Source organism: Phascolarctos cinereus, unplaced genomic scaffold, assembly GCF_003287225.1.
Source record: "Phascolarctos cinereus isolate Bilbo 61053 unplaced genomic scaffold, phaCin_HiC Scaffold_2;HRSCAF=192, whole genome shotgun sequence".
NCBI lineage: Eukaryota > Metazoa > Chordata > Mammalia > Diprotodontia > Phascolarctidae > Phascolarctos > Phascolarctos cinereus.
This window is the reverse complement of record NW_027555625.1, coordinates 156,081,143-156,369,500: the sequence shown is the minus strand read 5'-3', so window position 1 is coordinate 156,369,500 and position 288,358 is coordinate 156,081,143. Positions and strand designations below refer to the sequence as shown.

The window sequence follows — 288,358 nt, the reverse complement described above, 5'->3', positions numbered from 1 at the left end:
TCCCCAATTGATGGGAATCCCCACAATTTACAATTTTGCCACCACAAAAAGAGCTGCTATAAATATTTTTGTGCATGTGGGTCCTTTTCCGTTTTTTATGATCTCTTCGGGATACAGACCTAGCAGTGGTATTGCTAGATCAAAAGGTATGCAGTTTTATAGCCCTGTGGGCATAGTTTCAAATTGCTCTTCAGAATGGTTGGAACTCAAAATCTTACAAAAATGAATGTTGAAAACTATCTTTACATGTAATTGGAAAAAATAAAATATTATTAAGTGCAAAAAAATTGTTAAGGTAATGAAAAAAAGTTCTTTTCTTCCTTCATGGAGTCCCTGTGAAGTTCCCTTCAGGTGTAGCTTTCTGCTGGGCTCAGAGCATGCTCCCCTTTTAAAATCCTGAAACTCCTTTTTCCTCAGTATGTCTAATGTCATACTGAAGAACATCAGCCGTTAATGCTTCAGGAATGAAGGCACTGTTACTGACTCAGATGGATTCCTCAGTCACTGGTGGGACCTTAATGGCTCTGGTAGGCCTTTTGAATTCACAAGGTCATGCCAGAGGAAGGAAGAGAAAGAGAAACTCTTTCCCCTCCCCCACGTGATTACCTCCCAAGGGCTAAGCTAGAACTTCACCACTAGACTAGCTGCCTTCTAGAATGTACAATTTCAGACTGGTTTGCTATATTATCCTTAGGCCCAGAGGCATGTCTGTTGCTTGTAGCCTATTACAAGACATTTTCCATTTTGTGTCATCTTTTTTTTTTTTGTATCATCATGTACTTTCATACAAGATTGAAACACTTCACAACTCCCAGACTTGTTTAAGGAATTGTTGGAACTTAATTTACACCTTGATTGATTGGTTGGTGGGTTGGTTAAATATAGCTGCTTGAGTTTTCTGTGATTTCATTGGGCAAGCCACTCAACTTCTCAGTGCCCCCGGCAACTCTAGAAGTGTAAAAATTGCTGTGAAAAGTGCTGAGCTCTTACCTGTAGAAACTCCTCATAGATGAAACCTACACAGAGAAAGCACAGATTGAAACACTATGAGTTTGCAGCTTATGCAGATTCCCAAAGTACCTGCTCCTAATTATTCCTGCACTTAGTTTTACCTTTCCAGTGCTCTGATTTCCCAAATTCTCAGCTTCAACTTCACTGACCAGCCTGTAAGTACTAATTTGCTTATGGACCTACATAAAGTCTTGGATTCCCAGGCTTTAGCTCAGGAGAGGGGCTGCTCATGACTACCTATTTCATCTTCTGGCATCAAGGGGACTGTATTTCCCTTAAAGAATAGCTGACAATGAAAGGTAACACTAGTTCCTGTCTCAGTCTCTTCGGTTAAATAAAATGGAGATCAGGACTGAGATAAACAGCTAGATAATAAATACCTAACTTTCCTTATAGTTCAATTATTGTTCTCCTGCCCTTATGACCTTCCTAATAATTAAAGTTAGCACCACTTAAAATTTGTTTATTTTATTAATTTTTGTTTGTTTTAAGGGATAAACTTGGAAATCATTCAATATATGCAGCCCTCACTGTCTAATGAGATACTTTGTCCTATAGTTTTCCTCTGTATTCAAGAAACAATCCAGTTCCATTCAACAAACATTTATTTTGGGATGGAGAGGGATGAAGCCAGTCCCTTTGCTCCTTTATTAAGTAGGAAGGATTTGATCTGACTGGGCTTGAGAATAACTAGATGGTTGATGGTGCCTCACCACAGGATTGGGAAAGATAGAGGTGCCTGAACGGAATGGTGATTATTTTCCTGCTCAGAGAGCAGGATTAGACCAACAGGGGAGGGAAGTTGGACCCCTGAAGAGGGAGGAAGTGGGAGAAAGGAGAGAAGGATACAAGGATGTGAAGGAGAAGAGGGTGAAATGGAACACCTGACCCCTTTCCACTATAAAAGAAGTGGGACAGAAGTATTAGTGACTTTGAAAATTCAACCCAATGGTCTGGCATTATGGGAATTGCCTGTCATGGTTGTCTAATCTAGGCTGCAATTCTACTAAGGCTAAGATTCCACTTAAGAGGAAAGCTTTGGCTTATAAGAAGGTAGGAAGTATCTTTTTCCTGATCTAACAGAATCCTGAAAGGTAGCCTGTGGTAATAATAATAAGAGCTAGCACGTGTAACATATATGTACATATATGTTTATATACACACACATACATATACACAGAGAGAGCTAGCATGTGTGTATATACATTTGCATATATATACATAGACATACACACATATCCATGTGTTTGTGTGTGTATATGTGTATTGCCTTAAGGCTTGCAAAGCACTTAATGAGTTCTTATTTGATCCTCACAATAACTGTGGAAGATAGGTGCTATTATTATTCCCATTTTACAGTTAAGGAAACAGAGGAAACAGGATCATAGATAACAAAACTTGTCCAAGATCGCAATGCTATTAAGTTGTTTGAGCCAGATTTGATCTCAGGGCAGTCTGCTTCCAGTTCTAGTGTTCTGTACTCTGCACCACCTAGCTACAAGTACAACCTTACAATTAGAAAGTGAAACTGGAGCTCAGAGAGATGAAATGATTTGTGGTGCCCCAGTCCTGTCAGCTACCAGTGCCTTGTCTTCCCCTCCCAGATTGTTATTTAGTCGTTTTTTGGTCATGAGCAATTCTTTGTGACCCCATTTGGGGTTTTCTGAGCAAAGATGCTGATGTGGTTTGCCATTTCCTTCTCCAGCTGATCTTACAGGTGAGAAAACTGAGGCAAATAAGGTTAAATGACTTACCTAAGGTTACTCTACTACTAAGTGTCTGAATCTAGATTTGAACTCAGAAAGATTACCTCCAAGATTGCCTTCCATCTACTCTGTGCATATCTTGAATGTACATAGTTATTTATTTACATGTTGTCTCCCTCACTAGAATGTGAGCTCTTTGAGGGCAGGGTTCATGTTTTTGCCTTTCTTTGTATCCTAAGTGCTTTGCACAGTGTTTGACATATAATGAGGGCTTAATAATGCTTGACTAAATTCAAGTCCCAAGTTCAAATGGACTATCTCCAGTCATGTAGGTTCCTCCTTGAAGACCATAAGGTAAAGAACAAAGATGATAGAAGTCTCTGAATGAGGAGCTTTCCATGCTAGTGAAATCACAAGGATAGGGTTGGAGGGAGGGGAGGTAAAGGAGAGGAAGAAAAGAAAAGAAGAGAAACAGATACCTCCTGTGGAATTCTCACTTCCAATCAATCCTATAGTAGACTAGAGGAGGGAATATGAAAGTGGTAGAGGGAACTCAAGGCTTCCCCTTTTGGGGTGTGTGTATCATCACACCCTTTTTTCCACACAGGAAAAAAGATAGGGCTCATTGGTTCAGTGAGACTACCTATATCTACAGTGACAATTATAAGATTTTTTTTTCAATCTTTTCTGTCAGCATAATGCCTTCCACAGCCCTTCAGTAAGGGTCCACTTCCTAAGCTATTCTCTATCCTATGTCAAGAATGAGAAATTTCAACCTTGTAACAAAAAATCACAGAATTTCAAAATTGGAAGTGACCTAAGAGGTCATGTAGTCTGACTTCTACTCAGTGTGAATCTGTTCTACAATGGTTTTTAAAAAGTAGAAATTCTGAAAAGGAGTTAACTCATTTTTACCCTTCTTTCTTAACATATTTGCAGAAGAAAGACAACGTGCCCTTATAGGGAGAAAAAAACCATGACAGAACCAAGTTCTAACCCTGGCTTTGACCCTGGGCTTGTTGTATCATGTTAGATATCACATTACCAACTGGGGTTTCTATTTTCTCTAATGGTGTTAGAGGAATTGAAGCCTAATACCATAAAAGTGTTATAAGAATAAAAGGAGAAAATAGATGTAAAGAATTTTTAAAAAGTGAAAAAGCAAATTGTGGCATTGTATATACACTAAAGCATGTTTATATAATATGTTGAAAGCATATAGAAAGAACTATTATATATATGGATATATGGATATATGCATTTATATGTACATGTATGTACATTCATAACTAAAATTGTATAGCCTCTGCTATTATCATTATATAGTAGTGTCGGGGCATTTCATACACTTTAGTGACCTCAATTTTCTCCCTCTTTCAGCCCTATGTTGCTCAAATCACCCATGATACCTAAGATAATGCAGAAACAGAAAAATTATATTACCAAGAGGTGTGGTTGTTTTTCTTTCTTTCTTTTTTAAAGATTTAACCTCTTTCTCATTGAATTTCATGTATTTCATGCAAAGGATTGCTGAATATGCATTGATGTATCTAGTATCCACAAGTATGCTATTAGAAATGCATTACTTATCTGTATTTTTGAAATGTTGAAATAATTCAGTGTTGATTCTTTCCAAGATAGGTGTGCTACCTTCAAACCGAAGTGATATTAGTACCGAAGCTCCCACGTTGTGCAGATACCCCTGATGTCTAAACACAAACCAAAGGCTTCCTTCAAGAATCTTGCATGTCACAATTAATTGAAATAAGCCTGAAACATCAGAATCTCTCTTCTGGTGGAGGAAGAGAAGCAGCCAAATAGCAAAGCAATGGCTATTTGTGAATCATTCAGAGTCAGCCAGGAGAAATAACAGTGACCACATCCTCTTGGTTTGCTTCCCACTTCCTTCTTAAAGGTGATGTGCCTGCAGAGGAAAGGAGAATGCTAGGCTGTAGAAATGTCTACTTTAAAAAAAAAAAGATTTTTAAAGCCCTTGAAAATGTAAAGGGTTATATGTGGATTATAGGACTTTTCATGTAAGCAATCTAGATTAGCCTTGGGAAATCAAAAGAAAGAGATTAAAAAAAGAAAAAAAAATTCATCATGTTTATTTGGTCCAGATTCTGTGTGACAGTCAAGTAAAGAAAGAATGCAAAAGATGCTCAATGAAAGAATTTCAATTTAAAGATTAGAAGCTTAATGTGTCCAGATTTTAGCTCACAATCTGGGTTATTGTTCTGGAGGTACCTATGTGACATTAATATGTGTTTACATACATGAAAAGCTTAGTTAGACTGGTTAACCCTTAGGGGGAAATATACTGGTTCAAACATTGCTTTTGAAAGTAGCTATTCTATTTATTTTTATGAGTGGAATTCTAACATCCTTTCATTGTCTCCACCATAGGACAGCCATTTCCACTGGCTAGTATTCTGTTCTGTGATGTTATGTAGATAATAATTCAACCGATTTTCCCTCTCTCTCCTTATGAATGATATTTAGAGATTTAGAATTGTCTTTGGTTACACCTATCCGAACAGTTATCTTCTTGGGTGTGGATTAATGTAGATCTGGATGTTGAAGGAAATTTACATAAGTGCTGTTTGTGAAAGCAGAAGGCTTGGCCTTATATTATCAGCAGAACATTTAAATCTTAATGACTGGCATTGTTGTCTAAAAGACGGTGTTTTTCCTGCTGAGAAACTGCATTAGATTCAAGAAACAGAGCTCATTTCCATTCACTCAGCAGTCTCTCTAGAAATGACATGCAGTGCTTGAAACTGTTTATTTCCAAATTCAGGCCTCCCCTGCATCAGTCATCAGCTTCAATTACCAGTTTTCCGGAGCCAAGCCATCAGGCAGTCTGACACCAGGGTCCAACCTAATTCCCACCTTCTCCAAAGTCAAGAGCATAATGTGCAGATGAAAAGGTGGAAAATAGCCTGGACTTCATTAGCATGCAGAGCCTGGTTGTTCATTTGCTTGCCGCGAATGAAAGTTCTGACACTCGGTGCTTTCTGCAAAATGAGAAAAGTCCTCTTCAGAGTATATGATGTCCTTACTGGCAAGGAAAGGTCATCAAAAAGGCAGACACTGACCTTGCTCCCTGTTCTTCATGACTAGTTTATTGATTCCAGGAACACCTCATTACATGCTGGATCAACATATTATTGCCATGTGCAGTGACTGAATTGTTTACAAGTGTCTTTATCACCCGCAAAAGCCTTCCAGATGATGCACGACTACACTCATTTGGATGTGACCTGCCAATTATATGTTATCCGATATGTTGCTGTATGTCTTGATCCCTGACCAGGTCTGCTGCCCTGCATCGGCACAGTCCCATTTACTACTTCTTTCTAACCGCTCTTTGGGAAAGTATCCATTAGCCTGTCACTGTGTAAATTTGTTTTTGTTGGGTTTTTTTTTTGGTTTGGGTTTTTTTTTTTTACCTTCGCTACAGGAAATCTGAGTGTTATTGCTCCATCGTTTGCTATGCATTAGGTTCATAATCAGCTGGGGGAAAAGAAATTCTCTCTCTCTCTCTCTCTCTCTCTCTCTCTCTCTCTCTCTCTCTCTTTTTATGGCACTGCTGGATAACCCACACAATTTGCAATCAGTATGCATGGCGACAGAGTAATGTGGCTTGTTACAAAGCTTACTTTGCCTACATATAGGCCCTACGAGAGACCTGTCATATTTTATTTGGGCACAACCACTGCAAGCCACTGCACAGCTACCATTTTAATCTTTCATTACAGACACTTCTATGGCTCAATAAAAGAAAGAGTGGAATAGCAACTCGATTAAAAAGTCAGTAAAGAGAGATTGGGCCACAAAAGAAAAGGGGTTATCAACACAGACAGCACCAGACTTGCAACCTGGACACACTCTCTCTATTGTTGCTTATACAACTTAATTTGCATTTCCCTTCTCTGGCATCATTGGATCGGATAACAATAGCGACAAATCAACAAATTTCATCTATTTTCCAGAATATTGTTTGGGGAACATGTAATCTGCTGATTAAACTATTTGTGTCATTCTGCCCACATGTGTGGTGGTAACACCATTTATATTTCTTCTTACCATTGCCAAATAACTCTTTTGGAAAGGGGAGTTGGCCATATTAAATTTGACCAAGTAAAAGAAAAAAATAATATAAAAACAAAGGCTGTGTTATCTGTCCCTGTTTACATGCAATAAGAGAGGGAACTGAAATTATAGTAAGGATGAGCCCTTAGAAATCCGATTCCTGCAAATGTACTCTTCCAACAGCTTTGGGTATCACTGAATTTGTTTGATTTCTTCCTTTGCATTTGATACCTTTGTTTCTGGCATGCTCCTGTCACTTTCCAAAGGGAACGTATACTGCTGTTACTATCATTTCTTTGTTTTCCTTCACTTCCTTCCAATTGGTGCTGCCTTTCTGAAATTTGAATAACTGAAGAGGATCCAAGTAAGGAGAGAGTCATTATTTGGACACTTAAAATACCAGGAAAGTTGCTCTGTTAAAGAGTCAGTGAGGTCTTTGCCCCATAGCATGTTAAAGGACAGTGTGAATTCTGCAATGACATCAAACCAAAACGAGGTATTGGAATATAGTGACTTGGAGTTTATAAAATATGTTGGAAGGAAAGGCTTGGAGGAAGAAGAAATGGTTGAAAGAAGGAGTGTAGAATATTAGAAGTTAAGGAATCTGCTACATGATCTAGCCCAGCACCTTCAATCTATAGATGAGCTAAGGCTCAGAGAAAGTGAAGACTTTCCCAAGGCTACCAAAAAGTTAGTGGCAGTGGCAAGATTTTGGACCCTGGCCAGTGCTCAGGGCTTTTCCCCCTATAATCACTCTTACTTGTTTCAGGAATCATATGTGACCATAGATTTTGAGCTGAAATAGACTTTAAGCATCATTTAATCCAATCTCTTCATTTGAAAGAGATGCTAATTGAGGCCCTTTAAGGTGAAAGGACTTACCAAGAGTCATAAAAAATGGCAAGTGGCAGGTGTAAAATCTGGTCCTCTGACTCTAAAATGTCAGTATTTCACCACATGATAAGCCAGAGTTAGGTCTATGGGAAAAGCCTTTATAATCTAGATCAGCATTTGGTGCACAAACTATGTTTAAAAGAGTTGCCTCACTTCATTGCTTTTTAAAATTGGAAATCCTCTAAAATTAAAGTATGTGTCATTGTCTGCTCTTAACAAACTTTTAAGGGTTTATGACCAGCTTGGTTGCAGAATTTCCTCAGTCTTTGAAAAGCTCCGCAGAAATATCTAGGCCTAACACTGAAACACTGTTAGTGGAGCTATGAAGTGGTCTGGTTGTTTTGGAAAATAACTTAGAACTGTACCCCCAAAAATTGCTAAACTGTGACCCAGCAATACCAGACTAGGCCTAAACCCCATGGAGATAAAAAAAATAAAATAAAAAGTTCCTATACATACAAAGATATTTATAGCAGTTCTTTTTAGGATGGCAAAGAATCTAAGGGGTCTCCATCAATTATGGCTTGGCTAAACAAATTATGGTATATGAGTATAATGAAACACTATTGTTCCATTAAGAAATTATGCAAGTACATGAACTAACACAGAGTAAAGTAAGCAATATACACAGTGACCACCACAATGTAAATGGAAAGAACAACCATATACCAGAACAATCAAAAGTAGATATTACAAAATTATAAGGAACAAGCATGGAGCAAAAGGAGAGATAGGAGAGGCTCCCAACTCATCCGTTGAGGAGGTGGTAAGTCTGCATGTGTTACACATTCACATGTTTTTGCAGTTTTTCAATGTTATTGATTGGTTATGCTGATTCCTCTCCCCTTTTTTTTATCTTAAATAAGTACTTATATGAGACGGCTCTCTGGCTTGAGGTAGGGGGAGAGGTATTAGGAGAAATGATGATGATGTTAAAAAAAAGAAATCAATAAAAACTTGTGTTAAAAAAAGGAAATTATTAAAGAAAGAATTCAGAGAAAACTAAAAAGATTTATTTGGACTGATGCAAAGTGAAGTGAGCAGAATCAGGAGCACAATTACACTATAACAGTTATATTGCCAAAAAAAAAAAAAACGATTTTAAGAGAATTAAGAATTCTTATCAATGAAATGATAAATCATGATTCCAGAGGAGCAATGATGAAGCATACCTTCAAAGGTAACAGACTAATATGCAGAAAAATGTGCACATTTTTGGATGTGGCCAATGTGAGAATTTGTTTCTCTTGACTATGATTATTTATTACAACAGTTTCATTTCTCTTGCCTCAACCCAGTAGGGGAAAGGGGTAATACAGAGATGAGAAGCAGAAAAAATGGATATTTGATCATTGAAAATAGTTTAATTTACTTTTGTTTTGACATAAGGCACACAGAGTCACACAGCTAGTGAATATTGTGTTTCTGAGGCCAGATTTGAACTCAGGGTCCAGCCAGTGCTGTATCCACTGCATCACCTAGTTGCCCCTTTAATCTGCTTTTAAAAAAGAAATACCTAAACCTAGGGAATTGACTTAATCCTTCAATTTAACAAACATTCATTCATTATATATCTACTATGTGCAAAGTACTGTGTTAAGTGCTGGGGATAGAAAAGACAAAATAAGTGGTTCTTGCCTCAAGAAGCTTACCTTCTACTGGGGAGGGAGGGGGAAGGGTGGTAGAAAGAAAATTGTATATAACTAAGTAAATGCAAAGTAATGGGGAAGGTAGGGAGGAAGAAAGAAAATATAACAAGTAGAGTATCAGAAAAGACCTTGTGTAGGAAATGGCACCTGAATCAAGTTACTGTATGTGTAGACAAGATCATGCAAAAGAACTGAATCTAGGTGGAAGAGGGATCCATCTTTTTGTCATTGAATAGTCTATAAAATGACCTGTGATTATATAATCACCTTTTTCAGCTACAAATGAATATCTGTGTTGTTTATGGTACTGATCTCATTTTTGTACTTTGAAACTCCCAAATTTAGAAGATATCATCAATTAAAGGACTTCCAATAGTAGTGGATAATCCTTCAAATAATAATTTGAAGTAGTAGATAATCCTTCAAATAATAACAATAATCCATAATAATCCTTCAAAAGCAGTAAATATAAGTATTTTCTGAGGGTTGATGAAACGTTTTTAAAAATGGGTTTGTGTAAAAATTGTTCTAAATCACTGACGTTAAGAGAAAAGCAATTGAAACAACTCTGAGGCTTAATTTCACACCCAGTAAACTATCAAAGATGACAAAAGGTGGAAATTGTTAATATTGAAGGTATTGCAAAAAGATAGGCACACTAAATATACTGTTAGTAGAGCTATAAATTAATTGGACCAACCATTCTATAAAGCAATTTGGAATTATGCTTTTAAAAAAAAGTTCCTAGAATGTTCATACACTCAAAAAGCTGCTTCTCAGCATATATCCTCAAGGAAGTCAAAGACAAAAAGAAGGGTCACATATTCATCAATATATCCATAACGGGACTTTTATTTAGATGGTAGCAAAAAACTGAAAACAAGGAAGGTGAATACTATTGTGCTGTAAGACATTAAGAATACGAAGGATTCAGAGAAGCAAGAGAAGACATGAACTGATGCAAAGTGAAAGAAGCTGAATCAGGAAAATAATACTCCCAATGACTATAACAATGTAAATAGAACAAAAAAAGAGAGGGAGAGGTGTTTTTTTTAAAAATGCACATCCCTCCATTTAGCACTTTGGGTGTGAAATATTGTATATAGACCCAGCTGATGGGTTGTTTGGTTTTGCTGAGATGCTTTTTTCCCTTTCTTCTTCAATCTTTAAGTGATATCTTTCTAGGGAGAAAGGTGGGGATGAATCTATCCAGAAATAAAGGTAATACAAAAATAAAATATTCAAATAAAAATAAAATTTAAAAAGCAAAAGGAATTAATAAATGCATATGGCTATGGGTAGTGATTTCTTAATGTGAAAAGTGTTTCTGCTCTGTCAAAAGTTTTGCTTTCAAAAATGTTGATTCTACTGTACTAAAAATAATATTTTTTTTAAAAAACATTATCATTGATTGACTTTGAGTAATATACTTTTGCTTATCCCTCCTGATTTTTCCTCAAAAGAAGAATAAGAACAAAATGGGTTTGCACAGTCAGAAAGTGATGTGATGTAGTAAAATAATCAGATGATTACTAACAATAGATTTATTTATGGCTAGCTTTTTAAAGGGCAACTAGTGGGTGCAGTGGACAGAGTGTTGAACCTAGAGTTAGGAAAACTCATGTTTCTTAGTTCAAATCTTGTGATCCTGGGTAACTCACGTAAACCCTGTTTGCCTCAGTTCCTCATCAATAAAATGAGCAGAAGGAAATGGCAAAACCACTTCAGTAACTTTCCAGGAAAACCCCAAATGGGATCACTAAGAGTTGAACATACCTGAAATGATTGCAGTCCCCTGGCAAGTTCTTATTTTTGAGGTAGGCAAAAATATCCCTTCTGTGGTTGAATCTGTAAAGGACTGGGTCCCAACATAATGAAAACTGTGTTAGTACATACTAGAGTTAATCTGTCTGTCTCTGTCTCTCCTCAATTATTACTGTGCTATAAGAAATTAATAATAATAATTAGCATATATATAGTGCCCTAAGTTTTGCAAAACACTTTACATATATTATCTTGTTTTAAACCTCATAACAATCCTGTGAGGTAGGTATCATTATATTATTTCCATTAACTGAGGGAAATTAAGTGACCTTTCCAGAGTCACACACCTAGTAAGTATATGAGACCAGATTTGAACTCAAGTCTTCCTGACTTTAAGTTTGCCACTCTATCTACTGTGTGCCACCTACCTGCCTATGAAGATCATTAATAATACAGAGAAGCATGGGAAGATTGATATTAATTGATTCAGAGTAAAGTAAGCAAAAAACAGGAAAACAATATAGAAAATAACTATAACATTGCAAGTGGAAAGAATATCAACAACAAAAAATTGAAATTTAATACTTTGAAATTATGATTTTCAAATCTGGTTCCAAAGAGGAAAGATTTCTCTTCTTTGAAGAGTGGGGAGACTATGAGTGTGGAACACTGCAGATAAAGACAAGCTTTTTTGATGTGTTGGCTAGTTTTACTGAACTGTTTTCCCCCTCTATTTGTCATAAGAGATAGTTCTGGGAGGGAAGGAGTGAGGGAGACATTGGGGAGTGTAGGTGATATAAAAGAAAAAAATCAATAAAAATGCATTGAAAAATAAATAAGTAAAATTCCTAAACCATAACACTAGGTCCGTTTTCCAGAATTTACCTCATGGATTTATCTATACTGACCATACCCTCTGCACAGTGGTGGTGTAAGATTATAGGATTTAGAGTTGGAAATGATGTTAGTGATTTCCTGATAAATGTTTAATAATCAGCTATGGGTAGGGAGGAGATATACACACAATGCATTTGATAGTTTCATTTGCATTATTAACATTTTTCCATCACTTTCTTAATTCTAAACAATCAACAAAACAGTAAATCAAGCCTCAAACTGTAGCCTTTGCTAATTTCTGAGGTGTAAGTCTGAAAAGGTGATAGTTCTGGTAAGCTAATTCTAACTGGCTTCAGCACAGTCCTGAACTTAGAGTTCATCTAATCTCCTTCATTTACAGATTTGCAAACTATGTTTTAGAGAAGTAAAATAACTTGCTTAAGATCACGTATATAATACGTATGCAATAAATATTTATTGTGTTCATTATAACACCACTAGGTGGGTTGAAGGACACATTTGTGTTTATTACACTTTACAAAATCTTTTTACAAATGTTGTCTCATTTAATTCTCATCATAGCCCTTTGAGGTAGGCAATAAAAATGCTGTCACACCAATGAACAGATAAGGAAACTGAGATTCAGAGAGGTGAACTAATTTGCTCTAAGTGCCACAGGTAATAAGTTGAGGATTGGGGGAGAAGGGGTATGTGAGGAATGGGGAAGGAAACAAGGTTCTTGATTTCAAAGTGCAGTGCTCTTTCTACAATAACATTGCCTCCCAGGGAAATAGAACAGATAGCCCTTGTCTTCAAAATACATGATAGAGAGCTGCCATAAATTGTCAGTTTACTGACAACTGCTACTTGCTATCTATGTGTGACTTTGGGCAAGGATAAACTTTCTGGGCCTTGGTTTCCTCTTTTGTAAAATAAGGGGGTTGTAAAATAAGGTCTTTTTCAAATATATGATCTTGTGTTCCAAGTGGTATAGATAATAAGAAATACTATAGAAGCTCCAAGGAGGCACAGTTCTTTGCACAAGGTAGGTATTTAACAACTGTCTGATGAATAGATGAATGAATGAAGGCACAAATTATTTTCATCTGGAGGCTGATCTTATCAGGGGAGACTTTTGGTATCATTGTCAGCCTCACACTTCTTCTCATCTCACGTGTCCAATCAGTTGCCAAATTTTGTCATTTCTACCACCACAAAATCTTTCATCTCTGACCCCTTCTCTCTACTCACAAAGGAGACATTTGAGTTCAAGCCCTTACCACCTCTGCCTAAACTATTGCAATAGCTTCCTAATCAGACTCCCTACCTCAAGTCCCTCACTACTACAATCCTCTACACACCTGCCTGAGTGACTTTCCTAATGGGCAGCTCAGATCATGTCACTCCCCTATTAAATAAACTCCAGTAGCTCCCAATCACTTCTAGAATCAGAGATAAATTCCTCAATTTCACATTTCTAGTCCCTCACTTCCTGCCATCACACACACTACAGTATGGCCAAACTGACTTTGTTATTGCTCCTTATACACAGAACTCTATTTCCCATCTCTGTCAGATCTCCAGCTTTTTGTTCTGTCCCCCATTCCACAATGGGGAACCTTTCCACCTTTTGGAATCCCTACTTTCATTCAAGGTTCTCTGCTCAAGTTCGACTTGTATATGAAGGTTTCCTGACCATCTTTCTCTTCATTTCTCTTCAGTCATCATTTCTCTTCCCACCCCAGCTGCTAGTACATTCTCCTCAAAAGTCTCTTGTGCTTGAGTAGTTTGTATATATTTTGCATATAACTATGTACACATTGTTTACACACACACACACACTGTAAACTCCTTGAGGGCAGGGATAGTTTTCTTGTCTTTTTATTCCTGACCCTTAGCACAGTACCTGGCACATAGTAGGTACCTAATAAATGCTTGCAAGCCATATTAAAACATCCTCCAAATCACTAATAATTAGAAAAATGGAAATTAAAACAAACCTGGTGTTCCACCTCACACCTATCAGATTAGTAAAGATAACAAAAAAGGAAAATGATAATTAGTAGAGGGCCAAAGACAAGCCCTTGGTCTCACCATTTTGTTTGTTTTGTTTTTGTTTTTGTTTTGTTTTTGTTTGGTGAGGCAATTGGGGTTAAGTGACCTGCCCAGAGTCACACAGCTAGTGAGTGTTATGTGTCTGAGGCTGGATTTGAACTCAGGTCCTCCTGAGTCCAGGGCCAGTGCTATATATCCCGAGCCATCTACCTTCCCCTGTCTCACCATTTTTGAAAGCAACTTAGAACTATATCCAAAAAGTCAATATGCTATCCCATACTCTTTGACCCAATAATACCGTTATTAGATCCATATACCAAGGAAATCAAAGAAAGAGGAAAAAGGACCATAGGTACAAAAATATTTATTATGGTTCTTTTGTTGGAGCAAAGAACTAAGAACAAATAGGCCTTCATAAATGACTGAACAAATTATGGCTTATGAATGTAATAGAATGTTACTGTGCCATAAGAAACGATGAAAGGCAGTGGTGTTAAATTCAAATAGAAACAGATCCCTGCTGGCCACATATTAACTTGGAAATCTACAAATTAACATTATATTTTTATTTATTTTGTTAAACATTTCTCAACTGCATTTTCCTCTGGGAAGTTTTGCACTGGGGAGTTTTGAATGAAAGGGATGGCTTCAGAGAAACCTTATATGAACTAATGTGGAAGAAAATAGTAGAACGAGGAGAACAATTTATATAGTAATAGCAACATTGTAAAGAAAGCAACTTTGAAAGATTTAAGAATTCTAAACTCTGACTGTAGAGAATCCATGATAAAACATGGTACCTACTTCCTGTCACAGGGGTGATGGGCTCAAGGAATAGAATAAGACATACATTTTTGCCCATGGCAAATGTGTGGCTATGTTTTACTTGACTATAATTAGTTGTCACATGATTTTTAAAAATAATTCTTGATAAAAATGGGAGTTGAGTTATGTGTTAAAAGGTAGCAAGGAGGAGGGAAGAGGGATAAGATCTGAGGGTGGAGTAATTACCTAAATAAAGATGCAGGAAAAGTCATGTATGTGATATATTTAGTAAATACTGAGTATCATGGTCTGGCTAGAACACAAATGTTTAAAGTAAGGTTGGAAAGGTTCAAGAAGCTTATGTAGGGCCTAGAATGCTAGGTTTAGGAGTTTGGACTATATGCTGTGCAAATACAAAGACTGAAGATTTTTCAGTTGGGATTTGGGGGAGTACATTATGAAAGCACTCTTCTGTAAGATTAATTTGACAAGATAGTAGAGATTGGATTGGAAAGAGAAAGAGGCTAGAGGCAGCTAATTATAACCATGTGCAAGTTCTATACTTCTCTGTTTGAAATAATGAAATTAGATTTAATCAATCAATCATTCATTCAATAAATATTTATTAAGTACCTACTATATTCCAAGCACCGTTCTAAGCACTGGACTCTATGATTATTGATGTATTGATGGAGGTCCACCCCACTCCATTAGAACATAGAAGGCAAGGACTTCTCAGTTGAATCAATCAAAGGTGTGAACAAGGCCAAAAGTCTCTATCGATCAAATAAAGGGACCAACTAAGTACTAACAACCTAGGTCAGGAGTGGGGGACCTTCAGCCTGAGGCCATAGGCTGCCCTCTAGGCCCTCAAGTGCAATGGCTCACTTGAGGACCTGAGGGTCACGTGTGCCACAGGTGAAGGTTCCCCACCCCTAACCTAGTTAATCAAGTCAGGAGGGAGCATAGAGTGCTTTGTACTATTGGATAAAATGAGATGGTGTTACACAGGAAGTGTATTAGGACTGATTAAAGAGTAGCCAGCTAGTTTAGAATCAAGCATTCCAATGGTGGGAAGGTGTAGTGGTGCAATTGTTTCAATCAAGCCCCTGAGAGAGAATAGCTTTTTGGTTTTTTGGGGTGGGAAGGGAGAGGGGAAAAGGAAGAGGAAAGGGAAGAAAAAAGCATGCTGTGTTCTTCCCACCCACCTTCACCCATTGACCCAAGGAAGACCTTGTAAACTCTAAAACTTTAAAAGGTTTGAACACTTGGGACCTCCTATTTATTATAGTAAAAGTATCCCCAGATGCTGACAGTGGCTGTATCAGGAGCTGAAAGACACATTGAAGACAAACTAAATACCCTGAGGAAAGATGACTTCAGGATTCCTTTTTTCCAATTTGGAAATCATTTAGACACTGTAGTGTTTCACGACTTGAGACCAGTGGTTAAGACTAAATACACCAATGCTGAAAGAATATTGGTATTAAAGCAATGGGTCATTGAAGATAGCTTATACTTACATAGCACTTGACAATATATAAAAACTTTTTTTTTATTACAACAACCCTGAGAGATAGGAATTGCCAGTGTTGTTGTCCCCATTTTACAGATTAAAAAACAGAACTCAAATAGTTTTATTCAAGGAGTACAAAAATAAGCTGTAAGATTGTCTTAGACTGGATATCAGTAGATACTAGTTGACTATATGAACTAAACCAATATAACTTAACCTCTTTGTGTATCTGTTTCCTAAGCTGCAAATTAGGACTGATAACAGTGCCTGGCACATAATAGACACTTAATAAATGCTTATTGATTGATTAATATTTGCCCTAGAATAGATCGTCACAGGACTGTTGTGCATAGATTATGATAACAGATATAAAAAAGTCTTCTGAAAGCACTATGACAAATGTGGGAGCATATTAAGAACCTCCTTTTCTGTTTCTCTGGTCCAAAAACCCTTTCTAGACTTGCCTTCTTAGAAAAAGTTGAATACAAAATGTTCTAAGGGAAATGGATTAAGGGTGGAAACCAAGTTTTAAACAAAGAATACTTCTTGTTTTGTAAAGATCCTTTCGTTCTCAAGTTGACCAGTGACAGGCTCTCAATAGTCACCCCACTCTCCAGCCCCAAAGGAAGTATCTTCTTCCCTTACTCAGGAAAGATTATGATCCCAGGGAGGGGACCCCTTCAGTCTTTGAAGGGAGTGGTCAAGGAAGGAGTGTAATACAGTAGTTTTAACTGATGAAGAGAAGGGAATAAGCATTTATATAGCTCCTACCACGTACCCAGAACTATTAAGTGTTTTGTTGTGTTTTATTTACAAATATTACCTCACTTGATCCTCATAGCAACCCAGTGAGGTGGGTGCTATTACCATCCCCATTTTACCAGTTGAAGAAACTGAGGCAAACAGAAGTTAAGTGTCTTGCCCAGGGTAACACAGCTAGTGTCTGAGGTCAGATCTGAACTCAGATCTTTCTGATTATAGGCCCTGCACTATCCACTGCATCAATAGATCCTTCTAGATGAAGATTAAGTAACTATTGTTAATAGACTATTCTGAAACATTAACCCAAAATTGTATTTCAAACTATTATGGCATTTTCCTTGTTCAAGATCCTACAAACATTACTTTAAATCATCTTGGGGGAGAGATTTTTCTGAGGGTATGAAGCAGAGGATGGGGGGAGAAATGATGCCAGTTTGAACAATTCTTTCTCTAAACTAGAAATTGTTGAGTATTAGATAAATGGTAACTTGAATAAAACATAAAGTACAACATTATTTTTCTTCAATATAACTGATGCTGTTGTTGCTATTATGATTATTATTAACAATACAAACAACCTTTTTATAAAGTACTTCAAGTCTGCAAACTTTATATCCTTTGAACTTCACAACAGCCCTGTGAGATAGATACTATAGGTATTATTTCAAAATCAGACTGTATATAAGCATAAGAGTAGGGTCAAAAATCACCTCATCCCATTTAACCCCATACATTTATCTAGTGAGAACATAATTGTTCATTCTATGAAAAAGGCTTGGATGTAGGTAGTCTGTTCAGATTGGCTGAGGGGCTTGTATAAAAACACCTACCTAGTTTGAATCAGAGATTCATGTGCCTGGAATTGGAGAAAAGAAGATGTTCCAGCTCAACTACTCAGAACAAATCAGTTTGTGGGAGAGGAACAGAGCCCTGTGCTAGGGCCAGCCCTTAACCTCAGTTACTCTCCACCCTTGATTGGGTGACCTCTGAAGGATCTAAAGAACTCTCAACATTCCATCTTCCCATCAGCACCCTAGCAGGCACCTGTGGAACAGCTGATGGCAATGTCTACATCAGGAATTAAAAACAGACTGGAGATGATGAAAAAAGGCAGATTTAAGACTCCACAAGAAGCCTAGAAGAGAAACTATACCATACCTAAGGGAAAATATCTCACAGACTCCAGCAAAGGAACTTGCAGAAATTGTAAGTTTTCTAACCCTTGGCCACATAAGTTCTTGAAGCTGGAGCCCACTCTCTCTATGGACTTGTGGAAGATTGAATCTTAGAGTTTTAGAGAAATATTTTGTGTCAACTGCTCTTTATCACCCTAGTAAACAGCCCTTTCTAAAAACTAATTGAGTCTGGCTGATTGATAGCAGCTAATAATCATAGAGGGAAGCACACTGGTGGGAGCTTGTGAGCTATATAGCTCCCCTGGCCTTCAGGGCTAATTCTATAACACTGAGAGTATAGTAGCTATGCTATGGGGACCTGACTCATCAGAACAAATGTGTGTTAAATAATTACTCCAGGGTTTGCATCGACCACACAGGCACAGAAAAACTTAGGAGATACGAGAGTGAGAAAAAAGTTTTCTAAAAGATGAAAGGCCAGGGGACCTGGATTGGTCTAAATTTGAAGATGGTCTGCTTAGATTCAGAGGCTGGTGGTATGATTAGGTCATCTCCCCACCGGATATTTGAATATGGCTTAGTGGGAAAGGTAGTACAGATCACAGAGGGCCAATAAGTTTGCTCTCAGGCCATGGCTATAAAGGACTGCTAGATTGAGCATATTGATCAGAATGAACAATTGTTATGGTGCTGTGCAGGCAAAGCCTTAAGAAAAAAAAACTAGCCATGTTATCATAGCCAAATCACTCAATCTCTCTAGACCTCAGTTTCCTCATTTGAAAATGGGGATAGTAATGCTAGCATACCAACTTTATAAGGTTGTTGTGAGGAAAAGTGCTCGTGAATTATAAAGTATTATGTAAATGAGAACTATTGTCATCAAAGGTCCATCTTTTTAATATCTATACTCTTCCAGTGTCATAAAGCTACAAGATATACAACACTACTGGATAATAATTCTGAAGTAGAACTTAAAATCACCCAAAAGGTAACAGAGAGATGTAAAGAGGGCATGATCAGAGTATAACACATTACCGCAATGATTATGTAAGAAAAGCGACGTAAAGGACGTCACTAAAGAAATGTATGAACAAAAAAGAAGATGGGCTAATTGCATGACAAGTTCGTTTTATCTGGAGTTGTGAGGCTGGAGCTTAGGAGAGATAAGACCTGTATAGCTCCACCTATGAACTCCCTAGGATTATGCAGCAACATCTTCACTCAGACATTTTCCATCCTTCTGCTATGGCAACACCATTCTTCTATCGCCTGCTCTGAGAACTGCAAGTCTACCATTGTCTCTGGAAGAGGTATGTCAATTAAATGCCTTATTGTCTATTCACCATCTGTAAAATGGGGATAACAACATCATAGGGTTTTTGTGAGGATCAAATGAGATAATATTTGTAAAGCTCTTAGCAGAGTGCCTAGAACACAGTAGGTGCTATATAAATATCATTCCCTTTTGCTTTCTCTTTTTCTTCTTTATGACTTTCCAGACCTTTCCCTAGCCTCCATTCCCTTATATGAGTTGTTTCCTCCATTAGAATGTAAGCTCTAGGAGGGCCGGGAAAGTCTACTTTTTCTATTTGTAGCCCTAGTACTTAATGTAGGGCTTGGCATGTAGTAAGCACTTAATAAATGCTTTTCATATATGCAAAGTAGACTAAGAAGGATTATTCAGACAGATGTGAGGAGAAACCAGTGTCATGAGAATCCAGGGAAGAGAGGATAAACACAAGAAGGGAGTAGTTAACAGTGTCAAAAGGTCTGATAAATGAGAAAGGCCATTGGATTTAGTAATAAAGAGATCATTTGAGAATTTAGAGAAGAGTAGTTCCAATCATGTGGGGCAGGGGCACAAGAATGCCAGGGTTTGAGAAATGAATGGAATGTAAGAAAATGTAGGCATTGAATAGTCAGCTTTTTCTAGGAATTTGGCTCTGAAAGGAAAGAGATATAGGATGGTAGAGTACAGTGAGAGTTTTTAAAGGGTGAGGGGCCAAACACTGAGGCTGATCCTACACAGATCAAGAAGGATCAGTAAGACAGGTAGCAGCATAACAATAACAAAGCAAGTCATGAAAACCCGGGGAGGGGACACTATTTAGAAAAAGGGAGTGGTCAACAATGTCAAATTCTGAAAAAAGGTGAAGAATCTTCTGAAGGACTGGATTAGCCTCTGTAGTTTCAGAACTCTTTTGGGCCGATAGGCATCCTTAGAACTCTTTTTTTTTAACAGAGTCCTAAAGTAATTGGGATGATAGAATGCTAACCTAACTCAGATCAAAAAATATTTTTTATTATAAAATTGCATAAGGGTAGAGTGTTTGAGTCCATCTAGCCCATACTTTTTATATACTCTATTTCTAAAACATGAGTGTTGACTAAAAATGCTAACTGAAAATAGGTAAAAGAGATAGAAGGAAGCCAATGGGAGTGGATGGCATGCAAGAATTTGTTTAATGATTCAGAACAATCTTATTAGCTATCAAAGAAGTGTTTTCCCCCACTGGGTTTGCGTTGTTTTAAAATTACTCTTGCCCTCCATCCCCACCTCCAATGTCCTCAAATAGTAGGAACTTAATAAATGCTTTTCACTCATTCATTCATTCAAGACAGAAAGTATATAACTTCCCTAATGTCTTTGAAGTAATTACTAATTTGATGAAAGGTAAAAAATGTAAGAACGGGAGGGTAGTTGACAATAAATTGAAATACTGAATACATATTTAAATTCATGGGTTAGTATTCTCCAAAATATGTTGGAAGGTTTAGATCAATGAATGAGTGACTGGTATTTCTGACTTGAAGCTGTCCCTAATGTTTAATACCCACATTTTCCTGCTCTTTCATGTGATGCTGTGATTTTCAATCCTGCTTGGTGAGCACCAAGCACACACACACACACACACACACACACACACACACACACACACACACAGACACACACACACAACTGTTGGACTAAGTCTCACTTAAGCAGCTACTATTCTGTTGAAATGTGTTAAAAACGTGTGTCTAATCACAGAGAAGTCAAACATTTATCAGGATAAAACTTCCCAACTCATCAACTTTAATGGCAACCAGACGGCATTTCTGGAGAGCGCTCATTAGTAAAAAAAAAAAAAAATCCTGAAAATCTCCCTATTCCATAGCTTTTACTTACGTAGTCAAAAACATTCATATGCCCCTATCTGCATTTTTAATGGTGATTTTTTTTGCCCATATACTGCTCTGCAAAATAGTCACACAAATGTAAAGAAGATAAATATAAAGCATAAACCAACTGTAGCCAAAGGGGGATAGATAGAATACATTAAAATGAGTAACATCAGAACTGCAGTTGTTTAAAATTAGAACCATTCCCAAAAGATTCAAAACCTTTCCATTTAAGGGGGAAAGGGAGAAATCTTCACATCATTCAGTTGGCTAAAGGTGTCTGAATCAGTCTGAATTTAATGAAAGGATGCAGAAAAAGAACGCACAGCATAAATAATAGAGACTATCTATATGCTTATAGGACCTTACAAGGCCTAGTAGTGTCTCTATCTATGTGAGAAGACCTAATGAAATTCAAAAAGAAAAAAACGTTAAAATAGAAGTGAAAATGCCTGGTAGGAAGACTATTGTTGTGCTCTTATGACACAATGACTTATTTTCTGGAAAGGTAATTCCTCACTGAGTCCAGGAGAGCACTGTATTCATTGTAAAGTTGGATGCTTAGACCTGTTGTCTTAAGGGTCTGCCAGTATTTAAAAGGCTGCTACCATGCTCTCATTAAAGTGCAAGAACAAAGCACTATAATATTACTGCTTCAAGATTACTGAGAACTTGGGTGTAGCTTTCAATGGCCTCAAGTACTTAGTCAGTAATATAAGAAGCAGAAAATGGAATACTAAGTGATTTAGACATAGGAATCAAACATATGTATGTATGTAGATAGATAAATATATATTACAACTGAGCCCTCCTCTGATACTGAAAATCATTTCCCCCCACAGAACAATTTCAATGTAAGTGAAGGTTTGCTGCAAACAGATCTGCAATTTGCATGTTATAAGACATAGATCAGGTTTCCAGTTCTAATTCAATATGAAATCGTTCCTATCTGAGCTATGTCCAAGGAGGAAGATTTCATTGTAGAAGGAAAGAGAGTAGAGAGTCTCAACAAATTCAGACCTGGTTCATAAAGAACTGCTGTAGTGGACAAGATAAGCTCTGGTAGCTTTTGTTTTAAACAAAAAGGGTGAGAAAGTGGGCTATTTATTGGGGGGAAGGGAATAGCTAAACTTAAAAAAGCACAAAGAAGGTTTGGTTAGTTCTGATAGAAAATTCCAAAAAGTTCTTATGCCTAAAATAGGAAAGTCAATCCCTTTGGTTGATGTCGATTCCTGGTGAAAAGCTCTTTCATAATTCTCTCACCTCTGGAAGAAAGGTAATATGTGTAGGAAGATGAATGAACAGAGGCTAGGAGGAAGTTGGAAGAATGAGAAGTAGGACATAAGGGAAGCAATTGAGGGAAGCTTATATGTGACCAAATCCTTTAAGAACAATTTGCCTCTCCATTTATTTAATGGTTATTCAATTAAAATTCATCCATGGGTACCTTTTACTCCTCCCTCCCCCCAAAGAAAGTGGATCAAAGTATTCGAGTGAGAACTGGATCTGTCCCCACCACCCACATCTAGTTTCTATAACAAAGTGTTTAAAATTAAAGCATTTGGGGTTCTTTAATAGAATACCAGTGTTCTCCATAATGATCTAAGTCTAAGTAGGAAAAAAAAATCTGAAATTGAACCCTGCCTTTTAAAAAATTTGCTACCGTTAATGACTTAATTTACACACTGCTATTAGTGAGTCCTAGCAAAAACTTACTAAATATGTTTACAAGTTAAGAATTGAAAGTGTCTGTGTGGGCAGCTAAGTTACTGCATGAACTCTGCCAGCCCCATTGTCCACAGGGGACCTTGCCAAAACGTTTTCAAAACTGAATAGTCATTGGGTTGGCAGATAATTCAGAAACTATTTGTATGAGCTGTTTATCAAATTATTAACTGCACAGATGTTGTTTGGCTGAAGAGCAGCTGAACCTTCTCTCTGCCAGCCGCGGAGACAAAGGTCTGCGGGAATAATTGGAGATGTGCATGGAATATTAAATTAATTTACTGCTCTTAATTCTTATGCAAATCCTGACCTCTGATAGAGCCTATCAATTACCCGACACACAGTGAAAAGGAAGGAGACAGTTTCTTTTTAAGAACTCGGAAAAGGAAATATTTGCAATAAGCAGTAGGTAGGAGCGCCAAATAACTGGAATTATTTAATTGAATCTCGAAGTTGCAATGCAGTCCTTAGGGAATAAAGACGCTGGGCGGCTGGGAGATTGCAGTGTGGGGATCAGAAAGGGGGAGGGAGCCTGGAGTATCCAGGAGTTTGCCGAAATAGTTGTACATCTGCGACTGGAGGGAAATAAGGGATCAAAGTGGCAAATAAAATATTGACTTTCAAGCAAAGGCCCGATGTAATGGAAACAATGACATATGCAGTGTATGTAATTACCCAAAGAGTCACCATTTAGCGAGAGAAAGGTAGAATTACTGTAAGCTTTGTGTTGGGGGAGAAAATGACCCGAAAGATGTAAGAAGCGAGGATTCCGCGTTCTGGTCCATTTTGTTACGATGATCAGTAACTGGGATTTACACTGGGATTATCGCGATCCGCGATCCTCAGACTGTTGGTCAAGGGAGTGTAGTGTAGGCTTCGGAATTGCGTATAGTAGGTTGGAAATCACTGGGATCCTAGTGTTAAGGCTCGGCTGGGCTTTAATTGAAGCATTAAAACGCTCCACTGAAATTCCGCCGGCTTTTCAGTTACAAGCAGTCTTTAAAAGTTTTAAATCACGTACGCCTATCCAAAAACTAGTTGGGAGGAGTGGAAGAATACGTAGTAGACTTGCTCATTCCCGGCCTTAAACCGAAGACCCACTCCGAGGCCCTTCTCCGACTGAGCTTCCTGAGCAATCCCGCGTGCCCCGAAAACCCGCGTGATGGCCGTGATATCTCGGAATACTCTGCAGACTCGTGGCACGAGCTGCTCTCCCCAGCCGGCGGGCTTCTCTCGGGCCCATTTGGGGGACTTGTTCTAAACGCTGTGCTGTCTACCTACGATTTAGTGAATGTTTAAAGACTCCTGTCTCTCGCCTTTCATCATATTTCAAATGAGAATAAATAAATAGGATGCATAATGCGATCGGTCTATCCCCGACCTTTACAAGACCTCAGCAGTGAAATGAGGTTTCCAGCTCCTTTCGTCACCTCCAATATGCACTGCCTTTCAGCTCTGCGCGGCCCAAACAAAGGCTATACAACAATATCAATTAATCATGCAGCGGGCAAACAAGGAGATTTATTCCACTACAAATAGCCTCACAGAGAGATGTTGAATGGGTGTGATTAGCATGTGAAAAGAGGAGCACAACTCCACAGTTCAACAGCTAAAGAGCAATTTGATGGGGCTGGGATGGGGAAATTACTTGATTAGCGTCTGTTGGAAGAGATCACGATTACTGCGCCTCGGCTGTGAATCCTGCTTCTGAAACAAAACAAGCTGCTGCTGCAGAACTCCGGGAGCGGCGGAATAGAGCATGAGGGGAAGGGAAGGGCGTAGGAGGGAAAGGAGGAAGTGGAAGAGAAGGGTGGAGGAAGTCGAAAAGAAGGAAGGAAGGAACAGGAGGAAAAGGGAGAAGAAAGAAGAGAAAGGGGAAGTGGGACAAGTAATTTAACGTCTCTGTTCAATTTCCTCACCTGAAAGACTAGAAGTTGGCGTAGATATCCTGGGAGGGGAGTGTTTTTCATCCTTCAGTCTACGATCTTATGATGATCCCATGAAAAGAAGGACAAGATCATGAAGCCAGGATGACGAATGACTGTGTATTAAGGGAGAAAAGAAGGAAGCAAAAAGGGACATTCCTAACCACAACAACAATTAAAAAATCTAGGCCTACAAGGGAGAATGGAGAAAATTTATACTAATTGTACTTTCTGACCTGGGTCTTCAGAAAAGTAGAAAAAAATATGCCCAGATCTAGGATGTAGAAGAGGTCAAGGGGGAAAAAACAAACAAACAAAAAAAACCTACCTCCCTTCCTGAATCCTATTTTAAGACAGAAAGAGAAAGTGAAGGAAAGAGGCCTCTAAAAACCCCTCCCTTTGTAATTGTGGAGATTCAGGAACTGTAGATTGAGAGTCCAAAGACCTGGGTTGAAAGCCTGGCTCTGCCCCTTTTCTCTCCTTCTGACCTTGGGCAAATCTCTTATTCTCTCTGACTCAGTTTCCTAATCTATATATTAGTGGATTGAACTAGATAAACTCGAAGATTTTATGTAACTTTAAAATCCTGTGATTCAATGTGGGAGATGTTTTGGCCCCTTAATGATTTGGCAACCCTGCTACCCTTTCATCTTAAACTCCTCTTTCCATTCTTTTAGGGAAACTTGAGTCCCATCTACTATGTGATGTGATGTGCTGTGATGTGATGTGACATGACGTGATGTGATGATGATGTGTGTGTATATGTGTATGTGTATGTAATATGCTTGGGTGACACTTGTCCTATATCCTCTTGTAAAGCAAAGGAACCTGCCAATGATGTATTTCCAGGGCCTTGTAAGTCATGACAAAATGCCTTCACAAATATGAAAAAAAAACTTCACACTTGTTTTTTCTAGAAAAAAAAAATTTCTGCCCCAAGCCTAGTGGGAAGCGAGGAGAGAAGTTTCAGTATAGCATCAAATTCTCTAATCTCAGGGTTTAAGGGAAGATGGGGTAGGTGGTTGCAATCACTTTATCCATCCAGGCAAAGGCACCTTGCAGAAAAAGCTGTTCTGAGTGTTTAGGAGCTCATTACCAGTACAAATACCAGTGTTTCCCTCTCAAATCCACCTATCAGTGGATTCCCACTCAGATCTACTTGCCACTCTTAACCTGGGCAGGAGAATACCTCAGGTAACCAGCTTTTATTAGTTTCATTCAACAGGACTTTGGTTTCAGGGATGAGGGCATCAAGATAGCTACCCATTTAGGATTCCTACTGACAAGAGCAGCCAGAGAACTTCACTTGCCATTAGAAGATGTAGGTTTGAGTCTTGCTATCAGGAACTTTGTGCAGACTACTTAATCTGGTTGAATCTCAGTTGTTTATTGAGTGGCCTGACCTGCCTTGTAGTTCTGTATTTTATTGAGGATCAAGTGAGCTAATGTATGTGAGAGCTTTTGTTAACTAGAAAGTTAAATACAAATGCAAAGGTACCCTTGGGAAGCAAATTGACATAACAGATACAGAGCTAGTGGACTTGGAATCATGAAGACTGGATTCAAATAATGCCTTGGACACTTAGCTGTGTGGCCTTAATTAAGTCACTTAAACTCTTTCAGCCTCTGTTTCTTCATCTGTAAAATGGAGGTGGTAATAGGAACTACTTTACAATGTTGTTGTGAAGATCAAATGTGATGATATACATAAAATGCTTTGCAAACTTGTTGACGTGCATGTTAGCTATTTTTATTATTTACAGGACCCAGAGTCTGTTCTGAGAAGCCCTTAGGGAGGGAGTTATCCTTTAGTTCCCAAAACTGTGCAGTATGGCTTGATATACTCTGACTCCCACAGTCTCTTTCAAGTATAAGAATTTCTGGTGAAGCCAAGGTGGTTCAGGGGGCAGTGATAAGGGCATGATCACAGCCCTGGGCAGGGGGAGCTGGTTTTAAGCCTTGTAGATCCTTGCCCTCCTCCCCTGGATTGTAGAGATCATAGATTTCTGAGGAGATTCACTAGAGTACTTGCCAAGACTATCTGCTCTCTCCCTATGCTTTTGCTTACTTAGGAAAAAGAAACCTCAGTAGGTTGACTCTCATTCAGAAGAAGAGTATCCTGGCCTGAATTCAAGGATTGGGAAGTCCTGGATGAAGAGTGAGTCTGTAGTTAAAGATCATCTTGGCAAAAGATTCTTTTTTAGGGCAGCCTGTGGTTCTCCAGGTTCTCCTATGCATCCTACTTTTACTTCTCTGAAAGAGGATTTAAATTGATTAAATATATGTGTAAAAGTGCTATCTTTTTTCAGATGTTCTTCGAGTCAGACCTGAGGGGAAGGAAGGAGAAAAGGGCAGAAAAATCTTTTTCTTTGTGGACCTAAACATTCCCACCTATAACTGTGAATAGTCCTTCATAGAATCAACCTCATCCATCATTTCTGATTTTCACTCCACTGATCTCTCAACCTCCCTTTGCCTCATCTAATAATGCCCAAAGGAAAATTAGACTGAATTTTGATTAACCCAAGCCCTCTCATATCAGAATATTTAAAGAAATATCCTCCCCAATCCCCTTTGCTCTTTTACCAAGTGAAGATATTTCTTCCAAATTACCTAGATTAATCCCCTTGGGGATTCTGTCCCCTCAAGAGAAACCATCACTTCCTCACCCCACCCCTAATCCCTGCAACCCCACCTAATGCTTGTCCCACACCTCATTTCAGAAGGGCAGGTAAACTGTAGGGGTGATACAGCATTCCATTTCCCTTAAAAAAAAGTCTAATTAGCAATCCCTAGAAAGACATTAATATAAATATACTGAAGTCTTCGACGACCAGATTAGCAGAGGCATTCATAGTCTTAAAGGAGCACTACACCTTGGCACAAATGAACCAGGAAAGCAAGGGGTAAAATCTTGCTTTAAAAAAGGAGGAAAATCGAGAGCATCGAGCTTTGCAGTTCAAGTACCAATTAACAAATTCAGCTCATTGCTGAGCACTGCTTATCAGTTTCTAAAATTGGTCTCTTCTCTCTTCCACCCTTTCTCTCCCTCTCTGCCTCTCGCTTTCTTTAGACTCTGCACTTGGCTTAGAAGGAGCTATCAGGAGAGAAAGGCTGGTTCTCTTCTTCTACGACTTCTTCCCCTTCCTTTTTCTTCCGGGACCACGGACCTTGGCAATCTGTCCAGCGGGGCCGGCAGACTCAAGGATGAACAAACGTGCCCGAACTTCGTTCCAGAAAGTGGGAGAGCAGAGACCCGGGTAGGGAGGCAGGGAGCGGGAGGGTCGTTCGGAAGGAGTCCTGGTGTACAGCTTGAGAGAGATCTGTCTGTCTGAGGTATGTTGCAGTGCATCTCTCCGTTTCCAAGACCTGAAAACAAGCGTTCCTGAATCTTTAAAAAACAAAAACAAGCCCTCTGGATCCGTATAGACGCCTCCAAGGAGGTTCCAATCTACAGAAGAAAATCAGTGCTTTCCCCACCTACCAATTTTTCTCCACTCTAAACGCGAATGTTATTTTTTAAGTAGGGAGCTTTGGCCTGCGGCTCTTTCTTCTTGTGGATGCGGAGGCTGTAAATTTTAGTTCAAAAGAAGAGTGTTTAAACCACCTCAAACTTAGGAAGGAGGAGGTGCTGAAGAGGGGAAAGAGGAGGTGGTGATGGAGAGAGAGGTGGTTGCCTTTGATAATTTCCTTGCTAGAGGCCTATAACAGTGAGCCAGATTTGTTCCTTCCAATAGAGAATGCATAGGGTTGCTTTTTGTCCTTTTTTACAAAGTTGTACCCGACTCACATAATATTTCTCTGAAAAGCAAAAGAGGAGCGCTGCAATTTATTCCAATGGGTGGTTTTTAAGAAGCTGGCAATTTGAAACGGCTGGGTGTTATTTAGTGCAATATGAAATCAAATGATCCTATTTCTCAAATAACAGTGTCTGTGAGTAGAAGTGAATACTCTGAAAGGGTAATTGTCTCCTGATGATATTTCCATTATACCCAATCTTGGCCTAAATGGTATTCAGCGGCTAGACTGAAAGCAAAGGGTGAAATCAATACATACACACACACTAAAGTGGGGGAGGGGCCCGAGAGAGAAAAAGAAAGGAGAAGAAAAAACTTGCTTCTTAGCAAATGAAAAGGACTTTGCATTCCATGCAGCTGTAAAATTGTCATCTTACAGGTTTCTAAAATTATCAAACTGCCGGAATCACTTTGCTGTCCAAGAAAGAATAAAACTCTTATTTTACTGCAACTTTAGGCAGGCTTTCTAAATTAGAAGTTACCATAATTCTCAAAGTAAATCTAACATCCTTTGTCTTTTCTTTCCTTTTAGGCACCAGTATAACTATAATTGGATCAGCAAAACCTAAAGCTTAGCACCCGTAGTTTAATATTGAGGAAATGAGACTCTTTGCTTTGGAACATCGTATTTCAGTTTATGACTTTCCCAGCCCAATTTCCTGAAGACGACATTCGTTTCCTTGGCCGTGAGACCTATGTCCCAGTGCCACTGCGCATTATTTATATAACATGCTGTACCTTTTTATTGATCACAGTTTATCCAGTACTTTGAAACAGTCTTTCCTTGACCAAATCACTCTCATCGGTGGAGAACAGGTGCAGAGAAATGCCAGTCGTGTCTTGTGTTTGAATAAAGAGTACACATTTAGTGGACATAATGGCAAGTTTGAGGAGAGACTATGGATCCATACAATACGGAAAGATTCAGCGGTCTGCTAACATATCAGTTCTGTGAGCCATACACCAGTATAAACAGTTTCATCTCATATACATTTTTTTCCTGTTTCATTATTCTTGTTTTTACAGAAGGAAACCGTTAGCTCATCCTTGTTAGCTCGTTGGTTATTAACGCTCCCTCGAGGAAAGAGTATTTCATAAATATTTGGGAATTAGCAAACCAGACACTGGTTACTCAGAGTAGGGAAATGAGGAGCTGTCCACTTTTTCAGCAACACATTTGTGTGCTTGTGTATGTCTTGTGTGCGTGTCCGCATGTGTGCGTGAGAGAGAAAGAGGAGAGATGAGAGAGAGCATTCCCCCTTGTTTCCATCAACACCAACCTTGCACCCTTGGACCACTCAATAAAACAGAAATATCTCTCCTCGGACATTACAGGTGTTTTCTCCAGCTAGTATTTGGTAGAGAGATACGTTTTATAGTTCAGTTAGTTCCACATTTTCTGTCAGCCATTTTAGTCACCTGCTTTGTAATTTAAGTCACTTAGGAGCTCTCTGCCTATCGATCTTTTCCTTATTTGATGCTGTATTGTTTCTTTATGTTCCTTAGAGATTTCCTGCTGCCTAACTCAAAAAAGAAAAAAAACTGTACGTTTCCTCACTTCTATTTTTGTTTACCAGCCCATTCTGCCGCACATGAAGGATTTACATTTTTCTCCCCTGACATTATTTTACAATCTCTGGAAACAGCTTAGAAAGAAATGTTAATTCCTTCAGATTTAACGATACTGCCCCACTTGTGCGTTTAACTAACGGGGAAACAAAAACATCTCCCACAAACACTTTCTTTTTTCATCACAGGTGAAACCTCTCAAACTTGGGAATGTCGCTGTGCAATTTCAGGTGTTGGGGTGACTATTAGAAAAGGTTTCTACAGGTACAAATGACTGGAGTGGATCGCCTCTTGAATGAAAGTCGAGTGACCGAGAGTTAATCTTGAACTGACCGTCCTGAAAATCAACCAATGGAGAATTTCCCATCTGGCCATTTGGGGCATCATTAAAGACAACGCCTTCAGTGAACTTAGTTTGTCTTTTATTGCTAATCCTTCCCTCTCCCATTTGAAAAGCAGCAGAGATTAAGTTTAATGGAGATATTATTGGGACACACCTGCCTCTTTCTGGGATTTTCTTCCTCCCCCCGTAGATGTTAATTTTTTAAATGCAGTCATTTAAATAGGAGAATGAACCTCCCTCAGTCTCGCCCTATTATATGTCATCTCACTACATCCCTCCTCCGGTTTCTCTATTGAACTGACAAAATGACTAGAAGGAAATCCAGGGAGCCCACTAGAGAAGCAGCCGCTACACATACAGACACAGTGCTCTTAATATAAGGAAAAGGAGGGACCTACCTTGATCAGCTCCTAACTGAATAAATCATCGTGGGGCACACAGTAGGATTGGGACTGGGGCGGTTGGAGAGCAGTGAGTGAAGTTTACTAAGAGAAGAGGGATTGGCAGCCTTCTTAAGAGCGAGTTCTCAGTCAGACTTCTTTAGGGAAAGAGGTGGGCATATGCCAGAGCTTTTAATTCAACTCCTTTACTAGAAAAAAAGCAAGAGGAAATAAAGGACTAATCCTGCATTTAAAAAAAAAAACCAACAGCATTATAATACAAAGATTTGGAATGCTACTGTTTTTAGCTAGATTCCCCCAAACTCCTCCTTCTTCTCTTTTTTTTTTCCCCAACCAAAGACTGAAAACCTTAAGTATCAAAGCCCTGTAAAAACATAACCCATAGGCTTTGTTACTGCGAACAGGCTAATTTCCCTGAAGGGGGTTTAAGGTGGTTACTGGTCTGTAGTTTTCACTGTAACCTCTCTCTGCACAGCTAGCTCCCCTGATGCGGGAAGTGGGAATACTGAGAATGAGAGGAGGCAGGGGTAGCGACCTGAGGCAGGCAAAAAAAAAAAGTGTATTTTTTTTAAGCGGAAGACCACAAGCCAACTCCGAGACAGCTTCCCTTCCCAAATGTTCTGCTCCAACCTCATGCATTTTAGAATCCTTCTGAGATTAAAGGAGAAAGGCAATGCAGTTGTCTCGGGAAACTCTTAAATTCTCAGTTCCTTCAGGGAACTAGAGGTATATTGCAGTAGTTCCCAGTTTTTGTTTACTTCGCTTTGTTTTTAAAGGAACTTAACGATTTGCCTGTCTTGAAGGACTAGGGTCACTTTGGACCGTAACTTAAAAGAGTAGCTTTATCGCTAGGACTGAGAGCTGCTTCGTTCAGCTTTATCTGCTACAGCATTTGAAGAACAAGGGAATAATCCAGTGAAGGCCCAGTTCATGAGTCCCCCCACCCCACCCCAACCGCCAGCTCCAGTGATCCCATCCCACTTCCCCTAGAGAAGTTCCCGTTTTTCAAGGATTCCCTTTGGAAATGGATTAAATTTGGTCAGGAGTGAAGAGCCTGCACTTCTAATCTGTTGCTAGTTGTCCTCCTTAGGCCTGTATTTTCCTTCTTCACCTATTTCCACCCCTCTAGAAGCAACACTTCCTTTCCCCCTCACGAGTCCCCACAGTAATCACACACCTTTCCTTTCCCTTGCCTTCCCTTGTCTTGTCTTCCCTTCCCTTCCCTTCCCTTCCCTCCCTTCCCTTCCCTTCCCTTCCCTTCCCTTCCCTTCCCTTCCTTTCCCTTCCCTTCTTCCCGCCGGGCCACTCACTCTATGAGCCCCCACCCCAGCCCCGCCCTCCACGCTTCTCCTAAGTGACCTTCAGGAAACCACGAACCTTCTCGCCAGCGTCATGCCTGGGGACACCAACCCCGTGGAGGCATTGTGCAGAGCCTGCCGCTTTTCTGGCTTCCCCTGGCGTTGAGTAGCTCTCCAGCAGTGTCCGCAGCTTGGAAGAAATGCTTACCACCCCCACCCCCACCCCACACACTTCTAATTGAATCACAAGCGATATTAAAATATCAAACATTTAATTAATCATCGCACGATTTATTGGAAATATTCAAACTGTCAGGTCCCTAGATCCAAGTACACCCCCACCCCCAGCCTGCTGGAATTGTTATGGATCCCCTGGGGTGTGTATTATCACCCCCAAAGATATACACCTATCTCCCTACGATTTAAATATCTTCTTTCTTCTTATCATCCTAAAATGTTTAGGAAGTCTTTTTCTGATTAGGCTCTTTATTTTGGTCGAGGGTCTGTCAAACGCATAACTGTCCTCTGTTTAGTATCGAATTTATATCTAGATTATTAAGAAATTCAGTCAGAATACCAATCAAAGGATTTTAATTTGCAATTTTTCGGCAGAGTGAATTCGACCTGAATTTTTGTTCGTCTTCATTACACACCGTTTATGTTGTTATGTTATGCGTTTGAAATACAGATTGACTAAAATAATTGAAGCTGTTTCAAAGGATTACTTTAGAACATAAAGAGGTATTTTATATACTAAATACTGAATAGGAGGAAAATAAATTCTCAAATCCTTAATTTGCATTCTTCATTCTCTTCAAAAAAATTACATCTTTTCAGTATGTGGTTCCAAAGCCATCCATAGGATATCACTAGTATTACCTTCTGATTTTTTTTCCACCATGTTTTTTTAGGCAGATTTTTTTAAAGCTAATAAGCCAATTATGAAGCAACTTTCATATACTGTTAGGTGTCACATAGTAGAAGGAATAATTGCTCCTATTGAAATATCTTATTGGCTCAGAAGATGATAATCAATAAGCACCAGTCTAGATCTTACAGAACAATAAAGGAACAAAATAAAGGAGGATCCCTTCTATATTTCCCTGAGAGGAAGCTGTCTGCACATACAATATGGTTTGGGGACTAATTCAATTGAATTCTATCAAACAGCTATTTTAAAAACAACCAATTTGTAATCAGCTGTTTGGTGAAATTAAATTAGTAGTTTTCAAAATCACCAATTTAAAAACACCCTTTTTCAAACTTCATGAGTGTGTAGGCCCAACTTGAATCTGAAGATAGTACAATACAGAAAAAGTTTTATAAAAATTGATTTACTAAGCCAATTCCTCTGTCAGATTAACTGTGGGAGAAAAGTTTTCTAATATTTCCAAATGGAATTAAATTATTCTTTCTGTCTCTCTTTCAAAAGCATACTTTTAAAAAAAGGAAAATTGGAAATGTCTCACCCATGAGTACATGACTGTGAATGTATTCAAATATATAAATATATTCAAAATTTAAATTCAAAATTAAAAGATAAATAAAAAGTTTACATTTCCAATTGAAGTTCAGTGAATTTTAAAATTCTCAACAAGTTATATCTATAATAAATATTATATTAAGTGGTTACATTTTTATTTTACAATAAATACCTTTCTTTAACCTGTTCATTGTTTGTTTCCCACAATGTTTGTCATTCCAGTATTGAATGCAGCAAGTAGTAAGTTTAAAATGAGTAACCACATAAACTCTACTGCCATAGCAATAAGTAGTAAATAATGAGACTGGTTTTTATTGCAAACTCCCCATTGAGAGAGAGAAAGAGAAAGAGAAAGAGAGAGAGAGAGAGAGAGAGGAGAGAGAGAGAGAGAGAGAGAGAGAGAGAGACAGAAACAGAGAGACAGAGACAGAGACAGAGAGAGAGAGAGAGATCCTTGCCATTTCATCATAATAAATCATATAATAATTAACAAAAATAGTGACATTTTGCCATTGGTCTGTATTGTATATAATATCTTTGGCCAAACATCTTCCATTAACTTCAAATTGAACCAGTATAAAGTGGAGCCCTGAAAATTGTCTGCTACAATGAGCTTGTTTGGATAATTAAAACAAAATCTAGAGTTTTTTTTAAATTTAATTTGATTTGTCCAAAGGTACTTGTGAGATTTAAAAACAAAACTTGTAACGATTATGCCTTCATTGGTAGAAGCCATTAAAACTTGAAACTTGCATTCCTCTCACTTATTCACTTTTACACTTATAAAAATACTTTCATAAACTACCTCCTTTGGTATTCAGTGGACTCCTATGAGGTAACTAGTTCAGATCCATTTACAAATGTGGAAATTAGGACAGATAGGTTGTGTGACTTATCCACATTCACACAGCCAAGACAAAAATTGCCTCCTAGTCCTGTGCACTTCCCACCTACCCCACAAAAACTTAAAAAGCTATTTTGGAATTGTTTTGTTGTTGAGTAAAATAATAAAATTTTAACATACAGATATTATGGAATCTAGTCCTATTTGACTAAAACTGATCAGGAGACTTCAACAATGCACCTTTTAAGGAACTATCATGAATATCACAATCACTTTGACCTGTCTCTAGTCTTTGGCACAGATAAATATTAGGCCACCATCCTAAATGATGCCTCCAAATTGTTAGCAGATGTCTTGAAGACATTCCCTTGTCTTATAGGTATGAATGGTGCTTATTCTTCCTTTGAATATGTTTACATAGTTTCTTTGAGCTCTGAAAGACAGCATGAAAATTATTGCACTTTTTTACACTCTTGAAGATAGCTCTGTTTCTTTGTTTTTGTACCTAGGGATACTGTTTTTGTCATGTCCCACTGCCCAAGTGTTTATGATAAATGGGTTATGTATAACGAAATTATAATTGCAATGGGCAGAGGGATGATTTAGAAGGAACTAGATCAGAGTAATCCATTAGCAATAGAAATGAGTGCTTGAAAATGTAAAGATGAAAAAGCCATTCTCTGATGGAAAGGTGGTCAAAAATATAAACAGTATTCAAAAGAAGAATTTTACACTATTAACAACTATATGATGCATTATTTCAAATCACTAAAGAAATGCAAATCAAAAAACCCTGAGATTTCACTCTACACCCAGTAAATTGGCAAATATAAAAATGGGAATAGTTCATGTCAAAGGGACTGTAGGAAGACAAATATATGAATATATCATTGGTGGAATTGTGAATTGGTTCAACCATTCTGGAAAACCATTTAGAAATATGCCAAGAAAATGACTAAGAAAAGTGTCTATGTTTTGGCCCAGAGGTCACACTGCCAAGCATATACATGTAGGAATCAAAGACAGAAAAAAAACATCCAATATACATCAAGAAAATGTATTTTCTATGGTATAGATGAACTGGAAAGAAATCTGATACCCACAAATTAGTGAATTACTGGAAAAATTGTGGTACATGAACATAATGGAATATTATTGTGCTTGTTAACAATGAATTTGAAGAATACAGGGAAGCATTGGAAGACTTATGTGAACTGACACAAAGTGAAGAAGAACCAGGAAAAATAGGACACACAACTACAAAATGTAAATGGAAAGAACAACAGTAAAATTGAAACTGTTAAAATATAATGATCAAGCTTGATTCTTAATAAGAAATATGAGAATGAAACTACTTCCTATTTTGCAGAGGTAGGGTACTATAGATGTGGAATGGAATGGGAATAAGCATTTATTAAGTGCCTACTATTTCCATCTTTCATGGCCCAAATTACTCTTCTTTGCAACAACTCTCTTTATCAGTCTAGATAGAAATAATACCTCTCATCTCTTAAGTCTTCAACTTTGTACTTTTTATACTATTCATCTGATAAACACTGTCATAAAACTTGTATATATAGTTATTGTATTACAGTTATTTGTGTACATGTCATCTCCCCAACTTGATTGTAAGTTACAGAAGAGCAGTAATGTGTGTATCTTACATATCTATATCTATATATACATATATATGTATATATGTATATGTGTATGTGTGTGTGTATATGATGTATATATATATATATATATATATATATATATATATGAGTCAATGTGGCATGAGTGAAGCATAAGTAGATAGAGAGTTGGCTTCAGAATCAGGAAGAACAAGATTTAAATTTCACCTCTGACACTACTGAGCACATGATATATACTAGGCAAACCACTTAACCTCTCAGTGCCCCAGGCAAATGCTCTAAGACTATAAGTTGCTGAGAAGGTACTGATCTGAACTGATAGAGGAAGTTTCTCCCCTACATTGAGGAAATCAAACAATAAACATTTTTTAAGTACTTGCTTTGTGCCAGACAATGTACTAAGTGTTCGGGTGGGGGTGGGAGAGAGGTGGGGGAACAAAAATGAAATCATCCCCAGTCCAAGGATTGCATTCCCTTAGGGGAGACAACATGCACATAAATAAGTATAATACAATATGAATAGAAGATAAATTTTGGAAGAAGGAGGACACTAGCAGATGTGGGGATCAAAGATGACTTTGTGGTAAAGGGGTTGCTTCAGCAAAGTTTTGAAGGAAAACTGAGACAGGGGTAAGATAGATTTGCATTCCAGGCATTTGGGATGCACTTAGCCAGGGCAAAGGCAGGAAGACAGGATTGTGGGTGAGAAGCAGCATGAAGACCAATCTGGCTGAACTGAGGAATATGAAGGGGAGTAATATATACTAAGTGGAAAAGTTGATTGCAGCTAGGTTGTGAGGGATTTTAAAATTTAAACAGACTACTACTAAGCATATACCCAGGGGCATGTTAGAGCTGTCTCATGCCAGTTCAAGAGAGTTGCTCATGAAATTTTCAATGTGAGCAGTTATACCTTGGATATTGGAAATGCTACAAATCAGGGCCTAATTTATTGTTTTGTTGTTTGCCTACACTTAAGTAATTGATGGAGAAAATATTAATAGTGCAGCTTATATTTTAAAATGTGTCATGCATACCTTTTTTTGGAAGCTGATTGATAAACAATTACCAATATACTTCTGCATATACTCTAAAAAGATTAAAGACAGAGGAAAAGAACTCATCTGTACACAGATATTGTTAGCAGCCCTTTTCACTGTAGGAAAGAACTGGAAACAAGTGGGCACCCATCTATTCCAGATGGGCCTAGCACCAACATCTTATTAGTTCAGGTTTGAGGTTGGGATAAAAGGCAAGCATTGCAAGTCATTAAACAGTTAACAAAAGGAGGTTTACTTTGCCCTAACACAACAAGGATACACAACAAGGATACGGTGGTAGACTTAGCTTCTCTGGATGGTCTGCCTCCCACCTCATCTTCATATGGAAATTAGTCTGGTCAGTTGTAATCTTCATTAATCCACCAAATCAGAGGGACTCTGACTACATATTGATGGGATTATTTATGCCCTTAGGTGACCAAAAAGCTACTTCAAGAGAAGGAGGAACCAGTCAAATCCCAGGGTTGTGTTGACTTTTAGGGAATACCAATCCTTGTTGTGGGGAAATGAGGAACCCTGGTCCTTCCACACTATCAATTAGGGAACAGATGAAAAATTATAGCATAATGTAATGAAATAATATTGCACCATAAGAAATAACAAAAAAGCACTTATAGAACCAGAGAAATCTGGGAAGCTTATATGAACTATTGCAGAGTGAATTGAATAGCACCAGAACAATTTGTGTGATGAGTACAATAACATAAAGAAAAATAACTTTGAACTCTGATCAGTGCACTGCCCAACCACAGCTTCAGTAGACTGATGATGAAACGCACTTCCACTTATTGGCAGAGAGGTGATGGACAGAATGATACAAACATTTTCAGATATGACCAATGAGTGTGTGAATTTGTTTGATTGACTGTACTTGTTATGAGGGAGGGCTGATATTTTGGGGTGAAATGGGCAAGACATGGGAAGTCTTCTGTTACAGAGCTTATGTTGCCTCTTCAAGTTGCACTTAACTCTGTTAAATCACTTTGATCTGGGTCAGTTTCCATTCTTTACAACTCTTCCTTTCCCTCCCACCCTAATGCACTGGATCATTTTTTTTCCCAATATGACACATATGCCCCCCAACTCAGGCAAAGCAGCTGCCCTGTTTCTCTTTACCTCTTGTAACTCAGTAGAAGGACTGGAAAAATGTAGCAGATGACTATGAAATAGAATGAAGCTAACTGGGTGTGCACTGGTAAATGTTTAACAGCCATCTCCTCCTCAAAAAAGTGTACATTGTGCACACTTTAAATTCAATCCATATTATTAACTGATATGTGACAGTTTCAACATACCACTAAAGCTGACTTACCCTTACAGAAATTAAATTGCAGTTCTTCACTAATTAGAACAATTTCCTAATTAGCTGAGTTAAATGGCCACAGAAATATTTCAACATATATCTCTTTTGGGACATATCAATCATGACAATATGGCAGCTCTAAAATATGTGAGTTGAAATATAGTAGAGTTGTATAATTATGAAATCTCAGCATTAGAAGAGACCTTAGCTGTCATGTATTCCAATTCATAACTGAGCAGGAATACTCTATATAATATCCCCAACAAGTGGTCATCAAGTCTTTGCTCAAAGATTTCTCATGGAAGGGCACTTGTTACTTTGGAGGTGGTGCATTCCAGTAATTTAATAGTCTTTAAGATGTTCTTGGCATTTAGCACAATGCCTGACATATAATATGTGCTTAATAAATATTTATTGACTGCTCAAAACTTATAGAATTTACTTTAAATTATTAATTCATTGAATCAACAAATATTGAATTGAGTTTATTAAAGATATTGGGGAAACAGAGCAGGAATACATATATACAAAAAAGGGAGAGGGAGAGAGAGACAGAGACAGAGAGAGAGAGATACAGAGACATAGAGAAACAGAGAGAGAGAGAGAGAGAGAGAGAGAGAGAGAGAGAGAGAGAGAGAGAGAGAGAGGTTATATAGTTTGTAAAAGGTATTGTATCCAGAGAATATATGTAGGTGAAGGAGAGCTCCAGCATCTAAAAGTAAAGAACAGAACAGAGGGAGTTAAGGACGAGGGAAGGGAGTAAGAAAATAAGACAGTCTCTTGATTCTCCAAAAAAAGTTCTACATGAATCTAGTCCTACACAGTCACAATTTGCCTCAAGAATTTCTCTCTGTTAGGTCTGATAGTTAAATGGTAAAATGGATAAGGTAATGGACCTGAAGTCAGGAAGGCCTAAGTTCAAATCCTGCCTCAGACACTAGCTGTATAACCCTGTGCAAATCACTCAGCCTAGGTTTCCTCTCCTGTAAACTGAAGATAATAATGCTTCAGAGGACTGTTATGGAGTCGAGTGAGATACCATATATAAAGTACTTTGAAAACCTTAAGCACTATAGCTTAGCTGTATTATTATATATTAGCTATTATTTTAGGGACATAACATGTTGCATTGAAAAAGGGTGATCCCGGACCTTGGAGAATGTGGTGCCAGGGGAATCTAGAAAGAATGAAAACCATGACATGACCTAAAGCAAAGTGAGATAACAGCATAGACAAGGTACAGAATGAGTAGTCAACACAAGACTGGGACAGAACCTATAGTCACAAAAAGGCCAATAGCAGGGAAATAACAACCTGTACTATGACAATCTAGGTTCTCTGAAGTTTCTTTTGATGAAACTGAAGAGTAAACCTACCTTTCCTTGGTGCCCAGGAGGAACTACATAGTATATTTCCATTATAATTTGTCTAAAAGGAGATTGTCTGCTGGAAGTGAAGAGTATATAGAACCTATAATCCTAACTAGGTTCTCAAATGCATACTATTGCAAGGGGACTCAACTGAGCTAATGTAGATAGCTCAATATAAATTCATTTCTGCTACTAGAAAAAGCAGCTGCAAAGGACATCTTCTGATTTTAGATAAATAATGTCATCTTTCTTGATAACATTTGGCAGAGGATGTGGGCAGCAATTTCCTAAGTCCCTTTCTTATCTTCATTTGATAACAATATTGAGCTTGCATTCCCTTAAAACCTCCAGATCTTTTTCAAATATTTATATCATTACATAGCCCTCATTTTATAGTTGTGAAGTTTCCAATTTTAGGATTTTATACTTATCCATATTGAATTTCATCTTATTTGACTTCCTTTCATTCTAGCTTGTTCAGACGACTCTGCTATTCAAAATATCTGTACTTTTCACCAGCTTTGTGCCATTTGTATATTTGATGATCATGTCATTTATGTCTTTAACCCATTGATAAAGAATGTTAAATAAAACAGAGACAAGCACAGAAACCTTAGGGATAGCCTACCAGAGACCTTCTTCTGTCTTGGCACTGATCTCCTAATGTTACTTTTTAGTTTGGCCAACCAGTCCCAAATCATCAAACTAGTACTACAGTCCAGCCCACATCTTTCTACATTTTCCAAAAACATATGAAAGACTCTGTAAAATGATTCACCAAGACCTACATATGCTAAGTATATATCATTCTTCTCATCTTCAGTTTAGAAAACTTGTTAAAAAAGGAAAGAATTTAATCTGACGTATGTTCCTGAGAGAACCATGCTAATCCATCATGATCATTGTTTCCTTTTCTAGATGTTAATCAGTAATCTATTTAATAATAAATTTTAGATTTTTTTCCCCGAGATTTGAAGTCAAGTTTAGTAGCTATAGTTTGTAGAGTCTACTCTCTTTGTTCATTTGAAAGTTGGTACAGGATTTGCTTTTCTGTAGTCATGTGAAATTTTTGCTTCTCCTGTATCTTTCAAAGATCATTGACAATGTCTCAGAAATCACGTTTATATGTTCTTTACCCCAAATAGGGTCATGAAGAGTCGACATGACAAACAACTAAACAACAAAATTACTATGGGATATATTCACATGACTGAAACAGTAGTGTATGAAATAGTTATGACATTCATCTGGACTTAGTGACTCAAACTCAAGGGCAGTGATATCTACTATCACTATTCCTTCATTTGTTTTGGATTTCAATTCCTGATTATTCATTGATTTTTTTCTTCTTTCTAGTCTACTATGTGCCAGTGGAAACAATAAGAAAGTAAAGATTAAGTAGTTTTACTATATTTTTTATCAACGTTATAATTATCTTATCCTCGCAAAGCAGAAGGCCCCTCTCTTCTTTGATCTTCTGTTTCTTCTTGATACAATTTTAAAAGCCCTTTTCCCCCCTTAGCATAAATTGTCAACTCATTCTAAAAATTGATTCTCCTGACAGTATTATTAAAGGATCATAACACTCTTTCAAATTCATGCTTCATTACCTGCCCTTGCTTTTACTTTTTATACATGTCTTTTTAGGCAAAAATATCCCTTTGATCTACATTAGTCCCTTTAGATAGCTTCCTTTTTTGTCCTCAGGGGAATCACTTGTATTTACAATTTCACAGTGATGTTCCCAAATTCCTTATCTACTTTTTCATTATGTTCAAGTGGTAGATAGTATATGTCTATGTAGGAATGTTGTCTCCGACATGTAGCATGAACATATCATTGTGTGGCTCAAAGGGAGGCAGAATTTACATTTCTAACCTCTTCTCCCTTGACCCTTCTCCAAAAGAGACTTTATTTTCTGCCAAGAGGGGATGCAGAAGATTGGGACCAGAAGCTAACCACTCTGCTCTCCGCAGAGAGAGGGGGCATGACACTATAATTATATATCTATTTGCTCCCTTAAATATTGCTAGTCTAAAGGATGTAGTTTTCAGGTTCAAGCTTACTTCTGATCACTGTTTCATTAATGAGGGAAGCAGGACCTCACACTTTATAATGAAGCCTTAATTCTCTTCTTACCAAATACCAGTTCTGCAATAAATACATATAGCAAATAGCAAAGAAATCTATTTATCCATGCTGAATAGCAAAAAAACGGAAGTCAGAAAAAGTATGCACAGGAGGATATATACTAGACAATATAGAATATACTAGACAAAACAGAATGATGTTTCCCATTGGGAGTAAAGTAATTCAAAGTCTCTAGTGTAACAAGCTGAGGATAGGGGCATGATGAAGACAGATAGTTTCTCTCATGTCATTTTCCAAGTCATTTTCCCTTCAGCAACTTGAAGTAGGGTTGGCATTATCCATATTCTCTATTGAAGCTGGAAGCAATGCAAAGAAATTCAAGAGCATGAAGAAGAAACTTGCAAAAAGCCAAGGTACTGACTGAGGAGATTTGAAGCAGTTCAAAGAGAGAGAGGCTCTCCTCTCTCCCACTCTTACCAACTCCTCCCTGCTGCTTACACAGGCATAGAATGTTGACCTCCACCAGTAGGGGAAAAGTCTCATGGCAATGGGCTTTGGGACATGGGTTATATTGATTAATGGCAAACCAATGAAGGTTTTGGGGTAGATAAATAATTTAATCAGAGTAGGGAATTAGAAAGATAACTTGATCAGTGGGTGAAGTATGCATTGGAGAGAAGAAAAACTAGAGGAAGGAAAATCAGTTCAGAGATTACTACAATAGTCTAGACAAGAATCATTGGAAATTTAAACTAGAGTGAGGAGAGTCTTCCTAAAATTACTTTATTGGATATACATAGACTAGAACATTACATTAGCACATCACTATTCTTTTCTCTTAAAGATACATATCTACAAGCCACAAAAGCCCGTCTTCAATTAAAAAGGCAGCTAGGTGTCCTCATGGACATAGCACTTGACCTGGATCAGGAAGTTGTTCAATCAGTTCAATTCTGTCCAACTATTCATGACCCCACTTGGGGGTTTCTTGGCAAAGATACTGAAGTGGTTTGTCTTTTCCTTCTCCAGCTCATTTTACAGATGAGGAAACTGAGATAAAGAGGATTAAGTGACTTGCCCAGGGTCACAGATAAATAAATGTCTGAGGCTAGATTTGAACTTGGGTCTTCCTGACTCCAGGCTTGGCACTCTATTCATTGCACCACCTAGCTTCTGGGAGTTAGGCAGATCTGAGTTCAAATATGTTTTAAATACTTTCTAGCTATTTGATCCAAGGTAAGTTACTTAACCCCTGTTTACCTCAATCTCTTCAGCTGTTAAAATAAGGGAAATAATAGCATTTTCCCTGCAGGGTTGTAGGGAACATGAGATAATATTTATGTATAAGATATTATTTGTAAAAGTATTTAGCACAGTACCTTGCACACAATAGATGCTTCATTAATAGTTTTATTTTTTCCTTCTAATCTTTCATTGCTTCCTTCACAGGGATTTAGGATAGTTCTTTCTGTCCTTAGGATAATAGCTCCAAAGTCACCATTTCAACAGCACAAAAGGGATTTCCTTTTTTCACTCTGATTAAATAGTCCATCTTGTGCTGTTTGTGACTCTAGTCTTAAGGTGTGTGTGTGTGTGTGTGTGTGCATGCATACACATATGTATATACACACAGACATACAGACACACACACACACACACACACACACACACACACACACACACACACGAGAAGCATAATCATGTTACCCCTAAACTAGAATCATAGAAACTTAGAATTTGAAGAGACCTCAAAAGTCCTTTGTTGGGGTTTCCATTAACCTGTCTGTTGAGTTGTAAGAAATATATCTAGCACTTCCCTTTGTTTTAAACCTTTGTAGTTAGGAGCACTTGTTGAACCCGATAAGAAGTGCATCAAAGTGGCAAATAATTATGAAATAAACCAAAAGTGATTTTTTAAGAGAGTCTAGTAATTTCAAAATACATTAGTGAGGTTACCATCCTACTGACTGACATTTGTGCTTCTAATATTTCGATGCTGGAGGAGCATCGTTTAGTAAACCATATTATTTCACCATGCTAAAGCCTTCATTAATCAACCCAGACAATGGTTCAGCTTTGCTTTGAGTCCACGGATTTGGATCTTCAAGCTTTTTACCTTCTTTAAGTGCTTCTCTCTGTCAACAAAGGGTCTGATCCCAGAGCCCTTCTGTGTGCATAATTCCAATTGACTTCAATGAGAGTTGTAATTACATAAGAGCTCTAACATAGAACTTGGCAAAATAAATGAATCTCTACAACATATTTTTTATTGTTGCTGTTGTTAAATTTTAGCTGTAATAGAAAACTCCATCTTTTGCAAAATGATGTATTACTGGCTAAAGTAATTAGATAAAATGACATTAGATATTAGATAATAAATAGATAAAATTAGATAACAAATAAATTGTATAATATATAATATAAATAAATTAGATAATAAATAAATAAAATTAGATAATACATAGATAAAATTAGATAAAAAGATAAAATATCTTTTAATAGCCTGAATCTGGAAAAGATTCTTATTGTTGTAAATTAAATTAGGTGAGTCCCACAAAATGTTTGTAGGCAAACTGGGCTTAACAACTTCATATTTCCTGACCCTTGACTGTTTCTTTGCTCTCCTCCCTTTTTCTTTTCTATTTGCTCTTCTTCTGCCCATGGCTCCTCCTCCTTCAGATGCTCTTCTGGCTCCAAGATTATTCAGCATTTTGGCTTCCACCCCATAATGCAGAACCACTGAGTTTGTTTCTTTCTATCTGCCTCAGGCTCTAGGTGACCAGTTATCTTTTTTCCTCACTATATGTAGTATATACATACACTGTTGGGGGGTTTTTAAGGATAGGCAGTTCTGATAACTTAATCTAATTTATGTGTGTTATGTTTCTTGATTCCAATAACAATGGGTAAAATACATGTGGAAAGCATTTGTGATCTTGCATTAATCTTTCCTATGGTTAATTAATTAATTTATGCAAGTATTATAATGATAAGGTTAAAAAAAAAAGGTATGACATACTAAGGTATGAAGTAAAAGCCAGGGTCCAAGATCTATATAGGCTCTAGCTACATTACTGGATGAAATTTGAAAGGGATAAATACAAATTCTTATATCTAAGTATAGAAAGTCAATTTCACCAGTATAAAATGGGCTGCACAAGGGCATATAATTTATCTTTAAATGATCTGAGGGTTTTAGTAAACTACAGGCTCAATAAGAGTCAACATTGTGATATTGCTATCCCAAAAGCTAATGAAACCTTAGTCTGCACAGAAACAGGGTGTTCAAAATTAGGGTCCATTATACTATGGCCTGGTCCTCATCTGGAGTATTGTGTTCAGTTTGGGGCACAAAAAATTGAAGCAAATTGAAAATCTGAGGGATATCTAGAGGAGGACAACCAAGATGGGCCTTGAAATCATGCTATATGAGAACTGGTTGAAGGAACTTGGGCTAATTGACATAGAGCAAAGAGCAGTATGATACTGTGGAAGGAGAAAAACTTAGAACCAGAGGACTTACATTCAATTTCTGACTTTTCTACTTATTACCTTCTTACTTTGGAAAGATCATTTAATACCAATAGGTATTGATTTCTTTAACTAGAAAAGGAGGGTTTTGGACTAGATGATCCCTAAGGTTTCCTCTACTTCTTTGATCTGATAAGTAATTGAAAGGCTGTCATGAGGACAGGGTTTAAATTTCTGCTTAATCTCATAGAACAGAACTAAGAGCAATGTGTGGGAGTTGAAAAGAAGCAAATTTAAACTTTTAAGGAGAAGCTTCTTAACAATCAGAGCCATTCTCAGATGGATTTCAGAAAAACCTGGAAAGACCTACATGAACTGTTGCAAAGTTAAGTGAGTAGAGCCAGGAGAATGTTGCACACAGTAACAGTAATATTGTAAGGATGATCAACTATAAATGACTTAGCTCTTCTCAACAATACAATGATCCAAGACAATTCCAAAGGACTCATGATGGAAAATACTAAACACATACAAAGAAAGAACTGATATAGTCTGAATGCAGATCAAAGCATACTATTTTCACTTTTTTTCATGTTTTTTCCCCTTTTGATCTGTTTCTTCTCTCACAACATGACTAATATGGAAATATATTTTACACAATTGCACATATATAACCTATATCAAATTGCTTACCGTTTTATGGAGGGGGAGAAGAGGGAAAAAATTTGGAAGTCAACATTTTAAAAAAATAATGTTAAAAATTGTCTTTACACATAACTAGACAAAAAGAAAATACTATTTAAAAAAGAAAAAAAAACAATTAGAGTAATCCAAAAGTGGAATGCCCTACCTCAAAGATAGTATGTTGTCACTCATTTGATGTTTTCAAGCAAAGTTTTGTTGTAAAGGAAAGATATTTGTTTAGGTAAGAGTTGGACTAGATAACTTCTGTGGCTCCTGCCAACTCTCATATGTGATTGTAGTCCCCCATGTGGGACCTCTTCCTCAAACTTGTATTAGCAGTCCAGATTCCCAGAAGTCAGTTGATTACTTTAAGGATCTTAAAGTCAAGCAAGAAGCATTTGTTAAGTGCCTACTCTGTGCCAGGCACTTGTTAAATTCTAAGCAGTGGGGATACAAAGAGAGGCAAAAAAAAAATCCTGCTTTCAAGAAAGTTTTAGTTTGGGGGGGGCAGGGAAGACACAACATGCAAACAACTGTATGTAAACTAGATGTATACAGTATAAATTGGGGATAATCAACAGAGGGAAGGCACTAAGGTTATTGAAGACTGAGAAGGGCTTTTTGAAGAAAATAGGACTTTAGTTAAGACTTGAAGCCAGGTATAGGAAAACTTCATAGCATTTTTCTCAGCCCTGCATAGCTGAGAACCTATATCTATTGCTTACAGACTAGATTCATTTAATGCTTAACTTGGGACCTAGACTATGCTGACCAGAAATCCAGTCAGGTCCAAAGGTTTATGCAAGGAATGTAAGGAATTTTCTCCCATTATACTTCTCAAGCAACCCATATGTCTTATCTGGAAACTGCTTCTGTGCTGGCCAATCAGCTTCTGTTTCTTTGCTTCTTTGTTTCAATCCTATAATATGTATAACTTAGAGACACTTGGGGGGAGTGGGCCAACTCTTCTTTTGGCTTTCATCCTCTGCTGGATGACTTAATAAACTTTTTTCTAAATTCTTCCAGTTTAAGAATCTTTTTCATAAATTATTTATATATTGGTGTCAGAAATAGGATCTTTGACAGTTAACTTAAAAGGTGGGATTCAACCTAGACAAGATTACTCTTCACAGTAAAAACTGGGTGAGTACTCCTGTGGTTCAGGTAGAACACAGTCAAGTTGATTCTGGCTCTGGACAAGGTCTTGGGAATTTGGACTCTGGGTGTCCAGAAAGCTAGGGGGCTGTGCACCATCTTGACCTGGGGAATTACTCAGGGAGGATTAAAACTAGCCTAGCTACCCTTGTGGGCAAATTCGTATTCCTCTTGGACTGATCAACCAAGACTATGGGGAGGGGGTAGAAATCTGCTCTCTGTTGATTTGGCCAGTCCTCCAGTAGATCTTTTTCTTTTCTCTCTCTCTCTCTTTTTCTTTCTCTTCCTGTACTTTTCTTACTCTCCCCTGACTCTTAGAAAATAAACAGTATACCTGGACTGTGACTATATACTGGCAGCAGCAAATGCAAGGGCTGTCAGTTGAACCATGTCACCTGCCAGAAAAGAATCCTTTATCTCTTGATTAAGTGACCCTAAAGAACTGGTTGCCTAACAGTCTTACACTCATTTACTTAGGACTACCCCAAATTAATAGGGTAGCTCATGGGTTTAATAATCAAAATAAACTTGTGCAGGGTTGAGCCTACTGTGGGCAGAATGCTCACACCCCAACAGTAGGCAACTCTTTCTTTTCTCCCTCTCTACCTTCCCTACAAGCTTCTTAGGAAAATTTTTGTCTTGTGTCTAGTGTTATTTATAGATTCTGCTACACTGGAAGATTGCTAAGGAGAAAGTGCAGCCAGCCATTAAGACTGCTGCAGTCAGAAAGTTTAGAATGGTGGGAAAGTAATGAAGTTTCATACTTGAAACAATTCTTCCAGCTTTCTGTAATCTGATGCTAAATTCTCCATCTCAGTAAGTAGGAACTTACTCCCACTTCAGATTTTCAGTGGGAGATAAAATTTTAGGAGGAAAGAAAAATTAAAAAACAAATCTGTAAGATGCTTTCTTTGTCATTTCAGCCCTCACCAGTTTGGGATTACAGAGATAAAGCTGGCAAAGAAAGGAAACTTTTTCCTGGTTTGTAGACATTTTTTGCATTATAAACTAATTACAAACTAAATTTGCAATTAAAGTATAGTATTTTTGCTGTAAATTTTCAAATTATGGCTTGAAGATTTTTGTAAATTCTGAAATATTTTAAGAAGAATGAGAATATGAGAGTGCCACCATAAATCATTGGAATGGAACTAAGTAAAAGCATAAAGCTCTATAATTTGAGGTGTTGTCAGTTAATGTTCCTTAGAAAATCTGAGATTTGAATGATGCCATTTGTGATTGTTAATTCACATTTGATTTGATTGAGTTTGCCTTAAAACTAAATTACAATGCAATTTAAAGTGAGGTAATTGTGATGTTTGAGCCTCTATAGGTACATCAGACCTTAGTGGAAAATACACTTGATATTTGGTATCAAGATGACATGTTTAGAAATTGCTTCAATAAGAATTAAAAGTGCAATTGTTCTATACTGATCTTTTGAATGCAATTAGTATAGAATACCAAATGGATAGATGGATAGAATAATTATCTATGTAAGAGATTTTGGACATGCATTCAGTTGAATAGACATTATTTGACTGGCAAAAGTTTTGTGGTATCTTTTAAAAATCTGTAATATTATGTTATTATTAGGCTTTTAATTTTTCTTATATTGTGATTTTTTGAAAATTAATGTATAAGAAATGTTGTTAATTTGAAAATTGATATCCAGAGGAGTGGTACAATTGTATCAATTGAAAGTTAATTCTTTTTGATAAAGATTATTATTGTTATGTTTTTTTTAAAAAACCTTATCAAGCATTTAATTGGATATATTTTGCATAAAATGAATGAATGATGATGATGATGATGATGTAATAACTTAGAGTTTAGGAAAGTACCACAGACTTTGTAAATATCTGAGAAGTTTTTCAGGAACTTGCCAGATTTTCAGTCTCCCCCATATCTTTAGCCTGAGTGAGGTCATAAATCTTATTGACTCCATGAGAGAAGTTGCTGAAAGAAAGTAGTGAAATTCTAAGATAATGAAGTAGCTTAATGAGAAACTTGGATCTCTCACAGTTGAAGTAAAGGGGCTTATAAGTTTATTATATAAAGAGTGATTTTTATTTGATATATTGGTTATTGCTTAGGAAAAATATGAAAGTGAACTTAATATGTATTTAAGTTACAGCTTTGAACTAATTTAGTACTGATAGATCTCAGATTTAAACATTTTATTATGGCTTTAAGAGTTACTATCTAATACCTTCAGATATGGATATCTATCAGCCTCAAGGTTTACAGTAGCCAGTGTTTTCTGGGTTTTGAGTGACCTACCATGTATTCATTATATGTGTGTAATCATAGAATGTGATTATTTTCTTAGTTTATAATGACTGATATCTGCTCCAGCATTTTTAATATTTAAATAAGAAAGGATGTACAGGATAAGGATTATATGTGTTTATTGTTATTGCAACAACATGGAAAAGCAATAATAATAGTTATACCTAAGCTGTGATTAGTGATTTGAAGTAAAATCTCTTGGGACTATAATTTGATATTATTCTGAGTTTTGATTTCAGGTATGATTGCCAGAATTGTCACTAAGCCAATAATCTACCATGTAAGGGAAAAGAGAAGTGCTTCTCAAAAGGGATGCAATCTAAGAACTGCTACAGGTGGATGTCTATACCTGGGAAGGTTAAAAGGCTGAACTTGCTAGGAGAAGGTAGAAACTCTTGACTCAGTTTCCCTAATGTGCAATTTCCCTTGTCAACTGGAAAATTTCTCACCTAGTTAATTCTAAACCTGGCTACAATACCCTGTGAATAATGTGGAACTTTGCTGTATAATTTACTGTTCTAAAATAAAGACTAACTGACTCTTACCTGAAATCAAGCAGAGTTAAGTTTTATGTTTATGTCAAGTCAGTCTGTGCCCTTAAAGGGATGGTCTTGATATTGCTATTATCATATCTCTTCTTCCTTTCATAACAAATTTCTATAACAAGGGCAGGTGAACTACAAGAGTTTACATATATATTTTTTAAAAGAATATATATGTGTGTGTGTGTGTGTGTGTGTGTGTGTGTGTGAGTGAATCGTGTTATTGCAATTGCAATGTCAAACACTTCTAACTTACTACAATGGGATGCAAGTATGAATGATCTTACTGTTTTAAATTTTATTATTCTGAATTTGTGGTCACTAATAGTTACATATTCATGTATGAGATTAAGACCTTAAAGTATCTCATTCTGTCTGGATGATTTGAGGGTATATTAGATAGATGTGTTAATCTTTAGATCTGCTTGGATTTCTAGTAAGCATAACCTAATACTTGAGTTAAGCATTAAATGAATGTAGTCTCTAGGCAGCAGGTCTGGTTTCTCAGCCACGCAGGGCCAGGTTCAAATAAAGTTTTTTCACAATTTCCCCCCTTTGGGGCTTTGAGCCCAACATCCCTATACTAGCAGAAGCACAATTACAGAAGCAGATAGGTAGGTTAAGATATAAAATAACCAGAGTCAGTGGAGGCATCTCCTTCACTCCTCATTTTTTTCCAAGAGTTTGATAGAATTCTTCTAAGGAGTGATAAGTACCAGATTAATGGCAATTCAGAGTCAGAAGGATCAAATTGGGTAAGCATCAGAGACTAGAAGTCAGGGGACTTAGACTTGCACTGGGAAATAAATGCACTACAAAATATAGAGAGATTTCCCAGACACTGAAAAACATATGACCACAAGTATCACAAAAGTTAAAAAAAAGAAGACAAATTCACTCCTCATGCTTCTTTCAATGTCATTAAACTCACACATTTCCTCTATAAATAAACTCAGTCAAATATAGATTAAACTACCTTTAATCAACGTAATTCATTATAGATCTTACCTGTCTCATGTAGCCGTCTAATACTTAAAAACATTTTCACTTGGAAGTTCTGAATAGACCTCATTCCCAAGGCAGTTGTGGAAGAGTGTTACTCTCCAATTTGATTTTCCAGTAACAAGTTCAGGTGGTGAACGGAAATTGTGAGAAAACTTTATGGTATTATTTGAGCTTGGCTCTGCATGGGTGAGAAACCAGACCTATTGCTTAGGGACTACATTCATTTAATGCTTAACTCAAGTATTAGGTTATGCTTACTAGAAATCCAATCAGATCTAAAGATTAACACACCTATCTAATATACCCTCAAATCATCCAGACAGAATGAGATACTTTAAGGCCTTAATCTTATACATGAATATATAACTATTAGTGACCACAAATTCAGAATAATAAAATTTAAAACAGTAAGATCATTCATACTTGCATCCCATTGTAGTAAGTTAGAGGTGTTTGACATTGCAATTGCAATAACAGGAATGTAAGAAGTTTTCTCCCATTATACATCTCAAGCAACTCACATGTCTTATCTGGAAACTGTCTCTGTGCTGGCCAGTCAGCTACTATTTCCTTGCTCCTTTGTTTGACTCTTATAAAATGTATAACTTACTGACAATTAGGGGTGGTGGGCCACCTCTTTTTCTTCTGGACAACTTAATAAACTTCTTTCTAAATTATTCCAGTTTAGGAATCTTTTGTTCTCAACTCATACAGGGAAGCCAGGAGGCAGAGATGAGGAAGAAGTTCCAGGCATAGGGGACAGCTAATGAAAATGCCAGGCTAGGGGGATAAAACGCCTAGTGTTCTAGGGCTAATCCCTGCAGAATTGGATTTCTAGAATTACTGCTGGCCACTAATCAGTCAGTAGCTTCAATAAGCTTTTAGTATAAGGTTTTCTATAAAGCATGCTCTACCCTTGCAGACACAAGGTTTTTTTTGCAGAGAGTGGCCTCAAATTCAAGATTCAAGAATAATTGAGTTCATGTGGCAAAGGGGTACCTCATGCTAGGGGTACCTAGCAATGGGAAGTCCTTTCTTCTCTTGATGGAGTCTTCATGAAGTTTCCCTTAGGTGTAGATAATTTTCTGGGGAACTATTGAGGATAAGTGTCTTTATACAATTCATAACTAGTATTCTCTCTGCCACACTCTCTTCTGAAGTTTGGTTTTTTTGTTTTTTTCCCATGGAGGCCTTTCTGTGTCTTTATCTCTCTGTGTCCATGCTTGTCCATGTTTATCCTTATTGTGTCCAATGGTTGCATGCTCTGCTACTAATCTTTGCTTGCCAAGAACTTGGTCTGTGTAGGGGGTGGCAAGGAGGGAAGTGTTACACTCCCTCTGGGCTCACTTGCCCCTACCTTGATGCTCTCTGGTACAGGTAATAAAATTTGCCTCCTCAAGGCTCTCCTGACTGTTTTTCTGTTGGACTGGCTTCTATTGACCTAATTGCAGCTATTTAAAATCCCCACCAGGTGTGACTACTAGTTTGTTTAATCAGGATATCAGCTATTCCTTTCTTTACCCAATCAGAGAGATTCACGACTCATTAAGAGATCACAAGGCAAACCATCAATGTTTACTCATTTAAAATGTTGTCTTGCCCTTACACAAAATTAAATGAGGTAGTGGGGGAAAAAATCCCTTACACTTAAAGTACTTAGGCATTATAAAGCAAAAATTCTTAACGGAATGGTTTAACGTTTATTTTCTTTCCCAGTTTTTAGAGCTTCTAATCAGATGGTTTTCTCTACCATACTCTACTGATTTTTAAGGTACACTTCCACAGCTCCTTAATATCAGCATCTTCTTTGGCAAGGTTTTTGCTTCTAAAACAGTATTACTTGTATTGCAGGATAAAAAACCAAATACTTTTCTATTTTCATATCTGATGCTTTTTAATTTCATATTCAATGCTAAAGCTTCTTGAAAACAATTATGCTTTTTGAAGTCAGTGATGAACCTTTTGAAATTATGTAGCTACTGTTCTGAAATTCACTACATAGTAACAACATTAAATACAAATTTCCAATTACTGAAAATGCAAAGAAACACTCATATATATCAGTAAATAAAATCTGACTTTTTACAAGTGAGCAAATTAAGTAATTTAAAAGCAACCCCAATGAACCTTTGTTTACTGACTCCAAGAAATTAGGATTTAATAAAAAGAAACCTCTTAAATTACATTTAAATTTATTAAAATGTAAGTATTAAATTTAGTATCTTAATTTTGACTGTTTCCCGTTCATCGTGATTTCAAGTAGGAAAATGATACAATTACTAGGTTTCTAGATAACACAATATAGTGGAAAAGGTTCTTCATTTTGAATCCAGGAAATAGAACTTATTAGCTGTGGGACTTAATCTCATTGAGCCCCAGGTATTTTTTTTTTGTCATACATAAATTGGTAATAATAATTCTTGTATTTCCTGCCTGATAGGGCTGTTTTGTGCTCTAAAGCACAACATAAACTTCTACCTCAGATGTTGCTATTTCTAATTAACTTTGCTCTTCTAGGCAGACTGTGTTCCTCAGTTTACCCTTCCATAAAAATGGTCAGTAATAATATTCACCTTACCTATCTTACAGAATTATTGTAAGAACAAGATAATGCATGGGAAATTCACTGGTACAATTTGCTCTTCGATTAAAATTGTATCTCTAGTGTAAGGGGCATGTGCCAAGAGAAGATGGATATATAAGTCTCTTCATGCCGGGGAGAGACTTCTGAGGCACATATTAAAGCCAGGAGCCCTTTTGTATTAGAGGAATGAAGTTGACTTTGAAAGACTGAGAGCAATCAGACCCAGTAGACTTGGAGATGTCAGTGGTCAGAAAGGGAGAAAGAGGGTTATGAGGCTGCTCCTGCTACGTCCCTGTCCTCCCCCCTCAGACAGGGCCTAGATGAAGGAAGAAGTCTGATGAGTCTGTATGCCAGGAAACTGGTAAAAGGAATGGAGAGATAGTAATCAGTAATGAAATGTACGTGCAGAGAAGCAACAAAAACATGAAGCAGCAAGTTTAGTTCTTATCTTTTACTAGTAGTGTGATTGTGCTGTAGATTGTCCTGATGGAGGGTAGGGCTAGGGAAGGAGAAGTCACCTCCCTTGCAGCCCTAAATTCTTTCACCACTAGGAATATGGCACCAACTAGGAGGGAAAGATTACTTCATTCCCTAGGAGCAAACCCAAATATGTGTGTGTCTTTATCTATATGTATACATATACACAGTGAGAGTTATGCTGTACTCTAAGCTGCAAGGACTGTGTAGGACCCTGTGGGAAGGTTTTGAGAAGGGATAGAGTTTTATTACCCAACTGTGGGTTTAGACACAAGTCCTTCCTATATGTATAAAACCTTTCTATGTTTAATATGTCTTAATAACATGAACATTTGTGTAATGAATGTGTGGAGGTTTCTAGGGCTTCACACTTCTCACATAGGTTATGTAGACACTCCCTTTCTTAACTGGTTTGTTCACTCCAGCCCGCCCTCAGACTGTTCGATTTTGTTGCCCAAAGAAAGACCACCATGAAGCTAAATTCAAACTCTTTCAGATTACCTAGGGGTAATTCCGATGTGAGATAATGTACTTTTCTTACTCTCCACTTTGGCTTTCAGGTTCACCTTGATCTGTTTCCTTTTATACAAACTAGCTACTCACAATGATGACATTCTTAGATCTCAAACACAATAGTAATAATAGCTAGTATTTATACAGTAGCACTTTAAGATTTGCAAAGTGCTTTACATGTATTATCACATATTATTCTCACAACAATCCTGGCAGGTAGATAATAATTATTATCTCCATTTTGCTGATGGGGAAACTAATGCAGACCATGGTTGACTTATTTAATATATTCATTAACTTAGCAAGAAGGCAAAAGATAATAATAATAGCATCACAGATGCTGGTGACATATTAAAGAAAACGCAAGAATAATCTACACCTAAATCTGAGCCTTAATTCTCTCATCAACATACTCAGTATCTGAGGGAGAGTGTGCACACACAGAAATGTGTCAGGGAGTCACCTGAGTAAGAAAAATCAGCGTGCTTGATGTAATTTACAACTCTGCACTTCGGGCTTTGATATAATCGGTCTATTAGGAATATCTGCATTGGCTTCTCTGCAAACTGTTTCCCTTCTAACTGTCCTCACTCTCCAGCCAGGCAAATCTTATTCTCTTTTACTTTCAAACTAACAAAGCATTTATTAACCCTTTAAACTTAAAAGGTGCTGAGAAAGTATTATGCTCTTAGCTAACAGTTCATTTTAGGCCAGAAACTGACAAATTGTTAGACTGGCTTTTTCTGGGCAATGTAGACAAGTGAGAATGCTGTGTTATCTAATCATCACATGAAACAGAGTGCTCAGTAAAGAAGCTCCAAAGCCTATCTTTCCCCTCTGCTTTTCCTTCTCTATCTAGAGAAGAAAGCACTAACATACAGGTCTGAGAGGCTTCACCTCTCTCAAACTCTAGGTGGTGCTGAAGGGCAATAACTGATGCTCAAGTTGTCATCCAATGAATTCCAATCTTTAATCAGTCACTCAGTATGTCAACAAGCATTCATGAGCATTATGCTACTAAGTGTCAGGCACTGTGCTAAGCACTGAGGATACAAAGACAGACAAAAAATATTCCTTGCTCTCAAGAAGTTCACAGTGTAATGTGGGGAAAAGCATGCAAACAGCTATTACAAACAAGATATATACTGGATAAATTGGTTACGCTTTCATAGCTGAAGCTTTCAGTCAGCTGCCTAGTCCAGAGGTCCTTTACACAGTTTCTATAGTGTTGGTTTTTTGCCCTCTGCTGTTTCTTCATTCTTCTGCTCAATACTAACTAGGCTCCTTCATCCTTTCTTCATCCGTCACTCACTCATCACGTAGACTTTCCATGACTTAAATCACAGCATCCTCATACTCAGTGACTTATCTTTTTAAAACTTAATTTAATTTTTTCCCAATGAATAAAAATTTATTTTTCCCTCCTGTATCCTCCTTCTCCATTAAAAAAAGGAAAATCAAAAACCCTTGTAACAAATATGCATTGTCAAGCAAAACAAATTCCCACATTGACCATATGGCCATATCCAAAAAAATATATGTCTCATTCTATACCTTGAGTCCACTCTGTCAGGAGCTAGGAGGCTCAATGGAGAGTCCTGGGCCTGGAGTCAAGAAGACTTGATTCAAATCTGGCCTCAGGCACTTACTATTGGTGTGACCCTGGGTAAATCATTTAACCTCTGTCTGTTTCAGTTTCCTTATCTATAAAACAGGGATAAAAACAGCACCTACCTCCCAGAGTTATTGTGAGGATAAGATGAGATAATAATTTCTAAAGCACTTGGCACAGTGACTGGAACAGAGTAAGTGCCACATAAATGTTTGCTATTATTATTATTATTATTATTATTATTAAGTGGTAGCATGCTTTGTCATTAGTCCTTTGGAATTATGGTTGCTCATTGCATTGATCAGAGTTCTGGTCTTTCAAAGTTGTCTTTACAATGTTTTTGTTATTGCTTAAATTGTTTTCCTGGTTCTGTTCACTTCACTGTACATTAATTCATACAAATCTTCTTAGATTTCTAAAACATTGTCCCTTTAATAATTTACTTTGGCACAATAAAATTCTCATACATTAACATACCATAGTTTGTTTAGCTATTCTAACAGCTGATGCACATCCCCTTAGTTTCAAGTTCTCTGCCACTATGAAAAGCTTTCTTTTTCCTCTGATCTTTTTGTGTTATAAACCTAGTAGTCATAACACTGGGTTAAAGGGTGTATGCAATTTAATAACTCTGGGAGCATAGTTCCAAATTGCTCTTTGTTCTGACCTTCTCATTATCCCAGTGGGGAATCAGAATTTTTTTCCCCCAAGTATCAATCATTAATTAATTAATTAATTTTTAGTTTTCAACATTTACTTCCACAAGATTTTGAGTTTTAAATTTTCTCCCCCACTCTCTCCTCTCCTGTCTCCTCCCCAAGACGGTGTGCAATCTGACATAGGCTCTACTTATACATTCATATTAAGTGTATTTTCCCATTAGTCATGATGTAAAGAAGAATTAGAACTAATGAGAGGAACCACAAGAATGAAGCAATAAAACAAAACAACAAAAGGAAAGGAGAGCAAATAGTATGCTTCCATCTGCATTCAGACTCCACAGTTCTTTCTCTGGACATGGATATCATTTTCCATCATGAATCTTTTGGAGTTATCTTAGATCCCAAGTAAAATTCTTGACTTAAAGGAGAAAGACTGTTGATTTTGCTGGTTAATCTTAAGTGTAATTTGGCCTTAGAGGAAAAAGAAAAGATCATCATCAAGAAACATAATTCATTAACTAGATTATTAAGACTTATGAAAACACATTAAATATTGAAATCTTGCGTCATTCAGGTGGTGAGAAGGATAATGTTGTTTTTTACCTTCCTGGGAGCCTTAGTACCATATGTTGTACTGGTTGCCATGGCAAGTACTTCTTTCTTATGGATTAACTGCTATCAAAACTTCACAAATGGCCCAATGGCAATTTAGAAATATTTCAAGTCAGCATATTTAAGGTCTTTAAAAAAAAATATTGCTTTTTAATGAATGACCACAGTACACTTACACCTACGTCCTTGACTTTCTTCTTATTCTGACATATACCTCAGATTTTTAAAGAGGTGGTCATTTGCATTCATTATTAGTTTGCACCTTAGCAAAGAACCCACTTTGTGATAGTAGAGCATCAATTCCATGCTATTGATTTACTGAAACAAATTTATTTGTTTCCATCAGTAAGTCAATTCTGATTTTGCACAGATGAGCAAATTAGTGATTTGAAAATCATCTATAAGGAAATAAAATATATTCTGCTTGTAAAGCACTGGTGTTGACTATATTGGTGAGTAAGTCATCTAGCTCAGGAAATAACATTCTATACAGAAGAAATTATTTGTGAGTATAGCAGTGTCTATTTAGACTTCTGCCAGGGACAAATATCCCAAAATATTTACTTCACGTAATCCTCTTAAAAAAGTATTGCTTTGGTGATCATCCTACTTTCATCAGCTCTTGATTTCTTTGGTCCCTTGTTTCTGTGATCATGAAATACTGAACACTAATCATATTTCATGTTGAGATTTTCCTCCAAATATAGAGAATAGACAATTCAATTATAAAAAAAAATTTCCATCCTACAAAAAGGGATAGAGATACACTTTCTTCCATTATATTTATTTATTTTCTATATAAAATAAATATTTAAATAGTTTATTGTGTGACTGAAGATGCAGATGCATTCTCACATTTAAAATTAACATTACATTTCAAGTTAGTTTTTCATCTAACACATTAACTCAAATTTGAAGGAAAAGGCTTTTTAAAAATTTTTCATGTGTAGCCTGGGGGAATTTTTCTTGCCTCCTATCTTTTTAAAAAATTATTGGTTTCTTCTGAGTCCAAGAAGAGTATTCACAGAAAGAGAATGGCAAAGCAATTATTGATGATCCTAGCACAATCAAGAGGTTACCTTTCCTCCTTCCTTAGTGAGCTCTTGTTTGCAATAGGGCAGAAATAGGGCACTATAAGACAAAAGAGATGTTACTCATACATTATAACATCCTCTTTTAACTTTCTCTCTTCCTCTCTTTGCAATTCAGCCTTTTGGAAGAGAGAGACAGAAGCAGCTTTGAGTGACCATCTTCCACCTAGAGTGGTGGAAATACAGCCCTGCCTAATGCTAGACAGAAACTGTAACACCATGAGAAGAGCTTTTGAGACTGAAGCGAAGATGGCATCTCTAAAGAAAAGATTTAGAATTGCTGAAACAGCCAACTACTATGAATCCCATGTGGCTGGTAGACTGGGGAAGCTAATTTCTCTTTTAGTCAATGAGTCTGCAATGGGGAGAGATATCCTTTTATCATCTCTCCCACTTTCCCTTTTTACTTACCAGTCTGAGGTGTGGCACAAAATGCCACTCCCTCTAATCTTTTTACAAGAGCTTGGGTCTGTGCGGAATTCTCCCTGAAAACACACCAAGATCTGGGAGGGAAACAGAAGAGCAGCTAGGAGATAGTTGGAGGTGTGTATCATCATAGAGGAATGTTTGATCTAGTTTTCTTTTCATTTTATCTCAGGTTACTAAGTATCTGAATCTATGAATATAGTGGTCAGTGAACTGAAAAGGTAAAGGTAATTAATTATAAGATAAAGGCTCTAAACTAGCTACAGATAGTGGATTTCATATTTTAATATTTTGATTAAATTTTAGACACAACTTTCAAAGCTGCTTAGTTCTACAGATTAGCCTTACAGTCAGGGACCAGTCTAGGTATTTATTCTCTGGTGGTCAATAGAAATACCTCAACCTCTTAGGAAAGGGTCAACTCAAGCATGTACCAGAGAAGGTAGTTGACAAAGCTGAGCTGGTGGCACAAGAAGAGCCCACTTGATGGACAACGGAGATATTGTACTCCCTCCCTGCATAATTAGTAAGTCAGCATGCAGTGTTTCTGTAGGTCTGAAGGAGGGTAGTAGTCAAGCTACACAAAGAGCCCCATGTGGGAAACAGTGTCACACATGTCTTCAGGTTTATTAGAATATTTTAGGCTACCGTAGAAGAAAATTATCCATGTATGCAGCTAGAAGTAAGGCAGATATATAGCTCCTGCATCTGGCCATCCAATCACTCACTAGAGGCTCTCTTTTCTACATTTCACCTTTTTCCCACTTCAACCATGAAATTAGCCACGAGATCATTCTGACTCAAACTGGATGGGGATACCAAGTGTTCAGGACCAGGCCTGACTGGTGGTTAAAGTTCTAATTTGGAACGAAATGAGTCATTTGTGAATTATCTATCATTATGCAAAAAAAAAGAAGGGGAGGAAGGGAATAAGCATTTATTAAGTGCCTACTAAGTACCAGGTACTATGTCAAGCCCATTGCAAATATTATCTCATTTGAATCTCACAACAGCCTTGTGAGCCCTCATTTTACAGATGAGGAAACAGGCTGAGAGAGGTTAGGTGATTTGCTCAGGCTCACACAGCTAGTAAGTATCTAAGGCTGGATTTGAACTTAGGTCTTCCGGAGTCAGGGCTCAGCATTCTATCCATTGCACCACCTTGCTGTCTAGTTTACTTAATGATAGCATGGAAAGTTATTCATCTAGGATACAGCATTGATTCAGGTAGAGAAACCTTTCTTCACTTCTGCATTTGCCACAGTGCTGTTGATCAGAAGAGTGTGTTCATTGACTAATACAGCAGTGAGACATCTGATAAGTCAGAGGAATACACTCTTCACACACTGGGCATTTATACTTAAGGAGTCAGAAGACTATGTCAATGGTTTGAGCCTTAGTATTGTGGCCTAATTACGTGTTAAGGGTGATTTCATTGTCTTTTTAGGATAAAAACTAGTCTAGCTTATATGGAATAGACATTGTACCTAACACTTCTATTTATAGGTGGGTCTGTGATATCTGGGCATCAAGAGTTTAGTGACATTTTTCAAATAATTCCAAACTATTTCTAAACTGATTTGGACCAATTCACAGCACCACCAAATGTATTAGTCTGCTTATCTCTCTGCAGCCCCTCTAACATTGACTCCGTCTTTTATCATCTTTGCCAGTTTGATGACTGTAGGAAGAAACCTCAGAGTTTTATCATTTCAGATTTGAAGTGGTTTTAATATGGCTGTTGATCATCAGCATTTCTTCTTTTGAAAACTGTTCATGCCCTTTGACTATCCTTTGGGGAATGGCTCTTGGTCTCATTATCTCCCACAAACTTCATGGATTTTAGACTTTTATCAGAAATATTTGATGCCAAAAAATCCCCAACTGACAGTTTCTCTTCTTAGTCTAACTATATTGATTTTTCTCATGCAAAAAGCTTTTTAATTTTAAGTAAATGAAATTGTTTTATTTTATCTTTTATGACCACATCTAGCTTTTGCTTGATTAAGCATTTTACCCCTAACCAGGGATCTAAAAGGTACCTCTTCTCATTTTCCTTTATTTTTATGTGACTTTTAATATTTAGTTCACACATTCATTTGGAGTTTATTAGTATTTATAGTATAAACCTATATATCTAAGCCTAATATAATATAGGAGCTTTTACAGAAGAATATTTACTTCAAGAGGCATAATAACAAATATACAAATTTATTTCCCCAACATGTGGGAGGCATAATCCTCTGCCCTTCTGAACTACCTCAGTCTTTGGGGAAGAAAAAGTGGTTAGGTTCATGACTTAGCACAGTCAAAGTTCCAAGTCCAAATCCTACCCTTGGGGCCTTTATAAACAAAGCCTATTTGTAAAAAATGCCTCATTAAAGTATCCACCTATTTTAAAAAAAAAATATATATATATATATATATGTATATATATATATGTATATATATATACATATATATATATATATATATATATGTATATATATATATGTGTGTGTGTGTGTGTGTGTGTGTATAGGCAGCTAGGTGTAGCAGTGGGTAGAGCAGGACCTGAGCTCAAATCTGGCCTCCTTTGGCAGGTGGGGAGAGGTTGGGGATTTCAAATCCCAGGCACCCTGGCTTCTCAGGGTTTTCATCCTGGGCTGTCTTGCTGCATCACCCTGTCTCCACCCTGGCTCCAAAGCCACAATGGCTCAAACTCCCAGCCTATGGTCCTTAGGATCTAAAATTGAGAACAAACAAAACAGGATGGAAACAAGTAAGAGCCAGGGCAAAAGAAGAGGAGGGGAGTGGGAAGGATTTTCCTTTCCTTCTCACTGGTTCAGGTCATGGTGTCCAGACTTGGTACAGCAGACAACAGCCTCTGAAAAGAGCACAGCTGAAAAGATGACTGAAAGAATACAGCTGAAAAAAGAGTGTCTTGGTCTTGCCACTTTTAAGGACACAGGTGGCCAAAGAAGGCTACCTCCACCCATGTGGTAGGAGATGCAGTGGGCTCCATGTTAAGTAAACTGGGCATGCGTAAGAAGCCGCTCAAGGGAGTCTTCATGTTAAAACTAGGTATGCCCAGAGAAGCCTGGGTTACACTATTTTTGACAATCTAATTTCCCAGCACTTCTGAGACAACCAACTTATTCCAAGTCAGATACAAAATAAATTGGAGTCAGCTAGCTAGCTAGCTAGAACACCTATTAAGCACTTATTTTGTGTCAGGCATTGTATTAAGCGTTGGGGATACAAGGAAACAAACAAAACAGTCCTTGACCATGAGCATCTTACCTTCTACAAGGGAGAAGGGAGAAGACAACATATAAAGGGGAACAACAAATGGAGATGGAGGTAGGGATAGCATAGAGCTGGCTGGCAGGCATCCTGGAGACCTAGCTGTGGGCAAGAATATCCACTAGCTCATCTATCAGTCAGGGTGATTCTGGGGCAGAGTCCAATGTAGTAGTGGTGGTGCGGAGGTAAGGGTGATGGTCCCATTACAGGCAAATGGTGAGGAAATGAGTGGATGTGAGTTTATAGATCTTTCTGAAATCTCACAAAAGTCACTGAAAATAGCTGAAGTTTTATATATTCAAAATTTTAGAAGAAATAGAAAACACATTATTTGTTTTAAGCTGCTTATGAAGTAGGGTAGTGGCATTCTCGTGTTAATCTACCAGTAATGTGTTAAGTTACATTCTTTAGTCAATTATGAAACCATCAGGGTAAGCATGAAGAGTCTATATAACATGTGTTTTTTCATTCTTCATTATAATAAATTTGATATAATTATTTTGGGATACAAGAACAGTGGGGGGAAAAGGAGGAAAGGAAGGGAAAAAGTTCAAAGCAGTGTGAAAAATCAGTCAACAGGTATTTATTATATGTCTACTACTGATTAGACGATAGGGTCATGAACTCCAGGTTTTCTATTTAAGAAAGAGGCTCAACACAGTCTTCTTCCCTTTTCCACAAGCTATATTGCTTTTGGACTTCTTTGGAATTCTCCATCATGCTTCCATGAGTACCACCTCTTCTTCCACTTGCCCCCCTTCCTTTTCAGCTTCCTTTTATATGTTATTTTTATATGTTATCTTTCCCCATTAAATTGTAAGCTCTTTGAGGGCAGGAATTGTGTTTTTAAAAATTTGTATTTATATTCCCAGCACTTAGTACAGTGCCTGGCACATAGTAGGTGCTTAATAAAATATTTATCGACTGACTATTATGTGCCCTCAGGCACTGGGAATAAAAAGATAAAAATGAAACTGTTCCTGCCCTTAAAGATCTCACTTTTTTTTTCAGTGAAAATAATATGCACACACATAAGGGAATACAAAATATATACTAAATAAGTGTAAACAAATATAATAATAGAGAAAAAAACTCCCCACTGGGTTAATAGTTTGGAAACCTAGGTTGTGTCCCTCTTCTTGCCACTTAACAGTCTTGGGACGTTGGGCATGCCATTTTACTGTTCTGTGCCTGTTTGCCCATCTGTAAAATGAGGAAAATAATAACTGCCTTACCTCAAGGAATTCTTATAAACATAAAGTAGTCTATGTAAAAGTTATTTTTAAAAGCACTATTCGAATGCAAGATATTTTTTAACTGTGTTCATTTTATTTAAAGAAATTCTATGTGTTCATCAGTTTATACTTTGTTAAATGTCTTTATTGATTGCATGATAACCTAAACATTTATTCTAAAAATATATGTATTTCTGATTTCATAAGCATATAGTTATATGGCTAAGGGGATACCAGAATTTCCATTTATTTTACAATTTTTTAAAAGACCTAAGAAAACTGCCATTCTGTGCTAATTCCACCAACATAATAGAGATTTTCAGTGGAACATCAATCACTGAAAGGATAGAGTTTGAACAGAAGCTATTTCTATGATATTGAAAGCAGAAAAGCTATCTTGAATCATTTCATGCAAATTTATACAGTGTCTCCCATCTTAGAATCTCAAAGAACTTTATAAGCAAAGTGACACTAGACATATTTTATAGAGAAAATCAAAATATTTAGCAGTTTCATGATTTACAAAGTCTGGGTCCAGCTTGTGACTAGAGGACATTTGTAAGCATCTTCTAGCCAGGTCTATATAAACTGAAACAAAGAAGTTTGATGCAATTACTGCGGTAGTTCAAACAAAACCCTACTTTTACCTAAATTATCAGAGTTATTGCACTATATATTTTTATCCAGAAATCAGGGTGTTTATTTTGGTTATTGAGGATTGGATCTTGTAGCTATTTAGAGCCCTTTTTTCACAGCCTAGTCAGGAAAGTTTATTAAAGCAACTGTGGGTTAAACTTAATTGCCAATTAGGTGGAGATACTTTAAAAAAAGTTGACATCTTTTTATTTCCAAAGATATATACCTCTCTCCCTTCTCCCCTTTTCCACTAGGTCCATTCATTATCATAAATTAGAGAAGTGGAGAAAAAAGCATAAAACTAAATGACACATTTACTGAGTTGATCATATATGCCAAGTTCCATACCTATTTTTCCCCACCTCTACAATGAAGGACAAGAGAGGTGCAATTTCACCTCTCTTCTTCGAGGCTGAGTATTATTTCTTTGCTGTTGTTTCCATTTGCATTGTTGTAGCTATTGTGTGTATTATTTTCCTGGTTTTGTTAACTTGACTTTGCTTCAGTTCCTACGTCTTCCTATACTTCTCTGTATCCTCCCGATCCCTCGTTTCTTATAACATAGTAATGCCTCATTACATTCAATATGACAATTCATTTAGTCATTCCTCAAACCATACACATCCACTTTGTTTTGTTCTTTGCCACACCAAGTAGTAGAGCTTTAAATATTTTTGTTTTATATGGGAGCTTTTTTCCTAGCTTTTACTTCCTTAGAGTATATTCCTATAGCAGTGGGATCTCTGAGACTTTTTAAAAAGTATGAACATTTTAGTAACTTTCTGAGTAAAGTGTTTTCCAAATGATTGAACCAATTTATTTACAGCACCACCAAGTGCATTGATATGCCTATATTTCTATACCCTCCTAACATTTGCTAACCCCATCTTTTGTCACCTTTGTTGATTTCTTGGGTGTAAGGCAAAATCTCAGAGTTGTTCTGATCTGTATTTCTGTTATTATTAATGATTCAGAACAATCTTTCATTTGATTGTTATTATTTTATAATTCTTTTGAGAACTTTATATCTTCTGACCATTTATCCATTGAGGAATAGCTCTTGACCTTTGTGTTAGTTACCTATATATCTTAGATATAAAAAACTTGAGAAATTTGAAGTAAAGTTTTTTCCCCCCTAACTGGCAACTTCTCTTCTTATCCTACTGGTATTGATTTTGTTCCTGAAAAAAAAGCTTTTCAATTTCATTTAATCAAACTAATTTATTTAATTCTTTGTGATAACAAACCTCTATCTCTTGTTTGGCTAAGAACTTCTGTAGCCATAGACATATGATGCAGTTCTTGGCCAATCTTTTGGCAAAGTGGATAGAGTACTGGGCCTGGAGTTAGGAAGATATCTTCCTGAGTTAAAATCTGGCCTTAGAGACTTAGTAGCTGTGTGACCCTGGGCAAGTCACTTAACCGTGTTTGCCTCAGTTTCCTCAAATGTAAAATGAGAGCTAGAGAAAGAGATGGCAAAACACTCTATCTTTGCCAAGAAAACTTCCAAACGGGGTCATGAAGAGTCTGACATAACTGAAATAACAACAAAAGTTTATGCAGGAGACACTTTAATAGAGACATTTACTTCAATGAATTTAAGAGGCTTAGCAAATAAAAATAAAGATGTGGGTTTGAATTGCAGCTCCATCATTAGCTACCTGTGGAAATTGCTAAGCCAGACCTGCACAACTTGTAAACTTCTTCAGGCTGCAGACAGGTTAGACTAGAGACAGACAGATGATGGTTAGTTGCCTTGGGTCACATGACAGACAGGAGAGTGTGCAGTGGCAACCCTACGTTTTTCACAGGTGTGTGTATGTTGTGCAGGCCTGCTCTCAGCTTTGTTTCTCATCTGTGAAATGGGCTTAATGGCATCCAAACTACTTACGTCCTCCTCTAAAGCTTTCATGGTGAACTAGAGGTGATTCTACCCATACCTCTAAAATGCAAAGCTAAGCAGGTAAACTAGGGGCATGGGGTGGGAAGCTTTTGAGTATAGGTCAGTAGTAGATTTCATATGCTTTTTTTGGGGTGCTTACTTTTTTGATCAAAGTAACTCTAGATCTTTTACTAAGACACTTAAAGACTGTGACCTATGTCTAACCTGCCTAGTACTTAAGTGCCTATTATGTGTGAGGCACTAAGTCTAGACATAAATTGAAAGACAAATCTCTGCCCTCAAGGGGCTTACATTCCACTGGTGGAAGATTCTTCCCAGTATATTCAATATCTTGAATTGCTGGGCCATCTCTGGTCATCCTGATTGATATCTGGCCACTGGACCCAGATGGCTCTGGAGGATAAAGTGAGGCGGTGATCCTGCACAGCCCTCCCTCACTTGAATCCAATTCAGTTGCAAGTCATGTCATCATCTCCCTGATGCCATAGTCCTCTTCGAGAAGGAAAGACAAATAACAATCTGTGCATAGTCCGAACTGCCCAAATGTCAGTTCACCTGGCCAGTTCCAGTTGGGCAACTCAGAACATTCCCTCCCGTCTTCTCCTCTCCTCTCCTCTTCTCTCCTTTCCTCAAATGGGACATCACACCCTTACCTGACAGTGTTCTGCCCAAATGAAGGTAAATTTTGATGGCTGAAGGCTAACTTGAGGTTTACTGGCTAGCTTACTTTCTCAAAGAACAAGCATTAAACCCACTTCACCCTAGATCTCACTGATTAGACAATATGTCCCTGCCTAAGCACCACTTTTTTTGGGGGGCTCTCCTGGTTCATAGTGAATGTAAATAGTAACTGTTTTTCTTTCGGCCAGCAAATCTGTGGGTGTTCACCTCCTAGTTTGATTTTTTTTTTTATTAAAAGGCCACCCATTAAAGAAGCCTATTCACTGAATGGGTGCTGCCTCACTCAAAGAGAACCTGAAAAGACTTTAGCCTTTTTAAGCAATGTCTCCCACTACTGCATCCTGGGTCATCTCCAGTCGTCCTGATCTATATCTGGCCACTGGACCCAGAGGGCACTGGAGGAGAAAGTGAGGCTGGTGACCCTGCACTCAAATCAAAGTCAATTGCAAGTAAACCATCATCTCCCTGATGTCAAGGTCCTTTTCCAGAAAGAGAACAAACCACAACCACAACCACAAATCACAACCCTGAATTATCAGGGTAATTGCTACTATGTAGATCTGGCCTTAAGATGGATTTCTGTACTCACTCACTGATCAGTCAAAAAGCATTTATTGAGTACCTACGTGCCAGGCACTACAAAGAAAAACAAAAGGCAGTCCTTGCTCAAGTTCACAGCCTAATGGCTGCAAACAACTACGTACAAGCAAGCTATATATATACAAGAGAAAATGGAAATAAAGAAAAGAGTGAAGGCAGCTTAGGAAAGACTTCTAGTAGAAGGTGAGATTTTAGCTGGGACTGGAAGGAAACCAGGGATGCCGGGAAAGCAGAGATGAAGAGGGAGGGCTTTCCAGGCCGTGGGGGACAGCCAGAGAAAATGGCCAGGGCTGGGCAATTGAGGAACAGCAAGTAGGCCGGCGGTTCTGCCTTCTGGGGTCAAGTAGACCAAGAGTGGTGGCTTGGCCCCAAGACAGCACGGTGCAATGCTGACGGCAGTGTCCCCCCCCTCGCTCCCACTCCACTTTCACGTGTGTGGACAAGCTGAACATGAGATGCACAAGACAAAGTAGACAGCAGAGGGGCAGTTCATCCACAGCCCCGGCTCCGCTCCTGCTCCTGGGAAGGGAGGCGCGGGGTTAGAGCTCAGGAAGCTGCTGCGTCCCCCAGCCCTGCCTGTAGTAGCCTAGCACCACCCCCCACGCCCCCGGCCCCCTCCCGCGCGGGAGGGAGGGACTAGCTGTGCCGCAGAGCATGCCGGGGCGGTCGCTTAGGCTCTCCCGGTAACGCAGGCGGACTCGGCGCGGCGGGGGCGCGCGCCATGGCGCAGGGCTCGGCGCGGGGCCCCTTTCCGGGCCCCGACTACTACGAGAAGCTGGGCCGCCTCCAGGGCGCGCTGAGGGACAGGTAGGGGGGGCCGGGGCCAAGGCCGGGGGCGGGGCCGGGGTGGTCGAGGTCCTCGAGACCGCCCCTTCCCGGGCTAGGGGTGGTGTCTTAGCGCGGGGCGTCCCTCGTCCGCTCTCAGTGGCCAAGCCGGGGGCGGTGGCTGCTGCGCGCGGCTGGCCTGCGAGCGAGAGCGGCCGCCCCTTCTCTTGCCTCTGCCCTTCCCTCTTCCCTTCCCCCTTTCCTTTCCTTCTGCTTTTTCCCTTCCCCTTTCCTCTTTCCCCCTTCGCCCTTTCCTTCCTCCTCCTCTTTCCTTCTCTTCCTTCATTTTTTCTTCCTCTTTCCCCTTACCCTCCCATTTCCCCCCTACCCTCCCATTTCCCCTCTTAACTCTCTTTTTCCCTTTTCTTCTCCATATTCTTTCTCTTCTTTTTTCTCCTTCCCTTCCTTTCCCCTTCGTCTTTTCTTCCTTCATCCCTTTCTTTTCCTCTTTTCCTTTTCTTTTTTGTCTATCTTCTCTTTTCTTCCTTTCTCATTCCCTTTCCTTCCTTTTCCTAACTCTTCCCTTTCTCCCCTTCTCACTACCCTCTTTTTCCTCCCTTTTTTCCTTTCCTTCTTTCCCATCGCCTTCCCTTCCTTCTTTACTTTTCCATTTCTCTGTCCCTTCTCTCTCACTTCTTTCCTTTCCCCTTTCCTTCATCCCTCTTCTCCCTTCTCTTTCTCCTTCCTTTTCCTTCTCGTCGTTTTTCCTTTTCTCCTTCTCTTCCCTGCCCTTCATCTCCCTACCTCTTTACCTCTCTTCCCTCTCCTTCCTTTCCCTCTCCGCCCTTATCATTGGGGAGTTGGTTGGGGCAAAAGCAATCCTATAATGATCAGCCTTAAACTCACCTTACTTAGACGTCAGTGACCCTTAATTCTAGAGGAAAGGCACTGTATTTCCCAAGATAGACGATCTTAACCTGGGGTCCATGGACAGATTTCAGGGAGTGGCAGAACTTGGAAGGAAAAAAATTCGTCATTATTTTCACTAACCTTTGGTTTTCTTTATAATCCTATGTATTTTACTTCATGCATTTAAAAGCATTTTTCTGAGAAGGGGGCTGTACGGTTCGTCAGACTGCCCAGTTCATGATGCAAAAAAGGTTAAGAACCCTTGTCTTAGAGCCAAGAAGTTGCTGCTGTCCTGGGAGATTTTGCTGTCTTGTGTCAGCTTCAATTACAATACAGTACAATTTCACATGAAACAGATTTTTCTATTTTACCTCCTTTAAAATTTCTATCTTTAAATGTCCATTTGGGTTGAGATAAGGATGACATTTTTAGAGTACAGGTGTGTATATTTGCATGTTACTGGGGGAGTGGGTAAGAAGAGAAGTGGTTGAGATCCAGAAAAGATTTTCAGTGAAGGATTACATAAATTAAGAAAACTAAAGCTTTTCCAGAATGCCTTTTGTCAGAGTTGAAGTGAGGAACCTTTTGGAAACATCTGATTTTAATAGGATGAAAATTTGTTACTTAAAGTTTAAAAAAAAAAGTACTACACATTCCAAAACAATTTCTATAGCTTACCTTTGCTGCAAAAGTAATTGAAAATGAAAGTAATAGCAATTGGCCAGCCAGTGGGAAGGCCAGCTTTTGGATGCCTGAACAAAAAAATCTATGAAGTATTGAAAAAGATACTGGACTGTGATTCTGGGTACCAGAGAAATAGTATATGCAGTTAAAAGGCTTAAAAATAACTCTACATGAGGAAAAGTTAGAAAGGGTTGATAAAATTTAAATAAAATTACTTTTTCCTGAAAAAAGTACATTTAGAAAGTTCTAACCTAGTTTTTGAACATACCATATAGCAATAATGTCCAGTAGCAACCTGTATGGGTCAGTCAGTAGCTTAGTTATTTGCAAAAAATAATTGGCAAACTTTTGCCTTACCTCTACACAGTTTTTATCTACCTAAGGTAGTTTTCCTGTCATCCAGAGAAATCAATTAACCTGATATCAGCATGACTATATTCTGTTATTTTATGTAATTAATAAAGACATAACACAGCACTTTTTTTCAGTACCTGGGAAATACTTTTCATTTTCCTATTATAGTAGTATATTCATTATTTGCACAAGGGTGGTTTGTTTATATTTATCAATCAAGCATTTATTAAGCACCTGCTGTGATCCATGGACTATGTTAGGCTTTGGCAACAAAAAGACAAAAACTTGACCAGTGTCTATCTCTAAGGATGTCAGCCAGTTAACTTTATGATTCTGAATTCTGAACTGACAAATTTTAGTGCATATTTTATAGTCTAGAGAAAGTAGTATTTTTAGAACTAAAGTTTGTTGGTGTCTCACTTTCCACGTCAGGGAGTATATGAGGAATACAGAAGTACAGAGAGTGCTCCTCTACTTCTCACCTGTCCTCCCCCCCCCAAAAAAAAGAACTCTCCTTCAAATAGATCTAGACAACACTAGTCAGAATCTTGATGGGGAAATCCAAGAAAAATTCGCAGTAAGTCATTTTTCCTGCTCATGGGTGGCATAGGGAGACAGAAAAGTCTGTGGACACTGGGGAAGGGGTCTGGCCAGGGAGCACACTATAAGCACTCCAACATAAGAGAGAGGCTGTGCACCAGGGCAAGAAGAGGTCCCCAATTCATAGCAGGGCACCAAAATAGGAACAAATGCCAACTGGCAGCTTTATTTCTCACTATGCAGTTGTTGTTGTGAATTGGATTTAAGTGAGGGAGGGCTGTGCAAAGTCACCAGCCTCACTCTCTCATCTGGAGCCATCTGGGTCCAGTGGCAAGATATAGATCAGGATGACTGGAGATGGCCCCCACACAGTTTTTAGTCATAGGTTGAAGGTAAATTGAGGGGTACCTGCTATATCATAGGAACAGTGGTTTTCTGATACAGCTTCCTTGACCCTGACACAACTGTCTTTCCCACGCACAACCTGATTAGCCCCAGTATCCCTGATGTACCCATAAAAGGTTCCAACCCCATGTACTTGCTGCTGCTCAGATTTAGTGGGTGCCCAACACCACTTGAGTCAATATTTTTGTTAGAAGAACCCTGATGACCAACTGACCAGAGAAGTTTGCAGATAGATATGAGTGGGGCTGAGTCCACAGAATCTAAATACCACTGTAACCTTGTTGCATATCTTTGCTATGTTAGGACAAAGTAAACTTCCTCCATTCAGTTTTCAGTGATTTCTGAGTCCTTCATTTTATTCCAACATTGAAGTAAGAAGGTGCTAATTTTAGAGCAATGACAACAACATTTGGCAAAGTCTTGGCAGACTGGGATGAGAGATGGCCTTGTGGCTTATATTGTGGTTAGTTGGGGTGAGAGTACTGCCATTATAGAGGATGTTATGAGCAAATGGAAGGGCACTGCTTGGCTACTGTGGCCAAAGCCCTTCCTTTTTTTTTTACTATATAGTTCTACATATATCTTTATATGTATGATGTTATTACATGTATTCATTGCATAATATTCAATTGCATATATATATATATTCATGTTTTGCAAAGTAGCTTTAACAATATCATCTTTCTATACTGATTAGAAAAAAGGAAGGACATATTATCCCCATTTTATATATGAAAATACTGAGGCTTCACACAAACTTGCTAAGTTAAGCAAGTCAAAAAATTATTAAGTAGCTAGTACATACTGAGCACTTAATAAACACTTATTGATGACTTTGCAAATTTAGGTGATTTGATAAAGCTCAAACAGCTAGAAAGTGGCAAAGTTTTCTGAGTATAATTTGATGTTCTTTCTAATATATTACATCCATTGTTTTTTTTTCTTTTTAAAAATATACTTTTTTTTAGTTTTCAACATTCACTTTTATAAGATTTTGAATTCTAATTGAGTTCCAATTTCTCCCCTCTCCCTCTCCAAGATGATATGCAATCTGATATAGGCTATACATGTATAGTCATTTTAAATTAGTCATGTTGTGAAAAAAGAATCAGAACAAAAGGGGAAAACCATGAGAAAGAAAAAAAAAGAAAATAGCATGCTTTGATTTGCACTCAGACTCCTTAGTTCTTTCTCTGGTTGTGGATAACATTTTCCATCATGAGTCTTTTGGAATTGACTTACATCATTGCATTGCTGAGAAGAGCCAAGTCTATCAAGATTGGTCATCCTGCAGTGTTGCTGTTACTGTGTACAATGTTCTGGTTCTGCTCAGTTCACTTGGCATCAGTTCATTCAAGTCTTTCCAGGTTTTTCTGAAATATGCCTCCTCATCATTTTTTACAGCACAATAGTATTTCGTTACATTCATATACCACAACTTGTTCAGCCATTTCCCAACTGATGGGGCATCCCCTCAATTTCCAATTCTTTGCCACCACAAAAAGGGCTGCTATACATATTTTCTCATTTTTATGATCTCTTTGAGATACAGACCTAGTAGTGGTATTGCTGGATCAAAGGGTATGCACAGTTTTATAACCCTTTGGGTATGGTTCCAAATTGCTTTCCAGAATGGTTGGATCATAATGCATTAATGTTCCAATTTTCCCACATCTCCAACATTTATCATTTTCCTGTTTTTTCATGTTAGGTAATCTGATAGGTGTGATATGGTACTTTAGAGTTGTTTTAATTTGCATTTCTCTAATCAATAATGCTATAGAGATTTTTTCAAATGACTATAGATAGCTTTAATATTTTCATCTGAAAACTGCCTATTCATATCCTTTGACCATTTATCAATTGGGAAATGACTTGTATTCTTACAAATTTGACTCATTTCTGTATCTGAAAACTGTCTCTTCCTATCCTTTGATTATTTATCAATTGGGGAATGACTTGTATTCTTATAAATTTGAATAATTTCTCTATATGTTTTACAACCAGAGACACTGGTTGTAAGAATTGTTTCCCAACTTCCTGTTTCCCTTCTAATCCTGCTTGCATTGGTTGTGTTTGTGCCAAACCTTTTTTAATTTAATGTAATCAAAATTATCCATTTTGCATTTCATAATATTCTTTATCTTTTGTTTGGGTCATAAATTCTTCCATTCACCATAGACCTGACAGGTAAACTATTCCTTGTTTGCCTAATTTACTTATATAGTTTCACCTTTTATGTCTAAATCATGTACCTATTTTGATCTTATCTTGCTATATGGTATAAGATTTTGGTCTATGCCTAGTTTCTGCCATACTATTTTCCATTTTTCCCAGCAGTTTTTGTCAAATAGTGAGTTCTTATCCCAGAAGCTAGTCTTTGGGTTTATCACACAGTAGAGAACCATAGTCATTGACTACTGTGTCTTGTGTACATAATCTATTCTATTGATCCAATACTCTATTTCTTAGCCAGTATCAAATAATTTTGATGATTGCTACCTTATTATACAGTTTTAGATCTATTACAGCTAGGCCACCTTCCCTTGTGTTTCTTTTCATTAATTCCCTTGATATTCTTGACCTTTTGTTCTTCCAGATTAATTTTCTTATTATTTTTCTAGTTCTATAAAATAATTTTTGGTAGTTTGACTGGTATGGCTCTAAATAAGTAAATTAATTTAGGTAGAATTGTCATTTTCATTGTATTAGCTTGGCCTACATGTGAACAACTGATGTTTTTCCAGTTATTTAGATCTGACTTTGTGTGAAAAGTGTTTTGTAATTGTGTTCATATAGTTCCTGGGTTTGTCTCAGCAGGTAGACTCCCAAATATCTTATAATGTCTACAGTTACTTTAAACGGAATTTCTCTATCTCTTGCTGCCGGGCTTTGTTAGTAATATATAGAAAGACCGATGATTTATGTGGATTTATTTTATATCCTGCAGCTTTGCTAAAGTTGTTAATTATTTCAAGTAGTTTTTTAGTTGATTCTCTAAGATTCTGTAAGTATATCATCACATCATCTGCAAAGAGTGATAGCTTTGTTTCTTCATTTTCTCTTCTAATTCCTTCAATTTCTTTTTCTTCTCTTACTGCTAAAGCTAACATTTCTAGTACAATATTGAATAACAGTGGTGATAATGGACATCTTTGTTTCACCCCAGCTTATTAAAAATGCTTTTACCTTCTCCACATTATGTACAGTGCTTACTGATTTAGATAGATGCTACTTATCATTTTAAGGAAAACTCCATTGATGCTCTCTAGTGTTTCTTAAATGGGTATTGTATTTTGTCCAAAGCTTTTTCTGTATCTGTTTAGATAATCATATGATTTCTGTTAAATTTGTTATTGATATGGTCAGTTGTGCTGATAGGTTTCCTAATATTGAACCAACCCTACATTCCTGGCATAAATCCTGCTTGGCCCTAGTGTACTATCCTCATAATAAGTTGCTGTAATTTCTTTACTAATATTTTATTTAAAATTTTTGTACCTATATTTGTTAGGGAAATTGATCTACAATTTTCTTTCTCTGTTTTGACTCTTCCTGGTTTAGGTATCAGAACCATATTTGTATCATAAAAAGAATTTGGTAGGACCCCTTCTTTGCCTATTTTTCCAAATTGTTTATGTAGTATTGGACCTAATTGTTCTTTAAATGTTTGGTTGAAATTACTTGTAAATCCATCTGGCCCTGAAGATTTTTTCTTGGGGAGTTCATTGATGGCTTGTTTAATTTCTTTCTCTGAAATGGGGTTAAGCATTTTATTTCCTCTTATGTTAATCTGGGCAGTTTATATTTTTGTAAATATTCATCCATTTCACTTATATTGTCATACTTATTAGCATACAGTTGGGCAGAATAGCTCCTAATTATTCTTTTAATTTCCTCTTCATTGGTGGTGAATTCACACTTTTCATTTTTGATACTGGTTTTCTTCTTCCTTTTTTAAAAATCAAATTAACCAAAGGTTTATCTATTTTATTGTTTTTTTTCATAAAACCAATTCTTTGTTTTATTTACTAGTTCGATAGTTTTCAGAATTTCAATTTTATTAATCTCCTTTGATTTTCAGAATTTCCAATTTGATATTTAATTGGGGCTTTTTAATTTGTTCTTTTTCTAGCTTTCATATTTGCACACCTAATTCATTGATCTTCTCTTTATTTTATTTATGTAAGCATTTAGAGATATAAAATTTCCCCCAAGAACTGCTTTGGCTGCATCCCATAAGTTTTCATATGTTGTCTCATTATTGTCATTCTCTTGCATGAAGTTATTGATTGTTTGTATGATTTGTTGTTTGACCCACTCATTCTTTAGGATGACATTATTTAGTTTCCAATTAATTTTTAGTTTGTCTTTCCGTGGCCCTTTATTACATGTAATATTCATTGCATCATGATCTGAAAAGGATGCGTTTAATATTTCTGCCTTTCTATGTGGGATTGGGAGGTTTTTATGCCCAAGTACATGGTCAGTTTTTGTGTAGGTGCCATGTACCACTGAGAAAAAGGTATGTTCCTTTCTGTCCTCATTCATTTTTTTCCCAGAGGTCTACCATATCTTATTCTTCTAAAATTCTATTCACCTCCTTAATTTCTTTCTTGTTTATTTTGTGGTGAGATTTATCTAGCTCTGAGAGGGGGAGATTGAGGTTCTCCCACTAGTATAGTTTTGCTTTCTATTTCTACGTGTAACTCACTTAACTTCTCCTCTAAGAATTTGGATGCTATACCACTTGGTACATATAGGTTTAGTATTTATATTACTTCCTTGTCTATGTACCTTTTAGCAGGATGTACTTTCCTTCCTTATCTCTTTTAATTAGATTTTTGCTTTTACTTTGTCTGAGATCAAGATTGCTACCCCTATTTTTTTTTACTTCAGCTGAAGCAGACTATATTCTGCTCCAGCCTTTTACCTTTACTCTGTGTGTATCTCTCTGCTTCATATGTATTTCTTGTAAATAGTGTATTGTAGGATTATAGTTTTTAATCTAGTCTGCTATCTGCTTCCGTTTTATGGGAGAATTCATCCTATTCACATTCACAGTTATAATTACTAATTGTATCTTTCCCTCCATTCTATTTCCCTCCTGTTTATACTTTTCTGTCTCCTTTCTCCCTTTCCCTCCTCACCAAGGTTTTGCTTCTGACCTCCCTTCTATCAGCCCCCTTTCCTTTTCTTTCCCCTTTTCCCTTACTACTTCTTCCCTCCCTTCTATCCACCCTCTTTCTTTTCTTTCCCATTTCCCCTTCTATTTCATACAGAGTAAGACAGATTTCTATATGCAGTTGGGTGTGTATATTATTCCCTCTTTGAGCCAAATCAAAGTAAGGTTCAAACAATGCTCGCCTCCCTCCCTCCCTTCTTTCCCTCTACTGTAATAGGTCTTTGTACCTCTTCATGTAATTTACCCTTTTCTGCCTCCTCCTTTCTTCTTCTCCCATTATAATCCTTTTTTTCACCTCTTAATTAATGATTTTTTTTAATCACTACATCAAAGCCAACTTATATCCACACCCTCTATCTATGTATACCCTTTCTAAATGTCATAATAAAGATACAATTCTCGAGAGTAACAAGTGTTATCTTCCCATGTAGGGGTGTAAACAGTTTAGCCTTATTGAATAACATGTGGGTTTTTTTTTTCATTTCCTGTTTACCTTTTTATGCTTCTCTTGAGTCTTGTATTTTAAAATACTCTGTTCAGCTTTGGTTTTTTCATCATGAAAGTTTGGAAGTCCCCTATTTTGTTGAATGTCTATCTCCTCCCCTGTTTTGCTGGATAGTTGATTCTTGGTTGCAATACAAGCTTCTTTGTCTTCCATAATATCATATTCCATGCCTTCTGATCTTTTAATGTAAAAGCTGCTAGGTCCTGCACAATCTAGACTGTGGTTCCACAGTATTTAAATTGTTTCTTTCTGACTGCTTGTAATATTTTCTCCTTGCCCTGATAATTCTGGAATTTGGCTCAGATATTCCTTGGAGTTTTCATTTTGGGATCTCTTTTGGGAGGCGATTGGTGGATTCGTTTTTCGCAATATAACTCCTATGGAAGTGTTTTTCATGACTACGCATGCGTACCCTGTTTTGAGTTGCTTGCCATCTCAGTGAGGGTGGGTGGGGAGGGAAGAAGGGAGAGAATTTGGAACCCAAAGCAGCTTTAAAAACAAATGAAAAAATTGTTTTTACATGTAACTGGGAAATAAGATATACAGGCAAATGGGTATAGAAATCTATCCTGTCCTACAGGAAAATAGAAGGGGAAGGGGATAAGAGAAAGGTGAGGGGTGATGGAAAGGAGGGCAGATTAGGGGAAGGGGTATTCAGAATGCATGCAGTCTTGGGAGGGGTGAGATGGGGAGAAAATTTGGAGCTCAAAATCTTGTGGAAATGAATTTTGAATACTAAAAATAAATAAATTAATTTAAAAAAAAGAAACAGGGAATATTTAGGAGAGAACATGATTGCTGTGTACAAGTACTTGAAAGACTGTCATGTGGAAGAGAGAAATTAACCTTCCGTGGAAGGACTAGGAGCAATAGATAGAAGCTGCAAAGATGAAATTTTGAGTTTGACATAAGGGGAAACTTGGTATATTAATATAACAAAGAACTATTTAAATATGGAAAGGAATCTGTTGGTAGCTTGTTCACTTAATTTGAGGTTTTCAAGTAAAGACTGAATAATCATTTGTTAGGCATGGTGTTGGGGTTTCTTATTCAGTATGACTTGGATTAGATGAGGTCTGCTCCAACTCTGAAATTCTGTAATTATGAGAGGAACTGCTGTCTCTTCCTTTTTGATGTGAGTTGGTATACTGTTTCATTAAAGAATCATAAGATTATAGCCATACATTCTTCTGATGAAGTTGTAAATTTTATTAATAGCATATTAAGCCATCAATGGCATTCTCTCATGTAAAAAGTACAGTAGTAGCACTTTACTCATACTTTTGAGTTTCAATTTTGTTAGGCATGTAAGAAGTAAGGCCAAACCTGCAACCAGGAATTTAGTGCTTCCTAGAGCTGCAGGTTAATTCTAAGTAGCCAAAGGTGTCTGAGACTAGCATTTTTTTTTATATTTAGAACGAGAAAGGGAGTTAGAGCCTTTTACATATGTGCCAGTTATGATATATAAACCCCACACACATTTGATTATACCAATAATATGCAGACTAAGGATAAATATAAGGGTTGAGACTCCTTTGGTTTTAGGAGCTGTAGCTATCAATTCATTTGTTATTCCATTTCTGTATTTCCTACCCTCCCACCTCTACCCCAATTGCACCTCCCTCCCCCATCTTTCTCTGTTTGGGGAAAGAAGCCCAGTCTAGTCAGCCTATATTGGTTGGGTTTGTGTGGTTCTAGGCCAGAGTGAAACCTTTGGAAGGGGACAAAGGTTTTGTTCTTTGGAGAATGGGGTACTGTTGTGGAGCCCAGTGAGTCTGAGTGTTATGTTGATGGGAGTAGGGAGAGTTTGAGGACTTCTGGTATTGGTCCAGTAGAGGAAAACAGGGAAGGCAGCTATCTTTGGCATTCATTATTATATTAAGTAGTCCTTTTAGTGAGGTTTATTTCTTATACCCAAATATTTTATTAAATATCAAGCCCATTTTCTCTTGCTTTGTCTTTAGTAGAGATTGAGAGAATAAGAGCTCTTTATGTATTTGTATCTAAAGGCTGTCATAGGACTTAGCACACAGTAGATGCATAATAAACACTTGCTGTGTTGAAGTGAACATTTGAAGCAAAATGGCATCCTGGAAAGAGCACCAGATTTGGAGTTAAGAAGATTTGGGTTTGGATTCCACCTTAGACATGATCTTGGGCAGGTCTTCATTTCCTCTTCTGAAATTAGGGATGATAATTGCATCTACCTTGGAATGTTGATCAAATGTGATATTCTTTGTAAAGTATTTTGCGGACCTTAAAATGCTATATAAATGTCATCTCTTATTTGGACCGGGCATGGGATTACTTTGTAGGGAACTCCTGGTGAGAAAATATCAGTATAGATTGGCACCTGGTCTGAAATTTTTACCATAGAACAGAGATGTCAAACAGTGGGCCCACAACACTACTAAGTACAGTGAACCAGATTAAAATGTAATTGAGAAATATTTAACAAATTAAGCAAAAATGCAGTAAATCATAAATAATGTTAGTATGTGATTTTCTATGTTAATATGAATCCATAATGTTTCTTATATACTGGCCAGTGGCGTGTTTCTATTTGAGTTTGACACCACTGAACTATGTATCTGGAGTTTGTAAGCTTGTTTATTAAAATATCTTTTGTAATTCCATCTATTTTATTTTGTGCATTTAAAAACATTTTTTTTTAACAGGAATCATTAGGCTTTACCAGACTACCGAAAGGGTCCATGAAGTAAAAAAGTTTAGGAAATTTGGATTTGAGAATTGCATGGGGCACTGAGAGATTAAGTGACATGTCCCCAAATCTTGCAGTTAACCAGTCTATTTCAGAAATAGCCAGTTTTTTAAGCCAGTTCTTCCTGACTCTGAGGTCAACACTGTCTACTATGCCACAACTATCTCTCTATTATTATTATTATTCTTAAAGGCCATTATTTTTAGCCTTTTGTTCAGATGAATAACTTTGTGACTCCTTTAACTTTTTCTATCATGAAAGGTTAATAATTTTTGTATTTTTTCTCTGAACCTTTCCCAGTTCTCCATGTCACAATTCAGTGGAATACTGGAATTGAACAGAAGGGGCTGAATAGTAATGAAAGTAATGGATGGATTAATTAATGGATATGACTTATTTCATAGTACTTTATTTAAGCATCAACATAAAGAGAATACATTTCCATAGAATTTTCTAGGTCACTAGAAGTTTCCTTATAGTTTTGGTTAGTGAATCTTGAATTAATTCCATCATTCTCTTGAAGTGTAAAATTCTGAATACAATACTAAGGGGAAAAATAAAACATGAAAACAGACTGAAATTCCTTTTGGTTCTGGACATAATGTCCACAGGTTTAGGAATATTCCAAAATCAATCTTGAACTTAAATTAAAATTCTGTTGTGTGAATGGTAGTAATCAAAGTCACAAAGACTAGGAAACTACTATATAAAGAATTTAAAGGAAATAGAACTGAGGATCCAAGACAAAGCCCTTGTAGATAACAGGCACAAACAGTGGATGAGATGAAAATAAAGTGTCTCCAAGACAGGTATTAGATGAATAGTTTTGAAAGGAAAAACCTGGGATTATATTGGGTTGCGAAAACCAAGACTGGCCCTTTTTAACCCTCTTCTTCCCCCCCCTTCCCCCATCACAGTCCTTCCCTCCAGCCTTTCTTCGTCTTACCTTAACCAGCCTAGATGATGCCATGGTGGAGAAGGCCCAAGAGGCCACGGAGCCTGCCAAGGCAGACATCTCGGGGCTGTGCCAAGACATGTTCTCCAAAATTGCCCTGTACCTGACAAGCAAGCTGACAGCCACCAGTGAAGACTATAAACTTCTGGAAAATATCAACAAACTGACTAGCTTGAAGTATCTAGAAATGAAAGATCTTGCAGTAAACATAAGTAGAAACATAAAGGACTTAAACCAGAAATATACAGCACTTCAGCCTTATCTAAATCAGATCACTTTAATTGAGGAGCAAATAGCAGCTCTTGAGCTGGCAGCTTACTAGTTGGATGCATATTCAAAGAAACTAGAAGCAAAGTACTAGAAGTTAGAGGAGATAAAGGAATTCTTTAGCACAAACACTTTAACTACAAGAATGTTTCTTAAGAGCTGAAATAAGTGGGATGGAATTTATCACTATGCTTCAATTCCCAAAAGGAAGCGGTGCTGCTGATCCAAGGAGAATCCCAGCCCCCCGCCTCTGGTTGGATGTGTAACTTTGGCCACCCTTTGTTGTTTCCTAAATCTGTAGCCTCTGGAACCTCATCTTATTGTGTGCTTCATTGTGTACCCTGGACCAAGGCTCAGAAATCAGGATCAATCCCGTCTAGAGCAGGGACGGAGGAGAGGCTCTCGTCTCCCTGTCTTCTCCCTTCTTCTCTCTCCCCTAGGGCTCCACCTTGGACTCTCTGTTATGAATGTGTGTCGTTCCCCCCCCCCCATAACCTGTTCTTCAACTTAAATAATATGACTTATGACCATAAATAAAAAATAAAACCAAGATTGAAGAAAATTTCAGTCAAGATGGTGGTCCAGCCATAAGGGGAAAAAACCCAACACTTTACCACAGCCAAAAAAAAGAATAAATCTTAAAGAAATCAGGCAGTGTATCTAATGAAAATATTAAAACCCTAAAAATATTTAGTAACTGTTGTGGTCCATTTTGTATCTTTCTCACTTAATATAAACCTGAACTTCTGTTTCCAATGAGACCATCATTGCTAGCTAGTAAAACTAGCTAATTTTAAAGAACATCTTAAAAAACATTTTTATTGATGTTTTTGTTTTTAATTCCTTCCATTTGCTCCTGTCTTCCTTAATCTCTCCAAGGGAGCCATCACTTAGAGAATAAAAAGAGGGAAAAAAAGTTCAGCAAAACTAACATATGCAATATTCTCCACTTATACTGTTATAGACTTTAGTTCCTTGAATATTTTGTCTTTGCCAGTTTTCTCCCCGTAAGGTAAAATCTTTGAGATATTTGAATTTTTATTTCACAAAAAAGCTTCTTAATTGCAGCCTTAGGTGGGCTAGTTGTGGTTAGTTAAGATACTTCACTCACCAATCAGACTTCTGACACCAATCAGACTATTCACATTTAAATTGTATTCTGTGATTCACTTTATTTCCTCCCTAGTTTGTATTTCACTGTTCTTGTTTGTTTATATTTGTTACTGGGAAATAGTAAAGAACAGTGAGATAAAGGCATTATTGAAAAAATAGTAAGACAAATTTGAGGGAGTTAAAATACTGATAGGAAAACTAGTTTGAATTCTAGCCAGTGGGGCCAAACTCATCTGAGATCTGGCCTGCGTTAAGCCCAGAATTAAGTTTTTCTTTGTACCCCCACTGTAATCCTGTCCATAATGTCAAAAGGCAAGTTAGATTAGTATGTGCAGAAAATGTTATCTTGGCCTTACATTTAAATATTTCTTCTCTGTTTCTCTTTTGTTTTCATGAAAATCTACTGTGAAAAAGTCTTTTCCAAAGATTCCTGGGATGTACCCTTTCCTTTTGCTGTTTCTATATTTGCTTTGGGAATCCTTCCTTTTTCTAATTTTTGTCCTTTTACATATCTGACATCCCTGTTGACCTCTGAGTATATCTGTTGCTTGGATGGAGGCAGTGAGAAGCTCTGAATTTGGAGCCAGGAGACCTTATGCAAAGATGCAGTTCTAACATTTGTCTTCTAAGCTGTGATTCTGAGTAAATCACTTAGCCTTTCTGAGTCTCAGTTTTCCTATCAACAAAACTGGAATAATAATACAGTACCTACCTTGCAGGCTTGCTGTGAGGAACGCACATTGTAAAACTTTTAAAGTGCTATATAAATGTTAGTTAATTTTATTATTAAACATGGGCACCACAAACTGTTGCAGAGGCATGTTTATAAGCTAGACCCTTTTACAAATCTTGCATATTAATTTTGTTGCTAATTTACTTATGAAGCATTTTCTTTTAATACTGCAGTGAAAAGAAGAGATTAGATTTGGAAAGAAAACTTTATGAGTATTCCCAATCTGATCTATGTAGGTAAGTAATAATAGTGACAATAGTTTTTAATATAACTTATACCTGTTATTAGATATATATTACATAAGCTACTATGTAGCTTAAAATATTACATATTTTCAAATATCATTGTACAGCATGTGTTTTCATAGTACCTTTGCTATTCTTTTTTTATGATGTAAAAATTATAAAATGTATTATTTAAGTGGATTTGCTTGGAAAAATTAAAACAAAATGAAAATTACATTCTTTTCATTATGTCTTTGTTGTGTGATTTCCACTTTTTTTGTCATACGCTGTCAGAAAAAGGCACTATTTACTCCTTTTGGAGTAAAGAAATAGCCGGTATGATGGTTAATGCATGATTTTCTTACTTGATCTTCAACCAAGTTGCTGCACCAAGATCATCTGACATCTGTTTGTTCATTGATGCGTGAGAGTAATTATGAAAAGTGATATGATTGCATGCACAATTTATAGTTAGCAAATAAATTTGTAGAACACATTCTTAGTATTAGAATTTATGCATTTTGAGATCTACTTTGAGAATGTTTGACTTTTACTTATAAAAACTTTTTTATGAAATAGTATTAAAATGAAACCTCATGTCAAAATCATAAGTGAATAATGAGAGAATCTTACCCAGCAAAAATAAAGGCCAGTTGTCCTGTTTTTATTATTTATTAAACATATCCATATCTTAATTATCAGAATTATCTGTTGGCTTTTAAATCTAGAGGTAGTTGTGCTTTAGTGAAAAGAGTATTGGATATTAACTCAAAAGATCTTTTGTTCAAATCTGCATCTGCTACTTTAAAAGTAACCTTGGGCAATGGTCAGTTAGTCAACAAGCATTTATTAAGTACTTACTACGTGCCAGCACTGTGCTAAACTCTGGGAATACAGATACAGTCAAATCTAAAGCCAGTCCCTGTCCTCAAGGAACCTACGTTCTGGTGGGGAAGACAACATAGAAAAGAGAGCTGAAAAGAAGGGAGGGGTGGGGAGAGAAGGTAGCCAGCTTGGGGCATGATGGAAGAGACCAGAGGAATGCAGCCTGGTGGGAAATGAAGAAATGAGAAGCCCTCTGCCCACCTCTTTGAGCATCAGTTTCCTTGTCTATAAAATGAAGAGAGATTAGTTTAGCTGATCTTTGAGGTCCCTTCCTGCCTTAAATCTATGGCTTACTTGGCATTTTACTGACAATAATGGAAAAGACAAGGACAACACAGCCATATGGACCATAGTAAAAAGAACAGTAGAGCCTTAGATGCCTCAGTCTCAGAAAGTGAACTAGTCATGGACTGGTATGGGAACTGCTATTATTCTAGTGTCCAGTTTCAGGAGAAGACAGGACAGTGGCAAAGAGGTGCAGCATAGTAAGTATAAAGTAGTTTTTGTGATTATTCATACATTCATAGAACAGTGAAATTAAAATAGTCTGAGATACATACGCTCTTCCTACTCAGTAGCCCCAAGTTTGTTAGGATTTGGCTATTGCTGTCTCTAAGCTTTATTTTTATTCTTATATTATATGTTATAATTATATATTGTAGATCACTAGAGAATTCAGGGAGAGACATTAAAATAGGACAGTAGATTCTGAATAATTTGATCAATTTATATACTTCAACAGTCAGATTTGGGGATTGATTTTAGAGAAAATATCCTTAGAATTTGGATGGAGGTTTATTCTATGAGGGTGGATACTTGTAGAGGACTAAGGAAAAATAAAACGAATAAATTTTTACTGAGTGTTGTCTATATATATATATATATATATATATATATATATATATATATATATATATATATACATGCGTGGCTCTAGGCCAAGCTGTAAAAACCACTACTGCTAGCATTATCCCCACTTCAGTTGTTGGTTCCCAACCAACCCAATCTGGAGAGGAAATAGCAGGAGACTATCGAGCTGTGGTGGGGGTGGAAGAGAAGGAAAGTCATGAAGCATCCAGTCAGGAGGGGAAATTGAAGGATGATAATTATGTGAAAGCATACAGTTGCTAGCATGCTAGCATAAATACAAAGAATTTATTGGAAATTACTGGTCTGTGGTGAGATATTTGGAGGTCTTAATTTGAGTCATTTTAGAAATCTCTAAGATTTCTTGTTTTGAAGGTGGATTTTTTCCCTCCTATCTTTGGAGGTTTTTTCCCCTTGATGCAGACTGCTTAATAATGTAATCTGCTAATGATAGAAATACTAAATTTCCAGCAGCAATGGGACAAGGCATTTTACTGTTCTAACAAATTTTGAAAATTTCATCCCTTTGTGGATGCAAATTTCATCCCTTTATGGATGCAAATTTCATCTGGTAACTGATTTTTTTCTTACAGTTCCCAAAACAGTTGTTCCAGACCTTCTTTCATTAAGTCCCTCACACTATTCCTTTCCTCACCTGTCAGCAGACAATCTTGTCTCATACTTTACTGAAAAACTAGAGACCATTCACAGCTATTAGCAGCCTCATCATGTGACAAACTTATTGTAAAACTATCAGCTCAACTTTAAATAGGACTTCTAGTTGAGGTCCCTCTTGTCCCCATCTCTACATCTCAAAACCATTTGACATCATCCCTGATTCTTTCTTCGTTTATTTGGTCTCTACTAGGGTAGAGGCCTTTTTCCTCACTAAGGCCAACATTAATACACTTACCCTTGATCTTATCCCCTTCTATCTTCTTGACTACATCGCTCCCACAGTCAGCCACACTGTCTAATTATTTTCCATTTCCAATGGCTTCTTCCCTGCTGTCTGCAAATGTGCCTAGCTTTCTCCTATCCTTTTTAAAAAAAACCCATTACTTGTCTTTGCTATCCCCTTTGTATATCCTTGTATCTATTTTTCATGGCCACATTCCTAGAAAAAACTTCTACTCTCAATTCTTCCATTTCCTTTTCTTTTGGTCACTTCTCAACTCTGGCTTCTGAATGTCCTTAATTAGCTCAATCATCTCCCAAAGATGTCGATCATTTAATTGCTGAATCTTACTCCATTTTCTCAGTCTTTATTCTTCTTGATGTTTGATAGTTTTTCTGTTAAAGTAAAAATTTTTAACTTGAAACCTAAGCACTAAAAAATAACATTTCAATATGTGTAATAGAACACAAAAAGATAATTGTATATGAAACCATGAATCTCCATTTAATACCACTTTTTAAAAAATGGTATATAATGAATCCCTTACATTACTTTAAAAATTGTCCTGTTTGTGCTTTGTTTTGAACTTGATTCTTTTCTTTTCTGTGTGTTTAAGAAAATATTTCAATGACCGTCTTTTTTTGGCATCAGTTTTGCTAGCCTCCTTTCTCCCTTTCCCTATTAAAAAAAACCATATTGAACCTGCAGGTCACTAAAACTCCAAAATCTTGTTCAGAACTACTGCTATTTATCCATGCTTCCCCTATTTTATACTTGCAAAGTTAATTTCTTTGTACCCAAATGCAAGATTTTACATTTGTCCCTATTGAATTTCATATTATTAGAGTCAGCTCAATACTTTAGCCTGTCAGGATCCTTTTGGATCCTTACTCTGTCATCCATTATATTAGCAATTTCTAACAGCTTTATGTCATAAGCAAATTTGATGAAGACACCATCTATGCCTTTATCTAAGTCATAGATGCAAATGTTAAACAGTACAGAGTCAAGCACAGATCTTTGGGTTATTGCACTGTAAACCTCCTGCCAGGTCGACATTGGATCATTTACAACTACTCTATTAGTATAGCTGTCCAACTAGTTCTGAAATCGTCTGATTATATTATCATCTAACCCATGTATCTTCCATCTTCTTCCCAAGTACTGCATGAAATATTTTATCACAAGATTTGCTAAAACCTAGGTAAACTATATCCACAGCATTCTCTTCATCTACTCTCTTAGCAACCCTGTCAAAAAAAAGGGAATACAGTTAGTCTGGCAGGACCTGTTCTTGATGAAGCCATGCTGGCTCTTTACAATTAGCCCTCTCTTTCTAGATATTTTCTAACCATTTCTTTAACAGTGCATTCTAGAGATTTCCCAGGAAAGCTGTACTAGGTAGCTCAGTGGATAGAGTGCTATATCTGGAGTAAGGAAGACCTGGACTTAAATCCTGTCTTTGATACTTATGTAACCCTAGACAAGTTACTAACTCTCTATCTGCCCCAGTTTTCTCATCTGCAAAACGAGAATAAGAATATCACCTACTTACCAGATTTGTCATGAGGATCAAATGAGAAAATACTGTAAATTGCTTAGTTAACCTTCGAGTACTATATAAAAATTAGCTTTTTAAAAAAAGAGCTTACATGACACTTATTAGCTGTGTGAGCCTGGGTAAAGTACTTAACCCCAATTGCCTCACCTAAAAAAGAGCTAATAGGCCTATATTTTTTACTCTATTCTCTTCACCTCTTTTTGACAATTGGGATAACATTTGCCATTTTTAGTCTTGTAGTACCTCTCCTGTCTTCTGTGATCTTTCTTATATCACCAGCAGTGGCTCAGCAATCATATATGCTAGTTTTTTTGGAAGTTGAGGATGCAGTTTATCTGGGACAGGAAGCTTGACTTCCTCTAGAGTAGCTAGGTTCTTCTTACTATCTCCTTACTCATCTTGGGTATCAACTTCCTCTCAATCCTTTTGGTTCTGTCATTTCCAGTGTACAAGTCATTTTCTTTTTCAGATAAAATAAAAACAAAGATTTGAGCAGCTTTGCTTCCTCTTTTGTCAGTTATTATCATCCCAGCCCAACTTCAAGTTTAATTTTTATCTTTATCTTGATGGCTTCCAAATTTAAAATATCCAGGTCTTTCTCCTAGCTCCAGTTCCACACCACCAACTGGTTATTAGACTTATTAACTGGATGTGTCCCAAAGGCATCTCAAACCCAAATGTTTCCAAAACAAAACTCATTTTCTTTTCCCCCAAATCCACCCCTCTTCCAAACTTTCCTGTTTATGTCAAGGTCACTTCCATTTTTCCAGTAGCCCAAATTCACAATCTGAAGAGTCACCCATAACTTCTCACTCTCCCTCACTACCTATATTTAATCAATTGCTACATCTTGTCAGTTCTAAGTCTGTAACTTCCCTTGCATCTGTCCCTTTCTTTTCACTTCATCCTAGTTCAAGCCCTCATCATTTCTCCTCTAGACTATTATAATAGTATCTTGGTTGGTTTCCTTGCTTCAGATCTGTCTCTGGGATAGGTTCATCCTCCATACTGCTGCCAAATTGGTTTCCTAAAGTACAAGTCATGTCACTCCCCTGCTGAATACATTTCCATAGTTTTCTGTTACCTCTTGAGTAAAATAGAAACTGTTCAAGGTTTTTCCTAGCCTGGTTCAACCCTACCTTTATAGCTTCACAAATAATTTCCCTTTTTTCATTCTGCAGTACAGCCAAACACATTTTTGTTGTGATAGTTCATTCTTTTCTCCTCTTTTGCCCAGGTTGCTTCTGTGCCAGAAATGCACATCTTCCTCATTTCCATTTCTTTGAATCCCTAGTTTATTTCAAAGCTCAACTCATCTTCTATTTTAGTCCTTCCTTGATACCATCCCTCCCTCCAGTTGCTACTGACTGACTGGCAAAAAACACAAAAGTCCCAGCCCTCAAGAACTTACATTAAAAAAAAATTATCATATGTGTCTTGAGACACAGTGGGAAGAATGCTGGACTTTGTACACAGTAACAGCAATATTGTAAGATGATCAACTGTGAATGACTTAGCTATTCTCAGTAATATAGCTATCTGAGACAACTCTGAAGAACTTACGGTGAAAAATGCTACCCATCCCCAGAGAAAGAAGCAATGGAGTGTGAATACAGAGTGAAACATACTTTCTAAACTTTCTTCATTTTTCTTGGGGTTTTATTTTGATCTGTGTTTTATTTTACAACATGACTAATATAGAAATATGTTTCTCATGACTACACATATATAACCTATATAAAACTGATTGCCTTCAGGGGTGGAGCCAAGATGGTGGAGTAAAAGCAGTGACTTGCTTGAAATCTCCCCCAAACCCCTCCAAATACCTGTTAAAAATGGCTCTAAACAAATTCTAGAGCAGCAGAACCCACAGAAGGACAGAGTGAAACAAATTTCTAGCCCAAGACAACCTGGATGGTTGATTGGAAAAGTCTGTTACGCCAGGCTGGGAGAGGAAGGCAGTTCAGCATGGGCATGCAGGCAAAGACCAGGCCTCAGTGAACCTGGAGCAGGTGTCAGAGGACTGAATCAGGGGCAGCTGTCACAGTTTCTAGACTTATCAATCCACAAACACCAAAGACAACTTAGAAGGTCAGTGGGAAAGGTCTGTCAGATCTGGGTGAGAGAAGATCGAGGTCCAGCCCAAGTCCCAGCATAGCCCTGGGGCGGTAGCTGCTTCTAGGAGCTCTCAGCCCACAGACACAGCAGGGATCAAGCCTATGATTAGAGGAGGATTGCAGGGATCTCTTTGCTGGCACAGAGGCAGGATTCTCTTGTTTTGCCCATGCTTGGATCTTGGTGGCAGTCCTAGAACGAGAAGGAGAGCTGGCATGGTAGAGCTTGTAGTGGCAGTGGAGAGGAAATATTCCTCCCAGTTCCAAGGCAGAAAAGAGTGCTTGTGGTCACTCATACAGCAGAGCATAGGCCAGGAAAGGAGTAAACACCTCCCCTTTGGTCATACCACCTTGGAAGAACTGAAAACTTACAGGTCCCTAGAAGTATCTCTGAAAACAGCTGCACAAAACCTGCAAAGCTTAGGACAGTACATTCTCCACACTGGAAGTAGATGCCTACCTAACAAACAGTTTAAAACTCAAGTAATTGGCTGAGAAGGTGAGCAAACTGTGCCAAAAAAAAAAGTCAGACCATAGAATCTTACTTTGATGACAAAGAAGATCAAAACATACAACCAGAAGAAGACAGCAAAGTCAAAGCTCTTACATCCAAAGCCTCCAAAAAAAAAAAAAAAGAATCAGTCCCAGGCCATGGAAGAGCTCAAAAAGGATTTTGAGAAGCAAGTAAGAGAAGTAGAGGAAAAACTGGGAAGAGAAATGAGAATGATGCAAGAAAATCGTGAAAAAGAAGTCAACAGCGTGCTAAAGGAGATCCAAAAAAATACTGAAGAAAATAACACCTTAAAAAATAGACTAACCCAAGTGGCAAAAGAGGTCCAAAAAGCCAGTGAGGAGAAGAATGCCTTCAAAAGCAGAACTGGCTAAATGGAAAAGGAGGTCCACAAAGCTCACTAAAGAAAATACCTCCTTAAAAATTAGAATGGAGCAATCAGAAGCTAGTGATTTTATGAGAAATCAAGACATTGCAAAACAAAACAAAAAAAATGGAAAAAAAACCCCAAAATAGAAGACAATGTGAAATATCTCATTGGAAAAACAACTCACCTGGAAAATAGATCCAGGAGAGATAATTTTAAAATTATTGGATTATCTGAAAGCCATGATCAAAAAAAGAGCCTAGACATCATCTTTCAAGAAGTTATCAAGGAAGACTGCCCTGATGTTCTAGAACCAGAGGGTAAAATAGAAATGGAAAGAATCCGCCGATCACCTCCTGAAAGAGATCCCAAAAGGAAAACTCCTAGGAATGTCGTAGCCAAATTCCAGAGTTCCCAGGTGAAGGAGAAAATATTGCAAGCAGCCAGAAAGAAACAATTCAAGTATTGTGGAAACTCAATTAGGATAACACAAGATTTAGCAGCTTCTACATAAGGGACCAGAGGACTTGGAATATAATATTCTGGAGGGCAAAAGAGATAGGAATACAGCCAAGAATCATGTACTCAGCAAAACTGAGTATAATCCTTCAGGTGAAAAAAATGGACACTCAGTGAAATAGAGGACTTTCAAGCATTCTTGATGAAAAGACCAGAGCTGAATAGAAAATTTTACTTTCAAATAAAAGACTCAAGAGAAATATGAAAAGGTAAACAGGAAAGAGAAATCTTAAGGGACTTATTAAGGTTGATCTGTTTACATTCCTGCATGGAAAGATGATATATGTAACTCATGAGACCTTCGTCAGTATTAGAGTAGTTGGAGGGGAAAAAATTATGTGTATGTATAGATAGATAGATAGATAGATAGATAGATAGATAGATAGATAGATAGATAGATAGGGCACAGGGTGAGTTGAAGATGAAGGGGTGATACCTAAAAAATAAAATTAAGGGGTGAGAGAGGATTATACTGGGAGAAAGAAAAAGGGAGAGGTAGAATAGGTAAATTATTTCACATAAAAGAGACAAGAAAAGGCTTTTACAGTGGAGGGGAAGTGGGGGGAGGTGAGAGGGAATGAGTGAATCTTATTTTCCTTGGATTTGGCTTAAGGAGGGGATAGCATACACACTCAGTTGTGTATGGAAATCTATCTTACCTTTCAGGAAAATAGAGGGAAAGGGGATAAAGGGGGTGGGGGCGGATGATAGCAGGGAAGGGATATTGGGGGAGGGAGTAATCAGAAGCAAACACTTCTGAGGAGGGACAGGGTCAAAAGAGAGAATAGAATAAATACAGGGTGGGATAGGATAAAGGGAGATGTAGTTAGTTTTTATGACATGACTACTATGGAAGTATTTTGCATGACTACACATGTATAACCTGTATTGAATTGCTTGCCTTCTCAGTGAGAGTGGCTGGGGAGGGAGGAAGGGAGAAAATTTGGAACCCAAAGTTTTGAGAACAAATGTTAAAAATTGTTTTTACATGCAACTGGGAAATAAGATATACAGACAATGAGGTATAGAAATCTGTTCTGCCCTACATGAAAATAGAAGGGGAAGGGTATAAAAGAAGGGCAGGGCAATAGAAGGGAGGGCAGATTAGGGGAAGGGTATTCAGAATGCATGTAGTCTTGAGGTGGGAGGAAGGGTGAGACGGGGAGAAAATTTGGAACTCAAAATCTTGTGGAAATGAATGTTGAAAACTAAATAAATGAATTAATACACACACACACACACACAAAACCTAATTGCCTTCTTAATGAGGGAGGTGGAGAGGGAGGGAGAGAATTTGGAACTCATTTTTAAAAACAAATGTTGAAAATTGTTTTTACATGTAATTGGGGAAAAATAAAATGCTAAATTTTTTTAAAAGTAAGAATGCTGGACTTTAATTTTGGAGAGACTCAAGTGGGGACAAAAATACAGGCAGAACGTATGTCACAGGTTGTTAGGGAGAAAGAAAGGGGGAGAGAAGGAAGGGAGGGAGGTGGGGGGAGAGAGAGAGAGAGAGAGAGAGAGAGAGAGAGAGAGAGAGAGAGAGAGAGAGAGAGAAAATATGTAAAATACTTTGCACATTACCTTAAAGCCATTTATAAATGTCAGCTATTTTGTGATACCAAACACTAGAAGACAGTTTCATGAAAGTTAGCTTATAATTTATAGCAAGCATTTATTTATGTTTTCTAAATGCAACCTTTCTTAAACAATTAAAAATTAGACACTTTTAATGCTTTCTGAGTTGTAGTTTGCTATTTCGTCCTGTTTCCAATTGAGCTGATAATTTAAAAATAGCCTGCCATGTGGTAAAACTGCTAATATGTTATTTATTTTAACATGTCTATGTCAATAGTACTTAAAAATCACATTTGAGTGTATGAAGTAAATCTTACTAGGTCTTTATGCCATGAATAATATAATATAGTTTTGTATAAGTTTCTTAGGAAAGCTATGATCATATCTAGCCAGTGTAATACTTAAGGAATGCTGCTTTAATTTTCTTCCCATAGAGATATAACTTTCAGCTTTTGAAATTAAAGTATTAAGGGCAGAATAATCCAGGTAGCATGCTTTTTGAATATTGTATTAAAATAATTCTATGCACATGTGAAAATATTTTCTTAAGTTTGTTGCTTAAAATCTAATTTTATTTTTTAAAATCTGCATTTGTTTTCTAGAACTAAACTGAAGTATATAAAACTAAAGAAATACCTGAAAGAAATATGTGAATCAGAAAGAAAGGCTCATGTTCGAAACCAAGAATATTTAAAACAATGTCATCAGATTCAGCTCCATATTGGAAGCTTCACCAGAAATACAGACAGACTTCAGAAAATGAAGGTAAAATGTTGTTATATAGCCTTTACTTATCTACTTTCAAAAATAGGAATTAGTAGGAAATGATTCTGAATCAGTCAATCATCGATCATTTATTAAGGGCCCACTATGTGATACAATAGCTAGCGAGCTGGACTTGAAATCAGGAAGGAAGACCTGAGTTCAAGTTTTACCTCTTGACTCATCATGTCTGTGTGATTCTAGACAAGTCATTTACTCTCTAAATAACACTTTAATACTACTAAGTTGTAGAGAAGTTGCCAATCTGTATCTTTAGAGAATTTCATTACCATTTCATACTAATGAAACAACAGGTTCAATCTCTAGCCCACTCTGACACACTAGGTGCTGGAGATAGTGAGACAAAAGTGAAATGATCTTGCTTTCAAGGAGTTAACCTTCTATCAGAGAAAATAGGATGTAAGCATGTAAGTAAATACTAGGTACTTAGTCTCAAATAAATATCTCTCAGTAGTGATTCATACAACTCACATTTCATAAAGCAGTTTGCTTTACTAGAATTTATTTAAGGAGAGTACTTCTGTTAATGTTTTTGTGGAATATGTTTAGTAATGTTATATAAAAATTTAAATATTAAAAAATTATTTCTTAGTTGTTAAATCTAGTGATCTTTCCTTAGTCCTCACCTTCCGTGTTGTTTTGTTAATCACTACTTCCTCATGAATACTCTCTAAATTCAATTTTTGAGATAACTTGCCTCTCTTGTTTCTCCTGAAACTTGACTGACCATTCTTTCTAAGTTTCCTTTACTGGAACATCATACATTTCTTGTCCCTTAAGGTTGTATATGCCCCAAAGCTCTGTGATCTTAGATTCAATTGTCATCTCTATTGTAAATGTCTCTTATTTCATCTATATCTGTCTCTCATCTCCTGACTCCAGTTCCACATCACCAACTTCTCACATTACTTTTTATGTCCAGGTTTGCAACCTTGGCATCATTAATAGGTTGCCAAATCTAGTCAGTTTTATCTCCACAACATCTCTCAGGTCTAGTCCTCTCTTTCCACTTCCATAGTTACCTAACTAGATCAGACCTTCATCACTTCTCACCTAAACTACTGCACTTACCGCTTATTTGGACTCTTCCTGTCCGTGCTGTCCTCTCTGCATTCTATCTTCCACTTGGCTACCAAATTGATATTCTTTTTTTTTCCTTTTAAATAGTATTTTATTTTTTCCAATTAATGTAAAGACAATTTTAAAAATTCATTCTTTTATGAAATTTTGAATTCCAAATTTTTTTCCTCCTCTCCTTCCCCTCCTCCCTAAGACAGTAAGCGATTTGATATAGGTTATATATGTGTCACCATGTAAAACATATTTCCATATTAATCATGTTACATTAGTCATTTAACAGAACAAAAGAAAAAAACTACGGAAAAAATAAAGAAAATGAAAATAGTATGCTTTGATCTGTATTCAGACTCCATCACTTCTTTCTCTGGATGTGTATAGCATTTTCCACCTTGAGTCTTTTGGAATTGTCTTGGATCATTGTGTTGCTGAGAAGAGCTAAGTCATTTATAGTTGAACATCCTTAAAATATTGCTGTTACTCTGTACAATGTTCTCCTGGTTCTGCTCATTTCACTTTGCATTAGTTCATGTTAAGTCTTTCCAGGTTTCTCTGAAATCTGCCTGCTCATCATTTCTTATAGAATAATAGTATTCCATTACATTCCTATACCACAACTTGTTCAGCTATTCCCCAGTTGATGGGCAACCCCTCAATTTCCAGTTCTTTGCCACCACAGAAAGGGCTGCTCTAAATATTTTTATGCATGTCCTTTTTAATAATTTTTTTGAGATACAGACCTAGTAGTGGTATTGCTGGATCAAATTGGTTGCCCTTTGGGTGTAGTTCCAAATTGCTCTCCAGAATGGTTGGATCAGTTCAGACTCCTCCAACAATGTATTACTGTCCCAATTTTCCCACATCTTCTCAATATTTATCATTTTCCTGCTTTGTCATGTTACCTCAGAGTTGTTTTAATTTTCATTTCTTTAATCAATAGTGATTTAGAGCATTTTTTTACATGACTATAGATAGCTTTGATTTCTTCATCTGAAAACTGCCTGTTCTTATCCTTTGACCATTTATTAATTGGGGAATGACTTGTATTCTATAAATTTGACTCAGTTCTCTGTAGCAAATTGACATTCTTGATGTTCAGATGTGACTACATCACTCCCCTGCTCATGAAGCTTCAGTGGTGTCTGATTGCTTTGAGGATAAGATTCTCACTCCTTTGGCATTGGCTGAGAACAAACCCAAAACCTGAAAAATTTTTATAAAGAATTTTATTAGTCACTTAGCAGAAGAGAGAGCTAGAAAAAGTGTGACTGCCTTTGCCAGTCTCTGAATCTTACATAGAGTTTACCCAAGGGTACAAGCACATGAACTGCATGTGGGTAGCTTCCAGAAAAGAAAAATTCCCACATAAGGTTGTTTGAGATGTATTTTAGCAGTTAAATATAAACATTTAATATAATTTTGGGAACCCAAATCACAAACTTTGAGTGGACTCAAAACAAGACCTGGGTGGGATTTAAGCCTGCTTTGCAGCCATCTGGCTTCCTTGGAGTGTCTCTAAGGTCAGCCTGACCCTCTGTGGTAAGCTTTAGGTTAGACAATTTTCTATCCATATAAAACTAGGTTTGAACAATATTAATAAATAATAAATAATGAAGTATTAGTCAGAATTCCCCTATTTTTGGACGTTTAAAAGTCCACTATTCTCATAAACAGAGAGCTGAGTTAAGATCTCAAAGGAAGTTTATTAAAATAATCCAAGTCAATGCTGTCCTCTTCACTGCTTATTTTGTTTAAAGGGACCAGATTGGTGACAAACTTCTCCTAGTATCTGTTCATCAGAGATCAAAATTTGAGGAATTGCCTCAGGGCCTGTGAGTCAGGGGGCTTAGACTTGCACTGGGACACAAGTGCACTACACAGTATAGGGAAATTTCCCAGGTATTGAAAACAAGAGCAAGAAAAAATGCATATATGCTACTGGGAATCCAGTTGGTGAAGTGAATAGAGTGCTGGGCCTAGACTCAGACCCATCTTCCTGAGTTCAGATCTGGCCTGAGACACTTACTAGCTTTGTGGCCTTGGGCAAGTCACTAAAACCTGTGTGCCTCAGTTTTCTCATCTGTAAAATGACCTAGAGAAGGAAATCGCAAACCATTCCAGTATCTTTGTCAAGAAAACCCCAAATGGGATCATGAAGAGTCAGATATAATTGAAATGACTGAACAATAATAATCACAAAAAACCATAATCCCATGTTCCTTTTATGTCATAAAAGTTAAATAAACTCTCTAGGTAAACTGGGTCAGATTACAGATTAAATTATATTTAAAAGGTTACAATAGAATAATTGAGAGGGGAGATTTACATATCACCAAGGTAACCAAGACATCAGGTAAATTCTACCTTACACAGTTAGCTAGGGGAATTAATGAATAATTAAATTACTTTGGAAAGCTCACACTCATCCTTTGGCTTCAGCCTGAGGAGTATCAAACTGTTAACCCTCTTATTCCATAAGTCAAGTTTTGGTCAGATGAGGTTAATATTAACAGAAGACAGACTTTTAATTAACTAAAAGTTTCAGGAGGAATGACCTTGATTCCCAAACAGTAAATAAAAGCAGTTTGGACATACCCCTCTTGCAAGCAGCATGAACACTATGAAACATTAGAGCCAAAGAAATACAGTAATGATCATCAATATTAAATAATATCAAATGTCTGTGTTTCTAGCAACCCACTTCCAAAGTTGATTTAATTAGCATATTTCATCTTGAGTCCCAGCTGTCACATAATAGTCATATAGTCATCTAGTCCCTAGAAACATCTTCCCTTGGAAATTCTGCAATCAGCCACATTCTTAGGGCAGCTCTGGGGGGGATTTTCTCCTAGCATATCTGCATCTCTGGTTCCAAGTCACCTGGAAAGTTTCCCTAGTCAGTGTTGCTAAAACTTGCCAGTCATGAGACTCAATGCAATTTAGTACAACCTCAAATTTAGTTTTCCACTAACTAGTTTATATGGTGAAAACCAGCTCAAACCTTATGAAACAACCCTATTAACAACAGAGGTATAAGAAGGACATCAAATTAGGAACCTATGAACATAATTATAAACACTTTTTATACAAATAAAGTCAGAGTTGAATAATTGGAGTAATATTATTTGTTCATGGGTGGGCAGAGCCAATATAATAATTGTCCAGAAGATATTGGTCTTGACATTTTTAATCATGACACTTCTATCTAATCTACTTATTCAATACCATCTCAAATTAATTACCAAAAAATTATTTTATTGAGCTAGAAAAAAATGATAGAATTCACTTAGAAGCACAAAAAGTCACGAATATCAAAGGAATAATGAGGGGAAAATATAAAGGGAGGGGATTTAACAGTACCAAATCTTCAACTGTATTATAAGGCAGAAATTATCAATACTCTCTGGATACTGGCTAAGAAATAGAATGGTTGATCATTGGAACAGAGTAGACATACAATACATAGTAGTAAATGATTATAATAGCCTTGTTTTTGACAAATATCAAGGTTTTAGCTTTTGGGATAAGAATTCACTATTTGGTAAAAATTGTTAGGAAAACTGGAAAGCAGTCTGGCAGAAATTAGTGTAGGCCAATATCTTATACCATTTATCAAGATAAGGTCACAATGGATATGTGATGTAGATATAAAGGGAGATATCACATAAATTAGAAGAATGTGGAGCATATTAACTATCAGATTTATGGCTAGGAAAGGATTTATGAATAAACAAGAGATAGCATTATGAGATATAAAATGGATAATTTTGATTACATTAAATTAAAATGGTTCTGCACAAATAAAACCAATGTAGCCAAGATTAGAAGGAAAGCAGAAAACTGGAGAAAAACATTTATAGATAATTTCCAGGATAAAGGTCTCATCTCAAATATATAGAGCAATTTGTCAGATTTATAAGAATACAAGTCATTCCTCAATTGATAAATGGTCAAACGATATGAACAAGCAGTTTTTGAATGAAGAAAGCAAAGATAGATCTGTACATATATATATAGTCATATAAAAATGCTTTAAGTCATTATTGATTAGAAAAATACAAATGAAACAACTTTGACATACCATCTCACACCTATCAAATTGACTAAAATTATAGGAGAAGAAAATGACGTGTTGGAGGGGATGGAAAATTTGGGACACTAATACACTTTTGGTGGAACTGTGAACTGATCCAACTATTTTGGAGAGCAATCTGGAATTATTTCCAAAAAGTCATAAAACTGTGAATACCCTTTGATACAGTAATACCACTATGAGGTCTGTTTCCCAAGGTGGTTAGGGAAAAAGGAAAAGAACCTGTATGTTCTAAAATATTTTAGTAGCACTTTGTGGTGGCAAAGAACTGGAAATTGAAGGAATGCCAATCAGTTGGGGAATGGCTAAACAAGTTGTGGTATATGATTGTGATGGAATACTACTGTGCTATAAGAAATGATGAGCAGGTTGATTTTAGAAAAACATGGAAAGACTTACATGAAATAATGAAGAGTGAAATGAGCAGAACCAAGAGAACATCATATATAGTAAAAGCAATATTGTTCGTAGAATAACTGTAAATGACTAAGCTATTTTAAGTAATACAAATATTCAAACAAATTACAAAGGACCTGACAAGGAATATGCTATCCATCTCCACAGAAGGAACTAATAAATAGAAGTATGCATAGTATGGTTTTATATCTGTCTATCTATCTATCTATCTGTCTGTCTGTGTATCCATCTATCTTTCTTTCTGTCATCTATCTATCTGTGTCAGATGGTGGCCTTCTGTAGTGCAGGGTGGGAAGGGAGAAAGGGAGACAGTTCAGAACTGAGAATGCAACAAAAAAATTAAATTTTAGAAAATTAGGAATTTACAATTTATCTGAAAGTTCAGAGAATTTAAGTTTTTACATACCACTTGCTCTTCCTATCTTTATTGGAAGCCTGTACCTGACTGATATGGATAATGCCATCTGTGGGCTGAAGAAGGAATCTTAAAAAGCATTCATGAAGATCAAACTTATAAAATGAGCCCTTTGGTTTCTAAATATTATCAGACAAACTTCAAAACAGGAAAAAAATTATTTAAATATTTCTTTACAATTATTAAGTTGATTTTAAATGTAAAATCCTTACTCCAATTCTGAGAACTTATTACTAAAACATACTTAAAGCCTGTGTATCCCGTTGGAAACATTTCAAAGCCAATACACATACATAGATACACACACACATGTACACATACACATGTATACACACATACATATGTATATGTCATAGTTCTTAAGGACAACAATCTAATCTTGTTGCTTTCTCAAAGTGAAGTTTACTACTCCATTAAAATAAAAACTTTCATTTCTATCCTATCATCCTATCCCCTCATTGGTGATATGTATGTATATATACATACATATACATATATATGTATACACACACAGAACTCAGAACAGTATTAAATTATAGTCCCAAGAGATTTCACCTCAAATAGCAAGTTCCATTAATCACAGCTTATTATTTTTCTCAGGTTGTTGCAATGACAATTAATAATAAACACTACAAGGCCATATGCATCCTTTTTAGTTTAAATCCATCCTGGAATAGAAATCAATCAATCATTAAAAATAAAGAATAATCACATTCTGGAGTTTCACACATACAATGAATATATCAGATAGTTCACAGACTCTGAATACTTGCTGCAAGCCTCCAGACTAATAAGTATCCATATTGCCTATTAACTTCTAAGGCAAAAATAAAATGCTTAAATCTAAGGTGTATAGATACTAAGTTGATTCAAAGACATAACTTCAGTATGTACTTTTCCAAGTACGATTTTGTAATTTTCATAAGTGATGGCCAGTCTGTCAGATAAGAATCACTCCTTTTTACAGAAACTTGTAAGCCCTTTTACCTGAGCTGTGAGAGGTCGTAGTTTCTCATCAAACAACTTCATTGCTCTAGAATATCATAACATGCTGTCAGCAATGCTGATAAGATCTTATGACCCTGCCCAAATAGAAAGTGCCCTCACACTTTAACCATTTTAAAGCAAAATATACCTAATTAAAAACTTAACACTTTCAAACATTATTACCACATTCTTTAATAGCTCAATTCATAATTAAAAGCATCCAGATTAAAAGAGAAAGTTAATTTTCTAGTAATACAATTGTATCACCCTCTGGGTATGATTTTTCAGATTGATGTAATTTCTCTGGCAATAATTTTCCAAAAATAATAATTAAAATATTAGAAGCCTGACAATAATATAAACAGTATTATTATGGATTTTAAAACATAACACAAAACTTTTTCCCAGCCAAAAAACATCAATTAAGTTGAATGTATTTCTGCATACTCTTATAGAATTATCTTATCCATTCTATACTAATTCTATACTAATTGCACTCAAAAGCCAAAATTATTGAATCATTTAAGTAATTACACTTAATAAAAGCATAATAGCTAACATTCCTATAGTACTTACTATGTGCCAGGCACTATGTTAAGTATACTCTACAATTATTATATCATTTGAACTTCACAACAACTTTGGAAAATAGGTGTCATTTTTAGCCCTATTTTATATATGAAGAAATTGGAGCAAACAGAGGTGAAATGACTTACTCAGAGTCACAAAATTAGTAAGTGTCTGACACTAGATTTGCACTCACATTTTCTTGATCCATGTAGTTGCCAAGCATATTGCCTTAATGCCAAATATCAAGCAGATTTGGCATTAAGTTCTGATTTCCCACAATTATGTTAATAGGAGAACACATCCATCTTTAAATAAGACCATTTAATTTCAGGACAAACCAACCAAATCAAATCTGGATTTACAGTAACAATTGGTAATCAAAATTTCAGTTTTCGTAAGGGCCATTAGTTTCCAACGCCTCAAATTACAGAGCCCACTGCTTTGAGTTAGCTAATATTCAGAGATTTATGGTGGCAGTCCTACATCCCCATATCCCTCTTTTGGAGCCCATGAGGCTCTAAGGATGGAAACACACCCTTCTAGTTCCTTCAAGGACAAACTTTGAGTATGCTTTACTCAATTCTTTTGCCAAGAAAACCCCAAATGGGGTCACAGAGTCAAACAAGACTGAAACGACCAAACCACAACGACTCAGTTCTGTGCTGCAAATTTATTTCTATAGTTTCTGTTTGATAGATGTTGTATTGTCTTATCTGAAATTGCTAACAGGCATCCTTCCAAAAAGTTTTTCATATCCTTATTATCTCAGTGGGATCAAAAACTTCCTCAAACCTCTCTAAAACTCTAAACCCTTACTTCTTATTACCTTCCATTCACACTGTCAGTACAAAGGGGCTCCACCTTCCTTAAGATTCCACTTATTCTCCTCTTATCTCTATTTGTTTAAACCTTCTTGTTTTTTCTTCTCTTCCAGTGGACTTTGATTAAAGCCCTACAAACTTCAAAACTGTATTATTATACTCTAATTCATTATTTCACTTTATCTTTGCTACTTTTCTTAAGCCCATCTCATATTTCCCCCCCATATTCTAGTCTAACACTCCACTGAATCTTTCCTGTACAAATTTCCTTATGCAATACCAATTAATTGCTAAACTTTTACTTTTTGAGTTGCATAGCTAATTTACCTAAACAATTAAATTCTGTTTAGTCGAACTCTCTTGTTCTGTTTATTCTCCACTTGGTGAAATCACCTGCTACTAAAACAATGCATCTATCACTCTGTCTCAGAGCGACACACTAGCTGGGTGACCCTGGGCAAGTCACTTTACCCTGTTTGCCTCAGTTCCCCATCTGGAAAAGGAAATGGCAAACCCCTCCAGTATCTTTGACGAAAAAACAACAACAACAAACCCCAAATGGGGTCATGAAGAATTGTATATGCCTTTCTAGGGAGGGGAGAGAGTAATAAAGACATGTGCCTTTGCCCATAATCTTTTTTTTAAAAAAAATTTTAAATTTTATTAATTTATTTTGATTTATCAACAATCACTTCCATATGCTTTTGAATTTAAAATTTTTCTCCCCCTTCCTCCTCACCACCCTTCCCAAGACAGCACACAATCTGATATAGGCTATACATTTACATTCCTATTAGACATATTTTCACATTAGTGAAGTTGTAAGTAAACATTAAAACCAATAGGTGGAACCATCAGAAAGAGGAAACAAAACTCAACAGAAGAGAAAAAAAAAGATGGCAATTCAACTTTCATAGTCCATCCTTTTTCCCCCCAGTTTATGCTTTTCTTTCTCCTTTCTCCTTTTCCTTCCTCACTAATGTTTTGCTTTTGACCACCGCCTCCTTCAGTCTCTCCTCCCTTCTATTATCCCTTTCCCTTCCTCTTTGCTCTTACTGCTTCTTCCCTCCCTTCTATCCCCCCTCCCTTTTCTTTCCCTTTCCCTCCTACTGCCATAGGGCAAGTTAGATTTCTATACCTAACTGATTATGTTATTCCCTTCTTGAGCCAAATCTGATGAGAGTAAGGTTCAAACAATGCTCACCCCCTCCCTTCTTTCCCTCTGCTGTAATAGGATTTTCTGTCTTTTCCTGTAATGTAATTTACCCTTGTCTGCCTCCTCCTTTCTCAGTACATTTTCTAAGATCAGACTAATCCACTTACTTGGATCCATTTAACCCACTTGATTAGATTTTTTTTTATCATTACATCAAAGTCAACTAATATCCACTCCCTTTATGTATACTCCTTTAACATGGTGTAATAACAATACAGTTCTCAAGAGTTGCAAGTGTCATCTTCCCTTGTAGGGATGTAAACAGTCTGCCCTTATTAACAACATTTTGTATCTTTCTGTCCCATTTACCTTTTTATGTCTTTCTTGAATCTTGTACTTGAAGATCAAATTTTTTGTTGAGCTCTGGTCTTTTTATGAGGAAGGTTTGGAAGTCCCCTATTTCGTTGAATATCTGTCCCCTCCCTTGAAAAATCATGCTCATTTTTACAGGGTAGTTGATCCTTGGCTGCAATCCAAGCTCCTTTGCCTTATGGAATATCATGTTCCATGCCCTACTGTCTTTTAATGTAGAAGCTGCAAGGTCCTGTGTAATCCTGACTGTGGTTCCATGATATTTAAATTGTTTCTTTCTGGCTGCTTGCAGCACCTTCTCTTTCATCTGGTAATTTTGGAATTTTGCTATTATATTCCTTGGCATTGTCAATTTGGGATCTCTTTCAGGTGGTGAGCGGTGTATTCTTTTTTATTACCTTCTGGTTCTAGGACTTCGGGCAGTTTTCCTTTATGATTTCCTGAAAGATACTGTCTCTCTTTTTTTCATCATGATTTTCAGGTAGTCCAATGATTTTTAAATTGTCTCTCCTGGATCGATTTTCCAGGTGTTGTTTTACTGATGAGGTATTTTATTTTCTATTTTTTCATTTTTTTGTTTCTGTTTGACTGATTCTTGCTCTCTCATAGAGTCATTAGTTTCCATTTGTCCAATTCTAGTTTTTAACAGATTGTTTTCTTCTGTTAGTTTTTGTACTTCCTTCTTCAATTGGCCAATTGTTTTTTAAGGGATTTGTTTTCTTCAGTGTACTTTTTTTCCAATTGGCCAATTGTATTTTTAAGGACTCTTCTACCTCTCTCATTAGACTTTTAAAATCCTTCTTGAGCTCTTCTAAGAAGGCTTTTTGGGCTTCAGACCAGTTCATATTCCCTTTTGATGTTGCAGATGGGTTTGTTGACAATGTTGTCCTCTTCAGAATTTCTGTCTTGATCTTCACTCTTCTCATAATATGAATCTATGGTACGTTTCTTTTTACTCATGTGTTTCTTTATTCCCTGGCCTTTAAAGAGATTGAGCTCTCCTGCTGGGGAACAGAGGGCACTGACCCAAGCTTCTTGTGTTGGGAGCCTAGGTCTTGGTCACTGGCTTTGTGTGCTGGGGCCTCTTATGCTGGCAATTGGAGGCTGTAGGGTTTTGGCAGCTTACCTGTGTTGGGCTGGAATCAGCAAGGCTGGAACTTTCAGGCAATTCTAGGTTGCCTGCTTTTCCTTTCCTTTAGCTTTCTTCAGCTCCTTTTAGATGGGTGCTGCAGGGTGTTTATCTGCCTGGGGCCCCTTGCAATGCTGCCTCCCTCTTTCTGCTAATGCACTGGGAGATTCCTTTGTGGTAGAGTGCCAGGCACCTGGTGGTTTTCTGAGCTGGTTTCCACGTTCCCCTGCCCTCACTGAGGCACTAGGAGGTCCAGGTGTTGGTGTTTGCCTGCTCTACCACCTGGGCTTCAGGATCTCCTCCTGATTGACAGTTGGAGGCTGTAGGGTTCTGACAGCCTATCAGGTGTTGGGTTGGAATCAGCAAGGCTGGGACTTTAGGAAGACTTTTAGGTTGCTTTCTTCAGCTCCTTTCAGATGAATGCTGCAGGGTGCTTATCTGCCTGGGGCCCTTCATAGTGCTGCTTCCCTTATTTTTGCTGAGGCACTGGAAGACCTGTTTGCTGGGCTGCTGCACTGCTGTTCCCCGTCTTTCTTCTAGTTCAGCTGTTTCAGGGTTTTTTTTTTTGTTCCCGGGGTGATATTTTCTGTTTTTAGAGGTTGATAGGGGAGAGTGAGAGTGACTACCTTTTTACTCCACCCATAATCTTAATCCAAAATCCACTGAGATATTTCAGTAGTTACAAAAACCTTTAAACCACAGTTTGAAACTTCATAGTAAAAATATTGCATTTCAGTTACAAATTTAGTCTCTAATTAATTTATAACGTCATAAACTTCAACGAACCAGGAAAAAGATTTCCTTTCATTTCATCTCTGTCTTTTATATTTGCAATTGCAACCTGGCCAGGGCTTTGAAGGCAGAGAGAAAATGTATCTTTCAGTTTTTGTTTTTGCTTTTTGCTTTTTTTATCTCATACCGAAAGTCTAATAAAAAGGTCAGTGAGAGTAAGTCCCTGCTCATTCTCTTAGAAATAGCTGAGAGAGCTTTTTTTAGGTATGAGACTTTATTAATCTTCCTCACTCTTGTAAGCCACCTTTCTGCTATTATTTGCAGCAGTCTTGATGCTGACTGGATGTTTGCTTCAAAAATCTCCAAGGCAAATATGACCTTGTGTATGCCAGAGAACTTTGGAAATGGAAGTCCCAGTTAAAACCGATCTTACTGTTTACTCTCACTAATTTGGGGCTGTCCTAAGTGAAACTAATCTTGGGCAAATGGTTGATCAGAGTTGGTCCTCACTTCCTCTTTGACAGGTCATGAGGTTTAAGTGGTGGCCCTGCTTTCTACTCCTACATAATAATGCCATGTTCACCAGGATCTCTGGGTGGCTGCCAGCTAGTCTCAGATTAAGTATCATAGGAGAATTGAGGAGAAATATAGGAAAAGAAAGAAAATGAGAGAAAGATAAAGAAAGCTCTATCAAAGGACCAGCCATATTTTAACCAGATTTTACTAGATTGCAGCACTGTCTCAAAGCCCTCAGGTGATTAAGCCAAGGAGATTCCTTGTTTGTCAATCAGGGCAGTTGGATTAACTCTGACTTCACCTGAGTCTTTACCTGGATTAAGGCCAAACACAGCCCTTTAACTTTCTGAACACCCAGAGTCCCCTGTCCTAATTCTGTGTTTGACTTGAACCCCAGGGCACTCACCGGCCCCTCACAATATCTGATTTGATCTTGTGTTGGTCAGTCCTACCCATCGAAGCACAATCTTGAGATCATGGAGACTTACTCAACTTCCATGTTCTTGGAAAACCTTCAGATTGACTTAGGCCACTTGTCAGGGATCCAACTTCATAACTGTAGGTTTAGAACAAACCCCAAACCAGAAATTTTTTTTTTATAAAGAATTATATTAGGTCGCCTCGCAGAGGAGAGAGCCAGAAAAAATGTGGCTCCCTCTTCTTGTCTCTGTGTTATATTACATAGATTTCAGACAATGGTACCAGCTCATAAACTGCATATAGGCAATTTCCAGAAAAGAGATCTTCCCAGGTAAGGCTGCTTAAGATATATATCAGCAGGTAAGTATAAACATTTAATACAATTTGGGGAACCCAAAAGATAAGTTTTGGGTAGACCCAAAACCAGATCTGGGTGGGATCTAAGCATTCCTTGAAGACATGTGGCTTCCTGATAACATCTCTAAGGTGAGCCTAATGTCTGTTGTAAGCTTTAAGTCAGACAATTTTCTATCCACATAAAACTAGGTTCAAACAATATTAATAAATAATGAAGTGATTTACCCACAGAATTTAAGGTCCTTCACAGTCTTACTAATTTATCTTCCTAGGTTGATTATTCACTATTTCTTACTTCAAGTTCTAGCCAAATTCTATTTGCTGTTACTTATACACATCTTATTTCCTACTTTTTTCATAGGCCTTCAGTTTTTGTCCCTCTTCACCTCAGCTCAGCTTAACTTCCTCTTTGTAAACAAGCTTTTTCCTGACCTGTCCTTTTCTAGTTACTTTTTATTTACTTTGTGTCTAATTTACTTATCTGTGAGCATTGTTTTTTCTCCAAGTAGAATGTATGATCCTTGAAGGCAGGGACTGTTTTCATTTTTGTCTTTCTCTTCCTAGCACTAAGCACATTGTGACATAGTAGATGTTTAATTAACACTATGATAGGACTAATATTTTCAAATGTTTCTTTTCCCCCCACCCACCCCCAACAACATGTGGTAGGCTTAGGTCTCTCCTTTTCCCCTCCTTGACAGAGATTAGATTTTCCTACTAGAGTTGAAGCTCTTCCTGGGAGCCAGCTTCCCTGATGCAGCTTCCTGGTCATATGCAGGTATAAAATTTACCAGCTTTGTGGAGTTTTGGGACCCTCTAACTTACAGAATTTCTAAAGACCTCTTGAGTCACCATGTCCATCCCTAGCATACTGTTCTGATGACCAGATGTGTTACCATGTGGGAAATTGTTGAAACTCTCAAGAGTTTTCAGAAGTGGTTGTATTGCTTTTCAAGAACATAAACAATGTGAAATAAGTGAATATCCAGAAGATATTGGTATTGACATTTTCAGTCATGACTTCAGTGACTCTAACTTTGCCCTGTTATGAGTACTGGTTATATATGCAAATTAGTGAGCAATATTACATGATTTAGATGTTATTTCTTAAGTAATAGCTGACAGTCAGCCTCCTTAATCTAAATGCTTCAGAGAGGAATAAACTGGACTAATGTTTTTTGAGAGTAGCTTTTTAAAGGGGGCAACTAGGTGGCGCAGTGTATAGAGCACCAGCCCTGGATTCAGGAGGACCTGAGTTCAAATCCAGCCTCAGACACATAACACTTACTAGCTGTGTGACCCTAGGCAACTCACTTAACCCCATTGCCTAACCAAAAAAAAAAAAAAGAGTGGCTTTTTAAAAAAGATGTCCTAATTTCTTAGTCATAGCTATATAGCTTTTCACTGATGCCTTTGAAGACAACATTTTCTTTTTACCTCTCTTAAACATTTTTAAACATATTTTATATTATATTTACTTGGGAACTTGTCTTTTTCTCCTTTCTAGGCTAAGTTCTTAAAGGGTAGGGCCTCTGTCTTATTCACTCCTTGATAGCTACTTATCATAGTTCCTTGCACATAATAGGTACTCAATAAATATTTGTTGAATTAAATTTAATTGAAAAATTGGCCTATCTGATTTTTAATATTTTTTTTTATCTAGTTAAATAAACTGTGCAGTCCACTTAATCAGTTGCTAGTTATATGATGGAAAAACAGACCTAATAGAAATAACAAAAGTTGAAATTGAGTATTTAGGAAGTGTTGTGTTTTTTCTTCTCTGCTCCCCCAATTTTGTAACTACTTTTGATGTTATTTATTTAAATTCATTTGAAAATCATACTCTTTTTACTTTCCATTTACAGGTAAAAGAAAATAAAATCAGAACAAAAACATGAATGTATATTTCTATTTACAAATTGTTTTAAAATGAGCATATTAACTTTAATACAATTGTAACAGAATTGTTTTAATGACTTCTCTTGGATTTATTTTTTTTTATGTTTATTAGGGGTTTTATTGCTGTTATTCTGGTTATTGTTTACATTCCCAGTCCAAATTTAATAAATGTTTATTGAGCCTTTACTACATGCAAGGCACTCTGCCAACTATACTGTGAAATACAAAAATGTCTCTGACCCCTGCCCTCAGAGAAATTTATACTCTACCTCACAGGAACTTAAAATCTTTAGTAGCAGAATTTCTGTGGGACATATACATTGTCAGTAACAATAAATTGCTAGTAAATGCAACTGCAGCATTAAGAAAGTAAAATCAATATAATTCTGCTCCTTGTAATTATAAAATTGTATATCTGTATTTTAATAGCACTTTTGAACTTTAATGATATGTTCAGTTAATTTGGAAAGTGTGATCAAAATAACATGACTTGTTAGCTAAAGAGATATTTTCACTGGTTATCAAAATTTAGAAATGTTGAAACATACAAATATCACAAGAAACAGTGAACAATAACATGATGATTATTGAGAGTTGATTATGAAGTATGAAGCTGAGGAAGCAAAAATAGAATGAACTCTGTGATCATAGAGATCATGTAGGGTTGCTTGTGAGGTTAGAAGCCATCTAATACAGTTTGCTCATTTGACAAATGAGGAAGCTGAGAGATGAAGTGACTTGTTTAGGATCAAACTTCTGGTTAGTGACTAAAGTAGGATTTAAATTTAGGTCTTCCTGACCCTTAAGTCACTATACGATGATGGTAGACATACTTACAGAAAAGAGGCAGATAAGATGAAGGAAATGAAGAAATATACTTAGAACAGAGTAAATAAATAATAAGGAAAGATTTAATAGTTAAGCATTCATTAAGCACTAACATTTATTATGTACACCAGACCCTGTGCTAGATGCTGAGGATGCAAAGAATAAAATGATCAATACTGGCAAGATAATACTAGTGATTATGCCAGAAGCAGAATCTCTTGTTAGCCTATCTAGACAAGCATTGCCTCAAGGAAAGCTGTTTTAGATGCACTAAACAAAAGGAACAAAAGAATTGCTAGACATTTAAGTTTATGCATCTGTCCTTTATGTTGTGCTGTATCAATGTTTTTCGGTAGTAAGCCATGAATACAATATAAAAGTCCTTCCATATTCAGACTTAGTGTACATCAAGTATAATACCAGTACAGTGTGCAAACTAAATAGTTAACATAAAGATCAGCTTATACTTTTTGAGTCAGTTTAATACCCTGGATTTTACTAAAGCTGTATTTTGCAAAGTGAGATCTGAGAGACTATTTATGGAGGTGCCTAGAATCAGAAGCTAGTGAATAGAAGTAATTTGGAATCTAAAGTAGTGAAAGTTAATAGTAAGGAATACTGCCTGAAGGAGATATTTTGGAAGGAAAGGAGGTGGAGTAGGCTGCTTTTGTCAGGTGAGATTAAATAGGCTGTTAAGATACTATGAAAATACTAAGAAAATAAAAATAAAAGTACTGTAAAATAAAAATAAAAATAATAAAAACTGTGATGCCTGAATGGAGAAGAAATTAAGAAAACTTGAGATGGCCTTTGAAATTTAGGCATGTGGTCCCTGAATGTATGTGGTCCCTGAATTTTCATCCAGTACTAAAAACTAGAATAGAAAAGGTTTTGGAAGGATTGCTGTCAAGTATTTAGTGTAGATTATATTCTATATAATATAGTTCATTATATAATATAATATGTTCATTAGTTAATTTGTAAAATTAATTTGGAAAATAACCTAACTAGCTGAAAGGGTAACATATATTGAGTAGTTATCTAAATTTATAGATGTAGAAATGTAAATCTGAATATTATATAATCCAGCAAATAATAATGTGGTGGTTATTCTATTTTACTAAGAATTGGTTTTGAAATATAAATTTTAATAGTTTAAAACTGTGCTAAGACCTGGAATAATCTCTCTTTCATATCTGCCTTTGTCTGGGCCTGTAATATCACTGGTGTGAGAAACTCAGTGATAAAACCCCATCTAACAATACAGATCTGCAATTGCTCTGCAACCTAACAGTTGCACAGCTGCCCGGGGCCCTGAAAGGTGAAGTGACTTGTCTAAGTTCACACAGCCAATATGTGTCAGAAAGAGCTTTTTATCCTTTATATTCTACTACCTCTATTGTGTGTTCAAGTTACAAGGCTAGGAAAGAGTAAACAATTTTTAGAGGAGCTCTATTCCCAGGGTGAAAAATCACATTTTATCTCAGTTATCAATTCTGATTTCAAAATGTACAATTTCTATTTACAGTGTTAATTTGGAAAAAAGTACTCACCATTCAGTAAATCTTTCAAATGCGTTGATATCAATCCTTACTGGACTCCTACATGTGCTTTTCTACCTTTTTTTTAAGTCCTTATGTTGCTATCAATTCACATTTAGTAGGGTAGAATGAGTTGAATAAACACTTGTGTCTGTTGAGAACAGGCACTGGCTTTGGCAATTACTACTCAGAAATGGATGAATAGAGAATGGTGAAACACTGGCACAATTCCAGTGTGCATGTAAGGTTTGTGAAAACTGGTTATAATCATGTTTACAGGTTATAGGCTAGGTAAAATATTCTGTATGGAAGTAAAGAATTTCTGTTTTGACCAACTAAACTTATGTATTTGTTGTTAGTATTTTTCTTTAAAAATACTTTTCCTTTAAGTCTGTACAGAATGTCCAATTTTAGCTTTAAGGGCTAAGAAAATTATGTAATATGTTTGAAGAAGTAGTTTCTATATTTAAGGAAACAGATTCTTTCCTTGGTCGCCTTTTTCTTTATCTTCTTCTTGGCTTATTTTTTTTTCAATCATTTGTAATTGTTTTAAAACACTAAAAATGGTACCCACGTGAGATTATTAATCTGTTTTATATTCATAGTAGTCTATAAATTTTTTTAAAGTGTCAGCAAAAACAGGGCAGCAGATGAAATTTAGAGTTTTAAAATATTTTAAGAAACCAAATCTATTTCAGACATTATTGCCTGTTTTATGTCTGAAAGTAAGGTGCAGATTTTGTCTTTTATTAGATTAAGATCTGAGTTATAAGCTTTATTATTTATCAGCCAGATATATTTTGAATTGTGCACACGCACACACACACACACACACATGACCATGGTCTTGAATCATGTTTTAAGGTTTTAATTAACAACGTACGGAAACAATGCTTTTTTTGCCCTGATTTTAAGTAGCGGTCTGATTATTACACTTCAAATAGAAATGTGCTGTTGATGAAGGTTATCTTTCTGTAGTTATTTGTGATATTAGCAAATTTAGATTTCATGCTTACGGTTCATTGTAAAGTAATGTAATAAATTTTAAGTTTGTGGTTAAGTTAATTACTCCATAGCTTTGTATATATAGTATCAAACATTTGATATGGCATCGTAGAATATGGACAAGGACTAAATTTTTTGTTTTACACGAAGCCAAACTTAATGAAAAGACAGCCACAAGTTTTTAAATATGATCTCCAAACAAATTTATCAACTAGCTGCTTCTTGTATTAGGGCTTTCCTTGCCTTGATAAGTGATGAGAGAAAACTCAGTAAACTTTTTTTGGGGGGGGTATATGGAAATATATGCAAAATTTTATAAAATGGATCCTTCATCTGTAAAATGAGGAGATTGTAATAGATAACGTCTGTAGATTCTATGATCCCATGAATTCTTGGACATCTTCCATCTTGTTTGATGTCATTAATTTTCTGAGATAAGAATTCCTGAGTGACAAGAATCAGTTCTTATTTTCTACTTTATTGCTTATTATACACTATAACTAATTGGTGAAATAGGCATGTATTGGTCATAACATGATTTTGGCTTTATTTGTATTTAGATGGAATGTGAAGCTCAAATAAAGAAGATACACCTATTGACAAAAAATAGCCTGGGAGTGAAAGGCATACTCCAAGACAATCAAGAAAAGGTACTTAAGTTTAAATAAGTAAATTTTATCCTAAGGATTTCTAAAGTGCTAATAATTTTAAATGAAGATTTTATTGAAAATAATTTGTTTCAAAATACATTTTGATTAAATCTTAAATGAAAAAATATTAATGACTGAATTATTGCTTTCAATTCTTTTTAGATTTACTGAAAGACACAGTTCTGTTACTATAAAGAACAAAAATCAAAGAAAGGAAAACTGAATGTCTTTTGGTCTACCTTTTGATTTCCCTAGGAAACAATGATTTTATAAACTCTAAAATGTGTTCTAAATGAAAAATAAACAAAATGTACTATTTTGATTCTTGCTTTGTATTTATAATTTTGTACATTTTGACCTTTTTCACAGAAGTGAAAAAATGATTGCATATCTAAGCAACAGACAAAAAGATTGACAAGGAATACTTAAATATATTCTGCTATATATCTGCCATAATGCAGGCTTCTAATCCTTCTTCCTATCTCCATATAAATGATACAGTTCAAGACCATAGATGTTTTCTTCACTAAAAGCAGTAAAGCTCTTTTAGATGAAATGTCTAAAAACATCTTGTAATAACTTGGAGCATGCTGGCAAGAGTAGTCACTTGTGACTATGTGTGAAACCCCCTCAGCTAGTCGATATTATAATAAGCAAAAATGGTAGCATCACTCCATTATTCAGAAAAGCCAACAGCATGCTTGTCCCTTAGGCTACAGCATTCATTAAGAAAAGCTTACTGGGCTGAAAGCTGGAAACAGATGATAACGGGATATGATTTTCATATTTAATGCATTCCTTGGAAGAGTATGTGTGCTGCAGATTGATAGAAGAATCAACTGCTACTTTACTAAAAGACTTTCTAGTTTGCCCTATAGCTACCGATGGAATCATTCAGCCAAGAAATTAACTTTTTCTCCTTTTACCTGCTTTATATATCTGCTAAGCAGGCTGCCTGGCTGCCAGTAAATGTTATTATGCAGTTAGCTGTTTGGTATTTAAGACTCTTATCAGAAAAGAAACAGAGGCCACACTATTTTGTTTTTATAGTAGAGGGAAGGTTTCAGTTTTTCTTTCTTCAGTGCATTAGCAGGCATTAATCTCAGTTTATAGGAAGTTTTTTTCTTCCCCCATAGATTAAAAAGTTAAAAACATTGAATTCAGAGCATTCTTTAAACTATAAGATACAAAGCAATGAACTCTGGCAACCTTGACCTATCTAAGAAGGCCTTTAATGACAAATGATTCATATTCCATTAGATGTACACAAAATAGGATATGTAGTGTTGGACTCCTGAACCATTGAGCAGGCTTTCCTGTTTGTCATTTCACCATGAAATAATTGACATGTTTTAAATCTAAATCATTTTATTTCTTCTCAACCATTCTGGATATACGTGTTCTTAGTATTACAGTGTCAACGACACTTAAAATGTGGGGTGGTTTTCATATTTGCGATCTTGAATTTTTATCCTACCCAAAAATATACTTTTGTGTTTTTCATTTTTATGTGTATATCCAATATTTAGCTCAGGATCCAGCATAAAGTAGTTTCTTAATAAATGCATATTGATTGATTGATTTCTTACACATATTACCACTAACTTTTTTCAAAAACTGGAAGCAAGTTATTGTAGGTTTACTTGTTTTGGAGCAACACATAGGTGTTCACATCCTTTAAAATGTTTTTACAGTTAGAACAGGGTGGTTTTTATTTATATTTAAGAGTATCTTCTCTAAAATTTTCTGAGTAATTTTTTAATCCTAGAATTCTGAGCCAAAATAAAAATTGAGCCATATTAACATCTTAAGAAATTCATATTTTAACTTTTCAACTTGGACATATATTCAGTTTTTAAATTAGACATATTTAATTGAAATAACATATTATCTTTGGGGATAGAGACTAGATCTTTGATTTCATTGGTATAGAGAGTGCCTAGTGAGAAAACTCCTTTGAACCAGCACAAATCTATGCTTTCTCTGCAACTTAAAGTCTTAGAGAATTGCCTGAGAGGTTATGTGACTTACCCAAGGGTCATAGAACCAATATGTGTTAGAGGCAGGACTTGAACCCAGGTTTTCTTGGTTTTAAAGCTGGATCTCTACTAAATGCCACACGACATCTACATGTTGTTTATTAATTTCTGAACAATTTCTTGAAGTACAAATTGTATTGTTTAAATTTTAGACTCAGTTGGGTAGCCATATTAATTAGCTCATGATCTGAGTCTACACATGACTATCTTTAAGGCACAGTATAAGATCTCACTAGTTCAACTAAATTCTAGCAGAGAAAGAATGCATAAAGTTTTGTAGTAAATGCATGTGGTTCTATAATTCTGTGGGGAATATGACAGTAAACATGATACAATTCTTGTCCTCAAGAGGTTTATACTCAAGTAGATGAGATTAGATGTAAACACAAATAGCTACCCTCTATGTAAGTAAGTAATGCTATGAGTGGTATAAAGAGCTTTAAAAGTTCTGAGGAATAAAAGTATACTTCTGGTGGAGGTCATTAGGAAAGCTTTAAAGAAGATTGCATTTAAGCTAAACACTGAATGATGAAGGACTAGGATGTTCTTGGCTGGGGGGCAAAGTTTCAGGGGCAAGAAAGTGCAAATCATCCAGAGAGATGAGTAGTTCAGTTAGGCTGATGTAGGAAATTGAAAGCAATCTCTCCTTTTTCTAAAATCTTTTATTAATTTATAAATCTCATATGGTTATTTCTCACCCTCTGCCTTGTGATTATGTTGTACATGTTAGATTAGATTGTAATCTTGAGTGCAGGGATTTAATTTTATTTGTCTTTAGAGGGGTAGTCAGGAGAGCTTAGGCGTTAGGGTAAAAGGATGAAAACGATATTCAGAACTTTGATTATTGAATTAGGATTTGGGGAGGCTTATTGCCACTTAGCAACAAATGCTTCCTAAATTGACTTTTTTGGTAAATTCACAGCCATACCAGAAAATGAAAAAACAATTCAGGCACAAAATTTAATGTATCTGAAAGCAGATTTGTTAGGTAGAATTTTGGTATAGTCAAGTGATTCTTGGCATCAACTGGGCAGGAACAGTTGCTAAAGAGCCACAGAGTAGTCTCAGTATGGGATGTTTCTCTAGGGCTATGAGGAATCTATGGCTTTGGACCCACAGTGTGGGTACCAACAGCTAGCATTCAGATCCTCAAATTTCATGGTGGCAAAAAGTCAGGATATTGATATTTCCTTATTTATAGAAAGGAGTCTTGTTTCCTTGAGCTATGAGATTTTTGTCAGATTTTCCTGTCTTCTGACAGGAGTATATCATGTGAGGCTTATGGAGTCACAGGCCGAATGTAGCAATTTTGGGAACCAGGGTCTGTAAAGAGACATTACTATCTACCCAGGTCCATTGGAAGAGGGAATCTTTTAGATGTGCACTTTACCTGTGACCTCATAGCTTTTTGTCAAATGGTACGGATGTGGAGAAACTGTGTCAATCTTAGGAATTCATGTTTAGTGATGAACAAGGAGCCACTTGGGCATTTTTTAAACCAAAAAAAAAAGTGTAAAGAAATACTTTTATGTAGGTGTATGGGGGGAATATATCTATCTATCTTATTTTTAAATTCTTTGCCACCACAAAAAAGAGCTGTTATACATATTTTTGTACAAATAGGTCTTTTATTTTTTTCTTTGATCTCTTTGAGATAACAGCCCTAGTAGTGGTATTGCTGGGTCAAACAGTATGCACAATTTTATAGCCTTTTGGGCATAGCTCCAAATTGCTCTCCAGAATGGTTGAACCAGTTCATAACTTCACCAGCAGTGTATTAGTGTCCTAATTTTTCCACATTCCCTCCAGCATTTGTCATTTTCCTTTTGTCATGTTAGCTGGTCTGATATGTGTGAGGTGTCTCAGAGTTTTAATGTGCGTTTCTCTAATTAGTAGTGATTTAGAGCATTTTTTCTTGTGACTATGGATAAGCTTTGATTTCTTCTGAAAACTGCCTGTTCATATCCTTTGACCATTTGTCCACTGGGGAATGGCTTTTGTTTTTAAATTTGACAGTTCCTTATATACTTGAGAAATGAAACTTTTATCAGAGAAACTTGCTATTTCCCCCCCCCCAATTTCCTGATATCATTTCAATTTTGGCTGTATTAGTTTTGTTTTTGCAAAAAGCCTTTTAATTTTATGTAATCAAAATCATCTATATTACTTTCTGTAATAAAATCTATCCCTTTGTTGATCATAAACTCTTCCTTTATCCATAGATGTGACAAGTATGTTTTTTCGTGGTGTACCCTAATTTACTTGTGATATCACCCTTTATGTCTAAATCATTTATCCATTTTGACCTTATCTTAGTATACAGTGTGATATATTGGTCTATCCTAGTTTCTGCCAGATTGCTTTCCAGTTTTCCTAACAATTTTTGTCAAATGTTGAATTTTTACCTCCAAAACTTAGATCTTTGGATTTATCAAGCACTAGATTATGCTGGTTATTTACTACTGTTTATTGTGGACATAATCTATTCGCTGATCTACCACTCTGTTTTTTAGCCAATGTCAGATTGTTTTGATGATTACTGCTTTGTAACATAGTTTGAAATCTGGAACTGCGAGGCTGCCTTCCTTAACATTTTTATTTTCATTGATTCCCTTGATATTTTTGACCTTTTTTTCTTCCAAATGAATTTCGTTACTATTTTTCTAACTATGTAAAATAATTCTTTCTTGGTTTCATTGTTATGGCTCTGAATAAATAAATTAACTTAGGTGGGATTATTATTTTTATTATGTTGGCTCGACCTACCTGTGAGCAATGAATATTTCTGCAATTATTTAGATTTGTCTTTATTTGTGTGAAAAGTGTTTTCTAATTGTGTATTATCCCCAGGTTTGTTTTTGCAGGTAGACTACCAAGTATTTTATATTGCAGTATTTCAGAGCTTGTTGGAACCAGGATAACATTAACCAGACATAGGAATATCTATAGAACATTATTATCTAAAAGAAATTGTCTTTAATTTAGATTCTTTGCTGGAACTATTCCATCACAGAGGCAAAACACTGACCAGCATACGTCTCCCTGGTTTTGTTCTGTCTGATATTTATGATCAGAGAATCATTGAACAAGGTTATTTCATTTGAATTTTTTGTGTGTTTTTTTATTCATTGCTGCTGTTTCTTACATCATCATAGTTATCCTGAATACTTTTCCCCTAAGTCTTCCCAGAGAGCCATTCTATATAAGAAATGCTTTTTTTTTTTAAAGAGGAAAAACAAAATCAGCATAACTGATCATTATTTGAAAAAGTCTGAAAACCTGTGTAATGTGTAACATCTGTGGACCTCCCACCTCTACAAACTGATAAGTTCAGGGGTGTTGTTTCATATCTCTCTACATACATATATATATATATGTATGTGTATATTATATATGTTTTTTGTGTATATCTACTTTCTTCATTCTGCATCAGTTCATAGGGATCTTTCCATGCTAATAATCTGTATTCATTACACCTATCTCCTTTCATTGTTTCTTATAACAAAGTAGTATTCCATCACAATCATATACCACAGCTTGTTTAGTTATTCTCCAATTTCTTAGAGTGCAGCAATATTCCATTATGTTCATGTGCCACAATTTGTTAGTTATTCCCCAGTTGACAACATTTGATTTGTTTCCAATTCTTTGTTATCACACAAAAGTATTGCTATAAATATTTTGGTGTTATGTGGGATCTTTCTTCTTCTTGATGGCTTCCTTGGGGTATAAGCCCAGTAATGGAGTCTCTGGTTCAAAGGATATGAACATTTTAGTCACTTTATTTGCGTAATTCCAAATTACTTTATAAAATGTGTACCATTTCACAGTTCCACCAACAGTATATTGTTTTGTCATTCTACAGCTCCAGCATTGAGTATTACCCTTTATTGTCATCTTTGCCAATTTGTAGCATGTGAAATGAAACTTCAAGGTTGATTTCATTTGTATTTCTTACTAGTAATTTGGATTATTCTTTTGTGTGGTTGTAAATACTTTGCAATTCTTTTTTTAAATAATATTTTATTTTCCCCAGTAACATGTCAAGACAATTTTTTAGCGTTCATTTTCACAAGATTTTGAGTTCCAAATTTTTCTCCCTCCCTCCTTCCCTTCCCTCCCTTCCCTCCCTTCCCCTTGCCTGAAAATGGTAGGCAGTTTGATATAGTTTATCCATGTACTATCATGTAAAAATCTGTCCATATTGGTCACAGTTGTGAAAGAAGAAACAAATCAAAAGGAAAAAAAAACCATGAGAAAGAATAAAGTAAGTGAAAAACTGCTTTGACGTGCATTCAGCCTCCATCAGTTCTTTATCTGGATATGGATAGCATTTTCCTTTGTGAATCCTTTGTACTTGTCTTGGATCATCATATTGCTGAGAAGAGCTGAGTTATTCATAGTTGATCATCACACAATATTAGTGATACCGTGTACAATGTTTTCCTGGTTCTGCTCATTTCACTTTGCATCAGTTCATACGAGTCTTTCCAGGTTTTTCTGAAATTTTCCTGCTCATCATTTCTTATATTACGATAGTATTCCATTACATTTATATACTAAAGCTTGTTCAGCCATTCCCCAATTAATGGGCATCCCCTCAATTTCTAATATTTTGGCATCACATAAAAGACTGCTATAAATATGTTTGCACATGAAGGTTCTTATCCCTTTTTTATTATTTCTTTTGGATGTAGATCTAATGGTGGTATTGCTGGGTCAAAGGGTTATGCACAGTTTGGTTTCCCTTTGGGCATCGTTCCAAATTGCCCTCCAGAATGGTTGGATTACTTCACAATTCCACATTAGTGCATTAGTGTTCCAATTTTCCCACATCTTCTCCAGCATTTATCATTTTCCTTTTCTGTCATACTAGCCAATCTGATAGGTGTGAGGTGGTACCTCAAAGTTGTTTTAATTTGCATTTCTCTAATCAGTAGTGATTTAGAGCATTTTTTCATATGACTATAGATGGCCTTAATTTCTTCATCTGAAAACTGCCTGTTCATATCCTTTGACCATTTATCAATTGAAGAATAACTTGTATTCATGTAAATTTGACTAAGTTCTCTATATATTTAAGAAATGAGGCTTTTCTCCAAGACACTTGCTGTAAAGATTGTTTCACGTCTTTCTGCTTTCCTTCTAATCTTGGCTGTATTGGTTTTGTTTGTACAAAAGCTTTTTAATCTAACATAATCAAAACAATCTATTTTGTATTTTGTAATGCTCTCTATCTCTTGTTTGGTCGCAAATTCTTCTTCTCCCATAGATCTGATAGATATATTGTTCCTTGCTCTTCTAAGTTTGTCACCCTTTACGTCTGTTAGGGGTGGGAAACCTGTGGCCTCGAGGCAGCAGGTTACCCACCCTTGGACTCTAAATCATGCCAAAGGTCTGTCATATCTAACTTTTCTAATATTCTATTTACCTCTGTAGTTTGTTTCTTGCTTACTTTTTGGTTGGATAATTGAGTTCTGAGAGGGGACAGTTGAGGTCCCCCACTAGTATAGTTTTGCCACCTATTTCTTCCTGTAACTCACTGGACTTCTCCATTAAGAATTTGGATGATATACCACTTGATGCATATATGTTTCATATTGATATTACTTCATTTTTTGTCGTACCTTTTGGCAAGATGTAGTTTCCCTTTTTATCTCTTTTAATTAGATCTGTTTTTGCTTTTGCTTTTCTGAGATCAGGATTGCTACTCCTGTTTTTTTCTACTTCATTTGAAGCATAATACTAGTCCTTTGCCTTTACTCTGTGTGTATCTTTCTGTTTCAAGTGTATTTCTTATAAACAACACATTGTAGGACTCTACCATCCATTTCTTTTTTATGAGAGATTTTATCCCATTCACATTCACAATTATAATTACTGGCTGCGTATTTCCCTCCATCCTATTTTTCCTCCTGTTTGTTCTCTCTCTCCTTTTACTCTTTCTCTCCTCAACAGTATTTTGTTTCTGTCTGCCATCTCCCCTGATCTGCTCTCTCTTCTGTCAGTCACCCTTCTCCACCCCCTATCCTGCCCTTACCTAATCTCCTCCCCTCCTACTTTCTTGTTGGGGAAGATAGATTTCTATATTCAACTAATTGTGTATGTTATTCCCTATTTGAGCTAATATTGATGAGAGCAAGGTTCAAATGATGTCCATCACTCGCTCACCCATCTTTCCCTCCACTGTAATAAGTTTTTTATGCCTCTTCATGTGAAATAATTTATCCTATTCTATTTCTCCCTTCCTTCTGCACCCAGTATATTTTTCTCATTCCTGAATTATTTTAATATTATCCCTCAAATTCACCTTATATCCATGCTCTCTATGTATATTCATTCTAGCTGTGCTATTAGGAATATAATTTTTAAGAATTATAAGTATCATCTTCCCATGTACTGATGTAAACAGTTCAGCTCCTTTGAATCTCTTATGTTTTCTTTTCCCTTTTTACCTTTTTAGGCTTCTCTTGGGTTTTGATATTGGAGATCATTTTTTTTTGTTGTTCAGTTCTGGTCTTCTCCTTATGAAAGTTTGAGATCCTTCTATTTCATTGAATGACCAGTTTTTTTCCTTGAAGTTTATGCTTAATTTTGCTGGGTAGGTGATTCTTGGTTGTAGTACTAGCTTCTTTACTTCCGGAATATCATGTTCCATGACCTCCCATCCTTTAATGTTGTAGTTGCTAAGTCCTGTGTAATCCTGATTCTGGCTCCCTGATATTTGAATTGTTTCTTTCTGTCCATTTGCAATATTTTTTCCTTGACTTTATAGTTCTGTAATTTGGCTATAACATTCTTTGGAGTTTTTATTTTGAGATTTCCTGAGCTGATCAGTGGATTCTTTCAATGCCTGTTTTGCCCTCTGGTTCCAGGCCCTCAGGGCAGTTTTCCTTGATAATTTCTTGAAAAATGCTGTCCCAGTCCTCCTTTTGATTATGGCTTTCAGGTAGTCCAATGATTCTGATATTTTCTCTCCTGGATCTGTTTTCCAGGTCAGTTGGTTTTCCCATGAAGTATTTTACATTTTCTTCCATTTTTTTCACTCTTTTGAATTTGTTTGACTGGTTCTTGATGTCTCATAGAATTATTGGCTTCCACTTGCCCAATTCAAACTTTTAAGGTATTGTTTTCTTTAGTTAGCTTTTATACTTTCTTTTACTTGTTTACTTCAGTGGAATTTTGTATCTCCTTTTCCATTTGGCCAATTTTACTTTTCAAGCAGTTTTCTAAGCTGTTGACTCTTTTTTCATAATTCTCTCACATCATTCTCGTTTCTTTCCCCAGTTTTTCTTCTGTTTCTCTTGTATGATTTTTAAGCTCCTTTTTGAGCTCTTCCATGAGTTCTTTCTGGGCTTGAGCCCACTTCCCATTTTTCTTTGGAGTTTTGCTGATGGGTGTTTTGACATTGTTGTCCTCTTCTGAGTTTGTGTCTTGGTCTTCCCTTTCACCATAATAACTCTGTGGTCAGATTCTTTTTTTGTTGTTTTTTTGATCATCTTTTTTTCCCCTTTTTCCTTTCTTTAAATTTGAGCTCTGCACCAGGGATGGAAGGGGCACTATCTCAGAATTCTTGTGCCAGTGGCTACAGGCCCTTGCTGTTTACCTGGTGTTGCGCTGATGTTGCTCTGAGGCCCCCTGTGGAACCTCATGTCTGGTGCTGTGCTGAGTGGGTACAGTGGTGGGTAGCTAGTGCTGCTGGAGGCTGTAGGGGTCTGGCAGCTTACCTGGTGCTGAGCTGGGGTTCTAGTGTTGGTATCTGTAGTGTTCTGAGGCCTGTTGGGGTGTTATTGCATTTCCCTGGTGCTACACTGAAGCATATGGAGGTCTGGCCTACTTTCTTGTCATGCCGGAGGCTGCCTGTTTGCCCAGGGTTATGCTGAAGCCCATAGAGGTCCTCAGAGGTGGAGTTTGCTGGTTCCCTGGCTTTTGCCTGCTCTACCACATTGGGGCTCAGGATCTCCCATTGGTTTGTTGAGGCTTGCTGCTGGTTTGCTGAGACACTTCCTGTCCTAGAATGCATTCCTCTTTTACCCAAGTGAAATGGACCTTTCTTGCAGATCTTCCAAGTTTCTTGGGGCTAATTGTTTCGCCTCATCTTTTTGCTGGTTGTACTCTTCCAGGATTTGCTTTGGGGTGCTATTTTATGGTTGTTTGGAGGTATATATGGGACAGTTACAGATATTTACTGCTTACTCCAACATCTTGGCTCCTGGAAGTTGCTAAACAGGAGACTTATGCAATTCTCCTTTTGAGAACTGTTTGTTCATATCCTTTGACCACTTCTCTGTTGAGAGGAATGGTTATTAGTTATAGACATATGCACATACATACATATATGTAGTTTATATCTAGATTACCAAATTCTTAGTAGAGAACTTTGGTAGAAAGATTTTTTTTCATTCAACTACTTCTTATCTTAGGTGCATTATTTTTTCTGTGCAAAAATTTTTCAATTTCATATTCAAAGTTATCTAGTTTATCTTTTTTAATTGCCTCTATCTCATGTTTAGTTAAGAATATATCTTGTACTGAAAGGGAAATCATTAGTCGATTACACTGATTTATTTTTAGTTTGATGATAGGATTAAGTTCCCTTCTTTAGGAAAAGCTAGCCCAACAGCTCTAGATTACCTGCAGATTTAGTGAATAGATAGATTGATAAGACTTTATCATTTAGTAGCAGAAATTTAGAGTAAGACATATCTTTGTAGGAATAAAATAATCATAGATTTATAAGGCTCTTTTTAAGGGCTAAGTTCCCCTTTCTGGCAGTTGGAAAAAGGGGGGTTAACCAAAGGTTAAGTTCCTTTTTCCAATATAGTGGATAAGCTCCCCTTTTTCTCAAGCTAGAGGTTAAGTTGAAAAATGAATCTTCCAAGGTTAGCAGCTGGAAGGTGGGAGGTGACTGCTGAATCCAAACCACAAGTTCCTCTTTCCCAGTGAGCTTTCTGATTGCAAAAGACATCACCTCTAGGGCAAGGACTTCTGGAGTGATCTCACTTTGACAGCTAGATATTACTGTCAGGTTAAGAAAGCCAGGGAGAAACATACTGATCAAATGACCTGTCTTGTCCAATTGAATTATATTCAAAACAAATTTCTGTAATTTTTTTATTCCTCCCTTATAAAAATCAGCTCTGTAAGTCATTCCTTGTCTCTGACATCTGAGAAGTCATGTGACCGTGTTGGATATGCAAATCCTAGCTTTGCAAATTAAAACATGAATGCTCAGTCCTCACTTTCTTTTATTTCAGATAATTAATTTTAGCAGTACCATACCTGAGGTATGGTGAGATATGATGAGAGATTTATGATCTGCTTCTCTTCTAATTTTTTATAGTATAATATTTAAGATTAAGGTCATGTAGCCATTTAAAATGTATTGTGGAATATGGTAAAAGGTGTTGATCTAAGTCTAATTTCTGCCAGACTGCTTTCCTGCTTTCCTAGCAGATTTTTTGATCAAATAAGGCATTTTTCCCCTAGGTGACTGATGTTTTCCACTTTCACAAATACTGGGTTGTTGAATTCTATTGTTTCTGATTCTCTTTTCTCCACTCTGATCCATTGAGCTATCTGTTTTTTAACCAATACCAAATGGTTTTGATAGTAATATAGTTTGAGGTCTAGAAATGGTATTCTCCCTTTATCTGTATTTCTTTTCATCAATTCCATTAGTGTTTGAGATGTTTCTCCAAATGAATTTTACTCTTATTTGACCAAGTTCTATAAAGTATTCCCTTGGTAATTGGATTGGTATCGTATTAAAAGTGCAAACTAATTTTGGTAGTGTTTAATGGTATATGGCCTTGCTATGAAGGCTAACTATTCCTCTAGCTGTTTCTTTTTTTTTCCCCTCCCTATCAAGCATTTATTTATTTACTTAATGAGCTTTTTTGTTATTTTGAATTCCAAATTCTCTCCCTCCCTCCAGCCCCTAGCTCAACCATTGAAAAGGCAAGCAGTATGATACCCATTATATATGTGAAGCCATGCAAAATATTTCCATATTAGCTATGATGCAAAAAAAATCCAAAAACAAAAACAAAAACAAAAAAAAACAAGAAAAACAGAGAAAGTGAAAAAAAAATGCTTCAGTCTCCACAGAAACTTCATCAGTTCTCTCTATGGAGGTGGATAGCATTTTTCACCATGAGTCCTTTGGAGTTGTTGTGGATCATTGTATTGATCAGAGTAGCTAAGTCTCTCACAGTTATCATCTTTACAATATTGCTTTTCTTTTTGTGCAGTGTTCTCTTGGTTCTGCTCATTTTACTTTGCATCAGTTCATATAAATATTCCCAGCTTTTTCAGAAAACTTAACCTTTACTATTTCTTATAATACAGTAGTATTCTATCACGATCATATACCACAACTTGTTCAGCCATTCTGCAATTGATGAGTATCCTCTCATTTTTCAATTCTTTGCCACCTCAAAAAGAGCTGCTATTAATATTTTTGTACAGATAGGCCTTTTCTTTTTTCTTTGATCTCTTTGGGATATAGACCTAGTAGTAGAATTGCAGAATCAAAGGGTATGTATGCATAGTTTTATAGCCTTTTGGGCATAGTTCCAAATTGTTCTCCAGAATGGTTAAACCAGTTTCGAACTCTACCAGCAGTGCATTAGTGTCCATATTTTCCCCCATTTTCTCTCCTCCAGCATTTGTCATTTTCCTTTTCTGTCATATAAGCCAATCTGATAGGTATGAGGTGCTAACCTCAGAGTTGTTTTAATTTGCATCTCTCTAATCAGTAGTGATTCAGAGCATTTTTTTTTTTCTGAAAACAGCCTGTTCATAGCTTTGACCATTTATCAATTGGGGAATGACTTTTATTTTTATAAATTTGGCTCAGTTCACTATATACTTGAGAAATAATACCTTTTTCAGAGAAATTTGTTGTAAATTTTTTTTCTCATTTCCTGCTTTCTAATTTTAGCTGCATTAGTTTTGTTTGTGCAAAAGCATTTTAATTTTATGCAATCAAAATTATCCCTCTTTATCTCTGGTTATAAAACTCTTCCCTTACCCATAGGTCTCACTGGTAAATTTTTCCATGCTCCCCTAATTTACTTATCCCATCACTTTTTATTACCTATCAGATTGGCTAATGTGATAGAAAAGGAAAATGACTAGTGCCAGAAGGTAGGCGATGTGGAAAAATCGTACACTAATGCACTGTTGGTAGAGTTGTGAACTGGTTCAACCATTCTGGAGAACAATTTGGAACTATGCTCAAAAGGCTATAAAACTGTACATATCCTTTTTTATTGATGTAAGTGTTTTGGGGGTATAAAGTTTCCAATAAGTAATGCTTTGGTTGCATCCTACAAATTTTTGTGTGTTGTCTCATTATGATTATCTTTATTGAAATTGATTATTTCTGTGATTTTTTCCCTTTGACTCACTTATTCTTTAGGATTAGATTATTTAGTTTCCAAATAATTTTTAATCTATACTTCCAAGGCCTTTTATTGAATGTGATTTTTATTGCGTTGTGGTCTGAAAAAATGCATTTAATATTTCTGCTTTTCTTCATTTGTCTGTGAAGTTTTTATGCCCTAGTATATGGTGAGTTTTTCTGAAGGTACCATATACTGCTGAGAAAAAAAGTATATTCCTTTCTATTCTATTCATCTCCTTAAATTCTTTTTTATTTATTTTATGGTTGGACTTATCTAGTTCTGGGAGGGGTGGGAAACAGGTAAGTTGAGGTTCCCAAATAGTATAGTTTTATTGTCTATGTCCTGTAACTCATTTAATTTTTTTTTTTTAAAGAATTTGGATGCTATGCCATTTGGTGCATAGATGTTTAATACTGATATTATGTTATTGTGTATGGTACCTTTCAGCAAAATGTAATTTTGCCAATTATCTCTTTTAATTAGTTCTGCTTTTGCTTTTGCTTTATGTAAGATCACGATTGCTTCACTGCCATTTTTTAATTCAGCTGAAGCACAATAGATTCTGCCTTTGTTGTTCAGTCATTTCAGTCCTATCAGACTATTTGTGATCCATTTTTGGGTTTTCTTGGTTTGCCATTTCCTCCAATTCATTTGGAATGGTTTGCCATTTCCTTCTCCAACTCATTTTATAGATGAGGAAACTGAGGCAAACAGGGTTCTTCCTTATTCCCGCTTTGGCACTCTATCCACTGTGCCATCTAGCTGCCTAATAGCTTCTTCTCCAGCCCCTTATTTTAGCTCTGTGCATCTTTCTGTTTCAAGTGTGTTTCTTATAAACAACACTTTGTTGGATTCTAGTTTCTAATAACTTTTGCTGTCATTTACCATTTTATGGGTAAGTTCATCTCATTCACATTTGTGATATCTGATATCTATTTCCCTCTGTCCTGTTTTCTTCTATTTGTCCTTCACTCCCTCTCTTTTTTTAACCCCTTTCACCTCAAAAGTCTATTTTGATTCTGTAAACTGCCTCCCCCTTCTCTTAGCCCTGCCTCCTCTTCATTGTTGGTATGATGTATATCTATACTCAACTGAGTAGAGGGATATGTGTGTGTGTGTGTGTGTGTGTGTGTGTGTGTGTGTATGTATGTATTTCCCCTTTAAACCAGTTTAGATGAGAGTGAGGTTTTGCCCCTTTCCCTGCCCTGTGCCCATTTTCTACTCCACCATAAAAAGTCTTCCTTGTGCACCTCTTTTTATGTGAATCTCTTAGAGTTTCTCTTTCATGTTTCTCTTTTTATGTTTTTTTCTTGTGTTTGAAAGTTAGATTTTCTCTTCATCTCTCATCTTTTCATTAGGAATGCCTGAAAGTCCTCTGTTGCATTAAATGTCTGTTTTTCCCTGATAGATTTATAGGTTATTCTTGATTGTAATTCTTGTTCGTTTGCCTTCAAGAATATTGTATTCCAAATCTTCCACTCTTTTATTTTAGTTGCTGCTAAATATAATGTGGCTTGACTATGGCTCTGTGGAATTTGAATAATTTCTGGTTGCTTTCAATATCTTCTCTTTGACTTGGGAGCTCTTCAATTTGGCTGCAGTATTCCTAAGAGTTTTCATTTTCGATCTCTTTCAGGAAGGAATGGGTTGATTCTCTGAGTTTCTATTTTGCTCTCGATTTTAAGGTAGCAGGGAAGTTTTCCTTTATAATTTCTTGAAATACAATGTCTAGGTTCTTTTTTTGTTCATGGATTTCAGGTGTTCCAATAATTCTTAAATTATCTTTCCTCATTCTCATTTCCTGTTAGTTGATTTTCTGATAAAATATTCACAGTTTCTTCTATTCTTTCATTCTTTTGTCTTTGATTTATTGTTTCTTCATGCCTCATGAAGCTATTAATTTCCATTTGTCCAATTCTAATTTTTAAGGAGTTATTTTATTCAGTGATATTTTGTATTTTTTTCTATCTTGCTAATTGTGTGCTTTTTTGAGTTTTTTCTTCAGTGACATTTTGTACCTTTTTTACTATTTAACCTGTTTTTTAAAGATGTCATTTTGTTAAGTATTTTAATGCCTCTTTTACCAAGCTGTTATTTCTCTTCATAATTTTCTTACATTGCTCTCATTTCTTTTTCCAGTTCTTCCTCTGCTGCTTTTTTTCTTATTTATTTATTTTTAGTTTTCAACATTCACTTCCACAAAATATTGAGTTCCAAATTTTCTCCCTATCTCGTCCCTCTCCCCACTCCAAGATGGTGTGCATTCTGAATAACCCTTCCCCTAATCTGCCCTCCCTTCTATCTTCTCCCTCCCCTTCTCTTATTCCCTACTCTTTCTATTTTCCTGTAGGGCAGGATAGATTTCTATACCCCATTGCTTATATATTTTATTTCCCAGTTGCATGTGAAAACAATTTTTGACATTTGTTTTTAAAACTTTGGGTTCCAAATTTTCTCCCTTCCTCCCTCCCTCCCACCCTCAATTGAGAAGGCAAGCAACTCAATACAGGTTTTATATGTGTAGTCATGCGAAACGCTTCCATAGCAGTCATGTTACGAAAAACTAACTGTATTTCCCTTCATCCTACCCTGCCTCCTGTTTATTCTATTCACTTTTTTGACCCTGTCCCTCCTTAGAAGTGTTTGCTTCTGATTACCCCCCTCCCTCAATATGCCCTCCCCTCTGTCATCCCCCCTGCTCTCTAATCCCCTTCCCTGTAAGGTAAGATAGCTTTCCATACCCAAATGAGTGTGTATGTTATTCCCTTCTTAAGCCACATCCAAGGAGAATAAGATTCACTCATTCCCTTTTACCTTCCCCCGCTTCCCCTACACTGTAAAAGCCTTTTCTTGTCTGTTTTGTATGAGATAATTTACCCCATTATACCTCTCCCTTTCTCCTTCTCCCAGTATAATCCTCTCTCACCTTCCATCTGTGGGCTGAGCTCTGGAAGCAGCTGCCACCCCAGGTCTCTGCCAGATCAGGGGCTGGGACCAAGCTTCTCTCTCACCGAGGTCACAGACTTTTCCTATTGACTTTCTAAGTTGTCTTTGGTGTTTATGGGTTGAGAAGTCTGGAAACCACCACAGTTGCCCGTATTTTAGTCCTCTGAGATCTGCTTCAGGTTCACTGAGGCCTGGTCTTTGCCAGTGTACCCACTCTGAACTGCACTCCTCTACCAGTCTGGTGCAATAGACCTTTCCAATCAACCATCCAGGTTATCTTGGGCTGGATATTTGTTTCACTCTGTCTTTTTGTGGGTTCTGCTGCTTTAGAATTTGTTTAGAGCCATTTTTTATAGGTATTTGGAGGGGCTTTGGGGAGAGTTCAAGCAAATCACTGCTTTTACTCTGCCATCTTGGCTGCGCCCCTCTATTGCTTTTTAAAAATAACTTTTTTGCTCTTTTTTTTTTTAAAGCTTTTCTAGGGCTTGTGTTAATCTGCATTTTTCTTTGAGGCTTCACTTGTACAGTTTTTAGATCATTGTCTTCTGAGTTTGTGTCTTGAGCTTCCCAGTCACCATAGTTTTTTGTGGCCAGATTCTTTTTGTTGTTATTTCCTCACTTTACCAGCCTGTTTATTGACTTTGAACTTTATGTTAGAGTGGGACTCTGCTCATCTCTGGGGAAAAGGAAGGAGTGGACACTGTTCCAAGCTTTAGGCATTTTCATACTGCTGTTTTCACTGCTAGGAGGTCTGTAAGTTTTTAGTGCTTCTGAGGTGTTGTGATATGGGGGAAAGTTTGGTCATTTGTCTCCTGATCTGCATTCTTGCCCCTTACCCAGGAAGGGCCTCTGCTCCCTTGTGTTGACAAGTACTAGTGCTCCTCTCATTCCTGGAACTGTGATTAAAACTTGAGTCCCTGCTTTCTTGCTGTCTTTTTACTTTTGTTTGTAGTATCTCTGCCTTGGTACGAAGTCAATTTTGGTAAAAGTTCCATGTGTCTAAGAAATATGCATATTCTTTTGCAATCCTATTTAGAAGATCATCATATTTTTTATCTCTAGTTTCTTCAGAAATTTTTTCTGTTACGTATTTTTGCCTTTTTGTTTATCTTTCTTTTAGGCTTACTCAAAACAGGCATATTGAAGTCTTCTGTCACTATTGTGTTACTGTCTGTGTCTTCTTGTAGCTCAGATAATGTTTGCTTGATGAATTTGGATGCTGTGGCATCTGAAGTATATAAAATTATTATTCATATTGGTTTGTTGTCTGTGTTTCCTTTTAGTATAATGTACTTTCCTTGTTTAATCCATTTTATTTTTTGAATGTTTGTTTTTGCTTTGTCAGGTATCATGATTACAGTTCCTGCTTTTTTGGAGTTACTTAATGCATAGTAAATTTTTTTCCACTCCCCATTTTTTTGTTGTTTTTGTTGTTTGGTGTGTTTTTATTTTTTTAACATTCATTTTTTAAAAAAATTTTGAGCTCTAATTTTTCTCCTTTCTTCCAGCCCCTTCCCTACCCATTCAGAAGGCAAGTAATATTACATCCATTATACATGTGTAGTCATGCAAAACATATTTCTATATTAGCTATATTGCAAAAAAACACCCCAAAAGCACTGGGATTCCCTGTAATTTCTTTCTGACCAGTTGTGTGCTGAGAAGCCCCTAAACTTCTGATTTTTGCTCTTCCTGTCACCACTGTCTCCAAGGCCCCCAGCTGTTGTTATCATGTGTGCTTCTGGCCAGCCATCACCCCAGACCTCTCCTTTTGACCTTCTAAGTTGTCTTGGACTATAAAAATGTCTCATCCCAACATTTTGTGGGCTGTACTACTCCAGAATTTGATTTGATGGATTATTTTAAAAATTTGTTGGGAGAGTTTAGCTTGAGTGCTCCCTCTAATCTGCTGTCTTCGCTCTTTTCTTTGTTTTTTATATGTGTTTCTTTTAAGTAACAGATTGTAAGAGTCCATTATCTTATCTGATCTGTCACTTTTTTCATTTTATTGTTTTGTTTAATTAATTCACATTTAATGTTATGAGAGTTAGGTTTGTATTTTCCTCCATCTGTCTCCAATACTGATTTCTTTTCAAGTTATGATTTTTCCCTCTTCTGCTGTAAACATAGTATAATGTTTCTTCAGTTACTTTACCATAATCTTTTTAAAGTTGACTCTTCCTACTGCCTCTCTTCCCTTCACCCAGGATTCCCTCCTCTCATCTGTTATCCCTTTCCTTTTGGAGTTTTACTTATTAGTTCCATTTTCTCTCTTGATTTTATCTCCTGACATAATTCTCACCTCTGCCCTTTTTTCCTCTTTATTAGTCAAGTAGATTCCCTCTTCTTCTCCTACTCTTCAACTATTCCTATTCATTAGTTTTCAAAACTTTATTCATTCCGGAAAGGATTCCTCTCACCCTCTTCATTATCCATCTTCTCTTTCTGTCTACTTTATACCTTCATTTTCTGGTTCATGACCCCTAAAATTATCTAGATTCTCCCTGTTCTCTGTATTCCTCATGTAATCAAACTTCCAAGATATCCATTCTAGTCTCTCCTAGGTACTTTCTGCCACTTCCTTGTAGAGCTTGCCTGACTGGTTCCCTTTTGTGCTTCACTCACAGAATAATGCCAATTCTTGCAAGTGTCAGAGAGGACATTGCCCTGTGATAGAGTACATCCCCTACATCAACCCCACTCATACACATCCCTGTTTATACAGCCCATCATTGATCTTTGTCCTTCCCTGGTTACATTTGTTCCTCATTTACCTCAAAATCTCCTTCTTATGTCTATCCACTCCAACTCCCTCTAGGTACCAGTTGCTCCAAGGAGTTTTTTTCTTCGTGAGGTCTTTGGTCATTTCAACACCCCATTCCCCTTATTTTCTGCTATCATTTGCTTTCTGACTGTGTTTGCTTTAATAGTGGTTTTCTTGGAGGTTGTATCTCAAACCTTTTCAGCCTCCTCCCACACTGAGAAATTCATGATTCATCAGCCTAGATCTTTGCCCCACATGACTTTTGGGTTGACAGAACTGGTCCTATCTGGTTGCTGAGTCTTTTCCTTCAGAGGTAGTGGAGAGCAATGCACTCTCTCTTCCCCAGCCCATATCTCCACAACACACACAATGTCTTATCTTGCTGCTTCTGTTTCTTGGTTTTCTGACCAGGCACCAACAATTGAGAAAGCTGCTATGTTCATGCTATAGAATGGTCTGTTTTGGCATGATCAGTTTGGGGGTTTGCAGCTTTGATGCTATGGGTTGTTTGTCCTAGCACTGATAGTTCAAAGTTTTGCAGTGCTGGTGCTATTTGTTGTCTCCCTACTCACCAGCATTTCAGAGGGGAGGTCTGTGAGATTGTGTTTTGTTAAAAACTGATGTGTTAGGTCTTTGCTTCTGCTAGTGCAGCCTTGCAGCTGGTAGCATGGGAAGTAGGGGAAGGGTTCTGAGTGAGCTCAGGATTAATGAGTGTCAATTCATGTTCTGTGTTGTTTTGTTTTGTTTTTTGATTCTGGGTATCCTCATCCAAGGAGGCAACTAAAGTTGCTTTATCTTTGGCATATAATTTATGTTTTTGAGAACTTTTGCAAGGTTGTGGGTATCAAAGAAAATGTCTAGTCCTCCGTCTTGTTGCTCATGTGATCTGGAAGTCTCCAAACAAGGTCATTTCTATTGTCATTCTTTCAGTGGTTTTGATGTATAAAGAAGGAAGGCACCTTAGTGGGAAAGAGCCTTTTATGTACTGCTTTTTTGTAATTAACAAACAATAAGCACAATTGGAATTTATATTTTCTAAATCTTTTAGTCAGTTGTAAAATGTTAAGCATAACTTATAATGGAATGGAGAAGACCCCGGGTTCTCAAAAACTATTCCAGTGGAACATGAGCTTTGGCAGGTTCTACCATCCTAGAAAATCCTTGAGTGCATACCCATTAATGTACTAACTTTGCATTGTGAGACAATCCCAGTTTATTATAGAGTGATTTAGCACCCATAGGCTGACCATTGGGTGCTGTATTATTTTGACCACGGCAACATATTCAGCGAAGAAAAGTACAAAGTAGCTCTCAGTCTTGTGATACACTTTTGTCCTTCTTCAGTGAATGTGGCAGAAGTGGGGCAGTGTGCTAAGAATTACACAGCTTTTAGACCATCTATAAACTTGAATTTTACTGCTGGCACTCTGAAAATAAGGTCTAGTGACTTACTATTGGACGAGCTGAATCATGTCAGTCTTGACATTCTCATTATAAATTGTTAGAAGAAAGAATGAAGTTGCAATTTAATGGATGGATGGGTCATAGGTACTCCTCAGAAAAAGGCAATGAGGAATTCAGTGGAGTTCGTTTTAATGTGTGCCCAAGGGCAAAAAGAAGCCAGATTTCATGGGATATTTGCTCATTTCATATTGCTGTATTAGTAATAAGTATTTGCAAAAAAAGACTGTCGTAAAAATAACTGCTTATGTACCAGTATCAGTTACTAAAGATCAAGAAATAGAGAAATTCTATAAAAAGAATCTTATAAGATGTTTCAGTTAAATTAACATATATGGGGCAACTAGGTGGCGCAGTGGATAGAACTCTGGTATTGAAGTCAAGAGGACCTGAGTTCAAATTTGGCCTCAGACACTTGATACTAACTATGTGACTCTGGGCAAGTCACTTAACACCAATTGCTCACCAAAAAAGCAACAAATAAAAATAAAATATATTAACATATACTCTGATACTTACTAGTTTAGTGAAAAGTAGGAAAAAAATGAGAATGTTTAGAAACATAAGAGAGTAGCTACAGACTTGTAAACTGCACAGAAGCATCATGTATCATGAGCACTTTCTTTCAGAAAAGTATTTGTAGGTATTAAATGGTAGGGACCACTAAATAATAATAAAAAATGCAGATTATATTTTGACAAGAAAAAACTTGTTATTGATTTGGGAGCTATTCTTCAATTAGCTGTCTGTATATGGTGAGACCACCAACTTGTTAGATAAAAGATTTGATTAAATAATTAACAAGGAAAATGGGAAATGAGCATTGGATATGGTGACACCTAGTATGCAAAGTTACTTAAAAGTTCAACCACCATAAATCTATTTCCACAGCAAGGAGACATAAAGAACTCAGAAAGTGAATTAGTCTGCAACCATTTGATTTACTTGTCAAACAGGGAGATGGTCAAAGGCAACATTGATTTAGAATTTTGAACTTGTATTAACATCTTACGAAGGATTATAGAGGATTCTGAGCAATATCATCCCATAAAAGCAGAGATAAACAGTAGAGGATAAAACCAGCCTAATAAACTTTGGCAAGAGATTCAACTCAGCTCAGTCAACCCAAAAGTACTGAAGGATGAAAACAGAACAATGAATAGAAAAAATGGAAAATACCTGTGATTACAGTAATAAGTTATTGTAATAAAAATAAAATAAATATAATAATTTATTAATATATAACATATAAAAATAAAAATGTTTTCACTACCAGGGACAGTAAAACCTGATCATACTTGGATCCTGGGATCACAGCTCCAGATGTACCTATAGGGAAGTAAAAATGACATTAAAGAGAACAAAAATGGGAAAAGCAGCCAAATCAGACCAAGTACATATAGAAGAGATCCATGGTGGTAGAGGCATAAATTTTAAAATGTTGAGAGGTCAATATGTGAGATATCTAAGGAAGGAGACAATACCAAATATGGGGTGGGGGTATCTCAGACTTCTTTAATATCAAAAAAAGGTGACCAATGAAATATCATTAACTGTCAACCTATATGCTTTCTCTCTCACCTATGCATAAACCTTTACATGAGTCATCTATATGTACAAATAAAAGGTACCCTCAGTGAGCTTATAATTAAGGGACAAGTGTGCTTTTCACAAGTGACATTCAAATGATTGTCCATATCTTTTCTGTTTCGTAGCTGGGATAAATAGAATTTAATTGTGGATTGCCACCATCTTATTAGAAGTAATAAGAATCATAGAACTGAGTGTGAGTGACTGGAGAGGCTTCCTGAATATCAAAGAGAATTGGTTGTAGGTAATATTATTACATAACAAGTGTCTGTACATAGTGAGATTATCTTACAGTGCATATACTATAAGGTGGTTTACAAAAGACAGTATTCAATCCTGATTTACTTTAGATAATATTAATTTGTATATATATTATATATATATATATATGTTTATATATTCTTCAGTTAATGTAAAGTTGATGTAGTTTAGTCATTCAATCATGTCCAACTCTTTGTGACTCTGTGGACGATAGCATGCTAGTACTGTCAATGGAGTTTTTTTGGCAAAGATACTGGAATGGTTTGCCATTTCCTTCTCTAGTCCATTTTTACAGATAAGAAAACTGGGGCAAACAGGGTTAAGTGACTTGCCCAGGGTTACAGCTCATAAGTTTCTGAGGCCAGATTTGAACTGAGTCTTCCTGACTCCAGGCATAGTGCTCTATCCACTGCACCACCTATCTTTCCTACGTTAAACTGGAAGAAGCAGCAAATAAAAGACTTAGCAGAGTTGATTTTATTCTCCATGCAAAGGCAACTAGAAACATTTCATAGCATAGTGTAGTCATCTCATATTGCAATGCTTATGAAAATAATCATAGCTTATGTACCAACATGTATTATAGAGGGTAAAAAGAGAGAAATTCTGTGAACAGGTATAAATCCAATTTGATCACAGTGAATCATTTTATGGACATTTTGTTGTATTTTTTTTTTGTCAGTAGTCTCTTTGGGGAACATTGAACTAAGTACCTTAACTGTCCCCAGGTCTGGTCTCTGGAGGTTTGATTTATAGGGTGAAGCTACAGGGTGGAAAAAAATGGCCCAGCATCAGCATAGTCCTATGGAGTACCAAGCTCAGTCATTTAGCTCCTCCTAGGCACAATCTCTGGAAGGAGCAGTATCATTAAAGGAGTTTGGTAGTCTGTTTGCTTTCTCAATTATTGAGAATAATTTGTGTAGTCTAAGTATTAATTATTCTTAAAAGTTTGGTAGAATTCATGTGTAAATCCCATCAGGACCAGGGTTTTTTTGTTTTGTTTTGTTTTTCTCTTTAGTTTCTTTATAACTGGTTCAGTTTGTTATTTTAAAATTGAATCAAGATTTTTATTTCGTCTTCTGTTCATTTGGGTATTTTGTATTTTTGTAGTGGTTTCTTTTAAATGATCAATTTTGTTGTTATATAATTGTGGATAGTAGATTCTGATAATTCTCTTTTTTTGGTTAACTTTTTCATTTTCTATTTTATGATTTGATTTTTCTCCTTTTTAATTAAGTTAGCTGAGAATTTCTTTGGATTTGTCTTTTCAGTAATCCAATTTTTAGTTTGTTTAATAATCTGGCCATTTTTGTTTCCAATTTATCTATTTCTTTTTAAATTTTCAAAATTTCCTGTTTTATAATTATTTTGGATTTATTTTTTGTATTCTGATTTTAAAAATTTCTTATTAAGTTCGTTAGTCTTCTCTTTTCCTATTTTGTTCGTATATATTTTCAGAGTTATAATTTTTCCTCTGAGAACTGCTGCTATTGGAATGGGGCCTCCCTGAATTCAAAGAATTTTAAAATGAGACTTTTTCCCTACCCACTTCAGTTCTTTCATTTGTGGCACATATCTCCAAGTGAGTGATTTAGTGATAATTCATATGTACTCACTAGAGTGAGGAAAAGAAAACCCATGCAGAAAACTTTCATGTCCCAAAGAGATTTGTTAAAGGATATTCTTTACAGATGACTGGAGATAGGTGTGGGGTATTGCTCTCCTCCAAATCTGTATCCATTGAGTCAATGATAAGGCTATCCTCAGATTGTAGTGGTGGGGCATCTCTAAAGATAATTTCCCACTTTGTCTTCTTTGTATATGCATTCTACACGTGCAGTATATGCTTCCTACTACTTTGTTGTTGTTGCCTTTTGGGAATGGGAATTTCAAGTTGGTGATTGGTGGGGAACAAAGTATTATCTGCTACTTTTGCTGAGCAAGTCACTTAACCTCTGCCTAGGAGGCAGCTAGGTGGCTCAGTGGATAGAGCACTGCCCTTGGAGTGAGGAAGACCTGCATTCAAATCTGGCCTCAGATATTTGCTAGCTGTGTGACCCTGAGCAAGTCACTTAGCCTTGTTTGTCTTAGTTTCTCACCTATAAAATGAACTGGAGAATGAAATGGCAAACAACTCCAATTATCTTTGCGAAGAAAACCCTAAATGGGGTCATGGAGGGTTGGACGCAACTAAAACAACTCAGCTACAACATATATATGATGCCAGGTGCTATGAGACTTACTGGACCCAGATGGGTACTTTACTTTGGACTTATTATTGGGGAAAGAGGGGAAGCCTTCTTGACTGGTTATTGGGATAAAAGAAAAAAAATGAGTCAATTAACACAGAATAAGTGCCAATTTTCTGGCAGGTATACAGAGAATGACTTTGAATTATTCTCTGAAGTCCATGTAGAATTCTATATGTGAAATGCTCTTACAGATTCCAAAGGGGAATAAACTCCCTATACACAAGCTTCTAACAAAGGAATAAGGGCTTTATTTATTAATTTAGATATTTGTTTGTGTATATACATTTTCAATAGTAAGCAATATTAATTCATTTTCATTTCTCAAAGTGATAAATGAGAGCGCTTGCAGTTATAAGAATTTAAGAAGCAAACCATGTCCTTATATAGTAAGAAGGGGCAGAGAACCAGAGAAAAGACATTAGGATAAGCATTGTACAAGTTAAAGTTTTGTGGGCCTTCCTCAAATCTTTAGCTGCATCTCAGAAATTATGGCATATGGTGTCATCATTACCATTTTCTTTCACATAGTTTGTCCAGTTCCTTTAATTATGATGATGCAATAAACATTTATTAAGCAGTTACTGTATGCTAAGCATTATGCTTAGCACTGGGGATACAAATAAGAAAAACAAAATCTCTGCTCTTAAGGAGTTTATAGTCTTAAAGGAGTCAGGGGGAGAATATACAAAAGAAACTGAAAAGGAGAAGAGGAGTGCCAGAGGGTACCCGGTGAAGGGGCATGATGAAAAGACCGTGCAGTTGAAACCAAATACAGCAGCAGATTACAAATGAAGAAATGTCTGGAATTTTGAATCTTCTAAAAAAGGGAGGTTATGGGAGGAGTTTTTTGCTCCACCCTTTAGCCCTCCAATCACAGAGGCAGACGCTGCCAAAGATACTGATGAGGTAGTGAAGCTGGAGCAATCTACGTTATAATAAATGTCCTGGTGATAAGTTTATCTTTAGTGGGGCATGATGAAGATAGTGATGAAGTTGAAGCCAAGTAGAGGAGCTGGTGGCAAATTACCCCATTTCTCTCTGAAAGTAGGACTTGTCTTTTTAGTACAGTATTTCTCAGGTAATACTGCCTGATTATGAATTATAAGAATATTTTGGTTTCCAAAGACTGAAAGTTGAGCACTACCCAAGGAAAAATAGAGTGAGCTATAGAGGGCATGAGCAGGCTACAGCATATTGCAGACAAAAATTTATACAGAAGTAGTGTATTTCCTTCAAAGAAATGTATAATTGAAAGAAGACAATGGGGTGATAATGTGGCAGGAATGAGAAATAAGTGACAGACCTACAGCATGCTTCATTGTTATACTTTTGATATTTAGAGAGCATGAGCAAAGTCTTAACTAGGTTGGGTGGACTCCCATGGGGAAATTATGGATATGAGGCACATAAAATGGTCAGATATGAATGGACTATAATCTGCCTTGTTGGAGGGAATACTTACATCAGTGCAAATATTTTAGAACCATTTGGATATTGGAGAGTTCCTACCTCTCAAGGTTTTTGTGATGATTAAAAGTAATGTACATAAAGCTCTATGTAAGCCTTAAAGGGCATTATAAATGTCACTAGTGTCATTTTTTCAGGTTGAAATATAAGATTAAAGATTATTTTAGATCAGAGGTTCTTAACCTGGGGCCATGAACTTGTATTTTAAAATATTTTGCTAACCGTATTCCCATATAATTGGTTTTCTTTGTAATCCTATATATTTTATGTCTTTAAAAAATGATTCTGGGCTCAGATTCATAAAATCTAGCCACTGCTCAGATTCTGGCCAATATGATGGCTGTTCTAATGAACTTTGTCTTTGGCTGAAAGAAGGCTTAGGTTGAATTCTTTCAGGCAGGACTCATATGTTGTGATTTCAGGGTCCTAGCACCCCTAAACTTCAACATTTTGGTGGCCTGTATGAGGAAGCTGCCTGACCCCAAGCTTTTCTTCAACTAAGACTCTCTAATGTGATCAAAATCACACCAAAATCTTCATTTTCATTCATAGCCTGATGCTGAGCAAACAAAGTCATGTAAATTCTGCTGCATCACCAGTAAATGCAAATAGCTGCTAAAATATTGCTACAAGAAATCAGTGACTTATGTAAAATGAATTGATTTGATTCTTATTGTAAATGGGAAAAGTATGTGTATCCTTTAATCAATAAATATAATGAAAGTAAAACTGGATTTGGAACCAGAAGATCTGATTTTAGGTCCCATATCTCTTTTTCAGTACTGCTTTTACCTTGTACAAATTGCTTAATCTCTCTTGGCCTCATCTTCCTCGTCTATAAAGTGGATAGGGGTTGGGGTGGGAGGAGGAGGAAGGAGGTTGGTTGAGTAAATCTTTATCCCCTTCTAGATCCAAATCTTATAATTCTATGAAAAGTTTGAGAACTAATTTCTACCTTGGTCTGCTCAACATTGAATGAACCATTAAAGCTTTTGTCCCTCTTCTCAGCTTTGTCCTAGTTCTCCTCAGTATTATACCCTTTGGAACCATTTTGTATGAAAAGTTTATATTTAACAGGTTGACTAGTGTGGTTTCATAATCTGAAGCAGCATGCTCATGTTAATATCCCTCAATAATGACTGGATATGCTCTTAATTTATTAATAGAAGGGATTTTCCTAATATCAGTTTTATAACTTAATTTTTGTTAATACCTTTTTATTGACTTTGCATTTTATACATTGGATTTTTTGTTTTGATTCATATTATAAAATTGCTTATTTTAGTTTTATCTATGACGATGAATTTTAGAAAGAACTAGCCTAGAGTAAATGGAGCTCTAATTTTGGTATTATTGCTGATTCACATGTGTGGCTTTGTTTTCAATTTTTCCATCTATAAAATAAGAATAACTATATTATTCCCTTCTAACTCCATTGTACTATTAAAGTAAATAAGGTATAATGAAAGTTCTTTAATATTTTGAAATAGAGGTACTTCATAAACCCTAGACATTGTTCCTATTTCCAGGTCTACCTCTGACTTACTATATGACCCTGATCAAATAATTTAATTTTTTTTTAAATAGGGAAAAAAATATTTTGTTGGAATTATTTATGAATTAGTTGATTTGTAAATTACTTTAAAGTGCTCAGGCAAAAGATATAAGTAATTGCAATTTAAATAGGAGTCATGATTGTTATAAACTATAGCTCTATAGTTTTAAATAAGTTCTCTAAAAATACTTATTAAATTTATAATACAAAGTGTTCTGAAGGTCTTAGTGCATTTAAAGCTCTACTAATAACTATTATTGTTGTAATATAATTGATAATAATAGCTATTATTTAAGCTATTAAAGCTTAAAACTGCATTAAGATTTTGCAGACACCCTATATTACGTATCCATTTTGAGTCACTATTTTAATCTGCTTTTGAAAATGTAGATTTCATGGTTTTTAACCAATACTTTTATTTTATGCAACTGATTTCCATAGAGTTGAATTTTATAGAGTATTTTCCTTTTCCTGTACAGTTTTTTTTTCCTTTGGAAGCAACATGTTTTTTAAATGTGACATGTACTAATGTAAATATTCCTATAGTATAACTTGATATTACTTTCTGAAAACAGCACAGTCATCTTATATAAAATGTGTTTAACTTTGAACTTCTTTTTAGGCACTGCAAGTTGTGAAGCCATCAGGAATTAACATGGGGACAGCCATGTCAAGAGGATTGTATCATCCAGCAACAATCTTTATGGGCCGCCAAATGCCAACCATCTCAAGCACTGGAGATTTCAGTACACAGCGGAAATCTTCCCAGCCCACAAAGAGCTTTTCAATTTCTGACCCACATTCATGCCAACAGACAGCAGAGAGAAGTAATGTGACAGACAGCTATGGAGTACAAATGAATAGTGATACACAGTGCTTAAATAAGTCTGACAAAATAGATGGAAAGACATCTCTTCAGATTGCTGAGAAAATGCCAGTCACATCCACAGCATTGTCTGAGGTTGAACAAACTCATTGCTTAGAGATAGTAAGCAACACAAATAATGGCAAGAGTCATTTACCCGAAAGCAAAAAGTCTGCAAAACTCAATTCTCTGTTGCAGGAAAGATTAAGTCCAGAGGACAGAACCACTGATTTGAAGGGTGACAGTTCTTACAGATCAGAGGGATCAGAAGGAATAGTGACACAGGAACATATTGAAAGAAAGAAAGAAAAAACTAAACAGCCAGTTCCACTGGTACCTGTCCCTGAATATTGTGCCTCTGAAAATGCACAGTCAGAAGAAAATCATTGTGCTTGGGAAACTCTCTCAGGTAAGACTTGTGTGTGTGTGTGTGTGCATGTCTTTTTGCACTGGTCTAGGTAAAGTGAGGAGCAGAGTAACTTTATAATTGTATTTCTGTCATGAAGGAAAGAGGCAAGAAACAAACAATTTGATGTAATTGATACGGTGCTACTCTTGCACTCATATAGGTCTGGGTTTAGATCTACCTACCTCCAGCAATTAGCTGTGTGACCTTGGGAAAGTCACTTTACTTCCTCTTCCTTCTATTTCCTTGTTTTCAAAGTTGCCTGCAGAATTTGAGAGGAGTTGTTGTGAGGATCAAAGAAGATAATGTTGGTGGAGCACTTTGCGAGCCTATGTACATTTCAGCTATTGTTATTATACCACTTCAGTTCTGTTGATTTTTAAAGTGTATTTTAAGTGAAAATGTTCATTGTCCCATTTTAAAGTTGCTCCATTTTGCCTGTGAGGTTCTAAAATACATGTAAAAGCTTATATGTACTGTATACAGGAAATTAAGTTCAAAATGCTGGGATAAATTTTTCTTATTACCTATAATTAACTCTTCACTGTATGAGGTAGAAAATCTTAACTCCCTTGAAATTGGTGAAAAATAGCCTCCTCATTCATTGTCTCTAATAGATCATCATCAAGACCTAAAAAATCAGAGGCCCACCAAACACATGCAGAAGCATGAAGAGGAAAGTTTAAGCAGTGACAGTGACCTTACTGTTTCTGTGAGTGAAGATGATCCGATTATCAGTACTACAGAACTACACCCCAATCTGGGTGACAAGGTTGATGAAGTAGATGGAATAGAGGCCTTAAAACCAATCTGTGCTGAGCAAGAGAGAGATGCCCTATCTGCTGAAAAAAATAATTGTGTTTTGCAAACTATAATCTCTCATGCCTCGGAAAAGGAATCCTCGGCTAATTCACCAACAAGAGAGTAAGCCATTAAATTTTTTCCTATTCTGTTTTTAATTGTAGACATTTTTTGGAGACCATCCCACTAAGAATGTATTATTGAACACACAACCATGAATATGTAAGTTCCTTGGAACTTATAAGTAGTCTTTTCTCTAAAGGCTAATTTCTTTTTTTATGAAATAGCTTTGAGAAATATGAATATTGTGGAATCATAGTGGTCGACAATTGATAGCATTTATGTCTAAATAATATCTAGTTAATTCACAAGTTCTTCTTTTCCCCTTATTTTAGGAAATAAGAATCTATTTTGCAATTATGTTGAAGTGGAACAGGTTTTTCAGATAGCTAACTTTTCTGGGAACCCAACTGAATTAACTAAAAACCTTGTACACAGCAAATTTGCATAATGGTTTATTCTTTTATTAGTGCTCTTTCTATAGCTGTCATATCGGTGTATTTGTTTATACACTTACCAGATGTCTATGTTTATCCATGCAAGTTGTCCATTTTAGAGTGTGAATTCCAAAGGATAGATAAATAATTCGTTATATAGTAACTAGTATGCATCCTTGAACACTTAAGTTCAAATTGATGAGCTCATACCTGAAATATTTTTGTAATGATTTATTTTGGTTATTAAATTAAGATAATAGGTAGGAAGAGTTAGTATTTTAAGTTGAGTGAATGTTTACTCAGAAAACCGAATAAATTCCAAAGTATGATCATAGCACTTTTAGAGCTGAAAGGAAAACTAACTAAAAATAATGTAGTTCCAACTTCATACATTACTGATAAGGAAACCAAGCCACATAAAGATGAAGTGGCCAGTGTAGCTAATTAATGATAGAGTTTAGATTAGAAACCAGGCTTCCTGATTCATAATGAAGTCTTTTTACATTTTATCATTTTGTCTTTCCCCAAGAACTAGTATTAGTAATAAATTCACTTAGTCTTTTTGATTAGCTTATACCTTAGCATATTTATTCAAGTCATTCTGGGGTATTGATTGGGTTAAATGTTGGTTTAGACCTAGAGGAGGAAGTGAGTAGAGACTCTTTGCCATACAGCTTCTTATATAAAGAGGAAACTAGCCAGAGCATAATAGAATCTTAATAGCTGCCTGTGCCTATGGCTTCCAAAACAGCTGAAGGTGTTTTGGAACAACATTCAGCGTTAGGCAAAACTGTGAGTTTAGTAACTACAGAGAAAGTAAACGCTCCATCTGTGGAAATCTTCAATCAGAGTCTTTTTTTCCACAAGTATATTTTAGGGGGAATTCTTGTTAAGACACAGGTTGAATAAGACAACTCTGAGTTTCCTTCAAACATTGAGATTCTATGATGTTATTATTGCCCCTTCCAGTGTATTGATTGCCTATAGGTGCAAAGTTTACACTTGGAGCACAATATACCTTTAGGCAAGCAATCAGAAAAATACTGAGTGCATCAAAAAAGCAGGAGGTATTTGAAGTACATATGAAGATTTTATATTTCTTTTCTCTTTCTTCTTTGACTTCATTCAGTACTACAACTTCAACTTTCCCTTTAGTAAAGATGACCCTCAGATCTATTTTCCTAGTCATAACCTTTCATTTGAGTTCTAGTCTCATATTTTCAGCTTTGGAATTAGTCATCTAGGGATGTACTTTTGGCATCTCAAACTTAGTGTGTTCAAAATTGAACTTATCATTACACTCCTGACACTCCTTCAAAAAAAATATTCACATTAATCCTTCTGATTGGTTACCTCTGCTTCAGTCATTTTTTACTTCTGCCCTTAGTCAACTTTCCACGTCCATTTGATTGTCAAGTCCTATTTCAACTTTGATATATCTTACACTCACCTCTTTTTTGCATCATCAATGACACCATCCTACTTCAGGCCCTCATTATATCACACCTAAACCATTTTACTACCTTCAGGTTTACCCTATCTACAGGCTCCCCTCTTACAACTATTCCAATATATTGCTACAAAATTAATTTTTCTAATGCACAGTTCTGAACACATTACTCCTCTTCTCAAAAAGCTTCATTGGCCCCCCACTTTTTATAGAATAAAGTCCCAAACTCTTTAGGTTGCCATTGGAGGCCTTTAATAGTTTGATACCAATCAACATTTCCTATCAAATATCCTATAGTACAACTAAATCAGATTACTCATTGTTCTCTGACTACAACTAGAACTTTCTGACATCATTGCCTCTACTTATGTCATGCTTGAAATTTCTTACCCTCCACATATCTGCTGGATTTCAACCATTTCTGCTGGTTGAAATCCTGTTTATCCTTAAGGTGTATTTCTACCCTTTTGACAGTTTCTTTCCTGATCTTCCTAGCCAGAAGCTACAAAGCTCAAAGCACTTTATGCCTCTTCTCTTGACTTTCACGCTGTTTTGTGTTATATTTAGTTACAAACTATTTTAACTCTTCTATTATCTCCCTATACATACTAGGTACAGCATCTTAACCTTAGAAAGTTCTCTAATAGGTGGGATGAGTTAAACTGTATAATCAACATAGATATATGTATCGTAATATCTCCACCAATAAATAATATTCTATTGATACACTTATTAGAAATTTAATTATTAGGGGTATAAATAAGGTAAGAGTCATAGAGATGAGTTACACTATGGATGAAAAAGATTATAGTGTCAAAATAAATGTAAATAGTAATGCGTGTAATTAGTAATGTAAATAGTAATGAAAATAATTACAACTATGCAAATAAGTCCCATAAAAGAGGAATCTAATAATTGTAGAAGAAAAGGGGGAGGAATGGCAAGAGATGAACACTGGAGAAAGAAATAAAGCAAAGAACATTGGGACAGGTTTGGGAGAAGGAATTCTTGAGGAAGAAAGCCAGTGTAGATGGCTTATATATTTCCCTGACCCTGGAAGCTTAAAGTTCCTGGCCTTTGTGCTGTCTGGACAAGAGGGACAATAAACTTTCTTCTCCACTTTCCCATCTACCTGCACCCTTCCCTCAAAACCTCACTTATGTCAGATTCATTTTCAGTTATTGTTTGATTATTCAGTCCTGTCCAACTCTTTGTGACTTCATGGACAGTAGCATACCAGGTCCTTCTATCCTCCACTATCTCTCAAAATCTGTACAAGTTCATGTTTGTTATTTCTGGATACTATCTATCCATCTTATTTTTTGCTATCCCCTTTTCTTTTTGCCTTCAATCTTTCCCAACATCAGGGTCTTTTCCAATGAGTCCTGTCTTCTCATTATATGATCAGAGTATTCTATAAAGTATCCCTTTGGTTATTTGATACAACATTAAAAATAGAAATTAACTTTAGTAGTATTGCCATTTTTATTAGGTTGGCATGGCCCAGCCACGAGCCCTGATTTCTCCTTCAGCTGTTTCAGTTGTTCTTTATTTCTTTAAGGAGCACTTTGAATCTACTCAAGTCTTTTGTGTGTTTGGGTAGATCAATCCACTGTTACTGTATACATTTTGTAGTTATTTGGAATGGGATTTCCCTCACTATTATTACCACTTGTATTTTGTTATTATTATGTGGAAGTGCAGTTGATTTTTGAAGATTTATACTGTAGTCTTATTTTGCTGAAGTAATTGTCAAATGATTACCACCTTTGCTGATTCCCTAGGGTTTTCCAGGTATACCATGATTTCAGCAAATAAGGATAGTTTTATTTCTTTTTCTTTGTTGTTGATGTTCAGTTATATTTGACTCTTTATGGCCCCATGGATCATAGCATGCCAATACTGTCTCTGGTTTTTTCTTGGCAAATATGCTGGAATGATTTGCCATTTCCTTCTCCAGTGGATTAAGGCAAATAGAAGTTAAGTGACTAGCTCTGGATCATACAGCTAGCAAGTGTCTGAGGTCAGATTTGAACACAGGTCTTCCTGATACCAAGTCCATCACTCTATCCACTGAGCCACCTAGCTGCTCTTCTCTTCTTTACCTAGTTTTATTCATTTAATTTCTTTTTCTTGTTTTATTATTATTGCTAGTATTTCTAGAAGTATATAAAATAATAGTGGAGAGAGTGAACATCCTTGTGTACTCCCAAAATTATTGGAAAAAGTTCTAGTGCATCCACATTACGTATGTTTGCTTTTTGCCTTAGATGCTTTTTATGATATTAAAAAGTTGCTTTATACCTATGTTTCCTAAAGTTTTTAGCATAAGAGAATGTTGTACTTTGATATCAAAGGCTTTTTATGCATATAATGATAATCATGTGGTTTTGGATGTTTTGGTTTTTAAGTCAGTTAATTATGTTGTTTTCCTAATGTTAAAGCATTCTTACATCCCTGGTATAAATCTAACTTGGCCATAAGGAATGATTCCTTGGATAAATCACTGTAGTCTGTTTGACAGAATTTTGTTTAAAATTTTTGATTCAATATTTATTAATGATATTGGTATATAATTTTCCTGTTGTGTTTTATCCTCTGATTTAAATATTAGGACAATGTTTGTTCCATAAAAGGATTCTGGTAGGGTGCTTTCTTCCTCTATTTTTGAATACCATTTCTCCAGTATTGATAGTAATTGTTCTTCAGCGTTCTCCTGTGAATCTATTTCTTTGATAATTCCTTTATAACTAATTTTATATCCTTTTCTGACTTTCAGTTAAGTCTGTCTGTTCTTCTGTCAATTTGGGTATTTTGTATTTTTGAAAGAGCTAGCATTTGGTTTTATTTCATCCATTTAATTATTAAATCCATTATTTCTATGTTTTTCCCTTTTTTACCTATTTCTCTTGTAATTTTAATATACCGTCTTGCATACTTATTTTAGGTTTATTTATTGGTTTTCTAATTTTTTAGAATACACATTCAGTTCATTAGTGTTCTTTTCTGTCTAGTTAATGGAAGTTTATAGGGATATGATTTTTTCACCTGAGGATTATTTTAGCTGCCTTCCAGAAATTTTGGTATGCTGTTACAACATTGTCATCTTATTTTACATAATTATTGATTGTTTCTGTGGTTTGTTCTTTGACCTACTCATTGTTTAAAATGTCATTTAAAAAATCTCTTTGTGTCTGTGTCTTTTGTTTGTGGTCCCTGACCTGATTACTCTTATTATTTTGTTATGGTCTGTAAATGATATATTTAGTATTTCTTCCTTTTTACATCTGTTTGCAATATCTCTGTGCCCTAATTCTTGGTCAGTTTTTGAATGCTTCCATGTGGTGCTGAGAAATATGCATGCTCTTTTGCAATACCATTTAGAAGATGTCATAAATCTTTTAGATCTAATTTCTTCATCGGTTTGTTTAGTTCTATATTTTCCCTTTTGTTTATAGTTCCACGAGACTTCCCTCACACTAAGGGAGAGATGTTGAAATCTCTTGTCACTGTTGTGTTACAGTTTATGTATTCTTGTAGTTCATTTAATGTTTCCTTTGTGAATTTGGATGCTAAGGCATTTGGAGTATAAGCATTTGATTGATTTTTGTCTATGGTTCCTTTTAGCATAATATGGTTTCCTTGCTTATTCTTTTTATGTTTTGAATATTTGTTTATGTGCTGTCTCATAACATGATGGCAACTTTTTTGTTTGGACTCATTTAATGCTTAGTACATTTTTTTCCAACCCTTGATTTTTATTCTGTTTATGTCTTTGGCTTTTAAATATGTTTCTTGTAAGCAACAGATTGTAGGACTTTGTTTTCTTATGCAGTTTCTCATTCTTTTTCCTTTTATTGGATTGTTTAATCCATCGAAATTTAAAGTTTGAAAAGTTAGGTTTATATTTTCCTCAATTTGTCTCCAAAATTGTTTTTCCTCACTTTTTTTTTCCACTTCTACTGTAAACACAATACTATATCTCTTTAATTATTTTAGCTTAATCTTTTATAGCTGCCCTATTTCTACTGGTTTTCTTCCCCTCTCACCCTTAAACCCCCCCTCCCCTGTGTTTTACTCTTCCTAGTTTTTGACTTTTGCTTATTGGTTGCTTTTTCTTTCTAGCTTTTATTTGGTTATTTAGTTCTTCTCTTTCCTTCTTCTCAGTCAAATAGAATCCTTTTTTCTTTTTCCTTCCCTTCAATTTGGTTTTTTTTATTAGTTTTTAAAATTTCATTTTTTTGCACCTTTTTCTCAAAAGTATTTCTTTCACTTCCTTAATTGTTTATCTTGCCTTTGTGTCTATTCTAAACTTTTATTCTTTGGTTCATTGCTCTTATACTTATTTAATTTTTCTTTATTCTTTGTATTCCTCATGGAATTAAATTTTTGTAGTACTTATTTTAGGTTCTGGCTTCTAAAAATGTCCTGTTATTGCCCTATAGAGCTTGTCCCTGGCTTTGTTTATTCTTTTGCACCTCACCCTTAGAGAAACACCAGTTTTTACAGGTGAGAAAAGGGTAGGATTGCCCCAAGGTAGAATTCTTCTTACATCTCTTATTGTACAATGGATTTTTTACCTTTGCTCTCTCATTGGTCATTTTTTACTCCCATTTGCCTTAAAATTCCTTCCCTGGTCCATCCTCCCTCCTCCCCCAACCCCTTCTTCTAGGTGTTGGTTGCCCTCAGGAGCTCCCTGAGGCAGGAAAAGTGATTTCTGTAGGCATCAAATCCTTGTAGATCATACCCATTGTAAGATTCCTGTTTCCTTTTATAGAATATCTCTCTTTGTACATAGGAGCATTATTAGGTGGTACTCCCTCCCGCCACTGAAACACAGTTTCACTCTTTCTTTCCTCCCTATTTAGTCCCTTCCTTTTCTTCTTTGCCCATTCTCCTGTAGGCTCTTTTCTTCCTGAGAGACTATAGGAGTTATTTTACCTTCATTATTAGCCTTTGACTTGATTAGGGTACATCACATTCCCCTCTGTTCTTTTTTCCCTTTCCTTTTTTTTACATACCCTCTCATTTTATAATTTAATCCCACAAAACAGCACTGATTAATCTAAAGACAGCGTATTGTGAGGTTTATTCCATGGTGTTTCAGGTCTGTTTCTCCACCATCACTTCTGTGTGACTTCTGCTTTACTCTTGTCTCCTCCTGTGCATTTAGAAAGAAATCTCTTAATGGTCTCTCTTTTGTTATTTTCCTTGTTTGCTATATTTGTTTATCATTCTTATATTTCTGTGATGGAGGGTGTTTGAGAAACAAATAATCTCTTCAGGTCTAGTTTTTATTAAAAGAATGCTTTGAGCACCTTTTTGTTATTGCAAATTCGTCTTTTTTCTATTTATGCGTAGGCTCGCATTTACAAGATGTAGGCCACTTTGGGCTCCATCTTGAGCTCCATTGCTCTTTGGAATTCATTCCATTCTCTCTTGTATTTTCTGATAAGTGTAGGATAGTCTAGTGTTATTCAAATTTCCTTTATATTTGAATCTCAGTGTCTCTCTCTCTCTCTCTGTCCCCGTTTATTGCATGCAGAAGTGTTCTGGGCAGTTTTCTTGCTTTTTTTTTTTTTGCATTATGATGTTCAGGTTTTTTTGATTTGTTACATTCTTCTCAGAGACTTACAGTTCTTACCTTTTCTGTATGCATCCTATGTTCAAGATCACTGTTTTGTTTGTATGGAAAGCATGCTTTCTTTTAATGCTGTTACTTTTTGGTTCTCTTCTTGTCTTTCCCTGCCTTTCACTTATATGTAATTGCATTCCCATCAGTTATCTCTTTTGTTTCTTCCACATGTTTTACCATCACAGATTCAAGTTTTGTTTGTTTTTAATCCTGGCAATTATTTCTGCTCTGTAGGCCATGAATTTTGCCCATAATTCTCATTTCCCTTTTAAATCCTTCAAGAACAGCATGCTTTGGTTCCTTGCTTTCCTCAAAATCCACAAGGTTCTCTACCTTATTAAGTATTAAATCATTTTCCTTTGTTTTGCATTATTTCTTAATATATCTGAACACTTTTATCATGGGGTAGCTAGATGGTGCAGTGAGTAGAATGCCAGGTGGGGAATTAGGATGACTTGAGTTCAAATCTGATTTCAGAGTCTTACTAGCTAGTGTTACCCTGGGCAAGTCATTTCACTTCTGTTTGCCTCAATTTCCTCATGTGTAAAATGAGGATAATAACCACATCTATCTCCAAGGTAGAAGACAAATGAGATAATAGTTTTAAAGCACATAGCATAGTGCCTGGCACATAGTAAGTGTATAAAAGCTGCATAAAAGTTATTATTATTATTTGATATGAAGGCCATATTTCCTTCTGCTGTTCATGTCTTCGCTGCTTATGCTCATACTCTTTGAGTTTTCTTCTTCCTGAAATCTTTTCTTTTTTCTCCTTTATATTCCACTATTGCTTATTTTCTGTCTCTCTCCCTTTTAATGGGAGTTTCTCTGTGGCCTGAATAATGATAATGATGATAAGCTAACATTAATGTAATATGATATACCAGACACTGTGCTAAGCATGTTGCAATTATTGTCTCATTTGATCCTCATAATAACTCTAGGGACTGCTATTATTATCTCCACTTTACATATGAGGAAATTGAGACAAACAGGGGTTAAGTGACTTGCCCAGGGTCACATAGCTAGTAAGTGTCTGAAGCCAGATTTGAACTTCAGATTAAACAGGAGGTCTTCTTGACCTCCAGGCACGCCCTCTATCCACTGTTCCACCTAGCTTTCCATCACAAAGCATCTTGCCCTCTTGGGTAGTTCAGTTTAACAGTCTAGGTCTCTATCCTAGATGAGTTTTGAGGGGACAGAACAGACCCCAGGTGGATGCTGGGCTCTTTTTCTCAGGTTTAGTGGAGTGTCACACTACCCCACACACATATGTCTTGCTGCATTCCCTCTCTTCCTCAGTTCTCTGTACCAAAAGCAAACAGCATTCTCCCACTGAGCAGATTTCTGCCATTTGTGGTTTGGATCTCCAGGGTACTGAGAAAGGGATGAGGGTTAAGTCATAGATTTGAATTCTTATTACAAGGTGGGACATACATCCTGCCCTGTTCCCTCTGTTCGTTTGTACTCCTGAAAAGCTCTCTTATATCACAGAGTTCTGCCAGAGGTTAATTGTGGCCTACACAAAATTCTGATCTTTGGGGTTTTTTATATCCTCACCATTGGGAGAAAGAGGAACAGTCAGTTGGAGCATGGAGTTGAGCTCTATTACAAGCCTGTGGGTTGATGTCTGCAGCGTTGTTTCTAGCAGCATACTGGGAAATGGGGGGAAAGGTTCTTAGTAAGAACCCCGTAGAGCTTGGTTCATGGAGTTTTTACCTTATTTGAATTCTTGGTGTCCTAGACCATGGAGACAGCTAAAATGGCTTTATTTCTGATTTTAGAGGTCATAAGGATCGGATAAAATGTCTAGCCTTCAATCTGTGTGAATTTATTTTATATTCAGCAACTTTACGGAATTTACTCTTTTAATTTTTAACTATCATTCTGGAATTCTGAAGTTATATATCATCATCTGCAAAACATGATAATTTTGTTTCTTCTTTGCCTATGCTCATTCTCTCAGTTTCTTTTTCTTGTCATATTGCTATAGCTAGCATTTTTGTCACTAATCACATAGTGCTAGTGACAGTAGACATTTTGCTTTACTCCTGATCTTAATGGAAAACTCTCTAGTTTGTCCCTGTACATAGGGTAAGCATACAGGTATCAACAAAATTTCTGTAAAGAACCAGATAGTAAATGTTTTAAGATTTGTGGGCCAAGAGACAACTTTGAGACTATTAAGTTGTTACTTACATAACAAGAGAGAAAACAAATTTCCACAGATTTTTTACTAAAATAAAAATATAATTATAATAACTAATTATAAATTATTTGTTATACAGATCTAGTGAGAAGAATGCAATTCTTTGGGGGGGGTATAACCACTTAATTAGGGTTCAAAGTTAGTGTCCCTCTTTATCAATATCAGTTTCAAACATTCATCAGCTATTGCTGATCTGTAATGAGATTTTATGTATTTTATCTTTGGAAATGTTTTTTTCACATAGATATTGCCTAACACTGATCATTTGATTTTAATTAAACATATTCATCACTTGGAAGATACTTACAAAATGCTATTTAATTCTTCTCTTGATATTTGCTTTTTAGCATGTCATTATATTACAGATTAATCACTTCCAATTGAAAGTTAGGTGTTATCTGCTCAATTGCACAATTAAATGTATTTTGAAATATAGAAATTTCTTTAATATTTTCATTGAGGTCTACCAAAGGCTGCTGGAACTGTAATTTGAGCTCAGAAAACATATCTGCTGCAAATGTGTAAGAGAATGGATATTTTACTTCTTGTTTTAACTTTTGATAGCATGGAAAGTATATAAAGCAGCTTGACGTCATTATTTGTGAATCAAACATTAGTTGCCATCAAATTGCATTTTTGCAGCATGTTTCACATATAAATTTCATTTTGCCTTGCAATTTTAGGTTGAATTCATTAAAAAACATCAAGTATATGGCAAAAACTAATCTTGAAAGCCATTCAGTGTTCAGTCATGGTGGTGGAAGCCAATTCTCATTCAGAAAAAATTCAATTTCAGCCTGAGCTCAAAAAATTGTCATAAAACCTTTTTTTTCCTTTTTCTTGTTTTGACATAATGGAGGTGCACCAGTACTAAAAATAAAATAAAGTATTGTGGCACAGTGATACACATGTCACTTGAAATACTATTATAATTGTCATTGCAATTTGTAGTGTGCTACACAGTATGAAGCGATAAGAGCGACACATACTGTCTCTGTCTCAAATACTCAGCTCTGTTGTTGTAGAGTGAAAGGAGCGCTAAACAATATGTAAATGAGCATGGTTGTGTTCCAATAAAACTTTATTCATGAACACTGAAATTTTAAATTCATATAAATTTTATATTTTTACATTTAAATTGTTGGTTTTTATTATTATATAGTTGGGGGCAGATAGGTGACACGGTGGATAAAGTTGAGTTCAAATCTGGCTTCAGACACTTACTAATGAGCAAGCTATTTAACCCTGTTTGCCTCAATTTCATCATCTGTAAAATGAACTGGAGAAGGAAATGGCAAACCACTTCAGTATCTTTGCCAAGAAAACCCCAAATGGGGTCACAAAGAGTTAAACATGACTGAAAAATGCCTGAATGTTGGGCAAAATAGTTTCTAAAATATCTTTCTTCATTTGTTATGAATTTCTTTTTTGTTTATTTTTGATACTGATAATTTATTTTTCTTCTATCTGGATTTATATTTTACTGTTTCATTGGAATTTTTTTTGGGGGGTGGCGGTTATTTTAGCTGCTAGTCCAATTTTGTTCATCTGTTCCTTCTTTTGTTTATGAAAGTATTTGGAGTTATAAAATTTCCCCAAATGGCTGTTTTGCCTACATTCCACAAGTTTTGATATGTTGTCTTATTGCCATTCTCTTTAATGACATTATCTGTCATTTTTATGATGTGGGTTTTTTTTTTCCCAGCTAGGCAATGGGGTTAAGTGATTATGGTGTGTTTTTTGACCATCCATTCTTTAGGATTAAGTCAATTTTTCATCCTTTCTTCAAATAGCGCTTTCCTGCATTGTAGTCAGTAAAGGATGTGTTTAATATTATTCCTTTCCAGCATTTGTTTGTGAGGTTTTTATTCCCTAATACATAGCCAGTGTTTGTAAAGTTGCCATGCATTGATGAGAAATATGTATACTCTTTTATACTACCATTCAGTAATCACCAGAAATCTATCATATAGAATTTTCTAAGACTCTTCATATTCTTAACTTTTTCCTTTTTGTTTTATGGTTAGGTTAATGAAAGGAGTACATGAGGTCCTCCCACTATTATGTAGTTTTCCTATCTGTTTTTTTACTGTAACTCATTTAGCTTTTTCTTTAATTATTTAGATGCTGTACTATTTGGTGCATATGTGATAAGTATTAAAATAAATTCATTGTCTGTGACAATGTTTCTCAAAGGTTTTAGTCTGAGATCTCCTTTTGTTGTTGTTCAGTCATTTTTAAGTAGCGTTTGATTCTTCATGACCCCATTTGGGGTTTTCTTGGCAAAGACCCTGGACTAGTTTGTCGTTTCCTTCTGTAGCTGATTTTACAGATGAGGACAGGTTAAGTGACTTGCCCAGAGTCACACACCTAAATGCCAGAGGCCAGACTTGAAGTCAAGAAGATGAGTCTTCTTGATTCCAGGCTTGACACTCTATCTGCTGTGCCACTTGGCTGCCCCTACATTTCCTTTACGTTCTTAAAAATACTGAGGACTCTAAAGAGTTTTCATTTGTTTGGATTATATCTACCAATATTTAACATATTAGAAATAAAAACTGATCATTTAAAAAGACTTATTAATTTATTTAAAAATAATAACAAATGTATTCCACGTTCCTATAAATAATATTTCTGTTTTTAAAAAAACTTTTCCAGAACAACAATAACAAAAAAATAACAGTGAGAATGGCATTATTTTACATTTTTGTAATTCTCTTTAGTGTCTAGTATAACAGAAGACAGTTGGATTCTTATATCTGCTTCTGCATTCAATCTATTGTGAAATATTTTGGTTGAAGAATGTGAAGAAAATCTGGCCTTATGAAGATCTCTCTATTGATATGCATAGATAGAAAATGTTAGATAGTTGCAAAATGGAGGAGTATTTTAATAGTCTTTTCATATAATTCCACATAATCTTCTTAGATACTGCAGCCCAACTTGACAGATGGTAGTTTCTTAAAGATTAATTGCAATGTGGAGTCTTAAATCATATCAGTGAACTTTTTGTACTTTGTTACCAAAATTCACTACCATATTAATTCACTGAGTTATGCAGATCTTTTAAATGTTGACACATTTCTTTATATAACATCAGAAAACTTTATTCATTAATATTACCACTGATCTCATCAGGAAAGTCTTTTAAGTGTTGGGAAGCTGTCAAGGTCACAGTGGCAGATAAAAGTTTTCCAAAATTCCATTTTTCACTTGAAAGCTCAAATTTTATAATTGGCAACAAATATTGTGAATTGTTTTCCTTGATGTGACAAGCTCACTTTTTTTTCATTTTTCAAAAATATATCCAAATATATATGTCTGAATATTCAAAGTTTGTCAGTTGTTCTTTCAAGTAAAAATATTGTTTGTTCCATGAAAAAGCAGCTAGTTTAGTTTATAACTCAAACAATTGCACAAGTGCTTGAGATTGTTGTATTTCAGTATGTAACAGAAGTGCTTTATTTATATTTCACATTTCATCTCACAGAATAATAAAAATATCTTATTCAATGGTCTAAATTAAATAATATTACTAATTCTTATTGTATCATTAAGGACATTCTTAAGTGAAACTAGCACTTTTTTTCAACTGTGTGATGGTAAAGAATTCAGTTGTCTATTAGGAGAGTTTGGTTGCCACTACCCCAATTCATGTTAAGAGTATTGGCAATATATTTGTTCGAGGATAACCCATGAGATTCAGAAAAGCACTTTGAATATTTAGTACCACTTGTATTTGTTGCCATATATTCACATTATAGATTCAATGGTTAGTTGATGCTGATGGAAAAATCCTAACAAAATAGCAAGTGTTACCACACATGTAGATTTGTCCCTCTATAAGGCAAAAGTACAATTCTATGGAGGAAATATTAACTTAATCTTCATGTGTATAGCTAAATCTTTAATTCATGGATCATGGAACCTCTGAAAAATTCTATTATACACTTATGAGAGAAAAAGGCAATAATCAGTATCATTATGAAAATAGTTTTTACCTTACAGACCTCATGAAAGAGTCTTGGAGACTTGCAGGGGTCCATGGACCACATTTTGAGAACCACTGGTCTATGATAACTTTTAGCAAAATGAAATTTACTCATTTAACTCTTTTGATCAAGTCTGTTTTTACTATTGTCTTGGCTGAGATCATGATTGCTAACTCTTTTCTGAGTTCAGTTTGAGATATAATAGTTTCTATTCTAGTCCCTTATTTTAACTCTGTTAGTCTCTATGTTTCATCTTTGTTTCTTATAAACAACATATTGTTGGATTCTGCTTTCTGATTCATTCTGCTATCCTTTTGTGTTTTCAGGGCAAATTCGCAGTTATGATAATTAATTGTATGTTTCCCTTTACCTTATTTTCTTGTAGATTTTGTCTTTTTGATCTCCTTTCTTTCTTTATTACAGTTCTCAGCCTTTCTTTCCTTTTAAACTACTTCCTTCATTTCTTCCTCTAAGCTTAGGGTTTGTTTTGCTTGTAAATAATCTCTCCTTGAATTTCCCTCTTATTCTTCCTCCATTCCTCCCTCTCTGTTATCTTCCATATCTTTTTTTCCTTATTCTGTCTTGTTTTCTTGTTAAGTTGAATGTATTTCTACATCAGACTCTGTGTGTATGTTTTTTATCTTCCTTTTACCAGTTCAGATGAAAGTGAGGTTCCTTACTTCCCCCACCAGTTCTTCATTTCCATAGACTTCTACTTGTACATACCAATTGTATGACCCACTGTAGTTTCTCCTAGATTTCCTGATCACTACTCAATCTAGCATGCTTCTTAGATCTTTGTTGGAGTAGTTGTGGGAGAGCTGGACTGTATTGCTTCTTCCTACTCCATCATCCTGGCAGGTCTGCAGATATTTAATATAATTTTTTGTGGATTGATTAATTTGTTGAACTGTTGGTAAGAAGTAGTACCTTTCCTAAAGTCATTTGCATTCTAGCTGAGTCAATGAAGACATGAGCACATGAAAATAAAGGTACAAAGGCTGGAAGGCATTTCCGAGAACAGCAAGTAGACTAGTTTTGCTAGAGTATAAGGTTAAGCATAGAAACATATATTGGGGTTAGATTTTTTTTTCCTGGTTATTCAACAAGCATTTATTAAGCACTTACTATTTGCCAGGCACTGTGCTAAATGCTGAGGATACAAATGAAGATTAAAAACTTGGTCCTTGTCTTCAAAGAATTCACATTCTGATGGAGAAGACCTTTAAATAATTAAGTACAGTTGAGATATATGCAATTTAAGTGGAAGGTAATTTCAAAGGGAACACACTAGTAGTGGGAGGTGATAGGAACAGGACTTGGAAAGGCCTCCTGAAGGATATGGGATTTGAACTGAATCCTGAAGTAAGCTAGAAATAGAAGTAAATAGGAAATGAAGGACCCAGGAAGTAAATAACTTTAAATACCAAACAGAGTATTTTGTATTTGATTAGAAGTAATAGGGAGCCGCTGGAGTTTATTGGATGGGGATGACACAAGGTCAGAACTGCATGTTAGGAAGATCACTTTGGCAGCTGAATGGAGTTGGGGGAAATAAAGCAGGGAGACCAATCAGAAAGTTATTAGAATAATCCAGGAGTGAAATCATGATGTCCCATGCCAGGGTGGTGGTTGTGAGAGAAGGGAACGTAAAGAAGAGATATGAAGGTGGAAACAACAAAACTTGGTAACACATTGGATAGATATGTTGTTGTTTGTCCTTTGTTTTTGACAGGACCAATGACATCACAGGGTGATATTTTGACTGGTGCATGGTTTGGATTTGAGTCAGTCAGAGTTGCACAAAGCCATATCGATATGTAGATAGATATGTAGGTTGAGCATGAGTGAAGAGTTGGGGATAATACTGAGGTTGTGAGGCTAGGTGTCTGGGAAGATGGCGATACCCTCAACACTAGCAGGGAAATTGGGAAGAAGAGAAAATTTGGGAGAAAGGGTAATGAGTTCTTTTTAGGAAATGTTTAGTTTGAAATGTCTGTGGGCCATCTAATTTGAGATTTCCAGTAAACAATGCGAGATGGAGAGTCAGGAGAGTGGTTAGATCTGGATAAATAAATCTGAAAATCATTTGCATAGGGATGATAATTTGAAACTAAGGGAGCTGATGAGAACACCAAAAAAAAAATGGTAAAGAGGTAAAAGAGAACAAGGCCAAGGATAAACCCTTGAGGAAGACACCCACTGTTAACAGGCATAACCTGGGCAGCTGGGTAGCTCTGTGGAGCACCAGCCCTGGAGTCAGGAGGACCTGAATTCAAATCTGGCCTCAGACACTTGACACTTGCTAGCTAGTGTGACGCTGAGCAAGTCATTTAACCCCAATTGCCTTACTTCCTCCCCCCCACCCCACCCAATAAGCGTAACCTGAAGAAGATCCAGCAAAGGAGACTGAGAAGAAGCAGTCAGGTAGATAGAAATACCTGGAGTGCAGTGCCATGAAAACCTAAAGTTTAAAGATTATCTAAGAAGGTGATCAACAGTGTCAAAGGCTAGAGAGGTCAGTAAGGATGAGAATTGAGAAAAGGCCTTTAGATTTGGCAGGTACTGCGTTCTTGCCTTGAAGGTATAGTTGAAATTATGTAATTTAAATGCATACTTTCCGTCTTTTACCAAACAAGGAATTAATGGCAATCTTTCATGCTTTTGAGCATTCAGATTATTAGTGTGATTAAAGAGGTTTTTAAAGGAAGATTTATCTGACAGTGTGTTAAATTTCATCAAAACTAATTATTTCCCAGAAACAGAATATGACAAATTGTAGATTCAAGATATTTTCCATGTAAAGACCACATCCTCAAAAGCCTGTGGACTATACTGATCTAATTCATCCTGAGGCAAATTTTCCATCCTTTTTTTTTTTAAGATGGAATTATATACTCTTTTGCTGTGCTTTTTGAATCTGCTCCATGTTCCCCCTCCTCCTACCTCTCTGTGTTGCTCTCTATCTTCTTAGCTCTCTCTTATTCATACCTGGCCTCACCTCATTTAATTTTCCAAAACCTAAGAATATGGCTTAAGAAAATATGCATGCTTTCATGTATCAGCAAAATGTTAGGTTGATATTTTTACATCAAGAATTATCTATCTTTCCTCTAGTATGGTAGAGGGTATAGTTGTTAATAAGCTTTGATTTACTTTTTTCAGTTTTGAAATTATTTTCATTGGTAGCATTTTGAATTTTCTATGTTCCCTCAAGGCTTTTTTGTAGTAAAAGAAGCAATTTCATTCTAAATAAAATACCTTTATAAAAAATTCCTTTCCTTAATCCTAGTTTATCACAATATTTTAAATAATGTTGAATAAACTAGTTATCTTTCCTCTAGAAGTCAAAGTTGACTCTTTAATAAAAATACTAAGCAGTAGTAATTCGACCTTTTGTTCTTTCCTTATTGATTTTAGTGCTTTCCAGCTGCTAGTAAGCTGATGAAGTGTTATGTGTTCTTCAAGCTTGAATAAATTATTTGTAAAGTTTCTTTGTTCTCAATACCCCTGGAGTTTGACTGAAAGCAGAATGTAAATGTTGTCTTTTAAACTAAGTTAAATGGAAGCCTTAGTTTCTCAAGGTCATTAAAATATAATCATAGATTGAATCTTACAGAATTGGCAATGATTTTAATGTAGTCCTATTTTTAAGTTAAGTGCATGAATGAAGCTCTTGCATCTTAAATTTCTTGTTGAAAATCATGTGTTCTAGTACAAAAGCTTAGAAATGTGTTCTTCAGGATTTACCATTTTATGATATAAAGTTCAAATTATGATTTAAAAAAGTTACAGATTTTTTAATACAAATTAGGTATTTGTGTCACCCTTTTGTGAATATTCCTTCTTAAAATTTAAGTAGTCAGAAATAGTCCATTGTTCATTTTCTACAAAATTTTTAGTCGCCAACTCTTGAATAAACGCATGAATGAAAAAGCATTTATTAAGCATTTATTATTTGCAAAGCAGGCAGCTAAGTGGCACAGTAAATAGAGTGCCAGGCCTGGAGTCAGGAAGAGTCATCTTCCTGAGCTTAAATCTGGCCTCACACATTTACAAGATATGTGATTCCGGGCAAATCATGTAACTCAGTTTGCCTCAGTGTCCTCATCTGTAAAATGAGCCAGAGAAGGAAATGGCAAACTACTCCAGTATCTTTTCCAAGAAAACTCCAAATGGAGTGACTATTGAAAAATGACTGAACTACAAAATTTGCAAAATACTGTGCTAAGTTCTGGAGTTTCACATAGAAAGGGAAGATGGTCCTTGCTCTCAAAGAACTACAGGTTCTGATAAAGAAGAAAACAGTCAGTTGGTAGGCCTTAAGTGCCTTATACATGCCAGGAACTATGCTAAATGCTGAAGAAACAAAGAAAGGCAGAGGACAGTCCCTGCCCTTAAGGGGCTCACAATCTAACAGGGAAGATAACATGCAAACACATTTGTACAAAGTGTATATAGGACAAATAGGAGATAATAGGAAAGGCACCAGTATTCAAGGGGCTCTGGGAAGGCTTTTTGTGAATTATGGGATGTTACCTGGGACTTGAAGGAAGTCAGGATGTAGAGATGAAGAGGGAGAACATTCTTGGTTTGAGGGACAGCCAGAGAAAATGCCAGAGTTAGGAGATGGAGTGATTTGCTTGAGGAACAACCAGGAGGCCAGAGTCATTGGGTTGAAGAGTACATGAATAAATGTTAGAAGACTGGAAAGGTAAGGAAGGGCAAGGTTTTAAAAAGTTTTGAATACCAAATAGAAGATTTTATGTTTGATCCTGGAGGTAATAAAGAACCATTTGAGTTTATTGAGTTGGAAGGTGACATAGCAGCAGATGGTGGGAATAATCTAAGTTTGGGTTTGGGAAGGGCATGGTCTTCTGTCAGTTAAAAGAGTAAGGGACTGAAGTAAGTAAGGCAGTAAAGAGTTGAACTGGTTCACCAGAGGTCAGGGTGGAGAAGGGAAAAGAGGATAGTCAGTGCAAGAGTTATCACCTTGGGAAATATGAACTAAGGGTCAGGGAATTGGAAGTCACAATGAGGACAAAGAACAGGGTTTGGAATTGCTAGACAGTAGAAGAGGTGAGATGACAACAGTATAGGATTAGAGGAAGGAGTTTCAGAGTTCATGAACATGGATGTGGAACAATTATAGGTAATGTTGAAAGATCAAGGGTTTGACCATCTCTGTGTTTAGGAGAGGTGGGGTAGAAGAGGAGGTCATGGGAAATGAGTAAGTTGAGGAATTGGGAGGTTAGGGTATTTGAGGGAGTATCATTATGTATGATGATGTTTCCTGGTTGGAAGGAAGGAGTTGTGGGGGAGAAAAAAGTCTGAGCCAGAAAGTAGTGTGTCCTGGGGATCTGTAGACCCAGAATCTTGATTGAGTAGTAGGTATGGATTCATTGAAGCTCAAAGGAGAAGTTACTGAGTGATAGTGGTAGAAGAAAAGCATGAAAGTAGTAACTGAGAGCAAGGAGTAATTGAACTTCACCATGACCACTGAATTTGGGTGAATATGTGACAGTACAACCAGTTCTGCAGGAGACAGCTAGGTGGCACATGGACAGGGAGCTGGGCCTGAAATCAGAAAGTCCTGAAACAGAAAGACCTGTTCAGATCTGTTTCAGACACTTATTAGCTTTGTGACCCTGGGCAAGCTAATCTCTGCCTATTTCCTCAATTGTAAAATTGGGATGATAACAGCACCTACCTCACAGGATTGTTGGGGGAACAAATGAGATAATATTTGGAAAGTGCTTAGCACAGTGCCCACCATGTAGTAGGTGCTATATAAATGTTTATTTTCCTTTCTTCTTTCCTTCAGTTCTTTCCCCTACACTCTCCCTCCTTTATTAGGAGAGAGCCAGGTCTCAGTGAATACAGCAAGAAAGGAAAAGGTTTAAGATGAAATCCAGTTTGTTACCTATGGAGTAGAAGGGTTAGGTTGCTTTTAAAGAGTATAGGGGGAGTAATGGAGGTGGGAATAAGAGAATGGTTAGTGGAGAGTGAGGAATGAGTTTGAACAGTGGCAACTGAGGGTTCAGCATCACTGGGATGGGGTAGGTATAATAGGGTAGAAGTATATCATTGAGGAGTGAGTTCAAGTAGGTTATCATTGTCCATAGGGATTTGTCCTCGGGTAGAGTTATCTCAGGATCCTAGGCAGCTGTGTGTGGCTAGAAGGGAGTATGGGGTTGTATGATGGTTGCCCAGGTAAAGATAAGGCAGACTTCGAGGAGTTGTAGGTGGCTGAGTATGGTACCTGTCTGGAACCTGATGGAAAGGTAAGGCAGGCCCATAGATTATACTTGCCTGGATCATAATGGATTCCTTGAGGACATAATAGGTGGCCACATGTGCCCACCTGGAGTGTTACACCTACCCCATGGGATTGTTGTGAGAGAGAATGAGATAATATATGTATATAAAGCATTTTGTGAATCTTGAAATACTATGTAAATAAATGTCAGATATTATTATTTAGTTACCCAGTCTTATTTTCCCCTGAGGAGTGATGAGAACCTCCTAGTATCATCCTTTTTCATTTAGTGAGTTGTGGCAACATATAATAGGTACTGTTTATATGATTGCCAACCACCAAATCCCTCAAGTTAAGTTATTCACTTGGGTGTCTGACCAATATCAAGTATTGCTGTGTTTCCCTTAAAAATTTAACGTATCCCCTGGCAACCCTGTGAGTTCACTGAGGGATGCTGCAGTGCCGGATTTGGGAACCATGGGCATATTGACTAGGACTGTGTTCTTAATTCTTTTTCTGCATGTGGAGATGATCACAAAGCAATCCATATGTATATTATTTGACTACAGGTACACAGTATGCAAAGGGTTAGGCTGTGTCTGGGATGAGGGAGAGAGGGTACGAAGATAGAATGCCCTCTAAGAATTGGAAACAGAGTCAATGCCTCTCATTTGAAGATTGACCAATGAAGAATTGGTACACGAAGGTAAGGCAATGGCAGCAAGCTACAAAGAATGACTGTGTGATCAATACAGAAGAAACCTGAGAAAACCACAGTAAGACGTAGGGATCTCCTGGCCATGCAGTGATTGCAGCAATGTAAATGCAAGAACAATAGCAAATAGAAACTTACTGCTGTAAAATTTTCATAACAAATCTTCATCTTCTTTCCTCTTTGCAGAGGTGGAAACTATGGGTTTGGGAGACTGAATACAGCTTCACATCTGGTTGATATATATTAGTTCTTTTTACTGAACCTTTTTTCCCCCACTTTATTCTTTGTTTTAAGGGATGGCTTCCAGGGAGGGAACAGGATATATTTGAAAATATAGGTGATGTAAGAAAAGATAAAAAAAAAATCAATACAATTTTTTTTCTGGGCAGTCTGACTTTATTAGCCAAAGGCAGGCCTGGCACTTCAGGTGCTCTTGGGTGGGCAGGTTTGCTCCTTCTTCACCACCACTGGCTTTCTGGCTCCGCAGGATGGCGCTGGCCTGGTGCAGAGTGGCCACACGGAGATCTTTCTGATATTTATTTTTGCGGATGATGTGCTGGACGCTGTTGAGTGTGGCCCAAGCATTTTTATTGATTGTGGTCCTCGCATAGGAAGTGGCAGGCTTCCTCTGACCTGCTGTCCCCTTCAGCACCACCACGATGCCCTTGCTCTCAGTGGCCGGCTCGATGCCCACTGTCTTCAGGTTGATAATCTGTTGTAGCAGAACGAGTTTCTGGCCTTGAGGTTATTGAGCTTGGTTCTGTATGTCTGCTTGTTGCTCTTGATCAGGAAGCTGGAGAAGTTCTGAAGGAACATCCACTGTCGCGGAGGGGTGTGGGGAGCTAGCTGCTGTCATAGCAGCTACTGGAGACAGAAAGGCTCAATACAGTTTTTAAAATACAATAGAATGCTTTCTTGACCCCAGTTCTATCCAGAGGTTATATTGTTATAGTAGAAGAAAATTGGTACAACTACTCAAAGCTGTCCGTAAGGTCACCTAATGGTTCATTCGTATACATAAAGTTGGGAGTCAGAGGAAATTCCTAGCTGTCCTTACAAACTGTGGCCTTTGAGCTGGATTTTAAATTCTATATATAACCTAAAATTCAAAAGTAATTAACAGCAATCAGTAGTTATGGCAAAGGAGAAGACATCCAGTGTTTTGAGTTTGGAGGCTGCTAGGTGACATAATGTAGCTAGATTGCAGAGCCTGGAGTCAGAATGATCTGAGTTCATATTTGTCCTCAGATTCTTACTAGTTTTGACCCTGGATGAGTCATTTAGCCTCTGTCACCCTCAGTTTCCTTATCATAAAAATGAGGATAAAAATAGCACCCACCTCCCAGTGTGATTATAAGGATCAAATTAGATATTTGAACAGTGCTTAGCATAGTAGCTGACACGTAGGTGCTTTCCTTCCTTCCTTGTGTCCAGTACTCTGCCATGTGCTCTAGTTGTTGAGAAAGTATAATATGTTATGAGCCTGACCACTTTATGTAGGGGTCGAGTTTGAAAATGGTGGGATTCTAGAAGAAATAATCAATTTTTCTTCTCCCTTTAGAATGGGCAAACACTTGATCAAACTTCTTTATTTTATAGATTTCTCTGGTATCCTGCATTTCAATTTCAAAGATTCTACCTATCTCTAGTTTGCTCAGAAAGAATACTTGCATATTATCAATTAAGTTATTCTTAGGTATAGACTTAAGAATAGGTCTTTTGCCTTTTGGCATATTATATTTCAGGATCTTTAATTTTTTTTGCGTGTGCTGCTTTAAGGAGGTACAAATAATTCTAGTTGGAAGGCACTTGTGAAGGCAAAAGTTGTCAGGCCACAAATCTTTAAAAGAGAAAAACTAAAAAGTTTTCTTTGCCCTTTAATTAAAATAGTTTTATTTTTTTTTAGCAATAGCTGAAATTGGGACAAAACTAAGTGTCATAGAGTGGCCATTTCAACCCCTACCACAAATACTGGTCAATCAAACTTTGTGTGTGTGTGTGTGTGTGTGAAGAAAGTTCGTAAGATCATTGATCAGATTCTGTGCAAACTGTTATAAATATTGTGACTTAAGTTTGCCCTAGGCAAAATAATCAAGTTTAGTGTTTCCCTTTATGCCACTTTGAATTTAGCTAGAATCCCAAAATCTCAAGAGTTGATAAAAACCTCATGAATCTTCTGGTCCAACCTCTCAATGATACTTGGGTTTCCTCTTACAGCATTCCTGATAAGTGTTCATTCAGAGGCTTGAAGTCCTCTAGAGATTGAGAACTAAATACCTACCAAGGTAAATCATTACACTTTGGGACAATTCTAGTTGTTACTTTTTTTCCCTATGCATTAAGCCAGAATTGTCTTCTTGAAGCTCATTCTCCACATTAGTGAGACTAAGAAAAAAATCTAGTAACTCCTTAATATGATTTGACAGTGATCATGTTCCTTCTAAGTTTTTTCTTTTCCATGGTAAACATCTCTAGTTCCTGAAGAGTAAAAGCCTGGTATGATCTGATATGATATGATTTTGAGTCCCCTCAACATTCTGTTTGCCTTTCTCTGGATACACTTGAACTTTTTAAGTGTCCTTTCTAAATTGATACTATAGTATCGCTTTTGTCTGCCATGTGATACTGTTGACTCCTATTTTAGCCCTCAAAAACCAGTAGACTTTTATCATCTTAGTTGTGTTGCATGTTTCCCCTCATTTTATGCTGGTGTAGCTGAATTCTTAAATTCAAGTGTAGGACTTTACTATTATTCTTGTTATAAGGGTATCCCAAAAATCTTAGGGCAATTATAAGCTTTAATAACATGAAATTGCACTAAGACTTTCAGGACACCTGTATTTAACCTTTTAAAATTTGCCTTATTGTTTTAGATTGCCAGGGTATTTTTATATCCAAATTCTAACATTCAGAAAATTAGCTACAACTCCTAGCTTTTAGTTATTGACAAATTTGATCCAAATCCTTGATAAAAATATTGTATACACTAGGGCCCAAGATAGAGCCCTGTGATGTTTCAAAAGAGACCTTGCTCCAAAAGGATATTTATAAATTTACCATTCTTTTGTTACATCATTCAGCCATTGCAAATTGGTCTATGTTAGTCATCCACTTTCCTAAGTGGAATGTTGTGAGGATCAGATGAGATAATATATGTAATGTTTGCTTTGCAAACTTTAAAATCTTATGGAAATGCCAGTTGTTTATTGTTGATGCTGTACTATCTCGTTCTCATCTTTTTTTAATGGAGACCAGATAGAAATGGTCATGAGACAAGTTGCTATTCTCTTATTCTTTTATATTTAATATTCTGTGCACATATATTGTACAGCTATATAAAATGACTTTTTTGTATTTGATTAAAAATATTGAGATATAAACTCATCTTCTATAAGTTCACTGAAATGATCATGAGGTCAATTCTAGCATTAGACAAAATAATGGGGATGCTATGCATGTCTCTTCCTGTTGCCACATTGTTTTTATTTCATCAACTAAATCTTTAAGTCTCTTCCCCATTCTAATCTATTCTCCACTCAGTTGCCTAGATGGTTTTCTTTACGTAATTTTTCATGTCACACACACACACACACACACACACACACACACACACACACACACACACATACCCCTCAATAAACTTCAGTGACTCCTTATTACCTCCAGAATCAAATGTGAAGTTCTCTGTTTGGTAGTCAAAACCTCTCACTGTTTGGTCCATGCTTTACTTTGCAGTCTTGCGCTTTATTCTGCTCTATGCATTCTCCAGTTCAGCTGCAGGGTCTTACTTGCAGTTAACTCACATACCACACTCTTTCTGTGATTCTGTGCCTTTGCATAACTTACCATATATTCTTGGAATACTTGGGACTCTTATCATCTCTGGCTTCCTTCAAGATTCAGTTTAAATCCCTCCTTCTGCAGGAGGCCTTTCCCCATCTTGTTTTCTCTCCTCTACCCTCTGAGATTACTTTCCATTTTAACTCTGTATACATCTTGTATGAACCTAGTTATTAACATGTTGTATCCCCCGTTAGATACAGTGCCTAATTTATTTTTTAAATTTTATTTATTTTTAGTTTTCGACATTCATTTCATAAGATTTTGAGTTTTAAATTTTCTCCCCAACCCTCTCTTCCCTCCTCCCCAAGACAGTATGCAATCTGATATAAGCTCTACATGTACATTCATATTAAGCATATTTTCATATTAGTCATGTTGTAAAGAAGAATTACAACCAATGGGAGGAACCATGAGAAAGAAGAAACAAAACAACCAGAAAAGAAAGAGAGCAAATAGTATGCTTCGATGCATTCAGAGTCCATAGTTTTTTCTCTGGATATGGATAGCATTTTCCATCATGAGTCTTTTGGAGTTGTCTTAGATCCTTGCATTGCTGAGAAGAGCTGAGTCTATCAAAATTAGTTAGTCATTGTACAATATTGCTGTTACTGTGTTCTCCTGGTTCTTCTCACTTCACTGAGTATCAGTTCATATAAGTCTTTCCAGGTTTTTCTGAAGTTATACTGCCTAATTTAGAGTAGGGACAGTGTTTTTGCCTTTCTTTGTATCCCTAGCCTTCACACAGTGCGTCACATAGTAAATGCTTCTTGACCTCTTTACTTGACTAAGTAGAACTGAGTATGGCTTCCAAGTGAGAAAAGGAGTCATTATAAAATGTCTTTTCCTCTTCTCACGCATCTTCTCCATCTCTCTCTCCTTCTTGTTAGGAAAAAAAACTGAAGTGATTGAAACTAGTATTTAAACTAAACCTAGAAGTTGCCTTATATTCTTTTACAATGTTACATAGAACCCTTTATAATTCTGGCATTGAGAGACAGTCTTTTATTACATGTGATTATATTTCACCAATATAATTTGACCCTCACCCATGTGATAATTAATTGCCTTATAATTAAATTTTACCATATTTCAATATTTAACAATATGAGCTCTTTTAAAAAAACAAACTGAAAAGTGTAGTAAGTATGCAGCCTGACAGTATTTAATTTGAGTTAAAGCTTTGGCTTCTTTCAAGTTTTTAAAAATATAATTCTGCAGTTGTCTGTTAGGGAGGGTAACAGATTCTTAATGCAGTCTAAAGATAACGCGATTATAGATTTAAATCTTGAAAGAGGCATTAGAGGCCATGTAGTCAAGTCTTCTTATTTTACACATGGGGAAACTGAGGCCCAATAAGGCGAAATGACTTTGCTAAGATCACAGAGGTGACCTTAGTGACAAAGCCCTTGAACTTTATATCCATCATTTTTACCACTGTAGCACGGTATATCATCTGGCATAGCAATGTATATATAATAAAGTAAAACAATAATATCACACTACATGGTGTAAAAATAATTCTATTTTTTCCAGTGGGGATTTGCATAAACATTTAATCCTATCCAACTGCTGTTTTAACTGTGAGATAGCCAGTGTTATAAGTCTACATTCAGAGTCTGCAGATATGATAACAGTCTGTATTCTTTCTGAGACTTAACCTACAAAGTGCCTCTTGGCCCACTTTTTCAGGTGGAATTCAACCATGCTTCACTTCACTCCCTGGCCTTCTTTTTGACAACCATGCCACCAGGACTAGAAACCACACCCTGGAGGTTTTGACTCTTTTCTTCTGTCCTGACTGGTAGCTCCACACCTGGCCCACTATTTCAGGCAGACCCCAGCCATGCTTCATTCATTCCCTACTCCTTGGCTGTCCTTGGCCCATCAACCACCAGCAACACTTCTTCATTCCCTCTGGATTTGAAAACTGTAATCAAATCAACTCTGCCCTTGTTCCTGGAAGAGCTATGTTATTCTGCTTCCCCAGAGCCCCAGTCACCAACTCCTTGTTTCCTTCTATTAGAATAAATAAGTTCTTTGAGGGCAGGGTCTGATTTGCTTTTGTATTTTCATCCTAGTAAATACTTTACACATAATAAATTTTTTATAAGTTCTTTTTCTTTTGCTTCAGTCACAGTCCTTTGCTTTATAGAATAATCAGTTTCAGAGGAATAAAACTTACTTCAATTACCTCATTACTGAAAGTCAGTCAGTCAACATGTATTAATTAAGCTTACTATGTGCCATGTATGGACCTAAGCACTGAGGTACAAAGAAATGCAAAAAAAGTGCCCCTGCTCTCAAAGATCACACATTTGAATGGAAGAAAAAACATGTAAATAACCAGGTATATACCAAATAGATGAAAGGTAGTCCAGAAGGAGGAAGATCAGGGGGATGTACTTGCAGAAGGTGGGATTTGAGGTAAGTCTTGAAGGAAACTAGTAAAGCTAGGAGGTAGAGGTAAGTGGGCAAGAATAGCCTGTGCAAAGGCAGAGTTGGGAGATGGTATATTGTGAGTTCAAGGAACTGCAAGGTCACTCTTCTTGAGTTCTAGAGTGTGTGGAGAGGAGTAAAGTGCAAGAAGGTTAGAAAGATCACAAGGGGCCAGGTTATAAAGGGCTTTAATTGCCAAACAGAGGACTTTACATTTGATCCTGGAGGTAATAGGGAGACATTAGAGTTTGCTGAGTAGGGGAATGACACCATCAGACTTTCACTTTAGGAAAACCGCTTTGGTAGCTGAGTGGGTGATGGATGGGAGTAGGGAGAGATGAGTCAGATAAAAATGACAGGATATAATGACAGATTGGATATATAGTTTAGTGCCTTCCCTTTTTTTTCCTTTCCTTTCCCTTCTCTCCCCTTCCCTTTCCTTCCCTTCCTTGACTATGACATTGGTTATGAGCCTGGGTGACTAGAACAAGGTTGATATCCTTAACAATATTTGGAAAGTTGGTAAGAGGATTTTGAGGAAAAATAATGAGTTCTGTTTTAGACATATGGAGTTTGGGGTACCTGTGAGACATCCAGTTCAAGATATCTCAAAGGCAGTTGGTAAGGTGAGATTGGAGCTCAGGAGGGACATCAAGGATGGATGTACATATCTGGAAATCATCTGAAAAGAGATGATAATTGAACCTATCAGTTGGTGAGATCAAGTAAGATAGGATAGGGAAAGGAGAAGAGAACAGATTGAAAGCTTTGTTGAACAGAATAAGTGATCTTTGCATGACCTATTTGCTCTTTTTGAAACCTTAATATGTGTTTTTTTTGGGGGAAAGGTATTGCATAATATCTTAGGAGAATACGTAAACTCATAAAAACATATTAATTTTCAAATGATTTCTTAATTATATGACTAGTCACATGTAATAGCTCTTTGGATATAATCAAATTCCATTATGTAAATATGTATTGAAAGACTTTTTACAGTGATCATTCTTTTATCTACTGTGGTAGAAAATAATGGACGTTTAATGGCTCATTTTGAGCTGTTACTAACTCTATAAATCTTAGGAACTTTAAAAAAGAGCTGATTTTGACCCAATAGACCATAGCATTTCTGAAGGAGCTTTCATGGACTCATTTGTCAGCAAGCACTTAAGAACTTTAAAAGCTCAAGATCACTTGGTTGCTGTATGCATGCACTTTGTTCATGTGGAAAAACTCTTATAAAATGTTTCTTGACAGAGCTTGTTCATGTAGTTAAATGTTAAAGTTGAAAGGTTAAAGATCATTTCTACACTATTAATACTTGTGTTTCCCAAGGTGTAAATGGGGATGAAGAAAGAATATTCTTCAAAGTAGTGATAGAATTTGTGGGGGGGAAAATCAAAATTCAATACAATTTTTTTTTGCCTGGTTTAAATGCTTTATTTTTTGTAACTTGAAAATAATTTGACAATATTCTTTGTTCTTTTTGTAAAAAAAATATATTTACAGAGTTTGGGTGCCAAGCTTTTCTTTCCCTTGAAGTTAATTTTTAATGGTGTGTTGCAACACATTATCTGATGCTTTTTTGTGATATGGAGGCGACCTTGTGGACAGAAGCTCCAGCAAATCCCACCAAGCTTTAAGGGTCCATATTGCATGTGTCTGCCATCAGCTAGGCAATCTAGTTAAATTTAAAGAGGCTCATCTCTAGAAGATTAGCCACTAAGTTAGTCAGTCAATGAACATTAATTAAGTGCCTGCTGTTGTTAGTCACTGTGAATTTTTTCTTTTAATTTCAGCAGCTCTGGAATACTAAAGCATGAAAGGGTTGTATTTTCCATTGTTGAAGTAAGGTGTAATCAGTGAAGTATTTATTAAGTACCCACTGTCATAAGAATATTTTCTTTCTTGTTATTAATCTTTATTATTTGGTGTCCAGGGCTGTTTCCCCTGGTTAGGTTATTTAGCTAGCTGAAATCTGTCTCATTGGATGTTAAAAATATACTTAAGGCCTTAAACATTCCTCAGATAAGAAGCCAATAGGAGTTACAGCTTCCCAAAGTAATTTGATTCACTTTATTTATGGAAGAATTCCAACCAACTCCAACTCTGTGGTTATCTTTGTGGCATGTAAATCTCCCCTTTCAGTTAGCCCATTTTGAACTCTGAACCTTAAAAACCTAACTTTAATATAGAACTAAGTCCATTCCTGTAGAGGATGTATGAAATTTGATTGTTTGACTAAGTCTTTTTAATTTTTATAGCCTAACAGGATATATTAAATTTTTTGTTGTTCAGTCATTTTTTCAGTCATGTCCAACTCTTTGTGACCCATTTGGGGTTTTCTTTGCAAAGACACTGGAGTGTTTTGCCATTTCTTTCTCCAGTTCATTTTACAGATGAGGAAACTGAGGCAAACAGGGTTAAGTGACTTGCCCAGGGTCACCCAAGTACTAAGTGTTTGGGGCCAGATTTGAACTCAGTCTTCCTGACTCCAGGCCAGGCATTCTTTCCACTGTGCCACTTAGAGATTGTTGTATATCAAAAATTGTCTCTCTGACATAATTTTAAACTATAAATGCTTTGTTAGAACCTTAATCATGGTTTAGAGTTATTTTTCTGAGCTCTGAACCTGTGCTTAAGCATAATAAAACTTAGTTTTTAACCTTTGGAATCTCTGTGTTGTGATAGTGTTATTTGGCAGTAGTTACCTATCACATCAACTTAGTGGGAATGTTTTTCTCAAAATACCATCATGAGGCACTATGGTAGGCAATGGGAAAACAAAAACAAGACAAAAAAATGAAATAATTCTTGTTTTTAAGGGGGAGACATGTCCATATATAAGTACATACAACATATTTACACAATTAATGCAAGGCAAATTGGAGAAGGAGGAGGCATTAGTCTCTTCTGTATGAGAAGAAAGGCCTCATTTAGAAAGAAGGTGGCACTTCAGCTGAGCTTTAAAGTAAAGGAGAAAGTTCAGGAGACAGAAATGAGGATGAAGTTCACCCCCAAGTAGGCCTGTTTAAAAAAGTGGATATGGGAAATAGAATGTGGCCTCCTTTTGAGGAAGTACCCAAGCCTTACATGTTCATTAATATCCTTCTGCTTTTGATTCTCCATACTTTTCCACCATCACCCCCAGCAGCCTTTTAATCCTATAGATGATTCTTATCTTCCTCTGATTGGTGAGTCCCTCCCTTGGTTGTGATTGTGCACTCAAAGCAGTGTCTGAGGCTGAGATGGAACAAAGTGCGGATCAGTTCCCTTCTACTTGTGCTAATTTTGGTCTCACAATTAACACCAAGAAAACAGAGGTTCTCCACCAGCCAGCATGACATCATCCATAGATGCAAATGGAGAAATTTTGAGTGCTGTAGATAACCATGGCAGTATACTTTTCAAGGATATCCACATAAGTCATGAGATAGATTGATACACACATTGCCAGAGCTATCTCAGTATTTGGGAGGTGCTGAAGGGAAATGTGGGAGAGAAGTATTAGACTCAAGGTCTACAGGGCTGTTATACTTACCTCATTGGTCTGTGCCTGTGAAACCTGGACAGCATGCTAACACCATGCCAGGAAACTGAAACATTTCCATTTGAATTGTCTTAGCAAGATTCTGAAGGTCACCTGGCAAGAAAAGGCACCAGACAGTAAGGTCCTTTCTCTATCTGAACTGCTAAGCATTCAAACTCTGTTGCAGAGAGCACAACTCTAATGGGCTTGCCAAGCTGTTCAAATGCCAAAAGTACATTTGCCTAAGAAACTGTTTTACAGACTCACACAAGGCCAGTGCTCATATGGAGTCAGAAGAAACAATACAAGGATACTTTCATGGTCTCTCTGAAGAACTTTGGAATCAATTGTGAGACGTGGAAGATGCTGGCACAGGACAGCCCAACATGTGTGTCCTCATCAAAGAAGGTGCTGTGCTCTGTGAGCAAAGCAGAATTGCAGTAGCACAAAAGAAATGAGATGTGCAAACTTAGAGACACCTCCACTTCAAATGCTCATGTGGACTATTTGTGGATGACCTTGGTATCTTCAATGGCTGGCCAAGCTCTAAGCACTCCACAGTGCTTTCTTCAGCTACCTTCGTGGCTGTTGGCACATATTATTCCCATCTGCCTATTCTGGAGGTGAGGGGGGGGGCAAATAATTTTCACATGCTTGGGGCAGACATCCCCCTAACTCACTAAAGGATTTGAGGCATTTCCATTATCCTCAACCTGGGTTAGCCCATTTTCAGGCCACTTTTTTTTTTAACAAGTCCAGGAAACAGTTCTTTTTTTCTTTTTTAAATTTTTTTTCCATATGCTTTTGAGTTGAAAATTTTTCTCCCTTATTCTCCCCCCCCACTCTCCCCAAGACGGCGCACAATCTGACATAGGCTTTACATTTACGTACCCATTAAACATATTTTCACATTAGTGAAGTTGTAAGTAAAAGTTAAAACCAATAGGAGGAACCATCAGAAAGATGAAACAAAACTCAACAGAAGGTAAAAATAAGTGATAGTGATTCGACTTCCATAGTTCTTTCTTTGGATGTGGACAGCATTTTCCTTCCCGAGGCCTCTGGAGATGTCTTAGATCCTCATAATGCTGAGAAGGGTTCAGTTTAACATTCTTAGTCATTGTATAACGTGGCTGCTATTGTGTACAAAGTCCTCTTGGTTCTGCTCACTTCACTCAGCATCAGACCATATAAGTCTTTCCAGGTTTTTCTGAAGTCAGCCTGTTCATCATTTCTTATAGCACAATAGTATTCCATTACATTCATATACCACAACTTGCTCAGCCATTCCCCAATTGATGGTCATTCTCTCAATTTCCAATTCTTTGCCACCACAAAAAGAGCTGCTATGTATATTTTTGTCCATGTGGGTCCTTTTCCCATTTGTTTGATCTCTTTGGGATATAGCCCTAGAAGTGCTATTACTGGATCAAAGGGTATGCACATTTTTGTAGCCCTTTGGGCATAGTTCCAAATTGTTCTCCAAAATGGTTGAATCATTTCACAACTCCACCAACAATGTATTAGCATTCCAATTTTCCCACATCCTCTCCAACATTTATCATTTTCCTGTTTTGTCATGTTGGCCAATCTGATAGGTGTGATGTTGTACCTCAGAGTGGTTTTGATTTGCATTTCTCTAATCAATAACTATTTAGAACATTTTTTCATATGACTATAGATGGCTTTAATTTCTTCATCTGAGAACCGCTGTTCATATCCTTTGACCATTTATCAATTGGGGAATGGCTTGTGTTCTTATAAATTTGTCTTAATTCTCTATATATTTTAGAAATGAGGCCTTCATCAGAAAGACTGGTTGTAAAAATTCTTTCCCAATTTTCTACCTTCCTTCTAATCTTAGTTGCATTGGCTTTGTTTGTGCAAAAACTTTTCAATTTAATGTAATATTATTTCATTGTCTGTGGTGCCTTTTAGCAGGATGTAGTTTCCTTCCTTATCTCTTTTGATTAGATCTAATTTGCTTTTGCTTTATCAGAGATAAGGATTGCTACCCCTGCTTTTTTTACTTCACCTGAAGCATAATATATTCTGCTCCAGCCTTTTACCTTTACCCTGTATGTGTCACTCTTTTTCAAATGTGTTTCTTGCAAACAACGTATTGTAGGTTTATGGTTTTTAATCCATTCTGCAATCTGTTCAGGAAACAGTTCTTGCTGAGTTGTGTAAATAAAGACAGTCTGTATTCTGTTCTGATTCTATCTCAGAAGGAGACCTCTGCTGTCATAGACTTCTAGTTCCACCTAGACATTCTGAGTTTAACTAGAGATTTCCTACCCTACCAAGATGATCTGATGAAATTAATGATAGAGAAATACCCCACCCCCAACAGACCAAAGTTACAGCTGCTAGGCTGACATTTCCTACCCCACCCCACCCCCACCCAAATCACCTGAAATCCTGTCTCCATTATTCAACCTTGGGCATAAGGAAAGTGTCTAAGCAACCTTTCCTGAGAGTCTCCTATTGCTGCCTCCCTTAATATGTAAAACCATATATATATATATATATATATATATATATAATATATATATATATATATATATATATATATATATATATATATATATATATATATATACATATATACACATACATACATATATATATATATATATATATATATGTATGTATGTATGTATGTATATATCTCCTTGTGTTCTGGGGAGTTGCTAGCCACTGGAAACTGCCTATCCACTGATGCTAATTAAACTTTTTATCTTCTAACCTTGCCTCTTGATTTATTGATCTCCAGCCAAATGGACCTGGGTGGGGAATTACTCTCCTGAGGTATTCTAGGACCTCTAGGATGAAGAATTCCCCAACAATAGCAATGAGATGAGTTTGACTGGATCATAGAGTGAGTGAAAGGGAGTAATATACAAAGCAAGGAAGGCTGGTTGGAGCTAGGTTGTGAAGGGCTTTAAATGCTGGAGAAGTATGTATTTGGTTCTAGAGGTAGGGAGCTGCTGGATTTTGAACAGGGAAGTAACAGGGACATGCCTGCGATTTAGGAAGATCCCTAGTAGCTGTGTGGAGAACAGCATAGAGAGGTAAAAGAGTTAGGCTAGGAAATAATAATCTAGATAAAAGGTGATTAGAGCCTGAAATAGGTTTTTGGCTGTGTATGTAGAGAGAATGGCATAAATGAAAGACATGCTGAGAAAGTAGAAATGCCAGGTTGTAGCAACTAATTTTGATATGTAGGGTGAGGGAGCCAACCATAATTCCGAGATTGTGAAGGGGAGTGACTATGGGTGATGGTGATCCCCTTAACAGAAATAGGGAAGTTTGGAAGAGGGACGGATTTTAGGTTATATTTTGAATGTGTTATGTTTAAGATATCTATAGGACGTGTACAATAGGCGATTGGTAATGCAGGACTAAAGCTCAGGAGACAGACAAGAGCTGTATATACAGAACTGGGAGTCATCTGCATAGAAATATAACATAGGAACAAGTTTGTTCTGACATTGATGGGCTATTAGTGATTATGACAAAAAAAATTTAATGGAATTCAGTTTGAGGGCTTGTGTGTTATATATTTATCTGAGTTCATAAGAAGTATTATTATTTAGGACATCTCTAAAATATATGTCTTGACTGATGATTTCAGAAGCATAAATAATCATAGTGAAAGACATCAGGAAACTGGTTGTAAAAGAAATCAGGGTTGTGCTATCCAGGTTAGTGTGATTACAACTAGGTTGAGTCAGAGATGAATTTCACATCCATCAGACTGGCCTGTCTCTTTATGTTCAACTTGGTCTTTATGTGACTCTAACTCCAGAGTTTTCCTTGTTTTGAACAGCTGTGTGGCTAGTCCTGAGTTATGTCTGCTATTTGGAGCTAACTTACAGGAATCCAACAAATACTTTACTAGGATAAAGTGTACACATCTGCCTAATCTTAGCTAGTCAGTTAACCAAGAGGAAAGAAGACAGATATCTTTTTACAATTATATCCTTCATCCTTTGTTGTAATGAAATGTTTAAAAATATTGGTTATGAATAGCTGTGCCTGGTTCTGATCCTGAATCAGAAATTTTAGAAACTAAAAGTTTATATGCCATAGACTAGAGAATAGAATGTTACTGATTTAAAGAAACTACAAAAGAGTAAAAATATTTTATTTCTTGTATTCTTTCACATGGTCTGATTTATCTTCATTTTGGGTAGTAAATTTGTGATCCATGTGATTTTTCCAAGAGAAAGTGTACTAAGACCACCTGCTCATTTGCAGGACACTAGGACAGTTTTTGACTTTGAGGAGCTAATAACCTGTGATGGATTCTAGGCAGTACCTAATTGAAAGGCTCCCTAGCCTATTAGGAATTCTCCCTAACTCATCCAGTTACAATTTAAAGGAGTTTGGCATTGTTTTGTTTAATTCTGTTTTATTTTTTATTAAAGGAGTCCTGAGAATTAAAGTGATGATAAAGTGAAGAACATAAAGTGAGGGCTTGAAAAAGAAGAGTAGGGGAGGCAGAGGTTTTGCTTATGCTGCTTCAGCTGCATTGAAGGGGACTTAGCACAGATGGATTGTGCACTACAAAATGTAACACATAATTCAAGCTGTCAGCTTACTCAGACTGTTTCCAGGAAGCAACCTGTGTAAAGAGAAGGAGCCGTTGTTTGCTGACCCCTGATCCATAGCCTGCTGCAGATTGTCATACATTCTGTTTTTCTTTGTGTTGGTGTCCCTTCCTTCCCCTTCTTTTTAGTATTGTATGCCCTTCAAGTGGCACCCTGGAAAGACCACCCACAGATAGTAACACAATAGAAAATGAGCTCTCCACTAAAATATAGGTTTTGTAAGACATTTTGGTAAAAAGAAAAGTACTGTTTAACTATGTGTTTGTCTTTTCTTCAGTTGTTTTGTGTTGCCAGTACAGTCCACAAATTTATACCTCATTGTTATCACATGTACAGCTGTTGAAGCCATCAGTTTACAGTCCTTGAAATAAAACTTCAAGTATAATTTCATATGTATTAATTTTTCATGTAGCTTGCAAATAACTTTTTGGGGTTTATGGTGGGGAAATTTGGAATCAGAGTAAGCAAGTGCACTAAACCTAAAAAAGCCTTAATAAATTATTTGTTGTAATACCAGATTTTAGAGGTGGCAGCATGGCATTGATCTTTAGTGAATTCTTCTGTTTAACTCCTGAACAAAGCAGGCAGTCTGGAATCCAATGCTGAATAGGCATTTATACCTCTGTAAAAGGATTAGCTGAATTCAATTGTTAAACTGTTTAAATCTTAATTTGCATCATTATGGAATTGTAGCCTCCACCAAATCCCAGTTGGTTCTCCATTTCATTTGTTACCTATAGGTGGTCACTAGAGGTTTTCTTTTATTGGTGGAATTGGTGGAAATTCATGAACATGAAGGTGTATATTGCTTAGAGTTGCCTGTTCAGTTAATTAGGTTGAATTGATATCTCAGAATATGATAATGGTTTATATTAGTTTGTTCATCAGATTTTTGAAGAGGAACTTCTGTGCATTTGACTTTCTTTTGTAAATAGCAATTTGTTTTGTTGGCATCATTTACACTTTAAAGAAACTTTTAGACCCTTTTGAGGTTATTAATTTATTAGTTATCTTTATAAATGTTTACTTGAAGATTAAATCCAGTTACAAAGTAGAATGCAATTAATATATTTATAACATTTTCATATAACAATGTGGGTTATGTTATTGTTTGAATACAAGGACTTTGTATATTTAAAAACAATCCTTTGCAAATATCTATATATGAAAAGAAATCTTGTTTTTAGTGCTGAAAAAGCTCTTTGTTTATAATGACTTTGTATAATGTATATATGACAGACATTCAGATGGAAAAGTATAATTATATCTGTTTGTTAGTTTCATTTCCTTACTTGTTAGTTCCAGCTACTCACTGTGAAGCGGTAAAGCAAAGTACTTTGGGTAGAAGGGCAATGGATTAGGAGTCAGAACCATGGGCTTCACTTCTCTATTCAGTCACTAAAGTTGTGTAACCTTGGACAAGTTACTTACCCTCTTGGACCTTGGATTTCTCCTCTGTGAGGAGAGGAGGTTGGACTACATCAGGGCTTCTTAAATGTTTTCCACTCCCAACCCCTTTACCCTGAGAAATTTTTACATGAGCCTGGGCATATAGGTATATAAAATAGGTATACAAATCAAACATTTGCTGATAGTAACAAATAATAAAGAAATTTAATTTTTTTTTTTTACCTTTTTTTGCTAGGCAATTGGGATTAAGTGACTTGCCCAGGATCACATAGCTAGTATGTGTTGTATGTCTGAGACCAAATTTGAACTCAGGTCCTCCTGACTCCAAGACCAGAGCTTTATCCACTGTGCCACCCAGCTACCCCAAGAAATTTATTTTTAAACAATTCTTTGGCATACATATTTTACCAATTTAAAGATGAAAGGAAATTTGCATACTAATGATATAGATAAGCTTGTTTATTTTTACATAAAGAATTCAATCTTAGCAGAATATTTGATACTGCAGAACATAGAGCATCTTCAACATTTTTCAGAGTTGATTGATATTTTGATTTTATAATCATCAATGTTGAGAACTCCGCTTCTCACAAATATGTAGTACAAAATGACAGAAGTATGTTTAGGGCCATTTCAAAAATTGTTAGAAATTCTGTCCTAATCCTAAGCCAAAATTCATTTGAAGATTTTATAAGGAAGCTCGTTTTAAACCCATGTCTCTTGATAACTCAGCAAATTCTTCTTGAACTTTTAATGGCAGATGACTGACATTTTTCATTTTAATCAAGTATGGTTTATGAACCAACTTAGTGTTTTAGAATCAAAATTTGAAGGGAAGTATTTCTGAAACAGTATCTCCAGGCACTTCAGGTGATCAATTATAACTCTTGCAATTAAATCTTCAGAAAGGTTATTTTCAATTATAAAATCATCTGTAGCGGTAAACATTTCTGAAGAAACATTTTCCACCCTTTTCTTCCATATGTTAACTTTTTTAGCAAAACTTTCAATTTATCTTTTAACATAAATATGTTACAATTTTTTTCTTGAAGCAACATGTTTAGATCATTGAGTTTCTTAAAAATATCCGACAAATACTTGCTGCAATTAAACACTTATGTTTCTATAAAAGGAGATAGCAGCAATTTTAAAAATCAAGCATTCTAAGAAATATAATACAAAGATTTACTAATTTGATACATGCTGAGGAATAACTGTAGGAAAACATTAAAAGTCTTTATTTTCCATAATTAAACTATGATGTTTCTATAAGACCAGAACACTTCGTATTACAGTAAAAACACTGCAATTCATAACATACAGTAGTTTCAAATCTGAGCCAAGGTGTTTCTGTCAGTGTTCATTGGTATTGCATGGCCTGATGGCATGCAAAGTGCACATGTTGTGTGTTTAGAACTAAGGTTGCAGTGAAGTCTCATGATGCAGCATGAGCAAGCACTGCCAGAAACACCTCAGATTCATTATATGTTGGATTTTCAGTTAATTTTTGGTTGTTGTGTGTTTAGAAACTTTTTATTGTTGCCAAATTTTTTACAATCTCCACCATTCAGTTATGGGACCCCATATGGGGTCATAGGCCACAGTTTAAGAAGTGCTGTACTAGATCATAGGTTAGCAAAATACCTTTGGGAGAAGCCAAATCCCCCACCATGAACACCCACATATATACTCCCACTTAAATAGTTTTATTGTATTTAAAAGTGTAAAAACCTTAGCTCTAGAACATATAAAAACTGACTTCAGGTGGATTTAGCCCTGGTACAGCAGTTAAATAAAAGTTTCTTTCTAGATAAAGTTCTTTCTAGTTTTTGGTTTTCTTAAATGGATGAAAAATGGTGGATTTGAAGGGTTTCATCTAAGCTAAAACTAAAAGTTATGAGAATCCTAGATCCTTTACCTTGTCTAATCTATACTGAATAGATTAAAGAGGATAAGGTTAGATATATTAAATGACAAGAGCAAGAAGGTGGAACCAGTTGATAGATTCCCAGGATAGTATGAAAAGCCACTTAAGGGGTCTTCCTTAAACCTAGACCAGGACTTTCTTAGCTAGATATTTTTTTTGCTACTTTTGAAACATTTTGCTGGCATTTAAACAGGCATAGCAGCTCAGTAACATAGTCAATTTAGCTCCCAGCAAACTAAGGAAAAGATGAAATAGAAGTCTAACTCTTCCCTTTACATATGTGGAAAAGTAGACCTTAGAGGGGCAGCGAGGTGACGCAGTGGATAGAACACTGACTCTGGAGTCAGGAGGACCTGAGTTCAAATCCAGTCTCAGACACATAACACTCACTAGCTCTGTGACTCTGGGCAAGTCGCTTAACTCCAATTGCCTCAGCAAAAAAAAGAAAAGAAGACCTAGAAAGGATTAATCACGGTATTTTTTTAACATTGAAGTAAGATTGGTTTGGGAGGTATAAAATAAGGAAGTGCTATAATATATATAATATAATATAAATTATATATAATATAATATAAAGTAGCATGTACCTTCATTACCTTTTTGTACACTGCCTTCCCTTATGCCAAGTGCCTTAATAATAGTAGCTCTCATTTATCTAGTGCTATAATATTTTTAAAGGGCTTAAGGTCTAGCTGAAATTCCAAATTCTCCTTGAAGCTTTCATTGAAACTCTTCCCTCCTTCAATCTAGAAACAATTTTTTTTCTCTCAGACTCTCAAAGTACTTGGAAGCATTCTTAAGAACTTACCATTCCAGTAGAGTGATCAGTCAGTCAGCGAATAAGTATTAAGTGCCTACTATGTGCCAAGCACTGTGCTAAGCTCTGGGTGTGTTTTAAAAAAAAAAAAAGAAACAATCCTTACATTCAAGGATCTTATCCTCTATTAAAGGAGATAACATACACATATGTAAGTATATACAAAAATATATTTTGAAATAAATACATTGTAATGACTATAGGGAGGGCAGTGAAATGTTAGAAGAATAGAAAGGTAGGAAGGGGTCAGGTTGTGAAGATCTTAAAAAGCCTCACAGAGGACTTTATATTTGATCCTGGAGGTAGTAGGGAATCACTGGAGTTTACTGAGGGAGAGGGGAAATGACATGAATAGATGTGTGCTTTCAGAAAAACACCTGTGCCGTATTTGCCCTGGAATATCCCTCTGTCATGCCAGCTTTCTCCTCCCAGTGGTGAGTTCCTCCTGAATCCTGAGGGGCACAGGCTAGCCAACCTTCATTCTGCTCCTAGTTCTGTTTCTGACTTTTGACTTTGCCACCATACCCTCACATCCTGGAACTTCCCTCAGCACCTGGGGCCTCTTCACCTTGGAACATGCCTTTGCCATATTGTCTCCCTTCTCCAATTGGTGAAGTCTTCTCAAGGCCTCCATTTAGGGGACAGGCTCAGGTTGACCAACTTTCATTGCCCTCTTTTGTCTCTGCTTCTGATTTTTGGACTGTGATATCATGTCCCCACTTGTGTACCTTTGTTCCACAACCCCACCCCTCCCCCTGCTTTTCTGCTCCCTTTTTATGTTGTCTTCTCCCATTAGAATGTAAGCTCCTTGAGCTCAGGCACTGTCTTTCTTTTGCTTGTATTTGTATCCCCACTACTTAGCACAGTGGCTGGTACATGATAAATGCTTAATAAATACTTCTTGCCTTGCCATGGCAGCTAGAGGATGTATTAGAATACAGAGACTTGAGGCAGAAAGACCAATTAAAAGGTTATTGCAATAGTCCAGGCAAAAGGTAGTGAAGGACTGACTTGACTATATAAGGGTGGTGACTTAGTAAGTAGAGAGAAAGAACATATATTCAAGAAATGTGAGGGTAGAAATGACTAGATATAACAACAAATTGTATATATGGGTGAATTCATGTGAAGAATTGACAACGATAACAAGAGTTGTGAGCCTGGGTGACTGATTGATGGTAGTATCTTCAATAGTAAAATAGGGAGGTTTTGGAGTAGAGTAGGTTTTAGGGGAATAATAATGAGTTCTGGTTTTGAAAATGTTGAGTTTTAGATGCCTGTAGGATATCTAGTTCAAAATATCCAAAAAACCATTGGTGAGCTCAGAGGAGAGATTAGAGGGGTGTGTGTGTGTGTGTGTGTGTGTGTGTGTGTGTGTGTATGTGTACATATATACACATATATATATATATAAAGACAGGCAGAGACATATACATATATGTATGTATGTATGTATGTCCAAGAATACAGATTATAGAGATTATGGTTGAGCTTATGGGAGCCAATGAATTCACCAAGTGAGACAATATGAGACAAAAGAGAAGAAGGTCCAGGATAGAGCCAGGGTTTGGACAGTCAGACACGAAGTAGGAGAAACAGGAGAGAGCTGTAAAGGAGACCAGCAGTTTCAGATGTTTCATAGAGATTCAGAAAAATCCATCAGGATTCAGAAAAATACATTAAATTTGTCAAGTAACCATTGATAACTTTGGAAAGAACAGTTTCAGTTGAGTGAGGTCCAAAGCCCAACTTTGAGGAGAGTGTGAAGAGAAGGGGAGGAACATTTATTGTTGACTGCTTTCTCAAGGAGTATATGCACAAAAGGAACGGAAGTGACAGGGATGTTCTAGAACAAGCTTGAATAGACTTTCACAAACTGATTGTTAAGTTTTCAGTGCATGCACTTTGTCAAGTCCTGAAATAAATCAAAGCCACGAGTTGAGGAATAAATCATCTTAAATTGAGCTAACAGGGTAGCAAACCTACCATCCTGGGGGATGTCCCATGAATGCAGAGCACAGTGGATTTCCCATTTAGGAGGGGAGGGAGAGGAGGTAGTATGAGGTAGCAAGGCCTGGTCATGAGATCCCAGCTTCCCTTGGTTATCCAAGTAAGGAAAACCACTTCATTCTGGTTGTTTTGCTCTTCATGCCATGAATCCCAATGGAAGGCGACAAGGACATTAGTCCTATATCCACCTTGAACTGGGTTCCCCTGTTTTTTGGCATTTAATGCTCTTCGTGATTTGAATAGGTTCATGAACCTATTTTTTTTAATGAAATAGTTATTTTTAATTTTTTTCTATTCATTTATTTATTTATTTTTAGTTTTCAACATTCACTTCCACAAGATTTTGAGTTCCAGATTTTCACCCCATCTCTCCCGTCCCACCACCTCAAGACAGCATGCGTTCTGAATACCTTTTCCCCTAATCTGCCCTCCATTCTGTCTCCCCCCACCTTCTTTTTTCCCCTTCTCCTTCTGTTTTCCTGTAGGGCAGGATAGATTTCTATACGCCATTGCCTGTGTATCTTATTTCCCAGTTGCATGTGAAAACAATTTTTTTAAAATTTATTTATTTTTAGTTTTCAGCCTTTACTTCCACAAGATTTTGAGTTCCAAATTTTCTCCCCATCTCACCCCTCACCCCACCCCAAGATGGCATGCATTCTGAATATCCCTTCCCCTAGTCTTCCCTCCCTTCTATCTCTCCCTCCCTTCTCTTAGCCCCTTCTCCTTCTACTTTCCCGTAGGACAGACATTTTTTTTGAACATGTGTTTTTAAAACTTTAGGTTTCAAATCTTCTCCCTTCCTCCCTCCCTACCCACCCTCATTGAAAAGGCAAGCAACTCCATATAGGTTATACATGTGCAGTTATGCAAAACACTTCCATAGTAGTCATGTTGTGAAAAACTAACTCAATTTCCCTTAATCCTATTCTGCCCTTCATTTGTTCTATTCTTTCTTTTGATTCTATCCCTCCTCAGAAGTATTTGCTTCTGATTACCCCCTTTCCCAGTCTGCCCTCCTCTCTGTCGTTCCCCTGCTCTCTTGTCCCTTTCTCCCCCTGTTTTCCTGTAGGGTAAGACAGATTTCCATACCCAATTCAGTGTGTATGTCATTCCCTCCTTAAGTCAAATCCTATGAAAATAATATTCACTTATTGCCTCTCACCTTCCCCCGTTTCCCCTCCACTGTAACAGCCTTTTCTTTTCTGTTTTTTGTGAGATAATTTACCCCATTCTACCTCTCCCTTTCTCCTTCTCCCAGTATAATCCTCTCTCACTCCTTAATTTTATTCTCTAGATATCACCCCTTCATCTTCAGCTCACCCTATCTATATACATACTTATATCTGTATCTATCCATCTGTCTATACACACATAGATATATTTTTTTCCCTCTAACTACCCTAATACTGACAAAGGTCTCATGAGTTATGAATATCATCTTTCCATGCTGGAGTGTAAACAGATCAACCTTAATAAGTCCCTTAAGATTTCTCTTTCCTGTTTACCTCTTCATGTTCCACTTGAGTCTTGTATTTGAAAGTGAAATTTTCTATTTAGTTCTGGTCTTTTCATTAAGAATGCTTGAAAGTCCTCTATCTCACTGAATTACCATATTTTACACTGAAGGATTACACTCAGTTTTGCTGGGTAGGTGATTCTTAGTTGTAATCCTGTCTCCTTTGCCCTCCAGAATATTATATTCCATGCCCTGCGGTCCCTTAATATAGAAGCTGCTAAATCTTATATTATCCTGATTGTGTTTCCACAGTACTTGAATTGTTTCTTTCTGGCTACTGGGATTTGGCTACAATATTCCTAGGAGTTTTCCTTTGGGGATCTCTTTCAGGAGGAGATCTGTGGATTCTTTCAATTTCTATTTTGCCCTCTGGTTCTAAAATATCAGGGCAGTTTTCCTTGATAATTTCTTGAAAGATGATGTCTAGGCTCTTGTTTTGATCATGGCTTTCAAATAGTCCAATAATTTTTAAATTCTCTCTCCTGGATCTATTTTCCAGGTCAGTTGTTTTTCCAATGAGATATTTCACATTGTTTTCTAATTTTTCATTCTTTTGGATTTGTTTTACAGTGTCTTGATTTCTCATAAAATCACTGTCTTCCAATTGCTCTATTCTAATTTTTAAGGAAGTATTTTCTTCAGTAATCTTTTGGACTTCCTTTTCTATTTGGCCAGTTTTTCTTTTTAGGGCATTCTTCTCCTCACTGGCTTTTTGGACCTCTTTTGCCATTTGGGTTAGGCTGTTTTTTAAGGTGTTATTTTCTTCAGTATTTTTTTGGGTCTCCTTTAGCAAGCTGTTGACTTGTTTTTCATGATTTTCTTGCATCACTCTCATTTCTCTTCCCAGTTTTTCCTCTTCTTCCCTTACTTGCTTCTCAAAATCCCTTTTGAGCTCTTCCAAGGCCTGGGACTGATTCATATTTTTCTTGGAGGCTTTGGATGTAGGAGCTTTGACTTTGTTGTCTTCTTCTGGTTGTATATTTTGATCTTCTTTTCACCAAAGTAAGATAATATAGTCTGACTCTTTTTGTGCTGCTTGCTCATGATCCCAGCCAATTACTTGAGTTTTAAACTCTTTGTTAAGGTAAGAGTCTGCTTCCAATGTGGAGAATGTACTGTCCCAAGCTTCAGGGGTTTGTGTAGCTGTTTTCAGAGATACTTGTAGGGACCTGTAAATTTTCAGTTCTTCCAAGGTGGTATGATAAGGGGCGAGGTGTTTCCTCCTTTCCTGGCCACAAGTATTCCTTTCTGTCCTGTAACTGTGAGGAGGGGTTTCTCTCCACAGCCACTACAAGCTCCACCACGCCAGTGCTCCTCCTCACCCCAGCACTGCCGCCCAGAACTGTGACCCAGATCCACACACGGGCAAAGCAAGAGATTCCTGCCTCAGCACTGGCAAAGAGATCTCTGCAGTGCCTCTCTGATCAGCCACTGGATTCCCCCTCAGTCTGTGGGCCAGAAGCTCAGGAAGCAGCTGCCCCCCCAGGGCCACACTCTTGGGGAACGGAGCTGAAACCCTGCCTTCTTCTCTGACCACTGACAGAAACAGACTTTTCCCACTGACCTTCTAAGTTGTCTTTGGCATTCGTGGCTTGAGGAGTCTGGAAACCCCACAGCTGACTGTGATTCAGTCCTCTGAAGCCTGCTTCAGGTTTGCTGAGGCCTGCGCACCCACGCCGCGCTGCGATCCCAGCCCGGCACAATACACCTTTCTGATCAATCATCCAGGGTGTCTTGGGCTGGAAATTTGTTTCACTCTGTCATTTTGTGGGTTCTGCTGCTTCAGAATTTGTTTAGAGCCATTTTTTATGAGTATTTGGAGGGTTTGGGGGAGAGCTCAAGCAAATCACTGCTTTCACTTTGCCATCTTGGCTCTGCCCTCCCCTTGATAATTTCTTGAAAGATGATGTGTAGACTCTTTGTTTTGGTCATGGCTTTCAGATAGTCCAGTAATTTTTAAATTCTCTCTTAGGTCAGTTTTTTTTTCCAGTGAAATATTTCACATTGTCTTCTATTTTTTCATTCTTTTGATTTTGTTTTACAATATGTTTATTTCTCATAAAGTCACTAGCTTCCATTTGCTCCATTCTAATTTTTTTTACCTTTTTTTTTTTTTTTTGCTTTTTGGCAGTTGGGGTTAAGTGACTTGCCCAGGATCACTTAATAAATGTCATATGTTTGATATGAGGCTGGATTTGAACTCAGGTCCTCCTGACTTCAGGGCCGGTGCTCTATCCACTGGACCACCTAGCTGCCCCCTCCATTCTAACTTTTAAGGAAGCTTTTGGACTTCCTTTTCCATTTGGCCAATTCTGCTTTTTAAGGCATTCTCCTTATTGGTTTTTTGAGCCTCTTTTGCCATTTGGCTTAGTCTGTTTTTTAAAGGGTTATTTTCTTCAGTATTTTTTTGAGTGTCCTTTAGCAAGCTCTTGACTTGTTTTTCATGATTTTCTTGTGTCACTCAATTCCAACCTATTTTTACTGACTAATTTCTATGGCCAAGCTAGCCTGCATCTTGTTTCCTGTACATATGTCTGCTCCTGCCTCTGGGCCTTTGCACACACTGTTCCTCATCCTTGAAATAACTCTGAGTGCTTCAGTCTGACTTTTGGAAGCATTGGCTCCCTTGAAGACTCAATACAAGAGCTACTTCTTACTTGAGACCTTTCCTGATCCCCTCATGTATTAGTTCCACCCCCAGCCAAAATTGCTTTGTTTTTATTCTGTATCTCACTCCCTCTCCAGTCCATCTTCCACAGAGTTGCCAAAGGGATGTTCCTAAAGTAAATGTTCAGTGATATCAGTCTTAGACTCAATAAACTTCCTTTGCTCCCTTTTGCCTTTAAGATAAAGTACAAATTCTTTTTTTTTAACATTTAAAACTTTTCATAATCTGATCCCATCCTATCTTTCCAAGCTTTATACATACTGCACTCCAGCCGTGCTGCAAATCCTTGTTATTCCTTAAACATGAGATTCTGTTTTCTGACTCTGGGTCTTTTCCAATATTGTCTATCCCCTCTTCCTGGAATGCATTTTCTCCCAACCTTTGCTTCTTGGAACCTTTGGCTCATTTAAATGCTCAGTTCACCTTCTACCTCCTTCAAAAAGACTTTCCTGATTTTCCCACTTGTTAGTGTGACCTTACCTAATCACTATGCATTTATTTTGTATCTCCCCTGTATTTACTTATCTGCATCCCCCTAGTAAAATATACACATTTGTGTTTGTATCTTGAATGCCTAGAAGAATTCATACATAGTTGGCACTTAATAAATTGTTGATTGAAGTAAATATATGCATATGGGGGACGCTAGGTGGCCCAGTGGAGAGAGCACCAGGCCTGGAAGTCAGGAAGACCTGAGTTCATCATATTTTGTATAAAAGGTACTCGTTTTATTTCTTGTTAGTTTAATGTATTTCAGTTTCCTCATTAACCAAAATTGCCAATAGCACATTTTGCAGATAATTTGTTATTTGTAAACCCTATGAAAATTGTGATAAAAAATTTAAAAACTTATATAATTGATATGTTAATAATCTTTTGAGGGTAGTGTTTAATTTGGTATATACTTCTCAAAATATGACTGAGATAAGTTCTTAGCTTCTTTTTAATAGAAATTGAACAACAAAGAATTAAGTTTAAAATCCTTCCGTAGCATCTTTATAGCTAAAAAAAAAAAAAGCCCTAAGTTTTGAAAGGTTACATGTGACTTTCTGGAGTTGAAGACCTGGGGTTTTTGTGTGTGTTTTTATTGTTCTCTTGTTTTTTTTAAAGCAATAAAAACCAACACTCTTAGATGGATTTGCTACAAGTCTTCACAATAATGGGGCTTTATTGAGAAAGGACTTCCTAAGGGCCTTCTGATTCTAAATCTATGATCCCAAGTGTTCAATATGTGTAAGCAAGGACTAGTTGGAAATCTAATCTTTGATTATAGAATTTCTTTGTGTGTGAAGCTTGACTAACAAATTACTGAAAGAGCTATAAATGAAAGAGTTCAAATCACCAAAAATTTATTAAGCATCACCCTCCCCAACCCTGAGCACAATGGACTTTGATATGTGGTGTAGAAACAAAGACAAAAATGTCCCATTTTTCCTGTATATGTGTTGTTTGTACATAGTTATTTGCATGTTGTCTTCTGCATTAGGCTGTGACCTCAAGAGCAAGGAATGTCTTTTGCCCTTCTTTGTAGCCCCATCACTTAGCACAGTGCCTGGCATTGACTAACTGACCACAAATAAGTCTCTACTCTCAAGAAGCTTGCAAGCTGAGGGAGTCTACCACAACATGAAAACAGTAAAATACAAGATAATTTAGGAAGAAAGAAAGCACTAAAACTGGAGGGATTAGGAAAGACTTCTGAGTGGGATTGAGATCACCTACCCAAATAAAAATTCAGAGGTTTCTCTAGGTAGAAACAGAAGTTTTATTTGGCAAGTCCAGCGGGAGAATTGGGCATTACCTCCCCAGAGTGGACTGGTGTGGGGAGGCAGGATACAAGCAGCAAGCAAGCAGTTATATACCCCTAGACAAACAATTCTAAGAAAACTCCACCCTCCCACCTTTTAACCTGAATCTCTTTGTCCCCATTGGTTGTGGTAGGAGACCTTACATTGTACCCAGAAACTAAGAGAAACATTTTACCCAAAACAAGCTTGGAAGCTAGAAGATTGCCTTATTTGGCAAAGATAAGGTTGGGGTGGTGGTTACAAAACAAGGGAGGGGGTGGGCAACAGGTGTATGACCCAATCACATGATTTACAGGAAAACAAAACTTAGGCCTGGCTAATGCTAAAGCCTTAACTAAATTTTGGGGCATAGCTTCCATTTCATATGAGAAACTTTCAGTTGTCCCACATACTTCTGAAGAACTTAACATTGAGCTGAGACTTCCAGGAAGCTACGGATTCTAAGAGGTGAAGATGAATAAGTACTACCTTTTAAATTTAGAGGGTAGATTATGGAAAGGCAAGGAGATGGGAGATATGATGCTGAGTCTGGACAACAGCTAGTAGGCCAGTTTGTGATAGTGCAAGGAAGGGGAAGTATTATGAAATAAGTCTGGAAAAATAATTGGGTACCAGATGGTATACCCACAGATACTAGCTTCAATTTGTGTTTTATCTTTGAGGCATTAGAGAAGTTTTTTGAACAAGGGAATGACATGGTCAGACCTGTGATTTAACAGCTGTATGAAGGATGGATTGGGGAAGACTGGAAAGAGGCAGATCAATTTAAGATCTATTGTAGCAATTCAAACAAGAGATGAAGAGGACTTGAGCTAGATTAGTGAAGGTGGAAAGGGAATAATGTAAAGTATATTGTGGACATAGAATCAGACTTCGCAACTGATTTTTGATATTGTGGGGAAGGGAGGAGTCAAAGATAACTGAAGTTTAGAATCTGGATGATTGAGATAAAGGTGGTACTCTCACTGGAAATAGGGAAATTAGAGGAGGTTGGGCAATGGGCATATAAGGAAGATGAGATCTCTTTGGGGCATATGGAATTTGAGGAGCTTACATCTAGGTGGGGATATTTTTCAGATGGTTGATAATTTAAAACTGGTATTCTGTTGATTGAGGAGATAGATAAATAATATGTATTATATTTTAGGGGAGAAGATAAATATATGCCATGTATGAAGGGAGGAGATAGCTATATAATGTCATATATATTATATGTTTTATATATATTATGTTTTCATATGTAACATAATATCCTCTAATATATATTACATGTATTATTTGATTATATTGGGGAAGGAGTTAGAGATATGATATATGTTATCTCCTCCCCTAATACAAAGATATTACATGCATACATAATACATATATACTACATGTATTATATATCATGTCTATACGTTATATTATATGTATATTTTTACGTGTGTATATATATATATGAGTCATACATGTAATGATATAAACATTGATTAAAAAAAGGCATGTGAGGAAAAGTTATGAAGTTATAAAGAAAAATAGTTGATTAGAAAGGGAAGCTAAAAATAAAGTTTCCAGGATAGATATTCTAAGAAGTGCTGTTGTCACTGGTGCCTAAGCCTTTTCTTTCCATAGGCTTTTCCCTTCTTCTACGATCTCCCTTCTAATCTATCTTCCCTAAGGTAACCATTGCATAAATACCTCTGACCAGATTTTATCCCCTGGAAATGATATGATGAACATAATTCACAATGAAATATAAACAAGCAACAAGGCTTAATGTGTCTTCTTCCATCAGTATTGAAATTTTGTTAGGTGGCAAAAGAAAAAAACTCAAATTGTGGACTTTGTTTTTCCTTTTCAAAAGTAGAAAAAGAATTTGAAAGTAAGGTTAAGCTGTACAGGAGGATGTCCACCTCCTTGGTCCTCAGTTTCCTCAACTGTAAAAAAATTTGACTAGAAGGCCTCTGAGTTTACTTCCAGCTCTAGATCTCTAATATGATGATTCTGTTCCTAAGGGTACAGTCCTTTTTTTATGAGGTGGACTTTTAAAATCTATCTTCTTGATTTGCATCTATGCAAAAATGATTGGTGACTCCAAATCATAGTGTAATTGCCATTGGAGGCTTTGTTTTGACTGTACCTAGGGCTATTTCATATAAACTAAAATAATTGCTTATTTTAATAATAATTATTCGGCATAAAATTACTTCTATAGATATTTCAAGAATAAAAATTTACTCCCTGAATAGTAGGGAAAAGATCAAAATTGGAATACAAAAATGTATTATTTTAAAATGTGGGTGGGTGAGGGTAGATACTGTATATAAAAGATAATCATCACCAAATCAATAACCTTATAACCAGATTTTTGTGCATTTGCTACTCTGACATTTAGAGCTCATTTCATTCTTAAGGGTTTAACAAGTTGAATTAATTGGATCAGAGAAAGACATCCTAGAAAATTCAGTCCAGAGTAAGGGAAATATTGTAATAAGAATTGTATTGATCTAAGGCTAGGGAAACAAAATACTGCATTAAAAGTTGAGCTTAAACCTAAATATAAAAATTCTTTCATTTAACCAAACTTTTCTGACTGCTTTTGAAAATAATGTTTGCTAATTTTGATTTGGGTACTTATAAAAGATTTTCAGTTCTAAATTGTTGAAAAGATAATTGTACCTCATGCACTCTAAAATGCCTATCTTTTGTCCTTAAGTTTTCACTTCTGACTCTACTAACAAGAATGTCACTTTTAACTTTTATGATAGGAACATCTCCATTTTGTACACTGTGCTGTAATCAATTTCTTTTACAAAGGGATGTAATATTCTAATAACTTCAATTCACTCTCAGTCTAAACCAACTATTACAGTAATGGTGGAAGATCCTTTCATTGCCAATGCCTTGACTCAGCCCTTCTTGACTAGGGGATTAACTTCATCCAGCCCTTCTTGAATTAAGGATTAACTTCAAGATAGCCTTATATGATTTGAGTATCTGTAGTCCATGGTACCTTATTGATTGCGTTCTTGCCTATTAGGCTTTGAGAGATGATCCTAGTCTATAAATTCTCTTCTCTCAAATCTTTCCTTAAAATGACAAGCTGTTATTTGTGAAATTTTTACTTTTTTGGTGCAGTTTTTAGGAAAAACAGAAAAAAACCTTTTCTTATGGGAGTTATTTTTTAATCTGACCTATCTTTGGTCTAAATAAAAATTTGGTTTTCCTCAAAGAGCAAAAATAGATTATTAGATCTGACACTATGCTCAAATATATTATTATTACCTTTAAATTTCTTATCCTGTTTTCAGACTTTGCTAACAGTTACCGTTGAATGAATATCTCAGAACAACTAGAGTGGAGGTATCAAACTTGACCTGCGTTTCATGGGTCCCCAAAACTCTCAAGTATAACTTGAAGAAAATTAGAATGTGATTTGGAAGTGTTTAATAAAATAAGTAAAAAAATACAGAACAACACACATAATGTTAATTTGTGGTTTTCTGAGTGAATATGCAGACTTTGGGGATCCATTGAACCCTCCTGATAAAAAATCATAAAATTTAAACACACACTAAATTAAGAAGTGGGTTGTGTTTCCAAAGTTCATTTGTAAGTCATTTGGAATTTAGAACTTATTTTCCTAAGAATATAGGAATTATTAAAGGATATAAGATTTTGTAGGGCTGGGAAACTGTCTGGCCTGGTGTTTTCATTTACCAACACAGTTCTTCTACTTCTGAAATGTAGCAGATAATTTCTTAGGAGTTGCCTTAGGCACTGAGTAGGTAAGTTAATTGCCCAGGGTCGAACAGGTATGTGTGTGTCAGAGTCAGGATTTTTCTCACCCTAGAAATCAGCAGTGGGGACTTTCTCTATCCTTCCACTCAGAACAAACTATAAAGAAAATGAGGTTACTCCTTTACATGTAACTGAAACAAAGTGTTTTCACATTTGTATGAAAGAATTTTTTTTAAGGCAATTGGGGTTAAGTGACTTGCCCAGGGTCACACAGCTAGTAAGTCTCAATTGTTTGGTCTGAGGTCAGATTTGAACTCAAACTGAACTCAAACTGGCCAGGGCCAGTGCTCTATCCGCTGCACCACCTAGTTGCCCCATAAAAGAAATTCTTTAAGTCAGGAAATCCCTGTTAACTGAACAACAATGGACTTTTCAGGTTGAGTTGATAGAGTATCTGGAAGGGGATACTCCTCCCTCCTTTCCTTACCCTTCCATTTCCCTTTTCTTAAGCACTTATTTGTTAAACATGACAGTACTAGATTAACATATTATGCTGATAAATGTTTTAACAACAAGCTCTGCCCCCCAAAAAATATTTATAGCACACTTTTAAGTTCAATCTTCACTATTAACATTTTCTTAAGTCTAAACAATCAACAAAACAATAAATCAAGCCCTGGTTTGTAGCATTTGCCAATTTCTGGGATGTAAATGCTCACACTGAAAAATTAGTAATCAGTTTGGTCAAGTAGACTCTAGCACACCCCTGCTAACATATAAATAAGACATGATCTCTGCCCTCAAAGACCATATAGTCAAGTATGAGAGATGTATGCATGTTTGTATTTATGTATAAATATGTTTATGCATGTGTATTCATGTGCTTGTGTGTGTATCTGTCTATATCCAGTGGGCTTGACTATAATAAGTACAGATAGAGTGTAGAATAGATAAAGTATAGTGTTTCTCTGATGAGGGAGAAATCGCTTCTGGTAGGAGACCAGGAAAGGCTTCATTGAAGAGGAGGGGAAGGTGACATTTGAGTTGGATGTAAGTTAGTTGTTACTTAATTGAGGCCTGCATATATACAGATTTATGTTGCCTTTACTTTTTCTTTTCTCAAGTATTTCTTCCCAAATAAATTTTATCCTTCTCGATCTTGAGTATGACTAACTATAGTTCTTTATCATCCTTTTTAATTTAATTAACCAGTCAAAGATTGTGAAAAAGTGATTTTTTTCTAATAACATAAAAAATATATTTTAACCTTGAAGTTATTTGTGGCTGTTAAATATCACTTCATTTTGTCGGGCTATTCCCTAAAGAAAACAAAATCTGAAACCAACATTAATGTAATCCTTGTTGGTACTGAAACATAATTCAAAGTATCCAGAAGATATAATACTCATGGAAGTGTGAGAAGGTTGTTATATAGCTAGAAAGAATTTTTTTTCCCCATAGAAATGATACAATATTTTTTTTTCTGGGAAGTAATTCTCATTGTTGCTAAATATAGGAACAAATATCTATATCATAATTCTTTTTCCCTTTAAAAAATGCTATTTGTATAACCTCAGTCTCTTTGCATTTTATGTTCTCATAAGAATCTGCTCTGTTTCAACCTAAATTGGAGTTTAAACAAATAAAAGTTTATAAATTTGTTTGAAATTCAAATGGATTTTGAATGAAATGAAATTTCATTAAATGAAAATTGAAAGAAGAATCTCAAATTTTCCCTAAAGACAGAAGTTGTTCAATAATATGCTTAACCTTGGTTAGATAAAATCGAAAACTATCACTTTAAGATTTTTATTATCTTTCTGCAGGAATTATTTGACATTCAAAGGATTCTCCTATCTGTTACAGTTCATAGAAAACAAGTTAGCCCAAGAAAGCCTGCAGTCTGTGGAACTCTATCAAAAAGCGATCATAGATCAAGAAAGGTTTAACTTGCTAATAAGGTTTGTGCTATTTAATTTTTAGTAGAAATGGATAGGAATAATGTTACTTGACCTATGATTTCATTGGTATATAGAACTTCCAGATGAGGAAACTCTTTCAACCAATGCAGACTTGTATCTTCTCTGCAACTTATAGTCTTGGAGAGTTGCCTAGAGAGGCACTTTGAGAGGTTAAGTGATGGAGTTACATAGCCACCATATATCAGAGACAGGTCTTGAACTCAGATTTTCCTTACTCTGAGGTAGTAGCCATATAAAAAGAAGGGACTAGATTTGAGAGAGAATGTAGCAATAGAATCAACAGAACCTGGCAAAGGATTGTATTTGGGAGGCAAGGAAGAGAGAACAGTCAGTGGTAACTCCAAAGTTGCGAAACACCCAGGTTCACTGGAATGATAGCACTGACCTCTGCAGAAATAGGTAAGTTTGGAGGAAAATAAAATGTAGAGAGAAAGGTAGTGAGTCCCATTTTGAATATATTGAGTTTGAGAGATTGATGGATGAGAGACTGAGGAGGTAGGAGGGGATGGGATTAAGGGCACAAGTAGATGGGTCAAAATTGACAAGAAAGACCTCTTCTTTGTCAGAGACTGGAACAAAAGAGACAGTTGCGTATGATATAGAATAGTAGAGAAGTGAGGAACTTGTGATGAATAATGTCTTCTCTCAATACAGCAGGACAGGAAGGGGAATTAGTATAGGGAACTTAAGGAATGACCTCTTGACAGTGCAGTGTCACTCGGTAACAGGAGAACTGATTTTAGCATCAGAGAACTTAAAACTTCAGTGGTTCTCCATTGCCTCTGTGAACAAATGACCTTTCACAATATCTCCAACTTTCCTTTCTATCCCTGCTTCACATTCTATCACATTCTACGTTCCATCTAACCTACGCTACCAGATATTTCCCCAAACTTGTCCTGATTTCTCCCACCTCTGTACATTTGTAGAATACTTTTATACACATATGTAAATGTAAAGTATGTACAAAATAAGACAAAATCATTTCAAGAGAGAGACAGGGTTAATAATTGGGAGATCAGGAGAAGCTTTACATAGGAGGTATGACCAATGTTTTAAAGAAAGCTAGGAATTCCAAAACTCACAGGTAAGGAGGGAATGCATTCCAGATGTGGGAGACCACTTGGGCAAAGACATAAATGCGGGAGATATATTGTGTATGGGAAACAGCCAGAAGACCGATTTGTCTGAAATTAACTAACATTAAGTGTTATGAAATAAAACTAGAAAAGTAGGTGAGAACTAAATTAAGAAGAAATTAAATGCCAATGTCTGTAAGTATTTGTTGAATAAATAGAAGTGGTCATTTTTCTGCATTTGGAAAATAGATATACCTAATCTAATCATTTTTATTCTTTAAATCCATAGCAATAGCAATAACAAGTTTTAAAATTCCTTATGAGTTATAGATATAATACCTGATGATAAAAAATAACTCTTGCTTTTTCTTTAGTTCATAAATTTAGAGCTAGAAGAGACTTTAGAGATTATCCAGTCCAGTATCCTCATTTTATATATGAAGAAATCAAGGCCCATAGAGGTTAAGTGAGCTGCCCAAGGTCACACAAGTAGTAGGTGGAATCAACAGGATTCAAATCCAGGTGTTCTCTATATCCAATACCCTTTTGTACCACACTGCTACTTTTTAAACCAAAACTTTCATTGTCCTATGTACACAGAATGAGATTGCCCAGCTAAAGAATTGTGCATAGTTTTAGACATCAAGGAGTTAAAAGTGGGTTTGATTACCATGCTTTATAAAGCAAGTTTTCCAACATTGCTCTGTTTTACATCTTTGTCAAGAGACATTGTAGTTGCTGCATTTTTATGTCTAGATTATATTACAGATATATTTCAATAAACCATGAAGAACTACCATAGATTCTATAAGCTGTTGGTCTGTGCTTAAATAAACATTTCATGCAGCACCTGTTTTATTTTATAGCCTTTGTAATCAGACTGACATTTTGAAAGAAGAAGACCTTGAAGCATGTGGAGCAGTTGTCCTTCACCAGCTTCAGAGATTGTTACGGCACACATCCACTAAATGCCTCTTACCTGAGGAAGCTCTTATTGACAGAGGTAGTAGTGTGGGTGAAAAGCCAGTCAGGTATTATAGTAATGAAATTAATGCTTTTGTGTGGTTGCCATTCTTATTCTATTTGTCAGGATGCCATACAGAGGGGCTCTAAATAAGAAGTGTTGCATAACATTAGTCCAAATCCTAAGCAGTTGTACCGTATTTTAAGTAATCTAAACCAAGGGCTTAGATTTTTGTTTACTGTATTGTATGTATCTTTCTAATTTATTACATTCTCTATTATTTGATTTTCTATTTTCCTATGATTTTGTTTGCTTATATAGACTCACAGTAACATGTTTAATGTATATTTCCCAATTTGAGTTAGATTTAAATGATCTATTTCTTGAGGAATAAGTGGATAATCTGCTTTTGTTGACATAAACTGCTATATAGATATTAGCTACTATTATTATTGTTTTAAAAATCTGAATTCATGCATGTTGGCAAAGTTGTATATAAAAGTTTTTTGTTTGTTTTTAGTTTTTTAAACATTCTGGTCATCCCTGGGCAGGGCACTTCAGATACCTTATTTGTACAATCAATTGACAATACTAGGTTCCTGGGATTATCTTAGCCTTTAACATTTCTGAGCCCTAGGCTGGTTTCTAAGCTTCCAGAGCCATGTTGGGGGTATATATCTAAATAACTTACCCTGTAAAATAAGACTCTTTCTCTAAGGCCCTGAGAACATGTTGCAGGACCAAGACCAAAGCACATCTTTTAAGCATCCTGGATTTATTCTCCCCCAGAAACTTTTGTGTATTATGGCCATGTGAGTTGCCATTAGTTATTTTGTACACTGAAATAATTATTGAAAAACAGTTTTGAAAACTAGAAATTGTATTGGCTCTAATTTTGTTTAAGCCTGGAATAGTTTTTTTTAAAAATAAGTTCTTACTTATGTCTTTTATTTTTTGCTCAATCATAGTGTCCACCAGAATTGGCTTTCCTTCCAGAGAGCCATCTCATATAGCAAATAACATTTTTTTAAAGACAAAAAAAAGTAGAGGAAAAAATCAACATAACTGAGCACTGAAAAAGTCTGAACATATATGTAATGTTTAATACTTGTGGACCCCCTACCTCTGCAAAGAGATAGAATGGGAGTGTCTTTTTATATCTCTTCTTTCTAAGCCATGCCTATTCTTTATAATTTCACAACATTAATTTTTTATTTTTGTGTGTGGTGGTTCTTTCTTTCCATTTAAGTTGTAGTCATTGTGCATAGTTTTCTTGATTCTGCTTACTTCATTCTGAATCAGTTCATGTAGACTTTTCCATGTTTCTTATTTTCATCATATTCATTCGTTATTTTTTTTTACAGCACAGTGATAAGCCATTCCCCATTTGATAGGCTTCTACTTCATTTCTAATTCTTTGCTACCACAAAAAGTGCTGCTATAAATATTTTGGTGTACTATATATAGGGACTTTTTTTTTTTCTTATCAGTGTCCTTCTTGGGACATAAGCCCAGTAATGGAATCTCTGGGTCAAAGTGTATGGACCTTTTAGTCACTTTATTTGCATAAGCCTATGATTAATTTAATAAAATAAATGGGGACGCATGTTAACAGAGTGAATAGAGTATTACAAGTACAGTTAGAAAAACTTTCACATAATAGCTATGTGAACTGGGATAAATCACTTCACTCTTCTGAGCCTCAGTTTTCTTATGAAGAAGTTGGACTAGATGGCCTCTAAGAGTTCCTCTATGATTTTAAATTCATATTCCTTATTAGCCCAGCAAAAGTTATTATACTGGATGGCTAAGTAGAAGAGTGGTTATTCACAAAACTTATTTAAATAATTTACAAATTATGAAGTGATTTATTTTTTTACACTTAACTCTTACCTGGGTTCTTTTTCCTTTAGCCCTTCTCCAGCTCATTAGCAACTGAAAACACTATTTTATTTAAGTTGAATTTAGTGTAAAGCAGATGGGTCTTGAACCTTGTTCAGGGGAATTTAGTTAAGACACTTCTAAAAGGATCTCAATTTAAGACAGATATTAGAATGCAAGTTCAGGGAATGGATTTTTTTTTTTACTTTCTTTGTAGCATTTAGCACAGTGCCTTGTAAAAAAGCTTGTTGATTAATTGATCCCACAGCATGTACTTAAAATTAGATGATGGCAAGTATATTTTAATCGTAGGCTAAATCTAGATTAATAGTACACAAAATGTGGGAAGTGTTGGAAATATACCAAATTTCCTTCTTCATCAGGAGTAGTGGCTTCTGAACTGAAGACATCAAAGACAGTGAGATAAAAGGTCTTCTTTTCACTTTTTTTAATCAGGTAAATAAAAGTGACCATCTTAAAATATAGAATGTTTAATAAGGTGGTAGAAGGAACCTGGCAAGGGAAATCTTTCTCATCCATGTATGTGTTTTGTGAGATAATTATATGTGTTGCAAGCCTAACCAACCCGCTTGCTACTTTCTCCAAGCTGTTTTATAAAATTGATATACTATTAGTCATAAACTACAGTTTTGGTATGACATAAAAAGCACATATTCATTTATAATTCTGTTTGCAAACAGATTTGTTATATAATATGATTCATTGCATTATTCTCTGCCAAATTGAGATTGTGGGTGCTAGATATGATATATCTGTGTCTAATGGACTTGAACTTGTTATAGTTTCATAACATTCATAATAGAGCATCTGACTGTTGATCTACAGTGCTGCATCTAGCTCAACCTTTCATAAGAAGCGATCTTTCTTTATTACTAGCAAAGATCTGTAAATTAATATCTGTAGCCTTCAGTAGCTGTCTACCAAAACAGTTTTATAAAGCCAGTTAGAAACATGAAGGGTAGTTGTTAATAACAGTATTTTGTTCACTTACAATTAATTACTACAAGCTAATACCAATTTGTTAAATTTTGGCCAATTGTTAAATAATCACTTAGCTATGTGTCATTTTAAATGCTCTAGTATTTAAACAACTGAACTGTAATTTGATTTTAATCTTTACTCCCAAGGCAAATTTGTGAAATAGAAGTTTTTCTTCTACATCTCCTCCACAAGTTCACAGGGTTACTATTTCTGCAGATCTGTTCTTCTTTCCCCAACAACTTCCTGTTGCCCCAATTCAATTTTATCTTTTCTGTAATCTTTTACTTTTTTTTTCAGTATCACTTTCTTGACCCAGTGTGTCGATTAACTAATCGAATAGACTCATCCTGAGACACTAATTTGGGGGAGCTAGGTGGCATAGTGGATAGAGTGCTGTGCCTGGAGTCAGAATGAATTCAAATCTGACCTCAGATGTTTACTAGCTATATGACCCTTGGCAAGTCACTTAACCTGTTTGCCTCAGTTTCCTCATCTTTAAAATGAGCTGGAGAAGGAATGGCAAACCACTCCAATATCTTTGCCAAGAAAACTTCAAATAGGGTCACAAAGAGTCAGACATGACTAAAATGACTAAACAACAATGCAACATTCATTTGGAAACAGTACCCAGCCTTTGCTGGCTGGGTGGACATTTCAAACTACGTAGAAGGGCAATGCTGTGACGAGGGAGATATTTTGAGACAGTTAGATCTTTCTGTGTCCATCAAATTAAATTAAGTAGATCATCACTTATAGCATCTTCTGTAGGGCTGACACTTTTGTCTCTATTACTAACTCTTTATAAGTCATGTCAGTCAGTCATCAAGCATTTATTAAATGCCTTTTATATTCAAGCATTTTGCTAAGCACTAGAAATAACAAAGAAAGATAAAAACGGGGTCCCTGCCCTCAAGAAACTGACATTCTACTGGGGGAGAGAAATACCTGCATTATATATGATATATTATTTGCAAATACCTGCAGTATATATAAGATATACACATTCGAAATGGAATGTAATCAGTGAAGGAAAGCTCTAGGGGTGGGATGGGGAAGAGACAAGGAGAGGCTTCCTGCGGAAGATGGTATTTGAGCTATATTATGAAGGAAGGCAGGAAGTCTAAGAGGTGGAGGTGAAGAGTGAGTCAGTAAATTAACATTTATTACTTACTGTGTGCCCATTTCTGTGTTTAAGATCCGAGGATGAAAAGAAAGGCAAAAATAACCCTTGCCCTCAAGTGGCTCACACTGTAATGGAGGAAATGCAAACAACTGTGCATTCAGGATTATACAAGGCATATTGGAAGTAGAGCATTCCAGAAATGGGAGATGGCCATTGCAAAGGCAGCATTAAGAAATAGCGTCATGTGTGAGGAACAGTAATTAGGCCAATATAACTGGATCACAGCATGAGTGTAGGAGACTAACGTGTGAGAAGACTGGAAAGGTAGAAAGGAGCGTGTTGTGAAGGACTTTAAATAAAACATCTCTGTGCTTTAGTTTCCTCATCTATAAAATGAGATACTTGTTTCTTTTTTTAAAAACTTAAACACACAATAAAAAAGAAAAAGAAACATTGTAAACTTAAATACAAAATAAGAAAAGAAAAAAAAAAGCATTGCCATTTGCAGAGCAGAAAGTAAGAGAAGATTCAAAATATACAGCAATAAATTTCCATTTCAAGAAAGCCTATATAACAAATACTATGTGTTGCATTCACAGCTGTCCATCTTTTCTTTGCCCCCTTGTAAGTTTTCTTTTGTTCTTTATGTGCACTTTTTACTTTGTTCTTTTTTCCCTGCCCCTTGCTCCTCTTCCCCACCCCATCCCACAAAGAAGGCTACAGTTAAGTGCGGATATATATGTATGTACGTATGTGTGTATATGTATATATGTATGCATGTGTATATATACATATATACATGCATATATACACTTGCAAACATATATACATATATGCATACACTTACATATACGTAGATATCTATAAGCATACTCATATACAGACATACATTCATATGCATCCATGTAAGACTGTACTATACTTATTTGTCCAAGGGGTACTTATTTCTTAACTACCTTTGAAGGATGATTATGAAGGTTCATAAGTTTTTTTCTAGTTTATCAAATAAAACAAGCATTTCTATAACATAGTACAATTAAAAAGATGATTATGCATGAAACTGCAAATCTGCTATGCACAGCTTGCTATCCCTTTTAAATATATAACAAAATAATGTAAATGTTTTTCTTCTCCCCCCATCAGAGGTGGCTACCAATAGACACAAATAGGTGTGTATATACACACATGCACATACATACATATATATATATATATGTATGTAAAAATATTCTATGCATACTTATATTTATCAGTTCTTTCTCTAGATGCAGATAGCGTCTTCATATGTCTTTTATAGTTAATTTGGGTGTTTATAATAGATGAAATAAATTATTCACTCAAAGTCGTTCTTAAAACAATATTGCAGTTACTGTGTACATTGTTCTCTTATTATGTGCAAAGGGTTTAAGTATTTTAATAAGTCCTTGGGCATAACTCCAGATTGTTCTCCAAAATGATTGGATCATTTTACAATTCCACAAACAATGTTATTAGTGTCCCAATTTTTCCTCATCCTCTCCAACATTTGTCACTTTCCCCTTCTATCTTTTTAGTCAGTCTGGTAGATGTAAAATGATATCTCAAGGTTGTTTTAATTTTAATTTCTCTAATCAATAACAATTTAGAACATTTTTATATGATTATAAATTATTTTGATTTCTTCATTGGAAAACTGCCTGTTCATATCCTTTGACCATTTATCAATTGGGGAATGACTCATAATCTTATAGATTTGATAGAGTTGTAATTACTATTTGTGAATTTCCCTCTATCTTATTTTTACTCACTATTTTCCTTCTTAGACTCTCTTTTTACCCTATTAACTTATCTTTTCCTCTTACCCTGTTACTCCTTATTTTATCCACCCCTCTAAAATTCCCTCCCTTGTCTTCTCACCCTACTCTCCTAATTCTATTCTATACACCCTTTTAAAGCCTCTCTCCCTCCCTGCCCCCCAGTTTTCTCACCTTTCTAGGAATTCAGAAGACTTCTGGACCTCTTCAGATGTATGCTTTGTTTCCTCTTCAACCCAAATGAGAAGAAGGTTCCAACATTACCAGCCCTCCACCCCTATCTGTTTTCTCTGTATTAGTTCTTCCTTTCATGCCCCATTTTCATGAGATAATTTCTCCTTTTTACCTTTTTCTACCCAGTTTTGTTTCTACCCCATCTTACACAACTCAGCCACAACCTTTCTTTCAAATTACCTTAGTAATTATAAATTTTAAGAATACTGATAACATTTTCATATATCATAAGTGAACAGTTTAAACTTTATCAGTGCCTTATGATTAGTCTTTAATGATTTCCTTTATTTCTTCTGGATCTTTTTATATCAAATTTTCTTTGAGTTCTGGTCTTTTTGTTACAAATACCTGTAAGTCTTTTGGTTCATCAAATGTACATTTTTTTTTTCATTCAGGATTATACTCAACTTTACTGGGTATGTTATTCTTGGATGCAAATCAAGCTCATTTGCTCTTTGAATTATGATGTTCCAAGACCTGCAGTCTTAGTGTAGAAGTTGCTAGGTCTTATGAAATGCTGATTGTTTTTCCACAGTATTTAAACTTTTTTTCTTGTTGCTTGCAAATTTTGAAACTTGGCTATGACATTCCTGTAAGTTTTCATCCTAGGATATCTTTGAAGTGGTGATTAGTGGATTCTTTCTATTTTTGCTTTACCTTCTTGTTCTAGAACTTCAGAGCAATTTTCCTTAATGATTTCTTGTAATATTGTATCCAGATTCTTTTTATTATTGTAATTTTTCAGGTAGTCCAACAGTTCTTATACTATCTCTCCTTAATCTGTTTTCCAGGTCAATTGTTTTTCCAGTGAGATGTTTCAGATTCTTTTCTAATTTTTCTAGTTTTATTATATCTTGGTGTCTTTTAACATCATTCAATTCCACTTGCCCACTTCTAGTTTTTGAGGAGTTATTTTCTTCCTTAAGCTTTTGTTTCTCTTTTTTCTAATTGGTTAAATTTCTTTTTATGATTTTCTTGGATTGCTTTTTTTTCCAATTTTCTTCATTTTTTCTTATTTGATTTTTGAATTCCTTTTTTATTTTCTTCCTTAAAATTTTATCTCTTTTTCCAATTGGCTAACTATCTTTTCATAATTTTCTGGAATTGTTTTATTTTTTTTCTAGTTTTTCTTCATTCTCTCTTATTTAATTTTTGACTTCCTTTTCAAGTTCTTCCAGGATTTTTTTTTGGGCTTGTGACCATTTGATGTTACACATTGGGGTAAGAGTGGCTTTTTTTTTTAACCTCATTATCTTCCTCTGAATATGAACCCAGACCTTCTTTTACAGCAATGTAGCTGTCAGTGGTCAGGTTCTTTTTCCTGTAGTTACTCATTTTTATTTTTTCTTATTTTAGCAGTTTAATATTTTTTATTATTAAGTTTTAACCCCAAGTTGCAGTAATTTTGCCCTAGGCCTCAGGTCCTTCTTACTGTTGTTTTCTGAATTCTGTGGGGAGGGAAAGGAAGAGCAGGGTGCTCAATCTCAGGGATTCCTCTCTTCCTCCCCAAAGCCCCAGACATACTGACCCAAAAATGTTCTTTCTCCATACGGGTAGGGGATCCATCTACCTTGACACCAGACTTCCAAAAATAGTAGGGGGTCCCTCAGTCTTCCCTCACTCAGCCTTCTGTTGTTTGGCAATTTGTGAATGACTTGAAAGTTCAGATGACATTTCTTGAGGCCAAGTCTGGTTCCCTCAGTGCCTGCTGTTTGTTGATTCAGTGGAGTTGACCTGGAGGTGTTTACACTTCACTCAGACTAAACCTCAGCCCCTGGAGTCTTCTCTGCGGTCCTCTCAAGATGTCTTAACGAGAACAACTGCTTTACCCCTTTATTTTTGCTGTTCTACGTTCATTTCCTGACAATTTTCTGTTTGTGGAGGAAATCTAGGAAGCCTGGAAATTTCTGTCCTACTCCACCATCTTCCCAGATTGCCCATTTAATAATGTGTTATTTCTAAGTGAACTGAGATCATTAGAAAAAAAAATATTCTATGATTCTATATAGTAAAAAGAGCCTGTGATTTCTTAGTGTTGGGAACTCTTTACAGATCAATTACTTAATAATCATTAATAAGAGTGATGGGGAGCTACTGGGGAGAGAGAGCACATAAAAGTTAAGTGACTTCTTCAGGATTACATATAGCTTATAAGTGTAAGGAGTGGGATTTGAACAAGGTCTTCCCAACTCCAGGGTCACCGCTTTTATCCACTATGCCATATTGCCTTTTTAAGTAAGTGGAATTGTTAGTATTATTTTATTTTTACTATCATTTTTTATTATGAACTGAATCACCAGCAAACACAAACATTATAGCATACAAGAATAATGAAAAAGGGCATTGTATGTGAAAGCATGAACTTCTGTAATGTAGTTTGTTTTAGGAAAACAAAAATTAAAATTAGTAAGGTAGTAACCAAATTGTCTTACTTATTGTGTATCCTTCTAAATTTATTTTTCCTCTGTGTATTTTTGATATTATATTGATTTTTTTTGCATCACTTCTGTTAACTCATTTCAACCTAGTCCCTCCTAAAACAAACCCTCCCTTTATTATTTTCTTCCATTAAGTGTTAAGTGGTCAAAGATTTTCAGGCAAAAACTATAATATTGGGTGGTATTGTATTATTACTTGACTTTTAGGTATGTATAATTCATTAAAATGTAATGGATATTGCCTTGGGTATATAATAAGCATTTTGCTTATTAACTTACTGTACCTAGTTTAAAAAGTTAGAAAGTATGTGTCTTGATAAAACATAAATGAATATAATCACAATTAGCAATTTTCCCTGAAGTAAAAATCTTAAAGAAATTCTCTGTTATTTTATTTTTTTTCAGGTGCAACTAATTGTCCCTATAAGTGGCTACTTTTAAGTACAATTATTCAGTTGTGCTCTCAAGTCTTTGTTGAAAAATTGTGCCAGCTTTCTTACTTGGATTATGACTATGTATACCAAGTATATTTATTTTATTTTTTTGTTTTCTTATAAAATTCTGATGATTGAAAATTTCATTTTCATTTAAAACTTTGGTCAGAATATCAGACTGTTGCCAATAAATTGAAAGTAGGAAAAAATTGAAAAAATTATATAACTATAATATTCTGTTTGGTAAATTCATTTATGTAGAATTAATTGTATACCACTTCAAACATGTTTTCCTTCTGTTATGTGACAAACCAAAGAGATATGTAACTTACTTGATTGTGGCCTTTGCTTCTTCTCTATGGCATTCATTTATTTTATATCATTTTCTAATACAAAGTAAATATCAATAATCAACCCCTTCCAAATTTGTGTTTTATTTATTTAGAATTTTTGTTTCTTTTTATAATGCTATAGAGCACAGGTGCCAAGACAAGTACAATCAAGTAAATGACAGACAACCACAATCCCAAATCAGTACTAAAATTATTGCTTTAAAAATTACTTTTCTTTAATTCATTTAATTTTTGTCCAATGAGCTTGGGTAAGACTTTTTTTAATTTAATTTTTTAAATTTTATTAATTTATTTTGATTTATCAACAATCACTTCCATATGCTTTTGGGTTGAAAATTTTCTCCCCCTTTCTCCCCCCCTACCCTCCCCAAGACAGTGCACAATCTGATATAGGCTTTACATTTACATACCCATTAAACATATTTTCACATTAGTGAAGTTGTAAGTAAAAATTAAAACCAATAGGAAGAACCATCAGAAAGATGAAACAGAACTCAACAGAAGGTAAAAATAAGTGATAGCGATTCGACTTCCATAGTTCTTCCTTTGGATGTGGACAGCATTTTCCATCCTGAGGCCTCTGGAGGTGTCTTAGATCCTTGTAATGCTGAGAAGGGTTCAGTTTAACAATCTTAGTCATTGTATAACATAGCTGTTATTGTGTACAAAATCCTCTTGGTTCTGCTCACTTCACTCAGCATCAGACCATATAAGTCTTTCCAGGTTTTTCTGAAGTCAGCCTGTTCATCATTTCTTATAGCACAATAGTATTCCATTACATTCATATACCACAACTTGCTCAGCCATTCCTCAATTGATGGGCATCCTCTCAATTTCCAATTCTTTGCCACCACAAAAAGAGCTGCTATGAATATTTTTGTCCATGTGGGTCCTTTTCCCATTTGTTTGATCTCTTTGGGATATAGCCCTAGAAGTGCTATTGCTGGATCAAAGGGTATGCACATTTTTGTAGCCCTTTGGGCATAGTTCCAAATTGTTCTCCAGAATGGTTGGATCATTTCACAGCTCCACCAACAATGTATTAGTGTTCCAAATTTCCCACATCTTCTCCAACATTTATCATTTTCCTGTTTTGTCATGTTGGCCAATCTGATAGGTGTGATATGGTATCTTAGGGTTGTTTTGATTTGCATTTCTCTAATCAATAGTGATTTAGAGTATTTTTTCATGTGACTATAGATGGCTTTAATTTCTTCATCTGAGAACTGTCTGTTCATATCCTTTGACCATTTATGAGTTGGGGAATGGCTTGTGTCATAAATTTGTCTTAATTCTGTATATATTTTAGAAATGAGGCCTTTATCAGAAGGACTGGTTGTAAAAATTCTTTCCCAATTTTCTACCTTCCTTCTAATCTGAGTTACATTGGCTTTGTTTGTGCAAAACCTTTTCAATTTAATGTAATCAGAATTAGCCAATTTGCTTTTCATAATGTTCTCTATCTTCTGTTTGGTCATGAATTCTTCTGTTCTCCATAGATCTGATAGGTAAACTATTCCTTGTTCTCCCAGTTTACTTATGGTGTCAGCCTTTATATCAAAGTCATGAACCCATTTTGACTTTATTTTGGTATAAGGTGTGAGATTTGGGTCTATGCCTAGTTTCTGCCATACTGTTTTCCAGTTTTCCCAGGAGTTTTTTTCTTTCTTCATTTTTTCTTGTTGTTGTTGTTATTTTAGGCAGTGGGGTTAAGTGACTTGCCCAGGGTCACACAGCTAGTAAATGTTATATGTCTGAGGCCGGATTTGAACTCAGGTCCTCCAGAATCTGGGGCTGGTGCTCTATCCACTGCACCAGCTAGGTGCCCCTCAAATTTTAGCCTGGAAACGACAGACTCATCCCAGCAGTTTTTTTCAAAGAGTGGGTTCTTATCCCAGAAGCTGGGGTCTTTGGGTTTATCAAATAATAGATTACTATAGTTATTGACTACTGTGTCTTGCATATTTAACCTATTCCACTGATCCACCTCCCTATTTCTTAGCCAGTACTAAGCAGTTTTGATGATTGCTGCTTTATAATACAATTTAAGATCTGGAATTGCTAGGCCACCTTCCCCTGCATTTCTTTTCATTAATTCCTTTGATATTCTGGACATTTTGTTTTTCCAAATGAATCTTGTTTATTATTTTTTCTAACTCTATAAAATAATTTCTTGGTAGTTTGATTGGTATGGCACTGAATAAGTAAATTAGCTTCGGTAGGATTGTCATTTTTATTATATTAGCTTGGCCTACCCATGAGCAACTGATGTTTTTCCAGTTATTGAGATCTGATTTTATTTGTGTAAAAAGTGTTTTGTAATTGTGTTCATAGAGTTCCTGGGTTTGTTTCAGCAGGTAGACTTCTAAATATTTTATAGTGTCTACAGTAAGTTTAAATGGGATTTCTCTTTCTATCTCTTGCTGTTGGGCTTTGTTGGTAATATATAGAAATGCTGATGATTTCTGTGGGTTTATTTTATAGCCTGCAACTTTGCTAAAGTTGTTTATTATTTCAAGTAGTTTTTTACTTGATTCTCTAGGATTCTCTAAGTATATCATCATGTCATCTTCAAAGAGTGATAGCTTTGTTTCTTCTTTGCCTATTCTAATGCCTTCAATTTCTTTTTCTTCTCTTATTGCTAAAGCTAAGGTTTCCATTACAATATTGAATAACGGTGGTGATAATGGACATCCTTGTTTCACCCTGGATCTTATTGGATATGCTTCTAGCCTGTCCCTATTACATATAATGCTTGTTGAAGGTTTTAGATATATGCTCTTTGTTATTTTAAGGAAGATTCCATTTATATCTATGCTTTCTAGTGTTTTTAATAGGAATGGGTGTTGTATTTTATCAAAAGCTTTTTCTGCATCTATTGAGATGATCATGTGGTTTCTGTTGGTTTTGTTGTTGATATGCTCAGTGATGCTGATAGTTTTCCTAATATTGAAGCAACCCTGCATTCTTGGTATAAATCCTACCTGGTCATAGTATATTATTCTTGTGATAAGTTGCTGCAATCTACTTGCTAGTATTTTGTTTAAAATTTTTACATTTATATTCATTAGAGAAATTGGTCTATAATTTTCATTCTCTATTTTGACTCTTCCTGGTTTAGGTATCAACACCATATTTGTATCATAAAAAGAATTTGGTAAGACTCCTTCTTCACCTGTTTTCCCAAATAGTATTGGAATTAATTGTTCTTTAAATGTTTGATAGAATTTGCATGTAAATCCATCTGGCCCTGGAGATTTTTTCCTAGGGAGTTCATCAATGGCTTGTTCAATTTCTTTTTCTGAGATGGGGTTATTTAAGTATTTTACTTCCTCTTTGTTAATCTGGGCAATTTATATTTTTGTAAATATGTATCCATTTCACTAAGATTGTGAAATTTGTTGGCATATAGTTGGGCAAAATAATTCCTAATTATTGTTTTAATTTCTTCTTCCTTGGTGGTAGCTTCGCCCTTTTCATTCTTGATACTAGTAATTTGGTTTTCTTCTTTCTTTTTTTTAATTAAATTAACCAAAGGCTTATCTATTTTATTGGTTTTTTCATAAAACCAGCTCTTAGTTTTATTTATTAGTTCAATAGTTTTCTTAATTTCAATTTTATTAATTTTTCCTTTGGTTTTCAATATTCTAATTTAGTGTTTAGTTGAGGATTTTTAATTTGTTCTTTTTCTAGTTTTTTTAGTTGTATGCCCAATTCATTAATCTCCTCTTTTTCTATTTTATTTATGTAAGCATTTAGAGATATAAAACTTCCCCTAAGAACTGCTTTCGCTGCATCCCATAGGTTTTGGTATGTTGTCTCATTATTGTCATTCTCTTGAATGAAATTATTGATTGTTTCTATGATTTGTTGTTTGACCCAATCATTTTTTAGGATTAGATTATTTAGTTTCCAATTATTTTTTAGTCTATCTTTCCATGGCCCTTTATTACATATAATTTTTATTGCATCATGATCTGAAAAGGATGCGTTTAATATTTCTGCCTTTCTGCATTGGATTGTGAGGTTTTGATGCCCTAGTACATGGTCAATTTTTGTGTATGTGCCATGTACTGCTGAGAAAAAGTATATTCCTTTCTATCCCCATTCAGTTTTCTCCAGAGGTCTATCATACCTAACTTTTCTAATGTTCTATTCACCTCCTTAACTTCTTTCTTGTTTATTTTGTGGTTAGACTTATCTAGTGCAAGAGGGGAGGTTCAGGTCCCCCACTAGTATAGTTTTGCTGTCTATTTCTTCCTGTAACTCCCTGAACTTCTCCTGTAAGAATTTGGATGCTATACCATTTGGTGCATATATGTTTAGTAATGATATTACTTCATTGTCTATGGTGCCTTTTAGCAGGATGTAGTTTCCTTCCTTATCTCTTTTGATTAGATCTATTTTTGCTTTTGCTTTGTCTGAGATCAGGATTGCTACCCCTGCTTTTTTTACTTCAGCTGACGCATAATATATTCTGCTCCAGCCTTTTACCTTTACCCTGTATGTGTCACTCTTTTTCAAATGTGTTTCCTGTAAACAACATATTGTAGGATTATGGTTTTTAATCCATTCTGCAATCCATTTCTTTTATGGGAGAGTTCATCCCATTCACATTCACAGTTATGATTACTATCTGTGTCTTTTTCTCCATCCTTTTCCCCCATTTATGCTTTTCTTTCTCCTTTTTCCTTTCCCCCTTCACTAGTGTTTTGCTTTTGACCACCCCTCCTTCAGTCCCTTCCCCCTTTTATTATCCCTTTCCCTTTTCTTCCATGAAGTCTTACTGCTTCTTCCCTCCCTTCTTTCCCCCCTCCCTTTTCTTTCCCCTTTTCCCTCCTACTGCCTATAGGGCAAGTTAGATTTCTATACCTAACTGATTATATTATGCCCTTCTTGAGCCAAATCTGATGAGAGTAAGGTTCAAACAATGCTCCCCCCTTCTTTCCCTCTGCTGTAATAGGATTTTGTGTCTTTTCCTGTAATGTAATTTACCCTTGTCTGCCTCCTCCTTTCTCAGTACATTTTCTAAGATCAGATTGATCCACTTATTTGGATCCATTTAACCCACTTGATTAGATTTTTTTTATCATTACATCAAAGTCAACTAATATCCACCCTCTTTATGTATACTCCTTTAACAAGGTGTAATAACAATACAGTTCTCAAGGGTTGCAAGTCTCATATTCCCTTGTAGGGGTTTAAACAGCCCCCCCCTTATTAACAACATATTGTATCTTCTGTCCCATTTACCTTTTAAGTCCTTCTTGAGTCCTGTACTTGAAGATCAAATTTTTTGTTGAGCTCTGGTCTTTTTATCAGGAAAGTTTGGAAGTCTCCTATTTTTGAATATCCACCTCCTCCCTTGAAAAATGATGCTCATTTTTGCTGGGTAATTGATCCTTGGCTGCATTCCAAGCTCCTTTGCCTTAGGAATATCATGTTCCACCCTGTGGTCTTTTAATGTAGAAGCTGCAAGGTCCTGTGTAATCCTGACTGTGGTTCCATGATATTTAAATTGTTTCTTTCTGGCTGCTTGCAGCACCTTCTTTTTCATCTGGTAATTTTGGAATTTTGCTATTATATTCCTTGGCCTTGTCAATTTGGGATCTCTTTCAGATGGTGATCGGTGGATTCTTTCTATGGTTATTTTCCCTTCTGGTTCTAGGACTTCTGGGCAGTTTTCCTTTATGATTTCCTGAAAGATACTGTCCAGGCTCTATTTTTCATCATGATTTTCAGGTAGTCCAATAATTTTTAAATTGTCTCTCCTGAGTCGATTTTCCAGGTCGGTTGTTTTACTGATGAGGTATTTTACATTTTCATCTATTTTTTCATTTTTTTGTTTCTGTTTGACTGATTCTTGCTCTCTCATAGAGACATTAGTTTCCATTTGTCCAATTCTAGTTTTTAACAGATTGTTTTCTTCTGTTAGTTTTTGTACTTCCTTCTTCAACTGGCCAATTGTGTTTTTTAGGGACTTGTTTCCTTCAGTATACTCTTCTGTTAGTTTTTGTCCTTCCTTCTTCAATTGGCCAATTGTGTTTTTTAGGGACTTGTTTTCTTCAGTGTATTTTTTTTCCAATTGGCCAATTGTATTTTTGAAGGACTCTTCTCTCTACCTCTCATTTGACTATTAAAATCCTTCTTGAGCTCTTCTAAGAAGGCTTTTTGGGCTTCAGACCAGTTCATATTCCCTTTTGTTGTTGCAGATGTGGGTTTGTTGACAATGTTGTCCTCTTCAGAATTTCTGTCTTGATCTTCACTCTTCTCATAATATGAATCTATGGTACGTTTCTTTTTACTCATGGTGTTTCTTTATTCCCTGGCCTTTAAAGAGATTGAGCTCTGCTGGGGAGCAGAGGGTACTGACCCAAGCTTCTTGTGTTGGAGCCTAGGTCTTGGTCACTGGCTTTGTGTGCTGGGGCCTCTTATGCTGGGAATTGGAGGCTGTAGGTTTCTGGCAGCTTACCTCTGTGGGCTGGAATCAGCAAGGCTGGAACTTTCAGGCAATTCTAGGTTGCCTGCTTTTCCTTTCCTTTAGCTTTCTTCAGCTCCTTTTAGATGGGTGCTGCAGGGTGTTTATCTGCCTGGGGCCCCCTGCAGTGTTGTCTCCCTCGTTTCTGCTAATGCAGTGGGAGATTCCTTTGCCGGTAGAGTGCCAAGGCACCTGGTGGTTTTCTGAGCTGGTTTCCACTGGTTCCACCTGCCCTCACTGAGGCACTCGGAGGTCCAGGTGTTGGTGTCCTGTTACCACCTGGGCTTCAGGATTTCTTCACAATTGGAGGCTGCAGGGCTCACAGCTCAGGTGGTTGTTGGAATCAGCAAGGCCAGGGCTTTAGAAAGCCTTTAGGTTGTTTTCTTCACCTCCTTTCAGATGAATGCTGCAGAGTACTTATCTGCCTGGGGACCCTTTTAGTTCTGCCTCCCTTATTTTTGCTGAGGCACTGGGAGACCCATTTGCTGGTCTGCTACGCTGCTGCTCCCCATCTTTCTTCTAGTTCAGGTGTTCCAGGGTTTTTTTCCTCGGGTGATATTTTCTGGGTTTTCAGAGGTTGATAGGGGAGAGTGAAAGCAACTACCTTTTCACTCTTCCATCTTGGTTCCCGGAAGCGGAAGTCCTTGGGTAAGAATTAATTGAGTTCTTTAAGAGTTAGAACTGGCTATCAGAAATAAAAGTCCAGTTTTGTAGTTCCATTTATCTTTTATTTGGTGTATGACCATGTACAAGTAATTTAGCATCATTTTTTCTTAGTTTATTTGTGAGTGAGCAGAGCAATCATAAATAAAGAGGTCTCTTTTAGGCTAGGCCTTATGACAATAACTGTACCTTAAAGGGATCACTTTCCTACAAAGTCTGATCTTCAGTTTTTTGGGTCTACAAATTAATTTTTATCAGTTCACCCAAGAGAGATGACCATAATCAATTGCTTTACTGTAATTGAACTCACAAAAAACTGATTTAGAAATCAAAATACTAATTAATTAAGTTTGGTAAATTAGTACAGAATTGAACATTTTGGGTAATAAGTATTGGTAATTTATAATCTGCAGTATTTTCCACAAATGAAATAATCAGTCTTTAAAGAGAAAAATTGTTTTAGTTCTTTTTATAGCATTAGAAAATAAGATGTTTTCCTAACACCTCCCCCAATCACAAAATAAAATACCTGAAATTTAAAAAAATTTTACCATTTTACATATTTATGATTAAATAACTTGATATCTCTGTTAAAAAAAACTCTGTTTAGTTGTGTTTAAATAATTAGCATACCCCTGTCTCCTTATAGTCAAACTATTCTAATAATACCAAGCTCCTGGGAATGCTTGCTCAGCAAGTAACAAAATTCCTTTCATCTTAAACCTCTTTCTTTTTTACTCCTTCCATCTTGTGTTCTTCAGAAAGAAATAACACCCTCTTGACAACATGTTCCCCCACCATCTTTTCCATTACTGACTGTTTTTTCTCTAATACTCTCCATCTCATTGATCATGATTGAGGAGCTGCATTACTCCTTGCTTCTTAGTACCACTTTCAGACCCTAATTAATCTGTTTTGAGTTTCACACTACTCAAATTTATCATCCTATCTAAATCTTGATAGCTGCTTTCTATAACCTCCAGGACATTTCCTTCCTTTCTCATTAAGTTGAATGCATGACTCATAATCTTTCTGTCCTCCCCATCTCCCTCTTTTACACTAGGAGACATTTCTGTACATATTGATAATCTCTCAAATGTCCTAAAGGGCCTCAGTCTGTTTCTCTTCCACTTGACCTCAGCTACACACAGAGATAGGCATACCTTTGATCTTGCCTTCACCTAAGTTTTACGGTTCCATGTTTATAAACTCCTAAATTCTGTTATCTAATTTTAATATTTTATTATTCCATCTTTCCCTATGACTTACCACCTCTTATATCCTGTTCTTCATTCTCATCATAATTACCATTTCCTCTATCCCTCAGCTCTTTCTACGCCGTTACCGCTACAATGACTACACTCTACTCCCTATCTTTCTCAGTCCTTTGGTAAATCTGCTCAACTGCACACCATTCTTTACCCTCTATTCCTTTGTCCCTTTTTCCTTTTGCCTATCACATATTGCCAAGCCTCTGTCCAGGAATACTGCCACCATCCTCCTTCTAAGGGCACCTACCATAGCTCCAAGGTTATGGGCTGGGGGAGGAAGTGAGTTGAATTTTACAATGCTACCTGTGTAGATAACTGCTGGGGGTGTCTGGGAGACCTGAGGAACAAGCTCTATTTCAGAAGGGGAAAAGTTGGCAGTTTGTACAGCAGAAGGATGGGGAATGTTGAGGCATAAGGGTATGGTTGTATTTGAAACAAGCTCAGATTTGACTCTTAGAGTAAGGATGAGATGCTTCCCATTTATCTACCCTCTGATTGTTTGATCACATGCCCCTAGGGATTAGTCCTTGGAGCAAAGAGAGGAAGGCCTCCCAGGGGACCCTAACCTCCACGTTGGAGACCATTGTTCCAGAGGGAACATGCTTACAATTGTGAAATGCTGTATGCAAGGATTTGTGATGGAAAACCAATTAGAAGGTCCAGGATAGTTTTTGACACTGAGTTAAGAAGTCAAAAGGAATTTTTAAAAGTGTCTACTCAAGTATGAGAGGATACTAGAATCAGAGTAAGTAATGACCAATATGTACAGCTAAAGATGGCATCTAATTAAAGAGGAAATTACACCATTATCCTCTGGCGTTTCTATTACTTTTGATCTTGCTGTGATTTTTAGCTTTTCAAATATAGTGTTATTAATACTAGTTAATACTTTTGTGTTTAGCCTCTTAAAATAAACATAATGTTTTCATTGAAAGAAATTTGGTAAGAAAATAAACTCATCTTTTTCAGATTATATACATATGGAGGGATTAGCTATAAAGACCATGAGACTATTTTCAAAGCAGCATATTCTGATTGCAAGCAACATAATCTAGTAAGGCTCATGTCCTTTTGAACCCAAGATTAAGTTTGTATTTTGATTATTGCTGTTTTAGAAGCTTGTACTTAGTCATTTCAGGTTTCATTCTGTAAGTGATCATTAATCAATGTGACAAATTGATCACTTTTTCTGTATTTTTATTTTACAGCTCTGAAGAACTATCTAACTCCAGCCCATTAAGAGAGCAGTTATCAAAGCATGTTTCTGCCTTGAAAAAACACAATATCTCTCTCAAAGGAGAAGTAGCCAAGATGTTTGATGTCTTGATAGGAGAAAACAGTAACCAGAGTTCCATGGTTAGTAATTTTTGTAATCATTTTATACTATGCTGTTATTCATTTGGAGGTAATATGTAATATCCTTAAGAACTGTAGTAGAAAGGATAACAATCAGAAGTCTGCAGCAAAGGCTTTCGCAGCTTTTTAGGTTATAAAAGCCTTTGTATTCTATTTTGTACCCTAGAAGTCCAGCTCTTGACATAGTATCAACATGAGTCTTTGTGGGAGAACAAATAGATTGTCTGCTGCAGCCACCTTTTTACAGGGATCTAACAGTAGATGTTGCCCTTGTGAAACTCTGGGAGTGGTATAGAATACAATTTGAAAACTACTTTTCTCAACAGAATATAGACGTTCCTTTGTGCACTGTAGCTGTTGGTTATTGGCTTGGAGAATACAATAGAACTCAAGATGACTACCAAACATATTAAAGATATAAGACCCAAGTTTAAGATTTTTCTGTCTTTAGCATTGACCAAAAACTGGAGGCACGTAGGTGGCTCAGTGAATGAGCCCTGGGTCTGGAGTCAGGAAGACCTGAGTTCAAATCCAGCCTCAGACAGTGTGTGACCCTGGGCAAGTCATTTAACTTCTGTTTGCCTTAATCCACTGGAGAAGAAAGTGGCAAACCACTCCAGTATCTTTGCCAAGAAAACCTCATGAATGGTATGGTCCACAGGGTCACAGAAAGTTGACATGTCTGAACAGCAACAAAATGGAAAGTCTGTCCATAGAAGTAGACCACATTTTTAGAACGTTACTCCTATTGACAGATATTTTGACTTCTGGCTTTGATTGATTTTAAAATTAATTTGTTTTTAAATTTCCATAATTAATTTTCCCAACTTATTTTTGCACATGATTTTACTCATATCCAGAACTAGTTATTAGGATTAACAAATAAGTCAGAAATTAAACATGAAAATGAATATTATCTCCTTCAGTCTCATCATCTTAGGAGACTATCCACATTTTCAACAAAGTAACCATTGGTCAGAATATTGCTATTTTGGAATTAGCTTTCAGAGACTGTGGTCCATTTCTGACTATTCTCATTGAAGACTTTCTGTTGAAGGTAGATTTGATTGTTGAAAAATCCAGAATCATCTTAAGACAAGTCTGGTAAACAGTATTGGGCAATGCCGTTTTGTGTTGAAAATTAAATGTGACCATAAAGTACCTAAAGTTGACTACCTTACCTAGATCATAAACTGATTTTTTTTAATACAGTTTTAAGAAAAGAGTTCCACAAATGTTTTGAATGATAATTGTATCATTAGAATGACAGTATAGTTTTCCAAAGTGACTATTGTGAAGGATAGCAACTCATATTTAACTGTAAATTCCAGTGTTTTTACTTTAAAAAATACGGTATCATTACTTTGTTCTCTACTAAAACCCTTGTCAGGGTGTGGAGGTGACCCTACTTTCTCTGAAGTATACCACTTGAATTGTTAGCTTCAAGTAAGTTCTAGGGACCCAGTAACAGATTACATTTGAATGAGTTTGAAAAGGTTTATCACCAGAGGATTCACCACCAGATGATGAATTTTTTCTGATTTTAACAATTCATCAGACATGCTCAGCCTTTCATAATAGTTTAATCTGCATCAGAAGAAACAGTTCCCACATAGATAATATCATGAATTCCTAATATGTTGAAGCAAGTAGCGTTACATTGAAGTCATAGCGTCATAGCACATGCTTGTACTTTGTTGTGCATCAGATGTGCCTACTAAAATCTAATAGAAATAAAAATGTATTGGGAGTAGAAAAATCAGATAGAAACCCTCTCTAGCCAACTACATCTCTAAAGGGATTGCCTTGCCTGAACTAGCCTCCCTGAATAGCCATTCCACAATGGTCCAGGTACCCTCTGTCACCTGCACCTCCACTAAGTTTGCCTTGCCCCACCTGAGGCTAAACCCCTTTAGACAATGATAATCTACCTGAACTCCTTCCTCAACAGTTAATATTCTTACTCCTGTCCTGTCATTCTCTCCCTATCCTGGTGATTCTGAGCCTCCACTTGCCATTGTTCAAACCCGTTTCTCCATCCTCTATTCCACCTATCCATTCAGCTGGTGAGGAAGTTAACCAAATGAATGGTCCATAAAGATACAGTAAGCAAGCCAAATAGCCCACAAAGCTGAACTCCAGACCACGCTCCTTGAAATGTTTTGTACTATCTAATAAGCCTACTTCTGAAATTTATTGGAGGTGGTTTCCTACCCCATTAACAGATCTTCATTATTATTTTGTGTGATACATTCCTATGGACATTGTTAACCTACCTAAATTCATTCCTCATGATTTGATATTCATGTTCATGACCTTGGAAATTCCTTTATCTTTTCATAATCTTTTGCCATTCCTCCTCTCCCTCTGGAGTTTGCAGCTCTAAACCCTCATCTTCTTCCTCAATGTGACTACCATTATCCCCATCTCTGAGTCCTATCTCAGGTTATCAGCCCTGCACAGGCTAAATTTTCTTCTCTTCCTTATTGTGACCCAGTGTTAAACCAGTTCAAATCAAGTCCCTGGCTCTTTTATCCTATAAAAGATCTTCCGATTTTCAAACCTCAGTCTTGGATTATTCCCATAATCTGCTACATTCACTCCTGCTAATGTGCTGCTGAATGAAGCTGGAGAAAATCGTGAAACCATAATGACTGAGTGTACTACAAGTTTATGTTACATAATCTCAATTATACCTCAGTGTGGCAAGGCAATCCTTTTATGTCTCACTAGTCCATGCACCATCCACTCACCACAGAGACTTTTTCAAAGCTTTTGATCTCTCCTGAAATCTCCCATGACTCCCCCTTCCTCAAGCCTTTCATCCTAAAACCTTGTCTCATATTTTATTGAAAAAATTGAAGCCATTCACTGAGTGCCCCCTCTTAATCCATCCTCCTCATTTCACATCACCAAGATGCTTTCCATGACTATCATGGCTTACACTCTTCTCTCACATGAAGAGGTAACTCTTTCTTTGCTGAGATGAATCTCTCTACATGCACATGTGATCCTATTTCATCTCATCTTCTATATATGTACTCTCTCACTAATGTCTTCCATGTCAGTTGGCTGCTTCTGCTATCTACAAACATGCCTATGTCTCCCTCATACTCAAAAAATCCTCCTGTTTTCTTACACCTTCCTGCTCCTCCCCTCTACTATATTTTCTACAAACCAGTGACACTGGCCTCTTTACTGTTCCTAGCACTCAATATTCCATCTCCAGACTCCACATATTTTTTCTGCTAATCCTCCATGCCTGGAACTCCCTTCCTTCTCATCTCCACTGTCTTCTTTTCCTGACTTCCTTCGGGTATTTGCTAAATCACACCTTTTTGGCTCTGATATAACACAGTGAATAGAATGCTGCACCTGGAATCAGGAAGACCGGAGTTCAGATCCAACCTAAGGTACTTACTTACTAGTTGTGTGACCCTGGACAAGTCACTTAACTTCTGTTTGCACCTATTTTCTCTTCTGAAAAATGGGAAAGATAGAGTGTTCATGGGGCGGAGCCAAGATAGCAGAGTAAAAGCAGTGACTTACTTGAGGTTTCCCCCAAACCCCTCCAAGTACCTGTAAAAAAATGGCTCTAAACAAATTCTAGAGCAGCGGAACCCACAAAAAGACAGAGTGAAACAAATTTCCAGCCCAAGACAACCTCAATGGATAATTAGAAAGGTCTATCACACCAGCATGGGCACGCAGGCAAAACAGGCCTCAGTGAACCTGGAGCAGGCCACAGGGTGCTAAATCATGGGCAGCTGTGGTGGTTTCCAGACTTCTCAACCCACAAAAGCCAAAGACAACTTAGAAGGTCAGTAGAAAAAGTCTCTGACTGTGATGAGAGAGAAGCTAGGTCCCAGCCCCAGTCCTGGCACGCCCTGGGGCAGCGGCTGCTTCTGGAGCTTCTGGCCCACAGACTGAGGGGGAATTGAGTAGCTGATCAGAGGGAGATTGCAGGGATCTCTTTCCTTGGTGCTGAGGCAAGATTCTCTTCCTTTGCCTGTGCTTGGATCTGGGTCACAATTCTGGGTGACAGTCCTGGGGTGAGGAGGAGTGCTGGCATGTTGGAGTTTATAGTGGCAGTACACAGGGAATCCTCCTCACAGTTCCAAGGCAGAAAAGAGTGCTTGTGGTCACTCATAAACCAGAGAGCCCGGGCCAGGAAAGGAGTAAACACCTCACCTTTCATTATACCACCCTGGAATAACCAAAAACTTATAGGTCCCTTCAAGTTATCTCTGAAAACAGCTGCATAAAACCCCTGAAACTTGGGAAAGTACATTCTATACACTGGAAGCAGACCCCTACCTTAACAAAGCATTTAAAACTCAAGTAATTGGCTGTAATCATGAGCAAACTGCACAAAAAAAGTCAGACCATAGAATCTGTCCTTAGTGACAAAGAAGATCAAAACATACAACCAGAAGAAGACAACAAAGTCAAAGCTCCTACATCCAAAGCCTCCAAGAAAAATGTGAATCAGTCCCAGGCCATGGAAAAGCTCAAAAAGGATTTTGAGAAGCAAGAAAGAGAAGTAGAGGAAAAACTGGGAAGAGAAATGAGAATGACGCAAGAAAATCATGAAAAACATATCAACAGCTTGCTAAAGGAGACCCAGAAAAACACTAAACACCTTAAAAAACACCTTAAAAATAGCCTAACCTAAATGGCAAAAGAGGTCCAAAAAGCCAATAAGAAGAATGCCTTCAAAAGCAGAATTGACCAGATGGAAAAGGAAGTCCAAAAGCTCACTGAAGAAAATACTTCCTTAAAAATTAGAATGGAGCAATTGGAAGCTAGTGACTTTATGAGAAATCAACACATTGTAAAACAAAACCAAAAGAATGGAAAAATAGAAGACAATGTGAAATATCTCATTGGAAAAATAATTTACCTGAAAAATAGGTCCAGGAGAGAGAATTTAAAAATTATTGGATTATCTGAAAACCATGATCAAAAAGAGAGCCTAGACATCATCTTTCAAGAAGTTATCAAGGAAAACTCCCCTGATATTCTAGAACCAGAGGACAAAATAGAAATGGAAAGAATCCACCAATCACCTCCTAAAAGAGATCCCCAAAGGAAAACTCCTGGGAATATTGTAGCCAAATTCCGTAGTTCCCAGGTCAAGGAGAAAATACCACAAACAGTCAGAAAGAAACAATTCAAGTACTGTGGAAACACAATCAGGATAACACAGTATTTAGCAGCTTCTACATTAAGGGACCAAAAGGCTTGGAATATGATATTCCAGAGGTCAAAGGAGATAGGATTACAGCCAAGAATCACCTACCCAGCAAAACTGAGTATAATCCTTCAGGGGAAAAAATGGACAGGTCAGTGAAATAGAGGACTTTCAAGCATTCTTCATGAAAAGACCAGAGCTGAATAAAAAATCTGATTTTCAAATACAAGACTCAAGAGAAGCTGGAAGAGGTAAACAGGAAAGAGAAATCATAAGAGACTTACTAAGGTTGAACTTTTTACATTCCTGCATGGAAAGATGATACTTGTAACTCATGAGACCTTTGTCAGTATTGGGAGAGTTGGAGGGGGGGAAAAGTATATGTATATATAGATAGATAGAGGGCACAGGGTGAGTTGAAGATGAGTGGGTGATATCTGGAGAATAAAATTAAGGGATAAGAGAGGATTATACTGGGAGAAGGAGAAAGAGATAGGTAGAATGAGGTAAATCATCTCACATAAAACTGACAAGAAAAGGCTTTTACAGTGGAGGGGAAGTGAGGGAAGGTGAGAGGGAATGATCTTACTCTCCTTGAATTTGGCTTAAGGAGGGAATAACATACACACTCAATTGGGTATGGAGATCTATCTTACCCTACAGGAAAATAGGGGGAAAAGGGGATGGGGGGGGTGATAGAAAGGAGGGCAGATTGGGGAAGAGGGTAATCAGCAGCAAACACTTCTGAAGAGGGATAGGGTCAAAAGAGAGAATAGAATAAAGGGGGGGCAGGATAGGATAAAGGTAAATGTAGTTAGTTTTTCACAACACGACTACTATGGAAGTGTTTTGCATGACTACACATGTATAACCTGTATTGAGTTGCCTTCTCAAGAAGGTGGATGTGAAGGGAGGAAGGGAGAAAAATTTGGAGCCCAAAGTTTTAAAAACAAATGTTTAAAAATTGTTTTTGGCACAGAGCCAAGAAGGTAGAGTGAAAGCAGTGGCTTGCTTGAGCTCTCCCCCAAACCCCTCCAAATACCTATAAAAAATGGCTCTAAACAAATTCTAAAGCAGCAGAACCCACAAAAAGACAGAGTGAAACAAATTTCCAGCCCAAGACAACCTGGATGGTTGATCAGAAAGGTATATCATGCAAGGCAGGGAGAGGAGCCCAGTTTGGTGTGGGTGCTCAGGCCACAGTGAACCTGGAGCAGGCCTCAGAGGACTGAATCGCAGGTAGCTGTGCTGCTTTCCAGATTTCTCAACCCAGGAATGCCAAAGACAGCTTAGAAGGTCAGTGGGAAAAGTCTTACTACAGTGAGAGAGAAGTGTGGTGGACTCAGTCCCAGTTCCCGAGCGTGGCCCCGGGGTGGTGGCTGGTTCCGGAGCTTCTGGCCCACAGACTGAGGGGGAATCAAGTGGCTAATCAGAGGGGGATTGCAGGGATCTCTTTGCCAGTGCTGAGGCAGGAATCTCTTGCTTTGCCTGTGCTTGGATCTGGGTCACAATTCTGAGGGGCAGTTCTGGGGCGAGGAGGAGCTTGTAGTGGCAATGGAGAGGAAATTCTCCTCACAGACCAGAGCACAGGCCAGGAAAGGAGTAAACACCTCACCCCTTATCATACCACCTTGGAAGAAATGAAAATTTACAGGTCCCTAGAAGTGTCTCTGACCTTTGTCAGTTTTAGGGTAGTTGGGGGGGGGGCTATATATATATATATATATATATATATATATATATTATATATATACACATACATATATATATATAACATACACATATATATACATACACATGCATATATATATGTATGTATATGTATAGATAGATTGATAGAGGGCACAGGGTGAATTGAAGATGGATGGGTGATATCTGGAGAGATGAGAGAGGATTATACTGGGAGAAGGAGAAAGGGAAAGGTCGAATGGGGTAAATTATCTCACATAAAAGAGACAAGAAAAGGCTTTTACAGTGGAGGGGAAGTGGGGGAAAGTGAGAGGGAATGTGTGAATCTTATTCTCCTTGGATTTGGCTTAAGGAGGGAATAACATACACACTCAGTTGGGTATGGAAAGCTGTCCTACCTTACAAGAAAATAAGGGGGAAGGGGATAAGAGAGTGGAGGAATGATAGAGGGAAGGGCAGATTGGCAGAGGAAGAGGGTAATCAGAAGCAAACACTTCTAAGGAGGGACAAGGTCAAAAGAGAGAATGGAATAAAGGGGGGGTGAGATAAGATGAAGGGAAATATAGTTAATTTTTCACAACATGACTACTATGGAAGTGTTTTGCATGACTACACATGTATAACCTCTATTGAGTTGCTTGCCTTCTGAATGAGGGTGGGTGGAGCAGGAGGAAGGGAGAAAATTTGGAATCCACAGTTTTAAAAAACGAATGTTAAAAATTGTTTTCATGTGCAACTGGGAAATAAGATATACAGGCATTGGGGTATAGAAATCTGTCCTGCCATATAGGAAAACAAGAGGAAGGGGATAAGAGGGGGGAGGAGATAGAAGGGAGGGCAGATTAGGGGAAGGGGTATTTGGAATGCATGCACTCTGGGGTGGGGAGGGATGAGATGGGGAGAAAATTTGGAACTCAAAATCTTGTGGAAGTGAATGTAGAAAACTAAAAATAAATTAATGAATCTTAAAAAAAATGGGAAAAATACTTCAAAGAGTTATTGTGGAGATCAAATGAGATAATATTTGCAAAGTACTTTGCAAACCCTAAAACTCTGTAAATGCTAGGTATTATTATTATCTTCTTCAAGAAGCCTTTTCCAAATATTTTGCAAAATAAATAAAAAATACATTCAGTCTGTTAAGAAGATCTGATACATATCATTACTATCTGTATTCAAAATAAAAAAATTTGGCTAAATTTTGTTTTTTTAGTATTATTATTACCGACATATTAAACTAACATGTTATACAGCCCCCAAAAAAAGGGACTTTTCCAGTCCTCAATCTTAGTCGCTTCCCTGAGATTACCCCCAATTTATCCTGTATATATTTTGTTTTACCTAATTATTTTCTAATTGTCTCCCCTATTAAACATTGAGTTCCTTAAAAACAAGGACTATATCCATTTCTTGAAATTTTGTTCTTCACCCCTATCTTGTGAAGCTCCTAGTCCTTTTAAGGCTTAGGTCAAGTGCTACTTACCAAACAAGTTCATACCTGGTTCTCTCAGTTCTTAGTGCTCTACCTCACCTATTGCTTGCCTAATAATTACCTTGTATTTTAAATACATACATACATACATACATACATACATATATATATATATATATGTATACACACACACACGCACACAGTTATATAGTTATTTACTGATCTCTGAACATATTTTTTCCTTCTAGTATAGTATAAGCACTTTGATGTCAGGAACTATTTTAATTTTGCCTTTGTATTCCTATCACCTCACATAATTCCTGGCACATAGTAGGTGCTTAATGAATGTTTATTGAATTGGAGACTGTCTGCTAGATGATATGTTAAATTTTAAGTCTGGCACATTTATATATTATTAAATGAAATTTTTGTTGGTATACATTTTCCTTTTATTTAAAAAGAACATTTTTGAAATATCAGGTCTTAATTTACAGACAGTTGAGGGAATGACAACTATTTGTTCTCTGAAGATATATTTTAGTTTTTAGTATTTTCAGTCATGTGTTTGCTTTTAAACCGTTCTTGATACATATAATATTAATATTCAGTAGAGAAACAAGGAAAAATTAATCAGAATCTCTTTGAAGCTCAGTGTAGCCTCTTATTCTCTGTAGATTAATAGCTTGTCATAAGTGATCATTTTATCTTTTCCTTAAAATATTGTAATACCTGCTAAACCAAATTTATGACAATTTAATTTTAAGTTCAGTCTATGTATTTTGAATTTTTGTTTATTACATATAAAGTAGCTCACTACATAAAAGAATGTCATTTCTAAATGATAGCAGCATGCCTGTTTTTCTTCCTTTAAGCTTTTCCATTTGCTTTAAACTGTGGTAGAAAAAGAGATAATTATGTTTATCCAGGATATATTTCTTTGTTTCCTGTGAATTATTGGCTTATAGCATGACTCATGTGAATAAATATGCTACTTAATAGCATATCATGGTGTATCCCAGTATTCTAGTACATTAGATGGAGAAGTTAATCACTTTTTAAAACTCTATAAACTGTTAAGGAGTATGCTGTATGCCTCAGTCAATTCCAAAAAGTAAATTTAAAACTTCTGTAAAGTAAAAAGTTTTTATTTTATAGTTGCTTTATTTATAGTCCTTAACATCCCAAAAGTAAGATAGTAGTTTTATTTTACTTATAATTATTTAGGGAGTTCTTAATAGCAATGTTTTTTTTTAAATTATCAATAATCAGTCAGTCATTAAGCATTTACTAAACACTTGCAGTGTTCCAGGCACTGTGTTAAGTACTAGAGATAATAAGAAAGGCAAAGACAATCCCTGCTGTCAAGGAGCTCATAGTCTAATGGGTGTCTAAGACAACATCAAAATGTCTCTGTATAAATAGGATATATACAAGATAAATTGAAGATAATCAGTACAGGGCAATAGCTTAGGTTTTTTACTCTAACAAAGAGAGTAATTCAATACTGTTAACTAATACCAATAAGTAGTTTGATTTTCAGAATTTTTTGTAAGTTTCATTTAACTGTAGTAATAAATCAGAGAATTTCTCTTGCAAGCAATACAAATTCTAATTTAATTTTTTAATCCTTCATTTGAACATTTACTGTAACTTATTTACTTTATTTAACAGCTATATTACTATAATATTAGAACTCATTTGGCCATCCAGATTTGGGGATTCTAAAGAACACTTGATTATATTTTATGAAATGAGTGAAAACAAAGGTTCATCTGTTGCATTGGCTTTCATTTGATAGAAATCTTTGCTTATTCATTGAGATTTTGTTTTAACTTATTCCTGAAATTAAATTTATTTAATGTGTAATGCCTTATTTCCAAGGCACTATCAGAGGTATTGGGCTGTACTAAAAAGTACATAAAGCAAGATAACACTCCTCTCAGGACCTCACCACCACCACATACTTAAGTATTAAGGACACTAAACACATAATTGAAATTATTTGGTTCAGTGCATTGAAAAAGTTTTCATCTGTTTTCATGTATTCTTAATACTCTTGGGAATGCAAAAGTATTTTTCAAATTCTTTAGAATTAATATTTATTTTCCTTAATGTGAAATTTCCTTAAAGCAACTCAGAAATATTTTCTATGAAGATTATATTGGCTACATTTTCTTTGACAGGACTGCACATTTACTTTGTGTATACCTTGGTTTTTTTACTGGGAAAATGTCACAAGAATGGAAAACAAATATATGAAAAAAGTGAAAAGCAATAAAAGTAGTAGGGGTAGCTAAAATGAGGATTGGGGAAAGGATAAGACTGTTGTTTGGGACAGATGCCAGAGAGAAGACAACACTACTTAACTTTTATTTTGCTTTTCATTTTTCTGCCAAGAAGAATGATCTTTGAAGTGGAACACATGGAACAATAAAGGCTAGTAGGAAGGTGATCCTCTGCTCAAGAAGGGAAAATAGTAAGAGAGCATTTAGCAGCCCTTGATGAGTTCAAGTCACAACTTACTAGGGAACTGAAAAAATTGAGATAATGTGATTGCTGAACCATTGTCAGTAATTTCTAAAAGACTGTGGGATACAGAAGTGATAACAGCTGTGGAGAAAGGTATTTCCAGTTTTTTAAAAAAGAAAGTGTAGTCTGTAAACTCTAGTGACCCTCAACTTCTCCTAACAATGTTTTTGTGTAGTTGTGAGTCATATAAATTATAATTTACAAAGAATTAATAATCAATATCATCTAGAGGTCATTGTAGGGGCATATGGTATAGGTGAGTAAACTACAACATATAATTATGGCTAGGCATGGTGACACATATCTAATTCCTTTTACTGGGGAGGTTAAGACTGGCGGATCACTTGAGCTCAGAAGTTCTGAACTGCAGTGTATCCACACTAATTCCAGTGGCAGGTTGAAAACTCCCTGGGAGCGAGGGCCACCAGGCTGCCTAAGGGTAGGGGAACTGGTTCAGTTCAGAAATAGAGCAGGTCAAGGCTTCTGTACTGATCAGTAGTGGAAGCAAATTGAGTGGATATGCAGTTCCAGCCTGGGCAAGACTCAGTCTCAAAATCATCATCATCATCATCATCATTATAATAGGAACAACAGAAATTCAGTGCTATGCACTAGGGTAAAGAATGTTATCAAAGAGATATATTATCAAAAGAAAAGGCACTGGTTATAAGGAAAAGCAAGAGAAATGAGCCCCATAGGTTCCAATGATATTTTCTTCCACATCAAGAAAAAATAAAGGAAGGCCCTGAGCATTTTGGGAGGAATGGACAAAAACTACATAGACGGGAAGGAATAGATGTGTTGCTATCTGCATCACTGGAAGAATGTCCACATCAGTGAGATCACAGTTTCAGGTTTGAGCACATGATCTACTTGGTAGGTGATCTCTAATACAGTTCCGTAAGGGTCTATGCTTGGTGCTGTACTATCTAACATTTTTATTAATGATTTGGAGAAGGCATAGATGCCATGTTTCCCAAATTTGCAAAATGAAAAAAAAAAAAGCTAGAAAGAGACCCATGAAGTTAAAAGCAACAACAACAAAATAACAAGAGAGAGACCATTAAGAAATTTCTCTCTAAAAGTACAAGGAGAAAAAGGAGAAAGTGGAAGTCATATATGAAAAGGTGACAGAACAGGACTGAAATACCATGAACTAAACCTCACAACACACCACCTACCAGTGAATCAATGTGTTTGGGATTTTGTTGTTGTTGTTTGTTTTTGGTATGGGACTAATTTTCAGCGTGGGAGGGTGCATAAAAGGAGAGAAGATAGGAATAATATAAAGGAGAATTTGTGATGCACTCAAATCATGTCATTGGTAAACAATGAAGGGGTAAAGAACTTCTCAGGAAGAAGGGCTATGGGAAAATGAGTGATATAGCAAAGGAAGTATTGAAACAGAGGTAAGAAAGGGAGAAATCTCAATTCAGTAATGGTGGGGGATTCCATTGAAGAAGACTTCCAAGGAGAAGAGGAGAACATTCTATAATGACAGTGGGGACTTTGATAGCTAGTATTTATACTGTAAAATGGGTAAAATGTGCAGGGATTTGATATTCAGAGAGGCCATTTCCTCTGAGAAAGTGTTGTGCCTTCATTGATAGCATCTCACCTTAGGAAAATGGAATCAGAGTTCCTGGAAGCAACTAACAGCTGGAAGAGTAGGAGGACATGGACTCAAAGAGAACATTTCATGCAAATAGGAAAGAAAAAGTCATGAGGACAGGGGGTAAAAATGAACCTCATGATCAGGGACTCAGAGTCATCAGCCTCACTCAGAGAAAGGGCCATCAAACAGGAGAATGTGGGGGACTTGAGGTTGAGGGAAAGAGAGCAGTTGGGAAGTTTCCTTAAAGTAAATTAAGCAAAAAGTAAATGAAGAGACAAAATATTGTTTTTAAAGAGGAACCAAAAAAAAATCCCCAATTCAGAAAAAAATAGAGACAAATGCAGGAAGATAGAAACTTACAACTTTTAATGTAAATCGATTAAACAATACAATCAAATGAAAAAGATTGACAGGTTGGATAAGAAAATAAAAGCCCACAATCTACTGCTTACAAGAAATATATCTACAGAGTAAAAACCATTCATAGGATGAAAATGAGAAGCCAGAAAAAATTTTCCATGCCTGAAGTACACTCCTCAAAACATAGTACAATCATACTCTCAGCCGAAAACAAAAGCTCACAGCATAAGCAAGAAAAGCAAATGTATGCTGAAAGGAGCTATGGACAACAAACCAATATCAGTATTAAATTTATGTGCTCCAAGTACTTTGACATTTACAGGCATAAACAAAGAATTAACTGAATTATAAGAAGAGATGACAGTAATAAAGTAATAATAGGAGAATTATTGACAAATCTAAAAATTCAATAGAGAAAATATAGAATTCAACAAATTTCTGAAAGAATTATGTCTAAAAGACTTATGGTAGCTTCTAAATGGCACTTCAAAAGAATATACCTATTTCTCAGCCCCACATGGAATTTTGACCAAAATTGACCACATGGTAGAGCATAAAGGTATCTGAGATTGTAAAAAAAGTTAGAAATACTGAAGTGGAAAGTCAGAAATACTTAATACATTCTTTATAGACAGTAAAAACAGTAATCTGTTGAGGAAGCACAAAGACACAACCCAAGTGGGGATAAAAATGAAAGCCCAAATAATAAGTGGGTCAAAGAACAAATCATAGAAAAATAAATAATTATGTGAAAGATTATAATAAAACAATATGCCAAAAGTTCTAGGATACAACCAAAGCAGCTGTCATATCTAAACTGCATATCTAAAAAACATACGTGAACAAAATTAACAATGATGCATATTTAAAGGTGAAGAAATATACAAACCCAAAATAAGCACAAAAGAGGAGACTTAGGAATTAGTAGAGAAATAAATTGTGAACCAGACAGAATATAGCAATGATAACCAAAATTAAAAGCTAATTCTTTGAAAAGACTAACAAAATGATAAACCTTTAGACAACCTGACTGAAAATAAAATAAACAAAGTGAAATCACAACAAAATAAGATTTTAAAATTACCAAAATTTCCTATGCACAATTATATGCTAACAAAACTCAGAATACAAGAAAAATAGAGAAATACCTTAAAAATGTTAAATATCTAAACTTTTTAAAAGAGGGCCACCTGGAGACCTTGAATAGTCTAATTTAAAAAAAAAAAAAGAATAGAGCTAGCTGTAAAAGAACTACCAAAGAAAAACCTCATGTTCCTAATGGATTCCTAAGAGAAATATATGAAACTTTTAAAGAACAGTACTACACAAAATATTCCCCCAAACTAAGAAAGCACCCTATCAAACTCATTTTATGAAACAACAAAAATCTTAAATCCTAAACCGTGGAAGGATAAAGCAAAGAAGGAGAACAATGGCCCAACATCATTAATGAAGATAAACTCAAATATTTTAAATAAAACCTGGTGAGCAGACTATCACAATTCTTCCAAGAAATCATTCATTAGGACCAACTTAGACTTTTGCTAGGGAATCGAGAATGATTCAGCATTAGGAAAGTTGTAAACATAATTACATAAAAAAGATCCAAAATCACATGATTATTTCAGTAAATAAAGAAAACATTTTTGACAAAGTACAACTTTTATTTATGCTACAAGCAAACCATAAAATATAGGCATTGATGGATCCTTTTCAAACATTATAAAAATATAAAATTAAAGTCAAATATTTTATGCAAGGAAGATACATTAGAAACTTTCCCCATAAATAGAGGAGTAAAATAAGGACACTCGTCACATGATGATTTTTAGAAAGTCATAGATATTTGCAATCTACTATTTAAGACAGTAGCTTCAACAAAGTTATAGGCTACCAAGAAATCACCAGCTTTTCTATATAATAATAAAATCCAGGAGGCAATAATAGAAAGAAATCCCATGCCAAATAACTAGAAAATGCATAAAATATTTGGAGATTAGTCTACAAAAGCACACAAAATACTTGCATTCAATTACGAACTGCTCCTGAAAAAAAGATAAAGAACAGTTTAAATAGCTAGAGGAATGTTCAGTGCATGTATGTGAATTCATGCCAATATAATAAGAATAACAATACCACCAAAGTTAATTTGCGGTTTTAATGCTATGCCAGGAGCTATCAAATGGATATTTTATAAAATTAAATAAATAATAATAAAATTTGTTCAGAGAACCAAAAGATCTAGACTTTCGAGAAGTAATCAAAAAAGTTAGAGATAAAAGGGGAATAGTATTTACAGATTTCAAATTAAAAAGTAGAAACCATCAAAAATATTTGGTATTGGTATAAAGATGTGGAGTAGATCAAAGGAATAGACTAGACCAAGGAGAATCAAAAACAATGCAAATGCAATAAACTGGAAACCATAAACTACTTAGGAAAGAACTCTCCATTTCATAAAAACTGCCAGGAAAACTAGAAAGCAGTCTAGAAGAAATTAGGTTTAGACTAACATCTTAAACCACATTTTACACAATAAATTTAAAACGTGTATGACCTTATTATTAAAGATGTACTATAAAAAATAGAGGAGAGAAGCAGATCAGAACCATGAGTGATGTACATAATCTTAACCAGACAAAGAATAGAGGCAAGAATAAAACAGATAACTTTGATTACATGAAACAAAAACTTCTGCATGAACAAAATTAATGTACCATGGGTAAGGGAAGTAGTCAAACAAGAAAAAAAAATCTTTGTGTCAGATTTCTTTGATATGTTTTTTGGTATCCGAGACTGATAGATAACTTACAGATATAAGACCAAAAGCATTTTCCTAATAGATAAATGGGCCAAGAGTATGAAAAACAAATCTCTAATGAACTGAAAGCTATTTAACAACCATAAGAAAAATTATACCAGATGACTCAAAATGAGAGAAATAAAATTCAAAACAAACTTGAGGTTTCACCTCACTTTCTATAGATTGTCAAAGGTGACAAAGGACAGGGATAATCAATGTTGGAGAGCTTGAAGGGAAATTGGCATACTAGAACATCATTAGTGGAGCTGTGAATCAATACTACCGTATTGGAAATCAAGGAGGTCATTTATAAGAATGACATTTTCTTATACACCAAAATATTTAAAGTAACTTTTTATGAGGTGGTAAGAATAAAAAAAAATTAAACTCTGAAAACAAAGTAGATTCTCCTCTTTTGGGGAGTGGCTAGATAAATTTCCCTACATCTACATAATGGGATGTTATTGTAAGAAATCATGAACACAGAGAAACATGGGAAGACAGATGGACCTATGTAAGTAAGCAGAATAAAAAAAGCAATATACACAATACATACAATGACTAAATGAAAATGGAAAGCACAGCAACATAAAAAAATCAAAATTGGATGTTGGAAAATCAGGCAAAGAAAAACCATGGCTCTAATGATATTAATTGACACCTCTCCCACCCTATTCTTTTGCTGAGATGGGAGATCCATGGGTGTAGAACACTGCATATATTTTCAGACTTGTCTAATGTATTGATCAGTTTTGCTGATATTGTTCTTTAAAAATTAATTCTGTATAATATGGCCCTTGACAGGGAAGAGAGAGGAATACTGGGAGAAATTCTGGTTATATGAAAAATAAAAAATATGAGTAAAATTCACCTCAAAAATATACAAGTAGGTAAGGGATGATAAAAACCTATACTTTATATTTGGGTTTTGAAAACCTTGCAAACAGAATAAGTTATTTTCTAATTATTTTATTTAGGTGTAGGAAATACCTATTAGGACTTCATGTTATTCTTTCAGAGTACAAATTCTAAACCTAACTGAGACAAAATCAGAATTTTATTTAGAAAAGGGGCAAAAAAAGAAAGAAAAAAAGAACAAAGCAAGTGTTGCCATAGTCTGAGAAACTGGGAAGTAACAATGAAGGACTACTGGAAATCCAGAAAAGTTCACCCAATCTTTTTGTTGTTGTTGTTGTTGTTGTTTGTTTTTCTTTTGTGTTTTTGCTAGCCAATGGGGTTAAGTGACTTGCCCAGCTAGTAAGTGTTGTGTGTCTGAGGCCAAATTTGAACTCAGGTCCTCCTGAATCCAGGGCCAGTGCTCTATCTACTGTGCCACCTACCTGCCCCTCACCCAATCTTTAAAAAGTAACATATTAAAATTATCAAGTTGAAATTCTTTGAAAACAAATCTGAGAGTTGTTAAAGAATCATGTCTCCCTCAAAAAAGTGCGGATCCTAGAGGTATAAAATACCAAAAACTCCAGGCATCCATGAGATTTTAGAAGTACTCATGTATGTTTTCAGAAAAAACATAAGTATTAAATTTAAAATTATAATTTTAGTCAATGCTAAGAAATAACAGGCCTGGAGAAATTACCTGTTATGCACCTAGATTAAGTATTACAGGTAAACTTGTACACTAAAGTTATTTCTAGTGCCTTGATAAAGAAGACTCTGTCAATGGTTTGAAATGTGAAGAAATCACAGGATTTGAAACCATATGACCCGCGTTCAAATCCTGACTCTGACATCTCTAAGTTCTGTGACCTTGGGTAAGTTACTAAGCCATGCTGGATGTGTTTCCTTAACTATAGAATTAGAAACTATAGGATTAGAAAATACTGGCTTCTTAGACCCCTTCTAGCTCTAAATCTATGATTCAGTGATTCTGTGGACTCTCTAGAAAGTTGTAGTGTGCTATGGAGTTTTAGATAGTTATTTTTGTTCATATAAGAAATTATGATGTATCTTACCTGGCAATATTGGGATACCCTAAGAGCTACTGAATGATTCCATGAAAAGAAATAGGTGCTATAACATATTTACAAATTCAGACAGAGCAAAGATTGTCATTATCTATTCCCCACAAATGAATCCTACCTCACTGAATAGTATAATGAATTTTCACAGTAAAATAATATTGTTCTCAACCCTTTTTGTAATTGCAATTGTTTACTTAATGATTATATCATTCATTCTATTATTTTCATTCCACTACCCCATTGCAAGCCAGCCTTTCCTCCCTCCTTGCAATAGCATACTGGTTCTTATCTGCCTCAAGTCTTTCCTTACCTTCAGTCCATCCTCCACTCAACTGCCAAACTGATCTTCCTGAAAGGCAAGTCCAGCCATGTCACTCACACACACACACACACACACACACACACACACACACACATTTAATAAACTCCTTTAATAAACCCTGATCTTGCCCTTCCAAACCTTAATCCTGGATTACACCCACCATCCATTGCCTTCACCACTACTTATGTGTTGCTAAATGAAGGTGAAGAAAGTAATAAAACCATGATGAATGGATTGACTACAAATTTATGTTACATAATCTCAAATGGGCCCTTATTGCAACAGGGCAATCCTTTTAGACCTTCCTAAGTGACTTATTGTTCCACTCAGCACAGTGTCTTTTCCAACCTTTTCATCCCTCCTCAAATTTTTTATAACTCACTTGCCCTACCCCCACTCCCTCAACTGAGAATCTTGCCTTATATTTCAATGAAAAGAAATGCGAGGCCATTTCCTAAGAGCTCCCTCTTATCTCCTCATCTCACATCTCTCAGGTATGCTATTATCTCTTTGTTCACCTTGTCTCACAGGACAAGGTGACCCTTTTTCTTGCTAATGCAAAACTGTGTGTACAAGTGATCCCAATCCATCCCTTCTTTCCCAGTAGGTTGCCACTCTGTCATCCCTACTCTCATTTATTTTCAGTCTGTCTCCCTGACCATTAACTGTTTCATTACCACCTACAAACATGCCCATGTTTTCCCCATCCTTAAAAAAATGTCCCTTTGATTCATCCATCCATGTTAGTATTGATCCCATATCTTTCCTCACCTTTGTAATTAAACTCCTTGAGGAAGGTTGTCTAGATCAAAACGGGTGTCTACGTCCTTTCATCTCACTCCCCTCTTAGCTCTGCAGTATAGCTTCCCACCTCATCATTCAACCAAAGTTACTCCCTCCAAAGTTACCAATGATCTCTTTTTCCACCACTTAATACTATTTTTTTTCCAATTATTTTTTCAGCATTTCAGCATTCACTTCTATAAGATTTTGAGTTCCAGATTTTTTTCTTCCCTCCCCCCATCTCCAAAAGAGCAAACAATCTGATGTAGGCTATACATATACAATTATTAAACGTTTTTCCATGTTAGTCATGTTGTGAAAGAAGAGTCAAACAAAAGGGGAAAACCACAAGGAAAAAAAAAAAGATAGAATGCTTTGACCTGCATTCAGACTCCATAGTTCTTTCTCTGGATGTGGATAGCATTTTCCATCATGAGTGTTTTGGAATTGTCATAGATAGGGGTGTGAGACCTTTGGACTTCGTAGATCCGAACTTCATAGACCAGATCCCTTTAATAAAAAGATTTGGCCTGTAAAGTTTGGATTCAGTCCAAGGGCCACATGTGAGGACCTGGAGGGCCCCATGTGGCCTCAAGACCGCAGGTTCATCCACCACTATCTTAGATCATTGTATTGCTAAGAAGAACTAAGTCTATCCCAATCATCTCTTAATTACCAAATCAAGTGTAATTTTCTGTCCTCATCCTTCTTGACCTCTCTGCAGCCTTTGACACTATTGAGCACCCTCATATCCTTGATACTCTCTTTTCTCTAGGTTTTTTATGATACTGCTTTATCCTGGTTCTTTTGCCTATCTGACCATTCCTTTGCTGTGTCTTTTGCTGTATCTTAAGGACCCTAACCATGAGTGTTCCCCAAGGTTCTGTCCTTGGCTCTCTTTTTTCCCATCTATACTATTTCACTTAATCATCTCATTAGCTCCCGTGGATTTAATTACCGTCTTTGTGCTGATGATTCTCAGATCTAGCTTTATCTAGCTTTAATCTCTCTTCTGACCTCCAGTCTCACATCTCCAACTGCTGTAGAGGCCTGGAGAGACCAGTGGCTTATAAAGAAGGCAGAGAAATCCCAGAGTAGTACAGCCAGGTGAGAAATGAGGACTCCTGTATATATCTTACCAGTACATAGTTGTTTAGATGTTGTCTTCCCCATTTGACTGTGAGGTTCTTGAGAGCAGAGACTATCTTCTGCTTTCCTTTATATCCCCAGCACTTGGCACATAGTTGACCCCTAATAAATATTTATTGATTGACATGTCTATTTCAGCTCTAGAATGCTAGGATTCTGTGAAATATCAGACTCATTTCATATATGCATTTATCCTAAACTTGATCATGTATTTAATGACTTCATCAGTGTCTTTGATGATACTAGAGAGCTCACACTTACTATATATGCTATTGACATTAAAGAAAATATCTTGATAAACTGAAAGAGTAGTCACTATTAACAGAACAGTCTGTCACCTTACCAAAACCTGTATTGCTTTCTAGTAGTACTAATATCTTTTCTCTCTAACAAAATAGTCCTATTTCTGTTAGCAGAATCTTTCTAATGTATAACTTTAGGCCACAGCTACTGAGGTAAGGACTTTGACAGAAACAGCTGGGGCAACTAGAAAGTAATCTTTGTTAGTTTTATACTAACAACTATACCATATATCAAAATAATCTTCAAATGTATACATTGTCTAGACATAAAAGGTCGCAGTAGAATCAGAAGAAGGTATTGTCTTTTTACCATCTTCATTCCAAGAAAGCAGAAAATATTTAACAGAAAAGTAATCTCCTACCCAAGGCATGAAGGTATGAACTAAATCTCTAACTCACTCTCTCTCTCTCTCTCTCTCTCTCTCTCTCTCTCTCTCTCTCTCTCTCTCTCTCTCTCTCTCTCTCTCTCTCTCTCCCCCATGTATATGTACATAAATATTTTTGAATTGGTAAGGTACCATGTTCACACACAAGGGAGAATAGACCAGTCCAGATTGAGAAATAATAAATACATTGATGACCTACTCTCTGACCTAAATGGCATAGTACAATGTGTTATAGAAAATATGTTCTCAAAAAAAAAAGATAATTTTATTGTTAATGTATATTGTTTTCAAGATTGAAGTATAATGTGAAATAATAGAATTTTAACATAATTTGAAGATATTTTTGTTAACTGTCAAGCCCAAAATTATTTTTTTAACTGATGTATCACAGACCAAGAGGAATGTGGCAGGAGTTTATTTTTATTTCTTTGTGTAAATGTGTGTGTGTTTTAATATTGTAGGCTACAGCATTATTGAAAAAAGCCCTTACAGAAGAGTGTGAAGATAGGTCGTCTATTCACAGTAATGAATCATCTTGCAGCTTGCCATCTATTCTGAATGACAATAGTGAAATAAAGCAAGCAAAACATGCTCAATGGCTTGACAGCATTGGTACAAGGAAACAAGGTAACTTGTGAAAGGGTTTGTCCCCAGCAAAAATGCATTCATGTGATACCCAGTTTCTCAAGGTATATTTATAAAGTAAAACATTGAAGACTATAGAGTAGCAACATTCTAATTTTGTTGAATACATCTTTCAGTTTTGTAGTTCCCATCTGATAAATATGTCCCTTCTCATTCTAATAAGAAATGTCAGAGCTTGGTCCGTGTGTAGGGAAATATCCACCTAACTCAGTGCTATATCTTTTTCCCCTCTAAAACAGAAATATTAGATCATAATTTTGCTAAGTTTTAATTTCTGAGGAAAATAAGGTTTTTTTCAATTTATAAAATCTTAGCAGGACTTATCTTTTGTGGCCAGAATTATTACACGAAAGTGGAAATAATTCCATAAAATACCGTAATGTATTTTAAAGATCAATTAATTGAACTTGCTTCTTTTTACTACCCTAAATTTTTTTTCAATTTACCGTAGACATTATGTTATTACTTCAGAACATTTCTCATCAAAAAATAATGAGTCAGATAGTTAAGGTGTGGTACATTTTATCTATAGTAAATGGTCAAATTTTAGTCTTTTAATTTTTAATCTAAGCTAATCATAATTTTCCAATATTTTTGGTAGATGTACACTTTTGCTGCTGAAAGATAAAGAGATATAGGTTATTTTGTGTTTCAGATTCTGTCAGAACTTAGGACATTTCCATGGAAGCTTCACAGACAGAGTAGAAATATTTGACCATAAAGTTCACAGTAGGTTTCCTGTTTAAGAACAGTAATGGATAGTTTAGATCAATAAACAAGAAATAATGAAAGTGAAAAATTAAAGGGAATGGGTCTTAAAAGAAAATGAAACCAGTCTGATCAGTGTGACTTTGAAACATGTTGTCTGCTCCATTTTCAGAAGTCACTAGTGTATGTGAAGATGAGAGCAAGGAAGAAAGCTTGGTAGAAAAGATTCCTATTACAGGTAAAAGTAATGGTTGCCTAATAGTCTCAAATACAGTATCCAACCTTATTATATAATCAAAATATTCTCTTTCAGTGGCTTGTGGATCCCACTAATAGTAAATTCAGCTACTACATACTGAGCAGAGAGATTAAACATAAGATCATAAAGTAAAAGCTTATGTTAACATAAACTGAGGTTGAAAATGACTGTGTCTGTTTAATTCCTTGTAATCATGTTACACATTTAAACCATGTGAATATCCTGTCATTTAGCCTTTCAGGTCCTAGTATCTATGTTAAAAGGTCAGTCTCCATGGGGAAGATCCAGTAATTATATGGCAAACTACAGATGTTTCTGATTTGATTCTTTTCTTTTCAGTAGTAATTGAATGTGTATCATTAGAATAAGAGTAGAAAAAAAATGTGCTAGACAAGAAGCTATGCTTATGCCTCAGTTACAAAGCCAGTCTGATAATTTAAAAATTTTAGCAATAAGGTTTCATCAAGCCTTATTAAGATCTCCCTGGAGTAGATGTGTTAACCTTGTTTAGATGGAATCTGAATGATATCATTACTTTTTTGTTTTTAGGATATCAACAGCATTAATTAGTATTCTGAACAGAGTTCTATTTGTCATACATCTAAATTTACTATTACGTTATTTTGTAAAGTGGTGCAGTAGTACTTCATTATAAATTCAAAGGTCTGACTTTAAATATTTATGCAAGCATATATACCATTGTGAATACTGAGACATGCATCTGCATCTATGGTATTTGGGTTTTTTAATAAATAGAAAAAATAATAGATTTATGGTGACACAATTTATAATATAATAATTAAGAGACATGTTTGTGATTAACTCTGATTTCAAAATAATGTAATAGAGGTTGTTTCATGTAAACTAAATTCGCTAATATTTCTTTTAGAATAATATGGTTCTTTTTTTCTTTTAAGCCTTTATACTGGAATTATTATTTATTTCTTTTGAAGCTTGATTTGTAGAAAATGTTGATAGGGTGGGTTCAACTCATTATCATTAATGGGAGCAAAGGTATGAATAGTATAAAACAACAAATAATCTAAACATCATTTTATATGGCTTTTCAATATATGTGGGATTTCCATTTGAATATGGATATATGTGATGTTCTAGAAATTCACTTCAAACAAAAATAACAGCACTTTACTGGTTTTAGGAACAGATAGAAAACTGTCTCACTTCCCCATTCTGCTCCACTGTTCACGTATTATAAAGTCATAGATTATTAAACCTAGACTGGATCTTAGAAATAAGTCAGCTCTTCCATCCAAACGATTCAATGCCAAGAGTAAAACATCTTTCCTTAAATTGAAACAAAGTTTACCTTCTGTCATATGTTCTCTTGAGTGGGGGAAGACAGGTAAGTGTTTAGATTTCAGAGTAAACAGAGGAAGGTCAGTTGCCCAAAGAAGCAAGTAAATACTTAATAAGATGGGAGTTTAGTTGTCAATAAACTTGAAAGCAAGTATATAATAATAGAATAAACCACAATTCAGTTAGCCTGTCACCAGATAAACAAGAATTGACAGTTTTTTTAAAAGTACAGTTTTGTGTGTTTATAGGTTCTATAAGTGTCAGAATACTTTAACTTTTAAATGACTTCCTATTGGAAAAACATATTTTGAATTCGACATCTTCTCTTTTAAATAAGTTTTTGTTCAAATTCTGTTTCTTATATCATCATCATTTTCCCAAGTATCCGTCTCCCCCCCTCCCCAAAAGCCATTTCATGAGACAAATTGAATTTTTTAGAGAAGAAAAAAAATCACAACTAACCGATACATTGAAAAAGTGCGAAAACATGTGCAGTATTTAACACTTATGGACCTCTGACCTCTGCAAAGGGGTAGATTGGGAATATCTCCTCCTTCAGTCCTGCTTCATAATTTTTTACATTTACTTTTGATTTCTTAGTGTGTAGCTCTTCTTTTCATTTACATTGTTGTTACTATATATATTGTTTTCTTGACTTTGTTTCCTTTGCATCAGTTCAAATAGATCTTTCCATGCTTCTCTGTAGTCATCACACATTTCATTTCTTACAGCAGAGTAATATTCTGTTACATTTGTGTACCACAATTTGTTTCATCAGTTCAAGGCATTGACTTTGTTTCCAGTTCTTTGTTAGTCACAAAAAAAAAATGCTACTATAAATATTTTGGCATATATGGGAACTTTCTTCTTATCCGTGGCTTCCTTGGGGCATAAATCTAGTAGTGGAGTCTCTGGTTCAAAGGGTGTGGGCATTTTTGTTACTTTATTTGCATAATTCCACACTTTTTTCCAAAATGATTGAACCATTTCACAGTTCCACCAACAATATATTGATATGCTTATCATTCTACAACCCCTCCAACATTGAGTATTACTATTTTGTTATTGTTGTTGTTTTGCCAGTTTGCAGGGTGTGAGGTGAAACATCAGAGTTGTTTTGGTTTACATTTCTCCTTTTATTAGTGTTTTGGAGCATTCTTTCATATGGTTGTTCATATCTTTTGGTCTTTTATCTATTGGGAAATGACAGTTTGATATCTTTCAAAGCTACCTTGGTTTCTTATTTGGTATAAAATGTATTTTAAAATAATTTAACTCTGAACATTTCCTTGATGGTCCAATACTTCCATAAGACAATCTAATTCCTTCTTTTTATTTAGATGCCCAGAGATTATTACAGTTCCTGGCAAACAGTAGACACTTAATAAATATTTGTTGATTCACTGATTGGTGAATTGATCATTTGGCCAATGTCGTTTATTATTGAGAGGCTGACTTGCCTTATAAAATGTATGTTTGAGGTCTTTCTTGACTTTTCATTTTGTTCTTACTACCATACTTTAAGTTTCCAAGTTCACAACAGTTTTTCCCTTTCATTAAAGTTAGTTGTCTTTTTGGCAAGAAACATTTGGAACTTTTAAGTGTTTTATAGTAAACTTAATTATTTAGTTTGAATAATATCTGACATTTAACTAGGACTGGAAGGTTTACAACACATTATATACACACACACACACACATTCATATTTGATCCTTGCAAGAATCCTGCAAGCTAAATGTTACAGATATTAGTATGCCCACTTAAGAGATGAGGAAATTGAGGCTTGGAGAGGTTAAATAATTTACCCAGATTTTCATATTTAATAAGTGTTGAAGGTAGAATTTGAATCCAGATCTTCCTGATGTCAAGTCCAGATGTCTATCCATTATGCCACACTGCTTTCTGGTATAGTTTTATTCTTTAGCCTGTTTGATCTTTTACAGTTGCTTCCATTCGTATTGTTTATGTAAGTACGTAGTTTGTATATCTATACATTTATTTTAATTTTTGAGTAGTTCTGTCATCAAATTAGAAAATTAATCAATGGTCACTAATTGGACTATCTCAAGTAGATTGTCAGGTCCTTGGGTAAATCATACTGTGTGAGTGCCTATATTTTATATAGGTAAAATGTGGTTAAAAAGAACATTATGAGTAGCTTTGAAGGGGAGGAAGTATCACAAAAAGAGGACATGCCCATAGAGAAATAGAGGCAGGGAGGGGAAAAGGGAGACTAGGCATCTGGCCCCAGAATTGCTGATTATATATACATGTATACCTCAGGTCTTATTTAAAATCAACTGACAGGAGCTACCACCCTTATTTCCCATTCCTGGCTACTATAGCAAAATGGAGAACACAGAGTTTGGACAATTACCCTAGGGACAATTTTGTCTCCCACTTTTAAGACCACCTTAGCTATAGAGAAAAAAAACTCTTCTATTCATGAGGACATCTGATGATTTTATTTAGGGAAGGTGTTTACTTATTTATAATAAAGATGTCACCATAAGTAATCCTGACTAGAAGCTCATGATACCTAAATGATCTCTACCCTGAAGTTTCCAATGAGTCTTTTAAGAAAACCTTAAAGAAGTTACCACCAAAGCTGATAAAATACCTTCTCTAGCTCCTAAGAAACATTTGTGAAGACAGAAATCTTTCATTTTGAAGTATTTCTTCAGATGTCTAAAAGCATTCTAAGGTTTCTGGTCCCTAAGCACCATATTTTCTTATCCCCAAGAACAGATTCTCAGAGCTAAAAGGGACCTCAGAGGTCATCCAATCAAATCTATACCTGAACAGTAATTCCCTCTACAATATCCCCAGTAGGTAGTCTTTATTTGAAGAACTCTAGTAACAGTGAATTCTAGTAATAAAATCACTGAGACAGCTTATTCTACTTTTAATAACTTTAATTATTAGATAGTTTTTCCTTGTATTCAACTAACATCTACCTCTGAAATTTCCTCCCATTGCTCTGCTTTTTGAGTCAAAGCAAAACTAATCCTTTTTATATATGGCAGCCCTTCAGATACTTGGGGATCATTATTTTGTCTCCTGTAAGCCAAAAGAATAGGGGAGAATGTTATAAGGAATATGTAGTATTTTAGCCAAGCTTGAAAGAATATGTGGAATTTCAGTTGGCCTTCTATCTCTACTTCCCCAAACTCCAACTATGGAATTCCTACCCATCCTTTAAAGCTCAACTCAAATACCACCTTCTACAGAAAAGTTCCTGGAGGAGGCAGGAGAGAATGGGATCAAGAACCCAGAGGGTTAAGAGGAGGTTAAGCCTAATGTGGAATAGGGATTCCTCTTTGCAAACAGACAGAAAGAGAAGAAATTAGTAATGATACAGAAAAGTTGTGGGGACCGGCAGAAGGGAACTGAAGCGGAGTTCGTTTTGACATTAGCCTTCTAAGAGAAGTGAAAGGTTAAGTTATCTTCTGTGTGTTGAAGGTAGAGACGTGGTAGAAGATTTGAGGAGGAGAAAAGGTTTGGGAGTCAGTATTGAGGATGAAATACAGGGAGAAGAAAAATGGAAAAAATACTTTTAAGGTATAAGAGGAAAATTCCTTGTGACTGGGATGGGTGGGGAGACAGGATGAGAGAAGACCTTCTGTAGGTGATGTGGTATTAAATTAGGTTTTAAAAGGAATGGTAGGAATTTCACAGAGGGAGTGGGAAGATAGACCACCAATTGAAATCCTACCCATCTCCTTTAAGGTTCAACTGAAATGGCGCCTCTTGTGCCTTTTCCCTGATTTCTTCTAGACAGAAGCTGTCTCTCCTGCCTTTGAGTTGTCATGGTAACTAAGTACCTTCCTTTTGTGATCAACCAATCCTCGATCTCCTCATACTAGATTGTAAGCAACTTGAAAAGCAATGTATACGTAGCAGTTGCCCAGTCAGTGTTTGTTGCATTGAATTTGAGTCCAGGACAAATCTACACACATTTTAGTGTATCCAGAGGAGGTCAACCAGGATGGAGAAGGGTCTAGAAACCGATATCAGTATGAAGCAGTTAAAGACCCTGAAACTGTTTATCTTGGAAAAAGAAAAATCTAAGTAGAATACATAATAGCTGCCTTCATATACTAGAAGGGCTGTCATGTAGAAGAATTAGATATAGCCTATATTATTCCATGGGCAAGACCTAAACCTAATTGGTATTTTTGTAGGAAAGTGTATTTCAGTCCATTAGAAGGTAGTACATATAAATTAGAAAGGGGATGCCTAATGAAATGATGAGTTTCAGAACATCATTTGAAGTATTCACACTAAGACTATTGACCACTTCTTAATAATACTAGAGAAGGAAGTTGTATTAGGTGACTTCTAGGGTCTCTACTCAAATCTCTATACTTTTGTATGGATTCCCCCTTCCCCATGCCATGGGAGGGAGAATTTGAATGTTCTTCTTCCTCCTCTCTGATTGATGGCTTCCCTGTCTTCATATCTACAGACCCATAGTTTTCCAGAGGTTTCCATAGTATTACTTTAAAGTACATAAGTCTAAAATTCACTTATTGATATTCTTGTTTAGCCTAGAGGCATTTGGGGGTCCAGAAGGGGTTGGGGGACAGGGTGAAACCTGACTGCAAGCCAGGTATTTGAAATTCTTTTTTAGAAAAAAGATTACACTTGCCCTTCATGTACCCAAAGGGCAGAACTGGAAGCAATGGGCAGAAGTTGCAAAAAGACAAATTTAGACTCAATATAAGGAAAATCTTTCTAACAATTAAAGCAGTTCAAAAGTAGAATGAATTGGACTGTGAGGTAAAGAGTTCCCTCTCCCTGGATGTATTCATGTAAAAGGTGTGCATTGCATAAGGAATATCTCACTTAAGGCTTAGTGTATTTCATGAAGAAGATAAAACTTAAAGGAAAGAAAGTATTAGTCATTCTGCTTGGAGCCACTGCCTTTCTTTTACCTTAGTCCCTAGAGCAGCGAGTGATGGGTAAAGATTTCCAAGTGAAAATTATAGAAGAGAAGTGTATTTTGTTGGATAAGTTATACTTGCAGAGGTGTTTGGACTTTGATCTTCATCTCCTCACATCACCTTCCTTAAAATAAGGACATCTCTGTGCACACTTAATACTTTGAAACCATGTCCCAAGTAGTAGGATGATCAGGAAATATTGTTTTGCTGAGATTGTTAGAACAGAATTAATGTCACCTTATCAAGCTGATAAAAGCCTCCTTTTGAACTATTTAATACTCAAAAGCTAAAATATCTTACATTAAAAATTTTATTTTTGGTCACACAATTTAACTTTGAGTAAATGAACTTGAATGACTGATTCTAGCAATTGATTCAACCTCTACTTAGTTTTGTCAAGATAAGACAGTATTAAAGATTTCCTTATAATCTTTCTAAAGTTAAGGTCAGAGTTCTACCTAAATCACTCATTCATCCTGCCAACATTTTTCCCACTCCACATGCCCATCTTGGCAAAGCCCTTCTCGGTAAGCTTGATGTGAAAGGGCCCTTAGCTTTTATCTTGAGAGGATTAATCCTCTGAGAATGTCCATTCAGCCTCTTTTTCTTTTGACACCAGTTCACTTGGTCAAGCTGTGTTGAAAGTGGTTCCCTGGCTATGCCATTTCTCCTTGTTATTCCTTGGCGAGTCTACATACTCAAGGTCATATTAGAGTATGTTAGTTCAGAAGCTTGTCTGTACATCAGTTCAGATTTGAAGGGTGCCACTTGGAGTTTTATGTAATGCTTTGCAAAACATTTTTGCTTGAGTTTGTTATCACATATAAGAAGGACTTGAAAAATGCAGTATTGAAGTAGAGCAAATCTTGGAAAAGGAAGTTTTTGCATTTTTTAGTAAATAAAAGTCTGCCATGATAATTTGATCATCAGAGTACACCATACTCTTCCTAGAGTACACCATAGCCTCCTTATTCCATGCTTGCTTTCATAGGAAAAATGTATCACTTTTCCCTTTATATTTAGGGGAGCTTCTCATTATTCAAAGCTCTGTGTTGTACATAGTCAAAACTCTTATTAGCGTTACTGCAGATCTGCCTCTCCCTTCTATAAGCCCTTAAGCTAATGTGGACCAGTAGAGGAAAACATATTAATTACTAAACAAATCTCTTATTGTCCTTGATTATGTTCCCTTTTGTCAGACTTCGTCTGTAGCTTAGATGCAACAGACTCTTTAGGCTTCCAGAAGCTGAGTGATGTATTTACATTCTGACATTGTTTTAGTTATAGATCTTTATGAAATGTGTAGAGCAATAGATGGAGCACTGGGTCTGGAGTCAGGAAGACTTGAGTTCATATCCATCCTCACTTATTATGTGACCCTGGGCAAGTGACTTAACCTCTGTCTCAGTTTCTTCAACTGTAAATGGGGATAATAATTGGGGGTAATAATAGTACCTACTTCCCAGGGATGTTGTGAGGATCAAATGAGATAATATTTGTAAAGCACTTAGCACAATGCCTAGCTCATAGTAAGTGCTATTCTATATATTATAACTATCATTACAATAATTATTTAATTCATTTTATGATTCTTGTCATGTTATTAAAGAGCACTTATGTATAAGCCATTTTCTTTTTTTTTTTAATTTGTAAGTTTAAAAGTATTTAATCAGGTGTACGTTTGCATATAGAAGGGAATAACAAATGAGAAATTGTGGCTTTTCTGGCTCTTCTACTTGATGTCTTCTTTCTTGGATCTCTTTATCCAACATATGTTCTGAATGCCTATCTTTCCATTGACAGAAATACATATACAAAAATATTTTCAGTAATCCTTTACCATCATGCAAAAAAAAATTAGATTAAGTAGGAGAGGCTTACTTATTAAGTAGATATGAAAATAGTATATTTATTTCATTATGTCCAAATTAAACTTTTCCTCATAGATTGACACGTGTTGCTTGAGTTAGAACAGTGTTGCCTAATTTTTATTGCGACCTTTTCCTCTACCAAGTTTTTGGGCATTTTTGTTTTGTTATAAGACTAAATCTGGGCGTAGACTTGACTAAACACAAAGTCTAAAGCAAAACATGATCTACATATTTTGGAGGTGTTTCTACTTGAACTAAATATTCTACTGTTCTGTAAAAATAACCATGGTACCTCATTATCTTAAAGATTGGTAATTTTCTGAGAATTAGAAGTGATCATAATAACTTAAAGCTGTTTGAGTTAGGAGCATGAGTACTGAAAACCCAAAATGACATCTGATCATAAGTCATTTAGTTCAGTGTCCCCTAGTTTTTAAGGATATGGAGTCCCGTAATCCTAGAAAGGTTGTTAACTTGGCAATTTCAGTTGACATTAGGCAACTTTAATGTCTAGTCCTGTTCCTTACTTTCAGTTATTTATTGTTTCCTAATTTAGGACAATGTAGAATCAAACATTTCACTCCATCACAGTCTTTTCTTCCTTGACCACATAGAGCTGAGTTGCCTTAAACTTTTCATTTACAGCATGGTCTTTCTCAGGGTAGGCATGCTAGTGAGTTTTTCTAGGTCTTTGAGGGGGAATGTTATTGTGAGAGTCCTAGTATAAAACTTGAACACCATTTCTACATAAATTTATATAATGCTTAAAGATTTCAAGAAATGCTAAAGACAGAATTGTTACACAATTTTTACTAGCTCTAATTCTCTTTATGTATCCCCATTCTAAAAATGTGGAATTATTTTAGCTAAATTTAATTTGAAGTCCTCTATGACCTCATATTGCCATACCTAAATGATGCCTTTTTCTTTTTTAAATACATTTTTATTGTATCATTAATGCATTGTTAGTGGAGTTGTGAGCTGATCTAACCATTCTGGAGAGCAATTTGAAACTATGCCCAAAGGACAAACAAACTGTGCATTCCCTTTGATCCAGCAATACCACTACTAGGTCTGTATCCCAAAGAGATCATAAAAAGGGAAAAGGACCCACATGCACAAAAATATTTATAACAGCTCTTTTTGTGGAGGCAATGGGAATTGAAAATTGAGAGGATGCCCATCAATTGGGGAATGGCTGAACAAGTTGTGGTATATAAATGTAATGGAATACTATTGTTCTATAAGAAATAATGAGCAGGCAGATTTCAGAAAAACCTGGAAAGACTTACATAAACCGATGCCAAGTGAAGCAGAACCAAAACGTTGTACACGGTAAAAGCAACATTGCGTGATGATCAGCTATGATAGACTTAGCTCTTCTCAGCAATACAGTGATCGAAGACAATTCCAAAAGACTCATGGAAAATGCTCTCTACATCTAGAGAAAGAACTATGAGTCTGAATGAAGATCAAAGCATATTTTTTTCACTTTTTATTTTTGCTTTCTTGTGGTTTTTCCCTTTTGGTCTGATTCTTCTTTCACAACATGATGTGAAATGTGGAAATATGTTTAACATGATTGTACATGTATGATCCTTATCAGATTGCTTGCTGTCCTGGGGAAGGAGGGGGGAGGAAAGAAAGGGAGGGAGAAAAATTTGGAACTCAAAATCTTAGAAAAATGAATGTTGAAAACTATCTTGACATGTAATTGGAAAAAAATAAAATACTAGTAAGTGAAAAAAAAACATTTTTATTGTTATTTTCTGTTTCTTCTATCATCATAGTATCTTTCCCCCTCCCCTCCTCTGAAAACCATCCCGATATGGCAAATAACATTTTTAGAGAGGGGAAAAGCCTAAGTTTTAAGTTAATTTGTGGTAATAATTTGTGATGTATGGGTACTAACTGTTCTTCAAAAGTTCTGTAGAATTCTCTTCTGAATCCATCAGGTCCAGGTTTTGTTTTGTTTTTTTCTTTGATAATTCCTTTACAGCTAGGTCTATTTCCTTTTCTGAGATTGGGTTAAGATTTTTATCTGGTCTTCTGATAGTTTAGGTATTTTATATTTTTTTTAATGTATTCCTCTATTTCTTTTATGTTCTCGGTTTTGGTAGCATATAACGATCACAATTGATTGATATACTGAAAAAGTCCAAAAATATGTATAATGTGTAACACCTATGGACTTCCCACCTTGACAAAGGGAGTATTTTGGGGATGTCTTCTTGTATCTCTTCATTTGAATCCCAGTTGATCTTTATAAATTTGTTACATTTACTTTTGGTTTTTGATGTCATTGCTCTTTCTATTTACATTGTTGTAGTTACTATGTATATTTTTCTTAACTGTTTCCCTTTGCATCAGTTCATATAGATTTTTCCATGCTTCTCTGTATTCATCACATATTTCACTTCTTATAGCACAGTAATATTTTATTACATTCATGGAACACTGTTTGGATTTTCAGTTTTAATTAATCAAAGTTAAATGCTATTGATTTTTTGAGGATTTATTTTGTAGCCTGAATTGTGTCCATTAGTACCTTATCTAATTTCCTGGGGTTTTCCAAGTAAATCATCATGTCATAAGTAAATAGGGATAGTTTTATCCCCTCTCTGCCTGTCTTTATTGCTTAATTCTTTTCTCTGATCTTATTACTATTGCTAGCATTTCCAGAACTATATCAAATAATAGTGGGGAAAGTCAGCATCCTTGATTCACTCCCATATTTATTGGAAAAGATTCTAGTATATCTTCATTCCTTATGATGCTTGTTTTTGGTTTTAGAAAGATTTTTTTTATGTTCTATTTTTTTTTAAAACATTCCTCTATGCCTAATCTTTGTAGGATTTTTAGCATAAAAAATTTTTTGTACTTTGTCAAGGCTTTTTCTGCATATAGTGAGACAATTATGTGGTTTCTGACGCTTTAGTTTGTGATTTGATTATGTTATTTTCCTAATGTTGAACCATCATTGTATTCCTAATATAAATCCCACTTGATCATAATGAATGGTTTCTTCGATAAATTGCAGTAATTTGTTCAATAGGATTGTGTTTAATTTTTTGAGTCATTATTTATTTATATTGACCTATAGTTTTATTTCTGTGTTTCCTGGTTAAGGTATTAAGACTATATTTGTCTCATGAAAGGATTCGGATAGAGTTTATTCTCAATTTTTGTAGGATAATTTGTGATGTAAGAGTACATTAACTGTTCTTCAGACGTTTGATAGAATTCTCCTGTGTATCCATCAGGTCCAGGATTGTTATTTTTTTTTTCTTTGACAGTTTCTTTACAGTTGGATCTATTTCCTTTTCTGAGATTGAGTTACTTAAGATCTCTATCTGGTCTTCTGACAGTTTGGGTATTTTATATTTTTTTAAAGTATTCCTCTATTTCTTCTGTGTTCTCAGCTTTGGTAGCATTTAATTGTTCATAATATGTTCTGATCATTTTGTTTATTCTGGCTTTGCGGGATTTCACCTGGCTTAATTGTTATTTTATTTATTTGATTTTCTTCTCTCTTTAGATCAGATAAGCTTAGGGTTTATCAATTTCATTAGTTTTTTCAAAGAACTAGCTTTTAGCTTTATCATTTCAATGGGATTTTTTGTTTCTAGTTTTTCATTTCCCTTTTAATTTTTAATATCTCCTCTTTTGTGCTTATTTTTAGTTTGTTTCCTTGTTGAGAATTTTTTAATGCATATTCAGTTCGTTAATATTTTCTTTTTCTATTTTGTTAATGTGTGATTGTAAAGATATGATTTTTCTCCTGAAGACTGCTTTAGCTGTATCCCAGAAATTTTGGTATGTTGCTTTTTCATTATCATTTTCTTTTACATAGTTATTGTTTCTGTGACTTACTGTTTTACTTTAATAAGATTTCATTAGTATCCATATCATAAGTATCCATTTGGGTCTCTATTTTTTGTTTGTGGCCCCTGAACCAGTTTCTGTTCTTACTACATTATGATCTACAAAAGATGTATTAACTGTTTATGTCTTTTTACATTTTTTTTTGCAATATCTCTGTGTTCTAGTACAATTTTTGTAAAAGTTCCACATGGTGCAAAGAAATGTGTATATTCTTTTGCTTTCCCATTTAAAAGATACCAAAAGTCTTTTAACCTGAATTTCTCCAGAAATTTGTTTAGTTCCATGTTTTCTCTTTTGTTTACCTTTCTATTATACTTATCCAAAACTGATAAAGGAATGTTGGAGTCTCCTGTCACCATTGTGTTACTGTCTGTATTATAAAGCTCAGATAATGTTTCCTTTATGAATTTGGATGCTAAGTTGTTTATTTGCAGTATGTAAGTTTATTACTGATATTGCTTTGTTATCTATGGTTCCTTTCAACATGCTATAGTTTCCTTGTTTATCCATTTTTTGTTTTTTTAATGTTTTTGCTTTGTCTGATAGGTAGCAACTCCTGCTTTTTTGGATTCACTTGATGCATAACAAGTTTTTTTTTTCATCCCTCATTTTTATTTTATGTTTGTCTTTTTTTTTAAATTTTGTAAGTAACAGATTAAAAGGATTGCCATGCTTTTTAATCTTGATAATCTGCTGACCCCCAAAGAAGAATGAAGTGGTAGAGATGGTGGGGAGTGGGAAAGGAGAAATGTGGAGAAATATGGAAGAAGTTGATAGTTCACGGATGTGAAGGAAGGGGATTGAAAGTGTGGTTATAGGATATAAAAGAAAGGAATGGAGGAACGGAATGAGGTGATATGGGGAAAGGAAGGAAGTCAAAAGGATAGGAAAGTAGGGACAGTACATTTCAATGAAAGAGTGCTAGAATTTTAGTCAGAAAATTTGGACTTGAATTCAAATCCCTATTCTGTACTTACTCCCTGTCATATCATGTACCCATTTCCCATCATGCAAATCATTTCCTCTCTCTAGGCCTCAGTATCTTTTTATATAAAATGATATTAGACTCACTGATCCCTAAAATGCCTTTTAGCTCTTAATTTATGATCCTGCGAATGTCTTCTTTCCTTAAAGTAGTGTGTGGTATATAATTTTAATATTAAAGCATAGTGAAAATGATTTTACTTTTAAAGAAATGTTTGTGAAGAATTTCACAGTGCCCCTTGAAATAATTGTGGAACACCTAAAACTGTGTAACATTTAGGGTCAAGAATCACTGATCTTACATTTCTGTGGATTATTTGTAACATAAAAGTTTAAAGTGTGACATCCAGTTTTTCATTTTAATTGTACTCAATTAGTGTAGCATTTCATTGTTTTGATATTAGTATCTTTTAGTATAAAAGAAAAGAAAGTCTGTTCTTAAATTCTGCCTGTAAAAAAATTTAAATTTCTCATCCCCACTTGATATTTGGTGTCTTCAGTTTAATACTTGTGTCTTTGCAATAAATGTTTGTTTATAGTAAGGTCAGCACATTGCTTACTTAAGTCTTTTGCAGAAATTTTCTTAATTGCTTTTTCCAGAAACTTTATAAGGTGACTTAACTTTTGTCTCCATTTTGCAAACAAACAAACAAAAAGGCAGACTCAGAAGGGATAGAAAGGAAGGAGGAACAGAATAACTACTTATATAGTATCTACCATGTGCCAGGCACTGTGCTAAGCACTTTTTACAAATATTATCCTATTTGATCCTCACAGCCCTGAGAGGTAGGTACTGTTATTACCCTTATTTACAGAAAACTGATGCAAACAGAGGTTAAATTATTTGCCCAGAGTCACACAACTACTCAGTATCTGTGCCCTTATTTGAACTCCCGTTTCCTGATTCTAAGCCCCATACTCTGTGCACTGTGGCACCCCCTGGCTGCCTTTAAAAAATTCAGTGTACCAAGCCTGTTATCTTGTTCTCCTTATATAGACACTTGGGCTTTTCATTCTCCCATAAAACAAGACAACAAAACAAAACAACTGTGCTTCGGATATTCTTGAACATCAGAATTTGTGTTCCTTTGCCTTCTAGTCCTACAACTATTACTTAACCTGGACATAAATCTCCCCTTGCCATACTGTCTGCTCTATCCATGTCATAATCTTGTCAGCTAGGTGGTGCAGTGGATAAAGTGCTGAACTTGGAATCAGGAAGACGTGATTTCAAATCCTGCTTCAGACACTTAGCAATATGTCACAGCATTATTGCAAGGCTCAAATTAAACAAAACACTTTGCAAATCTTAAAATGCAATACGAGCATATATGACAATATATTAGGGGAAGGGAATAAACATTTATATAGCACTTAACCATGTGCCAAGCACTATGTTAAATGCTTTACAAATATTATTTCATTTGATCCTTATAACAACCCTGGGAGGTAGGTGCTATTATACCCATTTTATAGCCAAGAATACCAATACAAACAGAGATTAAGTCACTTGACCAGGGTTACACAGCTAATAAGTGTCTGAGACCTGATTCGAAGTTAAATTTTCCTGACTCCAGGCCTGGACTATCCACTTTGCCATCTAGTCGACTCAGCTATTATTATCTTATTAGCTATTATTATCATTGCTACTACCCAGACCCCAGGGCAACTAGGTGGTACACTTGGTAGTGCTAGACCTGGAATCAGGAAGACCTGAGTTCACATTTGGCCTCAAACATTTACTAGCTGTGTGACCCAGGGCAAGTTACTTAACCTTGTTTGCCTCAGTTTCCTCATCTGTTAAATTACCTAGAGAAGGAAATAGCAAACCACTCCAATATCTTTGCCAAGAAAATTCCAAATGGGGTCACGAAGTCAGACAACTGAAACAATTGAACAACAGCCACCCAGACCCCACCCAAATCATATGTTAGCAATATTGTATGGCTTCACTCATAGATCTCCTATCAGTCAACAAGCATTTATTTAGTGTTTATCATCAACCAGGCATTGTGCCATGCACTGGGAATACAAAGAAAGGCAAAAATCTGGTTCCTTCCCCAAACCCAGATATAAGATAACTGAAAACATTCCATAAAGAGGTAACTTTGAAACTTGTGAGAGCATCATTCTCTGTTCTGACTTTCTTGCACCTGCTGAAAGGACTGGAGTAGAAGGGGAGATGCCAGCTTGATTGTGGCCCTGTCTCCAGAACCACTGAGAGAAACTGATAAACATTGGGCCTCTTAACTATACCGACATATCAGCGTTTCAAGATTTATGGTTTTCAAGTCCACTGGGTTTAATCAGGTTTTTTTACCTCTGGTATTACACAAAATTGATACATTAAGAAATGTTTGTTTACGTGCATTATTCAAAGGTTTAACCAAAGGTATGGCATCGCACGTTCTGCTTTTTCATATTTTTTCCTATCCTGCGTTAAAGTCTAGAATTCTGATTACATTCTTAAATTCAGCCAGGTTAAAAAAAAAAGGAATTAAAAGCCTTCTTAAATTTACTCTGTAAAAAAGAAATTCCTTAGCAGAATTAAAAGAATAATACATCTTTGTGGACAAGAGAGGTTTCAGTGTTTTCATATGTTTTTCATTTGCAGAAACAAAAGCATATCAATTATTGAAGCAGTCCACATTACAAAATAATGAAAACCAAATTGAAGAAAGATACCAAAAGGAAAAAATGGGAGCTGTGTCTGAATTGCAATTGGCGGGTAAGTTATAGGGAAGTGCATTAATTCTTAAAAGCCTGGCAGACATAGTAGTAATTTGTTCATTAGCAATTAGTTATTTGTTAACCAATCAACAAGCATTGCATTACTGCATGCTATGTGCCAAGAATTATGCCAGGGTTTCAAAGACAAAAATAAACCAGTTCTTGCCCTCAAAAAATTTACATTCTAACAGAGGAGGCAACATATACATATATAAGAATATAGAAAGTATACTCAAAATGAATACAAGGTAGTTTTGGTAAGATGAACAGCAGCAGCTTTGAGGATCAGGAAACACTTCTTGGAGAAGGTGACATTTGACCTGAGTCTTGAAGAAAACTTGAGAAGAATGAAAAGAAAAGAAATTCCAGATACTGAAAGCTGCAAGTCCCAAGGCACAAAGGCAGTAGACAGAGGGTCATATAATCATGAAATGGAATTATAGATGTTTTTTAGTGCTAGAAAAGACCCTAGCAATAATCTAATCCAAGGGTTCTTAACTTGGTGTCTATAGAACCCCAAAAGGCCCATGGGATATATTTCAGGGGAATCCATGAACTTGGATGGGGAAAAAAATTACACCCTTGTTTTTCACTAACCTCTAACCAAAATGTGGCATTTCCTTCCATTATAAGTGTGGGCAATAAACCACAGTACTATTAATAGTGCCATCCCTGTGATTTTTTATAAATAAAAATCACAGGTATTTTTCTGTCATTTTATAGTTGTTGCCTTCCCTCTGAAATTACTTCTCTTTACCTATATCTTCTATGTATGTTGATGATGTGGACTTCTTGAGGGCAGGGACCATGTTTTTGCCTCTTCTGTATTCCCAGCACAACCCTTTGCATGTAAGTGCTTAATACATGATTACTGACTGACTGAATATCATTTACACTCATCACTCTCCTTCATAATTACTGTACATATTAGACCTACAACTAGATATAATCACAGTCTTCCTGTCTACATATGGTGGTTTGACATAGCTGGGCAGATTTTGTCCGTAGCACTAGAATTATCATAGGGATCACAAAAATAGGAACACAAAAATCTGATCTTTTAACACCCTCATTTTACAGATGATGAAGCTGAGGAATGAGGAGATAAAGTGACCTTCCCAAATATTGCACAGCTATTCAGTAACAGAATTAGGTCTCTTAGTCATTTTTGTATAAACTTTTCTTTGAAACCTGGGAAAACTTCCATGAATTGATGCAAAATGAAATAAGCAGATCCAGGAGAACAATTTATATTATAATGTTAAAATTGTAAAAAGAAATAATTTTGAAATAATAAATGATCAATGCAGTGATCAACTATAATTCCAGAAGACTGATGATTAAGCATGTTATCTACCTCCTGACAAAGGAATAATTAACAAATATGCAAAATGAGAGACATTTTTGGACATAGGCAATGTGAGAATTTATTTTGCTTGACTATGCTTATTTGTTACTAGGGTTTTGTTTTTTCTAGTGGGAGGGAGAGGGAAATAAATTATTGATAATTAGAAAAAAATAAAATTTCACTTAAAAAACAAAGTTTATTTTGTGTACAAAATTATCCAGGTTCAAGATATAAATAAATTATTACCTAGAATTGTTATACCATCTGAGCCATTCCTTAAATATTTTGATAGTGTTCAGTATGTGGCAGAGCGGTGGTAGCTGACTAGCCTAAAGTAAATTAAGTTCCTTGTCCATGGCCACATACTGAATTGGATTCACGAGGCATGTAAAATAAAACAGTCTGCAGACTGGCTAAGTTACTTTATCCATTTGACCACACTGCACCATTTACAATATTTTCTTGCATTAAGATTCTGAAAGTGCTTCAGATTTAATGTGTTTTAATGGAGTTATGATCTCTGTATCTTCCTGTTCATCTCTTTCAACTGTTGTCACATATAAACTTTTTTCAGCAAATTTTACTCAAGTAAACCAGTGACCTAAAGAATAAGAATAGATATTTGGTGGGGAAAAAGGAAAAAAAATATGTTTTTGTGCAGATTGGTATACATGATGTCAAGAAGTCTAACTAGTGAGGTTTTCAGCCTTAGATGTCTGATTTTCTTTGCTTTGCCCTTGGACTAGTTATTTGACTTATGCTTTGTGCCTCAGTGTCCCCTCTCAGTAATCCCTGGCTCATTAAACTCTGATATTGGTAGTGTGCTTGACAGATGTAAATTTTCATTAGAATCGTTTTACTATTGAGGTTAAAATGGACTAAGCTTATAGACTATGCAGATCAGAAATTTAACAGATTTTTTCTCAAAGAGATCTCTCTCTGGTCTGTATTCTCAGCAATTAGCTGTTAGGAGCAAAACTTGTAGCAAAAATGTACAGGAGAGAGGATCATAAAGATGCAGGAGTCAAGGATTCCGTCCACAGGCTAGAAGCACCATGGTGACAGTTCACCAGACTCCTGGGAAAAGACTGACTTTTATATTGCCCAGCAGTGACCTTTCAGACTAGTTAAGGAGTGTCCTTGGTGGGTTATAGTGGGAATTGCATTTTGTTATTCTCAACCAGAAAGATAGGAGATTTTGCATTGAGGTTTGAGGGTGAGTGACATAGGTAGTTCAGTCTAAGAAAGTCTGTCATTTTTCAAGTCTGACTCAATATCATTTATTGTGGTACATGATCCCTGGCCATGTATCATAAAACTTATTTATTACACATTGATATAAAACATTCATAAGGCTTCTCTAGTCATTTATCGTCATTCAAACTAGAACATTTGTGGCTGTTTTATTCTCTCCTTATTTTTGCTTTGTCTAAGTATCACTACCTACAGATATTCCACCATGTGCTTTTTCCAGTGTATGAAGGTTCCTTATTTTTGTGCCTGAGTAATTTCTTCTCTTGACAGTCTTCCCAAAGTTATTGTGTCTTCTTTTTTATTCATCTCATTTCATTGTTGAGGATCAACTAAACATTTACATTTAGCATTTTTACTTACCACAGGCTTGAATATTGGCAGCAGTACTTTCAAGACAAAGACAAGTAACGAAATCGGTTCAGAAGCTAGTTTTTCATCTAGTGAAGGAAGTCCTTTGTCAAGGTAAAGTCATGAAAAGCATTACATTCTTTGAAAGGCTTTAACAAGATGAGAAATGTCACTAGAAAATGAATAAAACTGACTATATATTATTTTGTTTTGAAACTTGATGAAGGGTTAATTTTTGTGTTTTTGTTTATGTAAAAATAGCAGCTTAAACTTTAGTACACCTTTGAAAATATTTGCACCAAAGCCAGGTATTGTTTTGCAGCTGTTGTTTTCTCATTTTAAGACTCAATTGACATCTCAGTGAACCACAAATTAGCGTGTACAGCTGCTCGCAGTAGGGCTACTTAGAGACCAGACAATGGAAGTTGTCAGGAAAAGGGCAGATATAGAACATAAAGTCTTGGAAAAATAAAGAGGTGCATTTCTTCTTCTAGAGGCTTCTGAGATATAAACTAGTCATAGCTGGATACTTATTTTAGTGTTCCTTTTTTTTTTTTATCTTTAGTGCTGGACTATACTTTTATCTGCCTTTTGCTTTCAAATTGAATACATTTAATTACCTAGTTTTCCTAAAGGACACAATTTGTCTTTTTTTAATATGTGTTAACCAAAACACTTCCAGTTCTTACTTTGTTGTTCCCTTGGTTTTTCATCAGTGTGAAATACTAATCAAGCAGTCATAATCAGGTTACTGTTGAGGAATCAGTAGAGGAAAATGTAAAAAGCCAAAATACTCCTTTGCTTTAACTTAAATGCTTGAGGAAAAATTAGAGTAAAGTCTGTGGTGGACTATAATGCCTTGTTGGGATAAATATCCTTTACAATATTGTGGTATTTTGTATTTCAGTTAACATATATAGTTATTTTTAAACATAAATTTTTATGGTTTTTTAAAAAATAATATTCTGAAATCTGCTTTTCTATGAAAATAGGTTTTTTCTAAATAAGGACAAGGAAAAACTTTGATTTTTTTAATTAAGTTCTGTTCTTCATAAAAACTTGACAAGTTGCAATATTCAGATTAATACTCTGAAGTTTTAAATTTTTATTCACAGTAATAGTAAATGTGTTTTTTTTTCTGCGCAAGTAAGCCTTAATATTTTGCAATAAGTAGTTTTAAAAAAAAGAACAGCTTTTTTAAAATAATGATCCTATAAATTAAAAGCATGGACCTTTCAGAGAGAATATGAAGAGATAGAAAATTCTTCAAATACTCTGTCAGTTTTACCATTGGAGTAATCGTGCAAATCTTAGTTTATAAAGGTTATTTTAAGTTTTTTCATTGAATCTATATATAGTGGGCAAGTTAATTCTTAAACTTGGTCTTTATACATGTATTTCAGTGAATTTTTTCTAAAGCAATTGAATTTTAGAAGCCAATTTTGTGCAATTTTAGTTGTGTCCTATGTTGCTGATACCTGTAATTCATACAACCAAAATCAGGTTTTGTTGTCTTTTCTTTCAGTTGAAGAGAATATAGTCTTTATTGTTATTGCATGATAGTTTTTCTATACAAATGACATAATATGACGCTTAAATAAAAACATGGTTTGTTAGGAATAGTTGATTCTGAGTACTTGACATTAATTCTATACTGAGGAGGTCTGTGAATTCAGTGTTTGGGTTCTTGTTTTTGTTTTTAAAGAAAAGAAACATGCAATATTGTACCAGAGAGCTCGGGTTGTTGCTTATTTGTGATTGGGGCACACTGATATTTCTTCGAGGCTTACATTTAAGGATTCCACTTATTGCAGTCACTTCTTGTGCTTTATTGCTTTTACAAGTGGTCTTGAAATCCAGTACTTGAGAATAAACATAACAGTGCAGGACTGCTGTAGTACTTTTAAAAATTCTTCTTTGCTCTATTTTGTCAGTGAGCTGATGAGTGACCTCAAAAAAGACCCTGCTGGACCTAAATAAAAAATGGCTTCCTCTGATGTCCTAGAGACAATAATTATGATGTGCCAGTTAAGCCCAAACTACAGCTGAGGGATTTTACTTTAAAGCAGAGGCTTGGGCGCAAAAATGCATTTATAGCTCTTTGTCTGGCACCTCATTATGTGTGGGCCTGATTCATTAAGTAATTGGTTTGCAGTTGTTTACATGAGTATTAAGGCTTTCTATTCAGCAGCCTTTGAGAGATACATTGTGCAAATGTTGCATGTTATGAATGCGGAATGAGGGGCAGAGGACCAGTCCTATTGGCTAAACACTGCACTCTGTTGAAAACCAAGAGAAAGAGATTGGGTGCTGCTTTGCATAGCAATGACTTTCTTAATAAGCTTTACAGATTAATACACACAAGCTATAAAAGATGCAAAGAGATACTCTTAGCACATTTATACATGCTCATTTCATTATTATGGAAGTGGAGAAGGGAAGAATTGAGTCCTTTCATAGTCAGTTTTTCAGTGCAGTGTCTTCAGTGCATGAGACTTAATAGAATCCGATGTTTATTGTATTATAAATCATGGGGAAGTAGGCAGATCTGCAACAGTTTATTATTAAAGATTCTTTCAATGTAAATCTTTTTCTACTATTGTATTTCCTACAGCAAAATCATTTTGTGGTTGAGTGGGGATGAAAGGCATAATGTACGAAGGAGTGAGTCTTAATAGGAAGCTGCTCTCTGAGTAAAGACCACTTGTTCCCTTTTGTTCAGAGGTGCATGCCAGAGCTTCCTCTTCTCTGACAAACATTGTCTTGTTTTACCTTCACCAGAAAACTATTTTTACTCTCCTGGATTCATTTACTCAACTGAGAATATATTTTAACAGTCTGACATATAACTTAAGTTTAATGGTTGGATAGAGATAACATTTTTTTCCAAAAGAAAAGAATGTGCTAATGTAATATAGTTGCCTGGGGAAAAGGTATCATAAGTCACAACTGAATCTCCCTGGAACAGTAAGCAGGATGCTATGTGTGTGGCATTTTATAGTCTTGTAGCAACAGAAACAGCCAGTGGAGGTCACTAGCATTCTAGCTAACGGTACAGTTTCAGTTTCATTAATTTATTTCTTTTTGTTTAATTGACTTTGTCAGAGAATCAATAAACCAACATACCTGATTTTAAAGGTATCTTACAGCCATTTAAAAAAATACACACACACACACACACACACACACACACACACACACACACACTCATCTTTTTATTTGGCTTAACAAATTAGTATTGTCTATAAAATCTACCATAGCAACTACTTTTTAGATGAAACCAGAAATTTTATGTTTCAAAATATAAGTAATACATAAAATCACACTTATCTTCTTAATTAAGTAAGGTCATTAAGAAAGTTGGTAACAGGACACTTTTAAAAGGGGTTAGTGTATCTTAGTGTAAAGCACTTGGTTAGCCATTAGGGGGCACTCAGACGTTATAAAATTAAAACTGCTTCATGCTTTTGGTTACTTACGACTAGAAAATATTTTCTAAAATTTGTTGACACATTGGGATTTTCTTCTTGTGTTTTGCCCATTTTAATCATTCTGATAACAAATGCTGTTTATTTCTTTTAAATATTTTCTAGGTAATGACTAGAGAGTCAGATAATAGGCAAAATGAATAAAATCATAAATAAGCAATTAATAAGTGTCTTCCATGTGTCAGACATGTCGCACTTATTTCAAGATTCATAAAACTTTCTCATCTTGCTTTTGTTCATAGCAAGGCACATTATCCAACCTTTGGAATCATTCTATAAAGTCCTATCCAATATAAGTCTTAATCTGATATATGATAACATAATTACAAGAGTTTACCTCCTTTTTTTCCCAAATATCCTATGCACAGGCTTGCAGGATGTCAGGACACCTGTCTGTCTTCATCAGCTTTCTTTCCCAACCTTCTCTTCCCCATCTAAGTTCCTGAACGTACCTCTCTTTTGATTTTAGTTGTTGGCTGTGTGAGATGAATTAAGGGAAGCCACATTTGACAAATAAAAGGAGATTAATGAAATTTAGTGGAGGAAGTAATTAAGGAATCACTGCTATAGACCATTCTAGGTGTGGAAAAGCATTCAATCAGAGCCAATAAAATTTATATAGTACCTACTGTGTTCTAGGCACTATATTAAGTGCTAGGGTTACAAGGAAAGGCATGAGACAGTCCCTGCCCATAAGGAACTCACAGTCTAATGGGGGAAGCAATACATAAAAAGAAACTGAAAAGCCAGAGGGGAGGGTTAGGGAAACAGAGGTTACCTGTATTACATCAGCTGGGGTTGGAAATGATCCAGGGAGATAGGAATTTCTGAGCTGATTTCATCTTTCAGAATGAGTTTCTGGACATGATTAAGTCCAGGAAAGTAGCTAGGTGGGAAATGATGAGAATTCCCTGAGTGCCATCCTTAAATGGAGGAAGATGAAGAAGGAGCTCCAGATGTCCACCTTCAACCCTTCCAACCACAGGCAGGGGTTGCTGAGGAGATGTGAGTTTCCCACTTGCTTTCATCTTGTAGAATGATGAGTTTCTGGAGATGGTGAAGTCCAGGAAAGTAGTTGAGTGGGAAATAATTCTACTAGAAGAAATGCTAGAGTCCTCAGTAGCCAGCTGAAAGAGTCATAGATATCGAGTTAGAAAAGACCTTAGAGGTTATCTTGCCTAACCCCTTAATTTTACAGATGAGGAAAGCAAAGTAGAGAGCTTCAGCAACTTGCGCAAAGCCACACAGGGTTTAAATGGCAGAGCCTGGATTTGAACTATAGATGTGTGACTTCATACCATGCTGCATATTTTAAACTTCTTTGTTTCTTATCAGATACCACTTTGCTAACTTGAAGAAGAAAATTAAAACTGCCTAATGTGAACTGATCCCCACCACTACAGCATACTTCATTCCTCACCAAAATGTCTATCCTCGCTGACATTGCCAACCCACAAGATGAATTTCTTCTCAGCAAGAAGCCTATTCCCTGGGGTACCTAGGTGGCGCAGTGGATAGAGCACTGGCCCTGAAATCAGGAGTACCTGAGTTCAAATCCAGGCTCAGACCAAACACTTGACACTTACTAGCTGTGTGACCCTGGGCAAGTCACTTAACCCTAATTGCCTGGAAAAAAAAAAACCTATTCCCTTGACTCTGCTCACTAACTCAATTATTTGACAATTAGTCTAATGGGATGAAGAGCACCCGTTCAATTCTGGAATGATCAGCTTTGAACAACAACAACAAAAAAGTCCTCCTGTTCATTCAACATTAAGTAAATATTTATTAAATACTAACTGTATGTGTAGGAGTATACTGGGATTGGGGTTACTGATCAGTAGATTCCTGATCTCTTGAGTTCTCTCTAACTCACTTGATGAAATTACAAAAAATGTGGAACAGGTAATGGAGACAATGAAATGTTAAAGTTTTTTTTTCCCATTCAGACTTAGGTAGTTACATTTATATCTTGTAAAAAGTGAGCCCCTTAACAGATTTTGAAGCCTTTTTTTTTTAACCTTATAAAGGATACTTGAGTAGCTTACCCCTGAGTGACCTTTTTACAGATTGCAAAGGCATGTAAAGAAGCACTTCCATTTCACTGTTCCTTGTGGTAGTATGAAAAAGTTACTGTATCATTTTGAAGAAATAAAATGGCTGAAGAATCAGACACCCCCGTGGTGGTCTCTAAAAGGCAAGCTAGTCCACCCTATAGATTCATGACAGTCATGAGGAAAGCCTTTGGAGGAAGAACCTAACTCTTGAGAGGAAATCACTCTTTAGCTTTTCCTTTGTGCATTTTCCAGATTATAGTGTGGGGGAAGGAGATTCCTCTTACCACCTGGGTGGAGCTGAAGAAAACAGGCCAAAAGACTCTAGGTTTGGAGTACAATTGAGCTGAGAGGAGGGGCAGGTTCAGGACAGTGTGGCCAGAAGATATTCTGTACCCAGGAAGAGCAGCATAAGGACACCACAAGAAAATAAAAAACACTTGGGGCCCTGCAGTGTTGGAGGTGTGAGTTGCCTTGGCCAAATGTGTGCCTCCTCTGCTAGTGTCCTGTGTATATAATCACTCTTCCCGCTGACACTGTATGTATTTGTGAGAAAGTACACTGCAGGTTTGTAGGCAAAATGTTGGTTACTATTCTTTATATTATGCCATTTCAGTTAATGCCTTTGCTTCAAGTTAATTATGTCAACTGGATGACTATCAAAGGTAAAAAAAAAAAATTGGTAGGTGCTTCTGAAGCATAGTTTTAGGAGTGCAGTCCCACAGAGATCCCTGAACTTGGCTTGAACTTGCCATCCTGTGAGTGTAGATTGGAAGGCTAGCCTCAGAGTGGATGTTATATATGCAAAGCACTACACTAGCCTCTGTGAGATACATGGTCTCTGACCTCATGAAATTTGCAATCAATATTTGCTATAACTCCTTATTTACCTAACACATGCATATGTATATACATTCATACACACACACACACACACACACACACACACACACACCACAGATACATAAAAGAAATTGGAAGAAAAAGGTACTTATAACACCTCTTCCTCTTCTTTTGGCTTCAGAATATTTCTGTTCCTACAGAATAACAGTGTTGCTTCTTATAATGTATATAAGATTCATAGAGCTGGAAGAGACCTCAGAAAATCAAAAGATCCCCCTCCCTGCCTTTAGTGGGCAGTTATGGTATGATTATCCTCATTTCAAGGTGAGATAACCAGAGAGGTTATGTACTTTGCCTATTAGTGGGTAGGAATATGATGATGAACCAAGCATGAAAATAAAAAAAAAATACATGACCTTGCTATATGAGTAAATCAGCCAATCTCTCTGAGTCTCAGTTGCCTCATATATAAAATGGGATAGTAATACTTTCGTTATCTATCCACAAAGGATTGTTGTGAAGAAAGCACTCTGCAAACCTTAAAGCTATATAGCAACCAGAACAACCGGTAGCTAGAGCTATTACAAGTAGTGATGGTTTTATATATTCATTCATCAAATACTACTTCCTTAGTAACCATTTCTGCCTTGTTTTCTAAGATATAATACTTGCCTAATTTGTCTTTGCATTGTTATTAAATTATGTAATTATTAAATTAGAACAAGGACTAGAACTGGAGTCATCTTCCTAGTATTATTTCCTTTTCATTACATTAAAATTCTATTACAAGTTCATTTGAATGTCTCATAGTATCTGTGAAACTATATTGACCAACACAATAGTGATCAGAAATCCAATTCTTTTACTGTTTGTTGTTAAGTGATTAACGTATCATCATGCATTGCTTAATGGAATGAATTCTACCCACAAAAAGTACAAATTAAAATATATATTTTGCCATCAATATATATTCCATACAAGGTATGCAATAGGTAATGAGATTGATTCTTTTTTAGCAAACATATTAGAACTCATTCAAATCATTTTGCCTTCTTTGAAGAGATCACCTGGGGAAGCCATTGCTCAAAACACTAATAGATTGTATTAAGATATGATAACCTATCACTCTATTACAAAGTTCATATCCTTTTTATTTTGTGTCAGCAGCAGCAACTTGTTATACATAAAAGAGCTTAGTGACTAAAATCATTGTCCACCTTCCTAAATACATACTCAGTATCTCAAGAGATTGATTATTGTTCTCAATATATAGTAAGCTCTCAATAAGAACTTGTTAACTTGATTAATTTTATTGGTCACATACTGCCCCATATTTTCTTCTCCCGTCACCTTCAACTTCTTGGAGAGTTCCAGGTATACCCCACTGTATTCCCTTATAGCGAGGTCTCTTGTTCATGGCTTCTGCCACTACTCTGCTGAAAGTTCAAGGCACTGGGAACTTCATTTTAAAAGCAATAAACAGTATTACACCTGGACTGTCCTTGATATTTTTCCAAGTTTTTGATGACCCCAACTAAATGTTTTCACTACTTATGGAGTAAGTAATAAAAATATTATACATCTTTAACAGATCTTACGGGTATGAAGTAACTTCAGATTCCTACGTGTCAAATCCAGGTCCATTAGTCCAGATTCACTGTGCTTTCCATTATGCCACTTACTCCTCAAAGTACATTTTTGCTAACTTTTTTTAATGTAGTACTTTCCTAGTTTGTCTCTCTAACCATGTTTATAACAGCTCCTTTGAGAATTACTCTCTGAGGACTTTGGTCTTTTTTTTTTTTTTGCTCTTCTCCTATATACCAGAACACTATATGACGTAGTGATCTGTCTGTCTAGTTGTGAATTCAGGGTAACTCAAATTAGATATCCAATCATCAGTTATATAAAACAAAGGCATCTTTCCTCTCCAAATACCCCCATTCATAGATTTCTGCTTCTCACTTATCAATATCACCATATCACTGACTTTTGAAGAAGGAAGTCCAAGTAATTTGTGGCCCCTCACTGATATTCTCTTCACATATCTACTCTGTTGCCAAATTTACCACTTTTTCCTTCATCAGAGCCCAGATTTTCTCTTTCCTTTCTAGCCCCTATAGCCTTTGTTCTATTCAGTTCTCAGAGTGCCTGATACATAGTAAGTGCTTAAATTAATTCTTGAAGAGTCCAGGTATACCCCATCTTCCTCTAGTCCTTAATGTTGTGACTAAGATGTCTTCTTATAGTTTTGACAATGCTACCTATCCCTTAGACCCAACAATGGCTACCTACAACATTTTTTATCAGCTCCAACATCTCGACTCCCTTCTTTATAGCCCTTCACCAGACTACGAGAACTAACATAAAATCTGTTGTTTTTACCTCTGTGAGGTTTTACTCTTTCTTCTATTTTCAGAAACTTCTTTGTTGGTTTATCTGATTTTATGTTGGGCTTATACTGAGGTGCTTTTCTCTTAATATCTTTGGTGTTTCAACCTTTTTTTTTTTGTATTCTACCATCATTCACTCTTTGGTTCTTCCCTCTGGAATAGTTAGCCTTCCCTCAAGTTTGGCCTACAAGGCTGCTTCAGCTTCCTTAAATTGGGAAAATAGGGATTGTCATCATGGTCTCTTGCCCTGAGTAACCTCTGTGGGGACAAGATAGGCTCTGTCTGTTATATCCTATGTAAATACCAATACTGGCAGATTTTCCACTCAGCCAGTTTCTCTGTACTCTCTTCTTTTCATTCATGTGGCTGGGCCAAATCTCTTCTTCTCATTCATGTGGCTGGGCCAAATCAGTGTCCACCACATATTTGCCTGCCTTGAGTAACCTTGGAGGAGACAGGGCTGTACTCAACTGGTTTTCCAGTTCCCTTTAGGTCAGGCTTGATGCAGCTGCCTGTGCTCATGTGTTTTCAGCTCCACCAGATTTTCATGTCCTTATTTTCTTAACGTACCTGGACAGAATTAGTGCATGACGCTGAGTCCCTGGACCCAAGGACCACCCCACAAGCACAAGTCTACATATACTGCCTATTGCCCTAGCTAGGCAAATGGAAGTCATGGGGGTGTGTGTGTGTGTGTGTGTCTGTCTGTCTCTTTCTCTCTCTCTCTGTGTAGGAAGTGCAGGAGTTAACGGACGAGTTTCTCTAGTCTGAATTTGCCAATGTAATTTTGTAAAGTTTTTACCCTTGTTTTGGGAAAGTGAGTTTTATCCCCTTCTCCTGAGGATTTAGCTATAATTATTCTTATCTGGTACAGAATACCCTTCTTCTGGGATTGAAAAGTTAAAGAAGGGCGGAGCCAAGATGGCGGAGTGAAAGCAGTGACTTGCTTGAGCTGTCCCCCAAACCCCTCCAAATACTCATAAAAAATGGCTCTAAACAAATTCTGAAGCAGCAGAACCCACAAAATGACAGAGTGAAACAAATTTCCAGCCCAAGACAACCTGGATGATTGATCAGAAAGGGGTATCGCGCCGGGCTGGGATCGCAGCGCGGCGTGGGTGCGCAGGCCTCAGCAAACTTGGAGCAGGCCTCAGAGGACTGAATCGCTGGCAGCTGTGGAGGTTTCCAGACTCCTCAATCCACGAATGCCAAAGACAACTTAGAAGGTCAGTGGGAAAAGTCTGTTTCTGTCAGTGATCAGAGAGGAAGGCGGGGTTTCAGCTCCACTCCCCAAGAGCGTGGCCCTGGGGGGGCATCTGCTTCCTGAGCTTCCGGCCCACAGACTGAGGGGGAATCCAGTGGCTGATCAGAGAAGGACTGCAGGGATCTCTTTGCCAGTGCTGAGGCAGGAATCTCTTGCTTTGCCCGTGTGTGTGGATCTGGGTCACAGTTCTGGGCGGCAGTGCTGGGGTGAGGAGGAGCTCTGGCATGGTGGAGCTTGTAGTGGCTGTGGAGAGAAACCCCTCCTCACAGTTACAGGACAGAAAGGAATACTTGTGGTCACAGGCCAGGAAAGGAGTAAACACCTCGCCCCTTATCATACCACCTTGGAAGAACTGAAAATTTACATGTCCCTAGAAGTATCTCTGAAAACAGCTGTAGAAACCCCCAAAGCTTGGGACAGTACATTTCCACATTGGAAGCAGACTCTTACCCTAACAAAGAGTTTAAAACTCAAGTAATTGGCTGGGATCATGAGCAAGCAGCGCAAAAAGAGTCAGACTATATTATCTTACTTTGGTGACAAAGAAGATCAAAATATACAACCAGAAGACAACAAAGTCAAAGCTCCTACATCCAAAGCCTCCAAGAAAAATATGAATCAGTCCCAGGCCTTGGAAGAGCTCAAAAGGGATTTTGAGAAGCAAGTAAGAGAAGTAGAGGAAAAACTGGGAAGAGAAATGAGAGTGATGCAAGAAAATCATGAAAAACAAGTCAACAGCTTGCTAAAGGAGACCCAAAAAATACTGAAGAAAATAACACCTTAAAAAACAGCCTAACCCAAATGGCAAAAGAGGTCCAAAAAGCCAGTGAGGAAAAAATGCCCTAAAAAAAAAATTGGCCAAATGGAAAAGGAAGTCCAAAAGATTACTGAACAAAACACTTCCTTAAAAATTAGAATAGAGCAATTGGAAGATAGTGACTTTATGAGAAATCACAACACAGTAGAACAAATCCAAAAGAATGAAAAATTAGAAAACAATGTGAAATATCTCATTGGAAAAACAACTGACCTGGAAAATAGATCCAGGAGAGAGAATTTAAAAATTATTGGACTATCTGAAAGCCATGATCAAAAAAAAGAGCCTAGACATCATCTTTCAAGAAATTATCAAGGAAAACTGCCCTGATATTTTAGAACCAGAGGGCAAAATAGAAATTGAAAGAATCCACAGATCTCCTCCTGAAAGAGATCCCCAAAGGAAAACTCCTAGGAATATTGTAGCCAAATTCCAGAGTTCCCACGTCAAGGAGAAAATCTTACAAGCTGCCAGAAGGAAACAATTCAAGTACTGTGGAAACACAATCAGGATAACACAAGATTTAGCAGCTTCTACATTAAAGGAAGGCAGGGCATGGAATATAATATTCCGGAGGGCAAAGGAGATAGGATTACAACCAAGAATCACCTACCCAGCAAAACTGAGTATAATCCTTCAGGGGAAAAAATGGTCATTCAGTGAAATAGAGGACTTTCAAGCATTCCTGATGAAAAGACCAGAGCTAAACAGAAAATTTGACTTTCAAATACAGGACTCCAGTGGAACATGAAGAGGTAAACAGGAAAGAGAAATCATAAGAGACTTATTAAGATTGAACTGTTTACATTCCTGCATGGAAAGATGATATTTGTAACTCATGAGAACTTTGTCAGTATTAGGGTAGTTGAAGGAAAAAAATTGTATGTGTATATATAGATAGATAGATAGAGGGCACAGGGTGAGTTGAAGATTAAGGGGTCATATCTGGAGAATAAAATTAAGGGATGAGAGAGGATGATACTCAGAGAAGAAAGGGAGAGGTAGAATGGGGTAAATTATCTCACAAAAAAAAAAAACAGAAAAGAAAAGTCTCTCACAGTGGAGGGGAAACAGGGGAAGGTGAGAGGGAATGAGGGAATCTTATTCTCATAGGATTTGGCTTAAGGAGGGAATAACACACACATTCAATTGGGTATGGAAATCTGTCTTACCCTACAGGAAAATAGGGGGAGAAGGGGACAAGAGAGCAGGGGGGTGATAGAGAGGAGGGCAGATTGGGAAAGGGGTAATCAGAAGTAAATACTTCTGAGGAGGGACAGGGTCAAAAGAAAGAATAGAATAATGGGAGGGCAGGATAGGATTAAGGGAAATAGAGTTAGTTTTTCACAACATGTCTACTATGGAAGTGTTTTGCATAACTGCACATGTACAACCTATATTGAGTTGCTTGCCTTTTCAATGAGGGTGGGTGGGGAGGGAGGAAGGGAGAAAATTTGGAACTCAAAGTTTTAAAAACACATGTTTTTAAAAAAAATGTTTTCACATGCAACTGGGAAATAAGAAATACAGGAAATGGGGATACAGAAGTCTATGCTGCCCTACAGGAAAATAGAAGGAGAAGGGGATAAGAGAAGGGAGGGGGGAGAGATGGAAGGAAGGCAGACCAGGGGAAGGGGTATTCAGAATGCATGCCATCTTGGGGTGAGGGGAGGGGTGAGAAATTTGGAACTCAAAAACTTGTGGAAGTGAAAAAAATAAATTTTTTTTAAAAATTAAAAAAAAGTTACAGATTACAAAAAGCAACTAATCTTCATCTTAGTATCTAGTTGATCACTCTTTTTTTAAAAAAAATTTTAATACTTTTTTTTCCAATTACATATAAAGAAAGTTTTTAACAGTCACTTTTACAAGATTTTGAGTTCCAAACTTTTTTTCTCCCTTCTTCCCCACCCCTCTCCCCATGACAGCAAGCAGTCTAATATAGGTTATACATGTGCAATCATAGTAAACACATTTCCACATTAGTCATGTTGTGAAAGAAAAATCAGGGGGGCAGCTAGGTGGTACAGTGGATAGAGCACCAGCCCTGGAGTCAGGAGGACCTGAATTCAAATCCAACCTCAGACATTTGACACTTACTAGCTGTGTGACTCTGGGCAAATCACTTAACCCCATTGCCTAGCAAAAAACAAACAAAAAAAGAAGAAGAATGAGAACAAAACACAAACACCAAGATAAAGAAAAAGCAAAACAAAAAAAAATTGAAAATAGTATGCTTTGATCTGTATTCAGACTCCATAGTTCTTTCTCTGGATGGAGATAGTATTTTCCATCATGAGTCTTTTGGGATTGTCTTAGATCATTGCATTGCTGAGTAGAGCCACATCTATCAAAGTTGACATTGATCACCCTTGCTTCTACCTATTCTCTAAACTAGAGGTATCAGACATACAACCCACAGCACCCCTGAGTGCAGCCCAAACCAAATTAAGAGGTAATTGAGAATTGTTTAACAAAATAAATAGAAAATATTTTATAATATTTTATTATATATAATATAATAAATAATAATATATAAAAATAAACAAAAAAACAATTAAACATAGATAATACTGTGTTTTAAAACTAAGTCAATATATGGCCTACAGGAATCCTTATGTATAATTTAGTTGCCCCTATTTCTATTCAAGTTTGACACCACTGGTCTAAGTCATGAATTTACAACCTAGGGCACATATTACCAGCAATGGAATATTAAGATGACTTTGAATGGTATGGCCAGAGCCTGCCCTAGACAAATTTGTTAAATAAGCAAATTTGTCCTACTTTTTCTCATAACCCATCCTCTGAGTTGAAGGGAAAAGACCTTCAGGTACCTAGGCTATGTCATCTTGCTGTCACCTGGGAGTCAACTAAGATATTAATTTTTAATTAAGATGTTAGCTAATAATGACTTATATGGTGTGGCCCTTCTCTAAAAGGCATTTTATTTTTAAAAGGAGACTCTTGAAGGCTGGTCTTTAGGCCCTCTTATTCCTAAGGCCCTTAGAAGCAAAGATTTGTAGAACAAGGCATAGAAATCTTCCCATGGGATAACCCCTATTAGTCTTCTACTGGCTAAATCCACTAACTAACTGTAGCATACTAAAGCAACTTTTTAAAATTTTTTTAAGTTTTTTTTCTTTTCAGAAATCTATTTATTTACTTATTTTTAATCATATATTGCCATACAATTGTGTCATTGTGGTACATGGGTGAGGTACGTGCCCCATTATTGTTTCTTATTTGAATGTTTTGATGCTTTGTCGAAATATAAAAACATCCATCATTGTGGTTAATGGAGAAGCAACAAAAATTCACTCTGGCTTCTGAAGCAAAGGCCGTGTTGTACTTTTTTTTTCTTTTTTTAATTTTTTTTTCCATATGCTTTTGAGTTAAAATTTTTCTCCCTTTTCCTCCCCCCCACCCTCCCCAAGACAGCGAACAATCTGACATAGGCTTTACATTTACATACCCATTAAACATATTTTCACATTAGTGAAGTTGTAAGTAAAAATTAAAACCAATAGGAGGAACCATCAGAAAGATGAAACAAAACTCAACAGAAGGTAAAAATAAGTGATAGCGATTCAACTTCCATAGTTCTTTCTTTGGATGTGGACAGCATTTTCCATTCCGAGTCCTCTGAAGATGTCTTAGATCCTTGTAATGCTGAGAAGGGTTCAATTTAACATTCTTAGTCATTGCATAACATGGCTGTTATTGTGTACAAAGTCCTCTTGGTTCTGCTCACTTCACTCAGCATCAGACCATATAAGTCTTTCCAGGTTTTTCTGAAGTCAGCCTGTTCATCATTTCTTAATAGCACAATAGTATTCCATTACATTCATATACCACAACTTGCTCAGCCATTCCCCAATTGATGGGCATCCTCTCAATTTCCAATTCTTTGCCACCACAAAAAGAGCTGCTATGAATATTTTTGTCCATGTGGGTCCTTTTCCCATTTGTTTGATCTCTTTGGGATATGGCCGTAGAAGTGCTATTGCTGGATCAAAGGGTATGCACATTTTTGTAGCCCTTTGGGCATAGTTCCAAATTGTTCTCCAAAATGGTTGGATCATTTAAGCAACTTTTTTTTTAAAGGGGAAGGGAGAAAGAAGGTAAGGTAACTAGCACTTGGCCATTTCTTCTCCTCATGAAGGAGAAGCAATCTCATGCACACATGCACAAATCAGCACATTCACGTCTGTAAATGAAGACTTCATTTTATATCTATCAACAATCAACAATAACTCCTGACTTGGACCTTGCCCTCTATACCTCAGAGGCACATTTATATAGTGCTTTCTTCATCTAGTCCTACCATTCCCACATTTTAATCTTTTTATCTCACTCTCTACCCAGAACATAACAAACCAAGCATTTTTTGTTCCTTTTCAAGCAACTTCTTGACTAAATAGAAATCACAAATTTCCCACAGATGTAACCCTGTTTAGATATTCAACTCCTGTTACTCAACTCTTAGCCCTTTTTTGTTCATGTCAATGTTATTTGCTTCAGATGATAAATTTCCAGAGGGGCAAATACAATTTCTGATTTCAACTACATTTGGCAGAATGCCATCAGAAGAAAATTACTTTAAAATGTCTTTTGTTGATCATAGATGCCCACAGTTGGATTGGCTCTTTGAGGCTAACTAGTCCAATTCATACCTGAACAAGAATCCCTGCTACAGCAGACCCAACAAGTGATTGTCCAGTGCTTGTTTGATGACATCTCGTGAAGGGAAACACTCTACCTCCTGAGGTGCCCATTCTGCTCTTGGAATGCTCTGTTGTTGGGAAGTCTTACACTAAGCTCCACTCTACCGCTTTGCCTCTTCTGCCAGTTGTTTTCAGTTATGCCATCTGGTCCAAAGCAGAATAAATCTCATCTCTATTCCACATGATAACCCTTTAAATACTTCAAGGTAGCTCTCATTTCCCCTCTGGAATCTTCTCCAGAACAACATCCTTAATTCTTTCAACTTATCCTCATGATCTCAAGGTCCTTCACCATTCTGGTTGCCCTTCTGGGTGGTCTTTAGCTTATCAGTGTCGTTTAAAATATCATGCCAAGAACCTAACACAGTATTCTAGGTGCAGTCCAATCAAATAATGGGTTTTGCATCTTCAGCTGTCTGAATATTTTGCCTTTCTTTGTATCCCTAGCACTTAGAATGGTGCCTGACACATAGTAGACATTTATGCTTGTTGCCTGACTAACTGACTGATAATTTGGCCCCTTTTTTGCTTCTACTTACTGGCTATCCAAAGAATGAAAGTATTTTCCCATTTATCTCTTCCACTGGAAATATTATATTGCTTTTATAAAAAAATTACAAAGTGATATTCATGCATATTTCATGGTTTCTGAATTAATGAAATTACATGATTTAATTACTAGTAGTTTTCCATTTCAATATAGTTAATAGGAGATACTTCTGACTACGAAAGTTAAGGAAAATAATTGGTTTTATCCAACTACCCAATATAAAGTGGTCATTTGCCATACGTTACTTATGCTGTGTTTTTTTTTAACGATGCTTAAAATGTTTAGTCTTTATGGTGACTTTATTTCCATTATCTTATTTAGTTCTAACTCTGAGTTAAGTAGTATAAATATTCTTATCAAGATAAAAAAAAGTGTGGGGGGAGGACCCATTTGTACAAAAATATTTATAGCAGCTCTTTTTATAGTGGTGAGAATTGGAAATTGAGGGGATGCCCATCAATTAGGGAATGGCTAGATAAGTTGTGGTGTATGATTATAGTGGAATATTATTGTGCTATAAGAAATAATAGGCAGGTTTCAGAAAAACCTGGAAAGACTTATATGAGCTGATGCAAAGTAAAGTGAGCAGAGCCTAGAGAACATTGTACACAGTAACAGCAACTTTGTGCAATGATCAACTGTGAATGACTTAGCTATTCTCAACAATACAGTGATCTAAGTTTCCAAAAGACTCCTGATGAAAAATGCTGTCCACCTGTAGAGAAAGAACTGATGGAGTCTGAATGCATATTGAAGCAAACTATATTTGACTTTGTGTATTTTTTTATGTGTTTTTTGTTCCTTTGGGTCTGTGTTGTCTTCTTACACAACACGGCCAATATGGTAATATGTTTTCACGATTGAACATGTATAACCCATCCCAAATTTCTTCTGTCTTGGGGTGGGGGGGGCAGGTAAGAGAGGGAGAGAGAAAATTTGGAACTCAAAAAAATTTTAAATGAATGTAAAAATGAAAAATAAAATATTATTTTAAAATATTCTCATCCCCATTTTGTAGACAGTTACTAGCCTAAGTTTACTTAGCTAAATTAGTGGCAGAGCTAGTACAAGTCTTCTGATTTCAAGTTATCAGCTGGAACTATTCATGTTTGAACAGAATGATAGCAAACTTTGCATTTATCAAGTCTGTCATCAGCCAGGAGAAAAAATGTCTTTTGTTCAATTGCCAAATAAACATAAATAGTAAGGCACAATATCATATCATGACTATATCAAGCATGAAGTAGTACTATGTTCACTTAATAATTTACCTTTAGGTTTGGGTTTTGTTGTTGTGTTGTGTTTTGGTTTTTGCCCAAAATGGTTAATTTTGAAGAGATTTGTACTTTCATTCTAGACACATAAGTAATATTGAACCTGTTATCTCAGTGTCAAATAGTTACCTGTGAAACTTGCTCAGGGAAGAAACATGATTGCTATAGTGTAATTATGTTTCAACAGTGCCTTCCAAGATAGATACATTACTTTCAAGCTTCATAAAAGATTAGCCAGTCTGACTCTAGGCGTATTTTATAGTGCAGTCACCACACCACATTCCTTGACCTAAAACCTCTGCATGCTTTCACAAGTTTTTTTTCTTTTTTTATTTAATTTGAGACAGTGGTTGAATAAGTTTTTAATTTCCATCACTCAGAGGGAGGCTTTCTGGTTCTATATTGCCTCCTCATTCCCTCAATAAAGCAGTCCTCAAACTTTCTGCCGTGAGCGAAACCCTTCACTTTAAGTAAAATTTCAGTTGATTGCTAAAGTAAAATCTTGTTAAATGATTTTTTGATATACTTTCTACCAGAGTTAACCAAGTAACATAAGGGGAAAGAGGGAGGGAGGAAGACAAGCAGGCAGGCAGAGAGAGGGAGAGGTCAGGATCAAGACCTAGGGAACATCAGAGCTCCTTTGACCTGTTTGCCACAACCACCTGCAGCACTCTGAGTGCAGCGCAGAAGGGTGTGGTTTCTCCAAGAATCATGGTTGTTTTCCTCCCCAGCCAGTCTCTTACATGGGACTAGAAGGACGAGGATACAGAGCTAACCATGGCAGGTCACCCTCAGTGTGTGTGAAATTGAAGTGGATAGAGAATAGTCTTATTCTCTTTAGGGCCCACTGCAGAACAGAGGCTGACAGAGCTTTAAAAAAAAAAAAAGGTAAGAATATCCAAGAGCAATGCTCCTTCCCGATTCCCTCCCTAGCTTGCTCAAGGGACCCAGTGTTACAGTTACTGTATTTTTTTAACCACAGTTGAAGAGTTGGGATATGTGGTCTGATGACTTTCATTTTTTCTGTTTGGTAAATGGGAAAGAATATTTTAAAGTAGGACTGTTCTGGAAAATCCTACAGGCATTGTCACTGCAGGCATGGGGTGACTGCTGGTGTAGGGAGTAAATAAATAGAAAGGAATATAGAACAAGTACATAAATAGAGAAGGTGATGAAGGAGGGTGGGTGCTGAGGGAAATCATATTTGAGTGGAAAGGTTGGGCTTATGGAAGGAAACAGGGACCCAGGGAAAAGGCACAGGAACACTGCTGGAATAGCATAGGAAAAATGGGAGCTGTTAAAAGGCTACTGAGAGCATGTCCAGCTTCGTGTTCCAGTTTTATACCAGAAATTACAAGGTTACCAGCAACTCCAGGAAGAGAAGGTCGCTCTTTCTCTGGATCCTCCTTCTTATCTTTAAACTCCTGGGATTGCATGGGCAAAATTTCAAGCTGTGTGAGACTTAGAAAGAGGAGGCACTCTAGCACTGCTGCCCCTCTTGATGTATGTGCCAAACACAGGCCCTGGCCATTTGCTTCTCCTGGTCCCTGTGCTTAAAACCAGCTGTGACAGCCATAAGAACTGGACCTGGGAGCAGGCAGGGCAGTGCCTTCTGGAGCTGCATCTATACTCAGTAGCTAGAGGCCTGCCTAATTGGCAGAGTACATGAGTGCTCTGGGTGTTGTCCAGTGTCAGAAGTTTTCTTTGTTGAAAAAAATCTTGAACTGCTTCAGAGAACTATAAGGGGTTCATGGGACACAGGTTGAAAAATACTATGCCTTATGTGTGTTAGTTGTATGCCTGGGGGGGAAAAACTGAAAAATACTAGTCCCTTTATGGAATATCATCCTATTGACCTCTAGATTAATTTCAGAAATGTTTTCCTGAAGAATAATGTTGATTCTAGCATGAATTTTAGATCCCCTTTATGCCTGACTTGGGAAACAAGATAAAGGGGTAGAAAAGGCTGGAACCAAACACAGGGTCCATGTGCTCTGTTCCAGCACTGTTAGCTGTGTGACCAAGGATAAAACCCAGTCTCTCTGAGCATTCTCCTCCTCCCTGTAAGAAAGGACGGTGCTTACACTGCCTACCTGGCAGTGAAATGACAAAGTACTTTGTAAACTGCAAGATACTGCGGGAATGCGAATTGGTATTAGAATGTTTGCACAATCACATGGAATGCTGTCTACCTGTAGGAGCTTATAATGTAATAGGGGATATTGGTGCTTATTAGAATGGGTAATATTAGTATTTTAATATTTATATTGGTTCTGGCTCAGCCCTGGAATTCTTCTATTAAGTTATGTGGCTTGATAGTTTAAGAGATTTTTTTTTTAATTTTGCTGACCAAGATAGCTGTAAGTAGAAACTGTAGTGTGCTGTCACTGCAGTTTATTAAATGTGCTAAAACAGAATCATGAAAAAAAATTTCCATTTATTCTACAAATATTTACTGAGGACTGATGATGTATAAGGCACTGGTGAATTTTATTTTTTCTGATTGGTAAAAGGAAAAAATAGTTTAAATTAGGAGTAGGCACCCACATCCTCTGAATACTGACAGGTCAAGTTCTTGTGAAGATGAAGTTAGCTTTGCTTCTGTCCTTTTTATGATTTGTTAAATGATCATTAGGAAGAAACCACTCTCTTCACAGTGCCTTGTATCAGATGCATTAAAAGATAATAGAATGTCCACTTCATTTCACAGATGAAAAAATTAAAGACTGACCTAAAGCTACAGAAGTAAGAGGTGTCAAAAGTGGGCTTTGAACTCAGGTCCTCTGAATGAGAGCCAGGGCTCTTTCCACTGTACCACACCAATCTCTTTGCTGCCCCACCACAGAGTCATTTAGCCTCATGGTTATTTTTTATTTATTTTGTTTTTGTTTGTAGCCTCATGGTTTTTTATAGCATTGATTCATGCTACTCCCTCCACCTAGCATTACTCCATTTCTACCTTTGGAAATTTCAGCTGTTCTTCCAAGGGTCAGATGTTGCCCTTACCCAGTCTCCTGAGCAGAAGTCTTCTCTCCCACCTCTGAACTTCTCTAGCACTTTCCATCTGTATCACTCACATGGCATTTATCACATGCTGCCTCACATTATATATATTGTTATTATGTACAACTTTTTCTGTAACTAACTAGTTGGGAAGCCCCTGAAGGGCAGCTTGTAACTCTCCTAGCACCTAAGAATCTAGATGAGGTCTTCTTACAGAGCAGGCACTCAATAAATGTTTATTCAGTGAATTATTGAATAATGCTATAAATAATAATACCCTTATTATTATAAACTTACCCTTGTTGTTATATTGAGTTGGCATGCTGTCATTTTAAAAGTTATTTCTGTCCTGCCACTTGTGGTACCCATTGTATGAGCAGCGTCATTTATTGTCAGGAATCTGTCAGCACCACTCCAGACGTTCACTGCAGTTCATATTTTTCCTGGCTGGAATGCTACATGGAGTAGCAGCCATGGGTCAAATGTCTTCAAGTGAGTCTCCATTAAGGTTGAATTAAAAGACTTGATCATGGAACATGCAAATGTAGACAGTGGCCTGAAGTGAGCTCTGACAACTAGTGGACATAAGCAATGTTCATTTACCAGTGAGCCTGATAGATCTACTTCTTCCAAAATATTTAAAATATTTGCTATTGACCCTTATGTAGCCCAAGGCAAAAAATTAATTCATAGCTAATTCTTTGCCAGAGAAATTTAAATCTAAAAAAATTTTAAACCACAGCTTCATTGCAGAGACATATCTGAGATTCATTGAAGGGAGCATCGTCTTTTATTGATTTCAGTCTGATTACAAAGCAGTAGAATCCATTTTAAGAAAAGAGATGAGATGCCTAACAGTAAATAAATTATTTGGCAAAAGCCTAAATAGAGAAATCTAAAGGTCAAACGTTGCACACATACTCTCCATTTTGAGACTTTCCCAGTATATATGGTCAATCTTACAGAATTAAACAGTGCTTTATAAAGTAGAGGAGACTTTTATTTATTAAAATTAGAAAGCCTCCTAAGAGTAATAATAAACAAAACAAGTGCCAATTTTCTTTGTAAATACTCTGTACCTTAGTAAATTCATTTATGCAAGTAAAATAATAAAGTATTTTCTCTAAAGGATTCTGTATTGAACTACAGACATAAAACATTTTGCTAAATAGAAACTTCTACTAAGCTTTTTGTAATGTCCTTTTTCTCCATTAGTTTTAAATCAAACTTTTTAAATTAAACTAAATTTATGGATCTATCTTGAAAATCTTGTTAAACTCAGTCCTATTTTAAATGCAATGATTATTTCCAACTTGTATATTCTATTCTATTTTTATTCTAATATCTTGAATGGTCATATCAGATATTTCATACTTTCATCTTTACAACTGAATTGAGATGAAGCTTTGTATTTTTCTACTTATCACAGTATTGTTAATGTGACAATTAATTCTCCTCCATCTCTGCCCCTGAATTCTTATTTCATAGCAGCCACACAATACACATGCAGCACACAAAGGATCAAAATGATTTCAGCTTGTTTGACAGATTCAAAAGGATCTGTGATACTCTAGATTCAAAAGAATCTGTGATACTCTGGACGCAAGAGCAGTCATTTAAGCAAGAATAGAATGGCAACTGCACATACATCAAGGTAGACAAAAGACTGTAGAGGCAGGTTTACTTAGAGGCATGGAATTTACTTTGGGAACCTGTCAACCAAAGGTATCAGACCTATCAGATGACTTTTTAACTAAAGAGGAAATGTGGAAGTTTTCTTTTTCTTGGACCAAGGTCAACAGGTTTAAAATTTATGTGCTTATCAATGAGTAGTACTTGCTTGTTTTCTTATAGAAAAAAGCTTTCAATACTGCCCTAACTTCTCTTTCATGAACATATCAGTCTCTGTATTTTTGATCATCACTTCTTCAGTACTTATAATAATATTTTGTTTTATAGGGATGAAAGCAAGAGGAAAATAACAACCAATTTAAAATCAAAAGGTAACTAATAACCCTCACTAAAAACTATTACATGTGTTGTAATATACATATATAAATAAACTATATGTAAGTTAAACAAATATAAACCAGATTTCTAGTTAAAGATGAAGTGCTTATGACTTTGTTTAAGACAAATAAATCTTTTGTGGTATAAGCATCCTAAATTCTGTAGGTTTCAGGAATTCTGGGTGTAAAGGTTCACATGGTTTAAATACATCCACCTTCTAGCAGTGTTTCCCAATCTAAACTATACTGCAGACTATTAAAATTAGGTAAATTTTGAAGTAAAGATTTCACATACAGCCTCAGGAAGCTAGATCTTAAGGTTTAGAGGTTGGGAACCAAGCAGATGGGAAAAGGAATAGGAAGGAGCCAAATATAGTGGAAAGGAGGTTTGAGGTTTGTTTGTTTTTTTTAATTTCTGAATTTTGAGAAATAAATAACAAAAGTTTTGCAGATGGGTAAAAATCTGTCATAGACTGACAAATAGGAATATGCCTTAGAAGGTATGTGATCTAATGCCATTTAAATAAGCAAATATGGCCTGGAATTAATTTAATAAAAGTTTAGGAAATAGTTCAGAAATAGCATGATGCTAAACAAAGCTTAGAATAACCTTTCTCCTGAGAGAACTTACCTGCCTTCCATTCCATTAACATGATTAGTACTAAATTCATCAAAAAGCAGAGAAGAATGGAAGAAATGAATAGTGAATGAGGGGTGAATAGTGTCACCTGAAGGAGAATTTCTGTATTTTAGAGTTTAAAAGGTGAATACTCCTAGATTGCTTTCATTTTCACACAGCTCAAGAGGACATGTGACCCTTACTTCCTACCAAAGAGTCTACAAAGCCATGTTAGCTTAAATTCAGTTCAACAAATATTTTTATTAAATACCTGACCAATACCTTTTGGCCAGACACTGTGCAAGATGTTAGCAATGCAACAACAAAGTGAAAAATAGGCCTACCCTCAAGTGGCTTACATTCTAATGGGGAAAAATAATATAAACAGATAAGTATACAAAAAACATAGGATCATCCATCTTCACTATTGTAAAACAAAACAAACAAAACAATCTAAAATCCTTCACCCCACTGAATTTCACCAATGTAGAGTTCAGTGAGATTTCTGGGAATAAATGGTTAAGAGTTTAAAGACACTGCAGCCTGAATTATTGTTGTTTGTCCCTGCTATGCTATAATATATTTGATAATCATCTATTCTCTAGACTAAGATGAAGTATTAAGTAGTTGTCTGTTTTTCTGTCATAGCTTTTTGGGGAGAATCTGATGATAGCAACTCTGAAATTGAAGCTGCTTTACGTCCTAGAAACCACAACACCTCTATTGTTGATTTTGATGACTTCTACGACTAACAAACGTCACCTTCTTAGAACTGAAAAGATTTTAAATAAAAATATCAAGTTTCAAATTGTAATATGCTTTGTGCATGGCTGAAACTTTTTTTACACATTTGATGTTCAAAATCAGCATATCTTTTTAAGTTACCTCTTCAGGTGTGAAAATATGGAATTACATAGGTTTTTAAATAATCAGTATCTTAGGATTGATGGAATAAATATAGGTTCATTTCTCAAGTTCTCTATTTGGATCTCTATTTAAATCTCTATTTGGAAAATGTTTCTACTGAGAAGTGGGAGGGAGAAAGGGGAAAGGGGAAAGGATTTTGAAAGCTCAGAAAATCCTACTATCCATTTCTGCAAACTTAGCTGTGTAAAAGCTTCCCAGAGATGGCTTAAGTGTAGTCTTGTATAGAATCTGATGGATCTACTGTGTGACCTTCCCACATTTCTTCTTGCTCTGTTTTTTTTTATTTCATTAAATCAATTAATAACTAATCAGAATATTTATCAAGCTCCTACTCTGTGCCAGGCACTATGCTAAGCACTGGAAATGCAAAAAGAGGTAAAAGACCTCAAGGAGTTACCATCTAATGGGAAAGATAATGCTCAAACAAATATATATAAAGTAAGCTACAGGATAAATAGGAAATAATTAGTGGAAGGAAGGCACTGAAATTTTAATTAAATGGAGTTAGAAAAGTATTCCTGTAAAAGATGAGATTTTAGTTGGGACTTAAAGGAAGCCATGGAAGTCAGTGAGCAGAGTGGAGGAGGGAGAGCATTTGAGACAAAGAGGACAGCCAGAGAAAATTCCCAGTGCCAAGAGATGAAGTGTCTTATTTATTTGGGAGGGAGGGAATCAAGTTCTGATAGTAATAGGTAGTTACAAATAGAGACTTTTTAAATACCACTGTCATTATAAAGCTCATTTTTTATGGAACTCCCTCACTAACAATGATATAATCATTTGTGATAATCCAATGATCGGAAACACTGAAGACTCTAATTTCTGCACTGCCCTTCAATGTATAGTAGTCAGCCTGAATAGAAAGAGATTCTTCAGCAGGAGAAATGGGAGTAAGGAAGGGACAATTTCAGCCATCAGTACTATTCTAGGTACCCCAGCCTCTCATGAGTACGGTTAGATAGTTGGGGACAGGGGAGAGGTGGGTGGAAATCATGTTCTGTATTTTTAGCTTACACTGCCAAGGGGAAACGAAGACACAGATACCATCATCTTTTAAGACAGAATTCACAAAACAAAAAATCTTCAATATGGTTTTTTATAAGGACTATTCAAATTTAAATACATAAAACATTTTCATTCATGGAGAGAAACCAACAATAATACTATATATTATAAGACAATACTGAAGAAGGTACAGATATGTTGTGATTATGATTCCATACGTTGATTTGGCACCTTATAGTTTTAAAAACACTTTCACATGCAGTGTTTCATTTGATCTTCACGACAGCCTCTCGAGCAGGTTTGCTGTTATTCCCATTTTATAAATATGGGAACTTGTTCGTGCTCAGTGAGTTTAAGTGATATGCCCAGTGTCACAAAGATAATAATCTTCAAATTTGTGAGAGTTGAAAAATCACAATTGAAAGTTAGACAAATGGTAAAGAGAACTGCTCCAGTCCTGGTTTTATATTAACATTAGCGTCAGGAAGATCAGAGACCAGAAGGGACAGAGGCTTTGCAGACTTCTAAGGATACCTATTTGCTGATGACATGAATCATTTAAAAAACCTCAGTGAGGCAGCAAGGAAACTAATCGAGACAATAGCTTCAATAAAATAGCAACATACCAACTAAACCGACAGAAATAATCAGCATTTCTATATGAACAATGGCAAAATTAAGGAAGAAAAAAAATCCCAATCAAAATAATTACAAAAACATACATAGGGAAAAGGTAACATGATTGCCAAAATTTCCAGACCTTCCTCCTTCCCCCACCCCACTCCAGTTGATCTCTGTTGATAAACAGCCACCAACGCAAAGCAATTTGGCTTCTCACCTAAAGGTGAAAGCATAATTTCTAGTTGATCTTCATAATCCCTGTGGGGAGAATCCTACATGTTCTTGAGTTTTGTTGCAACCAAGCCTCCTCTGTGAAGAGAAAAGCTCTACTTTCTTTTATTTTTTCTTTCTTGTCTTTGGGTTGGGCCAAGCCTTTGCAAGCACGAAGATAATTAATAACAAAGAAGAAAAATATGTAAAACACTGTTAAAATTGTGGAACCATGAATTTGGAAGTGAATGTGATTCCCCGGACCCACCAGCTATGGTAGACCTGTATCCTCAAACAATGTTAATTTTGTTTGTGAACTGTGCCATGAGGATGTGGTATGGTACAAAAGAAAAAGCAATAGCTCTGGAGTCAAGGGACTTGGGTTCAAATCCTGCCTCTGAGGTACACAGCCCATATGACATTGGACATGTAACAACTTCCCTGGGCCTCAATTTCCTCATCCATCAAATGAAGAAATTGGATTAGATGGCATCTGAGGTCCCCTCCAGCTCCAGATCTGTGATTCTATGACATTGCCAAAAAGTCACCCAGTTGATTTTCTTAAAACAACAAATGTGTAACTTGGAGGAATCTATAAGGGAAGAGGGAGTTTACTTCCGCACCTCCTAATTCAGTTGATATAGTCATGTGTGATGAGGTGTAACCATATTAACAAGGTGTCAACACATAGCCATCCTCTCACATCTATGGAAAAGATCCCTGAAAGGACTTCATGTTTTTCCACATACACCCATACCCACCCCCACCCCCCATCATCTATGGAATCTAGCAGCAAAGCTACTCACACGGAATGAGATTTCCCCTGCAGCAATTAGAAAGTCAGTTCAAGGATAGTTTAAGACACAGTTGAAGGATCATTCCACATTCCAGAAAGACAAGGATACAGGTTATCATTCACTGGAAGCAGTTTCCAGGGTCAAGTCTCTGGCAGGAGTGAAGAGATCCAAAATGGATGCAAGAGAGCTAACCCCAGGCCGTCAATAGTGTGGCTGCAGAGAGGCCTGCACATTGAAAGAAATTATTTCAAGGTCAAATAATGCCAGGAGTTGTTAGTTGCCTTGACCTCAAGTTCCCTACTTAAATGTCTCACTACATTTTAATTTGGTACCCACTCTTCCCATATATACTGTATTAGAGGAAGGGTGTGCCCTAAGTTGATGGGAGTGGAGGGGAGGGGAGGAAGTAATGTTTTGTAGTTACTGTTTTTACTTTGCACTCTTAGTAAATGCCCATTCTAACAGCTAATTGTATCTACAGGCTAACTATTAATGGAAAACACACCAGCAGGTTCAAGAGTGGGTAACCACAGAGTATCCCATGAATCCCAAGCTCCTCTCTGAGAACTCTACCAATGAATATGAGTGTAAGTTGGGGGCATGTCCCAGAAGGGGTGCTACTTATAAAATACTAGGGAGTCAATCTGCCAAAGCACAGGGAAAATATAAAAATAAAAGTTACCAGGCAATCTAAAGAAATAATGACTGGATAAGGCTACTGAGCCATGTCAATATAAAAAAAATTTCACAAATTTACATATGTAATAGAAATATATGTGTGTGTATGTATGTACGTAGAGATAGACACAGAGAGACAGAGAGATTGAGTTATTAAAATACCAAGGAGATGGTTTTTCTTGTTGTTCAGTCTCGTCTAACTCTTTGTGACCCTATGGGCCTTACCATCCTTGGGATTTTCTTAACAAAGACACTGGACCATTTCCTTCTCCAGATTAAGGCAAACAGGAGTTGTGACTTGCCAAGGGGAAACACAGCTAGTAAGCGTCTGAGGCAAGATTTGAACTTAGGTCTTACTGACTCCCGGCCCAGCAATCTATCCCCTGAGCCATCTAGCTGCTTCCAGATACATTTTAAAGCTAGACACAATCCTTTTGGAGGAACAAAAGATTTAGAATATCAAGGAAAATAATGAAAAAAAAAGATATGAAGAGGAAATAGCACTTTCAGGCCTAAAATTATTTTACAAAGCAGTAATCACCTGAACTATTTGGTCCTCATTAGGAATAGAAAAGTAGATCTGTGGAACAGACCAGATAAGGAAGAATCAGAAACAATCAAACTCAGGAACCCAGTCAGTATTAAATAAACCTGAGATCGTAAACTGCTAGGAGAGCTTATTTGATGAGAATTACTGGGAAAACTTAAAAGCCATTTGCCATAAAATAGGATACAAGACCTGAATATGACAGCTCACACCATTAAAAAAAAATTAGAAAAGAACCAGATCATGTGTCTTTAACAGCCATAACTAGGTAAAGAATTGTTAATCAAGTAAAGGATAGAGGCAATAACAAAAGATAGAATACATCGTGATCCTTATGAAATTGAAAAGCCTTTACACAAAATCAATGTAGCTATAGATAAGAAGGGAAAACATTTTTGAATCAAATAACTGATAATGATAAGGGCCTGATATCTAAGATATACAGGGAATTAACACAAATATATGACCAAGAATGATTTCCCAATGGATGTGGTCAAAGGACATGAACATTCAGTCCTATCTCCTCCAGCAGATTCCCCACTGATTCATCCCCACTCTCACATATTTTCAATCTTTTTTGTCCACTGGCTGCTTCTCTATTACCTACAAGCATGTCCATGTCTCCTCCATCCTCAAAAACACTCATGGATCTATCCATCCCTGGCTTTACTGTGAAAACAGACAATGGTCTACAAAGTTGATTGTCCTTGGTGCTTCTGTGATTTCAGTCAATCAGTTAATAAACATTTATTAAGCTTGTACTATGTGCCAGGCACTATGCTAACCACTAGGGGTACAAAGACAGGCAAAACACAAGTCCCTCCCCTCAAGAATTCACAGTCTAATGGAGGAGACAACACATAAAAAGAATTTAGGAAGGGAAGGGGCAAAGGAACTGAATATGGGAGCATGATGAAGTCCTGCATCCAAGTGGGAAATGATAATTTGTCTGCCTTGGGCCCCCTCTTAAGTAGAAGATCTGAGAGGAGCTCTCTAATTTAGAGGAGAGAGGGGTCCAAGGGACAAGGGAGTACTGAAGAGATTTGAGTTTCAGAGCATATGTCATCTTGCAGGAAGATGAGTTCCTGAGACGATGATGAAGTCCGGGTGCACAGCCGGTGGTAAATGCTTTGACTATGCTTTGCTGGTTCATTTCAGATTAATTGCTTTTCTTTAGATTGCAAAATGCTACTTTTCCAATAGGACAATCAAATATTACAGTGAATACGGCCTATTGTTATTATAGCTAATACTAATAGCTGGAAACTAAAATGTGTCAGGCACTGTGCTAAGTGCATTGCAAATATCTCATTTGATCCTCTGGTGACTAATAGCTAATAGCTACCAGCAGGGACATATTATCATTAACTTCAGTCCTTCAATGAAGTTATTGATCTCATGAGGAAATCAGATGTTGACAATAATAATGGTAATAATAGCATTTATAAAGCATTTTAAAGTTCACAAAGCACTTTACAAATATTATCTCATTTGATCCTCACTTTAGCCCCAGGAGGTAGGTATTATTGCTATCTCTATTTTAGAGGTGAGGATGAACTCTGTTGACTTTGATACTTCCATGCCCTATTGATACATTATTATTATAACAGTGTTGATTTATGCAGCTTTTAAAGTTTTACAAAGTTCTTTTCTTGTAGCTACCCTATGATGTTGATAGTGTTAAATGCTATTATCTTTCCTTTTACAGAAGAGTTAACCAAGTCTTGGAAAAATTAAGATACTTGACCAACATCACATAACAGAAAGTAGCATGCATGAGGCTCAGTCCATCTTTGAACTCCAAGCCTAGTGTACTTCACCTTCATCATACAATACAGCCTGTATGAGTTCTGGCCTTTTTCTCAGTGAAAATGAAACAAGAGACACTATAAATCCTAACCATTTTTATACTGTTCTCGATCCTTTGTCTACTTTTAATATTCTTGCAGCTAGTATTTGTGTCATCAGCACAGTGCCTCTGTGGAAATCAGATTTTGATGTATCAGACTGGGCAAAAACACATTAAAGAGGCTACCAATAATTCCAGCCAAAAACCACAACAGATAAGGATTATATTGCTCAAGAATTTCCAGTGAATGGCAGAGACTGAACTCATCTTCAGAAACTCTCATTAGCATTCAGCAGCCAGGATTTGTAGCTTCTCTTTTGGTGGAGTTCATATATATATGAACTACACACACACACACACACACACACACACACACACACACACACACACACACATGTATTTCAAAATCATCTTGAAATCTCTGGCTCTTCAAGTTAAGCTCCCTTTTAAATCTCTTTAAATGATGCAGTGCTGTTGTCTCCATGCTTAGGTGTTTTCCAATTTCCTCCATCCAGTATAACCATTGACACGAAGACTAATATTTGATGACAGATGGTTCTGTGAGCTTCTGCTAAGGCAATATCTCACTTTGGGAATGCAAGTGATAACTGAGTTCCTCTAGAGCATTATTTATTATACTATTATTGTGCACAAACTCATTAGATGTAAAACATTCTGCCAGTCAACTTTATCCTTCTCTTTCCCAACTGTCAAACTGGCAGCTCAAAGATGGTGACAGATGATACTGATGGACAGTAGGATTGCCATCTCTCCAGCCTTAACAGATTAAGGGTTGGATACTGTTCAACCAAGGAAAAGTGCTATAGAAAAGAGGACGCAGATATCACTGAACTATATGGTTAGATCACTGATAGTTTACTAAATTGTTTTTGTAGTACTCACTGCAATAGGATCCCTTGTGTTTTGGTCTGAGCTGTTGAATACAAAGGATTTCCGTCATTAGACACAATAGACCATAATCATAGTTGGTTTGCTTACACAGGTTTTGTTGAAGGATTCCCAGAGGCAGAGAAGTTGGCAATCTACAGATAATCCTGATCAGTCAGAACAGCTCTGTGTAGCTTCCCCTGGCCCCAGGATCCTGCGCACTGCTAGAGATGTGAAGGCCTAGGTTATGAACTTATTCCACATAAGTCTAGAATAATGTTAGAGTGGAGGAACCCACCTCCTTCGGGGCAGTTGAGGCCTAAATGGAGATTCAAGACCAAGGATCACATGGTAACAGGGTTTTGACCTGAGCTTAACCTGATCCAGGTAGTGTCCAGGTGTGCTTTTTCCACTCTGGGTCAAGTTCTACATGTGTTCCCAGCCTTTGGCAATACATACAGACCTGGGACAGCTGTAATGGCTGTAATAGCCTAGAACTATTTAGACAATAACTTACAAATTGTAATCTTGCACCATAGAAATTTCCACACAGCTACTGAGCAGTTGAAATGAGATGTTCTGCATTACTTTGTCTACACTGATGACCATAATCATAGGGTTGTAAAGAACACCAGGAGCTATTTAGTCTAGCCATCTTATGTTGTGTATTTGGAAACTGAGGCCCTTAATAGGGCATACATTTGTAACTGACAGAACTGGGCTTGAACTCAAATGCTCCAATGGTACCCACCTGTTGACCCACTGTATTTGTCACCACTGCTCTTTCCAAAAATGCTTTAATGCCTTCCTGCAGTATGACAGAAGGCAGCCTCTTTCACACTTATTTAGTCTGCAACTGGGTAGGGTCATGGGATTTGGAGTTATAAAGGATCATAGAGATCATTTAGATCCACCCTTTATTTCATGTAG

The 288,358-nt window shown here is 36.2% G+C and overlaps 1 protein-coding gene and 1 pseudogene across 6 annotated transcripts; one reads left to right on the top strand and one right to left on the bottom strand.

Moving 5' to 3' along the window:
• Nucleotides 1-68,318: 68,318 nt before the first annotated feature.
• Nucleotides 68,319-280,720, top strand: KIZ (kizuna centrosomal protein). Of its 6 annotated transcripts, XM_078149699.1 has the most exons (15): nucleotides 68,338-68,472; nucleotides 82,976-83,038; nucleotides 92,929-93,091; nucleotides 112,005-112,094; nucleotides 140,463-141,114; nucleotides 141,729-142,035; nucleotides 194,799-194,933; nucleotides 196,900-197,064; nucleotides 215,876-216,023; nucleotides 237,031-237,196; nucleotides 238,095-238,160; nucleotides 253,800-253,913; nucleotides 256,883-256,979; nucleotides 279,238-279,281; nucleotides 280,555-280,720. In XM_078149699.1, exons 1-15 carry the CDS (start codon nucleotides 68,387-68,389, stop codon nucleotides 280,656-280,658), a joined length of 2,400 nt encoding a protein of 799 aa, XP_078005825.1. In that variant the 5' UTR covers nucleotides 68,338-68,386; the 3' UTR covers nucleotides 280,659-280,720. The 6 variants fall into 6 exon arrangements, with proteins under 6 accessions (XP_020842530.1, XP_020842536.1, XP_020842546.1 ...); XM_020986871.2 differs by lacking the exon at nucleotides 82,976-83,038 and having other exon boundaries at nucleotides 68,319-68,472; XM_020986877.2 differs by lacking the exon at nucleotides 194,799-194,933 and having other exon boundaries at nucleotides 68,319-68,472.
• LOC110210153 (large ribosomal subunit protein eL28 pseudogene) lies at nucleotides 163,093-166,390 on the bottom strand (annotated as a pseudogene).
• Nucleotides 280,721-288,358: the final 7,638 nt, after the last annotated feature.

Bases quoted from the DNA above. Each gene is read 5' to 3' on its own strand.
- KIZ (XM_078149699.1), top strand. From the start codon at position 68,387: ATGGCGCAGGGCTCGGCGCGGGGCCCCTTTCCGGGCCCCGACTACTAC. The intron at 68,473-82,975 runs GTAGGGGGGGCC...TTAATACTGCAG, and splicing joins CAGGGCGCGCTGAGGGACAG to TGAAAAGAAGAGATTAGATT. The intron at 194,934-196,899 runs GTTTGTGCTATT...TTTATTTTATAG, and splicing joins AGGTTTAACTTGCTAATAAG to CCTTTGTAATCAGACTGACA.